This window comes from Carassius gibelio, chromosome A18 (genome assembly GCF_023724105.1).
Source record: "Carassius gibelio isolate Cgi1373 ecotype wild population from Czech Republic chromosome A18, carGib1.2-hapl.c, whole genome shotgun sequence".
NCBI classification, from domain to species: Eukaryota; Metazoa; Chordata; class Actinopteri; order Cypriniformes; family Cyprinidae; genus Carassius; species Carassius gibelio.
This window is the reverse complement of record NC_068388.1, coordinates 18987509-19241566: the sequence shown is the minus strand read 5'-3', so window position 1 is coordinate 19241566 and position 254058 is coordinate 18987509. Positions and strand designations below refer to the sequence as shown.

The 254058-nt window shown below is 37.6% G+C and overlaps 8 protein-coding genes and 2 long non-coding RNA genes across 18 annotated transcripts; 5 read left to right on the top strand and 5 right to left on the bottom strand.

Moving 5' to 3' along the window:
• Window positions 1–15172: 15172 nt before the first annotated feature.
• LOC127934186 (tumor necrosis factor alpha-induced protein 8-like protein 3) lies at window positions 15173–66126 on the top strand. Of its 2 annotated transcripts, XM_052531406.1 has the most exons (3): window positions 15173–15466; window positions 37592–37688; window positions 63308–66126. In XM_052531406.1, the coding sequence occupies exons 2-3, from the start codon at window positions 37676–37678 to the stop codon at window positions 63868–63870; spliced, it is 576 nt and encodes a 191-aa protein (XP_052387366.1). In that variant the 5' UTR covers window positions 15173–15466; window positions 37592–37675; the 3' UTR covers window positions 63871–66126. The 2 variants fall into 2 exon arrangements, with proteins under 2 accessions (XP_052387366.1, XP_052387365.1); XM_052531405.1 differs by lacking the exon at window positions 37592–37688 and having other exon boundaries at window positions 15177–15466.
• On the top strand, window positions 29331–30625 carry LOC127934187 (uncharacterized). Of its 2 annotated transcripts, none has more exons than XR_008147715.1 (3): window positions 29331–29633; window positions 29684–29783; window positions 29934–30625. It is a non-coding gene; the product is annotated as an uncharacterized LOC127934187 (long non-coding RNA). The 2 variants fall into 2 exon arrangements; XR_008147714.1 differs by having other exon boundaries at window positions 29884–30625.
• Window positions 66127–71888: 5762 nt separating the features above from the next.
• LOC127934185 (long-chain specific acyl-CoA dehydrogenase, mitochondrial-like) lies at window positions 71889–104399 on the bottom strand. 3 transcript variants are annotated; one of them, XM_052531404.1, is made up of 11 exons: window positions 104272–104399; window positions 95608–95784; window positions 95376–95513; window positions 92845–93009; window positions 92614–92680; window positions 89213–89377; window positions 88936–89037; window positions 88371–88484; window positions 87741–87868; window positions 80551–80637; window positions 71889–72340 (listed from the first exon to the last, which is right to left on the bottom strand). In XM_052531404.1, exons 2-11 carry the CDS (start codon window positions 95721–95723, stop codon window positions 72247–72249), a joined length of 1176 nt encoding a protein of 391 aa, XP_052387364.1. In that variant the 5' UTR covers window positions 95724–95784; window positions 104272–104399; the 3' UTR covers window positions 71889–72246. The 3 variants fall into 3 exon arrangements, with proteins under 3 accessions (XP_052387364.1, XP_052387361.1, XP_052387362.1); XM_052531401.1 differs by lacking the exon at window positions 104272–104399 and adding an exon at window positions 96221–96602; XM_052531402.1 differs by lacking the exons at window positions 88936–89037; window positions 104272–104399 and adding an exon at window positions 96221–96603.
• A 56-nt stretch (window positions 104400–104455) lies between these two features.
• On the top strand, window positions 104456–117792 carry LOC127934184 (secretogranin-3). Its single transcript, XM_052531400.1, has 12 exons — window positions 104456–104861; window positions 105705–105757; window positions 106046–106076; window positions 106154–106378; window positions 110190–110332; window positions 110522–110668; window positions 110757–111006; window positions 111465–111581; window positions 113246–113329; window positions 113429–113539; window positions 114595–114684; window positions 116950–117792. Exons 1-12 carry the CDS (start codon window positions 104777–104779, stop codon window positions 117066–117068), a joined length of 1455 nt encoding a protein of 484 aa, XP_052387360.1. The 5' UTR covers window positions 104456–104776; the 3' UTR covers window positions 117069–117792.
• Window positions 117793–118446: 654 nt separating this feature from the next.
• On the bottom strand, window positions 118447–124433 carry LOC127933827 (lysM and putative peptidoglycan-binding domain-containing protein 2). Its single transcript, XM_052530843.1, has 3 exons — window positions 123896–124433; window positions 122219–122553; window positions 118447–119036 (listed from the first exon to the last, which is right to left on the bottom strand). Exons 1-3 carry the CDS (start codon window positions 124340–124342, stop codon window positions 118988–118990), a joined length of 831 nt encoding a protein of 276 aa, XP_052386803.1. The 5' UTR covers window positions 124343–124433; the 3' UTR covers window positions 118447–118987.
• A 7146-nt stretch (window positions 124434–131579) lies between these two features.
• On the bottom strand, window positions 131580–161033 carry LOC127934324 (tropomodulin-2). The gene is made up of 10 exons (XM_052531627.1): window positions 160910–161033; window positions 156043–156216; window positions 155078–155234; window positions 146891–147013; window positions 146239–146310; window positions 145942–146072; window positions 142519–142626; window positions 141970–142113; window positions 140391–140535; window positions 131580–135090 (listed from the first exon to the last, which is right to left on the bottom strand). Exons 2-10 carry the CDS (start codon window positions 156166–156168, stop codon window positions 135059–135061), a joined length of 1038 nt encoding a protein of 345 aa, XP_052387587.1. The 5' UTR covers window positions 156169–156216; window positions 160910–161033; the 3' UTR covers window positions 131580–135058.
• A 2693-nt stretch (window positions 161034–163726) lies between these two features.
• LOC127934624 (RNA polymerase-associated protein LEO1-like) lies at window positions 163727–180802 on the top strand. Its single transcript, XM_052532127.1, has 11 exons — window positions 163727–163820; window positions 164624–165259; window positions 165913–166011; window positions 166101–166195; window positions 169923–170071; window positions 170158–170337; window positions 170461–170595; window positions 172969–173104; window positions 177106–177295; window positions 178506–178603; window positions 180542–180802. The coding sequence occupies exons 1-11, from the start codon at window positions 163763–163765 to the stop codon at window positions 180650–180652; spliced, it is 1887 nt and encodes a 628-aa protein (XP_052388087.1). The 5' UTR covers window positions 163727–163762; the 3' UTR covers window positions 180653–180802.
• Window positions 180803–182511: 1709 nt separating this feature from the next.
• LOC127934691 (uncharacterized) lies at window positions 182512–184276 on the bottom strand. The gene is made up of 4 exons (XR_008147876.1): window positions 184103–184276; window positions 183620–183933; window positions 183252–183514; window positions 182512–183049 (listed from the first exon to the last, which is right to left on the bottom strand). It is a non-coding gene; the product is annotated as an uncharacterized LOC127934691 (long non-coding RNA).
• A 19430-nt stretch (window positions 184277–203706) lies between these two features.
• Window positions 203707–214124, bottom strand: LOC127933981 (serine/threonine-protein kinase pim-2-like). Of its 3 annotated transcripts, XM_052531112.1 has the most exons (10): window positions 213814–214124; window positions 206090–206152; window positions 205729–205974; window positions 205368–205532; window positions 205162–205256; window positions 205021–205071; window positions 204486–204861; window positions 204206–204382; window positions 203998–204086; window positions 203707–203868 (listed from the first exon to the last, which is right to left on the bottom strand). In XM_052531112.1, the coding sequence occupies exons 5-10, from the start codon at window positions 205222–205224 to the stop codon at window positions 203857–203859; spliced, it is 768 nt and encodes a 255-aa protein (XP_052387072.1). In that variant the 5' UTR covers window positions 205225–205256; window positions 205368–205532; window positions 205729–205974; window positions 206090–206152; window positions 213814–214124; the 3' UTR covers window positions 203707–203856. The 3 variants fall into 3 exon arrangements, with proteins under 3 accessions (XP_052387072.1, XP_052387073.1, XP_052387074.1); XM_052531114.1 differs by lacking the exons at window positions 203707–203868; window positions 203998–204086; window positions 204206–204382; ... (5 more) ...; window positions 206090–206152; window positions 213814–214124 and adding exons at window positions 210816–211243; window positions 211373–211461; window positions 211581–211757; ... (4 more) ...; window positions 213105–213350; window positions 213468–213503; XM_052531113.1 differs by lacking the exons at window positions 205368–205532; window positions 205729–205974; window positions 206090–206152; window positions 213814–214124 and adding an exon at window positions 212744–212886.
• Window positions 214125–234467: 20343 nt separating this feature from the next.
• LOC127933980 (mitogen-activated protein kinase 6) lies at window positions 234468–253448 on the top strand. 3 transcript variants are annotated; one of them, XM_052531110.1, is made up of 6 exons: window positions 234468–234639; window positions 241916–243078; window positions 249553–249697; window positions 250272–250436; window positions 250560–250761; window positions 250921–253448. In XM_052531110.1, the coding sequence occupies exons 2-6, from the start codon at window positions 242524–242526 to the stop codon at window positions 252035–252037; spliced, it is 2184 nt and encodes a 727-aa protein (XP_052387070.1). In that variant the 5' UTR covers window positions 234468–234639; window positions 241916–242523; the 3' UTR covers window positions 252038–253448. The 3 variants fall into 3 exon arrangements, with proteins under 3 accessions (XP_052387070.1, XP_052387071.1, XP_052387069.1); XM_052531111.1 differs by lacking the exon at window positions 234468–234639 and adding an exon at window positions 239162–239397; XM_052531109.1 differs by lacking the exon at window positions 234468–234639 and adding an exon at window positions 240323–240489.
• The last annotated feature ends 610 nt before the right edge of the window (window positions 253449–254058 follow it).

Below are 254058 nucleotides of genomic sequence, written 5' to 3'. Positions count from 1 at the left end.
AAGGTTACAGTCTTCCCAGCTTCACAAGGAAACGTCCTCGTTTCTCCTATATAGATTATCCATTACAGTGAAAATACAGTGAAAAATACAATGCACAGACAACCAATAAGTGCATAACTCCTTAACAAACAAAATCTTTAAACTTTTCAGGTTTTTTAACCACACGGCCACTACGGGATAATTGAGGTGTGTCTGCTGAAGGCAATATAGCCCTCTCCGGGGCCATAGAGGCCGGAACACTGGGACTTGGCACACTTTCAGGTTCAGTCAACAAAGCAGTTGGATTTGAACGTTCAGTGTTTGCATTGGTAGTAGTCGGTTGTATAGTTTGGTTGGGCACATACGGCGGTGTTGAGGGTCGAAAGGGTAAAGCACTTGACAATGCAGTGAGGGGAACTAAAGAAGGGGCCTCAGCACTACCAAACACAGGAGGATCACAACCTGAACTAGGAGTTGCAGGCAACTCCCAAGGACCCCTGTAAGGTTTTAGGCGATTGTGATGAACCACCCACCTTCTCGACTGTGGATTTCTTGGATCAGTAATTTCATAAGTTACCCCTGGGCAGTTATCTTTGTCCATTCGCCTCAGAATTTTGTATGGCCCTTTCCATTTAGGAGCCAGTTTATTCTGCTTTTGAGCTGTGTCATCCAAAAATACAATGTCACCTGGCTTATGCGGATGGAAAAATGTCTTTTTGTCATACTGCCGTTTCTGGTTTAGTTTAGCTGCAGTGGACCGCACAGCAGCATCTTTGAAAGCATAAGACAAACGCATGGTCACATCATAAGCATAGCCTGCAGGGGTGCCTGGTGTATAGGAAGTGACAGCTGGACTATAGTTCAGAATGATATCTGCAGGTAGCCGTGGTTCTCTGCCATGTGCAAGAAAGAAAGGAGAGAACCCCGTGCTAGAATGAATACTGGAGTTATATGCCAGTTCCACTTGAGGCAGATATTTATCCCATTCACCCCCACTTTCACAAATGTACTTGGCGAGTTGGTCTTTCAAGGTTCGATTCAGTCTTTCGACCATACCATCACACTGGGCGTGGTAGGGTGAGGTGCGGGTTTTCTCAATGCCCAATTGTCTGCACAAATGTTTAATCAAATCTGACTCAAACTGTCTACCTTGGTCTGTATGGATTATCTCAGGGACCCCGTGCTGCTTAATGTAATCCTCAAAAATGCACTGTGCTACAGTTGTTGCACGCTGATCCTGCAGAGGGTACAAATTGACAAAACGGGTAAAATAATCCATCACAACTAAAACATACCTATTCCCAAGAGAAGTAACAGGTAGCTCAGTGATGTCAGCGGCAATTCTTTGAAATGGTCGTTCTGCATGAATTGACTGTAACGGGGCCCTTTCATGAGGAGTGGTGGAAGCACAGGACTGACAGGATACACATTCAGCACAGAATTTCTGAATATCACGGGACATGTAAGGCCAATAGCACATTTTCCTAGCTCTCAACAAAGTACGCTCAGCACTCAAATGACCACTAAACTTCTCCCCATGAAAACACTTAAGAGCTGTTAGAATGAGTACCTCAGGCAAGACTACTTGGTAAACATGAGGGCTATGAGGAGATGATTTCACTCTACGACACAGTATACCCTCTTGGACTGATAATTTGGAAAATTCATGCCAAAGTTTCCTCAGTGTGGCAGGGGAATGTTTCAGTCTGCCTAGTGGGGGCCTTTGATTACCATTCTCTTTCCAGTCCATGACAGTACTAAGACAAAAGTCAGCCTTTTGCTGAGCTTGTAATTCAGTCAAATCAACTGACAGTGTCGGACCCACGTCAGGAAGAACCCCACAACCCAGTGGCACTTCAGATAAAAAGGAGACTTTTTTAGCAGTGGTGTGGCTGGGAATTACACACTGCACTGATTTCGTTTCAGTCACCGGCGAGCTAGGACACCGCGACAAGGAATCAGCATTACTATGATGCTTCCCTTCCCTGTATTGAATGGTAAAGTCATACACATCCATTTCAAGTATCCAGCGTGCTCTTCTACCAGTCGGATCATTATCAACTGCTGCCTTTTTTAGATTTAACAATGGTTTGTGATCTGTAATAATCTTGAATGGCACCCCAGACAAGAAATGTCTAAAATGTCGAACAGACCACACCACAGCCCACAGTTCACGGTCATAAGTTGACCATCTCTTTTCTGATGGAGTGAGAGCATGACTGGCGTAAGCAATTACGCGTTCCTTCCCATCCTGCATCTGAGCAAGCACTGAACCTACACAATCATGAGAAGCATCAGTGTATAGTAGAAAAGGCTGTGTGAATATAGGGTGAGCTACAATGGGAGGACTAGTAAGGGCCTGCTTCAGTGACCTAAAAGCCTCCTCACAATCACTTGACCAATTGAAGACAGCACCTTTCTGGGTCAGTGCATGAAGGGGTGCGGCCACTACAGCGAAACTCCTGACAAATCTCCTATAATAAGAGCATAGACCAACAAACGCTCTCACCTCTGTGACCGTCCTGGGGGTAGGCCATGACCGGACCTTGTTCAGATTCTTTTCATCTGGCAGCAGACCCTGGCTGGATACAACATGACCCAAGTAGGAAACTTCACTGCGTGCAAAATGACATTTGTTAACCTTCAATTTCAGACCTGCTGAACGGAAACGACTAAAAACCTCCTCAAGACTGTTAAGATGTTCACTGAAAGTTTGACTGAACACCAGTACATCATCAAGGTAAACAAGACAAACCTTCCAATGAAGTCCACGAAGCACCAGCTCCATCAATCGTTGAAAAGTTGGAGGGGCATTCGTAAGACCCATTGGCATTACCTTGAAATGATATAAAGCACTACCTGTATTGAAAGCGGTTTTCTCCCTATCCTTGGGGTCTAGCTCAACTTGCCAGTAACCACTGGACAGATCCATTGTGCTAAACCAGCGTGCACCTGCCAAGCTGTCTAAAGCATCTGAGGCACGAGGTAAGGGGTAAGAGTCTTTTACAGTGACTGCATTAAGCTTTCTGAAATCAATGCAGAATCTATAACTGCCATCTTTCTTCTTCACTAAGACAACAGGAGAAGCCCAGGGACTACAACTTTCCTCAATTACATCATTGGAAAGGAGCTGCTGAACTTGCCTGTCTATCTCAGCTCGAACATGTGGCGATGTTCTGTAAGCCCTCTGCCTAATGGGCTGTGCATCCCCAGTACGGATGGTGTGCTTGACCAAATCAGTACGACCATAGTCATACTCATTTGCACTGAAAACATCTGAATATTTGTAAATCAGAGTCTCTAGCTGAGTCCGTTCTGCACTGTCCAATGCAGACTGACTGAAGTCTACATTGGGTTTTGGACAGGGCTCAGTTCGAGTCTGTATCTGAGCTACTTTGGGTTCCAGCATTGTATATTCTTCCCCTGGTTGCATGACTAAGGAATGAAACTCACCTAGCCTTATGCCACAGGAAACATGGCAATCCTCGTTTGTCGGATTCATAGCTCGCACACAAGTCACGCCTGCTTTCACAGAGGTTACTGTACGTGCCACAAAAAGACCTGGTACTGACTGAATTTCAGGATCTAAGAGTCCAACATAATTACATGCGTACTCTTTTTCCCCAATGTTGGACTGAATTTTTACCAAAACGTTCATCTGTGACCTAGCAGGGATCAGAATGGGCTCCAAAGTCACTGCACTACTCCTTAGAGGGACTATTTCCTGCGAACACAAAAGAGGAACAGTCCAGTTCCACAATTTTAAATGATTTTCTCTGAGGTCAATTGCAGCATGATGTTTGCTAAGAAAATCCCACCCAAGGATAATTGGCTGTGTAGCATTTCTAACCACCTGAACATCATGTGAGAACACTTCCTCACCCAGCCTAATAGTAATGGGCAACATACCCAAAGTGTCAAGATAGTCACCAGTTACTGATTTTGCCAAAAGAAAGGATTTCTGAATAGGTTTTTTTGTTAAAGAGGGAATTGACATTCTCAGTGTTTCACTGATTAAAGATATTTCTGAGCCTGTGTCTACAAATGCTTGCATGGCAATGTTCTCAATGATTGCAAAAACATAAGGCGTTGGAATGACGGGATTTACCCGTTCAGTTTGTTTGGGCCCAACCATAGTCTCAGCAGATACACGGCCCATAGTACCTGCTACCAGCCGTTTCCCTGAAGATCAACATCCTCTCCAACAAAACTGACATGATGATCACCAGACGAGGGTAGATGGTCAGTAGAAGATCGTGGGCCATATCTCTCGCCAGAGAACTTGTTGGAGGGCCATTCTGTCATATGATGATCCTGATGATGGGATTCGTGATGTAAGTGATGATCTCGATGATCAGAGGTTGGACTGCCACAACGATCACGGTGAGGTGGGGGCGAGCTGACAGGCTGGTTACGACGAATAGGAGTAAGGCTGGCATGTTGAGCAGCAAAATGTGGAGACATGCTGGTGCGATAATCTCGATGAGGTTGAGGTGGGCTGACGTGACGATCTCGGTAATATGAGGAAGCACTGATGTGACGATCTTGATGATGTGGAGATGGGCTCACATGACGATCTCTGTAATGTGGAGAAGCACTGATGTGACGATCTTGATGATGTGGAGATGGGCTCACATGACGATCTCTGTAATGTGGAGAAGCACTGATGTGACGATCTTGATGATGTGGAGATGGGCTCACATGACGATCTCGGTAAGGAGAAGATGGACTCATGTGATGCTCTCCATAGCCCCGACGTCTGTCACGGTCTCGGTGGCTGAATGAGTAAGGCTCATTTTGACGATGTGGAGAAGACGCTGGTGACAATGGATATCTCCTAGGAGATGAAAGTGGAGAGTAACGTTGCTTGTCTCTTCCACGTTCAGATGAGTAATCTCTCTGACTGGTGAAAGCGTGTTGCCTCTTCATTTGACTCACTTCCATCCTGAGAGCCTTAACATCAGCCGTCAATTGTTTCACTGCAGTCATGATTTCAGAAGAAATGTCTCCAGATGCTGTGGTCTTTGTGGACACCATAGCTGAAAGCGATTCACTGGATAAGGTAGTAGATGAGTTTGGTGACAGGCTGGTCTTTTGACTCAGAGGGGGCAGAGGTGCAAGTCTGAGAACTTCTTGTGCCCGTTCCCACTTGCAAGCAATAGCTAAAGCTTCCTCTAGGCTAGTAGCACCATGTTCATGACATTTTGCTTGAAGGACGGGATCAAGACCAGCTACGAACCGTCTAAATCTTTCCATGGCAATGGCGGACTCACCATAATTTGGAAATGCTTCCAAAACTAGTCTTGTGATCTCAGCTGCAAATACTTCCAAAGGTTCTTTGGGCATACGTGGTCTCGCATTCACAAAAGTTTGAAAATGTAGCAAAAATTGTTTCCTCCCAAAAACATCATTTAATGCAGCAACACACAGTTCATAGTTCTGTTGTATGTCAGGAGACAGGGAGAGCCAGTAAGCTAAAGCATCTCCACTCAACCTTGTAGGCAAAATGGCGGCCAAATCTTGCGTTTGTGCATCCGCACAGGCCTTAACTGCAAGCTCTAAACGGGCTTTCCATAAAGAAAAACTGTCTTTGTCCCTACCGTCTCCATGAAAACACGGTGGTAGATCGACTTTAAAGTGCAGCAATCTTGTAGTGCGATTTGCAGAAGTTGCGTGCTCTCTGCCCTCCGCTGTAGGTGCACTTTCATCACTATCCGTCTCATTAGAGGACGCAGCACGCGCGGGGAGCACGCGAGAATCGGTAGACATTTTCACAGCACAGCTGCCGTTGATCTTGTAATGAAGCGAGTAGTAACGGCATCCACTTTAATTAATCTAACGACTGGCAACTGTGCACTCACCAGTACCCTTCACGGTGCATAAAAAAAAAAAAAAAATGCGCCTTCGTGATCGAATGCTTCAGCCGAGAAACTTCCAGAAACTCTTGAACTTGAACACCGCTGCCACCAGTCTGTAACCCTTTATTTTTGTCTGCACCTACTCCAGTCTCTTCAACGTAGATCCATAAATAAAACACGGGTTACAACGATGATAATTCACGTTTCTTCTTTTAATCAGAAGCATCGGCATAACAGCATGAACAGCCGAACACACAACACTCTCGCTACACTCGCTTGTGTTTTTTTTTTCCCCCAAGCGCGCTCCTGCCTTAAAGGAGCCGGCGCACCAAATATCTTTCTAACAAAACATGTATAAAACTTTGCATAAGACATTTGAAAATACACCAAAATCTTACTAAACAAATTTACCAAAATGTCTTATTCTTCCTTTTTCTTTTTTTATATATATAACCTATGAATTGACAAAATTAAAAATAAAATAATGAAATAAACATAAGGTTACAATCTGAAAACTGATACAACCGGTTCTTGACTCGAGAACGAGAATCGCTCAAAACCCGGGTAGGAAAATTTGACAGGGTAGGATAAAATGTCAGGACACCGGCATGTGCTGCAGTTCAGTATCATCAGCTGCTCTACTCGTGTTCATGTTCTGTTTACTACAAACTCAGTTTGTGAATCTGTCATCATTAACTATAAATACAGTACAGATATTTCATAAATCATCCCTTATTCATATTAAACATGGAGTCTTTAGAGTCTTAATTATTGTCCAACTTCCCTGAAAACCCCTTTGGCATGTAGCCCCTATCTTAACAAAAAACGTATATATATATATATATATATATATATATATATATATATATATATATATATATATATATATATATATATATATATATATATATATATATTTAGTTTTATCACACTTTCCAATGTTTAACAAAATACTTGAAAAATTACAAGCATGCGCAGTATCATCAGTTCATCTGTTCTCAAATCGGACGCCTCCGAAAGAAACGGTTTTCGGTTCAGTGTACTGGTGATCCGAAAACCGATGCAACCGACTACCAGAGACAGCAGCAGCAACCAACAGATGCTGCACAGCTCAGCATTGCAGGATTTGCAAGACCAGAACTGACCAAACAAGAAATGCAACTTTATGATGCAAGTTCTCCAAGACAACAAGAAATTCATAATGTCATCATTAAGGATCTCCTCATTGGCTGCACTTTACCTCTGTCAAATGTGGGGGAGAGGCATTAAATAACTGAAATGTCATCTTTAACTGGAGGACAATATAGTGTGATACAATAATAAAATAGGTTCATTTGTATTTGTATTTTCATGCACAATAAAACCTTTGAAACCTTTTTTGATAGGAAACTAGTTCTGTTGACATAAAATAAAAACTGTTTGTGACTAGATGTAACAGTGGTATTTTTTTTATTACATTTTTATATTGCCATTGGTTTAATGTGTTGAAAGGTTAAAATATTAATATAATGTAAAAATGTACAATACCAATTTATAATCTTTTTTAATTTAATTAATTTCTGGACTCGGGCGGACACGACTCGGACTCGGCCTTTAAGAACTCGGACTTGAGTTCAACTCGGCCCCTTTTGGACTCGGACTCGGACTTGGACTCGATGTTTGTGGACTTGGTCTTGACTCGTACTCGACAAAGGTGGACTCGGACCCAACTCTATTAAACGGGTTTGCAAAATGGTCTGAAATGGTTCGCAATTCAGTTTGATTCATTTGTATAGTACACTTGTGCACTGCAGTTTATCACATGGAAATAGTAACGGGATACTTTGTAGGACAGAAAACAAAAAGAGTACTATCTGATGAGATCGATATCTACCTAAAATCAGTTTTATGAGGCAAAACCTGAACGACCTCAGCCTGAACATTTTGTATCTATAATTGTCCATTGCAGGATCAAAACAAGAGTATAGTATAGTTTTGTTTAGTTGAGTTTTTTGTTGTTGTTGTTGTTGTTGTTGTTGTTGTTTTGTTGAAAAAAGCAAAGATTATTAGTGCTTTTTATACCAGTGTTTCCAATTTCTTGCAACAACTACACATTTTAAATGTCTCCCTTATCTGACCCATTCATTTTAGGTCTTGGTGCAATACAACTGTTTCTTAGTTTTGACTAAGAAATACAGTAATTAACTCCAAAATGAAAAAAAAAAAAAAAAAAAAAAAAAAAAAATATTTCTTTCCTCTGTGGAACTTAAAAGGAGAGTTTCATTTTCATTGAACAAAAAGGAATGTGAATGAGGGATGCCAAACCAAGTATCTTCATTTCAGTTTTGGGTGAACTATTCCTTTAAGTAAAGTTAGCCTACCTTGTTTGTCTTCTGTGGCAAAGACAAACAAGGACTCTTTGCTTTATATGTAATCAAAGCAAAGGGAATAACGTTCCTCTTATTAAAATCATACTGGCACAGAGAGACAGAGAGATAGTAGAAAACCATTAGTTCTTTCATTCGGCATGGATGCTTTCCAGCTCTGAGATCACATCAAAGTTACATTTCACTTCAGATCTGGCTTTGGCGTCAGACAGATCAAATCCTCAGGACACTCTGTGGTTTTAGAAAGGCTCTTACAAACACTGAGCCCTCTGTTACTGTGTGAAACTAACCCAGAGCAACTACATGGTATTATTATTATTATATATATATATACTTTAGAAGCAATTTGTCTTTTAATTAAATCTGTATATGCTGTGTGTTCTGGGATCTAGTGGTGTGATGTGATCTTCTGAATTGAGGAAGTCCACTCTCTTCATAAAAAATAAATAAATAAAATAAGAAATTCTCGTTTCAGTTCTATTTGATATTTCTAGCTTAAAGGCATATGAAACACAATTTGCATATAGTCCTACTTTACATATAATTTATTTAAGCCAAAACACATCAAGTCTCATCAGGTTTATGCTTTTTAAATACATTTTACATGTCTAAAAACTAACTGTTATGTTACAGTAACGAGCGATTTGTGTAGCTTTTTATTTTTTCACTACTTGCTGTTGTTTGACTATTATTAGATCTCCTACTTTTCAGACTGGCAATTAACCAATACAGTTCACAGTTACTATTTTCATTAAAGGAATAGTGCACCCAAAAATGAAAATTACATTCAGGCCATGCAAGATATAGATGAATTTCTTAATTGGAGCAGATTTACAGAAATGTAGAGTTGCATTACCTGCTCACCAGTGGATTCGCTGCAGTGAATGGGTGCCAACAGTACGAGAGCTCAAACAGAGGATAAACACTTTACAATAATCCACAAGTTATGCAAGTTATCCACAAACTGTGTGTTTTGTAATACAGAAGTTTTTAACATTGCTTCAATACAGTCCTCTGTCCACTGAAAAAGTTCTCTCATCTAAATCAGGATAATAATATACAGAGATTAAAGACATTTCATAGGCGAATATGTTGGTGGATTTTGATGTGAGAAGACAACAGAGGAGGTAGTAAGTATTTTGGCCAAAAGTGATGGTTTAAAGTTAAACATTATAATGATGGATTTGTTTCTTACAAACAAGCAGCTTTATGCTTCACCAAATATGAACTGATGGACTGGAGTCGTGGATTATTGTGATGCTTTTATGAGCTGTTTGAACTCTCATTCACCCATTCACTAGAGGAGCCATTGGTGGTGAAAGTTGACTACAGCACATTTCAATTTATGGGTTATCTATTCTTATTAAACCAATCTCAGGGATCATTAAAAACATGTTTGCTATCAGATTGTCATTTAGATTGTCATAAACCAATCTCAGGGATCATTAAAAACATGTTTGCTAACAGATTGTCATTTCACGTTCACTTTAATTCAGACATAATGTGGTGATTTCTAAGTGGGTGAGATGTTAACATTTGTTTGACATAAGAGGACTTTAATTAGTTAAACACAATTTGTTTTGCTGTTCTTTCATTCACATTGACACTACTTTAGAAACGCTAGTCAATTTTTTTATGTACACACTGTTTGATGGCATATTTGGTTAAAATTGTTTTGCTCTTTATTATTTCCTCATATATATATTTTATTAATTAATTATTATTATTTTGAGGTGGCAAAACAACCATGCTGTGATTGCACACAGGAATAAATAAATTGCAGACAGGAATAAAAAAGTGAGCCATAAGCTTCCTAAACCAAACGACCTGTGAAAGCAGTTCTATGTATAACCGGGAAATCTATCACATATAATAACAGTCGCACACCCACATGCACGTTCTTTCGCCATTTACCAGAAAATCAGAGGCTTTTAGAGGCAGTTTGTGGTTTGCCTGAACTCAGGATTGTTCTGGCATTGCAGACTGAGAATTGTGTTTTTCATGTTAGGTTTTCAGGGAATGTATTTGGCAGTAACTTCTTGAGCCGTGCTGTTCCCTCCAGGGTTTAATCTCAGAGTGAATTAGACGGCAATTAACTCCCATTAAACTGTGGTTTCATCTCTTTCTGTCTCACTGGCAGCTGCTTACGTGTGTGTCTCTGCAATAGACTGTACAGTATTTACGTGTACTGGGATAATGGTAATTAATGCATGTTGTTAGCTGTGCCACATAAGGCAGTGACCCCGGCTGGCTGTGTTCGTAATGGAATAATAGTGTAGAGGTTACACTAATTTACCAAAAAGAAAATGTCTTAAAAGACACCATTTTAAAAAATTTATTTTACACCTTTTTTTTAAAAAAAATCCTATTCCTAAGGAAGCCTTTTTCCTCCACTAAATGAAAAAAAGGTAATCGAGACTTTTTTTCTCAGAATTGTGAGATATAAACTTACAATTCTGATATTTTTCTCAGAATTGCGAGATCATATCTTTATAACAAGCAATTGTGTTTTTTCTTGTAATTGCGAGTTTATAGCTCACAATTCTGACTTTTTTCTCAAAATTGGAAGTTTATATCAACCCCTATTCAACACTGCTGTTTTCAAGTCACTTTTTTATTTTATAAAAAAATTTGTATGGTGGGAAAAAAAATGTCTTACAGCGCAATTAAGCCTTTAGAAACTCTATTAAACATAAACTTATGCCATGCATGACAAATATGCAACTTCAGCAGAGCTCTCTAAAAACCTCTAGAAGAAATAGTTGTATTACATTAGAAAGTCTAAGGCTACATGACAATTTTCAAGACATTAAAAGTTCCTAGAGACGCAGCTGGCAAGCTTATTTGATAACACTTTATTTAATGGTCTTTTTTTGAACATTCTGTTGACAATAAATAATGTCGCACCAACATGTCTAAGAAGACTTTCTGCTTAATATCTGCTAACTCTTCATTATGATGGTCTTCCAACAGACATTTGACAGACTATAAGTAACTTTGCAAGTACATGCCAACTTTTTCTAACCCTACCAGTCTTCTAGCACTCTACTAACACTCTAATGAGAGTTAGTGGACATGTAGGTGCAACATTACTTATAGTCAACAGAATGTGTTTAAGGGACCATCAAAATAAAGTGAAACCCCTTAGCCTACCAGAAAACATTTGAGAGTGTTGAAGAAAAAGCACAATACCATAATGAATTTGATCAGAGCAACTAAGAAAAACCTGCAAAGTACAGCCAAAGACTTTCAAGATGACCTGATGAAAGGAGGAAAACCATTTCAATGCAAAGTAAAAGAAGAACATTAGACAAGTGTGTTGGGGCATCTTGCCAAATTCCAGTATTGACAAAGAAGAACATAAACGGCCAACTTGAACATGTAAAAATTCATTTGAGTAGACCGGTGGAGTTCTGAAAGAATCTTTCATGGAGCGAAGTGACACAACTGGAACATTTGGACCCATGGACAAGCATTATGTCTGGTGCAAAAAAGGCAAAGCTTATAAACAGAAGAACAGCATCTCCATGGTCAAACTTGGAGGTGGACCACTGTTGCAGAAAGTGGAAATCATGATTGTATGAAGGACATCATGGATTCTTTGAAGTAGCAGGCCATTTTGGCAAGAATTGTGATGACTTTGGTGCAAAGACGGATGCTGATGATCAATGGACTTGCAGTATAGCCAAGTATCCAAATCTTCTTATGCCTGGTTCAGGGAACAGTCATAGGATGTACTCGAGTGGCCTGTTCAGTCTGATCAGCGTTTATTGGTGGTTTAAAATAATACAGTTTGACTATTGGGGGTCGAATAATTTTGAACAAGAATGTTTAGAGTCAACTAGATTTCGATCATTAGTCATCAATGTTACATTCTCAGAATCACTCAAATATGAAAAAGTTCACCGATGCCTTTGTTGAATTGTTTTAATAAAATTTTACTCTTTGCAACAACATTTCTTGCACACACACACACACATATGTACAGTATGATATATATGACAAAAAATACAGAAATTAGTTAAAACAATATTGCTTATAACAAAACTTAAAGACAATTATAAGTATCCCAAACATATAAGTTTCAGACTTTATTACTCCAGGACTGCAGGTGGCAGAGTTTAAACAGCAAGCAATTACATCAACAATAAAGGTTTTCATGGCAAAAAATAAACATGTTTTACCTTTTTGTGGAAAGTAGAAAAACAACCAGAATAAACTTTCGCAAACACAGACGTCAAATGTCAAGAATACAGCCAGCACATTTGTAGCCTTGAAAACCCAACAGGAACTAAAACATGTTCCACCAAATACAATGAAAGGTAAAGAATGACGAAGAGTCGGCTGTGATTGGACAAAAACTACAGCATCTTTACCTATGAATGTTTTTACCATCAGACTTAAACTGAGCTTTAGCGTGAGTGGTTTGAGGCGATTGACTGCTTCATTGGACTGAGCTGGGACATAAATTTGACTCATAGAGAGAAAGTTCATGACCATCTGTCTATTAAGATGTGACAGCTGACCCCACACACCCTCAGCCTGAGGCACCTCCATGCCATCTGCCACCACACTGACCCTGCTGAGAGCCACGAGCTATCAGAAACTCCTGAAGGACAAACAGATCAACGGACAGACACAATGACAGCTGCTCAGACAGACAGAAGCTTCTAAAGAAAACTCAATTCTGCGAGCCTCACCACAATCAGAGTATATTTTACTTTAATTTGCAGTAATGTAGAACAGTATTGTTGGACCAATATTTCATATAGGCGGAGTTTTCAGCAGACAGATGTGTGAGGTTTATTTGAATCACTTGTATATTTGAGACCAAAAGAGGGTCTACTTGAAGACATATGAATTGCAGAAATTGTAATGCTATGGAGATTGTAGTCCAGCCTTACACATAAAAAGTAAACTTGTGTTTACACATCATAAGCGCCATTCTGAAGTACATTTGCATTGTTTTATTAATGATTTGTCATGCTTTTGAATACATTTCAACTCATTTTAATGTGTTGACTAACATACTAAAACACTTACTACAACCACTACAACACTACCTACTTTTACATTTAAAGTTAACACATAAAACATTAATTAAATTGCAACTTCATTATTAAAAATGTGTAAATGTAACTGTTATTTATATTGTTAATGACATTTTTTGTTTACCATAAATGCTTGTCAGTAGATTCGACAGTACACTTGAACCATATTTCAAATTTAATAGAAGTCATTTTAAAATTAATGATGTACTTAAGTGACTGTAGTCTCATATGACTAAGCACCAGACTCTCTCTTACACACACTCCCCTGTGTACCAACCAACCTGATTAATGGAATTAATCGAAGGGCACTTCACTTTGGGAAGTGTTTATATAGTCTAAACATTACTGCCTCTAAAGTCATTCCCATTCTTCTTGTCATTCTTAATAAAAATAACTCTAAAAGTGAGTTCCAAATAACCATTATTTTTGAGCCCCATACTTTTCTGCGCACCTAAGCTTTCACAGTGGATGATTAAGAGAGGGTGCTCATTTCTAATGGGAATCATTTCTCTCCCTTCATTGTTTGAATTGTTGTCTCTTGATGCAGATTATTTGCTCAAAACTTCAGGGACTAAAACCTGACTTTTTTCACAGATACATATACCTAGAATATGCATGTACCTTGGTGATTGGATTCATTTTCAACAATTCAATGCAGCCTTGACAATGATTCCTTATTGAATCAATGTATTTATATCCATTATTCTTTCTAATGTCACATTAGGGGAATGTCCTAAAAGACAGTCGACTTACCTTCTGTTCTCTTGTTTTTGCACCATCCTCTTGGCCTTTTTAAAAGAGTGCAAATCAGACAAATACTTATTTGATCTTGTGCATAGTTCATTGAAATATTCAGATCTGATTGGCCAATAGCCATTATTTTTATCTTGTACATTATCATATGTAAAAAAGTATAAATATTTGCATTAGATGCTTTATATAAAACAGTACACTATTAATATAAATTGGATGGTTTTACAGGGAGATGCTTTTGGCCAGGTTTGTTGTTGTTGTTGTTGTTGTTGTTGTTTTTTCTCACATCTCCCTTTAAATCGAACACTGGTTGGTGTCAGATTTTAAAATACGGTTTAAAATATGTTATTGAAATATAATTGAAACAAATGATTTTGTTCTATTCAAGTAGATGAGATACTTACATGAATACATCCTCTAAGGTTTTTGCTATACTTGAATATATCTGTAGGCTACTTATCACTTTTGGAGGTACAAAAATCTATCTAAATTCAGGCTTATGTTTTATGAGTAATCAAGCAAAAGCTGTTGGGAAATGACATTCACTGACACTAATTGACTGATGGTACAGCAAGAACGCACACAATTCCAAACCCTTATAGTGACTATACAGAGCCGTATATCAAAGGCAGAAAACAGAGGAAAACAATCAAGACATGGTTCAAAATCTATTTTATATACACAATATGCAACTACTTCAAATGACCATCAAAAGAGAAAGATGCTTTTCCCCCTATAATGGTGTAGTTATATCACCTACCAGCAGGGGCTAACTAAACCAGCTAAACTAGCATTGACCTGTTGATGGCACCTAGTCACTTTGTCTCTCTATTATTTTTTAGCTGGTTGATGTGGCACCGTCACTCTAATACAGCACCAACACCGCTGTCATTTCTGATTCACTTGTCCATCTGAAAAGCATTTGCTAACATTAAATACTGAAGTTGCCCCTTAAAAAGCACCCAGCAATATGACTGAATGAAAAAACCTCTTCAACATACAAAACCTTCTGCACAGGCAAGAAATCAGCTCAGAGGGAGAGGCAGAGTTTTCCTCTTCTTAATGTTTTTGTAGGCATAACAATGTCGAGCTGAGGGGAGAAGGGGGAGGAGGGACACAGAAAGAGAGAGAGAGAGAGAGAGAGAGAGAGAGAGGGAGGGGAAGGAAGCAAATGAGAGGAGAAAGTGGAAGCAAGTGAGTGTCAGTGAAAAAAGGCAGTCTGACTGCACAGAAAAGGCGCTCTGCAAACAGTGTGCACTCATTGAGTCAGTTATATTCTAAACACGGAGAGCTGGTGCATTAAAGCTCAAGAAAACAGTTTCCAGTGCAGGGAGACAGCACAGAGACAGACAGAAACAGAGGAAGTAGTGAAAAGAGAAGAGGAGAAGAGTGGAGAGGTTTTTTCGTGGAAAGATGGACTCAGATTCTGGGGAACAGAGTGAAGGAGAGATCTCTCCAGGTAAGGGATCAGTCCTCTCATTCTCGTTGTTTTTTTGTTGTTGTTGTTGTTTCACAAACTCTATTCACAGCTGTCTGGCGGTGCAGGCGAGCACAGGCACGTGTGGCTACTTTTCTCATTAACACATTTAACATTCATCATCGTACTCATCTTCCTCGCCCGGCGTGACAGCCTGTGACAGGTCGCCCATCCGCCAAGTGCTTGTGGCATCTCTTCAGGGCTTTGTGTCTGAGGTTTTGCTCTCCGAGGAGAAGTTAATCTGTGATATTTGAGCTGGCTGAATGCAAGGGCAGTGGAAAACTGAACAGCCGCACTTTTTTTTTTTTTTTTTGGTTTATTGCTGGCAAGGTTCACAGACTTGAACTGCTTATGATACAAACTGGCATACAAATCTGAAACAACCATGTGGTCACGATAAATAATAAGTGTAATCTCACTGAAGGAGCTGTAAAAAGACTTACAGGCAGATTCTCCTGCTGAGTATCTTCTAGAGGTTCAATAGAGACTGCAGCAACTGTGCTCAGAAAACCAGATCCTTCCAACGCCAAATGATGTTAGCTATGCTATGTGTATATGTTCATGTAATAATGATAACAGCCTTTAAAGATACATAACTGAGAACTTTTAATCTTTACATTTGGCAGAACTATTCCTTTAACTGCAGGACTCCATTGCTGATGAAGCGTAAATGTGGTAGGGCAAGTTGTATGTGTAAGTCATTACATTGGTGGGGCGTCTGACAGACTGTCTCAGTTGTGTGGCCCTCTGAGGGAAAGCTTGAGTTCTTCAGCTACTGTGAGGTTTGGCCGGAGGTCTCCCTCAAAAGATTTCTGGAGTTGTGGACTGGAGAGGGAGATGCTCTTTCATGTTTCTGGTATTCCATTGGCTGATCAAGTCTGCTGTTTGTTTTCTCTCCATCTTGGCTGAATAATCCACCAGTTTGCCTCCAGTTTCAGCCTCAGAAGACATGGCCACAGACCTCCCGAATCCACTGGCAAAAAAATGGCAAATTCTGATGGAAATTGACAGTTACATGCTGATTGGTTGGGCAGCATAACTTGAGGGAACAGGGGCACGCAGGTTTTTTTATATGCCTTCTTGGACTGGAAACCAGCAGCAGTAATTTATCAAATGATGGAGAAGACTGTTATAACCAAACACATATCCAGATGTCTAGTTGCAGTACAGTTAACTGCAATTTTGGCATTTTAAATTGCAGTTTCATCAGTTCTGACGGCTATCTAATCACTGAGCTGTAAAGGTTAAACATGTTTTTATCCATTTGACAGACTGACCATCCATCCAAGGTGTTTTTTTGGTTGTGGCACGAGGTATTGATAGAAAAAGCAGTTTGGAGAATGGATGATTGGTTAAATGTGTTTAGATTTCTATCTGCACTGGAGGATACTCAGTTCAAGCTCTTATATCCCCCATATGGGACTACTAATGCATTGAGTTTATTATACAGGGCAAGACACTGTAGAGATGGAGTTGAGGAGGTGGAAAGATGCAGGAACAACTGACACTGTAATGTAAATGGCTGCTTGAATGCGCTGGTGGTTAATTAGAAGATTAGATGGGCCTACTCCTTGAATAAAAACGTAGTTCAAGGTGCCTGGACTGTAGTGGTGGAAAGATTCTGTACAGTCCCAGTAAAGTATTGCAGATTGCAGTACTCCGCTGCAGACTGGTTTGCCTTAGATTCATAAAGCATGAGGAGCAAGGTTCGCAGTGGAATAGCTGCCAGACCTTTCCGTCCCACCCTACACACATATAGTACATTCTTTCTCACATGCACATGCTTTCCTCATGATCAGTAAGTGCAGAGCTGATTAGAGAAACTACAATGCAAAGCCACATGTGACTCTGCAACATCTACAGCTCAGAGGGTATTTAATAATTCTTAAAGGAGATCTCAGAATTGTAGAGCTGAAAATGTTGTTTGAAAGAACAATGTTGGTCTGCTGCTTTACTTACACAATGCTTTTGTGTAAAGTGTGAAACAGGCATCAAAGAGATCTCGAATATGGTTTTCTTTCCTTTGGCTGGGCTATATACAGAGTATAGCAAAATAATGCATGTGATTTGTACTGCCTTACCTCGTGACTTATAGTGTACTTCAAACAATTAAAGAATATTTTAAAAGCTACTGGCAGATAATGTAATAATGAAATAAAAGGATACTTAAGTGTACTTAAAGAGAGTACATTTTATGTGAGATGTAGTTAAGTCATACTTAAGTGGGTCAGCAGTATAAAGTACAGGTAATAGTATGTAATTTAATTTAAAACTATAATTAATTTTAATTTATGTGAAATTAACACACAATAAGTAGCTGATGACATTACATGTAGTTTGCAGTTATGTATTTTTCAAGTATATTATTTTTGTGATAATTACTCTTTAAAACAAAATTTAGACTGAAAACCCATGTCTGATTTTGGGCTTCAGGTACTCAGAAGAACAGATGCACTCAGGTTATTTGTGTTGAGTCTGCATGTCAATAAACGTCAGTAGGTAATTAAAAACTGCAGACACTGTTTGGAATGTCTTTTTTTCCAAAACCCAGCAGTTTTCTGTGGATACTGCTGAAATGTTTTGCATTGGGTCAGGGTGTGTGTTTAAGTAATCAAAGGTCTTGATCTACTTCCTGGGACATGTGTCCACCCTTAGATTCCCTTTCTGGTGAAATACGAAGGGTTCGCGTGGGTGTGTGTTTGTTGTGTCAGCAGGCTTTATTATTTATCTCTGAACCAATGCAGTCTGGCGCACCGTCAACATCCACTTTCACAAATGAAACCTGTTAATTTGCAATACAGTTGGCTGAATGCCTTTTCCGGTGAATGTACCTCATTTGCCATTCACGCAAACAACTTTACCAAATATTTAAATCATTCGCACTTTAACACTAAAATTCTGAGTAAAACTGTGAATCATCTTTAAACGTGCTATAAAAATAGTTACATAATAAAATACATTTTTTACAGTTGCCTGTCGACTAATTTCTTGCATCTGTTTAGTAACTTTCTATGAAGCCCACATTTATAAAATATTATAAGAGTATCCTTAAGGCATTATAATGAATGCATAGTGTAATATATAAAACCTGAATATGTTGTATCATCTCATGGTGAATCATAACAACAATTTTAATGCATTATAATCAGTGTTGGGGGTAATGCATTACAAGTAACGTGAGTTACATAATCAGATTACTTTTTTTCAAGTAACTAGTAAAGTAACATTTTACTCAAAAAAAGTATATTAAAAAAAGTAACGCCAGTTATAACTAAGAAGTCAACACAAATGTATCTAATCCAATTTTATTATCCAGTGTCTTTTTAGGGCCTTTTGCACCGCAGGAACCTTTTCATAGTACCAGAAATTATTGTGGAACTACCCACTTCTTGGCATTTTCACACCGCCGGAACTGGGTGCGATTCTAGTAACAGACTGCCCTTTACAGACTCTAGGACTTTGGTTTCCAAATGAAATACAGAACTTGCTCTCATCTGAAAAGAGGACTTTGGACCACTGGGCAACAGTCCAGTTCTTCTTCTCTTTAGCGCAGGTAAGATGCCTCTGACACTGTCTGTGGTACAGAAGTGGCTTAACAAGAGGAATATGACAACTGTAGCCAATTTCCTTGACACATCTGTGCGTGGTGGCTCTTGATGCCTTGACCCCAGCCTCCCCATTCCTTGTGAAATTCTCTAAAATTATTGAATCCAGTTTGCTTGACAATCCTCATAAGGCTGCGGTTCTCTCGGTTGGCTGTGCATCTTTTTCTTCCACACTTTTTAGTTCCACTCAGCTTTCTGTCAACATGCTTAGAAACAGAACTCTGTGAACAGCCATCTTATTGGCAATTAATTGTTGTGACTTATACTCCTTGTGAAAGGTGTCAATGATTGTCTTGTGGACAACTGTCAGATCAGCAGTCTTCCCCATGATTGTGTAGCCTAGTGAACCAAACTGAGAGATCATTTTGAAGACTCAGGAAATCTTTGCAGGTGTTTTGAGTTGATTAGCTGATTGGCATGTAATCATATTCTAATTTGTTGAGATAGTGAATTGGTGGGGTTTTGTTAAATGTGAGCCAAAATCATCACAATTAAAAGAACCAAAGACTTCAATTCATGATCATACATGAGTACATGATTCATGCATTCATGCAAATTCATACATGAGTTTCACAATTGAGTTGAATTACTGAAATGAACTTTTTTCCTCGACATTCTAATTTATTGAGAAGCACCTGTACTGTAAACATTGTGTCAACTTATTTCACACGTATGATGAACAGAGATAGATGGATGGGCGCTGAAGTGCAGGCACTTGTAGCAAATGTAGCACTGCCAGTTGTCGTTGGAGATTCTTAGTCCTCCATTCCATTCTTTCAATTGCTTTATGTATACGTCGACATTCCATGTCCATTATTGTAAAACCTTCAAGACAAAACAAAAACACAGCTCTGATCCTCCAATCTCCTTTTGTTAACGTTGTTCTGCTTTGTTTTTTGTTGTTCAATGCCGCGCACAAATGACGTCGCTGTGAACTGACTTACGTCAGTTCCTAGTACACACGGTCGGTGCGAATGCAACCCTTTAAATGGTAATAGGAAATAGTTCGCGAAAATCATCTCAGTACTTTAGTACTGTACATTTAGATCTGGAAGTAAAGCGGTGTGAAAGGCCCTTTTGCTGCTTTTTCTTTTGTACCAGTACCTTTGATGATGCAGTTCAACCATACTAATAAGCAAAAATGACTTTAGATAAACTAACAATTGTGGTAATAATTTATTAGATTAAACTTTTTTTATGCCTTAAGAATACCCTTATAATGTGTTATAAAAATGGGCTTCACAGAAAGTGTAACCCACAAGACTTGTTAGTTGTAATTTATGTACAATATATATGCAGTCTGATATCTAAAAGGTGTACATTAAGCTTGAACTGGAGGCAAAAGGAATATAATTTATTATGGAATTTACATATGGACCAGTGGGATTATTTTGTCAAATTATTACTCACACTAAATTAATGCTTTAAATCAACAGCCCAATTTATATAGTTCACTTTTAGCTGAGTTAAATCCAGTTCAGAGGCATGTGATATCCAGCTGTTCTAAAATAACCATCTCAATCCACGAGACAGTATTTTTGATCTGTTTGTACTGATATCTGAACTATAACACCACACAACCAACCAGCAGTTCATTATTACACAACCAACACACTGAGAGACTGTGAAGCCACGTGTGGACCAGAACGAAGGCAAACCTCTTTGTGTTTGTGCTTCTGTGTCCTGCCAGAGGAAAAATCAGCCCCACCAAAGAGATAAAAGCAAACCAAGAGTGTGTGAGTGAATGTAAGATAGTTTTTTTTTTTTACCTCCCTCAGTATGAAGAATGAGGGTGTAAATGAGAAAAGTAACCATCTAAACACTCTTCTAAGCTTTTCGGCAATTTTGAGAGAAACTGTGCTGAAATAGTGGAATATTTCTGATCCACATTTAACAAGAATCACATCAGTGAAATCAGACAAAAGTATGAGTGTCTATAATCGCTCCCTGAGGCATACCACAGCCATATTTTTTACTGCTCTCTACTATTAAACAGAGGAATGCCACAGCAAAGCACTGTTAAATGAACTGCCTGGGGTCTGTGAGGGCTTTATTAGCCTCTGCATTTACAGTTTTGGCCAGCGTGTTCTGATAATGACAATAATAACGAGATTAGTATTTCCAGAAGGAACAAGCTGTGCTCAAAAGGCAGCAAAAGAACAGTGCTAAAATTCGAGATAAGCTGAGGTGATCTGTGCATGCATGTAGAACTCAGTATGCAAAATTCTCCATAGACAGTGGTTTTGTTTTGAATGCTGAACATGCTACCAGTGTAAGTCAATATGAGATTTGAATAAAAATTTCAATCTTATATTTATTTAAAAACATACTGTTCATTATACTATTTATGTCTTCGTAGTATGCAGCATGTATACCAAAGACAAAATGGATACATAATGAAATACAACATATGCTCAAACATGCAAAAGTTTAACTATTTTGTGGCTGTTTCTATGTTATTTGAAACTTCCAACAGCAGCTGCAGTGCAATTGGCTCTTTTACTTTGGAGGGACACTCATGCAAAAATTAAAATGTTCTTTTTAAGGAAAATAATCTGTGAGTAATGCAAGTGAACAGGACCTCAGAATATGACACTTCAAAAACCACACAAAGTGAACATGACAGAAATATACATGATATCACAGTGGGTGTATCAATGTTTTTCTGAAACAAATGATGAACCATTGTTTCAGAGCCAACTGTCATATGCGGGTTCATGAGTTCTCGCTTGGCGTAAACATCAACACGTGGTAAGGCATGAACTTAAGCACGTTCTGAAGATCATATAAGAAATGACATGGATATTTTCAATGTACATTAATAGTATAAAAAATAGTATGCGGTACATATTGCACAGCTGGCAGTATTCTGTTTCTCTGGGATCATACCCTCTTTTTTTGTGTGTTGGGGGTCTATAATTTTAGGGTGTGTGCCGGTGTAGATCTTTATGTCCTTTGGCTCCTGAGATGTTTTATGCATCTAAAATATTACAATCGAACACTCTGCCTCGATGTGACAGACAGAATTGTTCCAGACAGCTCCATTTTCAAAATTAATGTGCATAACTCATAGAATAAATGACTTTTATAATTATAAAAGCATCCATATGAAAAGATTTGAGAGTGTGAGCCAAAAGTGAGACAGTAAACCCTCACACAAACTCATCAGGGTTATGAGGAAGCTGGCAGGAGTGTTTCAGGCTGAGAGCTTTTCTGGACAGGAAGTCACCCACTGAGACTGTAGAGTGGGGTGGGCCACTTCTATGCCAGTGACAAGAGTTGTCTTTGTACATAGATGTGTGCTTTGTTTGCTTCTGACCCAGCTATAATTTGTATTTGTTTTGTTTTTTTGTTTTTTTTTACATACAAACATTGTATGTAACATATATATATATATATATATATATATACATATATATATGTATTTATATATATATACATATATATATGTATTTATATATATATACATATATATATGTATTTATATATATATACATATATATATGTATTTATATATATATACATATATATATGTATTTATATATATATACATATATATATGTATTTATATATATATACATATATATATGTATTTATATATATATACATATATATATGTATTTATATATATATACATATATATATATATATACATATATATGTATATATATATAAATACGTATTTATATATATATACATATATATATGTATTTATATATATATACATATATATATGTATTTATATATATATACATATATATATGTATTTATATATATATACATATATATATGTATTTATATATATATACATATATATATGTATTTATATATATATACATACATATATTTATATATATATATGTATTTATATATATATACATACATATATATATATATATATATATATATATATATATAATATTACATACATTTCCCTGTACATATATACATATATGTTTGGATTAGGGATTATCTGAAGTTACAAGTTGATTGAAATTTTCTGGGAAATTAATGTTCAAGCCTTACTTACTCTTTGTCTGTGGAACACAAAACAAGATATATTGAAGAATTCAAAGTGCATGAGATTTTGTCATCCTCTCCGTCATTCACCAGAAGAAAGCTGCATAGTTTAAAGGCAGGGCTGTCAGACTCAATTCCTGAAGGGCCGGAGCCCTGCAGAATTTAGATTCAACCCTAATTAAACACCTGATCCAGATAATCAAGTCCTTCGAGCTTATTTGAAAACTACACGGTACAATATGTGTGTTGGAGCAGTGTTGGAACAAAACTCAGACTCCGGCCCTCCTGGAATTGATTTGACACCACTGGTTTAATGTATCGTTCATGTCACTGTCATTCAAGTGCTGAATGAGTAACAAGCCAAAGTTTAATAGTTCATGCTTGGGGTTAGGGGTTTGTTCAGGGATGCAGACAGTAAACAATGGTATTGCTTGTGCGTCCACAAATTTGTGGGCTTTAAGTATGTGGAATGTGCACAAACGAGCATGCGTTTGTTTTTTCGATCATGGTGGGGATGTTCCATTGACCTACAGTATTTTTTTTTCATACTGAATTTGATCATTTAGAGAAGTAATTGTACACTTGCAAGCGGCATGATTTCAGGTAGCATTAATATTCATAGCAAACTGATATTCATAACAAAAAAATATTCTCTGCAAAGGGTGCAGAATGAGATATACAGACATCCTTGTGAAAAGTAGTATAGCATTCTTGATATACTGACAAATTAAAATGTATTATAAATTAAATTAATATTAAATGTAGTTAGCATGAGTGTTTTTTTTTCAACCCACTTAAGTATAACTTAAGCAATCTTTGTATTATTGTATTATATGTCAATGTTACTTTTATTGTCATTTAAATATAGTTGTACTGGTGAATGTACCGACAATCATTTATGGTAAGCTGAAATATACTTTAATGTAATTTCTATTGTAACTTGTATGTTATTTATTTAAATGTATGATGAGGTTGCAATTTCAAACATTTGAAATATATCAACTTTAAATATAATATTAAAGCTGCAGTCCATAACTTTTTTGGTTAAAAATTATCTGAAATCAATATTTCAGCAAGTACATAACCAGCCAGTGTTCAAAACTATCGCGATACTTTAGCCCGATTTACAACGGTTAGCTTATAATAATGTTTTTTACTTGAGTGATTCGGGTAAGTTTTTGCGGGAATTTCGAGCATGGCACTGCATCTTTACGTCACGTCTGCAAACATAAAGAAGTTGTCCCTACAAGGCGATCGCATGCGGATCCTGCGGGTGATGGATCGTTTATAGCCTTTTCTCGCAGCAGCTAGAACAATCAAATATATTCTTTTGATGGCGGATTGTAATCCAGAAAATATTATATTTATGAAACACATTACAATAAGTGTAATTCTTTAAAGCATAACAAAAATACAAATTATATCACAATTTAAAATTTGCATAAATATTTTAATTTGACATTGCTATATGCCCTTTTTGAACTGTACTTAAGTGTGTTAAGAAACATAGTCATGAATGTGTACTCTTAAGTGCAAAAACAGAACTGAAATAAAGCAGAACTAAAGAACTAAATATAAAATTTCCCTTTCAGTTTAATATTTGTTGTTGACTCTACATTGTCAGTGCATCTTAACAGGGAAGTGTGATTTCTGACAGATCAGTTTATAACAAGCTTGCTTTACTTATCTAAGCTTCATTTTCACTATAGATAATTTGGGTCCATCAGCACTGAAGCAGAAGGAAGAAAGTCTTGAATGGGTTGTGATATCGAATTTGGGACACACAAATGTAAAGGTATCAAGCTCCATCTGGCATTTAAAAGATCTACTGGGAGTGACTTAAAAACTGTTAGCTTCCATTTAGAAATCAAATGCCGGGTGCAAACCTCTTGCGGTTTCTGCTGAGTCTGGAAAATGCACGTGTGTGCCAGACGAGAGGGAGAGTAACTCTGCCCTCAAAGGCTTCCTTAAATCCCCATAATCACCCCAGGCTGTTCTGGCTTCTCCTTTGGAGGAGGACACTTATATTTGACATTGGTTGGCCAGTCATCTTTCTTCTCGCGGTTTTCGTCCTTTGTTGTCCTTTTTTAGACTCACCAAAGTCTAAATAATCACAGAGCAGCTGCTCTCAGTGATATCACAAACAGCAGATGCACATTTAAATCTGTCATTATATCTGGAGCGCTGAGAATATTCAGAGCCATTATTAGAACTGATTTCATGCTAAGCATCTGATTAGCTTCTCTTTGTCAGTCATTAGTTGAGCCCCTACCACTGGGCAAATAACATGGTCTTTTGAAACTGGCAATTATATGCAAGATATTAAAACCAGAATTACAATGATGAATGTAATTCGAAAAACTCACTGTGATTTCAGATATGACACTTGACACCCCCGCAGTGGGACATTTCTAGGGTCAGTTGATATTCTGAACTTAGTCCAGACATCTGTGGTGGTGTATGTTGCCATCCTTTGATTAATTATTGGAGTGTAATACACTGTAACACACATTAAGAGTGAGGAGTCATTTTAAGCAGTTGTTTTTTAACTCAATCTGAACTGTAATCGCTCTGATTCCTTCAACAAAAGTCAAGTTTGACTTTTTCATTGACTCCTGGACAATTGCAGAAAATAAAATCTGTGATCAAAAAAAAGTTTATGAATCTTAAACATTTTGATCATCGTGAAAATCTTTACAACCGAACATGATGAACTTTTTATGAATTTCGAAGTGTGTGTGTGATTAACATTTTATGTCAAATATGTAGCATTGTTTCTAGGGCTGGGATAAACGATTATTTTTAAATGATTAATCTAGCGATTATTTTTTCAATGCATCGATTAATCTAACGATTAATTTTTTCAGACCGATTCGATTTCGTTTATCTCCCCATTAATTGACTACTAACAATTTATACATGTTGATTTACATATCTGAATGAAAAAACATGAATTCCTTAACATTGCAATATATGTTTATTGCTCTTAAAATTACAAAATAAAAGACTGACTAAGAATGCATTACTTTGCACTTGTATAGAGATAGCATTCAATAAAACCTTGAAGCCTTGAAAACACATAGCTTACTGAAACAAGCTTACTGAACACATAGGGCCTAGCTTACTGAAAAAAAGTTCTTCTTTCAGATGAAAATAACAAAAACTTGGTGTCTAGCATTCACTGAAAAAAGGTCACCCAAAATAAATTTCACGAGTTCACCCTTACATCTAATCTGAAGGCAAATAGTAGGCATATTTTGGCGTGCTGTCCTGGGGGAGGGGTCCGGGCCCGGAGCATAGCCCGAACCCAAATAACTCCCCCTATCCCAATTTGGGATAAATAGATTAGAAGTGAGGAGTTGGGGTGGAGGAGGGTTGCCGAAAAACTGTCGTGGGACAGGAGGTAGGAAGACTGGATATATATACGCGTGCGTGCTATAAGATGATTAGCTAAACGAGATGCACCTGTACCAAATTGGATGATTATCTGATCGTGCTTCTCCCGAACTTTGTTAATAAAACCACATTTCACGAGTTCACCCTTACATCTAATCTGAAGGCAAATAGTAGGCATATTTTGGCGTGCTGTCCTGGGGGAGGGGTCCGGGCCCGGAGCATAGCCCGAACCCAAATAACTCCCCAAAAGAAGCTTAAAGCCATAGGACAGCAGCCAGAGAGATAAAATTTAGTTGCCCCCCAAAATATGCGTGTTGGGAAGAAAATGCAGAGCGACCTGGAGAGCCCGTGCAGTGTTCGACGAGAGCTGCGGCTCGCAACGTCTTACCAGCGAGCCCTCCATGCCGCTTATGGGAGGAGCACAATGCCAGATATCAAGAAATGAGGGACTCTTGCTGCCTCCGAAGGGAGCTGCGGCTCTGCTGCACTGGAAGGGAGAGTCCCTCTTGCGGCTGAGTACGAGGCGCGGTTTGTTGCATCTGATGGAGGGCTCTCACTGCGACTGAAGGGAGCCAGCGACTGTATCCCATCGGGAGGGAGATCCCTGGCCGCCATAGAGTATGCAACATAACTCGGACGGGGGGTTCACACTGCGACCGAAGGGAGCCGTGGGTCTGCTGCACCAGAAGGGAGAGCCCCGTCAGATGCTAAATAGGCAATGAGATTCGAGCCGCGGTTTGGCACGTCGGATGAAGGGCTCCTAATGCAACCGAAGGGAGCCAGCGGCTGTACCCCATCGGGAGGGAGATCCCTAGCCATCGTGGAGCATGCAACATAACTCAGATGGGGGGTTCACACTGCGACCGAAGGGAGCTGTGGGTCTGCTGCACCGGAAGAGGAGCCCTAGTCCGATGCTGAGAAGGCAAAGAGACGCGACTGTTGGAGGGACTCCCGCTGCATCCGAAGGGAGCTGCGGCTCTGCTGCACCGGAAGGGGGAGTCCCCCATTGCGGGTTTATGGAGGCACGGTTTTTTGCCTCTGAGGGTTCTCCCAGCCTCCGTAGGGGGTTCGCAACTCTGCAGCAGGAGTGCTGCCCCGGAGGGGAGAGCCCTGATTGACGCTAACTAGAATACGACTGTTGGAGGGACTTTTGCTGCGTCCGAAGGGAGCTGCGGCTCTGCTGCACCGGAAAGGCGAGTCCCCCTTGCGATGCGAGGCATGGCTTGATGCGTCTGATGGAGGGCTCTCACTGCGACCGAAGGGAGCCAGCAGCTCTATTCCCCCGGGAGGGAGAACCCTATCCGCCCTTGAGCATGCAACATAACTCAGACGGGGGGTTCACCCTGCGACCGAAGGGAGCCGTGGGTCTGCTGCACCGGAAGGGAGAGCCCCATCAGATGCAGAATAGGCAAGAAGATTCGAGGAACGGTTTGATGCATCGGATGGAGGGCTCCTGCTGCGACCGAAGGGAGCCAGCGGCTGTGTTCCCCCGGGAGGGAGATCCCGGTCCGCCCTTGAGCATGCAACATAACTCAGACGGGGGGTTCACCCTGCGACCGAAGGGAGCCGTGGGTCTGCTGCACCGGTAGGGGAGCCCCGTCCGATACGGAGTAGGCAAGAAAACGCGACTGATGGAGGGACTCTCGCTGCGTCCGAAGGGAGCTGCGGCTCTGCTGCACCGGAAGGGAGAGTCCCCCTTGCGACTGTATGAGCAGCTTAATTTGATGCATCGGATGGAGGGCTGTCACAACGACCGAAGGGGGCCTGTGGCTCTGCTGCACCGGGAGGGATACCCCCATCTGCCGCTGAGCGCGCAGCGCAACTCAATGACAGATGAAAGGCTCACACTGCGACCGAAGGGAGCCACTGCCCAGCTGCACCGGAAGGGAGAGCCCTGTCCGATGCTGAAATAGGCAAGGAGATTGTAACGATGGCTGGAGGGCCCTTACTTTGGCCGAAGAAACGATAACTGAGAGGCTTCTATTATTCAAGTACACAACATGATTTAAGGAGGAATATATAAAATTTTTTTTTTTTTTTTTTTTTTTTTTTAAATGTCTGATGAACAACAACCGAGGGCATCTATCGGATTATGTGAGAGGCCCCTTTTGAGCTGCTTAAGAGATTAGGGCTGAAACGATTCCTCGAGTAACGCGATTACAAAAAATGATGTAGGCAAATTCCTCTGCTTCGAAGCCTCTTTTAATTTATTCTAAATCTCACGTCGGGTTCTTTCGCAATGAATTTTTTTTTTTTTTTTTTTTTTTGAATGAATTAATCAAAATAGGTAATTGCACTTACATCCGATTCACGAATTAATATCTCTAAATATTAAGACGGAACAGTGTTTAAATGTAAATCCTGCATGTTCTGTGTGTCTCTGTTAATGAATGGAGCAGGAGCGCGACTTCCTTTTTCACACACACACTGAAGCGCGCATTACTCTCGCGGTAATTTCTGCGTCTGCTGTCTCACTAAATGAGGACTTGAACACATGAACAACATCTCCAGAACTGCTCTGACAGTCAGTTCATGAGCATTTGACTTTAAGTAAAACTAGCGTCACATCACATACACAGAACTGAAAAGGTACGTCAACCCGACTAAATAAAGGTCCGGGGTCCTGACATTTTATCCTACCCATCAGATTTACTGTGCATGCGCACATCAGTATAATTAAGCAACAACACATTTTGTTACTCGATTAATTTTTTTTTTTTTTTTTTTTTTTTTTTTAAACCAGAGTCGTTGATGAAATGAGGGTCCATCGTGAATTTAGATTGGGCGTTCCGGAGTTAGACAAAAGCAAGCCTGATGAGGTTGAATTGGAGAATGGACATAAAATATATATTTTTATTTATTTATTTATTTATTTATTTATTTTTGAGGCTCTTGCGGCAGCGAGAATTGCGGCAGTAGGGAAGGATGGAAAGGGCTCCTGCGGGAGCAGACACTGCTATGGCAGTGGTGAAATATAGGTAGAGGCTCCTGCGGGAGCAGACACTGCTGCGGCAGTGGTGAAATATAGGTAGAGGCTCCTGCGGGAGCAGACACTGCTGCGGCAGTGGTGAAATATAGGTAGAGGCTCCTGCGGGAGCAGACACTGCTGCGGCAGTGGTGAAATATAGGTAGAGGCTCCTGCGGGAGCAGACACTGCTATGGCAGTGGTGAAATATAGGTAGAGGCTCCTGCGGGAGCAGACACTGCTGCGGCAGTGGTGAAATATAGGTAGAGGCTCCTGCGGGAGCAGACACTGCTATGGCAGTGGTGAAATATAGGTAGAGGCTCCTGCGGGAGCAGACACTGCTATGGCAGTGGTGAAATATAGGTAGAGGCTCCTGCGGGAGCAGACACTGCTGCGGCAGTGGTGAAATATAGGTAGAGGCTCCTGCGGGAGCAGACACTGCTGCGGCAGTGGTGAAATATAGGTAGAGGCTCCTGCGGGAGCAGACACTGCTGCGGCAGTGGTGAAATATAGGTAGAGGCTCCTGCGGGAGCAGACACTGCTGCGGCAGTGGTGAAATATAGGTAGAGGCTCCTGCGGGAGCAGACACTGCTGCGGCAGTGGTGAAATATAGGTAGAGGCTCCTGCGGGAGCAGACACTGCTGCGGCAGTGGTGAAATATAGGTAGAGGCTCCTGCGGAAGCGGAGACTGCTGCGGCAGTGAGGAAAAAACAGAAAAGGCTCCTGCAGGAGCGGACAATACTGCGGCGGTGGGGAGATATAGAGAAGGCTCCTGCGGGAGCGGACAATGCTGCGGCGGTGGGGAGATACAGAGAAAGCTCCTGCGGAAGGATGGCTGAAGTGAGGATTGACCATTACAGATAGATAGGGCATGTTAGGAGAGTTAGCTATGGTAGATTAGGAGTTTTAGTGAAAGGGGATGAGCTGGCGTTAGAGGGGTTGGCTGAAGAGGGTTCGAGATAGATATATAAATAAATAAAATAATCGGCCTGACCAATAATAGGTCTTGGTACCCTCTGCCTTCTGGCAAATCTGGAGCTGGAGGCCACTGAACAGAAAAATGGTTAGTAGCATGAGGGAGCGGAAGAGTTGAGGGCGCGTTTACGAATGGAGGCGGCCTCACGTTTGCTTCAGCTGCTGTAGCTGTGGGTCGTGGGAAGGGGCTGGGGTGTGTGATGTCTTGAAGAACCTGTGTAGCCTGCACTGCTAGCAGAAGTAACAGGATGAAAATACTGAGATGTGCAGGCCCGTGTTGCAAGTAAAAGTAGCTTCATGCTTGCTTTGGCTGCTGTAGTTGTTGGCTGATTTGACAATTGCTCAAACCTTGTCTGAATTAATACAGTCCTGTTGGAAAAGCATCTTTTCCTCTTGTTTTGGCCTTCGGGCCCTTTTAAACAGCCTCCGGAGCAGATAAATTTGGGATGCTGTTTTCCTGTTGTAGTATGGACTGTGAAAATAGAGGCTTTGAAACAATGTAGCATGTTTAGTTTTATAAACCATTGTACCAATAGACATGTCTATAGCAGTAACGTTAATTGCAGTAATTCAAATTCAAGCCGTTTCTAAAGACATTTACTTTGCATGCTTTTCATATAACAGTCCTAAAAAGACGATAGAAAATTTACTCACGCTTGTTGTTCTGCAGCCAAACACGAGGCAGTAGCGTGAAAAATTCTGAATAATCATGCCAGTAAATGGTGAAATATGTCCCTAAATAATTGATCCTGCCGGAATAATTGCATGAAACTTATGTCTGTATCATCTCAGTGAGGTTTAAACATGCACAGTAAAGCAAATGTAATGTCTTTAGACATTTCGGTGTGGATGACAACTCTGCAAAAAGCCTTTGCTTCGTGGTTAAAAAGTGGCATCGTCATCGGACAGAGTTAAGTCATAACGCCGTTTAACAAATTTTTGCGTCTTCATAAGCGCATTCTATATATAACGTCTATTTAAATTGTTCAGATGAGCAAATCACGAGGTTTTCTTGCATGATTAGCATTTTAATTGTTTGGTCAGACGGTTCATATATTGATCTATATATTCACGTTCATAAATCGGGGATTAAACGTGGAATTTATCTTTTGTATGCTAAATATGTAAACAATATGTGCACAGTACCTATAACTGCGCTTTACATTTTGCAAGATTGACATGCTAAATGGCTAACTGACCCGGTTTACTCTCATCTTAACAAAATTGATAAGAGTTCCTTGCGTTTACGAACGACATGTATCTGTTTAATCAACTCGACATGTATACCGGTTTAGTCCTTTCGTTCACGAATGAGAGCTCTCGATCTCTGAGACTCATATGAAACTCGCTCATTGTGGATGACAACTCTGAAAAATTCTTCATGAATGAGTGTAAACGGAGAACGATTCGTTCGCCTAGAAGATTCATTCGAAAAAACGATTCTTTCACGAACGACATGCCACTACAACAACGCACGGTCTTCGCCGCTAGTGGAGGCAGCATCGAACTGCGACACGGCAGAAAAAGCGAGAGAGGTTTACTGCGGGGAGAACTGGAGCACGGCTGCGATCCAGCATTATAATAGAGCCCGGTCCTGGCGAGAAAATCGTGTTGCCGAGTGAGGCGAGCTCAAGGATTTGCACGAGCTTTTGGCCACAACGTGTGGCTTGGCGAGAAGAGCAGCTGACCGATGACGCTTGTTGGTGTTCGGCGGATAGATATCTTCGTCGGAAGGAAGATTGGGCCTGTGATAAGATGACGGACAGCGCGAACCGAATGCTGACAGAGCGAACCGAATGCTGACAGAGCGAACCGAATGCTGACAGACGGTCTATGCCGAAAAACTGTCGTGGGACAGGAGGTAGGAAGACTGGATATATATACGCGTGCGTGCTATAAGATGATTAGCTAAACGAGATGCACCTGTACCAAATTGGATGATTATCTGATCGTGCTTCTCCCGAACTTTGTTAATAAAACCACATTTTTTAGAGCAACTGAAAGAATACAGTAACCAATGTAAACTTGAGGGCTTTAAGCTAATACAGAGAGTGCTTTTCCAAAAAAAAAAAAAAAAAAATTAACAGTGGGAGCTAGCAGCCTGTCATGGAGAAAAAAAAAATCTCTGAATGCTCCACGTGAAACTTTGGCGTTCCACCCTTTTTCTATCGTGTCTAATGATTTTGATTAATATGCACGAGGGAGAGAGAGAGCAAGAAGCGCTCGTGTTGTTTGAAGACTGTTAGTGCGCGTTCAGCCGGGTCTCTCTCGTACGCGCCCTGTCAGGCGCAGCAGTCATTCTATTCTACATCACTCACCGATCAAATAAGGCTTTGACAGCCGCAAAAAAAAAAGATCAATACAGAAAAACCCCTGTATTGGTTATATAACGTTGGACAGAATGATCCGGCCATCGCGTATATTCAGCGCACATAAGATAAACGTTTTGCAAACGTTTTTTAGAGAAATAAAAACAGGTCGACGAATCAATGCGCATATTTTGCGTCTACGTATTTTTTGCGTCAATGTCATCGATGACCTCGATGCGTTGTCCCAGCCCTAATTGTTTCATGTGGACATAAACTTTCTGTTTTCCAACTCGAACAATTTCGAGTATAGTTTGCAAGAGTGCAAGTTTACACAATGACAACTCGTTAGTAGATGAGTTTTCCTGTTCATTATGTTTAATGATTCATGCCCACTACAATCTCTGTAGTCCCATTTAGTAATTTAAGTTAGATTTTAAAGACAGGTAAAAGCTTATAAACATCAAAATGCATTTTGTGGTAGAATAAAACCATAGCTTGAATTTGTGTTAAAGGATTAGTTCACTTTTAGAATAAAAATGTCCTTGACATGGGGGTGAGTAAATTATCAAGACATTTTCATTCTGGAAGTGAACTAATCCTTTAACCAGAGAACTTATTTCAGGAATTTGACTAAAACCCCATTCAAACACACACACACACACTGACTTCAGGAAATTGGAAGCAGAAGTTCAAAAATGTTGACTTATTTCTGTGTTTTAGGACTTATTCCTGCAGCACACTAAAGGGGGTTTGAAAAACATAATACATGGCACGAATCAGTCAACACTATACCAGAGAATCTCATAAAATCATACCACAGGGCAACAGTCTATGTACAATTAAACACCATGGACCAAATTAACAGCCTCAGAGAGCAAAGGACAAAGGAAAAACCATCTCTCTCAAACAAAACACATTTAACGAGCCTGACATCAAAGCTTTTAATAAACCAGTGTTATCACATGACCTACATTTAGTCAGTCAATCAGATGCATCTCTATTACCATGCAATAAATTGATTTAAAAGAAACACTGTGGAGCAAAATCCAACATCTCACAGTGTTGACAGCTGACCTTTATGTTTTATCACACATAAAAAATACAAAGGCTAGTGCAAACCACATACACATTGAGAATAGTCCATATACCTTCTGCATTTTCAGACAAAGGTCAGTATGTGTCGGTCTGGACTGATATCAGATCAGATCACACTGAGATGTGTCCTGATACTGGCTCTGTTCTAAATTCTAATGAGCCGTCTCGCTGGCTACTGCCACTGGCTTTTTTCTTGCGGTCAAAAACAACTCAGAAGGAGTGCATCGGAATGGAACAGACTGTAGGGTTAATGATTTTTTATTTTTCTTTAAACAGCATTCATGTTGTTTTCATCTTGTTTGGATCAGTCCTTGCTTTAAAAGTGTGTTTGTGATGCCTGGACTCTAGGGTTTAGAACACAGCTAATGAGTTCAGGCTGCTAAATTTGAACTGTGTCGTCAGAGAAGAGCGTATTGATTCAGAATCAGTGTTTCCTGTGTATGTGTGGGCTGCAGATGATGAGAAACAATGAAAGCAGTTCATAGGTCGCACATAGAAAAACTTAATGATTTCTCCTGTTTCTGGCTCATTTTAGTGGACACACTGCCAGAGATCAGATGTTTTATACCCAGAGGAATGCTTTATTTCTTAGTCATTGGCATTGTGAAAAAGAAATACAATTTAAAAGTCCCTTTTACAAGAACCTAGAACATATTAATTTCATGACTATAGTTGATATGTAATTTAATCTATATAGCTAAATATATAAATAAAAGATATAAAGCTAAAGCTACTGGCAGATGTAATAACAAGAATTTATGGCATACTACTAAATATACTAAAATATACTAAATAATTGAATGTAATTTAAACTTGGGTGTCATGGATTAAATGTATTTGTAATTATAACATTTTTAATGATGGAGCTGCAATTAAGTACATAAGCAAAAAGCTCGAGACATTAAAATAAGTATACTGGACAACAAAAGATTAAAACAACTACAATTGCAGTAAACTTATAATTTGTAATTTTTTTCCAAAGTACACGTTTTTAAGCTGTCGTGAAAGAGTACTTTATTTAAGTAAACCTTATGTGGCCTTTTATTTAACTTATATTATCTAAAACTGCTGTTTTTTTTTATACACTTTTAAGATCTGAAATGCACTACAAATGGCAATCAATCTGAGACATGGTTGGCTGAAACTAATCTTTTCTGAAGCTCTAAAAGAGGCAGATGTGAGATTTCTCAGGAGAAACTTCTAAGACGATATATAACAATATATTCATGATGATTATGATTGTAGTTTGTATTTTAGTTGGTCATTGAGGTTGTTTCATTGAACTAGTTTCACAATCCTTCCTTGTCTCATGACTAACATGATAGTGTCGAAACTATGAAGACTTCAGCAGGAAAAACGCTGTTGGAAAACATTATTTGTTAAATATAAATAGAATTTTTTATTTTTTTTATGCTTGGGTTAGACATTTTAAATTGTATTTACTGTTTGTTTTGACTGATCTTCTTTGGAAAAAAAATCACTCTTCTAAAAAATATTAGGATGAACTAACTGTTTTAGCTGTATTGTCCATCCCTTCAGGAGATACATGACTGTGTAAAACACTACTGAAACAAAAAGATCTTTGTTGTTTTTCTTGTTTTTCTTTCCTGCCTGATGTTCCCTCTTTTAATTTATGCATTTGTCTGTTGCGATCTCCGTTTTTTTTCTTCAGTATTGTGCAAGAAGCTCTGACCTTTACATCAAATTGAAACCTAAGCAGACTAGATAAGTCTTTCCAATGAATTTCACCTTCCATCATTGCTCACACTTTCCCTCTCCTCTCTTTCTCTTCTTCTTTTTTTGTTATTTTTTAGATTTTACCCATTTTTGTTCCATGCGCGTTTCCTCTCTGTCTTTTTCCAGTATGGAAACAGTGAAGGCTCACAATATTGTGCCAAGCTTTCACTCGCAGTGAACCATCTCTGCTGTGCGTCTTTTGAAAGTTGACAGCTCCTCAGAGGAGTAAACGTCAAGGCAGAGTTGGTGCCGATCCCAGACGAGGAGGCCCACAGCTTTGCTGCCACCACACACTACTAATCACACCACACTTTATTACAGTGCTTGAAAGACCACAATGTGTTGATATTCATCAAGGCGTCTGCTTAAGGTTTGTTCTTATGCCCTAAAAATTGATTATTAAGCTTGTTAAGCCACTTAAACTCTATTCAAACTTCCTATTGTATGTAGTTCATGCAATCTTAAAGGGGTAGTTCACTCAAAAATTGAAATTTGGTGTTAATACTTACCCTCAGGTCATTCAAAATGTAGGTGACTTTTTTTCTTCAGTAAAACAGTATAGAAGATTTTCAGCTGAAACCATGGTCCTTGATCATTCATAAAATGCAAGTCAGTGGCTACTGTTTTTGAGAATAATAAAACGTGTATCATTAGGGACCAATGTTATTTTGTACTTAAAAAGCTGTTACATAGACTAAAAGGGTTCAATTATTTCTTCAAAATATATTATTTTGTGTTCCAAAATAAATATACAAATAAACGAAAAAAAAAGTCATATAGTCATGAGTCATATGTATACATACATATATACTGGATGTAACCCACACAGTCCTTGCAAATGCAATCTGACTTCCAAATTATAACTCTTACATTCTACACAGGATTCCAGCTCCAGAAGTCAGATCATCACTTGCTGTATGTTTTTATCATTTATCGTTCATGTTGTGACGGCTGCGGGTTCAGAGTAGGAGAGATATAAGAGCGGAAGAAGCTGTTTTCATGTTGAATCTTTCCCTCGGGGACCTCACTGGAGAAGCTTTCAGAAATCAGAGTGTTCTCCTCAGAGGAAGACAGAAGAGGGAGAGATAAATAGAGACAAAGAGAGCAAAACGAGTGGGAAGGAGAGAGGTAGCCTATGGCAACATTAGTTTGAGATAGGAAAGTAAAGATGAGTCTTGTCGTCCTCAGAAACAGGAATTCCCTCAGTGCAAATCTGTTTTCGGAAGCACAGAAAGATTACATGTGTTCCTAACACATCTTTATTAGAGCTTATTTAATTATCAGTGTATGAGATTTATAAGGAGATGTTGTGCTGGCACTGAACATACTGTACTGTATACTCCGACTCAGAATTGAAATAAATGTTGGCCTGCTGTCAATCATCCAAACAATAACTTCAAGTGGTTAAAGGAATGAGATGCATGTTTACTCCAGTACACTGAAGTCCAGCAGCTGGGCAGCGTGTGAATAAACATCTCAAACATTCAGCTAGCTGCTTGTAACTCATGACCAGCAAGAAAAGTAAACCTGATTACTTTTTTATATCTGTGTGAGGATACCAGGAAAAGACCTGATGTAACTTACCGTAAAGCACTCCACTGTTTTTATGAGATAATGCATAACAAGAAGTTCAAAACAATTCCACTTGAGAAAGAACGATTCATACTAACACACAAAAAAAAATTTTTAATGAAACTTCTGCTTTTATTTTAAAAAGGGATGCTTAGTATGTTTGATCTAGTAATGTCCTGCCTTCAAAACAATTGTAATAAATGATACAAGAACAAGACCTATTTCATTTTAACAACATTAGCTGCCAGAAAAGAAAAAAATTATAAAATTCAGTGTTTTATAACATTACATGTTTTTTAGTTCCATAAGGTTTATGCATAATTAGGTATGATTTATAAAATGTGAAGAGTCCACTTTATGTGTATTGTATTTTCCTAAGAAAATTAATAGTATAATATATTGTTCTTTACTCCCCAAATGTCAAGAAAGAAAGAAAGAAAGAAAGAAAGAAAGAAAGAGTAACGTGGGAGCCCATGAGACGTGCGGATCCATATGCAAGCTTTTACTGGACAGAGACATGGTCATAACAGGTATGGGTCAAACACTGGTAAACAGGTTTATAGGGGCAAGACACAAGAGTAATCCTAGGGCATGCTTGGGTCTTCAATGAGCTTACAATATCCAGAGGGATAAGCAAGAGGGGTAATCCAGTATCCAAAGCAAAAGGGTCAAATCACGAGTAACAAGGCAAGGCAAGAAAAAGACTAAACTATAAAAACTAGAAACAGAGACAAGACTATGAAAACTAGAAATAAAGACAAGACAATGAAAAATAGAAACAAACATGGAAAGGCTTATGTAGTATCGCAGCTATCGCTAGGAGAAGGATATGTGCAGAACAATACTCGGAAGTGTGAGAGGGAAAGTCCAATGCTTATAAAGCATGTCTGATGATTGTGCTGTGTGTTTGTGTGTGTGTGTGATTGGTCTCAGGAGCATGGTGTAATTGTTATCAAGTGAATGTGATTGGTGCAATGGAGCATGGGAAATGTAGTCCAGGGTGTACTGTGTAGAGTGAAAGTCTGTGTGGTGAATTAACGGCAGTTCAAAGACTGGATCATGACAGAAAGAAAGTTCAGACAGAAACCACTTTGGCAAGTTTACTTGAGTTTGTTGAACAATTTATCTTTGGCGGTATCGTTCCTTATGGGGGTTCTTGCTCCCAAAATAATTGAACATACTGTACAAGAGCTTAAACATTAACCACCAGCCCCCCCAGAACCAGCAGCTTGGAAATACATGACAATTAAGACTCTTAATAATGTCTTTAAAGTAGTGCTGTCAATCGATTAAAAAAAATTAACTAATTAATCGCACAATTTTTTAAAATTAATCGCGATTAATCGCGATTAATCGCAATTAAAAGACTGAAACTTTTTGGATATGTAAATGTAAAATGTAAATAATTAATGTAAACTTAAGACAAAAGAAACTATTTAAATTCAAAATATGATTGTTTATTGGAATTTTTGTTTAACTTGTAACACAGATTTTCTTTTGTAAACAACATACCTGCAATAAACCATCAATATCCTCCAAATTAACTGTTGGCTTGAAAGCCATATTTATTACAGAAATAAAAACACAGACATGTAAGTATCATTTGAATTTCAAAACAATCAATGCCAATAAAAAACAAAAATGATTTCCATGTTGAATTCTAAGTGGACTGCAAAAAAATTCCAAAGTATAGTCATTGCCAGTGCTTTAAGTGGGCTGGTACGCACTGGTACCGCCACTTCCAAATATAGCTCTTGAGCATACCACCACCTCTCCGTGCGCCCAGAACGTGCTTGTAGCGTACCGGTACGCTCATTTGGACATCTGTTTTAATAGAGGTTTTAATCTTTTACCTGCACTGCCGATTTTCAGAGCGCCCTTCACAATGCAAGCTTCCCAATTCATCCCACTCAGAGCAGAAACTACATTACCCATTCACCCTTAAGTTATACAAGTTTTATAGCGCATGTGTCGCTTTTCCCACTGTTAAGTGTCAACAACTCAACGTGGCCGGAGAAGGTGTGTGAAACTCGTTGTGAGTTATACTAAAGCAAAATCTTGAGTATTTATTGTCTGATAAACATGAAAAACTGTCTGCAGAGGTTGAGTCGTCCTGCAGCCCCCGCTGGCTGCTCATTGGCTGCAGCATCTTTTTTCTAAGTTCTAAAAAAAATACCGTAGACGGCAAGGCACAAATTTAGATATTCATTTATCTAATTAATCTATAGCCTAAGACAATATGACAAAGACAATATGATCTTTTTGTCCCCTTTTTGTTTTAAAGCTTGATGAAGAGAGAGAGCGCAAGTTGCTGCAGCTGAGGAGAACAGTGATGCACGCGTACAGGAGTGATTGACAGTTCGCGGCACTGTGTACAAAAAATACTCCGCTACACAATTATTTTGTTATTTTCGTTTAAGCTTATTAACGTTAGCGTTACAGAAAGGTCTGATTTACGCACTGTTACAGTCATTTTTTTTTTTTCAATGACATTTGAGTTCATGATTTTAATGTTGCTGTTTCTTGTGGCAGACTAAATGAAGAGTAATGTTTCTTGTGGCAGACTGAAGAGTAATCCCAGATTTTTATACTGAAACTTTCCGTCTAAAAGTCCTTCCTTGGTCTTAACCATATTTCTTTGCACGTTGAACACACATAGGCCACAACTGGAAATAAAAAAAACTGCAACCGCGTTAATTGCGTTATTTTTTTTTTAACGCGTTAAATATTTCAAATTAATCGAATGCGTTAACGCGCTAATTTTGACAGCACTACTTTAAAGTAAACAGTGATAATCATGTAGATGTGGCAGCTGGACGTCTATCCTGTAGCCTGATTATAAAGATGAGTGTCTCTCAGCAGTGAGGTCCATGCCCGCTAAGACTTGAAAGCCTTAGTGATGTCCCGTGTCTAATAAGAGAGTGGTAGTGATTGGAGCAATGACAGCTGACCGCATCAGCTGGTCGCAGCCTATGCCTCCATGGCCTGACTGAACTAACGCTGCACTCGATAAAAGACAGACAGACAGATAGATAGTCAAATTAAATCTCTAGCAAACACTCTAGTTTTATGGGTTTCTAAATCCCTAAATTCAGACATGTATGAAATATTTAGCTTATATCTTTCCAAAATATGCTTAACTGCATAAATCATAGCAGTATTTTGTAAGGCTCTTCTATATTTTTTTTTTTGTGAAACATTAGTTCCAATAGAAAAAATAAAATAAAGGCCAAAAAAATATTGCTGCAGGAAAATAGAGAAAACAAAGAGCATTTCTTATAACCTTATGGCTACATTGGTGTTTTCAAAATAGCAACATATAAATATTTCCACAAAACTCATCAAATGTTGATTTCCACTGAACTAAAGTTTCTTAAAAGTAACATTACACTTTTTGGAACTGCGTTGAGAACAATAGCAAAGCCTCTTGGTTTAACTGGTAATAATTTGAATTTTTTAAGAAATTCAGTGTATGGCAACAAATATCCAAATTCACTTTGACCCAGAATGCCAAGCAGTGGGTCTTATGGGACATATGTGTGTCCTCTTCATTTCTGACCACAACAATCTACATTCATGTTTATAATATATTAATGTCAAAACAAATCACCACCTGCACACACTCAACATTATCTGTTTATGTAAAATAGCAGATTTGTTTTTGTGTTATAGATGTAATAGTTGGGTTCTGGAGGGGGTTTGAGAGGAGAGCAGGGGTCTGTGTTGTGTCTAGAGTCATGTGTTTTCAACACCTTTTTAATTAATTCTTTAGTGTTTGAAAAAAATCTCAGCTGACAGCTTCACATTCACACACACACCCACCCACACACAGAGGAGGGAAAAAATAGAGCTGAAGAAATAACACTTTAATATATTTATACTGCATCTTATGCAACAGACAGCATGTGAAAAACAGATACAGAGAGAGATTTATTGAGAGACAAAACCACTTACTGGCAATGAGGATTTTGTGAAAAAGAAGTACACTTTAGCATACTTATAAAAAGTATTTATAATTTAAAGGAAACTACTGAAGTTCAAGCTGAATGTGATGTTTTTCGAACACTTTATTGCATTTTATTTGCAATGAAATGAAAATGTATGATAGTTTAAATGTATACTAAATTGAACTATCAACTGCTTTTTTACAGTGACTCATTGCTGCCACACACATTTTCTATCAGAAAATCTCTATTTCATTTTTTTTTTCGTATTTCGATTTGTTGTTAAATCAAACTTCAGTCATTCAAATAAAAGAAATATAAAGCCAAGAGTTGATTATTCAAAAATAACTGATCTGATCGTAGCCTAAACAAGTCATGGGTGCAGTTATTGGTTAGCACTATATTGTAGCTAGATTGGAGATTAATCCTAATAAACATACCACTACAATTAAAACAATTACATTAAAATACATTTAAAACATTTTATTTAAATAATTTCAGCAGTATGCAGATCCTGGTTTATGTCAGACTGTGGCAACAGCAGCACGGACAGTCGATTATCGCTCACATAATGTACCATCTATAATAATAGTTATATATAATAATATGTCATCATTACGAGAAAAACATGTAATTTTAGCGAGAAAAATATGTTGTCTTAACGAGAACACATCTAGTTTTTACGAGAAAATATGTTGTTTTAACGAGAAAACATCTCGTTATTACGAGTAAAGATGTCATTTTTATGAAAAAAAAAACATCTAGTTATTACGACATAATTGAGTGGGGAAAAAAATATGTGTGTGGCAGTAAAGCGTCACCTTACTTTTTGACCCACTTAAGACTTTTTTTCCATAATTACTTCTATTGTTTTAAAATGTTTTTGAATTGTACAATTCTACAAGTATACTTTAATTTCATTAAGTAGATTTATTATATATTATAAACATTTAACACTACAGGTAAAATTATAATCAAATATGTCTTTAAAACATGAAATTTATTATCAAAACATAATGATTTAAAATGTACTTTAAAGTAAAACTAAAACTGACATAATTACAAAGTTTACATTGGTTTTTATAATGCCATGTTGGGTAAAATGCTGCAAAACATGCGAGAGCAGTGGTCAGACATGTTCATCTAGTGCATGTTTACATAGAAAATCAAAAACTCTCTGTATGGAGGACTGGATCCTGTGTAAAATCCAGAACAATACTGTCAAAGAGTGCACAAATGAAACAGATTCTGTTTTTAATTTTTCTTTAGAAAAGTGCTGCTTGAAAGATTTGTTGCAATGGTGCAATGTGAGGGTTTGCAAAAGCATTGCTATGTGGTTGGTAGTGTTTTATTAATGGTTGCTAATATACAGGTTATAGGTGGTTGCTTAGTAGCTAAAGTTGAAGTGCCCCTATGATGCCTTTTTTTTCTCAAAATGTGCATTTAATACCACACTGTAAAAAATTTCTTGTTGTTTTTACAAAAACTTTTTGGCAGCTGTGGTTGCCAGAATAATTTTGTAAAAATACAGAAAACTGTAAACACATTTACGTCAAAAACTGTTAATTTTACAATATAAAGCTGTAATTTACAAACAAGAAAATGTGAATATAAACCAGTAAATTCAACAACACACAAAATTAAATCTGTTTTGTACCTTGAAAAATACTGACAACCACCATAATAATAAAGATGGTACTGTATAAGAGAAAGCCACATGAAGTATCAAAGCTCATCACAAGTAGCTTCACCACAAGCAGAAGTATATATTAACATATAGAAGGTGCACATTTATGGAAACACAAAACACCATCATGGTAACACACGTGATACTTAAATAATGCAAAAAACTTTCATTAAGCAACAGAAGATGTAACATAAAGCTCAAATGTACATAATTGATAACAAGAACTATTTAAAAACATGATTATTTAAACAAAATACTTTCAAACGTGGAGTGTCACGCAGGGAATTCTGGGAATATCAGTTTACAGTTTTAGACTGTAAATTATACATTGATTTGTTCTTTTTTTACTTCTAAAAGCTGTATAATTAACAGAATTTTACTGTAAATTTACATTAAATGCTTTGTTAGATCTTTTACAGTTTTTCCCTGTATATAGTACGGGAACTTACTGTTAACCTATTATCAGTTTTTTTCCGTAGCGTTTTTACAAAATTTTACAGTTAAAATTACACTTATTTTTTACAGTGCACCTAATTTTCTAACGATTCTCAAATGATTTGTTTGAAGCATAGACCATATAAAAACAAGGACATAGTGTCCATTATGTCAGTAGTAGGATTCTGAAGAGCATTGAAGCCCAAAGTGGGCAGAGACAGCCATAGATATCTTGGCAACACGTCACTCCCAGACAACCGAAAAAGGGGCAAAAAGCTGGGACGTGGGTGGAGCTGAGGTGCCTGGTTGCTGTAACCACACCTGCCTAGCTCGACAAGCAGGCAATCCACCTGTCACTCAAATGGCCATGCCCTTAATTATGCAAAACTTTAAGGCTAAATATAATTTAAATGGATGAGGTATACAAAAAATTCACCCCACTCCCATTGCCATAAAGGGCAAAATTAGCTATAGAGCAGAACAACTTTTTGCACTAGACTGTAAACATACATATGTATATATATATATATATATATATATATATATATATTTTTTTTTTTTTTTGTTTTTCTGCTGTAAAGTTGGGCATTTTAATGTAGGGGTCTATGGGATTGACTTCTTTTGGAGCCAGCCTCTAGCTACCAGTCGATGACTTGCAGTTTAAGTCACTTCCATGTTGGTTTCAAGAGAGAGACCGGAAGGCTGCCGCTTGTCTGAAGCTGTTCTAAGATTCAGTCTTTCTAAACCCTTCCTTTCCATGAGCCTACTCTGCTCTTATTGGTCAGATGGCCCAGAAAACTTTCACAGCGTAGGACACAATATCTTCTAGAAATAAACTTTAACGACACAAACAAGCTACAGTATTTGAGGGCGGAGTCAAGTTGTTTGCAGCCGCCAACAGAGAACATAGGCGGACATTATGCAAATGTGTTACCCAATGGCATGTAGCCTCTGACACAGAAGCACTGCATTCAGCAATCTATTTTTTTTTATAGTTAACTACTTTAATGTCCAATTCTCACTATTAACTAGTTGCTTATTAGCATGTATATCACTAGGATTTGGCTGTTTATTAGTACTTATTAGGCACATAATAATGCCATTTTGCATGACCATATTCTAGATCCCTTAACCTGAACCAACACCTAAACTTAACAACTACCTCACTAACTATTAAGGAAATTAGCAGTTTATTGAGAGAAAACGTCTCAGGTTACACATGTAACCATTGTTCCTCGAGGTAACAAGACACCCTTCAGTATGACTGGCTCTGAACCATGTGTGTAATCAGTCCAATGGATGGGCGAGACGAGCGAGTACATCCATTTAATCATAAGACCAATCAAAATAAGTCTGCACAATTTGAGGAAACATTTATGACCTTTATATCTCATTGATACTGATAGTCCCTGCATTTGAGCAATATTAAAAGTAATACTTGATGTAATACAATGCTAAAAACATTAGCCGTGTTTCCACTATCGAGCTAGGACCGGGCGTGCTAGTGCGTGCCAGGGCCAGTCGCGTTTCCACTGTCACTTCCGGGGCTTGATCGTGCCTCGCCGGGGCTTCCTTGGGGCCAACGGCCAGGTTTTTTCGGCCCGACGAAATCCTTGGGCCAAAGCGGGCCAGCTGGGGCTAGAGGAGGGGTTACGAACAAAGGCGGAGTTTCTCCGTGTCTAGAGAGCGTCAGCGCGGATCATTTCAGAAAGAAAACAACTTTAACACCAGCATTAAAGACTTTTTAAAATCAGTTGAGCTCAAAACTCACTCTTAGTCAGCAGCGAGTGTTTGAAATAACTTGATCCGATGTGGATTACAATCACTAAACAAGGCAGAAATATTTATAAGCGATGTAAAAGACTATGCACGATAAACATTAACATTATGGTAAACATGACCGCTTGGAGAAATCAGACGTCAGCATCTTATTCTCTATCACAATTGTGTATTTACTAACTTATCTATCACAAGCCTCGTCTCGAGAGTTTAGCTCATGTTGCCTATTATAAAAATATAATAATGTTTTTTTTTTTTTTTATTAAGTAACATTTTATCTGTCGTCTTGTTTCAAGAGTTTAGCTCCACGTTGCATATCATCAAAATATAATAATGATTTTTGTTTGGGAGCTTTTATAAAAATAGAGAGTCTGCTCTGTGGATCATTTCAGAAAGATAGCCGCTATAACGCCAGCATTAAACGTTTTATTTAAATAAGTTGAGCTCAAAACTCACTTTCAGTCAGCAGCGAGTGTTTGAAATAACTTGATCCAATGTGGATTATAATGACCATACAGGATCAGAAATATTTATAAGCGATGTAAAAGACTATGCACGCTGGGCATTAACATTAGCCTAAACATGGAAAATATGACCGCTTGAAGAAATCAGACGTCAGCTTCTTATTCTCTATCACAATCGTGTATTTACTAACTTATCTATCACAAGCCTCGTCTCGAGAGTTTAGCTCATGTTGCCTATTATAAAAATATAATAATGTTTTTGTTCGGGATCCTTTATAAAAATAAAGATATCATTCATTCTTAATGTGACGTATAGGCCACTGTGACTACAAATAAACAGAAACAGACTGAATAAGCAGGCTATTTTCATAAGCGTTAAAAATAAATAAATAAAATATAAAGTGTATTTATGTGCGATTAATTTTGAGTTTTGATAAATTAAATCATTATGATCAATGCATCACGTATTCTATAGTTAAAACATCCATGCTTTTGAATTTGAATAACAAAGCATGCAAACAAACGGCCGCTTTTATTATGTTCGTTTTGTGATCGCGCATGTTCCAGTGACTTATTTCTTAGTTTTCTGATAACTTCTCTTTGATGGTGAAATAATGAGGTTGCATGACGTTGTTCTGAGAGGCGTGTAAGGGCGTGTTTTAGTGACGAGCAGCGGAGCTTCAAGCTCCACTGTGGAAACCCTCCGCTATTCTGGCCTCGTGCTACTGGCCCGGGGCTGTGAGCCCCGCCCGGCCCGCTTTAAGCCCTGGCTCGCACTGGCCCGACAGTGGAAATGCGGCTATTAATGCCTTATAAGGACTCATATTCCAACCGTGTAAAACTGTGTCTGTTCTAATTCTCTCTGTCTCTTGCTTGTTTACTATGGGCAATAAACAGCAGGCACATTAAGTGATTGGTTGTTATACACTGAACTTTGGTACTGACATTTAGATATGGTTAGGGGTAAATATAATTATATAAATGAGAACTCTCAGGCAGCACGATGCATGACAAGAAATGATGGATTAGATGAATACACATACACATACAAGCACACACAAGCAAGCAGGAGAATGATGGTCTCTGTGTGTGTGCACACGTACATGTGTGTGTATTGTCTTTGTTTGTTGCATTGAGCTGACTAAACCATTCATTGGTTTATCGCTGATCTGTAAAAACATAAACTGTGAAAAAACACTATTGATAATATGTGACAAGTTCTTTCCAAATGCTGCGTCCAATCAGAGCATGAACGGTCCTCCCACTGATCAGAGTGGACCAGAATTAAACTCAGTGACACACCTCTGTCAGATCCCAACGGATCTCTCTGATCACAGACCTGAAATCAAACATTACAACAGTGCAGTCACTGTGTCAGGTGCAGACATTTGAAAATTGCATTTTCGGCGTTTGTTGTGTTATGGTACAAGAAATAAGGAATTTACAGAAATAGTTTCAAAAATGAAAATAATCATTCACATACTCTAATGTCACTGAAATCCTCTGATTTTAATGAATGATTTTGACATGAGCGACTCGAGTTCGAGGCCTCCAGTGGGAGGTTTATTTGTCCCAATAAAGTTGCATTAATTTTATAATATTTTTAAGTGTGATCATTTAAACACACTATGTTAATGCATACTGTTTTATAATGTACTATAGTACTGAAATATAAATATCTACCACCTAACTATTACATAATTATTATGAGTTCTGCTCAGTATGTAAAGTCCATTAGTTAGTTGAGTTCAGTTCAGTTCAGTTCAACTGAGCAATATAGCATTGTTTACTAATATGAATCCTTAATCAACAATCCTTTGTAAAAAGAATTAGTACATTATTTCTGAGGTAACAAACTCACCAGCTGTGCTGAATTAATGGTTTGTCATGTGACAACACTTTAGCATACTACTCTGAAACATTTGTTGCTTATTGAAAACTGTTTCACACACTATTCATTAAAAAAAATAGTAGGCAGTATACACTGTGTACTGGCCAGTAAGCAGTAAGCAAGTATGCAATTTCGAACACAGCTTATCATACTAAAGCATATGTAAAGTACTTGATTATAATTTGAACTGTAGTGTGTTATCTGATATTTCCATTTAACGTTAATATATTTGAAATGTACTAAAGTACAATTTCATCATTACAAATGTTTAATTGTTGCAAATCTTGTGAAAAATCAGAGTGAATAAAGAGTGACACAAAATACGATCCATGTAATTTCTTCTTTGAGATAAATATATATGTTTTGTCGCAGCAACAAGTTATCACATTCACATTTATCAACTGTCATTCTTTTACTGTTCAGGAGATATTCACCTCAAGAAAGTACATGGATACGTTGAGTAAATGATGACAGTCATTTTTAGAGTTGAACCACTGTTTATTCCAATTTTAAGTATCAGCAGCTGTTAAACATCTTGTTAAGTATATTTAAGTCCTTATTTATAAACGAATTGTGTATTTATAACTGAATTGTGGATAGTGTGGGTGAGAATATAAACACTTACAAATGTAAACTGTAATAAAATCACTGGCAGAATATACTTTCCGCACCAATATTAAATTAAACACCGCAAGATGTTGCATCTGATTAACATCCCCTCCCTCTGTGTGTGTACTGTACACACACACTTAACTATCTAACTGGGGACATTTCATAGACTTCTATTGCTTTTATAAATACTGTTACCTCACCCTAAAAATAAATAAAATCCTTATGAATGCACTAAACACACACACTCATCCAAAGCTGGCATGTTGTCCAAAAAGGTTTAATTTAAACCAGCATTCTCTGACATTAGAGTATTTGTGTTTGGTGTCATGGATAAAACAAAAAGCAGGCTCGATTGGTAGGGAAGTTCACTACTGATTAAATCTTGCTCCACGGTCAAGATAAACAAACTTTGATCAATATTTAAATTATTATTATATTTTTTACGTAATTGTTTATCGAATCGTTTACCCTTCTCCACCTATTCCAAAAGTGCTACAGCTGAACAAACCTCAAAGATAAACAACACACAAATTTATCTAGCTGCAGACATACCATCAATATTATAAATATAGCCTATACTAACATACCTCTTCCTCCACCTCTAACACACACACACACACACACACACACACACACACACACGCGCGTTTAAGACATCCCAGAATGAAGATGTCAATTTTAGCAACAAATTTGCCTCCAAAGAATCAGTGCTGTACTGTCAGTGCTATTGTTAACTATAAAGGGTAAAACTATATTTTAATAAATAAAAACAAATTAAACTTGTTTCAGTTAAATGACAAGTCAACATTTTTAAGTTGACATGCTAAATTTAAAAGTATAAAATGAAAAAAAAAATTAAGCTAAAGCTAAAGCTAAAAAGGCTAATGAAAATAAAAACTAAAATGTTATTTAAATGCAATATGAATACTAGTAAAATAACCCTGAAAAGTATAGCTAAGTGAACAAACACTTACTTTGGTATCACATTATAAAAGTAAATACATGTAACGTGTATCAAGAACACCTTAAATAAAGTGTTAACGAAAATGCTGTCATTCTTTACTCATTTTCATGTCATTCCAAACCTGTAAAATATATATATATATATATATATATATATATATATATATATATATATATATATATATATATATATATATGGGGGTACAGAAAGTATTCAGACCCCCTTAAGTTCATTTTTTCCCCTCATTAATATACACAGCAGCCCATATTGGCAGAAAAACACAGAATTGTTGACATTTTTGCACATTTATTAAAAAATAAAAACTTAAATATCACATGGTCCTAAGTATTCAGACCCTTTGCTCAGTATGTAGATGCACCCTTTTGATCTACACCCTTTTCACACCTGGATTTGGGGATCCTCTGCCATTCCTCCTTGCAGATCCTCTCCAGTTCTGTCTGGTTGGATGGTAAACGTTGGTGGACAGCTATTTACAGGTCTCTCGAGAGATGCTGAGTGATCTTTGGGTTCTTCTTTAACTCTCATCAAGGCTCTTCTCCCCCGATAGCTCAGTTTCGCCGGACGGCCAGCTCTAGGAAGGGTTCTGGTCGTCCCAAACGTCTTCCATTTAAGGATTACAGTGGCCACTGTGCTCTTAGTGCAGCTAAATGTTTTTGTAACCTTGGCCAGATCTGTGCCTTGCCACAGTTCTGTCTCTGAGCTCTTCAGGCAGCTCCTTTGACCTCATGATTCTCATTTGTTCTGACATGCTCTGTGAGCTGTAAGGTCTTATATAGACAGGTGTGTGGCTTTCCTAATCAAGTCCAGTCAGTATAATCAAACACAGCTGGACTCAAATGAAGGTGCAGAACCATCTCAAGGATGATCAGAAGAAATGGACAGCACCTGAGTTAAATATATGAATGTCACTCACAGCAAAGGGTCTGAATACTTAGGACCATGTGACATTTCAGTTTTTCTTTTTTAATAAATCTGCAAAAATGTCAACAATTCTGTGTTTTTCTGTTAATATGGGGTGTTAATTTTTTTACTTCAATGATTTTAGCAAATGGCTGAAACACAGAGTGAAAAATTTAAGAGGGTCTGAATACTTTCCGTACCCAATGTATATACCACACTAAAATAAGTTTGTTTTCTAATAATACCAACTAAATTACATTTACAATACGATATTTTATGCTTTATTTTGCATGTTTCCTTCATCAGTCAATAAACTGACTACGCTGACAATGCTGATTAAATTTACATTGATTCTAGAGCAAGCCCTCCAGAGACACAAACACGCTCACCATTCCCACCCCCTAATAAACACACACACCAAAAATAACCCCTAATAATGTCTATTTGTGGTTCACACACACTGTGACAAGCTTGTGTCAATCGCACGCACAAACACACTCACTCCCCCTGCAGCCATTTGTACCACTTCTCGAATCTGGAGCTGCGAGCTTGTCAGGTGAATTTAAGTGTGATGTTGTGACACCACAGTAGTCATTAGCAGTTCTCTTTCTGTGTCCCCATCATAAATGATTGGTATGACAGGAGGATTATGGGTAGTGGAATGCCCCAGGCTCATTGCTTGTCCACTGAGAAACACTGCAGTCTTTATTATCCAGATTATCAGTCTGAACTCATACCAACTGCAGATATGACACAAAAAAAGTATCAAAATGTACCATGGTATAAGGGTTTCGACATGGTACTACAGTAGTGCAGTGTTTTTGGACTGGTATGGGATGATGTTTCCATGGTAAAACTTTTAAAAAGAGTACTTATTATGTAATTAATACAATTTAAAATAACTGAATGTAATGTTTTTGGACAGTTAATTGCATGTTAATAAATGAAAATGTTTTATGGTTTAAAATTTAAATACAATTAGCTGAACTTTAGGTAACCTTTTCGACCCACTTAAGTATTATTAAAACAACTTAATTAAAGTAGTTTAAGGTAAACTTTTAATTTGACATTAATTTGACAAAGTGCAATTAGTGTGTTAAGAAATTTTGGGCCTGTACACATACCTACACTTGCAATCTAAGTGCGCAAGACTGTCCCAAGTCTTGAAAACACAAAGCGCAGTGCCCTTAACGCACACTATAGCCGCTAAATCCGCCGTCTCGAATATTGCTTCTGAGAGAGACTTTCTGCTGTCAAGTCGAGTCACTTTTATTTATGTATCGCTTTATTCCATTAAAATGGTGTCAAAGAAGGTTTACAGTGTTAAACAAAAAAATAGTGTCGATAATCCAAACAAAACTCAATTCTGCTGTAAAGCAGTTCTAAAAAGAGAACAATAGTAAACTGTCAGTTTCTCAACTAAAGTCAGTTCATTGCTGATTCAATGATGTCATTCAGTTCTCTTTCAATAGTGTCTGTGCAATTAAGTCGATAGAATTGCCAAAAATGAAGTGTCTTCAACTAAGCTGTCATGAGACTTTTTGCCGAGATCTTGTGGGTTGTCATGGAAACCTTTCTAGTGTAAGTTACATTTGAATAATAATTAGATATTACTTATAATTTGGTAGTGAAACATGAGGTGTTGCACAGTTTATTAATGCAAAGATGGTAAAAATGGAAAAGATGGCTGCGTATTTTGTACATTTACAACTGCTTTTTATCACTTAATTAGAAGCACCATAGCTTAAATAGTTATTAAATCATGTCATCAGTTATAGGGAGTACTGAGCAGACATTTAGAAGTTTATTTTAAAGTACAAAATATTGAAAATCAAAATAGAACTCTGTAAACACTTGCATTTTTACCACATATAATTGTGTCCTATCAGGTTATGAAAAGATCTACGCACACTTGTGGTCTTCATGCTCAGTTGATGGTCAAGTCCAAAGACTCCAAGTGTGGGTATTTAGACAGGCCCTTTAAGTATCCTAAAATACACTTGAGTGGTCTTTATTTTACTAACAGTATATTATCTGCAACTACTGTAGTTTAAGAATATACATCTACGATTTGAAATACACTACAAGTGCACATTCAAAGCAATTAAGCACACTTCTTTTTCACAAGGGATTCCTTGAAGTACCATGTAAATACCATATGAAATACCATGATATACAGTATATCAAAGTGACATTGTATTACTATCTGATACCATAGTGCTTTATGATAAGCAGAGACCACAAAAAAGTCCATGCAAGTCTGGTAAAGAACTACCAAGCTACCGAATCTACAAAGTCTACAGTCAAAGAGTTGATACTTCAATGAAACAACTGAAATGTTCAGTAAGTTTCCTGACCTTTGAAAGAGCATCCCATGAGAAATAACATCTCCCTCTAGGACCGGGATACCCTTCATGAAAGTATTTGACATGGCACAGAGCGGAAAATCTTGAAGGGAACATAAAAATATTATGTTATTTATTTTTGTCTACGAGTTTGTTTAATCTTTTGGCTCAAGTCCTGTATACTTCAAAAAGTATTACATAAGCCATAAATCTCTTTGTGCAACATAAACATGTCTAGCATACAAAGAAAACTGTGTCCTGTATTTAAATCCAGTCCATCTCATTTTCCTACAGATGCTCATTTGAAGGTCAATATGCAAACACATGAACACACAAAAGATTCATTGGCTGTCACTTTTGCAAACATTTAATAAAAACACATTTTTTGAAATGATAAAACTGGCTATAGTTCAAAACAAACAAAAACAAGACAAAACAGCTATTGGACAGGTATGATATTGAAAAAGAAGTGCACTTTTAAAAAGAGTACATATTATGGAAATAATGTAATCTTAAAGAATATACTTAAGTTCGAACTGAATGTTATGCTTTTGGACACTTACGTAAATACATGTTAATTGCAATTAAGTAAAAAAAAAAAAAAATACACTTCAGAGTGATTTTTGACCCACTTAAGTACATCTTGATATGTCATTTCATAATTATTTATAATCTTGTCCTTTAAATATTGTTAAAGTGTACTGCTGAATGTACTGACCAGCATTTGTATGTTAAAATAATGACCAAAAACTTTACATATCAAAATCATACAGAGTTATTAATTTTACTTCGTGTCAACCAGCATCTGATCTCTGCACACCACAGCAATAGCCTAAACACAATAAACACAGTCTGGGGAAGACAGCAGAAAACAATGTGGTCAGAGGAGAATAATTGGTTAGTTTTTTTTAATTGGTCGGATGTAAACAAATCAGTTTTAAGCAGGTTTTGCTTGGTGAGTGTGTGGAGGCCATGTAGGCTGCTGGAGCATTCCCTGTCCTCATTCTCCTCCTCCAGTTGTGTTCATGTGTTCCAAACAATAGACAGGGATAGCAGGAAACCAATACCCTATTATGACAGAAAAATACACAAGCCACTTGTTAAGAGATTATAACTTTACTGCTATAATATTCAGTGTTGCTGGTATACCATAGTCTCTTTTACTATGACATGGGGAATTCAATTTATATATTTTAGCTTGTCATTATTGAAGTGAAGTAGTCATCAGATATCATGTTCATTACAGCAGCAGTTTTACAGCAAATTATGTTGTGGAGGAAGCTGTTTACTATGGAAGCCTTTTTCCACCAGATAAAAAAGATAATGGCGATTACCTTTATCTCACAACTTTTTATCTCACAATTGCAAGCTTACTTCTTTCATTTCTGAATTTTTCACACAATTGCATGAAATAAGCCCACAATTGTGAATTATGAAGTGAATAAGAAGGGTCTGAATTGCAGAAGAGTATATACAATCTAAATCCCAATTTTCATATGATCAGGGGTGCATTTTCCCAAAGCATTGTTAATCAAATATAATCAAAAGCGGGGGCGAATTATAGTGGGAAAGTTAGAACAATCCCCTAAGAATGTATCTTTACTTTTGATTATATGTTAGTCTATATATTAAAGCATATCAACATTGTTTCTGAATAGTGCGCATTAGGCATGAATGCATAAGAGAATCTCAGAATTGGGCATAAGAGGGAACCCCTGATGAATCAATTTACAATCAATTTAAAGCAAAATGACAAGGAAAACAAAACAAAATTGATTATTATTAAGTTATTACTCCACCACCTACATGTGACATCATTAACAACACATTTATATTGTTGAACTACTGTGGTTCAAACGATGGAGTTTGTGACTTAGTTACTATGGTTTCAGGAAACAGTCATGACAAGTTGGTTAGTTCCTCCAATGTTGCATTGTAATAGTTAAGCAGCAAGCTACACTTACAGCGCACTCCTTCCTGTTCATGCCTCACTGAGGGTGTTTGGGAGCAGTTTCATGCTTACTTTTTCATACAAATCATAATTTGTAATTACAGTAAGCACATTCTCACTTTTCACAAGTCAGCAATATTTCATGGAGCAATTAATTTTGCATTGTCGATGGAAAGCAAATGATGAACAGTTTTGTGTACGTTAAAACATGATCAATAATTCAAGAGCTGTTTTTCATCAGATAATGAAGAAGACCGTCATATCCAATATCTTGATAGTCGACAGCATCCTCTCCAATTTAGCACTAAGAATTGGTCAGTGAAATGGAGAACTGTGACATGCTAACTATCTTCAGTGAACATTTATTTTGGAATTGTTTATGCCTCTACCTGTTTTGCATAATTGCTTCAGTAAATCTATGTTAAACCAACAGACAGTTAATGCACATAATTACTCTCAGTGACTGAACGAAAATTCATTATTAGTGAACTTTTTTTTTCTGTTTTCATCTGCATGACCCTCTAAGGCCCCTGATAACTTTATGGCCCAGAGAACAGAGAGAGCAGGAACGCCTGTTTAGTGGGTCAGTGTCTGGTTGGTCTGGCGTTTGTTGATGCCACAGGTCGTGTCTGTCACTCACTGACTTTACATAATGACAGAGAGAGATGCCAAACAAAGCCTCGATTCACAATAACAACAAACATCAGCACTGACATAGATGCAGAAACAGTCAAATCCCTGTGTACTGCAAAACCAACTGCCAGGGGTTTCAGAGCCTGGCAGTTTAAAAATAGTTTAAGTTTATTAGTTTAAGATCTGGCTTTGGAAAACTCTGTGTTGGTTAATCTGCATTTTCTGGCACCACAAAAAAAAAAAAATACAGTGGAAAATATAGAAAGGCAGAACATGTTTTGTGCTGCCTGTTTGTACAGAACATCAAACACAGTGCCTTCATTATAGTTTAAATTACAAACCAAATATTTAAATGAGCAGGTTCTTTTAATTAATCATTTAAACAACTCACATATGAGTCACAGACAAAATCTGTATAAAATGGCTACTGAATGAACATTTGAGTCAAACCACAGGCCATTACTTACAGTCATATGAGTGAAGTGATGTGTGGCCAAGTACAGTATGACCCAGTGTATCATACCCATTTATTTCAAAAGGAACATCTTTTATATAGCTATATAATATATACAGCTCATATGTCAGATACTCTTAAAAAAAAGACCATTGTTTGTTTTTGATTATCATGTCTATCGGACAGAAATCATTTGTTTTAAAACCATATTAGTTTAAACTTCTGATATAGTGCTTTCTAAGCACACACACCGGAAGCACACAAACAGAAAGTATCCGCCACATGGCATGTGAGTATACTACATTAAATTATCTTCATGTCTTATTGCAATTAAACTGTCAAATACACAAAAGTTTTTTAAAAAACAGATGAGTTACAAAAACTGACACTGGGACTCATCTGTGCTCATCTGTGCAGCTCATGATAGAACAGTTAGCATGCTTTGCGTGAACTTTTGCCATGGAGCTAGAACTGGCACACTGTTGTCACTTGCGAAAACAAGAATGGCGGTGCCGTGAGTGGAAACGTGCAGATTAAGAGGCAATAATATTATAATGAGATCCTTTTGCCATGTCACAAAGGGACCCACTGATTTATTTCAGATGCTTGCAGAGAAAGACTTACCAAAACAAAGTTATAGCACTTAAACCCAGAAAAATCAGATTTTCATTATATAACACCTTAAAGTGATGCCAGCATTAGATGCCAACCAAGATCACTTCACTAGAAACACAAATATGATCACTGCAATATGAATCTTTTGTTAATTTGCTACTTCTTATTCACAAAACAGCAATGCTTTTTATAGTCTGCATTTAAACAAAAGTCCATAGGTTATAATTATAGTTACGTCATCATTCACATGGCACAGCTGACTGGTTTCTTTTCACATCAGCAGCCAATGAGCTTGCTGCTCAACATTCAAATACTTGGCTCGTGTTTGATGTAGCAGTTGCAGAGCAATTCAGAACCCCTCCACCTTCCCCAACTCCACCTGTATAGATCTGCTACAGGGTAATTTTATGTATGTTTTATATGGGGTAATATCTTATATGTTGACCTGTCCTCCAACAAAAAACGACTATATAGGTTGTTTGTGCAAGCATCTCAATTACAAGCTATATTTAACTAATTTTACTAGAGCCCCTTTCACACTGCCATTCCGGCAAATACAGGGGTAAAGTGTTCCTGTAATTGTTCCCTGGTCGCTAGATTTGGCACTTTCACACTGCAAGTGATGACCCGGTATATGTGCGTGCTTTCACACACAACCCGTGAAGATCCCGTAACGACACATGACATCAGAGCGTGACATGTAATGTACGAGTCGACAACGCTTGGCATGTTATACTTTAACTGAAGCAAGCAAACGATCTCTGCGTCAGCGCGGAAAGTGAGGAACTAACTGATCTCTGCTTTATTACAGTTTGCACATATGTTTTCGTCGCGAATGTTGATCTTCCTTCAAAACAGCCGGTAAAAGAGTCGCGCGATAACGCGCGTCATCACTTCGAAACGGAATTAGATCTGGCTTTTGTTCACACAGCGCTCGTTCCGGATCGATTACCGCAATGTTACTATGTCCCCGACCCGGGTTCGATTCGGTAATCAATTCCGGGACGTGGTTGCTTTCACACAGAAGGCGACCAGGCAATGTTACGGGAATATTGCGGGTCCGACGTGCAGTGTGAAAGGGGCTTAGGTGGCTTATTCATTCGAATGACCACACCTAACCCCACCCCTAAACCTACCCCTCTCAGAAATCATGCTAAATTATGATTTATAGAGCAAATACATTTTATGAGCATGTGTGTTATTTAGGATTGAACCAATGATCACATGATTACATATCGCCGTATAACGCAATACTCTACCAACTGAGCTACACAAAATCCGAATTATATCATAAATAAAAGAGTACAAAACATTAATATGAAAACATCCTGTTGCCAATAGGGGCGTAAATGTACTATACACTCGTATTTCAGGGATTTGAACAAACGACCTAAACGGACCATTGATCTATATATTGCTGGATCGCTCATGGCAGTGAAGCCACCGGAAGTGTTATATTTTACTAATCCCTACCGGAGTCACATGCAAACCAATGACCTAAAATCACCCGATTTGAAGCAAATCAGTCAAATGGGATTATTTTTTATGTTATGTGTATGTAAATTAATTTTCACTTCAGATGTTATCTGCACTGTTTATTGTCTTTTTGGGCAAGATAAACGATATATTTACCGTATTTTCCGGACTATATGTCACACTTTTTTTCATAGTTTGGCTGGTCCTGCCACTTATAGTCAGGTGCGACTTATTTATCAAAATGTATTTGACATGAACCGAGAGAAATGAACGAAGAGAAAACATTACCGTCTACAGCTGCCAGATGGCGCTCTATGCTACTCATTGCTCCTGTAGTCTACCACTGAGCAGCATAGAGTAATGTTTTCTCTTGGTTCATGGGTCTAAATAAATGCAACTTATAGTCCAGTGCGACTTATATATGTTTTTTTCCTCATCATGACGTATTTTTGGACTGATGTGACTTATACTCAGGTGTGACTTATAGTCTGAAAAATACGGTAAGCCTTTAGGTGGGTGTGTCTGCTGCGCACTGCTGACACAGATTACTGATCCAACACAAAATATAGCCTATTTCTTTATGTACGTGATTATTCAGGAATTATTAAACATGGACCTATTAATATCAGAAATTGATTTGAATATACAATGAATAATACAATGGCCTCTGTTACTATATTGCTTTATAGTGAACTGTAAAGCTTAACTTACCACCTTGAAATAAAGCTTTATGTCCATACTGTACTGTACTGTACTATATTCTCTGAATAAATTATGATGTGTATATCTTTATTGTCCTGATTGAGCAAAATCTATTTCAGACTCTCCAAGACTGCGCAAATATGTTTACTAGCCTTACCGTTTCCTTGTAGTTGTATGCTAAATTAATAATTAATTTAACCACCGTTTAAATCATTACCTGCTTCAAAATGAATGCTGGTAACTAAATTATTGTTGAAAGTTAGCGCCTACTGTAGGAATAAAAACACAATAACAAAATTCTATAAACAATGAATAATTGTACAAGGCGAATAAAGGTATATGTGTATACAAAGCATAAATCTTTCTTCAGATTTCAGGATGAGCTCTTTGTCATTTGTTATATATATTTGTGGTCGTGTCTGTCTTATGTTTATCATTTTCATAATGTTCGCTACTGTAATGAATGTAGCTTTTTAATAAGTAGTGTAAATTCCCGACATTAAAAAAAATAACCGTTATCATTCCTAGGCTGTTTGCATTTTAGGAATGTACAGTACATAGATAGTTCAGATTTAAAATAGCTGACTTATTAGGTGATGTTTTCTCATTAAATTTGTATGATTTCCTATTAATTCAATGAAAAGTATGGGAATAGGGATTACCAATATGGCAGCGCGGCGGCTTCACTTTCATGACATCATGAGCAATCCAGTTGTCTATTATAGACCATATGGTGTGTTGGTTGGAGGACAGGTTGTACATGTTATATGTGCAGCAGCAGTATTTCCTACTCGAGACCCTGACCCTTTAATCGATGATGCCAAAGTGCCCTTTTGATCCGATCTAGATGCTCGGACTGTTATTTCATACACTTTAATACACTTTTAAAATGTGCAGTTTGTAATAATGTAAAACTAAAACTTTTTCCTTATAGTACATTTAAAATCATTGTTTAAACAATCTTTTGCTCTTATTTTGATGTGTTAATCAACATACTAAAGCACCTCAAATACTTTATCATAATTTTAACTGCAGTGTGTTATTTGATATTACATTTAAATATTGTATTTCAAATGTACTAAATTGTAATGAATGTGTAATAACAAACACATTCAATAGAAATGACATTAAAGTATATTTTACTTTACAATAAATACTTGTCAATACATTCAACAGTACACTTTAACCATATTTCAAAAGCAATTATGAAATTATACATGATGTACTTAATTTTGACTTGAGTAAATAAAAACACACTCAAAATATCAACAAATTGTATTTAATATAACATTTATGAATTTAATACTACCATTTATATGAATATAATATATAATGATATAAAATTAAACTATAATACATTTTCATTTAATTGTAAACTTAAAAGTATATTATTTCAGTAAGAATTTGTATTTATTTATTTATTTAAGTATGCTAGAGAATCAAGCCCATGACCTCATTGTAGCTAGTGTCATGTACTACAAGCTGAGCTACAGCTTACATTACATAAACCAGTTTGTCATTCAGAGTGAACATCATCATTCCTGTCAGAGACACTAGCTAAAGGTCATGCCTCCAAGATCAGATCGAGGTCACTCTATCTCACCTGGCAGCTGGACGTGTGCACATAGAGGTCAACTTCACTCTGGCTCTCTATACATGAAGTAAGAGAGACCGGAGTCCGGGTCGGGCGTTTGTGTGGCATTCAAGTGCCATTCTGTGGCATTCAGTGGCATTCTCAAATGACGTATTTTCCAGACCACCCCACTGACATATAACTGTGATTTGTGTGAGGCAGTAAACGAGAGCAACAGCTCTCTGCAGAGGAGTACAGGAAGAAACTGATTTTCTGGATTTCTTTTTTTTTTTCTGTTAATCACGTCTGTAGTATGTAATTTGAACTATAGGAGGTATCTAAATAAAATTTGCTCTCAGATTGCCCACGCCTCCTACAGATAAATATGACAAAATAATTCCCTCCTCCATCTGCCATCTCACCAGCTCAGCCCAAGATAAACCCACATGTGCATCTCACAAAGCCATGAGATATCATATTGAACATCATGATGGACGTGATGGATGAACTCAAATGTAAAAGTCTATCATCATGGATGATGCAAAAATGCAGCACAAAAGTACAAAAAGAGGAACATGGTAGGACGGAAAACATTTCTGCAGTACACTATCATGAGTTCTCTTAAAAAAACTTCTGTGAGGCATTTGAGTGTGTACTTCCTCAGAAATGTATGTGTTTAAAGTGTTTCCTGTACTGCTCTTCACCCCTGATGGATCTATATTGCAGAAATTTTAGCTTGTAGTCCGAACTGTATACAAATAAAATGAAACCGAATGGAAAAACACAACCTGAACAGTGTAGTCTGATTCACCAACAAATGAATTGTATGAGCTGGTTCTTTTAATAAAATGTTTGAATCAGTCAGAAAAAAAAAAAAACTCACTAAATTAACTACCTGATTCTGTCAGGGTGGTTACTGAGGAAGCAAAATGAAATATTCTTAAAAAAAAATTCCATTTAATAAATCCTCAAATCCATATAGTGAAAGGGGGACAAAACTCTGTAGGAAACATTATTCATATTCATACTAGTTGTCAAGAAATCCAACATAAAGGTGCTTTCACATCTCTAGTTCGGTTCAACTGATCCGAACCAAGGGCAAACAATTGTTCGTGGCCTAATGGTTAGAGGGTTGGACTCCCAATCGAAGGGTTGTGAGTTCTAGTCTCGGGCCGGATGGAATTGTGGGTGGGGGGAGTGCATGAACAGCTCTCTCTCCACCTTCAATACCACGACTGAGGTGTCCTTGAGCAAGGCATCGAACCCCCAACTGCTCCCCGGGCGCCGCAGCATAAATGGCTGCCCACTGCTCCGGGTGTGTGTTCACAGTGTGTGTGTGTGTGTTCACTGCTCTGTGTGTGTGTGTTCACTGCTCTGTGTGTGTGCATTTCGGATGGGTTAAATGCAGAGCACAAATTCTGAGTATGGGTCACCATACTTGGCTGAATGTCACTTCACTTTCACTTTCATTATAGCATTTTTACGTTTTTTTGGTTCCTTTTCACACAACACTGATTGCTTTGGTCCGAACCAGTTGAAACGAACAAAAACGCAGTCACATGCAGCGCTGCCGCTCCCACCACGCGTATCACGCACTGTGCGTAGGGCACCAATTGCTGAGGGGGCACCAAAAATAGCCTAATTATTTTTTTTATTTTAAATGCCGGTATTATTTCATTAGCCTATAGAAATATTAGCCACATTTTAGCCATGTATATGTAACAAAACAGGGGGAACAAGAAAGATATTTAATAATTGCTCTAGTCTAGTCTAGAAAGGACCATCCGGCATGGGGGGGATTATTTCTGGTTGTTTGCGTGGGCGAACGTTTTTTTTTCTTCTCTGTGTCGGGGTGGGGGGCATCATAAAGGAATTATGCTTAGGTAACCAAAATGGCTAGCAGCGGCACTGGTCACATGACAACATCCACATCACTCATTGGCCATGACGTATTTCCTAAACTGCTTTTCGATTGGTCAGAATTTACGTGCGGGAAAATTCCAACATAAGAGTAAAAGCCAGCAAACAACACGGAGACAGCACTATGGAGAGACGACTGCAGAGGCTGGTTTTGTCCCTGGCCATAATCTATTACATTGTTTGTATACACCACAATGCAAACAATACATTTCTACAATGAAGCGCGAATAAGACTTGAAAACAATGTTTCTAATAACCTGCAAACGGCGAGCGGGCATCGCTCGTGACTTCAAGTGGAGGCGTGCATTAATTCTTCTTAACTCTGACATGCTCATGGTCATCAGACCAAATTTCTATGAGGCTCCGCACCTCCTCACTTTAGCTTGGCAGCTCATGGACAAACTTGGGAGTTTATCCATGAGCTGCCAAGCTAAAGTGCAAACTGTCAACAAACACTTCCTCATCCCATAATGCACAGCGCAGCTGACTACAACAGCTGGTTTAGTCCAATAATGATCAGTACTTTTTGCAGTTGGGTTTGTTCGAGGTCGGATCACGTTCTCACCACAAACGAATCACTCCAGAGTTCGTTTGAAAGTGTACCGGGACCACCTCCTCAAGCAGGTCTCGGTACTCTTGTTTGGTCCACCTTTGGTGCGCACCCGAGTGCGATTGCTGCTTTCACACCTGCCCAAACGAACCGCACCAAAGGGGAAACGAACTCTGGCACGATTCAACCCAACTAAATGAGGCAGGAGTGAAAGCACCCTAAGATTTTTGCCCAAATCTTATTATTGAGTTACTGAACGTGCAGTTTCCACCGCTACAACACCAGATCAGAGAGACAGCAAACCTCAGCAGAATGAACACACTGAAAGCTCTTACACACCCAGAGGAACTCTGGGTACTGCCCACGGTGTGTCAAACAGCACAGTCTCTCCAGTGTCACTAACAGCTTGTGCTAATATTATCACTGTCCATTAGACACTGTATAAATCATTAGCAAATCAACAGCTTTGCTGCAATCTGTTTGCACACCATACAGTTATGGTGACACACTTACACTGGCTCAATAAAATCCCTTTTTAAAAATGTAAATGTCATTGTATTACATAAAATCAGTTGCCTTGGTCAATGTGATACTAAACCTTTTCTAATTAACTTTTATAACTGCACAACCTGATAAATTAATTATATTTCCAATAATTATACTTCCAATACCAACTTGCTAAGCCTGAAATTATCAGCTTTTTTTTCTCCGATGTCACTAAGCATTCTTATTTTTCCATCTACTTTTCCATGCTTGTTTTTTTGTAGTAAATCAGCTCAACTTATTAAAGAAAAATCAATACTACTGTACTATGTAAATCAATACTATGTTGCATTCAGATTTAAAATGAAAAGAGTGAAGATGGACTGCAATACAGAACTCAACATTAAAGGAATGTATCAGTCTTTTAAAATGTTAGAACATTTAATTCAACAAGAACTGAATAGAGGTTATCACAAAAATACAGGTTCAGAAAAACGACCACAATTCCTTAAGCAAAATATTTTGAAAGACAGATGGAATGTTTTATATTTGAAGCCTTTCAGCATGTTATCATATTGACAGAGATGTCTGTTGATGCCCTTGACCTGGTTACTCAAAACACTGCAGCCCATTTACAGAAAAATGTTCTATTGAAAATTGAACATTGCTGACATTCAAACTGACTTACGTGAGAGAGAGAGGAAAACAAATATTGGAGTGGCTAACTTTATGTTTTCTTTGTTTGTATAGGTCAAGAGAGCTTCAACTCCAAGAGTTTGGCCCTTCAGGCCCAAAAGAAGATCTTAAGTAAAATGGCCACCATGGCTGTGGCAAACCTTCTCACGGATGATACCAGCAGCGAGATTCTGGATGAACTCTACAAGGCCAGTCGTGAATACACCAAGAGCAAGAAAGAAGCCCACAAGATCATCAAAGATGTCATCAAGATCGCCCTGAAGATTGGCATTCTCTATCGAAACCACCAGTTCAGTCCTGATGAGATGGAGACCGTCGAGCGCTTCAAAAAGAAGATGAACCAGGCGGCCATGACAGTGGTGAGCTTTTACGAGGTGGAGTACACATTCGATCGTGGCATTCTTTCCGAGCTGCTGATGGAATGTAGGGACCTTCTCCATGAGCTGGTGGAGCACCACTTGACCATGCGCTCCCACGCAAGGATCGACCACGTTTTCAACCATTTCGCAGATGTGGATTTCCTGACCCAGCTGTACGGCCAATCTGAAGAGTACAGACTTAACCTGAGGAAGATCTGCGATGGGGTAAACAAACTCTTAGATGAGGGCACACTTTAACATCCAGTTCACACTTTGTTGGATGAGACTCCATCACGCTACTGGGATTTGAACTGCAGATTTTACGCAACTTGTGTTCTTTGTTTTTTGTTTGAAATTTAGGCGGTCATGATAACTTGATGATGTGATTGTTACCCGACCTTTGGGGATCAGAGTATGTGAGCAGAGTGTAGCGGCAACAATTTAAATTTTAAATGCACAATACTAGAAAAAATTATTATTATTATTATTATTTTTTAAACCCTACAATTAGATTATTCCAACTACAATTTAACTCACTTGTCTGTGCAACATCTTTCTACTCAGGCGAAGCTGAAGATTGTAGTTACTTCAGAAACTGTTTTTAAGCTGATAAATCACGGAACAGCATTGACAATAATTTTCTGCACTCCTGAATGTTTATATGTGCTTATGATCTGTACGTTATGTGTGAGCCTGTGTGTTGTGTGTGCATGTTCAACAGTGTAGCAGCACATTAGTTTAGAGCGGAGATTAACTACCTGTACAATAAACAGTTTAAAACGTGAATTCACACAATCAATATTGAGTATCCACATACTACAAACCAACATGCCTGAGATATAACCTCCCACACTCATCCATCGCCTTCATTATAACCTTCACCTTCCTTCTGATTTGAGTGATAAACATACATACAGGGACGTCTATTTGACATCTGCAAGACATTTTTTTAAGAGCGTTGGACCATCTGCAATACATCTATAGGACATTTCCTATCAGATGCCACATTGACGTTTAGAAGATGTCTTTAAGATGTTTATGATTAAGAATGTATGTACAACTGACATTTTAATGATGTCTAACAGATATTTGGGTTGCACTTTATTTTACAGTACGTGTACTAACATGTACTTATAGTTTACTTGCAGTGTATTTATCTAAGAAAGTTCTGGTAATACAAGGTAACTACATGGGCTAGGGTTAGGTTTAGGGGTAGGTTCAGGGTTAGTACCAAGTTATTACATAGTTATTGTAATTATTATAATAAGTACATAGTATGTACATGAGGAACAGGACTGTAAAATAAAGTGCTACCGATATTTGTACACAGCAGATGCTTTCCAGATGACGCAATCTTTAACAGACATCTTTCAAACGTATATGTGTGCTAACTGTGATATCTGTCAAGCTAGCTAATGATCTTTAAAGCACGATGCTCCGACTTTCATAAAATCCACTCCTTCAGAAAAAAAAATCCTGCCGCTCCACTCTTCGCTCCGCTCACATACTCTGGTAGGGACGGTCAACCAAATGCAGATTAAAAATCTATGTAAGTGGAGGACTCAGAATTGGTGTCCTGAAAACCTGTCCTTTGTGTGCAATTGCAGGAAAGTTTGAAATTACGAGCTCTACATGCACTGTATGAAAATGTATCTACCTATCCTTTACAAATAGCCTAGCAATGCAACCCTAGCTTTCTTCTGTGCATCCATAAGAAACAGTTAAGATGTCCATTTGATCTGTTTGAAAGTTAAAGGGACATAGTTCATCCCAAAATTAACATTCTGTCATCATTTACTCAATCTCATGATGTTCCAACCCTGCATAGCTTCATTTTTATTGTGGAACACCAATGAGATGTATAGCATATTCTATCGAGGTGGTCTAAGAAATTTTTAAACATAACAAAATTGGGTGCAAATATGAAAGATGCAAAATTCAATGTCATTTGGTTTTACTGATGGCAAACAAGACAGAATGTGTTCTCACAACACATCTGAATGTGAATCAATGTGAATGTGAACTGCTTCGAATATCATTGTCTTTTTTAAAGCTAGACAGTGTCTGTCCCCATTCACATTTTTTGCACCACCTCTTGGATTCTTCCGAAGAATTAAAGTCATGCCGGTTTAGAAAGAGATAAGGGCAAGTAAATGAAGATGAAAATTATATATTTTTGGATGAACTATCCCTAAAACATTGAGAGCATAAAACAAATATTGTACAAACCTTTACTGAACAGAGCATACACCAAAAATTAATAAATAACTAAAGTGCAGCAGAAAGATTGTAAATAAACTTTGGGGTTTTGGTCTTCTGTCTTGTTGCCTTTGTAATGACTGAGTTTTACAGCAGCTACCATGATCCTGTGCTAAGTTTTTCCAGATCCTGATGTTTCAGAATATGTAAATGTATGTATACGTACATGAAGAAGAAAAATGTGACTATTCCATAAGCCTGTTCGGTAACCCTAGAGTGTAGCACTATTATCTGTCATTAAACGATCCATATGAACTTTCTGTAGTGTCCTTTTGTCATTTCAGCTACTGTGATTGATCTGTGTTTGATTGGTCCACACTATTTAGCCAGTTTGGATCTCCAGCAAGTTAGAATAATATGCTGTGTGTGTTCCATACAAAGCCAGATGTGGGATATTTCAACTTCAATATCTTTCCACTGACCATAAAACATTCTGCTGCAATTTAGAAAGCAAATTTATTGTGATTTTCCAAGTGGGAAATTGGATGGATGAGTTTAATTAACTAGAATAACGTCTCGGTTACGTATGTAACCCTCGTGCCCTGATGGAGGGAACAGAGACGTTATGTCGAACAACATATGGGGTCTCACTTGGGAGGCCAATCATCTCTGAATTTAAGAGAAAACGCAATGAAAATTGGCTAGTGGATTAACATACCTGAGCCACTCCCCGTGCCAACGGGTATAAATAGGGCGACAGGTGCATCCACTCATTAGGTTTTATGCTGAGGAGCCGAGAACGTGTCCCGGCAACAGCGAATGGTTCAAGGCATGGGGACAAAACGTCTCCGTTCCCTCCATCAGGGAACGAAGGTTACGTACGTAACCGAGACGTTCCCTATCTGTCGGTCACTACAAGTTATGTCGAATGACATATGGGGTCCTATGGAAAACGCCACAACCTGAACATCGTCACAACCCTGTGGCGCTGCAATTGTCGACAAGCCCTGGCATACCGAAGGGGCCAAAGGGTGAGTACATCGCTGCTGGAGAAGGCCACGCAGCTGTTCCGCCCACATAAAGTTAATGGAAGGGATTTCAACCTTCAGAGAAAGATTGCTTCAAATCTTCCCTATTTGTTCTTTCAAGTGGCAAGACAATGGGGAAGCGAGCCTTAGGAAAAGGTCGCTACGGAGACCACATCCTACCCATAGGGAGGTGACATGTGGATATACTGATATGGACTTACCCAGGGGGCAGTATTACATATGGAAGGGGTCTCTGAGGCAGGTCCTACCTTGGAGTAGGGATGGAACGGCTGCCAGAAGAGACTGACAGAACGGGTCTGTCAAGGGAAGACACGGGTTTGCCAAGAGGGAAACCTTACCGTGGAAGAATACGCATATGGGATTACCTGTAGGGAACCAAGCCATATGAACACCTAGCCCAGTACAGGGGCTGACCGGAACTACGGGCATGCTAAAGCCATTACTGGGCCTGGCGACAGACTGCTCCACCAAGTCTGACTGCCGAGGGTTCTGGAGGAAGCTCGACCAGGGTACGCCAACCGGGGAACTCTACTGGGAGAAGAAAGGCGCTCACATCCCTGTGTTAGGGGGAATGGCGCAGCAAGCTTGACACCGAGCCAGCCCTTCCAGAGACTGCCAAAGAGGCGCCGTGCGCCAGCGCATAGGAGGAGGCCACACTCCGTGTGGAGTGGGCCCTCACCCCCAGGGGGCACGGCTCACCTTGGGAATGGTAAGCCAAGGCGATGGCATCCACTATCCAGTGGGCCAACCTCTGCTTAGAGACAGCCTTCCCCTTCTGCTGACCTCCAAAGCAGACCAGGAGCTGCTCAGTGCTTCTAAAGCTCTGGGTGTGGTCCACGTATATGCGAAGCGCTCTTACGGGATACAGCGATGCCAAGGCTGGGTCTGCCTCCTCCAGGGGCAGCGCTTGCAGGTTCACCACCTGGCCTCGGAAGGGAGTGGTGGGAACCTTGGCCACATATCCAGGCCGGGGTCTCAGGACAACGTGAGAGTAGTCACTTACCGAAAATGCTTGGAGGTCCCCGACCCTCTTGATGGAAGTGAGCGCGATCAGGAGCACTGTCTTGAGAGACAGGAACTTAAGCTCGACTGAATCCAGCGGCTCAAAGGGACCCCTCTGAAGTCCCGCCAGGACAATAGAAAGGTCCCAGGAGGGAATCAGGGGTGTCCTAGGAGGATGTAATCTTCTGGCACCCCTCAGGAACCTAACGATCAGGTCATGCCTCCCCAGGGACCGGCCGCCTACTGCATCATGATGGGCTGCAATGGCAGCCACATACACCTTCAGGGTGGAGGGTGACAGCCCACGCTCCAAACTTTCTTGCAGGAAAGAAAGCACGACTCTGACCGGGCAACTCCGGGGGTCTTCTCGGTGAGAAGAATACCAATTCGTGAACAGACTCCACTTCAGAGCATCCTCAGGAGGATGCGCCAAGGAGGGGCTGTCACAAGGAGCATGAGTTCCGAAAACCAGGTCCGGCTGGGCCAGTAAGGCGCAACCAACAGAAACATAAACTGAAGATTCTCGACCCGGCCCTCCTCCTCCGGCAGTTCCCCACATCTCGGAGTTGCCCGTGTCAGGGCCGCTTAGTCGACTTCCTTGAGGACTTCGCAGCCAGGAGTGACACGGGGGGCGCCGCTCTCCTGCGCAGGGCTCGACGCGCCGGCCTCGAAGAACTCTCAGCACGGGGCGGAGCTGGTGTGGAGGATGCAGGGGGGCGCCCATGGCAACTAGCAGGTTGAGGCGTTGCCCGCGACGGAATGGTGGCAACCAGAGGAACACGTCAGGGCAAAATGTGTTGGATGGCCTCAGTCTGCTTTTGCACCGCCGAGAACTGCTGGGCAAAGTCCTCGACAGTGTCGCCGAACAGGCCTGCCTGGGAGATGGGAGCATCGAGAAAGCGGGCTTTGTCCATGTCCCTCATCTCAGCCAGGTTCAGCCAGAGATGCCGCTCCTGGACCACCAGCGTGGACATCACCTTCCCGAGGGACCGCGCCGTGACCTTCGTTGCCCGTAAGGCGAAGTCAGTCGCTGTGCGCAGCTCCTGCATCAACCCCAGGTCGGTACCACCCTCGTGCATTGCTTTGAGCGCCTTGGCTTGGTGTACCTGCAGGATAGCCATGGCATGCAGGGCGGAGGCAGCTTGGCCCGCAGCACTGTAAGCCTTGGCAGCGAGCGCGGCCGACAGCTTACAGGCCTTGGAAGGGAGACGCGGATGATTCCTCCAAGTGGCGGCGTTTTGCGGGCACAGGTGCACCGCAACCGCTCTCTCCACCTGGGGAACATCCACGTACCCCCTGGCTGCCCCGCAATCGAGGGTGGTGAGGATGGAAGAGGGAGATGAGCGGCTTCTGGACGTGAAAGGGGCCGTCCACAACTTCGTCACCTCTTCATGCACCTCCGGGAAGAAAGGCACCGGAGCACAACGAGGTTGTGAGCCGCGTCCCGCGCCGAGAAACCAATGTAGTCACCTCCAGCCTGATACTCACGGCTGCCCGGGCAAGCATGGCCGACAACTCCAAGTCAGAATCAATCGGCAGCTGCAAGGGACAGGCGCCGCGGGAGGAGCGAGAGGTCCGTGGGGTGTGGCCCGGCGGAGAAGCTCTCACTGTAACCCTCAGATCTCCCAGAGCGCCAGCCGGCGGTCCTCTGCTCGAGCCAGAGAAACCGGGACGGGTGGCGACAGAGGGGTCTGCTGCACTCCCCTTGAGGAGTGAGAGGAGTGAGAGACACAATCGCAGCGCTGCCATGTTCATACGCCCACATTAGATGCATGAATCATCCACGAGCGCAGCCTCAGACACTGCAGACAACGCTCTTGACCGTCAACCGAAGACAGGAAACGACCGTATCCAGAAGGACACGGACGAAACGGCATCTTGAAAAAGACGCGAATCGTCCGTGATTTGCTCTTTTAGAAACTGTCTCTTTTAGCCGAAGGACCCAGGGGAATCGCCGTTTCACAGGGACACCACTGTACCGCGCCGTCACACCGACCAGGAACAGCTCCTCAAAACAAAGATGAATTGGCTTTGTAGTGACTGCTCTCATCAACTACTCGGCTCCGAAGCAAAAATCTAATGAGTGGATGCACCTGTCGCCCTATTTATACCCGTTGGCATGGGGAGTGGCTCAGGTATGTTAATCCACTAGCCAATTTTCATTGGCGTTTTCTCTTAAATTCAGAGATGATTGGCCTCCCAAGTGAGACCCCATATGTTGTTCGACATAACTCGTAGTGACCGACAGATAGGGAACTTCACAGATATATCTCATGACCTTGGCTGTGTTCATGCTACCTGACAACAGCATTTACTTGTAAGTGTGAGAATCAAAATATCTTTGCATTAGAGGCTTGAACACTATGTATATGTATATGCTACTGTCTATTTGTGACTATCACCTGTAAACAAAATGACAGGAACTAAGATTGTATACTGAATTGTATCATCAACATTAAGAAGTACAACGTATTATGATCAATAACAATCTGCTTCTGCCATAATTCTTGACATAGGCCCTGTTTCCCGCTAATTATTACTTGTGCACTCAACTTGCAAATACGATCATTCTGACATGACGTGAATGCAGCTTTAGATGATCTGACAAATGGGAGTTCAGTTAAATCACTCTATTCAACCACAACTAAAGGCACATTTCATACAACACAAAGAAGTCTTTGAAAATATAAAGAAGATCCTTTTAAATTAGAGAAGAGGGCTCACCATTTACTAACCATGTGTGTCAGTTTTAAAACTTCCTTTTAATTTTTTAAAAAGTTTTAATTCCTCTTTTCTGAACACAAAAAGAAGAGAGCAGACTCTCATATCAATGTATCTGAAAGATCATATTTAAAAAACATTAAGACGGAAATGAAATTCAAGACGAAGAAGCTTTAATGGTATTACCTGCCATTCATCCACTTTTAAAAGTGACTTAAGCACTGACTGGTGAAAATTCCCTGTCATTGCTGTACGAGCCAAGGTCAAGGTTTGGCTTAGTTAACTTGTTCCAGTTAGTCCCTGCTGGTAGATGTTGTAACTACATGATTAAAGTACTGATTGTGGGGAAAAAATCTTATTTTGATAGAATACTTCATGAAATACAGTCATATAGGCCTGGTTAACAGAGAAATTAGCTAAAAGTATCAAGCTACATGACAATTAATACAACAATTTTACTTAAAAGTCACTAGCAATTACCATTGAGTTCTGACTGCAATCCAATGTAGATGTTGGTCAAATTATGATATTTTAGAATCAATTTATGGGGAAGATTCACAAGGCCATGAAGGAAAATTATGTAACTAATTACTGTTTCCAAAAAGTAATAAGCAATATTATTACTTTTGAAAAAAGAGTAACTAGTAACAAGTAATAATCTAAATTGTTTGGATTAACGAACACTGGGTATGGCAATGTATGTTGGTAAAATATTGTTTAATGGTATAATCTAAATTTTTCTAATAAAATACTCTCTTTCACTAACTAGGAACCTAAATGTTATTTTGGTGAGGTTATTGTTTCAGTATTTTAACTATGTTCTATTTTGTTCTCCATCATAAAAATAAAAGAGCACTTTTTGAAACACTCACATCATTAGAAATATCAGCTCAAAAGAGCGATTCATTTGTGAATCATTACTTTGATCTTCTGACCGTTTGTCAAACTTGCTTTTGAAAGACGATTTTCTCTCCTCTGTCTAATCTACAGTTACTCTGAACTTTCATAGAGCGGCTCTATATTTGACAATCTTTGAATAAAAGGAAAACTGCTCTATAATTACACCCATGACAGAAAGAGCGCCGGATGGAGAGAGTCGAACACTGGTTTTAATCTCTTTATAACACCCACCAACTAACGCTCACAGACCACCCACCTCTGCTCCATGACTCACTATGAACATGCCAGCCAGCCACAGACTCAACCGCACATAAACTTACACACACACACTTAGACAGACTCTCTTTGTTTACACAAAACATAACAGTGATTAAAATGTACAAACTGATTTTAGTATCCTAAAGGTGTTATTGGAGAAAAGAGATTTATTTGTACAAACAAAGCTGGTATTCACATATCAAGCAGTCAAAACTCAACAAAAGTATCTGAACTAAAAAAAAAAAAATTGCAATTTAGTGGTGCAAAACTGTTCACCTGGAAAACAAATGTTGCTTAAAATATCCATACATCCAGCAGAAACAGATGAACAGAAACAGAAGAAATGTTCTCTCTGCAGACATTATATAATATAAGCAGACTTTAACATAACATGAACTTGTATGTTAAATAACTCATCTGAAATAAACTCTCAGTGAAACTCCCGCTACAGATGGTTAACTTGACATTTTTTTCTTTTCTTTTTTTTTCTCCATTTTTCCTGCATTTATATTTTACTAACGATTTTGCGTGAGATTAGTTCTTTCATGATCTCATTGGTTCCTCCGAAGATGGGTTGAACTCTGGAGTCTGCAAAAGCCCTGAAAAACAGCACAAAAAGACATCATTCAATCATTAAAATGTTTCTAATGCATTTTATTTATGAGTCAAGACTGAAAGTCTGGCTGGGTGAATCTTAAGAATGTTAAGGTCATATTTCACCTCAAAATGATATCACTGAAGCTTATTTTTAGGATCATTAAGATTTTTCACATAGTGACATTTTTATGGCAAGCACATTTCCCCTCAAATTCTTATAATCATTAAGAAAAATATTCATTCTCATTACTGTAAAACATAAGAGGTACTTGGATTTTGGGGAGAAGATATGCCTCATTGTCATGAACATAAAATACTTTTAATGGTCCAAAAAACAGTTTATATAAATAAATAAATAAATAAATAAATAAATAAAATATATATATATATATATATATATATATATATATATATATATATATATATATATATATATATATATATATATATATATATATATATATATATATATATATATATATATATCTATATATCTATAGATATATATATATATATATATATAAATCTAATTTTGGGATGAGCTAACCTCAAAAGCTGTATTTATATTGCATTAAAACACCAGCAGATTTTTAAAGACTCTCATCATGTATGAATATTCCAGGTTCTGAAAGAGGCATTTTACACCTACACAGGGTACATCTGCTGCCAACAAAATATACAAATATATACCAACTAACAGACTGCCATTATCAAGAGTGACTAATCAAATGGCAATTCAAATGAACCCAGTTTTAGCTCCATTTAAAGAGTGTGAGAGATATTGTGGTGTTGCTGTGAAGAGCTGAGAGAAACTCGCCCTCTTCTGGACAAAAGAATAACAGTCAAGGAAATAGCACAAAGCAACATGTTCTCTCTCCCAAATCGTCACATATTGGCCCTGTCTCACTTCGTGTGCACTTTCGATCTTGAGCACTTCTGCTATGAAGCCGACTTCTACCCGACAGTTGTTTACGTTGCATCCAAAAAAAAAAAAAAACACTGAAAATTTTAGCACTACAAAAAATGTTGTGTTGCATTCCAAGGCTTCTGAAGCCATAAGATATCTTTATACGAAGAACAGAGTAAATCATAAGGTTTTAACCTGTTAACCTGACCCCCCATTATGGGACTCACAGCTGAAAGGGCTCTACCTAACAGTTTCCTACTTCAGTGTGTTACAAACATAATTTTGGTGTCTTTGGAAAGAAAACTCTTTGGGCTTTACTTTTTAACAACCAGATTTGATAATGCTCAAAAATATTAAAAGTTTTAGACACTGAAGTGCCTTGATTTTTTTTTTACCACACATTTTTTTAATGAGATATAAAAATACATGAAATCAGTCCTGGAGCAATCTAGAAAAGTAATGAGTTGAAAGTCACATATCCCATGAGTTTCCATTTCAAATCTGAATAAGATATCATGAAAAATGAGACTCCTGCAAATATTATTATGAGACTATGTCTACACCCCCACCCCCCAAATATAAGAAAATATATTTCCCAATAGTACTGAAGGCTTCTACAAACTATTTAGTCAGTAAACATACCACTGCCTATTTTTTTTTCAATTATACTAGACAGAAACTTAGACATCATATAAGTGATTTATTTGAGCACTAGAAAAATACAATAGTAATTCTTCCCGGTCAGAGAGCACCTGTCCAGGCACGTGCACAGGTAGGGCTCAACCTGTGCAGAGCACATGCCCTTTTTGCCCTTACACTCCGAAGTGCCCTTTTTTTGGTGGCGTTTTTTTTTTTTTTTTTTTTTTTTTTTATCAATGCTATTGGTCACCCTTTACGTCTGTCTGTCTGTTTTACAAATATTTAGCAAATGAAAGTTCTTAAAACGAGCTTGTGTAAATCTTATTCGATCCTCAAGCTGTCAGTAAGCTGATAACTCCGCCCCCTCTATATTCATTAAATCAACTGAAGTTCCACAGCAGCCGCACAGTAGACACCAGCTGAGCTGAACAAAGTTTTGCGAAGGGTAAATAAATATCTTGTTGTTTGAATAAGTACTACTAAACACTATGTCTATAAAGGCTCATATTTTATTTATTTGATGTCTGACTGACTCACTGACTGACAGGGCCGTGCACAGACCTTTTGAGGGGCATGTGCTGAAACTGAAAAAGGGCACCCCCCCCCCCCTTTTTATATCAAGATTATTTAGTAAGCCTGCATAAAAGGAAGAAATGGTCACATCTTCATGACAAATTCAATAACACAAAATAATAGTCTCAAAAGCTTTAGATTTATTCACGATTAATAACGACCATAATAATAATATTAGATAATTAGATAATATAGATAAACAGGGTTTTAAGGGCTTCTTTAAACCTAATACAACAGCAACCTTCTGTGAGCCATGTATCTTGCAAAAATTTGATACTGTGGTGGACCAGGGATGTTGGTCTCTTGAAGGTCTCTTATTCACTACACTTTTCCTAAAATAAGCCAGCAATGAAAAAATAAATAAAAATAGTGAAAAGTACAGTTGCAGTGAAAAGCATTTCTGAAGGATCACGTGACACTGAAGAGTACTGAACTGGAGTAATGATGCTGAAAATTCAGCTTTGATCACAAAAATAAATTACATTTTAAAATATTCAAATAGAAAACAGTTATTTAAAATTGTAAAAATATTACACAATATTACTGATTTTGCTGTATTTTGGATCAAATAAATGAAGCCTTGGAATGAATCATGAATTACATTCTGCATGATAAAATATAAAGATTTCAGTGATCTTCTGTAATTTTTTTTTTTTTTTGTTACTACTAAATTACTGTAGTAAAACAATGTTTTACAACATTTTATACATGTGAGGACGAGCGGAGAGTATACCATAACATGATTAGCCTAAATGTTAATAAATTAAGTGTATCAGCAATCATAAATCAAAAAATAAATTTATTATCAGGTGACGAGGATCACTCGTCGCTTTGTGTAAGTTCCAGTACGAAACAAAGCGGGGGGCGCACCTGTTATGATTTTCCGATGGTAAAAACAAATTATATGTTGTTGTATTACTTATCAATTTATCGTTTTTGACCAGCGAATGTGTGCAAATGTTGTTGTTTTTCTGTCCGTCATTAAAACGGCGACGGCGCCTGACGCTGCGGGGATCACATTACATTTTCTTCTAGGTTACAAATTAGTTTTTGTAGCTATATAGACGGAGCGCTCAGTTTTTCCTGTGGTAAAATGCATTTGGCCAAAATAGCATTTTATTAAAGATGAAATGCAACTGTATGCACAGGCTATTTAAGTGTTGGCTATGACTAGATGGCAAATGCTAGTCTCTCAGGCGACGTCCCACATGTCTCAGTCAGTGAGTCAGTCAGACATCAAATAAATAAAATATGAGCCTTTATAGACATAGTGTTTAGTAGTACTTATTCAAACAACAAGATATTTATTTACCCTTCGCAAAACTTTGTTCAGCTCAGCTGGTGTCTACTGTGCGGCTGCTGTGGAACTTCAGTTGATTTAATGAATATAGAGGGGGCGGAGTTATCAGCTTACTGACAGCTTGAGGATCGAATAAGATTTACACAAGCTCGTTTTAAGAACTTTCATTTGCTAAATATTTGTAAAACAGACAGACAGACGTAAAGGGTGACCAATAGCATTGATAAAAAAAAAAAAAAAAAAAAAAAAAAACCCCACCAAAAAAAGGGCACTTCGGAGTGTAAGGGCAAAAAGGGCATGTGCTCTGCACAGGTTGAGCCCTACCTGTGCACGTGCCTGCTGACTGAGACATGTGGGACGTCGCCTGAGAGACTAGCATTTGCCATCTAGTCATAGCCAACACTTAAATAGCCTGTGCATACAGTTGCATTTCATCTTTAATAAAATGCTATTTTGGCCAAATGCATTTTACCACAGGAAAAACTGAGCGCTCCGTCTATATAGCTACAAAAACTAATTTGTAACCTAGAAGAAAATGTAATGTGATCCCCGCAGCGTCAGGCGCCGTCGCCGTTTTAATGACGGACAGAAAAACAACAACATTTGCACACATTCGCTGGTCAAAAACGATAAATTGATAAGTAATACAACAACATATAATTTGTTTTTACCATCGGAAAATCATAACAGGTGCGCCCCCCGCTTTGTTTCGTACTGGAACTTACACAAAGCGACGAGTGATCCTCGTCACCTGATAATAAATTTATTTTTTGATTTATGATTGCTGATACACTTAATTTATTAACATTTAGGCTAATCATGTTATGGTATACTCTCCGCTCGTCCTCACATGTATAAAATGTTGTAAAACATTGTTTTACTACAGTAATTTAGTAGTAACAAAAAAAAAAAAAATTACAGAAGATCACTGAAATCTTTATATTTTATCATGCAGAATGTAATTCATGATTCATTCCAAGGCTTCATTTATTTGATCCAAAATACAGCAAAATCAGTAATATTGTGTAATATTTTTACAATTTTAAATAACTGTTTTCTATTTGAATATTTTAAAATGTAATTTATTTTTGTGATCAAAGCTGAATTTTCAGCATCATTACTCCAGTTCAGTACTCTTCAGTGTCACGTGATCCTTCAGAAATGCTTTTCACTGCAACTGTACTTTTCACTATTTTTATTTATTTTTTCATTGCTGGCTTATTTTAGGAAAAGTGTAGTGAATAAGAGACCTTCAAGAGACCAACATCCCTGGTCCACCACAGTATCAAATTTTTGCAAGATACATGGCTCACAGAAGGTTGCTGTTGTATTAGGTTTAAAGAAGCCCTTAAAACCCTGTTTATCTATATTATCTAATTATCTAATATTATTATTATGGTCGTTATTAATCGTGAATAAATCTAAAGCTTTTGAGACTATTATTTTGTGTTATTGAATTTGTCATGAAGATGTGACCATTTCTTCCTTTTATGCAGGCTTACTAAATAATCTTGATATAAAAAGGGGGGGGGGGGTGCCCTTTTTCAGTTTCAGCACATGCCCCTCAAAAGTTCTGTGCACGGCCCTGCACCTGTCCATCACCACGAGAAGTTTGTATCAAAACACCAAACGAAAAACTGCGAAACATAAGCGAAATCTGTTAATTCAGAATCCACGATTAGCGAAAACGAATCTTTGAAAAACATTAACAAAGAATGAAGCATATTTGAAAAGATTGTTACTACATCTGTTCATTTTTTTCACTTTCATGGTGTTTTTCTTCTTTTGTAATGGCATATTTTTGATAGTTTCTGAAGAAGTTACATTCAGTTTTATAAAGTTTCGTTCATTTTTATTGAACCAAATGTAATTCCATAAAACAGACTTGGTTATGCTTTAAACTTGGTGCTGCTGTCTTTTCAAATTCACATCAGCTGCTCCGAGCCACTAAAAACACTGTATAACAAGCTTGCACACATGTAAAAGAACACAATGCCACACTTCAGTCAACCAGTTGGTGAGTAACAGTGTTTCATACAGTACACTCGCCAGTGCCAGTATTTACTAGCATTTGCTGCTTGACATACATTTGGGTGTTTGCTGTTTGATGGCCTTGCAAGCTTGTGCAGTGCTGTTGGAAGTTATGGTATCCTTAAATGAAATATATACAATTTAAATGTATTTCTGCATTTAATACATTATATTTGAGCATTCTAAATTTCTCCATTTGTTTTCATTGAAAAATATTTTTTTTTGGGTTAAACAGTGTTGGGTAGTTACTGTAATTTGATTACATTTTTAGTAACTTTAGTAATTTAACGCATTATAATTTTCAAAATGGTAATTAGAGTATAGTTACAAGCCAAGGTCTCTATACGTTTCTGCCGTGTTACATTGCTGACAGAATGATGTGTTTTATAATCTAGAGATTGTAAAAAGGATGTAGCACACGCAATGTCAAGTCAAGTGCCAGTGGATTAGAGATCTTCTCCCGTGAGACCCAACGCAACAGAGTGCAGCTCGTGGGACAAGACTTGATAGGCGACTGCAGAGACTCATGTGTGTGCGGGATTCGGGAGAATAAAACAATAAATGGGACTCCAGTAAAATAGAAATATCTAAACAAAAAATATCTAAAACAAATAAATTGATATTCATCTATTGCACAAAAGCAACATGAACTAATATAAAATATAAACGATTAGCAGGCGCAAGTGTATGCAGAGTTTCTATTTAGGTTCTCACATGTGTTTGCAGCATTGAGCAATGCAGTGCTGAAATTTGCATGCGCATGTTTCCTCTCATTATAACACACGAATTGTAGACATTATGAAATATTAATTATGAATACATTTATTGTGTTATAACAGAGATTTGTGAGATTGCGATAAACTGAGATGTCTATGACTATATCTTCAACCACAGTATGCAATCACTGGCATAGTACAAACACTGCATTATGTTTACAAGTGCAAAGTTAATCCATCAGCTCTGTTAACCCTCTGAGGTCTAAAGGTATTTTGGGGGCATGGAGAAGTTTTTTTCAGTTACTTATAAACATCTAAATGGCTATCATGGCTAAAGTCCAGTATTATCGGAATCAGCACAAACTGGGCTATAATAATATGTGAGCAGCATGTATGTACGATTGTTTTTTTTGAGGAAAAAAAATGTTATGTGTTGTTAGTGAAAACTAAAAATGTTAAATCACTTGAATAAGGCAATAAAACACATACAGAACCAGGGCCGTGCACAGACCTTTAGAGGGGCATGTGCTGAAACTGAAAAAGGGCACCCCCCTCCCTTTTTTTATATCAAGATTATTTAGTAAGCCTGCATAAAAGGAAGAAATAGTCACATCTTCATGACAAATTCATTAACACAAAATAATAGTATCAAAAGCTTTAGATTTATTCACGATTAATAACAACCATAATAATAATATTAGATAATTAGATAATATAGATAAACAGGGTTTTAAGGGCTTCTTTAAACCTAACTACAACAGCTCTTGTGTACTCTCTCATTTTTTAAATTGCATTTATAGAGAAAAAAAAAATCTTGACTCATACATAAACATGTTAACCAAATAACACAAATTAGCTTTTAAAACCAGAAACCAAAGTCTTTTTTTATTGAACTTTATGCACTTTTTTATGAACTTTGCAAAGAAACAAAATTATATATATTCTCTTTTTAAGCTATTCTGTTTGGTTTTATAAGCTCATTTGTATTATTTGGTTAACATGATTATGAATGACATTGAGAAGAGGGGAAGGTGAGCAATGATTCAAGTATTTTTGACAAACTTTTTTAAAATATAATTTAAGTAATTATGTCCAACTCAATTCCAGATTATAAGAAACTATAGCCATACCGTTACTTTAACATATCCAACATGTATCTGCCTACCTGGCAAAAATTTGATACTGTGGTGGACCAGGGATGTTGGTCTCTTATTCACTACACTTTCCCTAAAATAAGCCAGCAATGAAAAAATAAATAAAAATAGTTTGAAAAGTACAGTTGCAGTAAAAAGCATTTCTGAAAGATCACGTGACACTGAAGAGTACTGAACTGGAGTAATGATGCTGAAAATTCAGCTTTGATCACAAAAATAAATTACATTTTAAAATATATTCAAATAGAAAACAGTTATTTAAAATTGTAATAATATTACACAATATAACTGTTTTTGCTGTATTTTGGATCAAATAAATTAAGTCTTGGAATGTATCATGAATTACATTCTGCATGATAAAATATAAAGATTTCACAGTAATCTTCTGTAAAAAAAAAATTTGTTACTACTACATTACTGTAGTAAAACCATGTTTTGGGGCCAAGGGTCACATTGGAAGATAACGAAGGGAGACATGAAAAACAGACATCGCGTTGTTTTCATATGGATTACTTTATAACAGAATATTTGTTTTTCAGCAGCATTTGTTTAGTTAGTAGACATGTCATGCTTTCTATAAATATATCTCTCATGTCTCTTCGTTGAGTGTTCACTGAGTTACAGTTCATTTTAATGAACGTCAACTATCATGAGTGTGCTGCAGACAGCACACTTTATTTGTTTTCCTAATTTTATAAATGCACAAAGTTTTGTTGTTATTATGTCTGTATACAAAAAAAGTAGACTGTTTGCAGATTTGATTAATGTATTGCTCTTATCTGTATGATCAAAACTGAAAGTGGAATTGAAATTATTTTCGGAGTTATCAGGAGAAAATGACTCATAACGTGTATACGCATTAATCGACTCGAAAGGGTTAACTGTTACTCACTTGGCTATCGGATACTCCCACATGTAGCCCCATCCACCATGAAGCTGCAGGCACTGAGTAGCAACTCTATTCTGTAAATCTGTGGCCCTAAGGAGGGGAAAAGTCTGTCACACATAAATCTGGTTTAACATTAATTGTGCAAAAATATGCAAGAAAAATTTTACTTTCTGTGGACTTCATTAGGCATGCAAAGCTTAACACGAAACTAATCCAAACGTATCGTGTCATGTTTTCATAATTCACATTATGTCACAATCCGTCAGCATGAAATGGAAGTTGTGACTGAAATTACTTTTGTACTATAATGCATTTCTAAGTGAAACGACTTATTGAACAAGAATAAATTATCAATTATGGTATCAATTAAACCACTTGCTCAGCAAAATAATGAATTATTTCATTAATGTAGTGTATGAAGTATACATCTCATACAAAAGTCACTTTCAAACAAAGCAGCTGTCTGTATAATCTGTGCTGAGAAAACTTTTGCTCTTAAGTGAAATTCCCAAACACAACGATTCCTAATTAAATACTGGATTTTATGGGATTAGATCTTGAAAGTGTGTTTTGCATGCACACAAACTGAATTTTGTTAAGAAAATGTTTGTCTCACAAAGAAGAAAGTATTTAGAGGACACGAAAATCAGACTTCTTTTAAGCATGCAACGCCATCAGTGCCCTCTAAACAGCAATGGCTCGCTTGCTCAACACAACCCTATGTTACAATATGGCATAATTCCAGCCAATCAGAGACGAGGGATCTAAATTCTGATTGGCTGCCTTGACAACCAATCAAAAGATTCCTCGCATTACCACGACTGCAGAGGAGGAAAAATACAGTGCATGCATAATTATTACGCAAGTTAATATTCTGATCATATTTTTTTTCCAAGCACATTTTACCAATTCCAAATGACACGGATCTTAATAACTACTATTAATCTTGTATTTAATAATTTATAATTGATATATAATTATTCATGAAGGCTGGAAGTGAAAAAGTCTTCTATTCAGGTGTGCATAATTATTAAACAGATTTTCTTTAACAAATAAAATGAGCCAAAAAAAGATATTTAACTCAAGACTGAAAGTCAAAAAATATGAAATGCCCAGTACTAGAAATTGCAAAGTTAATCCATAACCATTGGACAGCAAAATGCTCAGTAGGTCAGCAGAGTCAGTCAAAACCTCGTGAAGAAGAAATTATGCATGTTAAGTGCAAAAGAATTAGGAATTAAGGTGAAGATTTAGGTTTGAAATCACCAGGAACCATTTAGTCTCCAGCTCCAAAATTTTCCAGAGCTGCAACCAACCTAAAGTCTCCAGGAGTAAATGGTGTTAGGTTCTCAGAAAATTAGGTTTAGGGACGCAACGATACCATTTTTTCATAACCGATCCGATCTGATCAGATACCGAAAATTCTGAGAATGTGCCGATACTGATCCAATCTGATACCAGCACAGTTTTTTTTTATTCAATATAGAACTTTTATACTTCTCTGTGTTGACCTGATCATCATTCTTTTGTGTTAATCACAATCTACTACATATACACAACTTCATTTTAATGAAAAATAAAAAATGAAAAAATAAACGATATTATTATTATGAACTAGGTTGGTAGGTAATTCAGCAGCAAAAGATACTCTAGATTCTAGAAAAATCACGGGAGCGTGTACATCTTTAGTTCTGTCTTCACAGCAGTTCAGTCAGTGTACTGTTTAAGTAAATTAATTACTCCGTGATATTAGTTTATTTCAACTCAGAGGGAGTGTTGGCCACGTTAAAAAAGTAAACAAATTGTGGATTAATGCTTACTGGAGACGCGAACCAGTTCAAACGATTCAGTCATAATCAAACTGGCGAACCAGACATCACTTGTACAAGGGAAGAGATATTGATACTAGGAGATGTTCCGATACCCTTTTTCTCTTCCTGATACCGATTCCGATACCTTGGCACAGGGTATCGGCCGATACGGAGTACTGATCTGATACCTGGGTGTGTATCTGTATATACAGCTGTATATACAACTAGCCCTGTGTAAATTGCTAGAATTATTTTATGGTGTGCTTCAGACTTATCCCTTAATAAAACATGAACAAATACATGGTGAACTAATTTATTTATTACACTATTTTTATTATCTGACATGAATTTGACAGTATTACTATTAAGCGAAAAAGAACTTCAAATGCAGCCAAAAATCTAACACCGCAAACTAAAAAAGGTATTTTAGTTTTACCATATAACTGTATAAAAAACTGCAACAAATAAGTCTAGGAATATAAAAAATTATATATTAATCTCTTTACAACAAAACAAGTCATCCCTAGTCACCGTTTTACTGTCTGGTTGGTCCAGTCTGAACTACTGCTAAACAGCGGACATACTGCTAACCACTGATCTATAATATAGAAGCGGCTTGTCTGTTGGCAGTTTAGAACGCGGCGAGCGATCCAGTCATATATAGATCAGTGCTGCTAACACGTTTTCATTTTTTCTTTGCTGCTCTAAACAGGGTGTTGCTTGTGGCAACACAGCACAACTTCCTGTGTTTGCAATGCATTCTGAGCAGCGAAGAAGAACCATGCAGCGGTTAGCCAAAGCTAGCGGTCATAACTAGGTCTTGAAAATGGTATCGAATCGGTATATGGGTTCATGTTCTCGCCGATGCCAGAATTTGTTGTGATATCGGTGATATTTCCGATACTAGTATCAGAATCGGAACAACTCTAATTGATATGTAGACTATTAAATCTGTGTGTAAGTTTAATGAGCCTTTTCTTTAAACAGTTATAAACCTCAGTTACTTTGTGCTCTTACTGTCTCATTGTTTTGACTGTAGTAACCGAATGCGACACACAGTTTGAAGAGAAGAGAAAAGTTCATGTGAACTTGAATTTAATGACTTCAATATTAATCTATACCTCACATTTAACTATGGAACAGCTTCAGAACATTTGAAATACTGTATGTTCTTGAAAACGTTTTGGTGCTTTATAATGTTTCTTCTGTGTGGCTCAACAATAACACTATAGTATAAGCCCAGTATCGGATCTGGATCGGTCTCGTCTGTCTGATACCCGATCCACAGAAAATGCCTGGATCTGAGCAGATACCGATCCCGAGTATCAGATCGATGCATCCCTTCTCAGGTTAAGTATAGAATCCGTAAAAATTGCCCCGACATAATAAGAATCACATACTGAAGTGTAGTAAAATAATTGAAGGATTCTTAGTAGGACTGGATGTTTAAAAAATCCCTAATGTTCAGCACAACAATTGAATGGGATGTCATCTTGTGTGGGGTGAAATTTCTCATGGTGCCATCAGTGTGACACATCTTCAGTTGTGTGCCCGACCTCATTGGGTGTTTCGGCCACTTATCACAAGACACCCTCTGCCGGGGTTTGCCCACCACGGGTTGATCAGACCCGGGTGTGTGTCGCACGGTGGTGGCACCATGCGATCATTTGGCAGCCCATGTTGAGTCCCTACGTTTCAGCCACAGCCAGTGACTGCTCCGTTCCGCTACAGTGGCAAGTTCTTTGATTGCCCTCCGTTGGGACTGCCCTCTGATCCCTACTTCCTTCAAGAGCCTTGTGGTAGAGCTGGCTACAAAACCTCTGCATCCCACCTCCACTGGCCACACCTTCACGTTCCAGCCCCGCCCCTCTGCTTCAGCTGCTAAGTTGGCATATCGCAGCCTCTTCCGCTCAAATGCCCCGTCGATGGCATCCTCCCATGGGACAGTCATTTCAACGATGAAGACACGCCGGCAGGACTTGGACCAAAGGACAAGGTCTGGGCGCAGGTTGGTTGCTGCAATTTCGGGTGGGAAGGTGAGCCTCTGGTTAAGGTCTACCCGCATTTCCCAATCCCGGGCTGCGTTCAGTGGGCCACAGTCTGGGAGTGATGGCTTAGTCCACTGTTTCTCCCCTTCCCGCATGAAGGTTGTTCTCCGCGGGATGGTAGTTTGGGCATTTAGAGGCGCGGCGTTGGTGGTTGCCCTCTTGTTCTCAAGTTCGGCAGCCAAACACCTCAGCATTTGGTTATGGCGCCAGCTGTACCTTCCTTGAGTTAGGCTTGTCTTACAACCCACCATGATGTGTTTGAGGGTTGCTGGGGCTGCACCTGCACACAAGGAACAGGCTGGGTCCTCTCCATACCAGAGATGTAGGTTGGGCAGAACGTCGTATGTGGCCCTGATTATGAAACTTAGTCTATTAGCCTCCATACCCCACATCTCGCTCCATGTGATTTTTCTCCTCTCCACACCATCCCACTTCATCCAACGGCCTTGCTGGGCTTGGGAGACAGCCTTGGCACACCTGGCTGCTTCCTCCTGGTGGCGCACCTCCTCCACCACCATGTGCCGCCGTTCGGTTGGAGTAGCCTTTTGCCATGTGGGTGTTGCTGCTTCCAATCCAAGGCCCCCTCTGCCATGTTGGACCTGCCCCACTATATCCCGGTGTTTGAGGGCAGCCTTTGCCACCGCAACCGCTGCCGATGGCTTCCACTTCCTCCCCATTGCTAGGATAGGAGCAGCACCTCTGACGACTGGATCCCGGGATTCTGTGAGAGTCATTTCCAGCCTTGATTTGGCACATTTGTACTCCTCCACCAGGCTTGAGATTGGCAGGGAGAGGGCTCCATTGCCATACAGGCCAATGCTGGTAAGGCATCTCGGCAGTCCCAGCCACTTCCTCACTTGTGCATTCACTAATCTCTCCAGTCTAATGCCATGGGAGAGCGTGACCTCATATATAGAAATTGGCCACATGAGACGGGGCAGCAGCCCAAACTGAAAGCACCACAGCTTCAGCTTCCCTGGGAGAGCAGTGTTGTTGATCTTCTTAAGGCCACTGATTGTATCCTGCCTGAGTTGCTCTATCTGCTGATATGACATAGGCTGATATAGGCTTTATAGACTGATAAGTTGAGAGTGACTCTTGAAGGACCAGCAACACATCCTTTTGTATCACTGTTTGAAGAATTTATCTTCCAAAATCTGTTAGTACATTTTGGGAGTTCATTTTTAGTCCATCTCGAGATTTTACCTGTAGAAGAAAACCTGCTTAATAATTATGCACACCTGAATTAGGCATTTTACACTTCCAGCCTTCATGAACAATTATGTATCAGTTGTAAGTGATTAAATACAAGATTAATAGCAGTTAATAAGATTGTTGTTTGGAATTGGTCAAATGTGCTTGGAAAAAAAATATACCATATTTTTCGTACTATAAGTCGCACGTAAGTATAAGTGGCATCAGTCCAAAAATACGTCATGACGAGGAAAAAAACATATATAAGTCGAACTGGACTATAAGTCGCATTTGTTTAGAACCAAGAACCAAGAGAAAACATTACCGTCTACAGCCGCCAGAGGGCGATCTATTCTACTCAGTGTAGGCTACAGGAGCACTTTGGAGCAGCACAGAGCGCCCTCTCGTGGCTGTAGAAGGTAATGTTTTTTCTTGGTTCATTTCTCTAGGTTCATGTCAAAATTAATTTTGATAAATAAGTCGCACCTGACTATAAGTCGCAGGACCAGCCAAACTATGAAAAAAAAGTGCGACTTATAGTCCGGAAAAAACGTTAATCAGAATATCAACCTGCATAATAATTATGCATGCACTGTATTTTGATTGGTAATGCAAGGAATGTTGTGATTGGTTTTCAAGGCACCCAATCAGAATTTAACAGCCTTGTCTCTAAATGGCTGGAATTATGGCATACTGTAACGCTGGGTTGTGTTGAGCAAGCCAGCTGTCGGCCTTTAGAGAGCACTGAGGGCGGGCATCAAGGGAGCAAGCTAGTGAAACATTGCATGCACAAAAGATAAGGTCTGCACACATCTGAAAAAGTATTTAAAATGCAAATTAGATTTGAGTGTGCTCAAAATACTTTTTTCTTTGCGAGACGAACATTTTCTCCACATAACTCAGATTGTGTGCATGCAAAATGCACTTTTGTGTGCTCAAAAAATGATCTTTCACACGCATAATTGTGGCAGAGATCTAACCCCATAGGATTTTGCCAACAAAACTTACCAAAGCAACTGACCTATCGGTAAGCCCCTCCCCTCGAACGCAGTTGAGCCAATGGCATTTGAGTATCAGTTGCACGGGGACCGGAGGTCTACATTTCAGTGCATCTCCATATTAAACTGGATAACTGTAAATTAACTTAATCTAAATCTGCGGTAAACTAATACTGGATGTTTTCATCATGACAACAGTAATGAGGCTTCTCTCGCTTGCAAACCCTTGCTTCCAAATTAATCTTCTTATTTTATATATCCCTCCATGGCATATTTAATTCCCACTTGAATGGTGGTCCTTCTGTGTCAAAAATTGATCAACAACATCTTGGGACAAGGTTTCACACTGACAGCTGTCATAGTAAATCACTTTGCAACTAACTTGCTTGTCCGAGTAAGCAACAGCAGCCAAGGGGGGCAGGGCTTACCGATAGGTCAATTGTAAATGTAACTGTACCTTAAGCCAATGCTTGGCAAACTACTCCAATCAGAAACAATTAAATTCCAAGCATGCGCAGTACATAAAATCATTCAAACTGACCAGAGATCATTCTTTCATGGGTTCACCAGATCAACATCTCTAATGACAAACCATCAGAATTATTTTTTTTTACATTTTGAAACCAAGGATCATAACGGTATAGAACATAATAGAGTTTTGTTTGCAATTTCACATTACAGCTAGAATGCACTACATGACATTTGACCAAGATTTTGCTGTCTGGACATGCAGTTGCCGAAAAGCAGTGATTTTTTTAGCTTTAGACTATGATTCCATCCAATCAGAGGATATCAAACATCTAATATTTAAGCCGGTTTTACAGCCCATTTTGATTAATTTGTCATACAGTACGTCTCTACTACGTTTCTATGTGACTTTGTTGTGTTATGAACGACTTGAAAGTCTGGTAGCATGTGTTCCTCAGTCAGGATGCCAAGTTTTTCTTTTGAACTATTTACGAAGTCTACAAGTGTATAATGCCTAGTGTTGTAAATTTGGTTCATATTTTGAAAAGTCTTGTAGTGGACTCCAGCCTTTACTTGGGAAGTTTGATATATGCTCCAGTCCACTGATTTGAAACTAATGTTTTAAAAAGCACCCTTCCCTAGTGTTCATTAGGTTTACTCATCAAGAGACTCACCAGTATTTGGCCATGGACGCTGTGCTTGAGTCCAGGTCTTTCTCATTGTGGAGCTGAAGGCAGCTGTCAATAAAAGCTCGACCTACACATATGTCTGTTTTCAACTCAGCCAGTTTGTGCTGCACCACCTGAAAGACAGATAGATGATCAGTTTTAGTTCTGATGTTAATGAGACTTTATTAGTGCAAACCTGATTTAGCCCTCACTAATTATACTCATCCATATGTATAAATTAACAGTGTAATGGAGCTTATTCAATTTCTCTGAGCATTTGTCTCAAACTGCAGGAAGGATGGAGGGATACAATTACAAAGTGAGTGTGTGGCCATGACCTTACGTGAGGTTAAAAGCACACTAAACAAATGAGGAAACTAATTGTGAGGATCTGGCAGAGAAACTTAATACAACTGAAAGGATTTTTTAAAGGGGTCATACCATGAAGAGTCAAATTTCCTTTTCGTCTTTTATTTTTCATAAAAAAGTAAATAACATTTCCATAGTTTAAAACTTTTTGCTCTGGCTGGTTGTGTGTAGACCTGCAACTCTGCAGATCCCTCTGAAATTTACATATAAATATAGGATCATTTTTTTAATACATTTTTTTATTTAACATGACCCCTTTATATTTACCTGCTGGTCAGCGATGGTCCTGCCGAATGCCTTCCGCTGCATCACATAGTTCCTTGTCTCTTCAAACATAAACTCGCAGCTGGCAAGAGCCATGACTGCTATATAAAGGCGCTCCTGCAGAATGACACAGAAAGAAAGAAACAAGCTGAAATCTCTCCCTATTCCTATTATAGTTGATTAGAATGTAGTTTGAGCCTATTCGTAGAGATTTTCAAATTCCCAGAATCTTAAATCCCCTCATATTTTTATATCTTATACTGACAGTGCAATCCATGTAAAAAAGATCTTCACAGACAGATGCAATATACAGGGGGAATTGATTGGGTCCTATAGCAGGTTGTTAGAAAGACTGAGAGATATACAAATAATAATCATTTACGCTCAGTAAATTCTTCTAGAAAAGCAGCACTGTGCTTATAAACACTACTTTATCACTAATTACACTCTCATAACACGGAGGTAACTTCATGGATACATTCAAACTACCACAAACAAACAATCCATCCAAACAATTATCAAGAATAAAAATAGGAATATTCAATAGAGAACAGGAAAACTCTTATACCTGTGGCAGCTCGTTCATCATATAATAAAATCCTTTATTGACCTGACCCAACAAAGCTTCAGCAGGCAAACGCACATCCTCAAAAAACAGTTCGGCTGTATCCTGCACAGAAACAAGGAACTAAAACATTTCTAAACTAGACCTCTTTATTAATCTATACTAAACTTAAAAGTACATTTCATTCTTACATGTTTCAATAAATTTTAAGTGAACTCTTACACATATTGGCAACTGCATTTAAACCGAGGTTATGTATTTGGAAAGCTTTAAGGGGAACCTGAGCTTTGAGTCCAAGCTTCTCCAGTTTGCGGCCTTTTTGGAAGCCCTTAGTGCCGCTGTCAACCAGGAACAGACTCATTCCATGAGCTGCTGTCTTTGCTTCACGGTTAGTCACAGCAACTACAATCAACATATCACTCATCCAGCCATTACTGATGAACACCTGAAAGAAAGTGACAGAAGTACTGTAGAAGACTGTGGTTTATTCAAACCTGATGGAAAATTCTAAACAATTGAAATAAATAACTAACCAACTAATTGGTAGAAGATTCACTCAAAGCTATTAATTGATTGATTTATTTTTAAACTATGACAGTTTTTTTGTAAACACTGACTAAACATAAACATTATAACAACCTCAAGGAATATTATAAAATAAAAATTGCAGCTTATGACCCCTTTATATTTCAGTATGTTTCTGACACAAAATGGTAGTCTTGGAAAACAGTGTTGAATCGTGTGGACTAATTTATGATATTTATGGGATTTTTTCTTGTAAAGCAGCAGCATTTATTGCCATCTATTTGGGTTATAAAGAAAAGAAAAGCACGGAAATTCTCCTGAATATCAACTACATTACTGAACTTTAATTATGTAAAACAATTTGCTGGCTACTTTAAGGAGAAAAGAATGGATATTAGATCAAGTATCTGCAAGCAAAACAAGCACACTACATTTTTTCCATTATGTTTGGAACATTTTAACTTGGTAGATGCAGATGCTTTTTTAACACTTTTTTAATTTTGTTTCCTGAAGACATCCTTGATATAGTTATCCACTCCCAACAGCTTGCTGTATTCTGTAGAACGTTTTAACACAGCAATTATAGACCAATTTCAAATCTCACTTTTTTTTTTTTTTTTTTTTTTTGAAAAGCCTTTAATCAGCCAAGTACCTTATTAAATTCAAATGCTAAAATAGAGATACTTCAGTCAGGTCTTAGGACACACCACAGCACAGAGGCACCCATTCTAAAATTAGTGATTGATAGCACAACAAATCATGATAGAAACAAACCTTCACTTCTGGTTCAAATTGATTTAATTGCTGCCTTTGGTTTACCACATTCTTTAAATGAACATGTTGGAATTACCGGAACTGTTTTTTTATCACTTTATCTCATATCTTTATGAAAGGGGTTTTGGTTTGTTTTTGTTTTTTTGTATTTATAAATGGCAACTCAGACACAAACTATGATGTACCATGTGTTGTACCTCAAGGATAGCTTTTAAGACCATTACTTTTTAATTTGTATATGCTACTTATTGACTCACTTGCTAACTGTATTTTAGTATTCAGACAGACCATGGAATAATTGAAGAATATTGATAAAATTAGGCCATTTCTTTCACTGAGAAAGTTTTTAAAACTAACTCTTGTGACTACTACTGTAATGCTCTCCTTTCTGGTCTACCAAAGAATACAATAAATCATCAACAATTAACTCAAAATTCTGCTGCATGAGGGCTAACTAAAACCAAAACGAGACCACACATTAGGTCTAAAAAACAAGATGGCCCCTCGGATCCTCTGGTTCCTCTCTTTTAGCTGTTCCACACAGTAGAATTTAAATCTTTTGTGATGTCTCATTCAGCCATTATGCTAAATGCAACTGTAACAACAAATGAAGACAGAGGTGCAGAAGATATTACAATTTTTAAATGTGTGATGAGGCTACAAAGGTGTTTGATTGCTCTTGACTACGCCACTCCAATTATACTTGGGTAGGAGATCCCCAATCACTCAAGGGTTTCCCCGCTCGGCTATCCAATTAAATGAATAAGCTTAAGGCCAAACTGCTATGAGAATTAAAACATCACTTTTATTAAATACATGGATTCTGGTCTCATTTGATTTCCTTCACAAGCTAACCACATTTAGTAATACAGGATGTCAGTACACTAGATTATGTTGGGTAACAATACCTCAAAAAGAAAATATACACAAAAAATAAATAAATACAATAAACCCCAAAAGAAATTACAAACTTTCTGCACCGCACACTACGTGCACAAAAACACACTCAAACTCGTTCCACACCACACTGGTGTATAAATCAAAATGAGTATCTTCCCCTCATAGTTACTCTATTAAGAGCTGTTGAAACTGACTTAGCTTGAAGTTCACAAAATAAACCATAAAGAAAATACAACGGATTAATTCTGGGCCAAAAAAAACAAAAACAAACAAAATCACAAATAAATAGAAAACCGATTACAATACCATAACCCTATAAAGAAACAAAAAAACACAAAGGTAGGGAAAAACAGTGGTCATTTACACTGGATGGATCAAATTCTATAAAGGAAAAACAATAAGGCAAAAACACATTCTTATTAAAACATACAAGTATTATCTCTAGACATAACATTAGGCCCGTACATCTATTACAAAATCAATCAATGTTAAACTATGCTAGCTATTCCAGAATTACATGAATAAATAGATACCTTATTTCAGACACCACAGGAAGTACAACCGTCGTTAATATCCACTGCTCATCTCGTTCAGCAGCCAATATAAGGGCCTTTAAGGAAACTTCTCTAAAAAGTATTTATTTATTTTAATACATACAAAAAGGTATTTCACCGCTCATTTCGGACAATAAAACAACCTGCTTTAAAAAAAAAAAGGGCAAACACTCACGTGCAGTGTACTGCAATGGTAACCCAGTGTCCACCACTCATCCAGTCAAACCTTCTCAGCATTAAGGTATTTAGAACACACGTCTAAACAAACCAACTACATAAACACAATGAATTGATCAAACACCCCATGCCCAATTAAAACAACACTAAAACCCAAAATCACCGGCTCTTGGTCAACACGTCAAACCAATCACAAAACATCACAAGTGAGCATTAAAACACTATTCTTAAGACCATAACCTCTCTTAAATAAACCTACCAGAGCTTGTTCTTCCAGCGACCAACCATGCCAAACAATTCAAACACTGCAGCCATTCCAACCAACAGGAAGTGACATATTTAAAGGGAACTTACACCCTATACTGATACCCTCAGCAGCGCCCACTACTGACCTGGCTACAAATGTAAATTAAAAATTATTTTAATTTGCATTAAAAGATATCAATATCTTCTGAATCTAGCACTTTATTTGTTGTTACACTGGCATTAAGCAATTATATACACTTATTTAGTCTGGCTTTTATATTTATTACCATAATAAATTATTTCAGTTCTATTTAGCTTTATCAACATTTATAACATTTAACTTTTTTATTATAAACTATTTCTGTTATTTTAATTTATTTTATTTTGTGTCAGTCGATTGTTTGTGCTTGCAATGGATTTGTTTGAAAGGTGCTATATGAGTAGTTTGATTCATTGACTGACTTATTGATTGAATTCTCTGCATCACAGAAGCCACTGTTCATACCTTGCTCCCATTAAGAATCCAGTCAGTGCCGTCTTTTTTTGCAAATGTCTTCACTCCTTGAAGGTCACTTCAGAGAGAATATTAAAGATGTGAACCAAGATGGCAAAGGGAACAAATGAATATATCACAATATGACTCTGAAAGCATTAAAATGTGATGCACCCTGGGAGTCAGTTGTATCTTTAAAAGTATCATTTATTCTTTAAATGTCATGCCCGCACTGAAGCCCACCTGCCGGCTCCAGGTTCTGTCATAGCGATGGCCCCGATGCATTTCCCAGCAGTCATCTGTGGAATATAGTGCTCGATCTGAGCCTTAGAGCCATAGTGACTGATATAAGGCATTACAACCTCAGAATGGAGCGAAAACCCAGGACCACTGCAGTTACAGTACATTCTATAACACAAACAGAGCCAGAACACCGGCTACATTATACACACACAAACACACAAAGCCAAGGAAAACACCTAAAAGCATTCAAGATTGTGCTCTATTCAAAACTGAAATGCATTTTAAAATTCCATTTCAATTCTAAATTTGAACTGAGGCAGCAAGCGGAACACAAGATCGGAATTCTAATTTCAAATTAAGGAAGTAGAATTACAACTGATTTGATAAAAAAAAATAAAACATACGCTGTAAGTTTAAAGTATGTAACTGATTTACTACCATATTTTAATATATTTCAAAGTGAAGTGTATTTTTAAAGGCACAATATGTACGTTTTTGCCATCAGAGGTGGCATTTTCAAAACAATAAGGAAGGCAAAGCTAAATGATGTTATGAAGGAGAGTTGAATAATTTGAGATGTTGTTTTAACTATGCAGAGATGCCCGAATCATTTTCACGGATGGAATTATTTTTTTTATTACCTGTATCTTCCAGAGTTATTCAAACAGTGAATAAATTATAAAGAGAAAGTGAGCAAAGAACATTTACATTGACAAGGAACAATAGATGACTGATTTAAGCCTTGCGCAAGTTTAAGCACTTTTTAAAAAACTCATTTATATATAATCAGTATAATCAGTAAAGCTGTCAATACAACGTTTAATGGATGAATCTCCTACTAATGTACATATTACGCACATATGCACTTTGTTATTTTTGAGGGAGTTTGCGAGAGAGCTGAATTTAGTCAGTGAGCGCGCATACTGAACAAGAAACTCCAGTGTTTCAGCGATGATTCATCCGAGCACCTCTTTTTTCAAAAGAATCATGATGCAACATTGAGCAGATCTAAATTTAATGCTGCAGCTGTAATGGATTTAGTTTGACTGTACAGCACCATTTTTGTCCACGTGTGTTGCCATAGTTTCTAAAAGCGGATGTTATTGATAATATGTCAGGATCCTGCCCTGATAGTCCTGTCCATCTTGTCTCTGTTCCATGTTTCTCTTTGTTTGTTTTGTGTCTAAGCACATGGTTCTGTCTTTGTTCGTGTCTGCCACGTGCTCCTCTTGTCCCACCTCCTTGTTACCCCTGGTCACGCCCCCTTGTTTAGCCCTTGTCTGCTTGATTGTTTTCACCTGATCCTCATGTGTACTGCTCTATATATCGGGTTCTCTTTCCTTGTGTCTCTGCTGGTTTGTTTTCGGTGTTTACCTGTTTCTTGGCCCAGAATTTATCTTTTTGATCTCGCTTAAGTAATTTTTTGATCCCTTGTCTAGTTGTTCTATGTTCTCAGTTCCTTTTTGGCCTTCTAGTTCTATCTAGTTATTCTATCAAATTATATTATCATTTGCCTGTGTGTCGTTTTGAGTCTCCTCTTGTTTTTGTGTATTTTCCTGTCTTGCCCACACTCAGATTTCCTGGCCACTGACCCCCACTGCCTGGAAGAAGCTCACCTCTCTCACGTGTCAAGTCTCTGGTCTTGTGAGTCTCTACCTGGCGACTAGACTGGTGACATTTTGAGTTTCACTTGAAGCTACGGGTTTCCTGTCTGCCTGGCCCTTCCTCTGGAGCTGCCTCCTCTGCGCTTGAGCCCGTGGTCATCCCTCCTGAGCATATTGTTGTCTGCCCTGCCCATCTGTTTGAACTGTTTCACTGCAAATTCCCCCAGCTGTTCCAGTCTATGTTTTGTTAATAAAATACCCTTGTCTGCTCATTCTGCATTTGGGTCCCATTTCTTGCAGATCCCTATATCCAATATTAAAATTGGAATTTCTCTAGATTTAAGAATCATTGGGAACTTTTGATATAACGCAAGTACACAACTGCATGAAATCACACTATGTAAGTGGTTTTCGTACATATTGTGCTTTTAAATAATTGTTCAAAAACACATCAAACAGATGACTAGTTATTTCCAGAAACATCTGATGATGTCAGTAATCAGTGATTAAAACATCACCTGTAGAAATCTATATTTAATTAGTATACATTATTAATATTGAAATTAAATTTATTTTTGTATTTATTTGTTTCTATTACTCATTATTCTCTTTTGTTTCATTTAATATATTTTTATTAAAAATTTTCAGAACAGAATATGGAGGACATTTTGTGGTGTTTGCGTTGTTTTGCGGTAGCAGAATTACAATTTGTATTGATGACTTTGGTAATTATTTTGACAGGACTGAACATGAAACATGTCTAATCAGTCCAATCAATTTATTTTACAATGTTGTGTAACTGTGTTAAATTTCACAGAATTTTTAAATGGGATCGTTTAAAATGGAAAGGAAGTTTTAAAATTCAGATTTTTGCCCAATCCACTGTAGGAGCTACTGTGATAGACAGGTGAGGGCAGGGCTACTCACTGCTCCTCCCACACTATAGCAGCAGAAAAAAGGTCCCCTCCGATTCCTCCATGCTCCTCAGGTGTATATATTCCTAGTAATCCATGTTCTCCAGCCTTTTCCCAAACCTCTCTGCTAACCTCTCCAGCCTTCTCCCACCTATAACCATACAGTATGTGCATAGACACATTTTCGTTCAGTATCTATAATGTCATTCAGAATGAGAGCGCAATGAACCACACTGGTGACTTACTGAGCGTGATATGGAACAACTTCCTCTTGAAAGAACCGGCGCACATTTTGACGGAACAGGTCATGCTCCTCTGAGAAGATCCGTCTGGTGCCGATGTCCATCAGAGTCTTGGCCATGGGTGTTTCAGGTCGAAAAGGTGCTGCTGTTTCCCCATGCTGGACCTGCCCAAGCTGCAACCTAGGAATCAAAAATAACCCATTAAAATAGATTTGAGATTATTTTATTCTTGATAATCATAGAAAATTAACCGAAAAAAAAAATAATAGCATTGCTTATTTGGTCGATCTTATTAAGTTGCCTTAACATATGAAATAAAATTTTGCTTTAAAAAACAACATATAAAATATCTCTAGAGGTACTTTTTAAGCCTTTACTATAATGTATTAGTAACAACACCTAGCCTATCAGTCTTCTTATTAATTAACCAATAAAGTGCTATTCATAGGTAAAAATGCATAATTTTTCCTTTATGAATGATTAATACATTAGAGAAATAAATAACTAATTAACTAAAACGGGACCTGCTAAAATGAACCATTTCTATAATGAAACATAACTATGATAAAACATGAAAGGTAATGAAAACAATAAAGTCATAACAAATGAGACTCACCTCGAGATAGTGCCGCTGAACGCCTGTTTACTCTGCAAATAAACATTTTTCGTCGCAGGAGAAAAACTCCTTAGAGCCTTTAGTGCAAACATGCTGATGTGGATGTGATCAACTCAAACGCTGACAGGCAAGTCAAATTTCGCACGTGAACTTTACTCTAATAAAAGAAAAGACTCTTACATCTAAAGACTTAAAGTCAACACATCAAAATAAGAGTTCGTTTTCTCTAACGTCGTCGATGTCAAGTTGAAGTAAACGGAACCGACTGACTGTGATGACGCGTATCAACGGTCAGCATCGTAAATAAAAAAAAGGTTTTTTATTTTGTATTATTAGTTTATGTATGTACATTAATAAGACTATACTTTTTATTATATTACCTTGGAATCAAAAATAAATAAATCATATTTATTTATTTATTTTACATTTTTATTAATGCTTATAGATATATATATATATATATATCATTCCAGACCTCATTCAATATGTTTATCGCTGATTTATTAATTTGTTTAATTATTACGCTGCACAAGATCTCCTATCTCAGGGAACCGAGGTTACGTTATTAACCAAAGCATGGGCGTAGATTACTAATTTGTCCCCACCAATATTTAGCAAGTTCCTTTGAACTGCTATTTGGATCTTTGCACTTTTATTTGAATCGATTCTAAAGGAAAGGACGACGATAGTACAAGAAACGCTGTAATTTGATTGGCGGCGGGGTATCTGACAGGCTACACGCGCGGGCCGGGACTACTTTTGTGCTTGCACTAGCAGCGAGCGGGTGCGCACGTGGACGACGCCGACGGTAAGTTACCAGGGCTGTCTCTCTGCCACATACAAGGCCAGGGTAAAAACATTTCAATATTCCGTTTTTTTTTTTTTTTTTGCCCCTTATTGTACTTCGTAGATGCCACCCAAGAAGAAGAAAGGGGATATAAGAAGCTTTTTCATAAAGCAGAGTCAGAGTGTAAGTAGGCAAAATAACTAGCTAGCCATACAAATAAAATAGCAGTAGTGACTGACCAGGCTTTCAAATGCAGATTCTACTGTGGAAATAGTATTAACTGGTGATAGTATGTGTTACCCAGGATGATAGAATGCTACGTTAGCAAGTAACTGAATGTCAATTAGCCTGTAAGTTACCTTAACTTAGAATCTTGTAGTCAACATAAACGTGAGTGTACTGGAGGGTAAATAGGGTTTATAATAGAAAAAGGTTATTATATTTATTTATTTAGATTTGTTTCCTTGTAACAGAGTATCTTTTGTTAGTGTAAATACTAATGTACATAATAATTTCTGTTAATAAAACGTTTGGTTGTTCAGCATTACACAGTCTCAGGTTTTTATTTTTTATTTTTTGAGAGTGCATTTTTGAAATTATACAGTTATACTAGCTCTTTAGGCACAGTATACAGGATGGTATATCAGGGTCAGGATACAATATAATGAGATGAAGTAGATTCACTTCTGTATTGTGGTAATTCTGTATTGCCAACAGTCTGAAATAAAAAAAGGAAATCACCATTAAATCACTGGGGGGGGGGGGGGTATGGGGGTGTCCCCACCAAAGCTGAGACCAAACCTACGCCCATGAACCAAAGCATTCCCTTTCAAATGGTCTCTACCATTGTGTCACTGCTGCTTTGCAGGGAATGGGCTTTGGTTAGAGAAATCCTATAGTGCCGTGCTATAAGCTATGCAGAACGAAGCCACTCTGCGAGCCCAGCCCTGGAGCATCCATACTGAGGGCTTCTATAAGCAAGAGGCAATAATGAGACCCAAGCCATTCAGGCTGGGCACTACATAATAAGGATGTCCCAGGAATTAATATATATATATATTTTTTTTTGCCTCCGATCTGATCCAAGTCATTGAATATTGAGTATCTGCCAAAAAAATCCAGATCCGATACATGTATATTCTAACAGGAATGTATGTTTGGTGCACACTTCAAGTACATACATTTTATTAAAATTCAATTCAAAATTATTTCTATAGCGCTTTTTACGATACAAATCGTTGCAAAGTAACTTTAAAGAAAATTAAGTATCTACAATATATTTAGTAGTAGCTTATCAGTGGTGACTATCAGTTCATATGGCTCAGGTATGGAAAAATCAAAGACATAATCAAACACACAATAAACACTGTTAACAGCAATTATTATGTTACAATTAAGTTTATAGCAAAAGAAAAAAGAAGCACAATTAATTTGTTTAACTCAAGCTAAAGATTAATAATATTTATTTGATCAGATATAACTTTTGGTGTCTGTCATAGTTTACCCGGAGCAGTATTTTTTAGGACTTCTGCTAATAAGACCGTTTACTTAACAGCAAAAACCAAAGATTTTAGATCTCTCACTCTATAATCCTTTGATTAGACTGACAAGACAGCTGATTTGGTGGTTGCCTAGCAACATAAAAAAACGCAGTGCACTGCTCTTTTTTAAAAGTCACCAAAAATAGGCAGTATGGTGTGTGTCGCATTTTCAGACCTTCAGTCTGCGTTCGGTGTGAAAGTCAGCCGACTGGAGTGGCTCGTAATGGATAATGGATAGAAATGGATAGAAAGTCAGACTTTTAGCCCGAAGGTCGCAGCTTCGAGTCTTAGGTCCGGCAGGAATTGTAAGTGGGGGGAGTGAAAAACCAGTGCTCTCTCATCCTTCAAAACCACGAGTGAGGGGAGACCCTTGAGCAAGGCACTGAACCCCCAACTGCTCACTGGGCACCACAGCAACTGCTCTGGGTGTGTGTTCACTGCTGTGTGTGTGCACTTGGATGGGTTAAATATAGAGCACAAATTCCGAGTATTTGACACCATACTTGGCCACACATCACTTCACTTCAAAGGGAGAACCCCATAGGTCGGCACTATATGATGTGGATTCAATCTCTGAGCCCCCATCAGAAATTTGATGCCCAAGAAATCGAGTGAGAGAAGTTTGCCTTGTGCCCATAGAAGAAAGCGTAGAGCCAATTTGTAAAGGGAGCATGAACTGAGACTGCCTAGTTGATTGATGAAGGCTACTATCGTCACGTTGTCTGAACAGACCAGGACGTTGTACCCCTTTAAGGCCAGTAGGAAGGTTTTTAGGGCTAAAAAAAAAACATCATCTCATGGAAATTAATATGTGAATGCTACTCCAGGACTGACCAGGAGACAAACACTGGTCTGCCCTTGTACAGAGCTCCCCAACCAGAGTTGGAGGCACCTGTCATGGCTACCTACCTTCTGGAGACCAGGGACAGTCAGAGTGGTGGTACAATATTGTGTACTGATAGGCCACGCCCTCTAATGTATATCTCAAGAATCATCTGTGATGGGGGGGGGGGGTTATCTGGATATGAAAGTAAGCATCTTTCAGATTCCCTGACAGAAACAAGTACACAGGCATATTTGTGTGAGGATCTACCTCAAAGTTAACATCTTGAATGGCCATATCATAAGCAAGCGGTTCAAATGTCTGAGATCGAGAATAGGTCTGAGCCCACCATCATTCTTGGTAATGAGGAAGTAGCAGCTGTAAAGCCTGACTAATTGTTTGCTAGAGTAATCATTTTCATGGCTCCTTTTGCAAGCAATGTTTGCACTTCGGTCCAGATAACATGAGTATTGTTGTCCCATACCGAAGTTTGAAAAACACCTCTGAAACAAGGTGGACTGCAATTGAACTGAAGAGAGTAGCCTCATTCTATGGTTTTTAGGATGGAGAGCAAGCACAAGCTTTATTTGATGGAGTTCTGGCCTCTGTGTGAACTGACACTCTCCTCTTCCTCTCTGCATATAGATCAAGACGGCTTCTGAGGCTCAGGATCCAACGTCACTCTGGGGCAGGGACCTTGACGCTTCAGAAATGTGTAGAGTTTCATAGTTTCGACAGCCTTAGAAAAACACACTGCCCAGGCAGGCTGCCTCACTGCTGGGGCTCTTCTTTTTGCAGCGAGCAACAGGCTACTTCCTTCTTCTTTCTTCAGCTTCTTGGAGAGTCAGTGAGGAAATGATCTCTATCGCTTTAGGAGAAAAATTCTGATGAAATGGTGCTCAGACTTATAAAGAGGCCGACTCCTTCCCTTTTGGCAGGTTGAAGCGGCATTGGTTATCCGAAAGTTAACAAATCAGGCCTCAGTAATAGAGTAAACAGGAGTTTCCCCAAAGTGTCAGTGATGAAACGGGAGAGACACTATTTTAAAGAGCCAGTAAGATGAAAATTCTAAGCTTCCTATCACTGTTTATAAGACCTGTACATTAGGTTTAAATCCATCCAAGGTCAAAAAACATTGTCATTTTGTCAAAACATCATTTTAAAATGACCTCAATTCTCAGAGATCCCCAAACGGTTCGCGCGAAGCTGTTCAAAAGATTCAGTTTCCTTAAACCCCACCTTTCGGTAACATACTGTGTTCTGATTGGTCAACTAACATAGGTTTGATTGGTTGTTCCACACACAACTTCACGGTGAACAATGCGTTAGCATCTGTTTGGGGTAAATTATGTCTTATTCCTCTCACCGCGAAGCAAAACAGTAAAATAAAAAACTTGAACAGTCTCGCTGGTTTTTCTTCTGTGTGGGTGTATTCAAGCCGCGCGCTTCAGTTTGAATCTGAATAGTGTGTTCAGCGCGGGGCGTGGTCACATTAGATATAGTGAAGGGAGATGTGAAAAACAGACATCGCATTGTTTTCATATGGATTACTTTATCACAGAATATCTGTTTTCGGCAGCAAACTTGTTTAGTTTTAAAGTACACATGTCAAGCTTTCTATAGATATCTCTCTCATGTCTCTTCGTTGAGTATTCACGGAGTTACACTTCATTTTAATGACGTGTTTGTACATGACGATCAGCGCAGACAGGCTGCAGACAGCACACAGACTGATACGACGCTCGGGAGAAAACAAACACATATCTTCATAATCATACTTCGCGTTGTGATTCGGAGATGCTCGTTGTTCTAAATAAAGTTGGTAATGAACCCTCTTTTATGGCCAAACGCTTTGAAAATCCCGCCTTGTACTCATGGAGATTAGAAAAGCAGTCATCAGTGAAATGTTGTGAACACAACAAAAGGGATTTGTTGTACTGCTCTGGTATTGTGGTAAAAATGAATTTTAGCCATTGGTTCTTCTGATCTTCATTCTTTGGCAGTGAAAATAAAACAAACTTGCCTTTACAATTAAAAACACACTGTCTCCTCGACATGATGCTATCACACCAACCAGAGCGTCTGTGTCGGGGGGGTGGTGCAGGTCAGAGTTTCGTTTCTCCCAAGACGGTAGGTGGAGATTATTATGCAAAGTGTCCCTAGTCACGTACATAGAGATGGGCAAAAGATTTGAAATCTATAACGACTAGTTTCAGCGATTCAGAGTCGACTCCTTACTTTAGAAGCCAATAACTTTTTAAATCGTTTACTTTTTGGTTTAATTACTTTGCACATTGTTTACACTGATGGACAGCTACATCATACACTGTAATACAGGTAATTTTGATTTCCCATCTGTGTGGCTCTTATTAATGTATTGGCACAAAAAAAAAAAAAAAACATTATATTATATGTTATATGTATATGTATTTTTATATGCCTTTTGCAGAATAGTGAATGATGAATTGTGTAGTTTAAGGGATACGCCACCCCAAAATGAAAATGTTGTCATGAATCACTTACCCCCATGTTGTTCCAAACCCATAAAAACTTTGTTTGTCTTCGAGAACACAATTTAAGATATTTCGGATTAAAACCAGGAGGCTTGTGACTGTCCTATTGACTGCCAAGTAAATTCCACTATCAAGGTCCAGAAAAGTATTAAAGATATCATCAGAATAGTTCATCTGCCATGAGTGGTTCAATCTGAATTTTATGAAGTGACAAGAATACATTTTGTACATGAAGAAAACAAAAATAACGACTTTATTCAACGATTTGTCTCCTCTGTGTCTCTCCGCATCACCGTAGCACCATTTTAGCACCAGTTTTCATTCAAATCAAACCTTAAATACACATAGTAAACGTATAATTGTGTTGCGGCAGACACAGAATAACGTACACCATTTCAGTTTTGTGGTCCTGTCTTCTAATCCTAGGACATATCTAATTTGTACAAGCTATGTTTTCCAGAATTTCCTAACACCAAGATAATTGCCAAGACAAATTTCACATTAAGGTCACTTTCTCTTTTCCCATCAGTTTGAAGCTTCCTCAAAAGCACTTCAGGTAATGCAACAAGGAAATCGTAGATGCAAAAATGTATGATGTGTCATAATCCCTGGGTTAGAACATCCACCTCTTTTTAATCTCCCTTCATTCAAATAGAGAAATAAAACATTAGTGACCTCTATTGGACACTAATAATAAACACATTAAAAAATCCCTTATTTTTCTTTGTAACTATTTTTGAAATTGACTAGCAGTTTTATACACAAGATTATATATATAATTTTTGTATATTAGATTATATAAAAAAAATTTGTGTTGGCATATTTGTGAATACCCTTGTGTTTTGTTTTATCAGTGATGCCTCTTTGCATTCTAAACTCACAGTTTTTAATGATCAGAAGCTGCATTACTTTAACAAGAAAAGCCTGGTCTTCCTAATGATGCAGAAACTGATGCATGCATGTCACAGTCTGAGAGACTGATGCAGTGCAGAACATGTGGAGCAGCGCTAATTAAGAATCTGAACAAAGAGCCTGTTGTGTTCAGACTCATATAAGAAGAACCGACTGACCTCTGTCCCACTTTCACACAGACACAGAGCTGTCTGCTCCAAACATACATGGAAAGAAGCATATCAGCATATACACAGAAAAAGCCATAATATTATGAATGTATATGGAACATTGTATACTTAATAAAACCTTACTGCTCCAAAATCTGTGAAAATCTGCTTTGACATGATTGTGGTGGTGGGTGAAATTAATTAGAAACACAAAACCCTGTCATTCCCTCAATGTACCGAGCAAACAGTTTTACTGGTCAATGACAAATTTACCCTAAATGGTGAGATGACATAAAGAAAAGAACTATTGGTTGAAAATAAAGGTTTTTGAGGTCACATGTCACCTGACAGCCTGTATGCACTCACACAGGCAGCTGATGCATGTGACCTGCAGAGGCAATCATGAGCTGTTTAACACACTCCTCCTGCACAGAACACATTCACCACAAGCAACTCACAACCTCTTAAGATAATCTACATAAATCATGTCAAATAATAACAAAGACAGTAATATTAAATAATGATATTAAATAACAGATAATTGGTCTATATTATGTATAACACATTAAATGTATCTTTATGTTTTCACAATAAAGTCACTTAAGCAAGTACATCAACTTATGTAATGAATTAGATTTATGTAAAACATAATAGAGATACAGACTCCATAATAAGTATAGTAAGAAAAATATGATGAGGAATCCAAAAGTTAAGAAGCAAAGAGAAATGAAAAATGAAATTAATCATTAGATTTTTTTTTCTCTTTGTATTATTTCATCTAATTCATATTGCAATGGTATTTCTATTGTATTAACACGGGACCTTGTCACAAGGTTTACAGCTCTAGGTTTTTTTTTATCAAAAGTCATCATCTAATCAAAAGTTTCCATCTAATCAAACTATTTTCTTTTTAATCTGTCTACTAGTGTTTTTATAACATGCTCTCTAGTTTAAGACGTTCTTAAATTAGAATCATTTCAGTCAATTCTGTCCTTGGAACAAAAATTCTAATCACATTTTTCTAACTGCTCATGGGTTAACATCTGAGTATACTGATCTGTAAACAGTTTTGTAGGACAAGGTTGGGGGTTTTTCGTCCAGAAACGTCAAGTGAGGTTAGCATGTCACATTCTTATGGAGGTAAAGTTTTGCATGTATTTTACAAATAATTTATTGAATCTAAAATCTCGAATCTAACTCTATCTATCTATCTATCTATCTATCTATCTATCTATCTATCTATCTATCTATCTATCTATCTATCTATCCCAACCGACGCATGTGTAGCTGCCTCAAAGCATAATGGATTACCAAAACAAGTCAAACCTTTAATTTGCATTTCAGCCTGCAATGACAAAACTCGGTTCTCTCCAGAGTGTTGTCTTGTCTCTCTTATCTGCTCTTTATTGCGCTCATCGGTCGTTTACTGCCCCGCATCATGAATGAATGCGAGATGCGTGTGTGACGCAGGTGCTTCAGACTGACGCACATTGGCGGATGTGACCGTGCCGTCCTCCTCCTCCATCCATCCATGAGCTGCAGGAGTCAGGGCCCGTTATACACAAGGAGCTCCCATCAGCTTATACCCTGTTAAATATAGCCAGCGACCTGGTTTCAGCACTGCAGGGACTCAACAGCTCCCGCAGAACTAAAGCCTTAGCGATTACAGAGGAGAGGCGCTGAGAGCGCGCGGCATCCAGCCAACACCAGCGCGCTCCACGAAACCGACCCAACGGCGCCTTTATCTTCACAGAGGACAACAGAGAGAGAAAAAGATAAAAAATATAAAAAAATCTCGAAAGTCACCGGCAGTTCGGACACCAGCTGAAGAATGGCGTCACAACGCGTAGGGTTTGTGGTTATCCTTGCTGTAATATCGCAGATCAGCTCGTTTCCCACACCTGCCGGACCCGACGGTGAGTTGCTGAATAGCCAAAAAGCCTGTAGTCCAATACATCGGTCCAATATATTCTAAAATATGGATTATTTGATTTAGAATATTAATTGAATGGAACAACAACAACAACACAAAAGCACAACGTGAAAATAGTTTTTTTAAAATAATGCTTCATATAGGCCTCGTAGATTATTATGCTGTTGTTGTGGATGTTTTCATCATTTATTGTATAGGAAGCTCTAGCCCCAGTTTTCAAAGGCCTGTAATCTTTTGTCCTGTAATCAGATTATTTGGAGGCAGCTTCTCTTGGACAGTTTGGACTGCAACTAAATGCATCAAAGATCTGAACAACCATAGACAGAGTGAATAAAATGCATATTAATGTCCATTTTTATTTTAGGGTGAAAATAGTCTTGTGTAACGTACAGTGTCTTGGTTCCTTTAAAATTCTAGTAAAATTATTAATTATAATCATATACCGTAGGTAATGTGCGTTATCCAAAATTGCATTTGTTGTTACAATGTGTTTACATTATAGTTACAATGTAACAACCCACCAATAGTAATCTGAGCCTGATACTGATACTTGTTTATTTTTTTATTTTATTTTTTTAGTCATATTGTTTTTGTCATCCGATGTGAATGTATTAAAGGGATAGTTCACCCAAAAATAAAAATTCTGTAATCATTTACTCAGTCTCATATTGCTCTAAATGGACTTTCTTTCTTCTGTGGAACACAAAAATAAATTCTGTTTTTGGTTGAAGTGTCTCTTGAAGGACAGCAATTACTGATCTGTCATCAGTGATCTTTGCCTTTATTGAATGTGTGTATGTGTATGCGTGTTTCTTTCCCGCTCCAGATAAAAGCATGTATAACCGTGAGCTGACTGAGGAGAAGCCATTAGAACAGCAGGTGTGATTTCAGAAATGTGAACTTATTGTTAATCACTATGTTCTGTTAAAGACAGATTAATATACTTCATACCTCCATTTGTTTACAAGAAATATGTTCCATCAAGGTACTAATTTAAGTACGTTTTGACAGGATATCTTCCCAGTGACCACTTTTGTACCCTTGTTTCTAGACAATGACAACTAGTTATAGACAATGTTTTATGTATTAAGTTCAAATAAATTCAAATTAGAAATCAAGCAAAAGTCAAGACTGTGCTTTTATTTCATTAAATTTTTTCCCCAACAGATTGCAGAAGCTGATAGCATCAGGAGGACAGGTGAGATATGGTCTTATGCAGACATAGCGCTTCGCAGTGATCGATAGCTCACAAGTGTTTGCTGTTCATCCGTGCAGAACCCAAGCCAATGCCACCAGCTGAGGCAGAGTCAGGCTCTGAGGATGATGATATCACTTTCCTTAAGTCTCTGGCTGAGAAGTCCAAAGAGTCAAACAATGAGACTCCCATCTCAGATTCTGTGGATGAACGATACGGTACTGATGAGGCCGACAGTACCAAAAACAGAAGACTGGTTGATGACTATGACTCTACTAAGAATGGGATGGACTACAAATACCAAGGTAAAACCTACAGTTAATATGCTAACAAAGACTTATTCAGAATAGCATACTGTAGTAGTATGTACAATGTGCACCAGTGGCAAAGCTACTTGCCCACCTGAGCCCACCTACCTTTGATACCTTCAAATGAAACCAGACCACCTGCCTTTGATGGATTTATAGATTGGGAACTTGTGAGCCAAGCGTGTTTAAAGCATCATTAGCACAGGTACAGTGTTTGATAGAGGTGTCCTTTGTGGATAGATACTGTTCTCCACAACAAACTCCATATTTGAAGCCGCGCACTTTTCTGTGGTCCTTAGTGTTATAATCAAGAAATACTTGATTCTAAGATTATCTACGAAGCCCAGATGTCTCAGAGTGAGGTGATGCATTATTAATGCATTATTCTAACTAATATTAACAATTTGTTATAATGTTTATTAATCTCTGTTAACATTTGTTAATAAAAATACAACTGAATGTTGACAAATACAACTTTTAATTTTAATAATGTATTAGTAAATGTTGAAATTAATGTTAATCAGTGCTTTAGAAGCATTGTGTGTTGAACCTTTGTGCTGAATTTCTGTAGCCAATTTAATATGTAGTTTTCATATACGTTACACTTTTCCCACCCTGGTTTATTTAGGTGCACCCACCTAAACACCTTCCTCACCCCTGATGTGCGCTGTGTACACTGTTGTTTGCACACAGATTTTCTTTGATTGTCAAAGAGCACACTCAGTGGAAAACAGTATCTCACAATGAAATAGTTCTTACACCTGGTTCATGCAGACTAACCAATTAACCAGTTAATACTCTATTTTGAGCATAGCTTGTGTCTTCTTGTCAAGAAAAAGTAAAACATCCAATTTTTTTAGTTGTGACCTGTCAAAAGCCAAACGACCTTCCACTTTGAATGTACTAATCCATCCATATATGACTCTATGTGATCCTAAATACAGGAACAGATGGCAGACACCATAGGTCAATCAGAAGGATTTCGTAGAGCTAGAGAGAGAGAGAGAGAGAGAGAGAATCAGAGGATTATCCCTCGACAGGCTGCTGTACTGGATGTTTTTTAGCATTAAACCCCAAAGTCAGACTAAACACCCACAATAAAAAAAAAAAACCTATAACCTTATAATAGCACAACAGCAAAATTATTGATTGATTTACTTTATGACCCTTACAATTAACTCTAACATTTGTTGTGGATTCTAAGCAAATGTCCTATTTTATGATTGGATAACCAACAGTATTTGCATGTGAAATTACTATATTAACTAATAATGCATGCTGCATGGGTTAAATGTAGTTTTTTACATATATGTTGTTTTCCTTCAAACAACCTCCTTGCATTGCCACAATTGCACTGTGACTTATTGTGATTTGTGATTCATAAATGACAAAATCATGAAAATCCTAAATTGTGCTGTGCAAATTAAGATCACACTGCATTCTATCATTGGGTTCCTTCCAAATGTTCTGCAGAGTCATAGGTGCTACACAGTTTCTGAACATAGAGGTGTTGCTGATATGTACATGTGGGCAGTCATGTGTTTATTCATCTGTCCAAGGACAAGCAGTTTCTGCAGCTCAATTTAACTGTTGATTAAATAGTTACTTAATTGTGAACTTACAATATGACTGCTTTAGGTCTTTTTTTAGGACAATATCATGTCATAAAGGCACTCAGACTATCGAAGACCTCTCACTCTGTTTCTGTCAGAATAAGCATCAGACATTTGATCAGTGTCACATTTCAGGCAGATGGTGAGTTTACTGGAAGCGATGAAGGCAGTGTAAGTCGATCTCTGTGGTAGATAATGGCAGATAACAGAGAGGGAGGTGTTTTTGTGTGCTTTCACTGGGTTACAGGAATTATAACAGACAGACAATAATTGCTGGCAGATTTCAGCAACAACATTCAGATCTCTGTTTCACACATTCTCCTGCTGCTCCTCTCGCTTTTTAAATTAAATTTCTGATAAAGTAATTTCTGATAAAGTAATTTCAAGTACAACTCACTAGAAAATAAACTTATGGCAAGGAAAAAGAGTGCTGGATGAGGTGGATATTTAGGTTATCTACAGTCCATACAGTTGATCAACTATTCATTTATGGGCTTCTTTAGTTTGGTCAGAAAAATTATCTTTTGAATTTTGCAAATTTTTGGCTCCATTGGAAAGGGATGGGATGGCACTTGATGAGTTTTGTCACATTAGCTATGTACACACACACACACACACACACAAGTTAAAAAAATCATGAACATGATTTGCATATGTTAAAGTGTCAAAAAATAAAAAAGTAACACTTGGTACCTTTGTGGTCAAAAGTGACTGTGGAAAAAAAAAGCTCATAAAAAATTGTTTAAATGTTGCATAGTATCATAGAATCCCCTGAGAATTCTAAATATTAATAAAAAAATAAATAAAAAATAAACAAATATATATATGTATATATATATATATATATATATATATATATATATATATATTTTTTTTTTTTTTTTTTTTTTTTTTTTTTTTTTTTTTTACTGAGCAATATATATCACTGAGCAAAAATATATTACACTTATATTCCTGGCAAAAAAATAATAATAATAATAACAAAAAGTTTGCAAAAACGGTCAGCTGTTTGACATTTCATCTGAGCTATCCCAGACTCACGTGAAAACTCTGGTCTTGCACGTGTGATATTGCGCTGTTTCCTTGTCACATCTCGCGAGTGTTTGGTTGTGAAACGTAGTATGCGTGCCAGACAGAGTTGTCGGCGATTCTTCCTATTGTAAAGTCATGCAGTGTGAAACCTTCTGTCGCCGATCCATCGTGCAGTGTAAACACAGCAGTGACTGAATGTTGGCTAAGATAGCCATGCAGTGTGGAAAGAACAGTGACCCGACTACTTTGAAAATCGTGCAGTCTGAACTCGGCTTAAGTGTACTTAAAGAGAGTAAACTTACATGACTGGTACTTCACATTCCATTCCGTCTCGCGCACAGCTGCATTTTTTTTTTTTTTTTTTACTGAGCAATATATATCACTGAGCAAAAATATATTACACTTATATTCCTGGCAAAAAAAAATAAAATAATAATAATAATAATAACAAAAAGTTACATTTCAAGACCACAAAGGTTCCAAAATATTATTGAAATATTATAAACAATATAGAAATATTATTGAACCAAAATATATTACATTGATTTGACAAGAGGCCCAGAGGTTCAAGTTATATCCATAACAGTGTATATTAAAGCATCATAAAACCTGTTCCCCAGTACAGATAAAAGGCTAGAAATGCCCCTGGTTATTATCCAAAATAAGTAAGGGATATTCAGCTGGTATTAATTGTGAAATAAACCTGACATGGTGATCAGGACCTAGAGGCAAAAGGCTTGTTAAATAAATGGACATGAAATATTAATTTCTTTTGAACTATTTAATTTAAGGGAAAAAAGAGGATACAGTTCAGTTATGTAAGAAACCGGATCATTCTGGTTTATTATATAATTGTACTCAATCCTTTTTTTTTTTTTAAAGCTTAGACTTTAAATGCTCGAGCTCTTTAAAGTCATGTGGATTCTGATGCTGTCTATGTTTTTATCACTCATCATCTGGATAAAATCGTTATGATATTATTTATATGATATTATTATTATTATAGTTGTGGTGTGGACATCCCTATTTTGATACAATTAGAACAATTATTAAAACTTTATACTTAATGTTATCGTCCTTGGTGTGAACTGCCCTTGATAATCTGTTTTGATACATTTGTTTAATTGGAGTGATGTGAGGTATTTGAATGTGTTCCTTTTCAGATGATCCTGAAAGTTTTCGGCAGCTGGATGGGACCCCGCTAACAGCTCATGACATCGTCCAGAAAATCGCCAACAAAATCTACGAAGAGGATGACCGGGGAGTGTTTGACAGAATTGTGTCTAAACTGCTCAAGTTGGGTCTAGTAAGAGATTCAAATTGTGATTCTGATATTGATGAGCCATGCAATACACATCATTCATAATGTATTAACTCCTCAAGGGAAATATATTCCAGTTTAACCATCATAAATAGCACGGAGAATAGATTGTCATACAATAATCCCGTTGTGAAATTGATTGTTCTAGCAGGTGTTCTATTGTTTGTCCGTCAGATCACAGACAGTCAGGCAGAGACGCTGGAGTATGAGGTTGCTGAAGCCCTGCAGGATCTGATCACCAAAAATGCCAAAGATAACATAATTGGAGACCTCAGTATGGATTACCCTGTTAATGCAGAAAAGGATACACAGAACAGTATGGTAAGAGTGTGTGACTGTGTGTTTGTTTGCTTCTACCTATTGCATATTTATCCACAGTTTCCAAAAAAGAATGGATTCTTCTCTTCAGGATGAGGAAGACAGGCCCGGTAGACGATATGATGACGAGGATAAAGGTGATGATGATGAGGATGGTGGTAATGATAATAATGGTGACGAAGAGCAGGAGGAGGAGAGCAGAGATGATATAGTGAGGGCTGAAGACTCATGGGACGCTGTGAACGATGGGAACGACAGGAACGAACTAAATCCAGAAGACGGACTGCAGGACCTTCAATTCTTCCCCAACTTTTACAGACTCCTTAAGAGTCTCGACTCAGGTAGACAACGCACACAATATAACAAACAATACAACACAAAACATAACGCACTTATACAACATAATATAATCGAACATGATATAAAAGCATGATATAAATGCACAACATGCAGAGGATACTGTTCACCACAAACCTCCCTTGTGAAAAATAAGTGAAATTAACTGGGTTAAATGTGCTCTTGTAGTGTACTTAAAATCTAAAAAGTAAAATAATTTACATAATAAACTCTTAACTACATAAAAGGCCATTTAAAGCCGAGTTCAGACTGCACGATTTTAGCCCAGTTTTTGGCTCGCCGACAGGTTTTGAGAAATGGCCGAAATCACAGGCAAATCAGTGCTCGTTCACTTGAATGACAATCACGCAGTGTGAATGAGCAAAGACGCGATCTGAGAGAATCGCCGACGAGTCTGGCCTCATTGTTTAATCTATCACATCCTTCTTGTCTGGCTTTACAGAGCAAGATAAAGAGGAGAGAGAAACACTGATCACCATCATGAAGACCTTGATCGACTTTGTGAAGATGATGGTCAAATATGAAAGCATCACACCTGAAGAAGGAGTGTCTTATCTGGGTAAGACCATTTTTCATTTGAATGTTCAAGGTTTCTGGTGTCAAAAACACACTAGTTTGTAGTGCGAATAGTTGCAATGTTTACTGTACTTATTATTCGAGTTATGCCTATGTGTGTTTACTGCTCTTCTATTCTTCTATTTATTTATCTGTGACATAACGTGACATTCAGCCAAGTATGGTGACCCATACTCAGAATTCGTGCTCTGTATTTAATCCATCCAAAGTGCAGACACACAGAGCAGTGAACACACACACACACACACACACACACACACACCGTGAACACACATTTAAAAGTATTACCAATTTCATTAATATTTGTAATTACACATTTGCACAAGGATTGCAGTATAGTACTTCAAATATAGTACATGAATTTTATATTGAGTAACACTACAGTTAAAATTATAATTAAGTACTTTACATATGCTTTAATATCTTAGACAACACATCAACATAAGTCTACATTAAAGCATAACAAAAGATTACGAAAAACATGATGACTTAAATTGTATTTTAAAGTAAAAAAATTTAATTAGATGTTAACACAAATTAGATTTTTTTAAAAGAGTTATGGAAAATAGAGTCATGAAACTGTACTTTCTTCAAGTACACTTAAGTGGACTTTTATTTAATTAATAATATATTATCTTAAGTTGTTGTTTTTTAAACATGCTTTTAAGATTTGAAGTATAATGTTGAATTTTAATAATTGTTTAATATTATTTTTAGCACAAATAAGATTTGTGAATAAAGCCTAAATGAACTGAAGAGAACTACAGCATAAAGTCCTACACCAGTAAATAAGAGTTCAAAGTAAAATCATTTTTGCATTCCCATGCTACAACAGCAAAAGTGAATGCAAATGTCTGGTTAAACTTGATTGCAGGTGCTTAGTGAATAAACAAGGATTTTGCACAAAAATATTGTTCACAAAATTTTATTTGGATGAATTTTTGTTTATATTTCTTTAACTTTGCAATTATCAAAACCCTTTTAACTTTGTGTCACTAATCATCACTGATCAGTGGTATTTTACAGGGACATGAGCCATGTCTGTCTAATGCCCATATATGTTCAAGACATCTGCTCAAGCAAACAGCTTCCTGCTTCATTCATCCAGCATTCTGTCCTTTGTTGCCTCTCTCTTTCATTCCGTGTAATTAATTCTGTCTGTTTCTCTAACGAGATGGTCACGGGCTTTATGATAGAACACAGATAACAATTTGGAAATCTCTACTGTGTAATAATGGGGTTACTCTGGCAACCTGTGCCACATGATGACAGAGCTGTAAAGATTAAATGGAATGGCAGGGTGTGTTGCCAGGAAACGGCTGGTTATTGATCTGCTGTGGTTTAAACATGAGATGAAGCGCTTATCATTCTGCCCTAATATGTGCTTTCGTCATTGGCAAACAGCTCCAAGACACAAAAGTGTGTACACAACGCATAATGAGTACAGGGTACATCCACATTTATATATGGAAATCTATCAAATACATCACTGAACTAACAATGAACAGCTGTGTCTTTAACTAACAATTAATAAACACTGTAGCAAATTTATACTAATGGGACCTTATTGTATAGTGTTAACTCCAAAAGGCTTCTAATGCTTACATCATCGTCAGTGTGTTTATAAATATTCTGTTTTTCACACAGAAAATCTGGATGCAATGATTGCCCAGCAGACCAAGAACAAGCTGGGCAAGTCTCTGGTTCCTCTCAGCATTACACCCCCTACAGGTAACCCAGACCCACCACAGATTAACACTGCAGATTCTGCTCAGGAAGACTTTGGCATCACTATACTGTTTTTTCCTCATCATTGCTCCCTCGTTCCAGGAAAGGTGTTGGAGGATGATGACAACACCAAAACAGAAGCTGCCAAAATGCAGAAGGAGCATGAGTCTCTGAAAGACTCGACCAAAGACATCCAGAGTGCTGCTGAAATCAGTGAGTAATACAGGGATCCTGAATCTTCTTCATGTTTATGGGTTCTGCTGGTGTAATTGAGCTGTTTAACTGAGTGTAGGTAGATATACTGGTAAGCCTGTATCAAATACAGAAATCATCACTAATGTGTGGTTCCAGTCAGACTGCAGTGTAGTGTAAGAGAGAGTCAGTCCCACAGAGAGCCTGTGCAGCAGCCGTAACACATCACACTCAACAAACAATGGAATAAATCAAATCACCAGGCCCTGCTCAGGGAGACTTTTATTGCTTCTTTGAAAAGCACTGAACATTATTGTTAAAAGCTGTTCTAATCACTGTTGATTATTACCCAAGAAGTATTTAGAACAAACCCATTATACAATAATGCTGCTTTCATGTTTGAATTGCCACAGTTATGAGATGACAATTCGGAACTTATGCACTTACGGAAATTATTTGTTACTATAGCAACACTCATAACAACAGTAATGTACAGCTTGGTATTTAATGGCTGAAAAAACAGAACACTTCCTAATCTAAAAAAAAATAATAATAATAATAATAATTCAACTTTTGCAAAATAGTGAGCATTGCATATGAGGTATATATATATATGTGTGTGTGTGTGTGTGTGTGTGTGTGTGTGCGTGCGTGTGTACTGTATATATGAACTATTATTAGTATTTTTTATTCATTAAGAAGAAGAAGAGAAAGAAAAGAAAATCCAACCATGCATCCATCCATCCATTCTCCAAACTGCTTGTCCTACGGTATATGAGGTTGTGGGGATGATGGAGCATAATAATAATAATAATAATAATAGGAATAATAAATAATAATAAAAAGAAGAAATACAAAGAGATAGATTTAAACAAACAATCTATTTAAAAAATCTATTAAAGTAGAAGACAAAGTAGAAAACAATGAAGAAGATGCTGAAATATATATAGAAATGTGTTTAGACAAAAAAATAGTATAATAATAATAATACTGTCCATTCTACAAACTAATTGTGCTATAGGGTCATAGAGATGCTGGAGCCAAATAATAATAACAATAATAATATTTTCTGACAGGTCATCCTGGGAAGTCTGAGAGTTATCTGGAGGCAATCAGAAAGAACATTGAATGGCTGAAAAAACACAACAAGGAAAGCAACAAAGAAGGTAAATGTTCATCAAAAGTAAAGCAGCAAACCCGTTTCCTTTCAGTCATGACTCTGTTATTTCTGCTGGTGAACTGGAATAGATTATGAGCTCTAATCAGGATGAAGCCAGCAGGATGTGTGCTCTGCCTTTTATTATAGGTGGTTTCAATGAAACTGCATTAGCGCATCAGTTTCTACATGGTGATTAGTGGTCACATTAGTGTTTATATAGGTCAGCATCATATGCATGACCCAATTTAAAGATGCTAAATTATATGTAGATCTACGCATGTTGCCAAAATAAATGAACACCCATTTTACAGAATATTTGCTCCAAATGAATTGACAAAGATGTTGCTAGATTTTGGAAATGACAAATGGCACAAGTATACCATCCTATACTTCTAGTAAACTCCAGCTGTCAAAGGGTTTCATCACAAAAGATAGAAGAAAATATTCTGCATAAGCTTATTTTAGGACAATGTTCAGTACTGTAATTTTTTTACTTTGTATCGAATTTAATGATGTGTTAACATTTTATTTATTTACATTTTTTTAAACGTTAGGCTATTTTAAGATAGGCATGTGTGTGGGGTGGGGGGTGAGGAAGAATGTTTTGCTCACAAAAAAATCTGTGTCAGAGCCTTTTGTTCAGTTCATTGAACTGATAAACTCAAACTATAGAGTGATAAGGAATTATAATGATTCATTTATAGTAGAGGTCAGCTAGGCAAAACATAACTTTAAAGCTCAAAGTTTTGTTTAAGCTCTTATTATAATTCATAAATATTTGCACTGGAAATGTCTATATCATCCATTTTTAACCCTGAACCCAAAAATATCTTACATTAAACAGAACAATTAAATTCAAAATATAGAAGCACTAAGATTTGGTGCTGAAATTACTTCAGCCATTACTCCAGTCTTCAGTGATCCTTCACAAATGATTTTAATATGCTGGTTTGCAGCTCAAGAAATATGATTATTATTATTGACAATGTAGAAAATAGTTGTGCCACTTAATATTTTGGACTTACTGTCCAGTCGTATTCTGTTGTAATGGTCAATGGTCAGGAAGAATCCACTGGTCTATACATTTTGCCACAGCCCAAGCAAAAAAAAACACCAACACACGCTTTGCTGATAGCCAGCATTTTTTATTTCAACCCACAAAATGTACCCAAAACACTTTCACACACACACACACACACACACACACACACTTTGTGAGAAGCAGTCAATATGTATAATCTCTTTGTGAGAAGCAGGAAGATCATACACTAACGGGCATTTATGGGTGATCTTTGACATCCACTTATAACGAGAACATAATTCGTCACCTTGGAATGATAAGGTTGTATCTGCATTCTGAGTAGTTTTGAGATATTGAGCTTCAAAGTTTTCGAGTTCCATTCGACTGTGTAGATAGAACCTTATTGGTTTTTTTTTTATAAAATATCCCATTATGTACACAACATTAAAAAATCTATCACATAATGTAAATACGTTGACACAGAATAAGAATATGTGAATAACTCAATTTTGACAAAAATGTCAGATAGAACCTTGTAATTCCAAGGGGATGAATTTCTAGAAGGAAAAAAGAATCAGGTCATAATGTGGCTTGCCTCCTGCATTTCAGGCATTTGTTTAAATGACTCTAGGTTATAGCCTTCCATTTAGCATGAAACACATTGTTTTAACCTGCATACTGATTTATATAACTCTTAACATTTAGGTGTTTAGACCTGAAGTGTTACCAGATTGAGCCAAAACATGTTATTACACCACACCACATTATTCTGTTAATATTTTTGTAGTTTAAACAAAGAACAATATTTTTTATTTCCAAGACAAGAGTCCTGCAGAGTTGAACTTTTAAACTTGATAAGGCACATATACATTTAAACATACACATATAAAAAAAAGGAAAATTTGTGATGTCTCTCTGTTAAAAATGACATTTGAAAGATCAAACCATTCATTTTTAAGGGGGAAATACTGTAGCACTATTATTTATGTATTTGTTCAAGATATTGTAGTTTTATATAAACTAGTTTATATTATATATAAACTCCTTCATAGATTTATCAAAAAAAAAAAAATGTAATTTTTATTGAATATTTTTAGTTATCTAAAACAACAAATATTTTTTTTTATAATTTCTCTCTGTTAAATTATTTTAAATTATTTTTTAAGCGTGATATAACTGTATATAACTGTAATATTACTTAAATACTTTCATTATTATAATCCTTATTGCTAATCCTCTTGGTTTGTTAAGACTATGACCTCTCTAAGCTGAGGGACTTCATGGACCAGCAGGTGGACGCATACATCGACAAAGGCATCCTTGAGAAGGAGGACGGTGACGTCATCAAGAGAATCTACGGAAGCCTGTAGGAAGCACATGTCCAGCTTCACATGTGACAGTTAGACTATCTACTAAATACTTGGACCGGGCATACTAACACAGATCCTAATGCTTTAGCTCTTCATAAATAAGATTTAGTCTGCAAATCAGACAGTATTTCTTGCGGAATAATTCCCTCCAGAAGGCAATATCTTCTCTCAGTGCAGTCAGCAATAGAACACAATCTAGTTCTAGATAAGCCACAAATCACAAGAGAAGTAAGTGTTCTTACACATTAGGACAGAATAACATCACTGGCTACCTAGAAGAATGAAATTCAGTGGATTTTCTGGTATGACTAGAAAATTTGCACCTGTCTTTTGCAATAGACTTTTACAGCATCATATGCATATATCTGTATGTATCATTCATTCACATATGGTGTATATCATTTTGTCCTCTTTTTTGATGAAGCAGATAAACCTGTATTATTCTTTCTCAACCAACTAACCAAAAAAAAAAAAAAAAAAAAAACACAACAATTGCTTTCCTCCTCTGTTGTTATTTTGTCTCCCAGTCTATAGGGGGCAGTAAATAATCTTTATATCTCTTTTCTCTATCTTCATTTTGGGTTTCTTGGTTTTGTTTCTTCACTATTTCACTCTGTATATTCCACATGCTATAGATTCGCAAAAAAAAATCTAATATTTTTAAATGTAAATATCGTGATTTTTCCAAAAATCTATTAAACATTGCCTTTCTTTAATTACTTAACTTCTGTGGTTGTCATTTTTTAAGGTTTTGATCCTACTATAAATCTATTTAATGTTGAAAGAAAAAAAGAAAGAAAGAAAGAAAGAAAGAGTTATTCTGTATCTTTCAAAACTGATACCATTATGTGAATACACAAATATATTACAGGTATTTTCAGATTAGTAGTTTCATTTATGGCTAATGATCAATCTTCACATTTATGATTTCTCAGGCCACTGCATTAGAAGCTAAGGCAATCAGGGTCTGAGAAATCAATATCAGTCACGATCATTTGCTTCATTTTATATTTATTTTATATTCAACATGCAGTTTGACATATTGTGCCTTGACCCTGCAATCTGATATATACTGTATAAAATAATGCAAATTTTGTGAAAATCATGTCAGTGCTAGAAAACATTAAGTCTTGTCAAAGTATGCAGCTCCACTCACTATCAGAATTATTGTCAGGTGAGTGTTAACAGATATATACATCTATATATCCTCAAGTTTCATTAACTTTTTTTTTTTTTTTGCCAAGAGTTTATTTCTCAAAGGGCTGTTATAACAGATCTCTACCGCCTCGTGTGTTAGTTAAAGCTTCTGTGGTGAGATACATCCTAAAATAACCCAAAAACTTTGTTGCAGATCTTTAATCCACAAGACAAGAAGCTCTCAGTTAACAGAAGCATTTATTCTGCATAATCCAAATCAAACTGCACAGTAAAATATTTTTATTAAACCCAAACACACAAAAACACAACATTCACTCTAAAACAGTATAATTTATCCCTTTCAACCCCACACATAAAGCTTTAATAAACAAACAGAACAAAAAATGAAAAAATTAAAATCAGAAGGCAGCCACACAGAATCTGTGATGTTTTATCTAATAAGTTGTGTCACTGGACAGACTGCAGAAACAGGGTTTCATCTGAGCAGAGGTTAAAATTTTCTGATCTACATGTGGACGGCTATTGCTCTTCCTAAAGAAGACAAACTCAGCTGTAGCTTCTTTACGGTTATGTGAAATGACCGTATGTGAAGGATCAATGATGCTAAAAATCAGAAATAAAACCTCTATAATACTGCTGAAGGCGGCAATGATGGAGCTTCAGCACAAGAGTATGGCATGTGGTCCGGTGTTACAGTTTTGGTAACAGTAGTGTAAAAAGAAAAGGATGAACACGCTGCAGGTGAACAGATGAAGAGTACGTCAGATCTCCTGATATGATGAGGCTGAGTTTGCTGGGTCATCTTCCTCTCTGAAATTAAACACATACGAACAATGTTTTAAAAAAAACTGCTGAATATATAGCAAATGTGTCACTTTCATATGAGGCTTCAAAGAACTGAAAATGTATTTTAAATATTACTGTAAATGTTTTTTGTCAATCACGTAAGATATAAACTTAAACTGTTCCTATATAGTCAATAGCAAACATTCAACTTTAAAATTAAATTTAAAAAAAATAATTGATGGGTTTTCTTCTTTTAGACTCTAGACTTTTTAGACTTTTTTTATCTAATGAAAGATAAGATTTAAAAACGCCGAACGTTAGAAATAAGCTTAATTTTGTTCATATCTGCACTGCAATAAACATTGTGATTTGGGAATAAAATGCAGAAATTGTTTTGCATAATAATTGAAAAGCTCTTTCTGGAATCAAACACTGTAGAAATTCTGAGGCCATTTTGTTGGTAAGTGAATCTGTACAGAATATCAAAATAGTAAATAAATTAAAAAGGTTTCTTCTAAGCATGTGTGTGTGTGTGTGTGTGTGAACAGTTCATCTAGGACTGAAATACTAACGTGGGTTTTCAACTCAAACCTCAAAAGGTCATAGGTCACATTCACACTATTTTTGAGCAATTTGATATAATGATTTTCATTAATTAATACATTTTAGAACAAGAAATATTACTATTGTAATACAAAGAAGTAATAAGCATTTCACTCTGCGTGCACACATTTTTGACATTCAATAGCAGCCTCTCCGATTTCATAATCACACCATTACTCTTTCATTTTAACATTAATCATGCAGCTCTAGTTGTATTTTACATCAATTTCATTCTGTCCACTTTGCAGTCATGGGTTGTGACCCAGAGCTCACTTAAGTGTGCAGTATGTATACTCTGCACCATGTGTAAAAGTTACATTTTTGTATGCATGGAGCACTTGTATGATTTACGACGATTTGCCAAATGGTGCAGAATACAGAAGAGTACAATTCTTAGGAAAACTTCTCAAGGATGCTAGAAGTATATGGTACTGAGATGCAGCTTCTCGTTCCTTTCGGGGAGCCATGGTTACATGCGTAACCTGAGATGTTCCCCTTAAGGAACTTGAGCTGCATCGAAGTGCTTTGGAAGCAAGAATGCCCACGCAACCAGACTTGTGTGAAGGTCTGGGAAAATGGCAGGCTCCGGGATGGAGGTGGTGGCCTCGACTGCAGAAAGAGTTCATCTAGTTAACTTATTTTTGATTTTTTTTTTTTTTCTATGCAATGGAAGTGAATAGGAACTGAAATTGTTTGGTTACCAACATTCAAAACATCATCTTTTATGTTCCACTGAAGAAAGTCAGTCAAATAGGTTTGAAATGACATGAGGGTGAATCAATGGCTGAATTTAAATTTTTGGGTGGACTATCTGTTCAAAGAACCCTTGCAGGGTCAGTTGTCTCCCCCAAACAGGGAAACGTTTACTCTAGCCTTGTTTGACTTCCTGTAATCCCCAAACAGGAAATTTGTTTAAACTGAAACCGGCATGTTCGCCGGTCAATAAATGTTTCCGAAATGAAGATTTTGGATTGACATTTCCTGGGAGTGTATGTGGAGAAACAACAACTGCTGATCACCGCTGGCCATCGATCATTTCCATGACTCAGTCGCAGCATTGATATAACTAAAACATCACTTCTGTTTGCTCTGTGCGTGTAAAGGACGCTGGCGTTTCAGTGCGAGTGTGTAGGTGAAGCATGATTAAGCGCATATGTACTGAGGGTTTGTTAGTTCCTTTCCAGAGCTTCATGATTATTTACGCAGCTCGTATATCATACACAGACTGAGGGAACATTTCCATCAATCACTTCTCAATTATCAAACGAACGAGGAGAGAACACATTACAGGAAATGAATTCCAGTAATGGTTCACCCAATTATCAAAATAATTCTGTCATGATATAAATCATAACAGCAAAGGCAGCAAACACAATTGGTGCCTGTGTGTCTCACGACAGAACGAGAAGCACTCAACACTAACTCAACTACCAGAAATGCATGAGGAACCTCCAGAAGAATTAAACGCTGAAATTAAACTATGATTTGGATACTGCAATTTTATTCTGTCCTTTTCAAAAGCTATTGTTCAAAAGATTTGGAATATAGTTCAAGACTCACATGGACTACTTATATGGTGCTTTTATGTCCTTTTTGACAATGATTTTGGGAAATTCAACCCTGACTGGTTTCACTCTGAGAAAAATGTTAAGTGTATGTTTGTCTAAGAATATATGACAAACAACATTTGTTGTCCTAAAACTAGAGGGAGGACATAAGGGCCTCTCTCTAAACACTGCTGCTTTAGCCACTAGATGTGCGCGCAAACAAATCTGGCCGACTGATTCAGTTGAATCTAAAATTGCAGTATTTCAGATTGATGGATCTGATGGACAGATTTCTTTCTTACCCCAGCAGTGGCTCCAAGATTCTTGCTAAAATGTGAATCCCGATTTTTCCCATGGGAATTGAGATCACGATTCTCTCACACGCTTCTAATTTTTTCAACCAAAATATTTATTGCACTCAAGTAAAACAATAAAATAATGGACTTTCTGTTGTCGTAAAGTTATAAGTAATTTTAATAAATTTTACACCGCTTAAAGTGAACAAATTAAAAGATGTAAGCTTTTGAACATAAAAAAAATCGAATGCTTACAATAAATAAAAATAACAATTACAAAAATCTGCATTATGATCGGCAGATACAGATCCTGATAATTCAAGTTTTATAAGTGATATTCAAGCTCTCTTTTGACTGTCACTGTTAACTTTTACAGATAAAATAATACCACAGATGTTGCCTTCGTTATATTATTTATCGACCAGCAACCTTAGTCATCACCTTAGTAACACTGAAGCTGATATTTCACTTCATAAAGATCTGCAGCACTGATTTAATGCATTGAACTGAATGCAGGCAAATACATGCATGTGAATCACCTTCATTTAGAAATGAGATTGCATTTATGTATAGTTATCTATGTAAGTTGCTTTGCTTAACGTTTTTCTGGAAACCAATGATTAATGATTATAATTATCTTAACCTGCATTTTTTGCAGTTTTCTAAGGTTTGGTACAAAGCTTCTGTTCATCGTTATTAAGGAGGTCAGTAGGATTATTAAAATAAAAGAGAAGATCATGCAGGTCAAAGGTTCATTTACCTCCCACAATCCTCTTTCAGTTTGCGGGCGGCTTGTTTGGACTGTTTGATTTGTAAGTCCAGCCGGTGTAAGTAGTCTTTAGCTGACAGCTCTTCTGCTTGCACGGGTCGGGTGTTGGGCTCCGGGGCGGCTGGTTCTGGCGGGGGTGATGGAGCGTCCATGTCCTGACTCAAGCACGGCGACTCCTGCGGCATGCTTCCCTCGCTGTCAGGCGACTCCAGAGACAGTCCGTTAAAGAGGGAGCGTTTTTCTGACTTAACAGGAATATTGAGTGTGTTTCGCAGGAATATGCAGTCATTGCTGAACAGTTTATTGACTCTTTTAATTTGCTCCATCTGTGCAAAATAAAGGACAAATATGAACATACGAAAACATCAAAAATTTACTTATTTGCAAGAAACATGAATATATCCAGTGTTTGCTTGATCTACATTACCCGTGTCGTGTGTGTCTAATGTAACTAATCAAACTACATGAGCAAATATTTGTTTAGAGATCAAGAACTAGGTTATAATGAAATATGTGATTTCCTTAAATGACTCCAGACAATTCCATTTACAAATCCATTCGATCTCCAAATCTTTCTCAACACACTCAGTAATGGCTGGACGTTTGGTATTATGGATCATTGAGTTAACATTTATCTCGAGTTTCATCATGTGGGCATCATAAGCAATCATATCTTATATTTGTACAAAGTCCCAACATGGACATCATTGGTGTATCAAAGTAAGTTGTCTAGACTGCTCAAAATGTGGATTATCAGTCACAGCATTTTTGGGACACAGCCTATGCAACAGATAATGATAATAATAATAATAATAATAATAATGTTTCTTGACCAACAAATACCATGTTGTCAGTTATAATTATCAAAATTAAAATAAATAAATAAATAATTGAAATATATCAGTCTGTGTGTAATGAATGAAAATAATATACAAGTGTAATTTTTTAGAAAGGAATTTTAAAAATAAATCAACTTTTTTGATGATATTCTAATTATATGCCCAGCACCTGTACATAGTTTAAAAGCATGTTTTAACCCATATATAACAGCTCAGGTTAGCCCTTATCATTTAAAAATGTCATTGAATGCCTCATGACATTCATATGACATTTGATTGTGAAAGCCACGTTCATATAAATCAGGCTATATTTGAGTGTTGAATAAACTTGAATAAACAGAAATTAGCCATTAAAACCAACCGCAGCCAATCAGCAAACGAAAGGCATTCATTTTCATTTTTCTAGAAAAAGAAAAGGCATATCATGCTTCATCGTGTCTAAATGCTTGCTATTGTTTTCCTCGGCAGCTGTGCTACAGAAAGCTGATCGGACACTTATATAAAGAGGCGTTGCTATGGAAAACGATGCCGCGTTGTATTTCTGACGCGCTCGCGCTACCGACAAGTTGACAAATGCACTTTGACGCATCCAGTGTAGACGGCGTGGGGATCTCATAGGATTTTTTTTAAAGAGTTAACTAGGTTTTGAAACATGTCAAACAACGACAAAGGCCCCAAAAATGGCTGTTTATAATGTTGGGAGAAAAAATTTGGCCAAATATGATGCCCAAAAGGCACGTGCAACAATGTTGAGCATGTGGAGAAATGACTAGGCCGTGGATCCTTGTATGTGTGTGTGATTATATTAATGTGTGGCTCATATTCTTACCGTAACACCATATTTGAGCGCTATACCCTGCAGTGTGTCCCCATCCGTTACACGGTGTTCTGTGTATTTCTCTCCTAACGGCGCAGTGACGCTCGCGGTGCTGCCGTACGAGCGCGTCTTTGTGCGGGCCAAACTCTGAAACAGTTCACTGTCCGACTCCGAAGCGCACCGGGATTTGGGGAATAGCGGCTGTCCGTACCGTCCGCCTCCTCCTCCATCGTCCCGCAGCGGAGGCAGCACCGGAGAAAACTCCGCCATCTTCAATCCTTTATTATTAAAGCTGCCGTGACGCGCGCACTTCACCACCAACACACTGATATTACTCACAGGCCATGTTTCCAGGGCGTTTTCCGCGGTAATATTTAAAGGAAGCGGGAAAGGTGAGTGATTTTTCCAGTCGCCATTGTCGTTACCGTGGGCCTGCCTGCGCGAGGAGCCGCGGTTCATTTAGTGAAACCTGACCTGCGCGCGAGTGATGATGACGCTCCCATCTACAGTTGCTGCAAACTAGCGCGTCGCGTTTTTCAATGTTCCAAATGGAATGTGACGTCGCCAGGCAGTCGACCAATCAAAGACTTTAAGCGAGCGTCGCGTCTCTCGCGGTGTAAATTTACAAACGCAAGTCCGACATTGTCTTCAATCTTAGAAACTATGTATTTATTTCTTTTTTAATTTAAAAAGTGTATATTTATAAACATCTATTAAAAAATGGATACATTTAATAGGGATAGTACTTGAAAACATGTTATAATTAATTAATTTACCAGTTTTAAAGCGGTTACGTTCAGAATGTTGCGAGTTATTTGTTTAGAATCGCAGCTGTTCGTTTGTGCAGACCGAAGAAATGTAACACTCTAATGTGACCAAACAAATTTCACAACACTCTGAAATGCTTCCGGATATTGGATGAACTAAACGTATAAAAAATATATATATTTTAGTGATTTAATTGAATGACAGTAGCCTATTGTACATACAGACAGTAGTATTCCCTGAAATGTGATTCAATTAAATTGGCTTCTTTGTATCTAATCTTAAACATGGACAGTGAGGACACATCATATAATCCATTATTTGTATTTTATTTCTATTTTTTAAAACACATGACCTGAATTTGAGAGAAAGTGGAAACAGGTTTCTACAAGTTTACTGGATTGTGGTTGCGCAGGTTCAGCTGTAGGCAAGAAAACAATCAGAAGGGAAACAGATTGAACCGACAGGGAGAAAACAAACCACTACATCATTTCACTTTTGACAGTGCTGTCATACATCTTTTCTGATTCCCATCAGTTTTCTATTGTTTTTGTCTGTAATATAGTTTGTGTGTATTAGGCACTTCTCACAATTGTGGCAATAGGCTTAATCCACTGTCACGTTTTGTGAAATCTTTATGACTCCAGTTCAGGTACAATTTAAAAATGTTAAACCTTCTGGTCAAAGTTTTAAGTCCACCTGTTTAACAAGAAGTGAAATAACACAAGTGACGTCAAGATTTGTATTTGGTAATACATAAGGAAAGTTCCTGTACCTCAACCGTCAGAGCATGCATTAAACAAGCAATTAAAAGTGATACTGATTCCTCAAGAAAACATTTGGGATCAGTATTTTTTTATATATATACTTTAATTCATCAAGGGTGCATTAGATTACAATAAGAGCATTAAAATCCAGAAGTAAATGATTTATGGATTCCATAAATATAAGCAGCACAACTATTTTCAACATTGCTGATAAGAAGAACTGTTTCTTGAGCACTGAATCATACGAACATATAGACATTAGTCAGAGTAGCACCTATTTTAAATTTTTAACAGGAATTAAGAAGAGGCTGTAACATTGAATGATTTTTGAAGGATCAAACAAGCAGCCTTGGTGAGCATAAGTGACTTCTAACCAAATCGAATCAACTACAATCTTTTGAACAGTATAGGTGAAGAGATTCACTTCCATTCAGACACAATATAGTATCAGTGAGGCCAGGTCTAGTCTTCTGTAGGCCAGTCGAGTTCTTCGTTTTGGGCACAAAGGTATTGTTCAGAAGAGCACCCTCATCAAACTGCTGCAAGAAACTTGTATATGTCATTGTATGCCACATTAAGTTTTCTCTGGAATTACTGGAATATATAAACCTGTTAAATTGAAGGGGGTGTTCATATATATTTGTCCTGTTCACCTGTCCCCTAAAGGAAGGCACAGGTACTACATACAAGTACAAATAAACATGCATGGAAAAAGTGTTCAGCAAGGACAAAACATATGCATTCACCCCCCTAATAATACAATTCTGCATGTTTAACACATTGCCTTTGTATCTAGTAATTTTCCCTGTTTGAATAAATGACATAATGTACTCTATATGGCTTTAATGTCAATCCAGATTGCAGTCATTAGGAGCAGCAGGTGCTGTATGTTACCCAACACCCTCAGCAGACAGAAGACCTGCCGTTCTGCCTTACAGGCCTCCTGTAAATCTCATTACTGGATGACTGAATTCATCTGCGTCATGTTTTGTTTATTTAAAGCCTAATGTTTCCATAATGTCATTAGTGGATACCACTTCATACACACATGCACTTATATCCTCTAATAGAATCGAGCTGAAGTGTGGCAGAAGGGTCACAGGGTCATGTATATTTTAACAGGGAAACCCAGGACATCGTATGATATTCATTGAAACGGCTTGCAGTTGTGAAGAAACGGACAGATGCTCTACTAGATCAGGAACATGCCTTATAATAATGGTGGAGGACTTCTTAGGGACAAAAAGAATGCATTGCATGGATCTTTAGAGTGGCAAATTAACATTATTCAAGCTTTCACAATTCCAGATTATATAGCACAGTATTTGTTATTAAAATTAAGGTTTATTTACTTATTTAGGTATATTAGGTGCTCTAAATGTTCCAAATAACTACGTATTGGGGTTCCTCAAGGCTCAGTACTTGGACCACTTCTCTTCTCCATCTATATGACATCATTAGGATCTGTCATTCAGAAGCATGGCTTTTCTTATCACTGCTACGCTGATGACACCCAACTCTACTTCTAATTCCAACCAGATCACCCGACGGTAGCTGCTCGCATTTCAGCCTGTCTGAGTGACATTTCTAGCTGGATGAATGACCATCACCTTCAGCTTAACCTTACGAAGACAGAACTCCTGGTGATTCCAGCTAATCCATTGCTTCATCACAACTTCTCTATTCAGCTGGGCTCATCAACCATTACTCCTTCGAGGACAGCCAGAAACCTAGGAGTTGTGATGGATCATCAGTTAAGCTTCTACAGTTTCTACTGCACCGGTCTCTAAAATAATCAGCAGTGATTTATTTGATGTTTTTGATATTATCACACGTCTATAGCACACTGTACTCTCATTATAAAAAGAAAATGTCTTTGCCCCCTTCGCTGACTTTGTCTCTAGATATGGCTTGGTTCCCTCCTTTCTATCGTTCGAAAGGCAAAAACCATACGTTCAACCAAAATAATTGCACACCTCTTCTCAACAAGCTGCACTGTTTGACAATTTTAATTCAGGTTCACTTGACGAGGACAAACTGTGTGAGAAACAGGTGATGAATACAAATGTCAAGGTCTGAGGGAACATAAGCAGTCGGTGATGGAGGGGTCTGTTTTGGGTTCTGGATGTTCTTACGGCAGGCGTTCAAGGGCCCTGGAGGATTATTCACGGCATCTGTCCTTTCTCATGTGTTATAGCTAACGCAGATGCAACTTACACAAGCTCTATTTCATTTAGCATATAGTTAATGAAGTGTGAAAACATCATCTGTCTGCAATTAAACAAAGGAAAAAGGAGTGTGCTGTGTAGGCAGGGTTTCATGTACAGGTCATCTCAAAATACACCGATGTAGCCCATGGCCTTTAATCATTGGAGAGTATAATGGAAATACCGAAATTAGGGATGAGTCATGTCATTTTGTCTACTTTCATCCTCTCCTTTATTCCATTGATCATCTATCCTATTTTTCTTGTCCCTCACGTTAATTTTTATACAGTCATCTTCCACTTCAAACATCGAAGCTCCTGATCAAACACAGGAACATTTAAGGTAAAAAAAAAAAAAAAAAGCTCTTTGTTTGCAATTATTTGTTCAAATCAGTGATCAAGAGACCCTGTATCAGTCAATACAATGTTTCAGTAAAGCTAAAACACATAATATAGTACCAGATACAACATAAAGCACGTTCATCCAAAGTATTAAACTGTAGTTTTTAGTAATGTCATATGCAGTGATTCATTGTAGTTCATTGCTAGTCCACTAACTCAGAATGTAAGTATGCACTAAGGTGATTTATATTTAATTTTTTCCCATTTTACAAAACAAACCCCATAATACTATCAGGTCTACGCTGACCTCTACTGGTCGCTGTCGTTACTAAATGTAATTCATCGTTCTGTGTGTAGATGGCGCACATGAACAGATAATGACCTTTTGTCTCGCTTCTGAGTGTGTGTTTTGACAACTGCTGCAAACAGTATGTCAGCACAAAAACTGTTATTTCCCTTTGTAAAAAAAAGAAAAATACACAGCCCCACATTGCAGGTTCGTTGTTTGTGCGCAACTGTTAGTGTGGTTTTCATTTTTCCTGGGTTCAAAGAAATTATATCTGTCTATCTATCTATGTATCTATCTATATATCTGTCTCTGTCCGTCCGTCCGTCCATCCATCTGTCTGTCTGAAAACTTCCCTCCGTGCCTCTTCACATGCATGGATTCAGATGTTGCTAACCACAAACACAGTTTACAGGTCATTGTTTAACTTCTGTCACACCTAGTGTTTGTCATCTGCCTTACAAGGACATTTAATACAAAGGACTCGGTGTTTACACATACTACAGATATGAGATCACACACACACGTAACACTCACAGCTAAATGTATGCGTTAATCTGTGTAACTGGTTTCAACTGAAAAATATATATTTGTAAAAATAAATTTTAGTGGGACCTTGTATTCTCTACATTATGTGGGAAACAAAATGTCCTCACAAGGATAGTACCAGTAAATGTTTAACTTGTGGGGACATTTTTGGAACCCATGAGGAAACAAGCTAAAAAATCATACAGAATACCGAATACAGAATACACCGGTGTCACATAGGGATCACCTTCTCCCATGGTTGCCGTTTACTAAGAGGCATCATTTGTGGTCACCAGTTTACCTCAGGGAGAGATTCACCACAGGGAACAGATGTTTTCATGGCCTCCTATACCCACGTGGGGTTGCCTGGAATAACCCATGGCTGTCAGTTTCACACAGTTAGTGCCTCTGGCCAAAAGGAAGCACCTATGACTGCCCTTTCTCTGCAAGGAGCACCCGTGCCCAATCATTCCCCACAAAGAGCATCCATGGGACCTGTGGCTGACCCGTGCCAAGAAAACTCTTCCCCAATCATTCCCTGGATCATGACCCATGTCCACTGATTTTCAAGGAGGATCAACTATATGACCAATCCTTCTCTTTAAGGGGCATGTGTGTCTGACTCTTTTCATAGGGAGCACATCTTCCCAACAGAGAGAGCCCATGGGTGCTCTAAAATATGACCTGTCAGATTGTCTCACATAGAGCTCCTGTGCTTGCTCGTCTCCCAAAAAAGGGCAAATATGCCATTCATTGACAGATAAAATAAGTTACCATTTGTATTAAAATGAGCAAATACAAGAGTCAGGGATTGGATTGTTATTGCATTGATTAATACTGTATGTTTCTGGTGTGTTATATGTTTTGCAACAATTATTTCAACCCTGGCAGTGGTTCAGTGAACATGAGGAATCATTTAGATGTATGAATTGGCCACCACAGAGTCCTGACCTTAACCTCTTGAAAGACTTAGGGATGCAGTCAACTTGACAGAGTGGTTTCGGCTCTTCCATTGTCAATACAAGATCTTGGCCAAAAATGAATGCAACTCTTTATAAAAATAAATGTTGTGACTTTGCATAACATTGTCGAAAAAAAAAAAAAAACACACAATAAAGTATTTTCACCTTAGTATTTTCATTCTTGAATATATACATGGGTATGTTATCTGACATGATTATTATTATTTTCTTTAGAAATAAAAAGTTGTGCACTGCATCACTTAGGGTTAAAAGGATTGTTGTCAAACTTACAACATGCCAGAATCATATCAATCACTGCAATAATGATTTAATGCTTAAATCTATAAAGTATTTGCTATTTTACATCCAGATGACAACAATGATGCAGATATAAACTGCACATAGAAATGTAGGGTGAGAACATAAAATATCAAAGAGTGCAAAATGCACTTGCACATGCACGCACGCACACACACACACACACACACATGCACACACTTTATCTCTGTTCAACTGGGTGACCTTTACCTCAGATCAGATTCTGATCTGCCACAGATCCATGATTTTCTTTCAGGATCCAGTAATGTTTTAGAAGTTCTGATTTAGTTGATAGATACTCACTGGTGCTGTCTGCTGTAGACTGTGGTTTCTCAAGTCTAATCAGAAGATGATGAATACATCTGGTGAAAATATATAAGCTCCCTGACGTCAGCCCCTTTTCCATCCGTTTCTGACACACACACACAATGAACTTCATGACTCATTTCCCATGTACTGTGGCAGCGGTGAGGTCTTTTGGACTGGTGTTGGTTAAGGGTGAGATAAGCTCTGCTGGAGTTCAAGACAGCTGGAATGATGTAGTCTCAATTACATCATGCACCAGTCATTTCCAAAATAACTCCAGAAACTGGATCGGATTCAAATAAAACCTCACCTGCATATTTTTCTGCTTTTGTGTTTGAAAGAGGCTCTTCGATGTGGTTTCCCAGTCTAGAAGTGCCTGAATTGACCTTCATCTTCATTTTACAACTTTTATGAATCTATATTCATCTCTTTAGGCTGTACCAAAGTGTTGAAATACATTCATTGAAACGTTTGTTAGGCTTTTGTAAATATTACAGTACTGGCTAGCATCTATTTTCACTAGTAAAATCAATTTTAGCATTCTTTTTTATTCTTTATTTTTGACATTACAAATTATTAAATTGACAATAGTCATTGTTGAAATTATTACAATCATGGAATATTCAGTTTCTAATCAATAGGCTAGTGAACAAGTACTAGTCTATGGCTGCGGTTTTTATTTTTCTTCTTTATTAAGTGCTTTATTTTGATTGTAGTTATTTTAGTTTATTTAGTTTTACATTTATGATTTGATAGTTTTAGTTTTGATCAACCCCAGTTTGGGAAATCCTGAAATAGTGAATATTTTCACTTCACTCCATTAGTCCCCATTATATCAGCAATTTTGTTCTTACAAATATTGAATAAGAACTAACAAAATTAGTACTATAACATTTTTCGGCGACTTCCAGTGCTATAGTTATGACCATCTTATAATAAATACTATAACTAATTACGGTAGTGGCCATCTACTCCAGGTTCACAAGTCCTTATTGAATGGACAGTATCTCTCAGGTTGTTAGTGACTACATCAGAGATATATTCAATAAAGTATTGAAATTCACTCACACACACACACACACACACACACACATACACAGTTGTATATAAATAACTTGTATTAAACTGGTGAGCTGTGTAATACGTATTTCTTGTTCAGTTGTCAACTCTTTAGCTCTCCCAGCAGGGTTAGAGAAAGAAGACGAACAGCCCAATCTGTAAAAACATACGTGTTATTGAGGACATCTGATACTTTACAGAGTTGTTTGTTATTAACAGTACATAACAAGCTTTCCTCTTCTGGGATCCAGACATGTCGTATCAACATACAAAACTGTGGCAACATAGGAGACATTTACAATACATGATATTTATATGTATATCTATATACGAGTGGAATCTTCTGAAGAGGATTTGAGATGGATATTTCAAACAACTCATGGTAATATTGCAGAGCATAACTTTCTTACAAGCACAAGCTTTTAGCAAAGCATGAACCTTTAACCCATAATCAAACAAAGATGGAATGAAACATGAACCATAACCTGAAAAAAGAAAGGGGAAAAAATGGCTTTCATAAACAATTCAGCATTTTTCACAAAGAAAAAAGAAAGAAAACAATCAACCTAAATTCACTTGATACACAAGGCTCTTACAAAACGGAACAAAACAATGAATCGCAATGTCAAGGCGAGAAAAGTTACACTTCAAAATTGGTCCAAGCTTTTGCATTTAAAGCAGGTATACAACATGTTCCCCTGTGAAATCCAGCTGTATAATCCATACCGGGCATGCTCAAGACTGCTTAGTCCGAGATGCCATACTTTTGTGCAGAAGGTCCATTGGATAGTTTCACCACCTTCCTCAAAAACGTGCCAAAGCATATGTGCTCTACATTACATACCGCTATCAATGAACCTCGTAGGACATACAAGCTCACAGAAAACGGCAAGCGGTATAAAGGTTAACTGGTATAACGAAAGCATGTTATATCGCAAAAAGATACAGCTTTGCTTTACAATGCAAACATGCATGTGATCGCAAACATGCGTGTATGTTCGAGGCTCTGGCTGCACCAGGACTGTTAAATGCTAACAGAATTTTTCTGTTTAGGACAACATTTTTCTCATCCCTCTCGCTCTCGTTCAACTAGTTCCCTAATTTCCTCTTTAGCACAGACCATGTGCTTCAAAAATGTTCTTCTAGATGCAGAGATCCTACATAAACTAAAGGAATAATCCACCACAACTTGAATGTTTTGTCATTTATTAACCCTCATGTTGTTCCAAACCCATATCTGATTAGTTTTTTTTTTTTTTTAATGGGATAACTTTTGAAGAAACTTCATGCAGCTATTTTCCATATAAAACCTGTAGTGACTACATCTTGAGGAATGACTTACATTCTGAGTCTAGGAATGACTAATATTATTGGACTGATAACGGAATCGGCGACAGTGGCTTTAACTGTAAATATCAGCATTGGTCCGATATAAAAAATAATGCAGATATGTCTCGTCTCAGGGTGTGCTAGTGATTAGAAGTCAGCAGTGTGACTCATTCTTGAAGCAAATTTTTGCAGGGGGCAGCAGTGACCGCATCCCCCAGGCCCTAACGCCCTTTCGGTAAGGAGTTTTAATCTGTAGGGGGCACTATAGACATACTTCTAATTGAATTAAAAGTAAAATAGCCTAACCAAAATAACATTTAGATTGTTTCGGATTAAATAAAGCAGTAATTAAGGTCATAAAATGAGTATGTTTTGATTTAAAGGTCAGAAGCTATAGCTTACATGAAAAAAAAATTAAAAAAAATCAAACATGACACTTGTAAATTCATTATATATATACTGATTTATTCATTAACGTGAAATATGTTTTATTTTTTAAACAAATAATAAGCTCTAAAAGATTTTTTAAAGACCATCTATAAATGTTAAATCGTAAAATATTAGGGTTTAACATGGCATCTTTCCGGAAAAAAAAATGCAGCGATTGATATATAGTTTATTTAGGCTATAGTTATCTCCAAAGCTTCAAATGTACTGTCAAAAAAACCTTCATTGTTGTTTAATTCTAACAAATAAGTTATTTTGAAAAATGAAAAATATTTTGCTTATAATTTGACTTTGTGTTCATTCCAAGCAAAAGGAAATATATCGGTATCGGTCAAAATTAGTTGAAAAATATCGGCATATCAGATATTGGCAAAATTCCAATATAGTGCATCCCTAAACTTATCCAACCCATTTTTCGATTGGTTGATGGTGATTTTTTTTTCACGCCTTCAATGAGCGACTTAAATTTCGTTGTAACCCACATACAAAACAAGCATAACTTGATAACACATAAAGCTAAGTGTTTGACAGCTGTGGTTACAATAAATTGTGTGAAAATACTTTTAAAAATTCACATTTTGTGTTATACACACACACACACAAATAAATAAAAAATACCAGCATACAGGTTTGGAAAATTTCAGGGCAAGTAATTAAGCAATTTGTTTTTAGGGTAAATTATTCCTTTAATAAACTCAAAAAATTAAATCCTAACCTGTCTTGTCTGACCTAATATTTAAGAGCATTAAATGTTAGTCTTTGGCATGGTATTAGAAATGTCATTTAAAATTTATCTACAGGAAATAAACTAAATCTATAATTGAGAACTACACTACATAAATGCTCACTTCCTGTGTTGAAAAAAAGAAGAAAATATCCCTTAGTGCATTGCTCAGTGGAAATAAACCTCTACAGTTTTTAAGTCCTAAGTAAAACTGGTCAAACTTTCACCATCATCTACACACCCAAGGTTGGAATTAGTGCTGATCTGGTACGTTTTTCCATTTCCAATGACAACTGATGAAAATGGGGCACCGATCTTAAATTAGCACTGTAATTCCTCAGACACACAGTGTCAGGTGGTGTGTTTCGGAAATAGAGGTGAATTTTACAATACGAATTGTCACAATCAGCAGCAAAACCGACGAGAGAACATGTGATGAGGTGCAGTGTGGAAGCTGAGTTTTTGAGACCACCCAGCTGCCCAAAGACATCCACACACAACCCATGCCGATAGAACTACAGCCGCAGTGAACTAAAGCTAGTGAACTTTTTACAGTGAGGTAAAACCCATGCCAAAAGAACTAAAGCTAACCGTGAGAGTATAGATGACTTTTATTAAGGAGTGTCTGTTACGATCAGCGCAACTTATTAGCTAACCTGTTCAAACCTGTGCTCCAAACCCAGACTCGACAAATCTAGATTTAGCTCACATTAAGCGGGGAACACAGCAGATCCAGTCAAGTTGAGTCTAGATTTGTTCAGAGTGAATGTGGGCAACAGGTTCTGATCCAGCCCATCCATGAAGAGGTCACTATAGCTCTTGAGTGTATGTGTGTAACCGTTGCAACCTGTTTAGTTTCGTTTCAAAGAACTTGTTCAAAGAAAACAGCAGAAAAGATTTTACACATGCAAAAAATGAACAAAAAAATGGATGCAAAAGAATTGCAGCTATAAAAACAACAATAACCAATAATAATAATACAGAAAAAGATTATTGAGTATTAACATTAGGGAGGCAAAGTATCCAGTTGTGTCCCTTCTTCAGGTGAAGTGGCTCCCTCAGAGGGTTTGGCACAAGAGCCCGATGAGCTTGAGAGAGAGAGAGAGAGAGAAGAGAGAGAGAGAGGAGAATATGCTCTACACATCCTTCTCTACTCGCCTCCGCCGCACTGAAAGAGAAAACACAGATGTGTTAGTAATCAGATACACTGACAGCATTCGTGTCTTAAGATACGAGAACCTTAAATGAGATCTGCTCATTTAAGATACTTAATACATTAGTGTGTTAGTCAATACTTCATCCTGATGAAAGCTAAACACAATTATTAAATTCAGCCAAAACTTGTTCTAGCCCCTTTCACACTGCGATTCCAGCAAATAGACGTGTAAAGTGTTCCGGCAATTGTTCCCGGGTCGCTAGATTTTGCACTTTCACACTGCCAGTGATTACCCGGGATATGTGCGTGCTTTCACACAGCCCTTGAAGATCCCATAACGACACGTGATATCAGGGCGTGACGTGTAATGTATGAGTCGAAAACGCTAGGCACTTTATACTTTTACTGAAGTGAGCGAACGATCTCGGCGTCAGCGCGGAAAGTGAGGAACTAACTGATCTCTGCTTCATTACAGTTTGCACATATTTTTTCATCGCGAACGTTGATCTTCCTTCAAAAAAGCCGGTAAGAGAGTTGCGCGATAACACGTGTCATCACTTCGACACCACATTAGATCTGGCTTTTGTTCACACAGCGCTTGTCCCGGGTTGAACCCGGCAATGTTACTAGGTCCCCGACCCGGGTTCAATGCCGGAATCACTCCTGGGACGTGTTTGCTTTCACACAGAAGGTGACCTGGCAATGTTCCGGCAATTTGCCGGGTCCGACGTGCAGTTTGAAAGGGGCTTCTGTGTCACGAACAATCAGGTTACCCTGAACAAAAGGGTCTTCACCCATTGTAGCTGGTTTGCTGTCGGTTTCCTGATTCTTTGACAGAATAAGCAGCAAAGAGGACCAGACTTTATGCCTTAACCCTTTCGAGTCGATTAACGCATATATGCGTTTTGAGTCATTTTCACCTGATAACCCCGAAAATAACTTAAATTACACTCTCAGTTTTAATCGTACAGATAAGAGCAATACATCAATCGAATCTGTAAAGGGTCTAGTTTTTTTTGGATACAGACATAATAACAAAAAACCTTTTGTGCACTTATAAAATAAAGATAACAAACAAGGTGCGCGTCTACAGTCTTTGTCTCCGCTGATCGTCATGTACAAACATTTCATTAAAATGAACTGTAACTCCGTGAATACTCAACGAAGAGACATGAGAGAGATATCTATAGAAAGCCTGGAATGTCTACTTTTAAACTAAACAAGTGCTGCCGAAAACAAATATTCTGAGATAAAGTAATCCATATGAAAACAACGCAATGTCTGTTTTTCATATCTCCGCTCATTATATCTAATGTGACCACGCCCCCGCGCTGAACGCGCTATTCAGATTCAAACTGAAGCGCGCGGCTTGAATAGCCTACACCCACACAGAAGAAAAAGCAGCCAGACTATTCTTCAAGTTTTTATTTTATTTTACTGTTTGCTTCGCGATGAGAGGACTAAGACATAATTCACCCCAAAAAGATGTGATGTGGTTGAGGATTTGAGAAATGGATTTCCTCAGAAAAAAGAATGAAGCACTTTATTCAGCAGAGATCATAAACAGAGTAAGTCTCTTTTTATTTATTTGTACTAGTTTTCACATAAAGTGTAAACATTTTACTAGTTAGACTTTTTCCAAATACTTTTTCCAAACTATAATTCCTGACTAAATGTATAATCAAGTGAAACATTATGAAGTTTCAATAACAATATACAATACTATACCATTCAAAAGCTTGATGTAAATAATATAAATGTGACAAATAGAGATAACTCTAACAAATGTAAAAACAATGCAGTTCTTTCGATTTATTCCCCCTAAAAAAACCTGAAAAATATTATCAGCTCTTTTCAACATTAATAATAATAATAATAATAATAATAATGATGATGATAATAAATGGGGTTTATTTGGTAGAAAATAAGATTGTTAAAAGGATTTCTGAAGGATTGTGTGACTAGAGAAAGGATGCCAAAAAATTTGAAAGTCAGCTTTGATTGTTCCTAATAAACTGTTTAACTGCTCCCCCAAGTGGATATTAAATTATGTTGTGGGATAATTAAATATATTCTTAATAAACTACAAACATAAAATTATATACTTTTATTTTGTTCTCTTTCTTGTAAGTCCTCCCTCACAGTGGCACAGTTGAATGAGAGGCTCATTATGCAGCTCATTATGCAGGCCTTTGTCTTCTCATGTGTAAATCACAATGATATTCATGATAGTTGACGCCTACTCGCATATGACTTTTACCAACAAAAAGTGTTTTAGAAAATTTAAATCAATATATTGTTTTCTGTGAGTGAGTAAACAAGATGATTTTCACATCATTCAGAAAGAAAAATTCTAGGCTACAAGCTCCAGTTCGCAACTTTTCCGGCAACCAATTTTATGTATGTGTTTTATTGCCTTATGCAAGTGATTTAACATTTTTAGTTTTTCACTAACCATGCATAACATTTTTTTTCTCAAAAATACAATCATGTACATGCATGGGTTTCACATATTATTATAGCCCAGTTTGTGCTGATTACAGTGATATTAGACTTTACCCATTTAGATATTTATAAGAAACTGAAAAAAGCACAAATGTCAGGGCATGACAAAACTTCTCAAGGCCCCAAAAATACCCTTAGACTCCAGAGGGTTAAGTCAAAAGATAGCCTACATAAGACTCTGTGCTGAAGCATGTTAGTGTTTTTTTTTTTTCTTGTGTGTGATTTCCAGCAGTGGAATGTGCTTGGTTAATCAGTGTTGACTAGTTCACTTCTATATAAGGCCTTTAATTCACAACAGTGAGGATCTGATAACTTATCACACCCTGTATAACCTGTCCAATGTACAGGTGAGTCAAAAAACAGTTCTAACAAAACTCACACGTCATCTTTCAAAATGTGCTGTTAGCAGTCATGCCAAGGGTTAAATGTCAAACCCATGCTCTCACACATAATACCTAAAGACACTGGAATAGAGCTTGACGCATGACCTCATCTCACACACGTGTAAAGCACACTGTGTGTGTGCTGTAACATAAGACTGGCGAACTGGAGACAGATCCAAACTTCATTGAAGAAACACAGAAAGGAAAAGAAAGTACCATGAATAAAATAACAGTATAAAAGACCTTATTCAACAGTTTTGTAGCAATTTTTTTTCTTGTTTCTGAAGTCCACTTATAATTTTTCCACTTTCATCTGAACCTAATAATAATATTGTGTTTTGCTACCATACCTTTACCAGAGTTCCTACACATACAGATCATATTTAACATAAATGTTTCATAGAGCATTATTTTCAGCTTTTTATTTGGTATATAGTAGTCTTCTGTTAATATTTTAATTTGTTCTTTTTTTTCATAGATTTTCTCGAAGTGACAGAGTCCCTAATATAAAAATAAATAAATAAAAAATACAGACTTTAACATGCATAAAGGAAACTATTTTCGTGCTTTCGAGAAACCATTTAAATGTGTATGGGAAGGTTTTGCATGTTTACGCATTACAATTTCTTGTTTTATATGACCTTAATTTCTTTATCACCGCCATCTTAATATGAATAAAACAAGAGCATGGATGCACATGAATTAACAGAGATCCACCTGCTCAAAAGTTTGCTTTTATTATGGTAGTACCTCTAATATCAAGGCCTGAGGTCCAATTTAACACATTCTCTGTGGTCGTGGACACGAAATAGGCTGATGGCATAACTTTCCGCAAGTTCAAGGGTCTATAAAAAAGACTGGTACCGTAAAAAAAAAAAGTGTTTTAAGATTTGTCTTTCATTGGGTCAGTATGCCATATTTCAAGGCATTAGGTCTCTTTAATGGATAGTCTATGGAGAACAAGAAACCACACTGTGAAATGGGCTGGTGGCACAACAAGTGACTCAGTGTGCATTGTTCTAACTGCTAAATTGAATGGTTTCTTGTGCGTTCATAAAAGTCTGTATATTTTTTTATTTTTGCAAATATCCTTGAGTTATGAAATACGGTGCAAAGAAAATAGTGTAAACAAAATGCATCTAACTAGGGCTGGGCGATTTGGCAAAAAAAATTAAAAAATGTAAACTATACATTTTTTTTCAGAACATTTGAAAATTGTTGACTAGTCAACTTGAAAATGTAACTACAACATGATTCAAGTAACTTTTTCTTTACTAACCCTCTAGTTAAATAACATTTTATTTCATGCGCACCACACATGAAGTTGTCAACATGATGTGAACGTGATGTAAACATGTACATGAACTACAACTACATATTGTACAAACTTGTCTCATACATATTATGTGTTCAGAAATAATACGAGAAAAATCCCAAAAGTCAAGGTAATTCAAATTCAAAATGACTGACAGTATAAAACCAGTCCTGCATAATGAAAAATTGCACCTTGAATTCATTCAGTCATATTTGGCGATCATGAAACCTCGCTTCTTGTGAGATAAATTATTTTCATTAAATTTAGAATTTTCTATTATATATATTAAAAAAAAATAGTTTTCCAGACCTGGAAAATAGTTGAATCAAATTCAATACTTTTCCAAACCCCATAGGAACCCTGCCTTATAAGCTCTGTTATGACTGACAAACAAGATGTGACATGTACCTGTTAAATAATGTCTGTGCTTAGTTACTGAGTACTGAATATGACTTGATATGTAAATTACAGATGTGCATCAGTAATCAACTCACACGTACACACTGTAGCTAAATCATTTCACCTTTTAGTGCTTAATCCGGTTCTGTACACACACACACAGTTCAGTAATTTACGGGAGTCACTTCTGCATTTGCATCAATTCTACTTAGTGTGTACAGAACCAAACTGAACAATTAGTTGTTAATGACGTATTTCAGTGCGTATCGCAGTTGTGTTTTTCTTTTAAGTATCCGTCACCTGCCTAGTTTAACTCTACAAACTGGACTGCTTTATGAGACAAACTCAAATCACAAGTCCAAAGACACAACAAATAACAATTAGACATGGCGACCCTTTATGAATGTGCTCTGCTAATCACATTCATAAAATACCAAACATGTGAGAAGGCAAAAGCGTTTCTATGTTTACCACAGTGTGAAATGATGTTAAATGATGTTGTTACTCCTGAAAATGTACAGTGTGTACGTGACCAGTTTTTCATTCTAGGGCTACTTTACCACGGCTTTATTACCATGGTTACAGCAGATTCTGTGGGTGGAGTTCTAAGGAAGCAGCACAGCTTTACAGAATGGCACATGTCCAAAAATGAATCTGTGCGAGCCTGTTTCTGTTAATCCGACCATATGTACATTAGGTTGTGTTCTCACCTAGGTCGTTGTTTTTTGTGATGGCTGCAGCAGCGCGGGATCTGGGACCCTGTTGGGTGAAGTGGTACCCAAACTTCACGATGCTTGTATTCTGCTCCAGCATCTTAGCAATCTCCATCTCTGTCGACGTACCGAGCTGCTGCCGCTGAGAGCAGAGAGGACACACATCAGAACTGTCTCTTTAACACATGCTTATATAAGCCCACACACACAGACATTTTGAATTCAGTTTGCATGGTGCTTATAAATAGCAGGGTTTTAACACATTTCAACGACTTTAGTATCCAGACCTGTGCTGACATTTACAGATGAATCATAATTAATTATACCTTTGAATTAAGGCCCATTATGCAGTGGCCGACTAATCCATTAATCTTTCTGTATTATTTATTCTAATTGCAGTGTAAATGCATTCATGCTAGCTCTGAAAAGTCTGTAAATATACCTCAATGACACTTCAGATGCAGCTTTTGAAAAAAAAAACAATGTTATGACCATATTGTAGGCTAAAAGTTTGTGTAATAAATTATGTTGAATCAAAATATTTCTTTATTATTGTCATTTTGTAATGTATTTTAACACGACATTGACTATCATTTTGGGGTAATTTCTCAGGCCAAATTGATGTGCATTTAATTTGTGATTAATTAATCAGTACATTATGTTATAATTAGATTAAAATTGTAATCGCTTGAGAGCCCTAGTAATTACATGTTAAGGTGACGCTATATATTCATTCATTTTGCTGGAATTTTAAATTCCCCTGCTCTAAACACTTTGTATAGTGCTCTTATCGCTTCAGATGTTTCAGATGTTTTCGCTTGAAAACATCTGAACGATGAGCCTTGTAGAAAAAACGACGGGTTTCAGAAAGGCGGAGGAGAAACAGAGGAGAAGAAACAGAAATGGACAGTATGTGGAAAATAATGTATTTTTAACCTTAAACCGCACAAACACATTTCATTACACCAAATACACAAATAATTTTCTTTTTAGCAACATCATTTGACCCCTTTAAATGCTTTTAAAAGGAGTTTTGTTCGCTCATCAAGGATGCATTTATTTGTTTGTATTTTCATATATTTTAAAATGTTATTTATTTTGGTGATGACCAAACTGAATTTTCAGCAGCCATTACACCAATCAGTCTTCAGAATATAATCCTTCAGAAATATATAGACATTTGGTGCTTAGGAAATAGTTTTTATTATTATTATAAAAATTTAACTTAGTTGTCCTGCTTAAAATCTTTGTGGAAACCCTTTTTTGTGTGTGTGACCTTTTTAGGATTCTTTGATTAAGGACAGCATTTGTTTGAAATAAGTATTTTGTAAAGGTCACTTTTTTAATTATTTATCAATTTCATGCATTCCAGCTAAAAATATATATAGCTAAAAATATTTAAAAAGTCCAAGTTGACTGGATAAGCCACATTTCATGAAGCTGTAAAAAAAAAAAAATGCACACGTGACAATAATTGCTTAATATTAGCGTCACATTTCTAAATTAATGTGGCAAGTTGATCTGCAACAATCTTGCTGGTTTTAGAAGAACATGTGGTTGAAGTTGTGTGCTGTACCTGGTTGTCAATCTTGATCTCTGTGAGCGCATCATTGTCCCGCAGAGCTTCTACCAGAGCCTGAACTCCTGCGCCAGTGATAAAATTAGACTCCAGATTCAAACTTTTTAGCGTCTTATTCTCTCGTAGCATGTCTGAGAAGGCCTGCAGTGAACACAGAGAAACACACAAAGCTTAAACATAGTGTCAAGAGAGCCGCATCTCTTCCATATATATCTTAGCATTTACGCTTCAAGCTGCCTTTCACTTTTAGTGAAGATGGACAACCTACTTGACACAGACAAATCACCAGTAACCAGTTACAAGTAAAGAGCCTATCATCTACTATTTAGAGTGCAATGCATTTCAAACTACGTACATCTTCAGAGGTTTAACAAATGCTGCTTATCTGAAACCGCCAGCAATGATAGAAAACCAGCAGACATGTTTGGAAGGAACACAGAAAGTTTTTTTTTTTACACAAAAAATTACAAATGCATCCCTTAAGGCAGCATTTGTTCAATCTGAACCCAGAACACATGAACATCTGAAATGAATCATGTCACTCACCACGGCAACAGGGTCATTGCTCCTGGTGGCAGCCAGACTGAACTTCTTCACATGAGTGTTTCTCTCCATGGCTTTTGCAAAGTCCTTTAGAGTCGGGATTGGAATGTTCTGGAAGAAAAGAAAAGGGAAACATTAAAATGAACATAGCATCTCATGTATCAGGACGCTTCTGTATGTCCCTAAACTCATTGTCATGGCCTTCATTCTGAGATTTTATAACATGCTCTCCATTTTTTATGAATTTGGAGTCGAACACTGACATAGGTCATATGTACTTTTACATATATTCATTTAGCAGACGCTTTTATCCAAACGGATTTACAAATGAGGATATTGAAATCAATCAAATCAACAAGAGGGCTGGAACAGAATATTTGATTATTTGAATATTTGTTTGGTAAGTTTACATTCGATTATCAATTTTGAGATTCAAATTATTCTTTTTTTTTTCTCAAACACCTAGCATCCCCCGCGAAATTGTTCTCATTCGCCCTTGAATATGAATCGCCCATGAGTGAATGATTCAGTTCCTCTAGAAGAGAAGACAAAAATGCAGAAGACCTCAGCTGTGTGGGAGCACTTTAAGTTGAGTAAGGACAAGACAAAGGCAGTGTGCCAAATATGCAATTTGAAACTGGCCTAGTTTGAAAAAGAGTTCTATAAGTAGTACGCCTGTAGTATATTGTTAATGTAAAAACTTTTATCCGCCATGTTATTCAGTAATTTTACACATGGTAAAACCGTGAACTTAATTTGCTAGGAAAATACTTGCAAATATGGCAGTCATAAAAAAAAAATCAATATTGTAGCCCAGCCTAATAATAATTGGTCTTTATTAAAACTGTGTGTTTTGTATCACTAGTGCAGTGTCCATTCTCAGAGCATATAAGCCCTGCCCGCATGAGGCGTCCCTCTTCTGGCTCGCGCTTTTCTGTAGATTATTAAAAGTTTATTCATTCTAAATGTGTGGCAAGTCCATATTGCACCAAAATGACACACTACACTCCCTTGAGTTCGCAGCAACACACCCGCCATGTGTGAAGTCGACTGGATGAATGGTTCTCTACATAATAAAAATGAAAACAGACAGACACAGAGATTCCTGCCTGTATTACACTGTGTACACCAGACGCAACAGTTGTCGTGATGCCCCGCGCCGCAAAAGCTAAAGTCGGTCTACACTGACACGCGTCAAACCGTTGAAATTAATTTGAAATTTGTCAGTACGTCATAAATAGAATGCAGCAACGGTTTACTGTCAGCAGCATGCGCCGCATCCATTGTAGACAGCATAATAGGTTTGATTGTAATTTGTCTTGCTGTGCCGCTCGTGTCCAATGTAGACAGTGTTAGAAAGAAGAATGTTCAGCCCCCTTCCTCCAAAGCTTTGAATATTCTGTGTTGATTACTACCGAAGCTTCGAAGATCAAAAAATGGTATTCAGATCAGCCCTACAAGAGATCCCTACAAGAATCTCAGCTTAATGTAATACACATGGCAAGGTTTTTATTTATTTATTTTTTTTTTTATTAAATGTAATTGAAATAGAACAGAGCAAGCTAGTGTTAGAGGCCTTTTCATTGTATAATAAATAAAAAGCAAACAAATAAATAGAACACAAAAAGCTGTTCTTTTGTGTGTGTGTTTTTTTTTAAGAATAGAATCATATGAATTTATATAATGAAATAACATAGATCCCAGCGAAAGCCAAAAACAGATATCCGAAATAATTCACAATTTGAAACCTGGTGGGTTAGGAGGTTTCAAGAAAAATATATTTATTCTAGTTCTAGTTTGTGTGTCTGTTTATGCGTTACGCTCCACGTGTATTTTGTTTTCATTGATATGTGCACGTGGTGTACTGAGCACGTGTCGGTAGTTGTGCTCATTGTCTTCTCTCTGTCTCTAGTTTACTCTCTCTGTTTGCAGGTTGCTGTGATTGGCCGAGTCGGACGTCAGTCATCATTAAGGCGGAGCTTGAGAGTCAACTGGAGGCTGCCCAGCTGGTTAAAGGGGTCGCGTGTTCATTCATGCTTTCTCTTCTCCTGTGTAGTGAATCGAGCTCTTTGTAGCCAAATTTGTTTTCTGTAGTGAACGGAGTTTTTGTGTATGTTTCTGCCCGCGAATTGAGTTGTGTGCTATGTGCTTTGTTTCTTTGTACTAATAATATTTGTTGCGCTCTAACATGGGCAAGATTAGTTTGATGTGTCTAGCTTTTCATTCGCTCGGAGATATCGGTTAAAAACTGACATTCTGCGAAGAGAACGCAGGTTAGTATATCGCGATATACACTGCACCCATAGCAGATGATTGTTTAGACACACCAGGTAAGAAGTGAGTGTCAACCCTTGTATTTCTGTTTTTGTTAGGTAGTTTAGTTCGGGTGCCTGATTCACCAAAGATTTTGGTTTATGTTCTACATTTTTGTTTTGGTTAGATTAGGTTTAGAGTAAGGATTGTTTTGTTATATTTAGTTCTTTCCTTTGGCGCCGCTTTTGTTCTTTTCCCATTTATTGTTTGTTTGTTTATTTGCTTATAATATCACATTGTACAAAGCGTACATTATTGTTCTTTTGACTTGGTCCCGTGGCCTTTTGGCTTGTTGTGAATAAGCCCAGTTTATTTTTCCCTTTGAAAGAGTCTGTCATGTGTTATTCCACCATACCCCCACCTTCAGCAGTACGTTAATATATAAATGTTGCGGTACATGCCCTAGACTTACTATTCATAACATTATGGAATAGTAATTTCATAACAAATATTTCAAAGATTTTTAGAATATTTTAGGCAGCTAGAATGTTTTTTTTTTTTTTATGCCCATTATTCCTAGTTCGATTTCCAAAATTACGTAATACATTCTTTGTCATTTAACATGTATTTTTTAATATTTAAAATAACGATAGTGTCTCCGACCACTAGTGAAAAAGTTTGCATGTTTCACAAAATCACCATAATTTGAGTGTTGTAATATTTGCTGTGTCCACCTTTTACGGAGATGAACAAAACCTGATATTCATGTTCTTCAACATCATTTGAGAATGCTTCATAAAGCATCCTGTGCTTTAGTGGAACCAAGAAAATCAGGCCTTCTGAACAAAGGAGCCACATGATCAATGTAACTAATATAATAAGTGATACAGACATAATTTAAATATAAATATATATAAATTTAGTTTTTTGTTCAAAATGAAAAAATAAAATAAAAATAAACCAAACACTGTGTATTTCAAGTCCTAAATATTTTGTTTAATCCAGATTGTCAAATGCCTCCAAATGCAGTTGTTTAGAATAACTGTACTTGGTAATATTTTGTTGGCAATATAAAATTAATAATCATCATAAATATGAAGATTACTTAAATGCAATTTTTCTTTGACCATTTTTTTTCATAGGGTTTGAGTGTACTAGACTGAATCTCTTTACCTTTATGTTGTTGAGATTGACTTCAGTCAGCGAGGAATCATTGGATTTTATCCGCTGTAGCGTTTCCTCCACGTTTGTAGGGTTTGGTGGCTCATCGAAAACTGGCTTTACTTTTTCTCCTTTAATAACATCTATGTCAGACACAACATTCACAAAGAAATGAGCTTCCATCGTGTCATGAATGCATGAGAGGAAAACTAATTTACAGTATACATTTACATTCTGAGAAATAAGGAATTGAAAACACAACACAAGTTACACAACTATAATATCTGCTGAAAGATGAAATCAACTCACTGTTATAACCATCTGTACAGGTGCCGTCATAACTCTGCGAGCTCATCACTAGTGTGGTCACTCCAAGAATAGCTGGACAACACAATATAGAAATGTTATAATATACACAATGATGTATTTAAAAGCACCCATGATTAGGGTGAAGACATCATAAGGTATAAAGTTAAATAATTCACAGTGCATTTAAAAAAAAATGCTGTTTAAAGCTTATGTGCAGCTTTTCACTATACAATTATGGGGGTTATACATTCACATTCCTGTGTTTTGGCACAGCTGACCAAAAAACACATTCAGCACAAGAAATGAATAAAGTGTATCAGGGTTATAATGAATCATGCAGTGATGGAAACCAGCCAGGGACAATCTCTTAAAGCAGCGTGCTGAAAGAGGCTGTTTAGAGAGAGACAGGACATGTTTGCTGTTTTATTCTAGAGCTGTGATGGATGCAGTGTGGGCGTTCAGACCCCCAGAGTCAAGAAGGGAAAAATTATAGCAGAGAGAGTAATAGAAAACACTAGAACAATAGATAGCACAGAGCTGTTCATTCAGGCTTAGAACTATAAAAACTAATCCTAGTGATTTTAGCATTCTCTCTGTCTCTTGTTGATCTCCTATTACCACTCTGTTTGTGAGTTTCTCTAGCTGTTTTTACCTGCCAAGTCATGCAGTTCGGTGTCAGTAGCGCTAGAAAGTGCCTCTTCCAATTCCGGGTCAAGGGTTGTGGCTTGCTCCTGATGGATCTCCATTGGTTTCTGCTTGGGAATCCATGCCTTTCCTGTAAAGCAAAAAGACAGATGAAAAAAAAAAAAAATCAGTAGCAAACGACATAGCTTGTTGCTTGGCTGAAATGATGGATCTGGATTAAATGACTCTGCATAAATGGTGAGTTAACAAATGGCTATAAATATTATTAAGGAATTTGTTTCTTTAAGGAAACATGTATGATTAGATTAAGGTTTTCATGACTTTAAAAATAACATCGTCTCTCAATTAATACAATTTGAAATAATGCCATTTAAAAGATTTTCAGAAAGTTTTGAACCTGAAAGTGAACATTATTTTAAATAACTTTTTAACATAGAAATTCCTGGTTAAAACTACATTACCTGTGATTTTGTGCAATCAGACAAATTGCAAGTAAACCTTGCCAAAATAACACGTTGGAATAAAAAACAAAAACCTTTAAGTACACAGTCTTGTACCTTTGTTTCGTTTTGGTCAAATTTTTGTGATTACATTTTGAAAGAAACGTCAGTTTAGAGACTCTTTCCGCTGATGTCACAAACGATTAGTTTGTCTTTTCTTAATCCTGCTTCATTAAACATGATTCAGTAACTGTGAAACACTCACACTGTAATGAGTAAAAGAAGAGCAAAAGAGGCAGTGTGTTATGGTAATTTTACCACTCTTTGTTAGGCACAACACAAGTTATTGTTTAGTTTATAACCTGCAACACTCGAGTTCCTAACTGAGGCTGAGGGTCTAAGACCTTTCTCACTGATCCGGACGCAAGAAGAGGCTTTGTGTTTGAGGTCTGGCTGAATTCCAAACACGTTATCAGTGCAAAAAATAAATGTGAACCAGGAAGAAAGAAAGAAAATACACACAAAAAACACTGTTTGCAGAAAACTATTTGCAGAGCATGGAAAGTAGGGCTGGGCGGTATGGAGCAAAAAATATATCTCGATATATTTAGTTATATCTCGATATCTTTACAGGAAAAATAACGACCCAAAAACTACTGCAAAAACAAATATGCCAAATAGTACGTTTAGGGCCCTATGAAACGTTTTATTTTTTCTTCACCATATGTTTTGTTACCTAATTCTGTGTTTTAGCATGTTTAATTATTTAAATGAATAAAAACAACTTAATTAGTTACAAAAAAAATCTTAAAATAGCCTTATGTGAAATGTTTCTTTCCCTTCAGAAATTCTGTGTATTTACATTTTTATAGTTATCAAATGAAGGCATAAAACATTCATTTAATTTATCTTTTAATTATTTAAAATTAAGCAAACTTTATTTCTTGGTAAACAAAGGGGATTCACCATTAAAAATAAAACATGGAAGAAATGTTTGATTTATTCCTTAAAAAATTATGTTCATTTCATTTTAATAGCAGTAGTGGGCTATGTACATTCTGCTGAACAATAGTAACAGATTTCTGGCAAATACTTTTATTTTGACAAACCGTTACAGTTCTATGTATGTGATACTACAGTCTATTATGTGATATGGGCTAGTTTTACTCAAATCAAATGGTCAGATGCTCATGAAGTGACTCTCGGTGCAGTTCTGGAGATGTTCTTCATGTGTTTACGTCCTAATTTAGTGAGACGACAGAAGCTGAAATCACCGCGAGCGTTACGCGCGATTCAGTGTGTTTAATTAATGAAGACGCTCTTCTGCGCCATTCATTTAACACAGACACGCAGAACATGCAGGATTCATATTTAAATAGACTTTTCCGGCTTAATATTTGCAGATATTAGTCCATATCACGATTTGATGTAAGTCCAATGACCTACTTTTGATTAATTCATTCAAAATTTCACAAATTCTGTGACATTCCGCGTTAAACTGTAAATTCCGTTTTTATGCATCGCGGAAATCATAGGGCCCTACAGTAGACATCTGCCTGCTGTTCGCCCAATGCCTTATAACCGAGGTATCTCCATATAATGGAGCCAGTAATCCATTTGTTTTTTGTTTTTTGACTAGTTCTGTCCACGCGAGGGTAGGGGGGACAAAAGCAAGGAGGTGGGGGGATAGCGAGCTGGGCGAGCACAGCACAGAGAAGGCAAACAAGCAAAGTGGTGGAATCAGAATTAAATATAAACAATATCTATATATACGATATGTCAAAATCCATTTCGTGTTTAAAAAATATCTCTATATATTTTTAATATCGAGATATCGCCCACCCCTAATGGAAAGCAGAGAAAACCACTTATGAGAGAATTATAATTTAAATCCACAACACAATTTGGGGGTTGTTCCATTTCCACATTCACAGAAACTGAACAGAAATCTGATTCTGAAGGGCAGATATGACCAGAGCGTTTCTGTGCTGGATCTGAAAGGAGCACTGAGACCTCACACTGAGAAAAGAGAGAACGCTTTATTTAAGCCCTTTATTTAGTGGATGTTTTCTGTTCAAACCACTTTTGTACAGAGAAAAGGCTGCATCACAAAACCAGTCAGAACTAGAAGAGAGGAGCTTGGCCCATTACAGTGTGTCTTTTGGGCTCAGCTGAGCCTCTGAGCTGATCTTGGCTGACCTCCACCTCCCTAACTTCCTGTCCTTTTACGACCCAGTCACAGAGTCCACCCCCCACCAACGAGTCTTTCTGCTCAGGCTGTCATAGCCAGCCGCACTCTAAAGACCCTCAGCAGCTGAGCAGCAAATAGAGGAAATCAGAGAGAAGACACATGGGCATCAACAAATCCATGGAGTCAAGTATTCCATTGCACTCACATTATAACAGTTCAGGCCACTGAGGTGCATCAAACTCTTATTGTGGCATGTGTACCCGCCCTGACTGTATTACTGTAGAAACAAAGTATAAATAAAGAGATATGCAGCACTTGACAGAGATGCATATCTCTCAAAATCTCTCTCTGTCGCTAAGGGCCATTTAGACTTCATCCCAGAGGAATTCCAGCACTTCCTGTTTCCTGATTTGTTCTCAGAAGTAGATAAAAAAATCTAATGTTCTCAAAGCCTAGCCTTGCAAATCCTAAACCAGAAGTTGTGAAAACACTTGAGATTCAGTAGTTATTAAATTTATGAAATGTTATGCACCTACAAAGTAAAAAAAAAAAAACACACTGCAAATCCACTTAATCATTATTTTGTGAGATGAGAGGCTTGAGTTATGATGAGACATTAGAATTCAGTGATCTAAAGAACATTACACAATGCAAATGAACCGCGACTAACAGAACAAGGGTGTGTGAAAGACAACTGTGTGCATGTCTTTGATTTTTACAAATCTGAGCTACAACTAAATGAATATAAATACATATTACTTGTAAGCCACTTTTCCAGGATATCTGCAATTTAAAATCTAATTTTAAAAAGACTTTTAAGGCCTTTTTTAAGACCTGCACAAATAAAATTAATACAATTTGAGTGGGGTAGGGCAATTTGGCTGTATTAAAATACAATATGTGAGCACAGTTGCATTGCTGCCTATGCAGGGTGAGAAAGCTCTCAGATTTAAACAAAAATATCTTAATTTGTAAGACAGAATACAAATTTTGGGGTGAACTAACCATTTAAACTACGGACCCGTGGAAACCCTGTTTTTTTTCCACCAGCAGAAAACAAACCATTCTCTAATAGAGCTGGAAAATAACTTTTTGTAACCGTGACGTTCCGAACCAAGCTCAACCAAGTGGAAATATAACTGTAACCATTCCTTACCATTGTTAGAACTGGAAAAGAGGGTACTGTCAATACCTAAGCACACACTACTGTTCACACTAATGCTAAAACCGAGTGTATTAATCCATTACATGCTAATGTATGCTGAGTGTGAGAAATCCTAATTCCGTTTGAGATAATGAACGAGACGAGAAGCTCACAACCAGGAGAGATACAATAGACGTACTCTAAAGACACTCTTTAGATGTCTTTCTGTAGCTATTAACAATAACAAAGGTTAAACTAAATAGCCATATTAACATGCATCTATGAGGAAACTGCCTAGAAGGATTAATAACACAGAACTGTAACGTGACATACATTGTCATTTATTTGAATAATCCAAATATTGTGCTCACTTAATTTGGTTGTTATTAGTTCGCCATTACACTATTAAGTTTTTCATATTAAATCACACCTCTCTGCTGAATCAAATTTATCTTACAAGCTATTTTTTAAAGCTGTTATTTACCAATAATGTACATATTTTAGACACACATTTTCATTATTTTGACTGATGACATGAAAGTAATATTGAACTCTTAAAACAGGCTTACATTTTGCATGCCATCAATAAGGGATCAATTGATGTGATCTGCCAAGTTAAGAGACCACAGGATGTGATTTTGGGAGAGGGAAACTGATTTTTTTAAACCGGGTCCCAGAGTGGATAAATCGCCCTTGCGTTTTAGTGTGGACAACAAATCTGTATATTTTGTATATAAATACGATGACCTCCATGATGTCATCAGCCCACATCTCTCCCCAGTTATACACAGCTACATCACGTAACAGCAACAAACACTGAACGATTGTCTTTTTGACAGTTTTGGTAACTTTGTGAAAATTTCAGTCCACAAACTACATCCAAATAAAGGCCTGTCCAATGCTTGGCAGGAAAATTTGGTTTGATGCACACACACACAGAGCTAGGCTCTGTATAAAGGGACAGTATAGCCCCTTTCACACTGAGATTACGGAAACTACACTGGTAATGCATCCAGAGCTCATTCTGGGACTCAACCCGGCAATCTTACTAGGTCCCCAATCCGGGATCTATCCTGGAATCAATCCCGGGAAGTGTTTGCTTTCACACAGAAGGCAATCCGGCAGTTTTCCGGCAAATTCCCGGGACCAATGTGCAGTGTGAAGGGGCTTATCATTGTCCCCTCTCCACAAATAAGCTGGTGTGTGGTGGGCACACTATGGCTGGCGTCGCATCATCCAGGTGGATGCTGCACACTGGTGGTGGTTGAGGAGATCAATGTAAAGCGCTATATAAATGTAATGAATTATTTTTATTATTATTATCAGACTCGCCAGAGTTTTCACACTGGAAGTGTATGTACAGCTTCACAGCAGCGAACCGCTATGATCTTTGATCCATAGTCCAGCATAACAATAACATTTTGAAATATTTTTACTATTTAAAATAACTGCTTTCTATTTGAATATATATTTTAAATGTATTTTATTCCTGTGATCAAGCTGAATTTACTCCAGTCAGCATCATTACTCCAGTCTTCAGTGTCACATGATCACTTTAATATGGCAATTAGCTGATTATACATTTTTAAAACAGTTGAGTTTTTTTTTTTTTTTCAGGATTCTTTGATGAATAGAAAGATCCAAAGATCAGCATTTATCTGAAAAAATATATATAATAATAATAAACGTTTTTTGTAACATTATACACTATTCCATTCAATAGCTTGGAGTCACTATTTCTTTTATTTGTATTCTTTAAAGAGATTATAGAAATTAATACTGTTATTTAGCAAGGCTGCTTTAAATTGATCAAAAGTGATGAGAAGTTATTTATAAATGTTACAAAAGATTTCAATTTCAGATAAATACTGTTCTTCTGAACTCCCTATTCATCAAAGAAACCTGGAAAAAATTCTACTCGGCTGTTGATTTCTGAAGGATCATGTAAATGCAGTAATGACGCTAAAAACATCTTTCAAATCACTCATTTTATCTAACTGTTAAGTGAGAATATTATGTTTATTAGGTATGACAGTTTAAATTCAATTTAAATGTGTTTGTTTAGTGCATTTCACTGTAAATAAATATACTTTCAAATCTAATTATTTGTTTGTGTAGGCTAGAGAATCTAGGGAAAAAAATTTAAAGGTGTGTTTCTAACCAAACCGTAGGTGAACACGCTGAGCGTTCATCATATTTTCATCAGCCGAATGCTGAAGATGTCATGTGAGTTTATTGTGTCTATAGCACTGTTTCTGTAACTGAAGAACTGAAAATAAATAAAAGGCGTAAGTTTGCCATGTCAATCATAAGTGAACACGAGTGCAATACCTACAGAATACATTACTCAAAGAAGCGGTCAATAAGTTTTATACAAATTTCTTATGTATATACTCCACTGTAACGTAAGATCCTGAGCAAGATTAATTGTTCATTAAGAGTTTGATCAAATGTTTTAAGTTATAATTTGCTTATCTATGTAGATCATTTCAGTGGCAGCGACATGATGGTTATGGGGACCCACCGAGGGAAAAAGAAATCAAACTGAATAATTAAAAACAACTAGGTTTAAATGGGCAAATCTTTTATACATATTTTTGAATTTTCATTTTTTTCCCGACAAACTCCAATTCGTGTTAAAAGACACTAGACATGCTTGTTCTGTGCATTTTTAGCACTTTTTTGTGAGAAAATATATTTTGTCTATCGAAAGTGTGCTTTCACTTTAATTGAGTGTCAGCAGCGCAGCAAAAATAGACTCGGTGCCAAACGCCCCGCTACACTGCTGCTCATGCGCCGCTCCTGCTAGTGTGAATGCACTCATTGATTAACATGCATGCCAAAAAAAATATGCGCTGCTCTCGCTTGCAGTGTGAAACAGACGTCACCCACACACACAGCAGGAGGATGTGAAAGGCTCACACCAAACCTGAGCAGTGCGTGACAATTATGAGAAAACTCTGAAAGCTTCCGAAAACCAGAGATGGTTCTCACTGCAGAACACAAGATCCAGGTTGCGAGGTGGGATCCAGATCCAACTCCTCCCACCTTACATACCCCTTAAACTACCTATCTCCACCCTCTGATCACTGAACCTACCAGTAGCATTTGACTATCTATCCCATGAGGCCATAGAAGACGAGTGGCAGTGAAGCAGTACGTCACATGACAATAACAACATGACGTATGCCGTACGTCCAGATTACCTTCATTCCATGTTGAACAAAGTTTGCAAAGTAGGTACTTATTCAAAACAAGAACCCTCAGAGAACATGCAACTTTGGATGCAGGCAATGTGTCTGCTGATAAAGGTACATCCCCCCCCCCCCCCCCCCCAAAAAAAAGTAGTGTCATTTATTTACTCAGCAAACCTGCATGACTTGTTCTTTTCCATATAAATGAAAAAGTACAGTGACGTATACGTTCAAGCTGCAAAAAGACGTAAAGGACCATAAATGTGTCTTAACAAGAGCCTCCAGGAAGGTTAGCAAAAATAAGTGTAAAGCTGTTCTACAACAGGAATGGATGTATAAACCACTTTTGTGAGGAAACAACTTATCACTTAATGAATCGACATGTCGGCTAATCTTGTTTGCCATTAAACATTCATTTAGGATTTATCTCTTTTTGAAGTTAACAATGAGCTAAATGTATTCTATAAGAGAAATCACTGACGACTATGGCATGTCTCATTCATTTCTACGGTATCCACAAACAGTGATTGACTGGCATACAACTTCAATGTCGGCAATTCAATGATGTCAAGGCTATTATGTGATTGCTTATCAAGGCACGAGTGATCCAAGCTGACCTTTGATCTTTCTCCAGTGGTAGAGCTACAGAGGTTGGCATCTCCACAAAATAAGAAGATCATGACCATTTAAAATGAAGTCTGCTTCATTTTAAGGCAGCTCCTAGGCAATCCTTTCTTTATTTGTTAAAATAACATCTATCTACTGTACTATAACTTAAACTTCCTGTGTGTTCCTGTAAGGAAATTAAGTCATAAGGGTCTGAAATAACATGGGGATGAGTAAGTGACATGTTTTCCATATTTGTGTGAACAATAGTATTGCGTTTACCGTACTTGAGCCTACTGATTGACCTTCGGTTAAATAGATTTTTCTAAACTGTCCTGTACTATTAAAATTCCTACTGATTTACTCTAAGACACTCAACTTAAAGGACCTTTATGCCTTCTCCCATTCCATCCCATCAGAATGAGATTTGTTTAGTGGTTACTGTTCATGTTTACTGCTGTATCAAATGTCAGAGAGTATATATATATATATATATATATATATATATATATATATATATATATATATATATATATATATATATATATATATATATATATATATATATATATATATATATATATATATATATATATATATAAAAATATCATCCTTGTACCTTTCTTCTCTCCGGAGAAGGGGACGTAATCTTCTCTGTCTTTATAGTCCATAGCCTCCTTCTCCAGATACTGCAGCAGTTTTTCGCGGTTAAAAGGACCTGTGGCTGCTTTTGCGGTCTGGTCCTTCTGCCTGAGGCCGGCTGGCAGCAAAGCATTCTGGAAAATGGATTCAAAACAGATGTGGTAGCAATTATACTATGGAAATTTTAGAAATCATATATTTCAAGCTAAGTTACACCCATTACATTGCTTAATTTTTAAATAAATAATAACTATTATTTGCATGTGCTTGGTAATGATGTGAACCTGATGACTAAATGTTAAAATTGTGTGGTTTTCTACATTTTTGCTTAATAAGAAAAGCAGATGTTTTTGCTAAAGAGGAAGCATTGTGTTTGGGAGCAAACTTGAGCTATGTTTACTCATAAACAAACCAACACAGAGTTGTTTATGAGAGGTAATAACAGAACCTCCTCAAGGCAGATTTGGAAATGGCCATTTTCAACAGTTCAGCGAAACAAGCGATTTTCCTTTCCCAACACTCAAAATGACATATGACCACACCCATCATCACAATGACAACATCGTGAATGACATCATCCCTTGGCTATCAGTGAATTACCGGAACGACATGGTGATTGTTTGCTTCTGGTCTTTTTCGCAATACAGGCAACTTATTATCAATTACATATTATTAATTTTCAATCTTTCGGACTGATTTTCCACACTTTTATTTTGCATGTGCTTAAAGGTATAGCTGACCCAAAAATAACAATTCTTAGCCTGTCCACACAAAGTCAATAGCCAAAATATTTTCTTTTTTGTTCCACAGAAGAAAGTAAGTCATACAGACTTTTCAATTTTTGGGTAAACAAACTCTATATTATCTGATCCCTTCCTTCTAACGGTGTGATCAAGTGTGATCTGGTAAATCTCCATCATGTGAGTAAACTCAGTTTCTCACCTCGGGGTCGATCTCTTCTAGAGCACTCTCCAGTTGCTTGAGCTCCTCCTCTGAAAGCTTGTCCAGAATCTCATCCTCATCGATCTCCTTATACTTCTCTAGATCTTTCTTAAATGGAAGAGCCATGGTTCACACACCGTCCGTCAGAGAGAGACTGCAGTCCAGTTTAAGTGCCTGTACATAGAAAAATTCATTCAGTGGCTTATGGTAAGGTGGTATGGTGGCTTAGGTAAATGCGAAAGGGTAATTTTGGTCAAAAATATATACACTCATGTGACGCGTATACAAAACTTGTCAGTAGCAAACTTCAGTACCTGTGTTACCTGCTACCGAAATCTGCAGGACTGTGGTGTTGCAGTAAAGTGGAGTACAATATTTTTGTTTTCGTAAAAATGTTTTGTGCTCAAAGACTAGTGTGACCATAGCATGGGGCTAAACTTGGACGTGATCATGCATACAGTCCTGTTCTGTTAAGACCAATGAGTTAACAAAAAAAATAAAATAATAAGGATAGGGCTAAATGAAAATGCAAATGTACTCTATATTTTCCAATAGCAAGTACAAACACTTACAGAATAACATTACATACATAATTAACTTGACAAACACAAGCTGATTTTTCCACTAATCAATAAGAGAGAGTCCTCTGTTTGATATCGGACAGATGTTCCCCTTCATGATCTTTAACCTTAGACTGGAACTTGATTTTGCAACCTCTCATTCCCATCTGGAAACACCCTGACCTTTGAACTTCACTCCCCTGCAGAACTGCACCAACCCCAAATTCCACAGCTACTTCATCAAGCTGCAGTGTTTCAGTAAATATATCAATCATAATCATCACTGTTATACTCCTGAGTGCAACACTTCACCCTCTCACCGTCGCTGCAGTAAGTGTACTGTATATCGCTTCTAAGGATGTGCAAAACTACATATTTTCCTAAATCCACTAGTTAGTGTGTTGTCTGAAGGACTAGCAAGCCTGTGTTTACTGTAATAACACTGGTTAGGGTCAGGTCCATCACACATAGATTAGACACATTCACATACTCAAAAACAGCTAGACAGAACACAAGAAGTCTTGATTTTTGGGTTGCGAATTGTGACTTTTATGTTGGGGTTTTATACAGGGAAGCCTAAATCAAGCCCTTCCAGCTCAAGTCAGCCAACTCGCCCATAAAACAAACCCAAAAATAATAAATGACATCAGGAAAAGCTGATGTCATTTATTTGCCAATTCATGAACAAACCACAACCAGGCAACCAAAAATAGTGCATATTAAAGACAAATTAAAGTTGCCAAAGAATGTAATGACAATCCCTGGGAAATACCACAACACAAGATCGTAGATTATTCATTGCAGCACTTGCAATTAGCGTTTCTTTGTTTCAATTATTGCTCACTTACTTGAGCCATTCTGACTGACTAATAACAGTAAACACAGCAGTCAATGTTTAGAGTTTATAGTTAATGTGAAGGTAAAGAAAAGCACTAAATTGGACTGTTGCATGAGAATAAAATACTGTATTATTGTTGGAGGGAGTTGTTCCAAGGCCCATGAGAGAACTCCAGCTGCACGCCAATCACTCGGCAAAATAGCAGTGTATTTCATGGAGAGTTTTAAATGCAGTGCTCTGAACATCGAGCCAAACTTAATAACAAATCACAGCGATGGCTAAGAAAATTAGACTTTCACTAAGACTAAGAAAAATCCATGGTAAATCCAGTAAAATGCCATTGTGCTTCTCAGCAGGATTGGTGTCAGCTTAACTCTCATTCTTAAGGTGAGGTTTATAAGACCATCATTGGGTAAAGAACCATAATGTTCCCATTAACTTCCAATTTAACAAGCCAAAGCTGTATTTAGAAAGTTATGAACTAGCAGCAGATTTAATGGATTCCATACTCAGTCTCACAATGTTTGTAACTGTAGAAGACAAAGGAACAGTTGAACCAGTAGAAGACGGGGTTAAAGTGGCTTACGAGTGAAATGGTGCTAAAACTGGAACAAATTCAGTAGCTCTTCTGATTCTGGGCTGACCCTTAGATCAAACTTGCAACCAGCCAAGATCCTTAACCACAAGCCTCTTTCCTTTTCCAGAACACGTCCCAATACAAAACAACTCAAAATTATGAGTTGCATGTTTCAAAGGATCCCAAAAATGACTCCCTTTTAAGAGATTTCCCACTTTAAATGGATGGAGCGTATTGTTCTATACAGGGAAGCTATAAAAACTAAGTAGTCCTTGCAAATGTACTCATATATAATGTTGGGGACATTATATATATCTAGCCCTAGATACTGCAGCAAAGTTTAGTAATCAATACCTGCTGGTGTCTTGTTTTCTTTCCCCTTGTGGACTATGATAAAACCATATATTTTTAGAGGTGCTGGGGAGGGATCTTCGGACAATCTAAAAAAACCAACCACTACAAGGTAGCATCAAGGCTTTTGAACTAGTTATGCTCTCTAGAATATGTAAAATAGTTATGTTAGTTATTCTTTGTAACTGTCTGTCAGACAAACCTTATCAACACCTCTTAATCTGACAGACAGACAAAATACAGTGGAAGCCAGTACTTTTTTCAAATCGTCATATCGTCAGCCCATGAGATCGACGATACACAATATTATCGTATATGGGTGGAGCAAGAGAGAGACTCTTTGTTTTTGTCATAGCATAACTATTTGGTGTTTTATACCATGCAGGTGCGCGAGAGAGAGCCTATGTAATCACCAATAATCTAAAAATATATACCTTCAAACATACTGATAAACTAACATTAAATATAAAAATACTCTATTTAAAACAGCTAGTTCATATATAGTCGGACACAACTGTCATATCGACACACACCACCACAGAAACAAGAATGAGATGCATTCTAAAATAACTGTGGCATTAAACTCAGTTAGTGAGGGCTCGTTTAAAATATTGCACGTATATAGGCCGTTCAGATTACTTGTTAAAGTGCAATGAAATGCCTTATATCTGCAGACGATGTACGTCTGTTTGTGGATGGAGACTTTGTAACGGCCCAAACTATGTATTTTGCATGCATCACATTATAGTGCAGTGTCCATGAAAATAATAACAAGGCGGAAGAGCGAACTTATCATCCATAGTGGTTCTCATGTAGTCCTTCTACGTCATCACCACATATTGAGCATTATAAGTTAAGTGATCAGTCTTTAAGAGAAGACTACCGTTCTAAATTTGTTTTCAAACTGGAAAACTTTAGAAAAATGAATATTAAACACATTTTTATATATTCCTATAATGGCATAGCTGTTTTATTTTTTTTTAACTCAGGTTTTCAGTGTCACTTTATATGATGGTCTTTTCTTATTATTACAAATGCTACATTTGTGTAATATTATGTATTAACTGTCACCTTTGAATATTTTATGCATCCCTGCTGATTTAAATTATCCATTCAGCAAATAATTATTATGACTTACTGTTATCATTATTGGTAACTCAAATAAATTAAAAATATGAAATGAGAGGAGATCTGCTTCATTAATCTAGAAAATAAAAAAAGAGCTAAAATTAGCTGGTGTGACAACAATGAGAATCTTTTCTTCAGTTCTTTCTCATTCACCACTTCCTCTGAGAGACAGAGACCGTAGCTTATGGAACCCAGATGGAGGGTGGGTTTCAAATGTTTATTGAGTTAGAGGTACATCAAGCAACCATTACTAGAGACAAGTGCTCTTTAAAGTGACATTTCAGGAAGGGAAAAACTCATTGCACACAAATCTCCAACCTTCAGGTGGTGTTTTTAGACAAACAGATCTTTCACACTGTTGCGGTGCTACATATCATGTCAGATCTCATCTATTTTAAAATTTGACCTCAGTTGTGCATTGTGAGAAGAGCTCCAGAAATAAAACTGAATTGAGCAGAATTTATGTACCAGTCTGTGATAGATAGATAGATAGATAGATAGATAGATAGATAGATAGATAGATAGATAGATAGATAGATAGATAGATAGATAGATAGATAGTACTCTATACTGCGTTATACTATATTGTGCATTAAATCCCAAGAGTCAGTTATGTAAAGCCACGCAGAGTCACGCCCCGAGTGGAGACCACACCCGTTATAAACGAGAACTTACACTCACAGCTACGGACGATGTGCGCGAGACAGCATAATAATCATAACAGTTATGATTATTACAACTGACTTTAAAAATACAACTGACCTGGGGTTTCTATTCGCATCAGCACCAGCGCGCATGCTCTAATAAAGGGTAACTTCGCGTCTGCAATGCTTCTAAATTGATCTCCATGAAGAATTTACATTCAACTAAATACATGTATAAATGTAAAAAAAGCTAAATATAACAAAATCATCACAATCATAACGATATGGCAAATAATACAAAACTTCATTTGCACACAGCGCATTTTTGTTAACGATCCAAGTCGTAATGTATTAACACACATTGTGAGATTTAGTCCAACTATATTACTGTAATTCAGCTATGACTGAATCAAACGTCTGTGTAGTTTTGACAGTAACGCTGCTTGAATGATTTAACGTTACTATAATGAACGTCCATATCACATCAGAATGAGTAAAGCAGGTGTTAATTAGATTTAATCATGTTTCTGATTTAATGTATACATGAGTATATATAATAGACTCAGTGTGCTATAATTCTGAGATAATTTGATATTTTTTGATAATTGTAATATCGTAAACTGTTGGCCCATCTGCTCACGCTCACACGGATATCAGCGCTCGAGCGCTTAGCCAGCTAACTTAACCCTGAACTACACAAACCTGTACATTTATGACCTCTTTCTTAATATTAACCTCACACTGACAGAGGACGAAATATATTTCTTACCTGAGTGAAATTCCCGCAAGCGCTTTATCCTTTATTGACCTATTCCTGGTCGGAAAGCAAAAAAAAACCCACACCCGTCTTCACTGTCTCAGTCCAAGGGCGGTAACACAGGAAACCAGACACTAGAAATGCTCCGATGATTGACATCCAAAACAGCCAATCACAATAGAAGGACACGCCCTAATTCCCGCCTACTGGAAACACACAACCAATCAGAGAATGTGAAGTTTTAGGTACAAAGAAACATGGGATATGAAGTCCACAGGCGGAGTCTTTGTTTTTCGCGCTATTGTGTCATTTTTTACATTTAATTATTTATTGTTAATTGAGTATCTGATTGTCTTATATTAATCGGTTTATTTGAATTATTCTATTTTCTTAATTGTTTTGGTCAATTAGTAAATTATAAGGGAACAATTAGAAAGCATATTGTTAATAAATGAGAATTTCTCAGGTGTGCTCACTCTAGGCTATTCGTTTTGAGTATTTTAGTGAAAGCTAATTTCCCTTGAAACATCCTAATAATTCCTTAAGGATCAGAAAGCAACAGGATACTTGTGGAGACCTGCAGTGAAACTGGTCAGATCAGTGCACACACGGCTGAATGACGTGTTACCAACATCACATTCACCAGAAATAAAATACCCAGAGGGAGGGATGAGATGTGTCAAAGCATTTTTAAAGAGAAACCCTCTACACTGTATAATAAACTCAGCAAAGATCTTTGCTTCATTTAAAGAACTGCATTCATAAAAGAATATCAGTGGCATGTACTTTGAGTGTTTGAAGACATTATGTCAGAGAGATAAGTAATACTCAGCAAAGTCCCTTTAAGGTATTATTTAGTCTTTGTACTCACTCACTAACTAACTAAACAAATAAATAAATAAATGACTCTATATCCAGCCCTTACCATTCACTCTCATTAGAAAACTAAGTTTCAATAACCAATGTATCTGTCTTCCGCACAGTTATAGCCCTCCTCATATCTTTGCACCTCTACTGTTGTCTATACACTGTTAACTTTTTTCTTGTACTTTAACAGTCCAGTACTGGCAGCACGGTTGCCAGCGATGTTACTGTATTTTGATTTACAGTAATTATACTGTAATTCAATTTACAGTACTCAAGGCCAGTACTGTAATAGTACAAAACATTATTTTATTGTATTTTTACAGCATTTTCTCATTTTAGTCTGCTTCTGCTTTAATTAATAATACAGTGTTGTACTGTAATATCTATATTGATTCATTACTGCTAAATATTATTATAATTTTCAAAATAATTACTAATAATGTTAATATAGTAGTAGTAGCATTAGTACTGAATGTATATTGGGAATAGAAAAGAATCACCCCCTTTACGATAATCATATTTTGTTGTTTAGCAGTCTGAAATGAAGATGGACACAGTTTTCGTTTTATCCAAGCTTATTTACTCAATCAAGTGAAAGATATAACACCAACATGTCAAAAAATCAATAAATGAATAAATAGAAAACCAGAAACACTGAATTGGAAAAAGGATCACCCCCCTCCTAAAAGTGGCTTGTAAACTCAATAATTTGTAGCTAATCACCTTCTCAGTGGCACACAAAGCCATCTGACTTTCAACTGTGATCAGATGTGATCATTTTGAATACCTCAGCATAAAAATAGCTTTCCTGGAACATTTTAGTTCTTGGTAGTACAATGAAGCAAACAATTAACTATGGGTGCAAGGCATTGTCAAAAGATATCTGGGATAAAGTTGTGGACAGGCACAAGTGGACACAAATAAAATATATATATATAAATAAAAAAAATTATAATTCAAAGGTGCTATCAATGCCTAAGCACAGTGAAGTCTATTATGAAGAAGTGGAAGTTATTTGGTACAGCACAGACCCTCCTTGGATCAGAAGTCACTTTAAACTGGATGAAAGAGATGGGAGGAAACTGGTCATAGAGGAAACCAAGAGGTCCATACAGCAACTCTGCTGTATGGATCTGTGGGATATTGTGAAGAGAAAGTTGAGAGACGCAAGACCCAACACTCTGGATGAGCTTAAGGCCACTATCGAAGCATCCTGGGCCTCCATGACACTTCAGCAGTGCCACAGGCTGATTGCCTCCATGCCACACCGCATTGAAGCAGTCATTTCTCCAAAAGGATTCCCGACCAAGTATTGAGTGCATAACTGAACATAATTATTTGAAGGTTTACTTTTTTTGTATTAAAACACTTTTCTTTTATTGGTCGGATGAAATATGCTAATTTTTTGAGATATGAATTTCGGGTTTTCATGAGCTGTATGCCAAAATCATGAGTATTAAAACAATAAAAGACTTGAAATATTTCAGTTGGTGTGCAATGAATCTAAAATATATGAAAGTTTAATTTTTATCATTACATTATGGAAAATAATGAACTTTTATCACAATATGCAAATTATTTTAGAAGGACCTGGAAAATAATGAATTTTTATCACAATATGCTAATTTTTTTAGAAGGACCTGTATATATATATATATATATATATATATATATATATATATATATATATATATATATATATATATATATATATATATATATATATATATATATATATATATATATATATATATGTGTGTGTGTGTGTATATAGGTAAAAATTATGTTGAATTAATGAAAATCTCGAGGTGAGATGTTAACATGCAGGAGAACTCTTCTGCTTTGGTATCACAAACGAGCCTTCATGCAAGAGGCTTTGCAGGGCCTTTACTTTATCATTAATATCACCAGAAGGACTTTTATTTTATAAAGTCTTACAGACGCTCTCAGTTTGTCAACCTTCACCCGGATGTTGATGATTATTTACAGGCGGGGAGAATGGCTGACATGGAAGAGCTGTTTGGTAGTGATGGCGATAGCGACAATGAGCAACGAGGTGCTTTAGATTTGCATTTTTGCATTTTTGCATTAATGAATGAAAATGTGTTTCGTGTATGTGTTAATGGTATGTTTCTATGAGCTGAGTTCTCTTTTAGCGATATGTGCAGTTGTGAGAAGATCCGTCTTTCAGCACTACACTCATTTCCCCCCCGTCACATTTTATTAATATGATCAGATTATGCTAATATATTATTAATCACAATTACAAATATTTGATCTCTTTTATTCAAAATTGTAGATACATTTATATAATTTATTTATAATACATGTTGTAGTTGTAAATTTTATTAGGGCACGAAGACATTTTTTTATTTAATACATTATTTTTAAATCCATACGTTTGAATAAGATTTTTTTTTTTTTAACATCAGTAATGTCAGTTATACAACTGTGCAAGTTTTAACACCTGTTCACTGCTTATACTATTTTCAATGTTTTAAACCTATGCAAATCAATCAGTCATATCTCTAATGTTAAACAAATGCAGGAAAAAAATAGTCATATAATTTATTATGTTTGTAAGGAAAATACATACATCAAAAATAAATAGGGTATGATATGATATAGGTTTTATAGGGTTAATTCAAGTTAATACACTATAACTAATTGTGTAATGTATATGATTAATTCCTCATCATGCAGCTCTACTTTATTTGCCATTTGAAATGTTTCCGGACTGTTTTATGGTCTGTGTTTCATGTGTAATGAAGTTAAACTCAAGAATACTTTCAGTTTGGATAAAAGCATAGGATAAAATAAGTTAGTAGATGAATGCATGTGTTGATGTGTTTATTCCAGATTCCGGCTCTGGTTCTGCCTCTGATTCGGAGCATGAGAGACCCCGATCTGCCAGCAACGCCTCTGGCAGCGAGAGTGACCGAGATCATGACGAAGATGAGGATGAAGATGGGGGAAAGCCAAGCAATAAAGAGCTGTTTGGAGATGACAGTGAAGACGAGCACGGAAGCCAGCACAGCGGCAGCCAATCAGAACGATCCGGCAACCAATCAGAACGATCCGGCAACCAATCAGAACGATCCGGCAACCAATCAGATGCGAGTATGCACTCAGACAACGAACACAGTGGTTCAGAGGTGCATCATGAGGAGGACGATGACGACAATGAGAGGGGCCACAGATCAGATGTGGAGAGTCCAGTCTCAGGAGCAGGAAGCCACAGGTCTGACAGAGGAAGTGGAAGTCCAGGGTCAGACGTGGGCAGCCCACGCTCAGAAGCAGGAAGTGGGCATTCAGATCCCGGCACTCCTCATCCCAGCACACCTCATTCAGATGGAGACGGGTCAGGGAAAGAAGTCCATTCCGGAGATGAGAAGTGGGGTGGAAAAAGCGACCAATCAGAGGACGAGGACAAACAGCAGAACTCCGATGAGGAGCGGGATCATTCTGACAATGAAGGGGGGAGACAAAAATCAGGTGAGGTGGATTGGAATGGTCTAATTTGCTGTTATTGAAATCCGTCTGGGTTCGGTGTGTGTCTTTAACACACCCCTTGTCCAAATACCCACCCTTGTGGACTTGACCACTTGGCTTAGTGTATCCCATCATGCATTTTTACAACAATATACGTGTGTCCCAACTACAGGACCAAATACAGGAAATATGTCATAAGTAGTCAGTGCAAAGATTTTAAGTACGGATATTTGGACAAAGGGCTTCTATGCAAGTTTCAGTGCATACACACTAATTTGCCCATGAAATCTGGGTGTGAACATTTTTAGGAACAAATCACTGTTCATCAGTAAGTTTAATGATAAAATTGGTTGTTAATTTATGAAAAATTGCATGCTTTGGGTGGCCCAATAAAATTTTTTACTCTTTAGTCTTTAGAATTTCTTAGAAGAAATTCATGCGTGTAATTATGCGTGGACATTTTTCAGTGAGAAGTTCTCTTGTGCAAAGAAATACGATGAATCTCCACAAACATTAGTGAATGAAACCCAGTGTGTTTGTGGCAGAAATAAAGAACTACCTTCTCGGGTGACATCTGAAAAGTTGATGTCAGATAAAAACAGATCTCTAACTTGTTTATTCGAACAAATCCTTGTGTCTGTGGTCATTTATTTCAGAGTCAATGAAGGGCAGTGACAGCGAGGAGGAATTCACTCGCAAGAAAAAGAAAAGGCTAGCTTCAGACTCCGACTCCGATTCTGACCCTGAAACATCGGGTGAGTGACAGACGCTTGCAATGATGAAACACACTGTCAAACACACATCAGCTCTGTTAAACTCGGTTTGTGTGTGTGTGTGTGTGTAGGTAAGAAGCCTGCAGCAAATGATCTGTTTGGGGAAGCAGATGATATTTCATCAGACAGCGATGCAGAGAAGCCTCCTACACCTGGCCAACCAATGGTGAGACATTTGCACACACAACCTCAGAATTTAAATGTTCTCAATGCTGAGCCGAGCCATGTTTTTTTTCTTTTCTTTTGAAATATGATTAAACTCAGGTTTTCATTATTGCACCATGGGTGTTGAGACACGAAGACTTTATTTTAACATAATCCAGGTTTTTTTTTTTTTGGCACTGTTATGCTTGGTATTATTACTACCAATCTGGACGTGCCAGCAAAAGAGACTGCTACTAAAGAGTCCCCAAACAATTACTTAAGACAATAAGAGTGAAGTAATACATTGCAAACAAAAGGTCAATACAATAGAACAAATATAGAAATGAAATAATGCTTTGTTTTTCTGAAAGGTCTTTTCAGGCAAACAGTAGCCTATGTATACAACAAAAATTAAAGGGGGGGTGAAATGCTATTTCATGCATACTGAGTTTTTTATACTGTTAAAGAGTTGGATTCCCATGCTAAACATGGACAAAGTTTCAAAAATTAAAGTTGTACGTTTGAAGGCGTATTTCTGTTCCAAAAATACTCCTTCCGGTTTGTCACAAGTTTCGGAAAGTTTTTTTCGAGTATGGCTCTGTGTGACGTTAGATGGAGCGGAATTTCCTTATATGGGTCCTGAGGGCACGTCTGCCGGAAGAGCGCACGCTCCCGTAGAGCACAACACTGAGAGCACAACAGATTTCACTGATCAGAGCGAGAGCGTCGCGAAATGTCACAAAAGGAGTGTGTTTTTGGTTGCCAGGGCAAGACAACCCTGCACAGATTACCAAAAGAGAAACAGCATTAAGGGACCAGTGGATGGAGTTTATTTTTACAGAGGATCAACGGAGTTGTGCAAGTGTTTGTGTTTGTTCCCTGCATTTCGAAGATGCTTGTTTTACAAACAATGCCCAGTTTGACGACGTATTTGCACATCGTTTATTTCTTAAGGATAATGCAGTCGCAACGAAAAAGGGTCACGATCGTGTGTTGGAACCGCAGGCGGTGAGTAAAACTGCTTCAAATATCTCTGTGTTGTTAACTTAGCTATCGGCGCGTAAGCACATCAAGTAAACAACATGCGATGTTGTCTTAACTGCACTTTCCACATGTACAGCTAAAAAAAAAAAAAAAAAAGACGACAAAGTGGAACTTAATCATTTTCCAAATCCGCTAAGCAAATATATATACAGTTTCAGTACATACCACATAGAGACGCTGTTGTTGCTGCTGCTCTTGTTAAATTTCAGCTTCTGGATCTGATTCTGGATCATAAATATACGGTTAATCTGACTGTTAGCCATGGTTTGTTTTGGTTGGTTTTGTCCTCACGTAATGTCACAGCTTCCAAACGCTATCAAAGCAAAAGCCAACTGGCGCTAGTGATTCTTTAGCTCCGCCCACACGTCACGCCTCCAGGCGCTCGTGTTTTTCCGGGAAAAATCGGTACAGACTATCTTTCTCTTATGAATATAATAAAACTAAAGACTTTTTGGAGTTATGAAGGATGCAGTACTACTCTATAGGTACTCAAGATTAACAGGATATTGAGTGAAAACGAGCATTTCACCCCCCTTTAAAGAAGTAATAAAGAACACTGCACTTAGTCTTCACTGTATAAATTAAATAAAGATTCACCTTATTAAAGCTACAAAAGTTATTCAGTCTTTGTTTAATTAACTTTAAAGCCACAAACAGCAGCAGGAGCATATTAGACTGCTGTTATTTAACTTAATGCATGTATCCAATATGCTGAAACACATCCAATTTAATGTTAACCGTTTATGTTCAGGAATATTTGCCAGGACGGGCATATTTTGTGTATATTTGGCTGTTTAGGCACGTGACTGTGTACTTGCTTGTTTGTGTTCCACTCTATTTAGGAGTGTGCACAGAGAGCTGCCTGGGGAACGTGTCTCTTTCGTGATTTAATGCTTGTTTTAGTAGCTGTTTATTATCAAATGTCCTGCAGTTGACTGCATTTTACCAAGACACTCACAGATTTATCTGATTTGAAGATTAAGTTTGGGCTTTCAGGGAGGAATGAAAGTATGCCACTTTGAAGGACAGGAAGGTGTGCGACACTGAATGTGGCACAATAATTGCTTTACCTCTTATTTTCATAATTGTTGAAGGTCAAATTCAGAACCGAAAATAACATTTGATTAATCAAACAGCCCTAATATCCATCTTCTAATATTAGGTTTTTCGAGTCTTTTGTGCTTAACATTTTGTGATAATTGTTTCAAATAATATTCTCTGTTGTTTTGCATTTTTAAACATAATTTACAATAAAGCATTAAAAAAATATATATTTCCAGCTCAAATATTTATATGTTTATGTATATGCCATAACTGTGATACAGGATTACTTCTACCATTAAAAGATTTTTGTCATATTGCTCACTCTTGATATTAAGATGCTCTCCAAGATCGGTTGGCTTATAAAAGGGCGTTATAAAATTGAATGTATTATATTCTACACTACTTCTTCATGGATGCAAACTTTTAGCTGTTTTTAGTCCAAAATAATATTCGAAATGATCTTACCGGTCTGTGAGAAGTCATAGGTAATGATATGAGAATCAAATAAACAAAACAAAGCTTTGTGCTTGAAGCGCAGCTTCACATTTTTCATTGTCTGGAGGAGCTTGGTTTATAGTAAATGCTGCTCCACACAAACTTTATCTCTTCATTAGTTTGTGTCACTTACAATTGCCTTTGAAAATGCAACTAAGCATTATATAATAATAATAAAATTATTATTGTTTTTTTTATTGTGGATTATTACTTTAGTAAACTATATTTATATATATTTAGGGCGATTTTCATGCGCATCTCATCAGTAAAGACGCTCCTGTAATTAGAAGTATATCCCCAGCACGTGCGTTCAGATTATGGTTTCCAGGTTTTCACAACAAATACTGACGAGTTGCTTCTCGAAACTAGTCCAAAATCGCGTTTCCAGGAGGTTCCCCGATAAAAAAAATTGCTTTCCGGGGTTAAAATGTACGTTTTATGGCATGGTTGCCTTGGTAAAATTCACATTTTAGGGTCTAAATATCACGTTATTGGTATTTTCGCTTCGACCCGCGGACATGAAAAACAACCACAGACTTGGCAACATTGGTTGGTATTTAATACACAGAGCCGTAATTCACTGACAATCTACACAAAATCGATTTTAAAATCGCAGTCGATTCTTTGTCGATTTTGAAAGCGATTTTGTGTTAGTTGTCGGTAGTCTACGGCTTTGTGCAGTTACTGCCGCTCCACCTGAACCAGTGTTGCCAAGTCTGCGGTAGTTTTTCATGTCCGCGGTTCGAAGCAACCCCAATACCAATAACGTGATATTTAGCCCCTAAAATTAGAATTTTTTACAAGACAACCATGCCAAAAAAAACCCGTATATTTTAACCCTGGGAAGCAATTTTTTTTAATCTGGGAACATCCTGGAATTGCGACTAGTTTTGAGAAGCAACAGGGCAGGATTTGTTGTGTAAACCTGGCAACCCTGGTGGAGATAATACTTCTAATTACAGGAGCGTCTTTACTGATGAGATGTGCATGAAAATCACATTCGATTTTTTGCACAGCCCTAATTTATATATATATATATATATAATATATATATGAGGTTGCTTGCCCCCCTGTTTCTGTCTCCCAAAACTGACCTAATTTTGATTTCTAAGAATTAGAATGACAATTTTAACCCTTTCTAACACCTGACTGATCTGAACAAACAGGATGCTGAGGACGGTCTGGAGGGAGATCAGCCCGAAGAGGAGCCGGTTCCAGAGACGAGGATTGAGGTGGAGATTCCTAAAGTCAGCACAGATCTGGGCAGTGAGCTCTACTTCGTCAAATTACCCAACTTTCTCAGTGTGGAGCCCAGGTGTGTGAATGTGTCCTGGAGAACTGAAGGAGTTGTTTAATGCTCCATCTAAACTGTCTGTCTCCTTGCCTGCTGTCTCTTCACAGGCCGTTTGACCCTCAGTACTACGAGGATGAGTTTGAGGATGAGGAGATGTTGGATGAGGAAGGACGGACCCGTTTAAAGCTGAAGGTGGAAAACACCATCAGGTGGCGCACTCGGCGCGATGAGGAAGGCAGTGAAATCAAGGAGAGCAACGCTCGAATCGTTAAATGGTCAGATGGCAGGTGAGGATATACAGGCAGATTTAAGTGTTGAATAATCGCTCCGAATAATTTCAGGTGCTGTGTAATGTTCTTGTGGGATAATTATGCAAAGATCTGGAAATCAGCATTGCTCTCGTTCTGCAGCATGTCTCTGCACCTGGGGAATGAAGTGTTTGACGTGTATAAAGCTCCACTGCAGGGTGACCACAACCACCTGTTCATCCGCCAGGGCACAGGACTGCAGGGGCAGGCTGTGTTCAAGACCAAACTCACCTTCAGGTGTGTCTCTCACACACACACACACACACACACACACACACACACACACACACATTTCATTTAGTTATATAAACTGTGACATTGCATAGACTTCTATGGTTTTTATGTGCAGCTATTTATACATACCTAACCCTAACACAAGAGAGTCTGCATTTAAATATATATATATATATATATATATATATATATATATATATATATATATATATATATATTCTGTTAAAGCATTGAATAGTAGTGATATTCCAGTGGTTGAACGCAAGGTGGCACTATGGGGCAAATTTTACTAAGCAATTGCCTGCAAAAATAATGCAAGGCATCTTGATTCTGAATTATTATATATATTGCTCAACTACTGATTTCTGCTAATCAATTTCTTATTTAAAAAATACTCTCGTTACTTTACTACTCGTGATTCATTCTACTGTGAATGAAAAGACATTAAATAGTTCTTATCAATAAACGCTTATTAATTCATAGCCAAATGCAGGAATTATGTAAATTATCAAAACTTTATATTTACGACATTACATATTTAAATGTTCATGTAACAGCCAGTATCTGTATCTGTAACAACCACAAAATTATTTGTATCTCCATTCGGATAAAACCAGGTGGAACGTCGTACAATTACTTGATAAAACCGTTATGAGTAACCCCCCCCCCCAGTTATTATCACTGAACAAGTATGCCGTATTTAACTAAAATAATTGTTAATTTCTAAAAAAATATCTATCGTGCAAGCAGAGAGATCATTTGAACACAAATGAATTAATTCAATGTGCACATTTTCATTACGCAGAAATCTTTAAGCAAATCTTTTTTTTTTTTTTTTTTTTTTTTACTTCACTAAACAAATGTGCATGTGCCATGCAAACGAGCAAAATATAAAGATGCAAACATTTAAGCCAAGTAGGAAATGTATCCGTATCTGAGTTGATTATTAGCCTACACTTGAGAGAGAGTACTGGTTTGGTTTTTGAGAAACTGATGGATGATTAATTGACGATCAATTAATTGTCGATAAGAGATTGATTGATTGAAGATTGATTAAAGCTATCGATGGTCGATTAAACAATTTCATTTTGGGGTGTGTGTGGCTCATGCGCAAAACACGTGGAAGCTACTGTGAGGATCTTTTTGTGAAAATTATTCACTAATGTAGAAATTATGGTTTAATGTGATCCCAATTTAAAAGTATATAAAAATAGATACAATAAAGAGTACTGCAACATGGAAAGCAATGGAAATTTAGTAATGAAGTCGTGGTTAATTATAACTCTCATAAAGGATTGTTTTATATTGGGCACTGCACTTTGACAGGGCTGTGGGACACGAGCAGGACAGAACGAACCCATCTCTTCTCATAAAGGGAACATATTAATAAGTCATGGGGGCGAATTCTTAATTCGTGGCCATGAAATCTTTCATTTCACCCGCATGTCATGTCGGTCTCTGTAAAAATAAACTTGACGTGCCTTGACTAATGGGAACAAACTTTGCTGATATCGAATGTGACAAGGGATAAAAGACTGAAACTCTTGATATTTCTATAAACTTAATTAAGTTAATGCTATGTGTTGTTTTGGCAAGTAAAATATGGTCTATGTTTTTTGTTGTTGTTGTTTTTTTACACAAAAGTAAGAGATTCAAAGCCATGAATTAAAAGTGAATGGCAAGAAAGTAAACCTGTGAAATTAGACGGTAAGACGTGAGGATTTGGGAAAAGAAACCACAAATATATTCCATTTCACTGACCACACGACACACCCCCCACGAGAATGAAATGCCAAACCTGACAAAACTTGAAATAAATAAATGTATAAATGCATATACAAAAATGTAATTATGGAAAAATAAATAAAGGAATATACAAAGTAAAAAACATAAATAAAAATAACAGAAATAAATAATTATTTATACTTTTATTTCGTTTATGTATATATTGGTACTTTTATTTATTTGCACATTTAGGTATTTATTTTATATTTATCTATTTCCACATTTATTCCACTGCATCCAGATCCTCAATTTACATTTTGGTTTAGCTCTGGATTATTTTGTTAAATCAGCAGTTGATGTTGAACAGCCTCTAATCCACCTGCAGGGGTCTCTCAGGATTGTTAAATAACATTGACATGAATGCTTTGACATGCTTTGAGTTTTTAGCAAGATTTTAGGCTTAAATTTGTGTATGTATAAGGGAAAGTGCATTTCCAATATTGAAAAAATTTTCTAATATTTTTGAAGTGTGACAGATTTTTTGAAGTATACCTGTTCCATACAGTTTCTCTGTTAATGTGCATTTGCAATAATTCTAAAATGTTGTTCAGGGTGGTTTTATATTATTATTATATGTGTGTGCCTTTGCAGACCTCACTCCACAGACAGCGCCACACACAGGAAGATGACCCTCTCTCTCGCTGACCGCTGCTCAAAGACACAGAAGATCCGAATTCTGCCCATGGCCGGCAGAGACCCAGAATCCCAGAGAAATGAGATGATAAAGGTAAAACTAGTGCACTATTTCACTCAGCAAAGAGATCTGAGTTCAGCCCCAGACTGAAGGAAAGTTCAGCAGGATTCAGATCAATGCAGAAATGCATTGTGTTTTCAGAGGGAGGTTATATCAGAACTTAAATCCTCTTATTCCTGAAAACCTGGAAACTAGGTCATAAAGCTGTCCTGCTAGGGAGTTTAACCAAAATCTTTTGGAACTTAAAGGACAACATTACACATAATGACTAAGCTTTTGCAATTTCATTTTACAATATCTCATCATAAAAATCTGATAAGCTATTGAAGTGGTTCCCAAACTGTTGTGCGCAGACTGTCAGCCAGGGATGTGCGAGAGAATGATTTTGATGATCTGTTTGGAAACATACAGGTCCATCCATCTCATTAAAAAAGGATAGTAAGCAATATTAGTTTTTTATTTACCGTATTTTTCGGACTATAAGTCGCACCTGAGTATAAGTCGCATCAGTCCAAAAATACGTCATGATGAGGAAAAAAACATATATAAGTCGCACTGGACTATAAGTCGCATTTATTCAAGTAGGGCATTATGCCGTGTTCACACCAAACGTCGATAGAGCGTCAAATTCGCGTCTAAGGCGTCTAGTTTGCCGCTTGAACATTTTGAATGCATTCGCGCGTCTATAGCGAAATAGACAGCAAAAAAAAGCAAAGCAAAAGCATAAAGCAAAAGTTTGAAGCGAAATTGGCGCGCGTCTGAGGCGAAATCCGCTTCTTGTGGGAGGGGCAAGTGCTAGCGGTTGTCAGTTTGCAAGATGGCTGATGTTGATCGAGCAATTGGGTCTTTTCCACTTTTTCCTGCACACGTGCTCTGAATAAACGCATTATCCTGCTAGCGAAAAGTAGCTGTAGGCTATATTAGGGGGAAAATAGTTGTAAAAAAACAGTGGGAAGGCCGCGGGTCGATAAACGTGTACGTGACTCAAAAGTTAAATGTCTATTACAACATACTCTTCCAAGTGAGGTCCTTTTTATTCCTGAAATATGAACTTGTGTCTGATACTTGTGTCATAAAGCTCCGGTTGACTGCTCACTGACAACATCAGTCGTTCCTCCATGTTGAATAAGTGACTCCTGAGCAGGCTCCTGATTGGTTAACGTGGCGCGAATTGCGCCAAAGTTAAAATTTTTCAACTCAGGCGGCAGCCGCGATTCCGCGTCAAACACATAAATGCACAAAAGCACAATTCGCACGTAACATGCCTATCATGCCAGACGCTCAATTCGCGTCATTCGCGCGAACTAGACGCGTGAATAAGGCAAATTCCCGTCTTCCGCGCCACGCCAAATGCCTCATTCGCGCCGCGAGACCTCCAGACGCCAGGACCAGCCAAACTATGAAAAAAAGAGTGACTTATAGTCATATACAGTCAGGGCTTGACATGCTGGATTTCAGAAGTCAGACACTCTCACTTTGGTGGGTTAAATTTGAAATACAGTAACATCTTGACATTAATGCTCGTCTTGGACAAGTGGATTTTTTTGAAGGGGCAGATGAAAGAGAATTTTGCTTGACTGACCGGACAACTCATCTGATTAAAACATCTAATTAGGGAAGCACCGAAGTTTCAGTGAGAAAGATTCTGATTTTATTACTATGGTGTAAACGGCAATTGATTTATAGATAATGATATGATTATAATGAGTATAGATATTGACAGTAAAAAGAAATCAAAACAAAAAAAGAACACAGCTGCTCAGAGAAGAAACATACAAAATATAGTTTTTATATTTATAACACATTGCTCCGTTATGCAAGCAACGTGACATGACCAAGAGAGTGCAGGCATCGATTCTATAAAAGAGTTCAAACGAGTAGTTAATATTAAGTGACTTACATTTTAGTGCAATATTGTCAATGTTGACTTTTTTTGCTTGATTTGGCTAAGGGATATGGTTCCAAACAAAGATCACAGTAGAACAGTATCACATCTCTGAGCCGTACACAGCGGTGTTTCCTTACTGAAGGATTCAGTGTTTTTTTAATTAATTATATGAGCCAATAAGTCAGTGGAACATTCGTAAAGACAGTCACTTGCTTCATTCTTGAATGAATCAGCTGTCTGAATCGTTTGAACGATTCACTCGTTAAGACACTCATTGAATCACTTGCTGCAACCTATTGGTGGTTAACTTTCATATTTAAAAGTAGCTTATCTTTGCATTTTTTCAAATTTTTTATATTTGCTTATAAAAAAAAACTGGTTTAAAACACCAAGCTCATAACATTATTTATGCTGTAATTTTGCAGTGCAAAATGGACTCATGCTACAGTTTAGCTTGATTAAACTGTGTAAAAACCAAAAAAACTTTAGCTGCTTCCGTTTCTTCTGCAGTGGAAAGTTCGGTTTTGTTCATAGTGTTTCATTAGATTGGTAACAGCCCTATAGTGTCTTATTATATTAAAGGGATAGTTCACCCAAAAATGAAAATTTTATGTTTATCTGCTTACCCCCAGGGAATCCAAGATGACTTTGGTGAATTTGTTTCTTCAGTAGAACACAAACTGGTATTTTTAACTCCGTTAAAACGTTGTAGTCTGTCAGTCATATAATGGAAGTGAATGGGAATCACGGCTTTGAGAGCCAAAAAAACATACACAAACAAAACCAAATTAAACCTTGCGACTCATGATGATACGTTGATGTGAAAATACACAAAATATAACATTATTTATATATTTTTTTTACCTTTTGATTTTCATCACAATGTCTGAACTGTCCTGAGCATGTTCTTCAGCCTGGGTGTGACGCGTATTCTTCTTCTTGCTTTATGGAGGATCGCATGCTTATAAGTGCATTACCGCCACCTATCTCTCAAATGAAACATTGACACTACTAACTGAGATTGTAGAGAGTGTCAATGTCACGTTTCCTTGGCTTACACACACACACAAACTCACACACACTCACACACACTGGCAGCAGTGGGTTATACGTGTATGATTTGATTTTGTCCAACACCTAAAGTGGAGTACTGTAAATGTTTTTATCGATTTCCTTTCTCTCATTTATCTCCCTCTGACCAGAAGTCTAATGTCCAAAGAGCCAGCTTTCATATCAGATGGACAACAATAAGTCAGCCCTAAAGATCCAGACACCATTAGACAGCCTCGCTGGAGTTAATGTGGTGACAGTGTTCTGGATAATTTCTCTCGTAAATGAAGAGCTATAAAAGTATTTCACAAGTTTTATTGAAAGTGGTTTACACAGATAATAATCACACATAAATAGGGTTTATGTCGTCTGAAACCGGTTTTATGACTTAGCTGGGCCTGAATTTACACGGTGTATATACACTACTAAACAAATGTTGGTGTCAGTTTATAATTATTGTATTCAACAAGAACACATTTAACAGAGCAAAAGGTACAGTGTAAATAGGGATGCGCGATAAATATTGTCCGATAATTAATGCGCATCTCGTCAGTAAAGCCGATTCTCTAATCAGCGGTAAATTCCATCAGGTGTATAATTTCACATAGACCAGCTGTTACTACACAGAGCCGTTGTTAACTGAAAAGCTGCGCAAATCCACTTTCATTATTAGCGTTGATTTTCGCAGCTGGTCAGTCAATATTTATCGTGCACCCCTAAGTGTAAACTGATTTTGTTACACACAGTTTCTATTTTGAATAAATGTTCATTTTAACTTTATATTTCAATGTATTACAGTTTTTTTGCAAAATATATTAAGCCGCACAACTGTCTTGAGTGACAAATCAGCATATAATGTTTTCTGAAAGGATCATTTGACATTAAAGAATGGAGTAATGATGCTGAAAATTCTGCTTTATCCTTCCCAGGAAAACATTTTGCTTTAAAATAAATAAATTTAAATCCTTTTTCATCAGTCAGATAAAATGCATTTTTTTTTTTCTCCACATTGCCTGATAAACTAGGATGTGGATGTGTTCATTCGGTGTAATCCTGCAGTGACATCAGATGTTTTTTTGTGTGTGTGTTTGTGCAGAAAGAAGAGGAGCGGTTACGTGCATCTATCCGTCGTGAATCTCAGCAGAGGCGCATGAGAGAGAAACAGCATCAGCGAGGTCTGAATGCCGGGTACCTGGAGCCAGATCGCTATGATGAGGATGAGGAGGGTGAAGAATCCATCAGCCTGGCCGCCATCAAGAGCAAATATAAGGGAGGAGGTCTGAGGGGTAGGTGACATAAAAAGCACATGTACTCCTGTGGTGTTATGAATACATTGCCCCAAAGTATTAAGATTCCATGTGTAGAAGATCAATGCAAAGACCACTGTACAAATCCCACTTAGCATACCTTTTTCAAATTTGAAATAAAATTGTATGTACATGAAATAAACCCAGCTGACCATATTTCTTTTTATTATGGTTAAGTTCTGTGTATCATCTTTAATGACACACTTGAAGTGTACCACATTCAAGCAGCGCTAAAAGATAACCTTGTTCAACTCGCTCTTAATATAAACCGTTCATTTCAGTTTTAATGTTTCACTTGTTCTTTCAACATCCCTTCTGATGTCCGTTCAGGTGCTAGAGCATTCCATCATGTCAATTAAATGGCGGCAAAATGATGGTTTTTGTTTGAATTTTGATTACAATTTTGACTTTGTTTCACATCAAAAGTTACATAGCACAAAGCGTATTGCGATTATTGGACTGTAGGCATAATACAAATGTTTAGTGAAGTTTTATTGAATTGTCATAGACGATTAAAATAGAGAAATGGATATTGTCAACCCAGCCTAAACCGTGTCTAAACAGCTAACAAAATAGAAACTGACACAGTCAAAATATAAAAATTTTAAGTTGCAGATATTTGTGCATCACTAATAGTTTCCGTACGTATCCATGCAGACACATGGTACCCCTAAACGTTTTTTTCTTCTTTTTTTTTTTGAGGAACACCCGTTACACAAACATGAAATCAAATCCAGTTGCATCTGCACCGATAGCTGTAGTGTGAAAATGGAAGTAGGTCAGTTGAAATGGCCTCTGTGGAGGGGAGCTTTGTCTGTCGTCTATATTGTATTCCCTCGCTCCCCGTGGGTCAGTGTTTCTGCACAACAGATTCTTTGAGTTAGTTTGAGACCTGCTGCGATCAGCTAGAACATTGTGCACTGCAACAACAAGCTTGTGTTCCCAAAACAGCGTGTCTCACGCGCACGCTTTCTCACTGACAGTAACAGTACAGCCGTTAGCCGATTACCTGTCGGCTCCTTAATACTGCATTATGTCGGAGTCCGACTGAGATTTGGATTAGTTTGTTCAGTTTGATTTGTTTGTGCCAATAGGAGGTATTTACTGAAAGAACATCTCTCTGGAATGCTTGAAAAGCAGTCTTGAATTCTGAGCTGTGCTTAATTGCTTTTGTTTGTTTGTGGGTCAGAGGAGCGAGCCAGGATCTATTCTTCAGACAGCGATGAAGGTTCTGATGAAGACAAGGCCCAGCGGTTGATGAAGGCCAAGAGACTGGACAGTGATGAGGTGAAAATTTCAGCCCAAATGGACAGTTTATTGACAGATAAAAAGCTTCAGAAATGGAATGGTTATAACGTCACAATCATGAGCACAACAGTGACTGCCCAGTTTTTCAGCAGTTTAGGTTACAGATGTATATTTCCCATTCATTTTTATCAGTTAAAGCAATCTGAGCCTTGAACCAAACTAAACTGCTTTAAATTGCATGTTGTTCCAAACCCATAAGACTTCAGTTCATCTTCAAAACACAAATTAAGATATATTTTGTATTCTTTCATCATTTTTGTCCATCCATTAAAGTCCACACAACCAAAAATTTTAAAAGGTCATTATAACAGTAAACTACCATTCTTCTATGATGTATGAATTTCAGTGGTATTTGAATTTCTGTTTGATCAGTATATACAGTGGGGATCGAAAGTTTGGGCACCTTTGCAGAATCTGTGAAAATGCGAGTAATTTTCAAAAAATAAGAGAGATCATACTAAATGCATGTTATATTTTATTTAGTACTGTCCTGAGTAAGATATTGTACATAAAAGATATTAACATTTAGTCCACAAGACAAAAAAAAATGCTGAAATTATTAAAATAACCCCACTCAAAAGTTTGGGAACCCTTGGTTCTTAGTACTGTGTGTTGATCTTGTTTCCTTCTGAAGCATCAGTGAATGTTTGAATCTTTTTAAATAGTTGTGTTTGAGTCCCTCAAATGTCCTCAGTCTGAAAAGATGTATCTCAAAATCATAAAGTCACTGTTTGAAAGGGTTCAAATATGCAAAGATGCTGGAAAACTGAATAATCTACAGGACCTTAAAGATTTTTCTGAAGAACGCTGCTCAGTTTAACTGTTCAGAACAAACAAGGGACTCAGGCACAATCATCACAAAACAGAAAGACAGTCGAGGATCATCAGGTAACAGAATACAGTACTAAGAACCAAGGGTTCCCAAACTTTTGAGTGGGGTTATTTTAATAATTTCAGCTATTTTTTTTGTCTTGCAAACTAAATGTTAATATCTTTTATGTACAATATCTTACTCAGGACAGTACTAAATAAAAAATAACATGCATTTAGTATGATCTCTCTTATTTTTTGAAAATTACTCATATTTTCACAGATTCTGCAAGGGGTGCCCAAACTTTTGAGCCCCAACTGTATATGTGATTAAAAGCCTAAACTAAAATTCATCATGTTTCTCCAGAAGAATTTATGGCCTTTTTTTTATGAGTTTGAGTCTGTATAAACTTTGAAGCTTGATAGGTTTGGTTTCACTTGGATAGCCAAACGATGAACAAAAGTCTTGTGGGTTTTGACTGATATGAGGGTGGATAAACCAGTTTTGGTTGAACTAAAGTATACTTTGAAGATTAATCACATTTCTGTTTTAATATTTTTATTTTAGTAACAGCAACTTTGTTCGGATTGATACATTTTGCTTAAGGATTGTACATAGTAAAGTATTTTCTAAAATGTATTTGTTCTTCTTAAATGTTAATAGACTAGCTAATTATAACAGAGGTAATTTACATATAGAATTCTTAAAGATACAGTAGCAAAAACAGTTTAATTCTAATGCTCTGAGAGGCGAGAAAGGTCAAGAAAAGATAAATGCTGAATGATTTTGGTATAAAGGCACACAGAGACCGAAATATTAGGTTTTTTTTTTCGTATTCACCATCCTTTATTATCAAAATGCATGCTACAAATGTGGAAAAAAATCTAACCTGATCCGAATTATTATTTTCTTTGACGTATGAAAGTTTCTGAGGCTGTGTGTAAACGTGATTGACACAATGGGAGTTCGTATTTATTTTTTAACGTACAAAAACTCCGGATGAAAATTTTGGACTCAATGTGCAAAGACCTTAAGACAACTTAACATAAATGGACTTTAGAGGGTTAAAATTAAGTTTGGAAATTAATATTTAACCTTTCTTTCAGGAGGGAGAGAACTCCGGAAAGCGGAAGGCAGAGGAAGATGAGGAATCCGCTGCCAAGAAACCCAAAAAATATGTCATCAGTGATGAAGAAGAAGAGGAGGAAGATGAGTGAATTTTTTTTTTAATAATTTTGTGATTGGTTAATCACAATAAACTAGGTGGTTAATCCAGAAAAACAAGTCCGCAGTTATTTGTTTGTATATTTTATAAAGACTGAAGATGTTCATCATTACAACGCACCAATAAACAGCAATAACCTTGATGTGGCCTGGTTTATTAACTGAAAGATTGTTCATTAATAATAAATTCACTTATAGGTCTATATAATGTGTGCATGTGTATGTATATGTGTATAAATTACATTTAAAATCTAAGAACGTTCTGGAAATACAAGATAACTACCTAGGGTAGGGTTAGGTTTCGGGGTAGGTTCAGGGTTAGTACCTAGTTATTACATAGTTATTGTGATTATTATAATAAGTACATAGTATGTACACAAGGAACAGGACTGTAAAATAAAGTGCTAACCGTACTTTTTATTTACGTCATTTGTAAAATGATCAATCTAATTATAACCTGTAATTTATGAAGGTGGTGGGTGAGAGGACATCCATCACAGGTGCAGTTTTATTATTGAAATGGAGAGTGTCTGTTTGTGTTGGTGTGAATTTTCTCAGCTGTGCCTGCTGAATCTTCCGGCGAGAGAGATTGAAAGGTGGTTTATGTACAGATTTCGCCCCGTGGCCTCAGAATGACGCACGCATACACACACTTGTACTTCCTGGAAGGTAATACAGGCTTACTCTGCGTTAGTTCTCTTTTATTACTGCAGAGTTTCAGATCTGTCAGGTCACCTCTACAGTGCAGCTGCATTTAACCAGCTTGCTGTGTTTGGCTTTCTTTTGGTGGTGTTTGACAGTATCAGCATTATTATTTCTCATATTTAGCATAACTGAACGTACGGTATCAGAATTCAGACACACACACCTTAACAATGTGCTTACAGAATGTAAAATCTGTCAAGAACGTTAGGGTTGCGTTTTGTTTTGTTTGGTTTTAGTTTTGTGGGGTCTTGAAAATGGACTTTAAAATAGACTTAATTTTCCTTATGTAAAAATATTTTAATACATGAAACCCTTTAAGGGCTCATATGATGCAATTTAACGTTTTCAGTGTTACAAGCTCTTGGTGCATTAAGAAGATCTGTAAAGTTGCAAAGACTAAAGTCTCAAATCCAAAGAGATATTCTTTATAAAAGTGAAGAGTCATCCACTCCTACCTATAACGGCTTGTTCTAACACGCCCCCAACATGTCCACGTCATAATGTGCCCCAGTAACCTACAAAGCGTCTGTTTCTATAAAGTTTGACAATTCCAACTTTGCAGGACAGTCTGGCGCTTCTGACTCACAGCCTGTAAGTACGTTTTTTTGTTTTAAATAATTTGCCAGTGATGATTCAAACATGAGTTTTGAGCAGTGTAGAATAATGGTTTTTGTTTGACGTTTCTCAAATCACAAATGCTGACATGGTTTTATGTTTACGCAGCACGATATGATACGCAACGTGTAAAAAGACAGTACAAGTCATTATAATCAGTAAATATATTCCCACAGGATGCAAAAAATGCCTAGTTTATGATGGGTTTTATTGTTGTTGTCCCGCCAGGAGCCCACATCACTGTATGATAAGGGCATAGATATATACGTAAGGGGCGTAACATTTCCATCGCATACTCAAGGTATTCAGCCAGTCACAATGAACTAGATAGCTGACCAATCAGCGTATGTCTTGCTTTTCAGAACGATGAGCTTTATAAAAATCGACAATTTTCAGAAAGGTGGGGCATAGAGGAGCAGCAGTAATGTACAGTATGTGGAAAATAATGTGTTTTTTGAACCTTGAACCACAGAAACACATTGCATTACACCAAATACACAAAATAATGTTCTTTTTAGCAACATCATATGACCCCTTTAGCCTGATGGAGGATGCGCTCAGTCATTCAGGCAGTGTCTCGTTCTCTGTTATGTTTATCAAGGTTGTCAGCTGTGAATCCAGAAGAGAGAAATCCCCAGACAACTTACTGCAACCTGGCATTCAGATCTGCCTCCATTTTGTTAGCAACACCCCAACTTCAAACGATCCAATCAGTTCCCAATGGATGAAATCAAGCCCTGCCCTCTCATTTCAGATGCCATTTCACTCTGATAGACGTCACAGTAAAGAAAAACAGATAATTGCTACTTACGTTTCATGGTGACTTTAATCATGAATAAATTATAAAGTGTCTTACAAGATAACAAATGATTCAGATCGTCCAGTGTTTAATGAATCATGATTAAATATTTCAAGCGTGGAAAGCCCTTTTGTTAAATGTATTTCAAAGGTTTTAGAATTGGATTCTAAGCCTTAAATATTTTATTATAACAATACATGTGTAGTACTTTTGTGGCTCCTCTGTGTCTTTTGTTTCATTATTAGGTTTCTTGAAAATCACGGTTTCAATTCTGCAAAGACAAAAAGGAGGAGAAAGGCAAGATTATCACAAGAGCAATGAGGAAATGACCCATAGTCATGAAATAAACAAATATAGAGACAAATATAATGTATAACTTCACAAAGATAAAGGAAATCCATTTACATAGAACAGATTAAATACTAACACTTGCCTGTTATGTCTGCAGACAAAAAAATTGAAAAAAATTGTACCTGGTTCTCAGTTACAGTGAGATGAACAGGATTCAGTGCCTCTCAAGTACCAGCCAGAATCAGTCAGTCTCAGTCCAGTCATCATCACTGATCTGGACTGATGATTTCTGGGATGTTTCAGTCCTCCCCACTGTGAACCAGCTCCCATCTTTAATTCTGCACCACTGTTTGAGCATATTCTGATATCCAGAGACACTGAACACTTTTATCACCACCTTCACATCCAGATACACATTTGCTGCTTCTCAGGGACGCATCAGGAGCTGAACACACACACACCGGTCATCTGAGATTATAAAATAGATGAGGAAAAATGGAGAGAGTTTAAAATGAAGAGAACGGAACATTAGAACGATATTAAAACTTACCAGATTGAATCTTGATATACGACTCATAAATAGCATTTATCTGTGGTTGTTCTCCAGTCTCCACAACACAATAATAATGTCCATTGTGTTTGTTCTGCAGGTTTCTCATAGTCACAGTAAAGAGACTCTGATCAGGATGATCAAATACTGTTTCTGCTCTGTTGTGTTTGTGTATGTACTAGATTTATCAATCTCTGAGAACCAGTATTTCTTCTGCTTTGTGTATTTCTTGTCATAATGACATGGGAGGTTGACAGATCTTCCAGTCTGAATAGTTAATACATGGTTTGATCAATTGTGGTAGCTTTCAACACCTAAACAAACGATGCACAAAATGTTATGTCCAAGAATAAGTCACTTCACATAAAACATAAAATCTTCACATAAAGCAACTGAAAGCATTAGCTTAAAATCCGCTATTTGCTAAATTCTAAACAGGAACTATTAGAAATGAGCACATCAATAGAAGTACTGTTCTCTTACCTAAACAGAGGCAAAACCAGACTGAAATGTAGAATGTGTTTGCCTTCACATGTGTTGGCCATTGTGTTTCTCTTCCTGTATTTTGAGTTGTTCTGTTCTTGATTATTTTGACTTCCCTCTTCCGATAATACTGTTCAACCAAATAAAAGTGGAGCAGGACTTTTCAAGTTTATATATAGCATTTAGAAACTGTTATAGACACTTTAGGTACCACCACTCCACCACCACTTCAAAAAACTTTTGATATATACAGTATAAATATACAAACCCCATTCCAAAAAAGTTGGGACACTGTACAAATTGTGAGTAAAAAAGGAATGGAATAATTCACAAATCTCATAAACTTATATTTTATTTACAATAGAATGTAGATAACATATCAAATGTTGAAAGTGAGACATTTTGAAATGTCATGCCAAATATAGGCTCTTTTTGGATTTCATGAGAGCTACACATTCCAAAAAAGTTGGGACAGGTAGCAACTAGAGGCCGGAAAAGTAAAATGTACATATAAGGAACAGCTGGAGGACCAATTTGCAACTTATTAGGTCAACTGGCAACATGATTGGGTATAAAAAGAGCCTTTCGGAGTGACAGTGTCTCTCAGAAGTCAAGATGGGCAGAGGATCACCAATTCCACCAATGCTGCGACAAAAAATAGTGGAGCAATATCAGAAAGGAGTTTCTCAGAGAAAAATTGCAAAGAGTTTGAAGTTATCATCATCTACAGTGCATAACATAATCCAAAGATTCAGAGAATCTAGAACAATCTCTGTGAATAACGGTCAAGGCTAGAAAACCATACTGAATGCTCGTGATCTTTGGGCCCTTAGACTGCACTGTATCACAAACAGTAATGCTACTGTAATGGAAATCACAACATGAGCTCAGGAATACTTCCAGAAAACCTTGTCGGTGATCACAATCCAGAGTGCTATTTATAATGGACTGGCAAAGTGGTAAACTGTTCTGTGGTCAGACGAATCAATATTTGAAGCTATTTTTGGAAAACTGGAACGCCATGTCATCCGGACTAAAGAGCACAAGGACAACCCAAGTTGTTATCAGCGCTCAGTTCAGAAGCCTGCATCTCTGATGGTATGGGGTTGCATGAGTGCGTGTGGCATGGACAGCTTACACATCTGGAGAAGGCACGATCAATGCTGAAAGTTATATCCAAGTTCTAGAACAACATATGCTCCCATCCAGATGTCGTCTCTTTCTGGGAAATGGCCTGCCTGCAGTCCAGATCTTTCACCCATAGAAAACATTTGGTGCATCATAAAGAGGAAGATGCGACAAAGAAGACCTAAGACAGTTGAGCAACTAGAAGCTTGTATTAGACAAGAATGGGACCATATTCCTATTCCTAAACTTGATCAACTTTCCCCCTCAGTCCCCAGATGTTTGCAGACTGTTATAAGAAGAAGAGGGGATGCCACACAGTGGTAAACATGGCCTTGTCCCAACTTTTTTGAGATATGTTGATATGCCATGAAATTTAAACTCAACTTATTTTCCTCTTAAAATGGTACATTTTCTCAGTTTAAACATTTTGATATGTCCTCTATGTTGAATTCTGAATAAAATATTGAAATTTGGAACTTCCACATTGCATTCTGTTTTTATTCACAATCTGTACAGTGTTGCAACTTTTGGAATCGGGTTAGTGTATGGATAATTATTCTGGCTAAAGAAATAAAACCTAAAAACATAAAACCTCTATGCACATCTTTGTTTCCCACAAGCAAAAGCAATATAAAACATCGCTCTTACCTTTGTTTTCTCTGAGGCAGTAGAGACTTCCGTATTTCTTCCAACCAGAAAGTGTGGAGCTTCATAATACAGGATCAGCAACAAACGAAAATAACTTTACTCCTAATAAATTACTCACGTTTGTAGCAACCTCTATTAGAACACATATGAATAACTGCTGATTTATTCCTTCATTAAAGCAAATTAATCTATCTCCAGTTTTAATCTTAAACCGTTACAACATCTTAAAGGCATAGGCTAAGCAAATAACTATTTCTAAACTGCATAGCATCATTTCTTTTATGATAGGATAAAACATATCACAGTACAGCATTTAGAAAGAAAGTCCATGCTACAACGTAGTTCTTCTGCTCACCAAGCCTGCATTTATTTGATCCAAAATACAGCAAAAGCAGTAATATTGTGAAATATTTTTACTATTTAAATTAGCTGTTTTCTATTTGTATTCTGTCTCTATCCAATAAATTAAAGACCCTTCATTTCTTTGTAAGTGGGCAAACTTACAAAATCAGCAGGGGATCAAATAAATATTTCCCCCAGTGTACTGAATAGGTACACAATAATTACAAAAAGTTACCCTGTAAATTCTGTTTACTTGTGCAATACGTTGTGGGTATCTAAAGGATTGCCCACATTTTCTTAAGGACATTGATTGTTATTTATTCTTAATGGTATATGTTTCCTCTCGGTCTCCAACAGAAGGTTCCCAAGGTGATTTAGAAGTGGTGCTTGTGTAAATGACTTGCTATTCATTCCACAACACGTTCCTCTGTTCATCAGCACACAGAGGAATCCCCTTTTCATTTTCAGTTTGCCTCAGGGTTGTACTGGCTCTAGTTATGAAATCAAATAAACACACACAGTCGCACACTGCGGCTGTCACACACACTCATGTCCTTCTTCATCTGTAAATATGCAAACAAACATTCCTCACAGATGCTGACGTAAAACGTTTTGTGTTGCACAGGTGTGTCTCATGGACGTACAATCCATACAATCACACACAATACAGCCTCATATGCGTCATATGCGTCACACACACACAAAAAAAGATCATTGTATGAATGTTGAACATGCAGTAGTAGTCTATTTATGTTTGGTTCTACTCCAAAATGTGGCTGATAATGGTGTGAAATGACTGTATGTACATGATGTGGAAAGGTGTGGATAGTCTGTGTGATTTATTACCTCCCTGGATGACAGTAGCAGTGAGTCTCTCTCTCTCTCTCTGCAGTAGTGTTATGTAATGTTGTAGCAGTGCTGGTAGGACATGGACACAGATGGGGAGGGGGGTTCAGACCTCTGCAGCATTTACTCTCCGTCTCTACCCCCCATCTCTTGGCCCACTATAGCTTTAACTGGACAGTGCTGCAGTTGCTGGCTGTTTTCAGAATGGAATAGTTTACTGCATACTGTGTTGCACTGTTTACTGCCTATTAAATTGTAATAAATAAATAACTACTGTTTGAGAAAGAATGAATTATGTGAGGGATAATGTCAGATGGTTAGGTAATGAGAAATAAACTCTGACAGGAAGCAGATATTTTATCGGCAAATTTGTTTTCATTTATGACTTAATGGACATGAATGAGTAATTTGAGTTCACATAATTTTAATATGTGTGGAGAAAGATACGGCAGAGTGATACATGAAACATCTTGTGCAGCTCTGCAGGACAAACAGTTCTAAAAAGATTTGACCACAGAAATGACACCACTGACCAATCAGAATCAAGTATTCCAGAGGATGATTATTTTGGATTTCAGTATTTAACTGAAGATTAGTTTCTCAAAGGCCTCAATAAACTTCACTCATAAAGATGAAACAGAAACAACAATCTGTATGCGATGACACCCTTTCCAAATATTTAAAACATCTAATGTAAACAGAGCATTACGGAAAAATGTTCACATTGAAAATATATTTTTGAAAATATATAAACTGAAAATGTATTTGGTTAAAAAATTTTAAATGCCAAAATGTACTAGAAAGGGCATGAGAATACATTTCTAATATTAAAATACATTTAGGAAATACAAAATATATTTATTATATATCTTTTTTTTTTCATACACTTTGCTGATTTTGTGAAGTTGCACTAGAACAACCATATAATCTATAATGGAAATATATTTTTTGACCATTAAATATATATATATATATATATATATATATATATATATATATATATATATATATATATATATATATATATATATATATATAATCTGTATAAATGACATTGTGCTTTAAACATTAAAACATTTTTATTTAAACAAGCATGTTTGCTATGTTTTAAACAGCATGTTTGTTAAACAATATCTAGTAAATTATTTATTATTTCACTTTGCAGGATGTGTTGAACGCACGGTAAAACATTAGGAACATTTCTGATGACAGGTCCAACCAAAAAGAAGACTGGCCCAGAAGAACAGGGACATCTGGTCACAACTAACCATTAATGTTCTCATTTATATAAACATCTGATGCAAGACCGAAAAAAATAAAATAAAATAAAATGAAATGAATAATTTGAAGTGACCATCTTTGCTTAACGGGTCCTCAATTAACCAACCATCTGAACTGAATACCTTGTGAATAATCACTGAAGAGCTGCAGGAAAACGAGTTGCTGATGGCATACAAGAACACACACAATTGCAAACCCTGCACTTGTGTCTATCCTGAGCTGTGGCGTCAAAGACAACATGCAAGGAAAATATAAATATCACATGTAAGAGTCCAAAAACAAACTAAGGCTTGACTCGTGTGGTCCAATCAGACAACATACTGTAGGCCAAACTGCTCTATAAGTTAATGCTGGTTCTGATGGAATACACAATGCATCAAAATTAGTTGCATATGGGGCTGCAGACCAGTAAGGGTGCCCTTACTGACCCCTCTTCACCCACCTGAATGTGCCAACAGTGTGCACATGAGCATCAGAACTGAACCATAAAATGAAAGATGGTAGCCTGGTCTGATGAATCATGTTTTTGCTTTGGGCAATTTTCTCCCATCCATGTGGATGTTACTTTGACATGTACCACCCATCTAAGCATTGTTTTGCAATTATTTCAGGGTTATTATTTTTAACTAAAAGCACAAAAATATTTTAATCACTTAACAACTAAAAACGTTTTAATTTTTAATAACGAGACGCTACGTCCTCTAACGCTGCCACCGTTACTGAAGCACGTGTGGAAAAAATGCTGATATTGCTTCACATGGCCTGTGACATTATTATTTGTATTAATCAAATGTCTGTCTGTACCTGTGTCAAATTTTTACTTTAAATCAAATGAACCCACAATCGACTTGGAATGGAACTGGGAGCATTTAAGGATCTTTAATCAACTCTTTAAAATGCTTAAGGTGGGCTTACTTATACAGTGTGACTTGATGAATTATTGCTGCCCCACAGTCACTAGTAAATGTACACAAACATCACTTAATTAAAATAATATTTACCTGCTGCTTTCTGTGGGTGGTAATAAAAGTTATTTGAGGCAGGCAAATTGTCTTGACTACAATCTATATTAAGTCTATAATTTGAATCCTATAAAAAAGGATGACTTATTATGCCCAATGTAGTGCTAAAAGTTTATGACTTGGTAAAGTTGTGCTTGTGGTGTGGGAGGTTTTTGGTTAAAATACAGACTAAAGTGTCTCAATTGTGTAATGATATCAGCCCTGAATGTATTCTCAGGCCTATAATTTGGCCCACAGACTAATTAGTGCTTGAACTTAATGAACTCCGACTGAACTGTTTGTATATTGATTTTGTTTCCCAGCTGATGCTCTAAGCCTCAGATAATTTTGATTGATTTATTGGACAAACAAATTTCAGGAGATATAAGGCCATTACATTGCTTTTGTGTATACAATTGAATGTATTTATGTACAGTTATGTATTTTTATTTTTTTATTTTAATGAATATAATTGGACCTGGTCCCTTGCATCACGGTGGCCATTAGAGCTACCCATACCAGTAATTTGCAGTAGTTCTCTGCTGCCAGGCTTTCTTGGAGTCATATGAGCTAGTTATAGATGCACAAGTGTTCCTCATCCGTCTTGTTTTCCCTGTGTTTGCCCTCAAGCCTCTGTGGAAAGTATAATCATGCAAAACCTGGAAACATATCAGTGTCATGGGTTTTTCTGCTGCATTCTGTTCATATTCCTACTTCATATCTCCTTCTGACCATAAAACGTTCCATTAACTGACATGATGAAACATGATCACCATTCTGCTTTTAGCTTTGCAGCAATCAAACTACAGCAATATATTATTCAAATAAATGAAATCATTATGTTTACCGTAATAACATTTTGTCGAGCTTTAATAAGCTATAATTAGAAATATATTTAAATACATGACAAACAAGTTTCAACAAATGCAATTAAAGTATATTTTAGCTTACAATACCCTCTACCCATATTAGACAAATATAATGAAATTACGTATAAAGATGCACTTATAAGTTCTACATAAGTCAGTAAAAAAGTTACTACTCTTTAAGTAACTACTAATTAGTACTTATTAATACAAATTATAAATTAAAACTATAATACATTTTCATGTAATTGTAAATAGGCAATAAAATGAGATATTACATTCAGTTCAATCGAAGTATATATATATATATATATATATATATATATATGTGTGTGTGTGTGTGTGTGTGTGCGCGCGCGCAAGGGAATCTATTGCCTGTTGATGTATTTTGGACACAAAATGTTATATCAGGATCTTCAATTACTGTTGATAAGTGTTTATTCCAGACAAGTGCAAGATAAGAGACTGTGATGCTTTTGTTTGATTGCACTTTCTCCGCTCTTAAAACTCTATGCAACCTCTAACCTTATTAAAATAACTATTATCTTATCAATTTCATCCCCTCTTTATGCCTTTCGGGTCTGGCTGTAAAAGGTCTACCAATCCCAGCAATAAAGCCATTATCATAAAGTCCCACACCATTTGGCTTAAGCTTGCTGCCTCTAAAGTCGCTGGTTGATAGCAAGGTAATTTGGCAGAGTTCAGAGGCTTACTATCCAAGGACAGCATCATCTAATGTGCGTCAGAGCCTGCACAGAGCCAAATACTTTATAAGACTGACTTATCAGACGATAGCTTTACCTGGTGGTCACATGTGTGCTGCGTCCCAGTTCACCTTCTTAAACTTTGCCCTAAAAGTATGTATTCTTTTTGTGAAGAAATAGTACATACTTTTGAGTATGTAGCGGAATATGGAAGCTTTGGGATATACTACTACATCATAGCTGCGTCTTTAAAGGACACTGTGTTACTCTGTTACTCTGTTAGTGTACTAACTGTCCAATTAGGTCAGATTAATTTCTCTGCCATTGATATTTTTTACTAGCCATGGTAAAACATGGTTTAATGAAATATTCCCATGACAACATTAACAAAAACCTGAACATGTTGTAAAGCGCAAAAGTTTAATTATTATTTTTTTCTTCTGTGATTTAATGTAAATAATAAAACACAAGCGTGTCACTACATACATTGTAAATAAAAGCTATGCACCCTCGATGCGCACCTTTGCGAAGTCCACACTGTGGCAAGCTCTGCAGCAGACTATTTCCAGACAGTTAAAGTGGCATTACGCCAAGAAAGTGTGGACTCGGAGAAAGACCACAAGGGTTTAGGTACAGTATTTGGGACTAGGCCGTGGACAAAAATGCTGTTGTACAGATAAATTAAATCCAACAGCTGTTGCAAATAAAATGAAAATGAAACAAAAAGTCTTAAATGCACCTTTAAATTTAGATCTGCTCAATATTGCAGCACAATTATTTGTCTGTGCTTTAACCAAGTGTGCTGCACAAGCACTGAAAAGCGATGCCAAGTCATTTTGATCACCTCTAGGTGGTGGAATGCAGAACACAGAACACACATTAGTCTGTTGCACTTATGCATGCAATGGCTGATCAGAGTTGTTCAGATGAGTCATCGCTGAAACACCAGAGTTTTCATCAGAGTGCACTTAATTCTGCTCTCTCGTGAATTCTCTCATCATAAATAAAGTGTAGATGTAAGAAGGAGCAGGGATGTAGCCAGGGTTTAAACAAATTACAGAGTTTCCTAATCCAAGAATTAAGCATTAGTGTTAGTTCTAGCAGGTCATGTGAGTCAAGCTTGCATTCTCAGCTGATCATATTTACCTATAGGAATACGACATCTATCGCAGCATTCCTATATAAGCTCTATTCAGTAGTATTCAGCAGCTTTTTAGCTCGCTCAGGAGCAAATGACCCTCCTCCATCCCCAGCTCCTCCTTTCGCCACAGTCAGGATTTGGCTTTCTGATATTCCTTGCAAATAAGACTCCTTTATCTTGAATAAAGTGTTTCACTTAAATATAATTAAGTACATTAATGATATCTGCCATGTTCTGTTCTGTTTACTCTAGGGGCAGGGAGTTTTTGCCCAGATCAGAACCATACCACCAAATCAAAGTCCATGCTAAGTATCTATAATTTTGACGATGCGTTATGTGAATGCCTTATATGAAAATGGCTTAATTTTTTTAATGCATCACATCAATTAAAAATAGCAAAATTAGTAAAGGTTTATTACTCTGCATTCCTGATTATTTGTCAGTCCTTTAACATTTCTATTGTAAAGCAGCTGTCAGATATGAAATGTTTGTCTACTTACATTCCGCACTTTATAGCCACTAACTGAAGCATGGCACTGAAATTCACGCTGTGCAGCTTCTGTGAACATAAAGCCCGCAAAATTTGATTTGATTGGTCATCTCAAATATTTTTGTCACAGTGACAGAAGGCTGAGGCAGCTCAGATGAGGAGGCTTAAGTTTAATCTTGTTGCTGTGCAATAGTTAATAGCCTACTATGGGCAATTATTTCAATTATTTCAGAGTACATCTCGGAAAAATACAGAGGTCCGGACCTCAGTGACTTCATTGCTGGCTACGAGCATGATTAGGAGATTCATTGATCAAACATTGTACAGACAGCATTACTGATTGTAAGGGTAGGTTTTTTTTTAAAGTGCTTAAACTCGCTCTAGATTTAAATCAGTTAAACATTTACATTCATTGACATGTAAATGTTCTTTGCTAATTTTCTCTGTATAATCTTTTCGCTGTTTGAATAACTTTGGATGGTTCAGGTAATAAAATTAATTAATTACATCTTTGAACATGATTCTGACATCTCTGCATGGTGAAAACGACATCTCCCGTTGTTTCATTCTCCTTCATAGCGTCATCAAGTTTCGCCTTTGTTATCGTTTTGAAAATGCAACCTCTTGTGGTGAAAACTTAAATATTGTATCTTTAACATAAATTAGCACAACCAAAGCACACAGACTGACAAGAGAAGTTATATTTAAGTTATATTTAAAAAAGGTCCTGGCTCTTCGAAGCTTTATGACAGTGGAAGTACAAAACAAGGATTTCAATATAAGTCAAGAGGAGACTGGTTTTTCTTTGATGTAAACAAAACATACTCGGTCACGAACATAACCTCGGTTCCCTGAGATATGGAACGAGTATGAGGAAAAGCTCCTTTTTTCCATGATACTGAAGCCTCTATTCAATAACGCAGTGCAACTTCACTGCCATTGGTTTAACCTGTAAACTTTTTAAAACCAAAATGGGCAGGGCGAATGGCTATATAAGCAGGCAAATCACCAAAGGAAATCAGGTCATACGACTGAAGCACCGACACTGAAGCAGCAGCCTCATGGCATGGCATATAACGCAGTACTTGTTCCGTATCTCAGAGAACCGAGGTTACGTTCGTAACTGAGTACATTACCTTTTGATACTTTACTCATACTGCATATGGGGAACGAATTCAACTGCGCTGTACCATGGTAGGGAAAGAAAAGACTTATCTTGAGCCCTATTCGGGCGGGACTAGTTTTCTAAACTACGTTTGAGTTTCGATTCTTACCACCTGATATCTAAGATTTTCATGTACCAATTCGGACGGGACGGACGGACGGGTGTTTTTTACAGAGGTGGGAGGGTCTGTTTTGTGCATCTGGGCGTCACAGAGATCACGCGCTCTGTATGAGTGCATTTAATTCATTCAGAATGATTGCCATTAGTATATTTTTACACAATAAATACTAAATGGCTAGTATAGCAAAACCATGTTAATGTGTGGTTCCTTTAGTTTAACTTGTTTTCTTTTGTGTGTGTGTGTGTGTAGTAGGCTAAACCTAATGTATGTTTAATTTTCATAAAGGTACATAATCATTATGTAACTGAGTGCATAAATGAACGTGAGTAATCTTACCTGATGCTGATATAAGACGGTATTAACAGTTTACGTGATCTTGCTCTTGATTTTATTTAAAAAAATATATTATTTATTTGCCGTTAAGCAAATATATCAAACATCTGCGCTGTAAGAATATCTACGGTAATTCACGTTGGCCAAAACACATGAGGAAATGCGTTGTGAAATAAAATATCACCGGCAATCACAGACATTCGCATTCGGACGGGATTAGTTTTCTCAGAGGATCACTGAGTTTGCTGAAAAACAGTAGGTAATTTGCTCTGGAATTATCACAGAGGTTGTGTGAGAAAAACACAGACGTGGCAGATTCGGACGGGATTAAAATCACCAAGTACGTCTGTGAAACGCAGATTTCTCTAACGACCCCCTGTAAAACTAGTCCCGTCCGAATAGGGCTTTGGACACCTTTTGGTCCAGGGGACAAGTGAGAGGGCTGGAGCTGTTGAACCCTTTACGCTACACTGCTAAGAGGGAGCTAGCTCCCTGGAGGTGGCATGATGACAGAGGCTGCCTCACAAATGTCCTTGATAGAGACACCACTAGACCAGGCACAAGAAGAGGCCATCCCTCTAGTGGAGTGGGCTCTTATTCCTATGGGGCACTCAAGGCCCATAGAGGAGTAACACAGAGCGATAGCGTCGACTATCCCACAAGGTTCCAGGGCTGCCAGACAGGCCTAGTTGACCCTTATGTGAAAAGGTGGGGCCCGAAGTTTCAGCTAGTATTGCAGAGGCTGGATTCGTAGGAGGCAGAGCTGTAAAACTGGGGAGGCGGAAGCCATCAGCCCTAGCATCCTCTGAAAGAACTTCATAGGGAAACAGGCTTTGTTTCTGGCGGAAGACACGAGCTGCTGAATTACCAGAGGACTAAGTCAAAGACTGCTCCCAGGAACGTGATATGTTGGCTGAGGAGCAGTGAACTCTTGGTAAAATTGATCCTGAGTCCTAGGCACTCTAAGTGGCTCAGGAGCATGGATCTGTGATGGTCTAGCTTGGTTCATGACTGGGCTAGAATGAGCCAGTCATCTAGAACATGGATTCCCATCTGTCTCAGAGGGGAAAACGCCTCATTCATGCACTTTGACTGGTAAGCCACACCCTCGAACGCAAATCTCAAGAATCGTCTGTGATGGGGGACTATCTGGATGTGAAAGTAAGCATCTTTCACGTCCAGTGAGAAGAACCAGTCCTCTGGGCAAATCTGCATGAGGATCTGTTTCAATGTCAACATCCTAGAGTTGTGACGTTCGCGAACGAACCGATTCTTTTGAACGGCTCATAAACATGAACGATGGGAGCCGAGTCGCGACTGGAGAGGAGCCGTTCTTTCTATCGTTCTTTTTTCCTATGCGTGTTCATACAAATGAGCTCCGCCAGGAGACAGAACAGTTATAGGGGGAGGGGCGCACCCAGCGCAGGCCAACCCTTTATAGCGTGATGATATTAGTTATTAGTTGTGCATGCATTTACATTGCATTTTGTGTTCATTTAAAACTTATTTTAAAATCATTAAAAATGTTCTTTTGTGATACTGTACTTGTATAGAAATGTTTCACTAAAAGCTGTTTTCCACAGACATTCATTGCAGCCCACTTTGTTATTGTTCATTGACTTGAAGGGGCTGATGTCCTATTTGCCAAGTTTACAGTAGTAATAGTATGTAGTATGTAGACATTTCCATTTTATTTATTCTAATTTTATCTACTTAAAAAAAAAATTAGTTTTCTATCAAAATGTTCTTGTGTGATAACAATGTTCTTGTGTGGAAGTGTTTGTAGTAAAAGCTGTTTTGCACAGAAATTCATTGCAGCCGGCTTTGTTTTTTATGTTTATTTGTGAGTAGGTATTGTATGAATAACATAAGTCAACGTAGTTTTACACACACACACACACACACACTTTGTACTAAAGGTAAATCAAAATAATGATGTCACTGTCTAAGCAGAGGGATTTGTGCAACCCTATGGAATATAGTCGACACATGAGAAATGAGGTAATAATCAATATTTCAGAATAATTCAAACTCAGATATTGGTGTGTGATATCTGAGCTTTAATTATTTGACTACAAATCTCACCTCATAATACCTCCCAGTGATTATTTCCAGGATAAACTGAGATGCTCCCAAGCTGGCTTCTTAAAACTGACTAAATATTTAAAAAGAGCCAAAAGAGCCATTCTTTTGAACGGCTCTTTGAAAGGAACGGATCGCGAAGATCCGGATCCCCTCAAAGAGCCATAAATCCCATCACTACAACATCCTGAACTTGCATCTTAAGAGGGAGAGGTTCAGAAGCCTGAGGTCTAAGATGGGTCTGAGACCACCATCTTTCTTGGAGACAAAGGTATTATGTCTGTAGAACCCCGATCCACTTTCTGAGGGAGGAACTATTTATATGGCTCCCTTCCTTAGCAGGAGCACTGGAGGTAATCGGCGATCTCAGCTGGCCCACTGTGGTTCCTCTTGGACGGCGAGAGCTCATTCCAGGCAAAGGCGTTCAGTAAGGATCCAGCGAAGTTAAGTCGTCGCTGAAAGAGTAAGATCTGGTTTCCTCTGGCGATTTGCCTGTTTATATAGCCATTCGCCCCACCGATTTTGGTGGGCTTTGGCGCGCTGCATCGCATCACAGGCTCGCGCAGCTGCGCAGCGCTGTCACTGGTTTAAACAAGTTTACAGATTAAACCAATGGCAGTGCAGTTGCACTGCATTATTGAAAATAGGCTTCAGTATTGAGGAAAAAAGGAGCTTTTCCACACGCAGTATGACTGAAGTATCGAAATGGAACCTGGTTTTCGCACATACAACAACTAACATAAAAAGCTAGAGATTGCAGTTTATAAAGTTTTAAATATGGATTTTTTTTTTAAATGTATGAATATCTTACACAAATGCATCTCTTCGCTTCAGAGAGACCTTCATAAACCCCCATGGGAACTGTGTGGAGTTCTTTTTATGATGGATGGATGCACCTTTTTTGGGCTTCAAAATCTCGACCAAAATCTTGCTATTATAAATCTTGGAAGAACCAGGACATTTTTTAATATAACACCAATTGTATTAATCCAAAAGTAGAAAGTAATATGTAAATTGCTTGATTGTGACTAAATCATGGGGTAATTTTAATTTTCAAGTAGCAAAAATACACAAAACTTACATTTTCTTTAAAATATATTCAAGATAAGACTTGCTTTAATAGATCTTATTTATGTTTTTTGCTCTTTTAAGTGAAAAAAAGTTTCAGAATATGCTGACAAACATTTGCAGGGTAGTTCATAACCTGATCTGAGGAATCTAAGACTTCATTAATTTGAATCAAACAGGAAAAGACAAATATCAGCACTCTTTCCCTTTATTTCTTGCTCTTTCTCTCTCAAAGGAATGTACGACTGGGAGATTAGGTAACAGGAGAAACATAGAGAGATGTCAAAATGTCATCTCAAATAAGAACATAACAATGTTACAGATGTCTGTGATAAGCCATAATGTATTTTACACCCATATCTCAATCAATCTGCATCATAATCATGCATAATAATTTAAATGAAACAGGGTCATTTATGACGCATTTAGTAGCTGTGTGTGTCCTTGTAGAGGCTGCAGTTCCTGATTATTTCAGATGTGGTAGAAGCTCTCTTTTGTACAGAGAGCACGAGTCAGGCATATTTCTACTAATGCAAACCAAGGACTCTTGACAACTGTAAATGACTAATGCGCAAAGCCCTAGCCTTTTCTGTTTCCCTTTCATTTGACTTAATTTATGTTTTTATAATTTTAGTTGCTCTTTTATTGTTTTCTGTGTCTGTTTGTGTTAATACCTGGTTCCTTGGAATATATGTCCCAACCAGCTTTCAAATAAAACCCACTCCCTTGAGACAGCATACCTCAGATAATTCAGTCTTAATAAAATATAAGAAATATATGAGATATTTTGAAATTTTCTGACTGCTGACTTTGGAACCTTAATCAATTTGAACACAGTTTAAGATGTTGATATTCATAGGATTGTGTACAACAAATCTTGAAGATGAGTCATTTGGACATTTGTAAGACAATGAGTAACACAGTTAAAGTGTTTTCTCAGAGTAAACAAAAGTTATGCATTATGCATTAGTTACCGATTCAGAGTTATAAAATACAGGACCAAGATTCACAAACACCTGAAAATGTAATCAATTCTTCCACTCCAGAAAAATTGCTTTAGTTGGTACTCACTTAAAATTTTTAGAGAGTTGGTTAGAGAAGCAGCTATAATCAATGTGTGAACAAATCATTCATTCTTTTAATTCAAATCTTTTCTGAGAGATCTGGCATACATTTGGTCTGATTGATTCTTCACAGAAGTATTCATCCAGTTTTCAAGTTCATTAAACTGTTATTTGACTGGAAAAACAACATAACCACCATTTTTCTTCTGAACTCTATGTAACTTAGTTAACCCAGTAACTTTCTACAGTATTGCATCAGACAGTGCACTATAGATCCCCTGAAGAACAGTTGCACTCATTCTCTACAATAGGAGAGGAAGAATTGTATATACTTATTAAATCATCTAAACCAACAACATGCATGTCATAGATCCTCTTCTGACTATTATTAATTCATCATTGTCATTAGGATATGCCCCTAAAACCTTCAATATACTTGTTATTAAGCCTCTCATTAAAAAACCTCAACTAGAGCCTCAAAAATACCGGTATATTCCTTTCTTAGAAAAAAAAAACTAGAAAACTATTTCTTTTTTTATTAATGGAAGTGCATTAGCATGGTTCAAATCTATCTGACCGCCATCAATTCGTTGCAGTGAATGAAGAGGTATCATATCGATCACAATTGCAATATGGTGTACCTCAAGGCTCAGTACTAAGGCTGTTACTTTTCACTCTTTAAATGTTACCCTTAGGAGATATCATCAGGAAGCATGGTGTTAGCTTTCACTGTTATGCTGATGACACTCAGCTCTATATTTCTTTGCGGCATGGAGAAACATACCAATTTGAAAAAATAATGGAATGCATAGTTAAGAACCTGGATGAAGAGTAAGTTCTTACTGCTTAATTCTGAAAAAAAAACTCTGCATGTAATAACCTAGAATGCTGTCTATTCATGACCTCAAGGTTAGATTATTGTAATGCCTTATTAAGTGGTTTTTCTGCATGCTTAATTAATAAACAAACTCCAGCTAGTCCAAAATGCAGCACCTAGAGCTCTGTTTTTAGGCCAGGACTAAAGAAGATCAATCTCCTTAGCTAGGCATACACCTAACATTTATACAAACATTTTCTCAGTTATTTTCTCTGTTTCAAATTTTGTACACTCATCCTAAGGTTCATCAGATCTTGATTCAATTGAATCTGGTTCCTTTTAAAAATTGAATCCCTCTCCCTCATACTAGAAATGTTGATTGAACATTAAGGATAGGAAGAGTAGGCACATTCAACCTGCCAAAAGGATATGAAGGGGGAGATATGACCAAATGACAGGAATGTCCAAACTAATCAAGGCCACACAACCATGCTGATCAATCGGTTACTTGGTTGAAAGTGCATCAATGTCAAGTTTGCTAAGTGAACAGTGGTCGATAAACCTATTGAAAGGTTTCAGAATGAGAGATCCACTGAACCTTGGACAGTTCAGTAAAGCAAAGATGATTCATCCCACTAGTGCTATTTATTTCTGTCTCTAGAGGGCCATGACTCTAATTAAACAAATTCACAACAGCTAACCAAGGTCTTTAGGATTAATTCAGTATTACATGCAGTTGTGTTTAAAATAAGTTATAACTTTACTTTGCAGGCTGTGGCCCTTCAGCAACATTTCTGGAGATTGTATAACAATATGATCATCCCAAATGAAATACTTAAGTGTCAGACCACTTCATTTTTGTCCTAGATCCTAAATTATGGTTTGTATGGACAATCTGCTAATAGTGAAACATCTGGGCACTAATGTGACTTGAGATGGATGGATTCAAAAAGGTGCTGTGCAAGATGGTGTTTGAGGATGACATTGGACCTTGTGATGTGGTCGAACTTTTGGGATCAGAGAGGTACTGTACATCAGGCACAAACTGGATACATTTCTTTCAAGCTGTTGCACAGAACACAGCTTTGGGCTGTGCAGAGCATCATTAAAAAAAAGCATGGGACTATCTAATGAAACACATGCTTCAAGCAGTAATTCGATTAGCCATTGTAAATCTTGAGTTAATTACAGCTGGGAATAACTGAGGAGTTTCACGGACTTGATGCTTCTGTTGCCATTGCCCAAAAGGCAGCATTTTCTGATTTTGTGGCATTTTTTAAAATTATGAGTAAATGAGCTCAATGAGCAAATTAGTCGTTGTCGAGTGATCACATTCCTGTATAAAATGGGCATTTTCATTAGACCCTATTAATCATATTCCCCCAAAAAAAGAAAAAAGAAAAATCATTAAATATCTTGAAAGGTATGAATACTTTAGAAGTGGTTTCCATGCCCCCAAAATATCAGCCAACCATTCTGCAGAATAACACTTCAGAGACCTGGTGGTTTCAAGAACTACTAATTTATTGTTTAGTAGTGAGGACAACTTAAGACAAAATGGATGAACTCTAACTCAGGTTTTCCATATGGTCTGGTCTGCTAAACTGAACACTCTGCTAAAACTGTTACCCAAACTGTTACCCAAATTAACCCTTTATCCTCAATGCTCTTTAACTCTTGCCATTTGAGTTTCACACCATCTGCCATTTAGCCACCCCCTCATTATCTCTCTCTCTCTCTGTCTCTCTCTCTCTCTGTCCTTATGGAGCATTCTTCCAAGCAAACACAAGAGCAGCTATAAATAGAAGCAGGCTTTTAAAGGCCTCAATGTCTCTCTGCTTTCCTTTCTCAATGCGATGTTGCTTTATAGATAGCAGGTGGAATAAATAGCTATCTTTCATCCCCCACTATTGAGTTTTCCACCACAAATGGATCACAATGCTCCTAAATGGTACAATATCTGTCTGTGACCTGATAACTTATGCATTAACATGCCTGTTTCAGATTGTGGCACAGCCAGTATAGAATATCTTATGATTGATTAAGTGATAATACTTTTTGTATGTGTATTTTGCATTGTATCAATTAGGCTAATATTCCATTCGGAACATCCATAACACCTACTTGAACTTAGTAGATTTTTCAACACCAACCTTACGGCCTTTCGCACTGCCGGAGCCTTTTCATAGTACTAACAGTGGACCCACTTTTGAACGTTTTCGCACTGCTGGAACTAGGTGCGATTTTAGGACTGGACTGCATTTTCAAGAACCAAATTAGCTCCTACTCTGGAGAAGGGTCTAAACAACACAAATGGTACTACTTGTGATGTAAATATACACTGATTGGCCAGACGTGTTTGAAAACGCCCTCACCCATAATGATTTAAAATGACGTGTAAACACACTGTAAACAGTGACTCAATTTATTTCACACGTATGATGAACGATAGCTGGACAAACGTTGAAGTGCAGGCACTTGTAGCAAATGTAGCACTGCCAGTTGTCGTTGGAGATTCTTAGTACTCCTTTCTGTTCTTTCAATCGCTTTATGTATACATCGACATTCTATGTCCATTATTGTGAAACCAGTGATACACAACAAAAACACAGCTCTGATCACAGCGTCCTCCATCCTCCTGTTGTTAACGTTGTTCTTCTTTGTTTTCTTTATTGAATGCCATGCAAAATCATCCCAGTACTTTAGTACTGTACATTTAGTTCTGGAACTAAAGTGGTGCGAAAGGCCCTATTGTGTAATTTTGAAGATAAGTTTTAGTGGGTTGCTGTCAAAAGCTAAGTAAGAATAATTTTTATATTGTTAGCAATATTTCAAGGTGAACACTTATTAGACTGAAGCATCTTACATTTCCTTGATTACTCATGTTAATGCAAATACAAGTATCAAATATGATACTAGACTTTTGAAGAATGCTTATTTGTACATTTCTCAGTCATTACTGTATTGTATTGCGTATGTTTTGTCCCCATAATTAAAATACAAATATAGAGCTGCCTCTGAAACAACTTTCCTGTACGTCTGACATCACTAAGTCATTTTATTATCCAGCCTCTCCCCTTTTTACTAGCCAATCAATTCCTAATGAACATTCAACCTTACTTTTTTTTTTATTATTATTGCAATGCTGTTTCACTTAAAATACTGTATGTAACGTTACTGAAGTAGAATGGGTTGTGAATGCAATTTCATGTTGGCTTTAAAAAACCACTACAAACATCATGCAACAACATCCTGCATGCAACTGAAGTGTGCATGGGTTTCATGTAAAAGATTAGAGTGTTTCTCAAGTGGGTGAGAAAAATCTTGCATTGCTGCCCATGGCTGTATCCGAGACAGAAACAGACAGAGGCAGACAGATAAACATAGAGTGTGGGAATAATGTCTCAGGGTACAGCGGCGGCCCCTGTGTATAGAACACCTGATCACACACACACACACTTCATCCCAGCAGACTTCACACAGAAAATTCAACAGAAACACACAACAAAACAGGCCTTACAAATAACATATGTATAAAAACACACGGGACACACACAAACCCAATAGACCAATTTGCCTGACCTTGAGAGTAAGTAAAGTGGCGTCCTATACTCGGGGTTAAAGCGAGAGAAAAGGTAAGGTCTGTTTGTTTGTTCTTATGAATTAACAGGAGATGGTTGTTAAGCTCTAATCGGATGGGACTAGTTTTAACTGACGAGGACAGATACATTTGTTTTTTACAGACATACTGTTCTGAACCGGTGTTTACTCACACAAAATTGCTTAACATTTACTTTCGAGAAAAATTACAAAATGTGTTTGTGAATCCTACTCAAAAGCAACTATATAGATGATCGGTAAAAGAAAATTTGCATTTGGAATAGGAATAAAATGATCACAAAAATAAATAAATAAATAGATTTAAAAAAAAATATATATATATATAGATGCTGCAGCCAATGAGCAGCCGGTGGGGGCTGGTTGCAGGGAGACTCAACCTCCGAGTCCGCAGACAGTTTTTAATGTTAATCAGACAATAACTACACAAGATTTTGCTTTAGTATAATTTTCGGGACAGTTAGGGCCACATTCGGGATTCGGGACAACAGTTTAGATTTCGGGACTGTCCCGTTTTTTTTTCAGGACGTCTGGTCACCCTACCTGAGGTAATGGGGGGTCCTGTTAATTTCAAAGGGGGTGTTTAATGAAAACCAACAAAAAATACAGTGGACAAAATTTAGTTCACCCAAAAATGTCAACGTCCTCAACCCGTTCCCACGGCTCTTGGCCCCGCCCCACTTGTGACATTAAGCATCATTACATTTTAACTCATTAAATTTAAGCATTCACAAACGATATAAGTATATAATTTTATTATATTTTTCTCACACATTTTCTTACAAAATTCCTTAGAAATGTTCTTATCAACTTCCTTATAATAAATAAACAAATCCAAATAAACAATTAATAATTTTTTACAGATCCCCAAACAAGCAATACAGTCAGACTGCTTTAATTCAAGGTAAGGGCCTGCAATACGCTAAGGCCAGAGTGGACTGATGGAAGGCCACTCGTGTCAGTCCACCAGACGCAAAGCTGACTGAAGACAGAAAACAACAGGGTGGCCATGACAGGAGTTGTTTTCTGAGGTTATGTTTTACTCTGTGACCTGAAACAAAAGATAAATCGGCATTATTTGTCTAAATACTTCACTTTTGAAGAAAAATTATCTTAAGTTCATGGCGACTGAGGATCAAACTAAACCAACAAAAAGCTTAACTAGTCTTAGTCTTAGTACCTTAAACCAGTCGTGGAGATGCATCTCGTCCAGACTGAGTCTCTTCTCTGGATCAGGCTGCAGACAATCACAAATCATCTGGCGGCATTCTGTGAAGAGACAAAAAAGAGAGATGTTTGATTATAAACGTATACTTTACACCTGCTCTCTTTGAAGCTATTGGTCCTTTTTGTATGACCTGGAGTTTATTGTTCGATGAAGATCTCACCTTTTGACAAGCCAGGTCTGGTCCAGAGGTTCACACTGATCTTGTGATGGTCGTAGGATGTAGGGCATTCCCCGCACACCATTTCAAACAAGATGAACCCTAGTGTCCACACTGTGGTTGGCTTTGCTTGGTACCTGCCCTTCAAGTTGAACTCAGGTGGACAGTACTCTTTCGTGCCTGCAGGAAAGATGTCTGATGTTTAATCAATTATCACAGCATGTTGAGTTCATATAAGATGTGTATCTGTGAGATAATTAATAAAGCACTTCATAACACATACCACTAAAGGATTCGAAGGTAGATTTCTTCATGACTGTCCCGCACCCGAAGTCAATTAATTTGACCTCCATGGTGTCCTGGTTCACCAAGATGTTCTCCAGTTTTATATCACGATGGAAGACACCACGATCACAGCAAGTTTGAGCGGCATCAATGATCTGCCGCATAATATTTCTTGCAATCCCCTCGTCAAGCTTTTCTTCCTCATCCACGAAAGTAAACAAATCCACGCAAGGCACTGGTCGCTCCATGACTATCACGTAGTGATCTGTGTCATCCTCCCAGTCGAGCAGCTTAATGATCTGGGAAACGCTGGGGCCATTGTTGGCCATGAGCATCAGGCCAATCTCCATTGGCAGACGATTGGGATGACCAGGCTGATAGAAAGAAAACATGATGCTTAGATGAAGGTGGTTCCCAAATTATTCACAAATAATGCCTAGTAAAGCTCAATTGTAGACTGTGGTTAAAATTAATATAGGGTGTGATCAACTGAAAACGGTGAATAAGAGACAATGAGAGTGCAGTCTACTCACCACACTGATATATGACATGTCTGGCGTCTTCTCTGAACATTTCACAGCCACCTAATCAACAAAACAAAGAACTAATAATTAGCACGAGGAGATAGTTGAGATCACTCTAGTCATAAATCCTAAACAGATCAAATTGTGTACCTTAAGTCCATCCTCGCAGCGAGTCCCTTCATAAACACTGCCACATCCTCCTTCACCAAGCATGCGGCCGATTTCATATTGCTTGTGAATGTGGCCTGTTATCACACAAACAATTGTGATGAGTATGAAATGCAATTTTATATTATACTGTCTATATAATGGTTTCTAACATCATTTTCTAATTCTAACAGATTTCTTCTTCTTACCCTTGTCCAGGATGTCCTGCACGAGCTGTTGCTCAGTAGTGAGGAGGACTTCCTCTGTCCCTGCCTCCGTTCTCCCTCCATCGTTCTCAACAGGAGTAACAGGCGTCTCTTCAGACCTGGTGGGGGAGTCTTTGGGTTGTACGCAGTGTTCGTGTACACTCTGGTCTATTAACAGATTTAGCACAAGTTTTGAATTAACATCCTAAAAAAATGTACTGTCACTCGAAAATGTTTGGTGTGATAATGTTAGCAGTGTGTTCCTTTTCCTTAATGAAAAGGAAGAATAAGAGAAGTTCCTGTAATTAAAGAATCAGTCATTTATCAATATTTGCATCATCATGACATGTTTTTGTGAGTGTACCATCGATATCTCTCCAGTGCGTTCCCGCCTCTGTCCAGTGTGTCTCTTCCACTTCGGCCAGATCATATGTTCCAGCTCCAATGCAAGGAAAGTGAAGAGCAGGCCACTTCCAGAAGCTCTTCTTCTTCTTCTTCTTCTCCTCGCTCACTTCCTTCTCTCTTCCTCCATCAATCTCAGACAGATGAGGATGACGGCTCTCTGATGTGATGGGGCCGTCTTTGGGATGTACACAGAGTTCACTCTGGTCTATTAACAGACAAACAACTGAGGTAAATATGAAATTCAATTTTAAATGTAAATTTAACTCTGTACAAGTATATATAATAATATTTCCTAATTCTCATATATTTATGAATCTTACTCTTGTCCAGGACGCTGTGTTTCTGCTGTTCCTCAGCAGCAAGGAGGTCTTCAGGAGCTGGATCTAAATATGAAATAAAAAAATTAAAAGGGTAAAATATAACATACTCAAATTAATGTGGTTCTTGATTTAGGAGTAGGTCTCAATTGAATGTATATCCTAAAATGTTAACTCTTAAAAAAAGAAAAGAATAATGTTACTTTAAAATGTTTGGTGTGGTAATTACAGCAGTGTTTTTGGGAGACTGATTGTTGTTATAATTATGTTATAATAATGAAAAGGAGGAATAACAGAAATTCCTGTAATTGAATATTTTGTGCTTTATCAATATTTGATGTGAGTGTACCATCTCTATCTCTCCAGTGCGTTCCCGCCTCTATCCAGTATTTCTCTTCCACTTCGGCCAGATCATATGTTCCAGCTCCAATGCAAGGAAAGTGAAGAGCAGGCCACTTCCAGAAGCTCTTCTTCTTCTTCTTCTTCTCCTCGCTCCCTTCCTTCTCTCTTCCTCCATCAATCTCAGCAACACTAACAGACAGATGAGGATGACGGCTCTCTGATGTGATGGGGCCATCTTTGGGATGTACACAGAGTTCACTCTGGTCTATTAACAGACAAACAATTGAGGTAATTATGAAATACAATTGTTCATGTAAATTTGATTCTGTACAAAAGTATTTATAATAACATTTTCTAATTCTCATATATTTATTAATTTTACTCTTGTCCAGGACGCTGTGTTTCTGCTGTTTCTCAGATGCAAGGAGGTCTTCAGGAGCTGGATCTATAATATCAATTAAATAAATAAATAAAAGAGTGAAATATTACATACTCAAATTATTCTGTTCTTGATTTAGGAGTAGGTCTGAATTGAATTTATATCCTACAATTTAAACTCTTAAAAAAATAAAGCAATAATAATATGTTTCCTGTTACAGCAGTGTTTTGGGATAGTGATCATTTTTATAATTATATTATTTTATAATAATGATAAGAGGGAATAACAGAAATTCCTGTGACTGAATATTTAGTGATTGATGAGTTTTTGATGTGAGTGTACCATCGCTATCTCTCCACTGAATTTCCGCCTCTTTCCCGTATTTCTCCTCGGCTTTGGCCAGGTCATATGTTCCCCTTCGGCTGGAAGGAAAGTGAAGAACGGCCCACTTCCAGAAGCTCTTCATCGATCTCCCTCCATCGCTCTCAAGAGAACCAACCGGCGCCGGTTGATGGTTCTCCGTCATGATGGGGGAGTCTCTGGGGTGTACACAGGGTTCTTGTACACACTCCGAAACAGTCGCTTCTTTTAGTTTTGAAAGCAGTCCCATGATAACACCTTTTGTCAGTCGCTAACAGTCTACCAAATATGTTACTTCCAAGAATTCAAAGCACAAAATGAGCAAGTTATTTTTGCGCCTTTATATACCTTCATGGGCGAATTGTGACGTCATAAATTCCCGCGCAGAATGGAATACAAAAAAGAAAAAAAATATATACGTCATCTGGTCCTTTCAAACGATAACATTCATATCCAATGATGTTCAATGCTAACGTCAATTTATTGTATTGTGTACATCGCGGGTTGTAAATATAGCAGTTTTATCAATTTTATGACACCTTAAACTTAAAGCCATAAAGAAACAGAAGAAAACAGAAGGCCTCTTGTATTCTCGTAAACAGTGGTAACCCGGGTTTAAATTGGGCCGGGGCCGTCCAGGGTTTGATCCTTGCACAGAGACCCCGAGGGTCGACATTGACGCTTCATTAACGCCAGACAAGCAACGTTAAGTTAAGCATGCTGAGGTAAAAAATCTAAATGAAGTTTTTATATTTAAACTAAAGTTAGTTATGCAACATCAAACAACGTTTTCACCATTACGACCGTTCAATAGAACAATAAACAGTTCAATAAGCAATTATAATAATATTAGGTCACTTACATTTTAGGCGGAACCACAGTGTACCTCACGGAAAACAGCCGATTCATTCCAGAATAATTCCATGTTCTGAACGAATCGGTTGAGTCAATGATTCAGTAGCTCATACATAAACATCTGATGAATCAGCTGTTTGAACGAATCACTTAAATGAACAACTCAGTGACTCACTCATTAAACGCTCACTGCTGGCACCTACTGGCGGTTTAATTTAGTTAAAAAGTATCATTTCCAACATAACTTCTTGTTTGTACATTCCCAAAAAATATTTTAAACAATTTCACAACATTATTCAGTGCACTTGTATTTTTTTCAGTGTACCTTATTTAATTTGATAACGTAGAGATTACAATAATCATATTAGTATAATTGAATTTATTGATTAAATGTAAGAATTTTAAATGAAAGATGACATATTAATGAGGTTGAGGGGAAATGCCCTCCATAAAGGAATAAAATGCCCTTGGATTAAATATAAAAAAACATGCAGATTTATATGTCACTGCTCATAGAAATCTGATAAGAATATTGCTTCAGAATAAATCATATTTCATGATACGAATTGAGGCTAAAGCAAAAGGTACCAGGTATTGAGTACAGTAAATTAACATACCTTCCAGAAGGCCATTGGTGGGGTTTTGTTAAATATGAGCCAAAATCATCACAATTAAAATAACCAAAGACTTATCTACTTTAGTCTGTGTGCATTGAATTTATTTAATACAGAAATTTCACATTTTGAGTTGAATAACTGAAATAAACGAACTTTTCCACAACATTTTAATTTATTGAGATGCACCTGTGTGCAGGGCAATCAAATGGAGCTTCCAAACGACAAAAAAGGGCAAGTAATATTTTATATATATATTTGATACAATCACACCAGAATGATTAGATCGTTCAGTGCACAGCATTAGCAGCTAAATTCAAACCTGCGTTCGCTGGCTGGCTCTGAGCCAGAGACAGACAGACGCGTTCAAACAACGCTTCATGATAACCAATCAGAAACGATTCTGTTACGCTTATGAATGCAGTGGCCAATCAGAGACATACAGAAGAGTCATCAATAAAACGTGGTGTTTTGTCATAGACAGTAAAAGAAATGGACACAGCGACCCCATTGGAACTCAATTGAGACAATTGAAGCCCGTTTTTAGCTATTTTTAGCACTTCCGTTTCTGAGCAGACTCAAAAGAAGTTTGATGACGTCAGCAATCTGTCTGACAGATGTAAATCTTCTAGTAGCTGTGCGTGCAAACTGCAATCGTTAATCTTGCAGAGACGGCGAGCTTGAGCGGGGAGTTCTTTGGTGAGTGAGCAGGAGTAAGTATTCTGATTAATTAGTTTGTATAGTATTTTAAAATGTAACGCCAGTACGCGTACGCCATTTTAAGTTAATTGCCTGCGAGCTTCTCCTCCTGTCTGTACGGTAATGCGACAGAGAGTCGAGTGGTTATGACGCAATCATTTGCCTATTTTTACAAAAACTGTTTCTATGGGGCCATAATGTAACATAGAAGGTAATGGAGCCCTTTATACATTGTCGTGTATCTTTAGAAATAAATAATGGACAAATGGAGTCTTTAAACTCCTCAGATGTCAAGTTATTCGCTGTCAAAGTGACGCCAAAATAAATGGGAGGTCAATGGGAATGCTAACGCAAGTGAAGTTCAGCTACAAGATGGTGGCACCCCCTAAGACCCCCCCTGGTGATGCTGGTGAAATTTGCACGATAACATTATTAAGCAAAAATACATAGAACATTGAATTTTTTTCCCTCCAGTACTGAAAGCAGAACCGATAGCGTCAGATCTTACTGACGGCCCGGTACTTTAACTGTATTCTTATCGGTACTTTGTGTTATGTTACTTTGTGCTAGGCAGTCGAAAACTCTGTCTGCACTTAATGTACTTTTGAAAAAAAGGGGGGTTTCTGCTGTCTTGGATGACGGGATGGGGGGCTTATGAGATTAGACTTCGTAGCCTATAATAAAAGGTAATGAATTTCAAACCTTAACTTAACACATTTTTATTCAAAGATCAAGAGTCTGTCATTAGTATTTAGTCTGCCACAAAAAAAACAACATTACAATCATGAACTCAAATGTCATTGTAAAGAACAACAACAAAAAAAACACAATAACAGTGCGTAAATCAGACCTTTCTGTAGCGCTAACGCCAATAAGCTTAAACGAAAATAACTAAATAATTGTGTAGCGGAGTATTTTTTTGTACAGTGCCGTGAACTGTCAATCTCTCCTGTACGCGTGCATCACTGTCCCCCTCGCAGCTACAGCAACTTGCGCTCTCTTCATCAAGCTTTAAAACAAAAAGGGGAAAAAGGTCGTATTGTCTTTGTGCATATAGATTAATTAGATAAATTAATATCTACATTTGTGCCTAGCCACCTGCGGTATTTTTTTTTAGAACTTAGAAAAAAGATGCTGCAGCCAATGAGCAGCCGGTGGGGGCTGGTTGCAGGGAGACTCAACCTCCGAGTCCGCAGACAGTTTTTAATGTTAATCAGACAATAACTTCACAAGATTTTGCTTTAGTATAATTTTCGGGACAGTTAGGGCCACATTCGGGATTCGGGACAACAGTTTAGATTTCGGGACTGTACTGTTTTTTTTTTTCAGGACGTCTGGTCACCCTACCTGAGGTAATGGGGGGTCCTGTTAATTTCAAAGGGGGTGTTTAATGAAAACCAACAAAAAATACAGTGGACAAAATTTAGTTCACCCAAAAATGTCAACGTCCTCAATCCGTTCCCACGGCTCTTGGCCCCGCCCCACTTGTGACATTAAGCATCATTACATTTTAACTCATTAAATTTAAGCATTCACAAACGATATAAGTATATAATTTTATTATATTTTCCTCACACATTTTCTTACAAAATTCCAAACAATTTTTTTTACAAAATAAATTCTTTTCACATTTTCTTATAAAATTCCTTAGAAATGTTCTTATCAACTTCCTTATAATAAATAAACAAATCCAAATAAACAATTAATTATTATTTGCAGATCCCCAAGCAAGCAATACAGTCAGACTGCTTTAATTCAAGACAAGGGCCTGCAATACGCTAAGGCCAGAGTGGACTGATGGAAAGGCCACTCGTGTCAGTCCACCAGACGCAAAGCTGACTGAAGACAGAAAACAACAGGGTGGCCATGACAGGAGTTGTTTTCTGAGGTTATGTTTTACTCTGTGACCTGAAACAAAAGATAAAACAGCATTATTTGTCTAAATACTTCCCTTTTGAAGAAAAATTATCTTAAGTTCATGGCGACTGTTGATCAAACTAAACCAACAAAAAGCTTAACTAGTCTTAGTCTTAGTACCTTAAACCAGTCGTGGAGATGCATCTCGTCCAGACTGAGTCTCTTCTCTGGATCAGGCTGCAGACAATCACAAATCATCTGGCGGCATTCTGTGAAGAGACAAAAAAGACAGATGTTTGATTATAAACGTATACTTTACACCTGCTCTCTTTGAAGCTATTGGTCCTTTTTGTATGACCTGGAGTTTATTGTTCGATGAAGATCTCACCTTTTGACAAGCCAGGTCTGGTCCAGAGGTTCACACTGATCTTGTGATGGTCGTAGGATGTAGGGCATTCCCCGCACACCATTTCAAACAAGATGAACCCTAGTGTCCACACTGTGGTTGGCTTTGCTTGGTACCTGCCCTTCAAGTTGAACTCAGGTGGACAGTACTCTTTCGTGCCTGCAGGAAAGATGTCTGATGTTTAATCAATTATCACAGCATGTTGAGTTCATATAAGATGTGTATCTGTGAGATAATTAATAAAGCACTTCATAACACATACCACTAAAGGATTCGAAGGTAGATTTCTTCATGACTGTCCCGCACCCGAAGTCAATTAATTTGACCTCCATGGTGTCCTGGTTCACCAAGATGTTCTCCAGTTTTATATCACGGTGGAAGACGCCACGATCACAGCAAGTTTGAGCGGCATCAATGATCTGCCGCATAATGTTTCTTGCAATCCCCTCGTCAAGCTTTTCTTCCTCATCCACGAAAGTAAACAAATCCACGCAAGGCACTGGTCGCTCCATGACTATCACGTAGTGATCTGTGTCATCCTCCCAGTCGAGCAGCTTAATGATCTGGGAAACGCTGGGGCCATTGTTGGCCATGAGCATCAGGCCAATCTCCATTGGCAGACGATTGGGATGACCAGGCTGACAGAAAGAAAACATGATGCTTAAATGGAGGTGGTTTCCCAAATTATTCACAAATAATGCCTAGTAAAGCTCAATTGTAGACTGTGGTTAAAATTAATATAGGGTGTGATCAACTGAAAACGGTGAATAAGAGACAATGAGAGTGCAGTCTACTCACCACACTGATATATGACATGTCTGGCGTCTTCTCTGAACATTTCACAGCCACCTAATCAACAAAACAAAGAACTAATAATTAGCACGAGGAGATAGTTGAGATCACTCTAGTCATAAATCCTAAACAGATCAAATTGTGTACCTTAAGTCCATCCTCGCAGCGAGTCCCTTCATAAACACTGCCACATCCTCCTTCACCAAGCATGCGGCCGATTTCATATTGCTTGTGAATGTGGCCTGTTATCACACAAACAATTGTGATGAGTATGAAATGCAATTTTATATTATACTGTCTATATAATGGTCTCTAACATCATTTTCTAATTCTAACAGATTTCTTCTTCTTACCCTTGTCCAGGATGTCCTGCACGAGCTGTTGCTCAGTAGTGAGGAGGACTTCCTCTGTCCCTGCCTCCGTTCTCCCTCCATCGTTCTCAACAGGAGTAACAGGCGTCTCTTCAGACCTGGTGGGGGAGTCTTTGGGTTGTACGCAGTGTTCGTGTACACTCTGGTCTAATAACAGATTTAGCACAAGTTTTGAATTAACATCCTAAAAAAATTTACTGTCACTCGAAAATGTTTGGTGTGATAATGTTAGCAGTGTGTTCCTTTTCCTTAATGAAAAGGAAGAATAAGAGAAGTTCCTGTAATTAAAGAATCAGTCATTTATCAATATTTGCATCATCATGACATGTTTTTGTGAGTGTACCATCGATATCTCTCCAGTGCGTTCCCGCCTCTGTCCAGTGTGTCTCTTCCACTTCGGCCAGATCATATGTTCCAGCTCCAATGCAAGGAAAGTGAAGAGCAGGCCACTTCCAGAAGCTCTTCTTCTTCTTCTTCTTCTCCTCGCTCACTTCCTTCTCTCTTCCTCCATCAATCTCAGACAGATGAGGATGACGGCTCTCTGATGTGATGGGGCCGTCTTTGGGATGTACACAGAGTTCACTCTGGTCTATTAACAGACAAACAACTGAGGTAAATATGAAATGCAATTTTACACGTAAATTTGATTCTGTACAAAAGTATTTATATTAATATTTCCTAATTCTCATATATTTATGAATCTTACTCTTGTCCAGGACGCTGTGTTTCTGCTGTTCCTCAGCAGCAAGGAGGTCTTCAGGAGTTGGATCTAAATATGAAATAAAAAAATTAAAAGGGTAAAATATAACATACTCAAATTAATGTGGTTCTTGATTTAGGAGTAGGTCTCAATTGAATGTATATCCTAAAATGTTAACTCTTAAAAAAAGAAAAGAATAATGTTACTTTAAAATGTTTGGTGTGGTAATTACAGCAGTGTTTTTGGGAGACTGATCGTTGTTATAATTATTTTATAATAATGAAAAGGAGGAATAACAGAAATTCCTGTAATTTAATATTTTGTGCTTTATCAATATTTGATGTGAGTGTACCATCGATATCTCTCCAGTGCGTTCCCGCCTCTATCCAGTGTTTCTCTTCCACTTCGGCCAGATCATATGTTCCAGCTCCAATGCAAGGAAAGTGAAGAGCAGGCCACTTCCAGAAGCTCTTCTTCTTCTCCTCACTCCCTTCCTTCTCTCTTCCTCCATCAATCTCAGACACATGAGGATGACGGCTCTCTGATGTGATGGGGCCGTCTTTGGGATGTACACAGAGTTCACTCTGGTCTATTAACAGACAAAAAATTGAGGTAATAATGAAATACAATTTTTCATGTAAATTTGATTCTGTACAAAAGTATTTATAATAACATTTTCTAATTCTCATATATTTATTAATTTTACTCTTGTCCAGGATGCTGTGTTTCTGCTGTTTCTCAGATGCAAGGAGGTCTTCAGGAGCTGGATCTATAATTTCAATTAAATAAATAAAAAAAAGAGTGAAATATTACATACTCAAATTATTCTGTTCTTGATTTAGGAGTAGGTCTGTATTGAATTTATATCCTACAATTTAAACTCTTAAAAAAATAAAGCAATAATAATATGTTTCCTGTTACTCTAAATTTTTTGGTTTGATAATTACAGCAGTGTTTAGGGATACTGATCATTTTTATAATTATATTATTTTATAATAACGATAAGGGGGAATAACAGAAATTTCTGTGACTGAATATTTAGTGATTGATGAGTTTTGATGTGAGTGTACCATCGTTATCTCTCCACTGAATTTCCGCCTCTTTCCCGTATTTCTCCTCGGCTTTGGCCAGGTCATATGTTCCACTTCGGCTGGAAGGAAAGTGAAGAACGGCCCACTTCCAGAAGCTCTTCATCGATCTCCCTCCATCGCTCTCAAGAGAACCAACCGGCGCCGGTTGATGGTTCTCCGTCATGATGGGGGAGTCTCTGGGGTGTACACAGGGTTCTCGATCACACTCCGAACCAGTCGCTTCTTTTAGTTTTGAAAGCAGTCCCATGATAACACCGTTTGTCAGTCGCTAACAGTCGCTACCAAATATGTTACTTCCAAGACTTCAAAGCACAAAATGAGCAAGTGATTTTTGCGCCTTTATATACCTTCATGGGCGAATTGTGACGTCATAAATTCCCGCGCGGAATGGAATACAAAAAAGAAAAAAAAATATATACGTCATCTGGTCCTTTCAAATGATAACATTCATATCCAATAATGTTCAATGCTAACGACAATTTATTGTATCGTGTACATCGCGGGTTGTAAATATAGCAGTTTTATCAATTTTATGACACCTTAAACTTAAAGCCATAAAGAAACAGAAGAAAACAGAAGGCCTCTTGTATTCTGGTAAACAGTGGTAACCCGGGTTTAAATTGGGCCGGGGCCGTCCAGGGTTTGATCCTCGCACAGAGACCCCGAGGGTCGACATTGACGCTTCATTAACGCCAGACAAGCAACGTTAAGTTAAGCATGCTGAGGTAAAAAAATGTAAATGAAGTTTTTATATTTAAAATAAAGTTAGTTATGCAACATCAAACAACGTTTTCACCATTACGACCGTTCAATAGAACAATAAACAGTTCAATAAGCAATTATAATTATATTAGGTCGCTTACATTTTAGGCGGAACCACAGCGCACCTCACGGAAAACAGCCGATTCATTCCAGAATAATTCCATGTTCTGAACGAATCGGTTGAGTCAATGATTCAGTAGCTCATACATAAACATCTGATGAATCAGCTGTTTGAACGAATCACTTAAATGAACAACTCAGTGACTCACTCATTAAACGCTCACTGCTGGCACCTACTGGCGGTTTAATTTAGTTAAAAAGTATCATTTCCAACATAACTTCTTGTTTGTATATTCCCAAAAAATATTTTAAACAATTTCATTACATTATTCAGTGCACTTGTATTTTTTTCAGTGAACCTTATTTAATTTGATAACGTAGAGATTACAATAATCATATTAGTATAATTGAATTTATTGATTAATGTAAGAATTTTAAATGAAAGATGACATATTAATGAGGTTGAGGGGAAATGCCCTCCATAAAGGAATAAAATGCCCTTGGATTAAATATAAAAAACATGCAGATTCATATGTCAGTGCTCATAGAAATCTGATAAGAATATTGCTTCAGAATAAATCATATTTCATGATACGAATTGAGGCTAAAGCAAAAGGTACCAGGTATTGAGTACAGTAAATTAACATACCTTCCAGAAGGCCATTGGTGGGGTTTTGTTAAATATGAGCCAAAATCATCACAATTAAAATAACCAAAGACTTATCTACTTCAGTCTGTGTGCATTGAATTTATTTAATACAGAAATTTCACATTTTGAGTTGAATAACTGAAATAAACGAACTTTTCCACAACATTTTAATTTATTGAGATGCACCTGTGTGCAGGGCAATCAAATGGAGCTTCCAAACGACAAAAAAGGGCAAGTAATATTTTATATATATATATATTTTATACAATCACACCAGAGTGATTAGATCGTTCAGTGCACAGCATTAGCAGCTAAATTCAAACCTGCGTTCGCTGGCTGGCTCTGAGCCAGAGACAGACGCGTTCCTACAGCGATTCATGATAACCAATCAGAAACGATTCTGTTACACTTATGAATGCAGTGGCCAATCAGAGACGTGCGGAAGAGTCATCAATGAAACGCGGTGTTTTGTTCACTTGCTCGCTGACTGAATTATTAAGCTAATTCTCTCATCAGAAACAACAGAAAGTGCAGATGTGCGTACGAATGTAAATAAGATATTTGTTTCATAATGTAAAGTGCTTCAGTGATTTTAATGGGGGTTTTGCCTGAACTCTGGCTAGACTGAATGAAAATGTTCTTTGATAATGTAAATGTTCTTTACTCTCTGCAAAATGAAAGTGTTAAAGGGACACTAAGTAGGAATTACTCCCATCTAGTGGTGAAATTGTATTTTGCATTCAAACTAATTTTGCTCTCCAGCGCCTCGCTTTTTCAAATGCGCGATGCATCTACGGTAGGCGATATGTACCAAAAAGCTTAGACGGGATGTCTTCTAATAGCACTTCGTCGAGTTTTCCTTCAGGTGAACAGGTGTGTTATTTCAAACAAACAGCAACATGACCATAAACAAACTAATGTTACAGTATGAATTACTGACTGTGGAAAACATGAAATATTGTAATTAGTAGTTATGTCTTCTTTATTCGTTATATTTTCTGAATAATGTGCATTGTTAGATATAAAAAAAATATTGTAATATAGATTGTAACACTGACTTACCTGTCGAGAAGAAAACTGGCCACTTCAGCGTCTCTTTTGAAATCTTTATCCAGCATTAGCTCTTTCCACCTAGAAAAAGCTTCCCGGACATTAACTCTTGTTTTCTGTAATCTACGGTCACGTTTCCTTTTACGTTCTATTTTTGACTGTTTTGGCGACGATGTTTTCTTCTCCTGTGGCGCGGCATATGTATGGTCCATAATAAGAATGCAATCCAGACTTTTAAACTTGCCGGTGCAGTTTCAAGCGCCTCTCACTGCTCTGCACCTGCGTTTCTGGCTCTGACCGAAAACGCGTTGTGGAAACGCGTTGGCTTAGTACTAGGGATGCACCGAAATGAAAATTCTTGGCCGAAACCGAAAACCGAAAAAGAGAAATCCAAGGCCGAAAACCGAAACCGAAACACCGAAAGAAATTATGTGAATTATTAGTACCATTGCATTTATTGCTATGACCGTGTACTAACTTTACTAAAATTAAGACATTGCAATTGCATAAATTAATATTAAAGTTTCAAAGATAATTACAATTACATAACTTATTTAAAAAAAAAAAAAACATAAAAATACATAATTACAAATGATGCAAATATTTATTAAGCACATTGCAACAATCATTGCAACAAGCACAGTATAAAATAAAATTCAAACTAAAAATGTATCCCACTCATGTGTATATTTAATAATAATGTACAGGCCTACTGGCCTGCAGAAAGGTTTTAAAATGAACAGTTCTCTCATAAAAACAAAGTGCATTTAGGTGAAGTGCATTTGAAATTTTTCTCTGTAGGACTAGAAAGTGCATTACTTCTCCAGTTGGCAAGACTGTTATCACTTCTGGGGATGGGGACTTCAGACAGATAACCATCTAGCTGTTGAGCAGTTGAGCTTGTCATCTGCCTGACATTTGAGAAATATTTGAGAGAGTGTATTTAAATAGGGCCAGGGCATAAATAAACATTTTTATCAAATTAAAGCAGAAATCTAGCATAAATATGGCTACAATCTGATATTATGTATGTATGTTTGTGTGTGTGTGTGTGAGTGTGTGTGTATATATAGTAGCCTAAGAACAAAATAGCCAACGTATTATTATTATTTGAGGCACTTTCTTGCAGAATTTCACTGAACATATCAGACACCGATGGTGCATGCCACAACAGAGACCAGTCTTTTTTTCTGCGCTCTGATCTGTCTCCTGCGCTTGGCACTTCTCCGTCTCCACGCGGGTTCTCCGCATCCAGCGCGGCCTGGATCATTTCTCGTGCGCGCTGCCTTACTTCCGCATCCAAGTAATGGTCTTTATAACGCGGATCAAGCACATTCGCGATGAAGTGCAGAGGATCCGAAAAGATCTCAATGAGACGTGTGCTAACAGACTCTATAAGACTGTACTTTTCTTTGTTTTTACTTCGTGGTCCGTCTTAATCTCTTTAGGAGACGCTTTACTGCTGCGAATAAAGGAATACGAAGAGAGAGAATGTTCTCACTGGTGTTAAGTGAATGTCGCGTGGAGCTCGTGGTCTGGGCTATGCAGGTGCACGTGCAGGTCGCGGTTTCTGTTTGCGTCATCACAACATTTCGGCCGTGTTGTTTCGGTGATAAAAGTCTATCGGCCGAAAACCAAAAAGGCCATTTTCGGCCGAAAATTTTCGGTGGCCGAAATTTCGGTGCATCCCTACTTAGTACTTTTTGTCCCTCTCTGCTATTATAGTTTTGCAAGATGGCGGAACTACATGGAAGCCTCCGTCGACCTCCCCGTCCCATGTATATAAAGATAATAAATTCTTCATTTACGAGGATTAGTTTAAACATTGGCATAGGTATTTGTACACCATTGAGGACATATTTATGAATAAAAATATTGATTTTAGATAATAAAATACCTAAAAAGTTACTTATTGTCCCTTTAAATTAAGTAACTTACAATATAGTTATTAAAATTTACATTAAATGCAAATTCAGTCTTATTAAAAATATTTTATGGCATGACACCCAGTAGAGGTCTTCACAGTGCACCCGAGACCCGTCGACCCCGGACCCGACCCGGGACCCGTACGTCTGTTTAACATTGTGTGTAATACCCGTGCGATCGCCGATCAGAGTCATCGGACTCGGAGAACATCCGCCCGTTATCAAAGACTGCTTGTGTTTCTTGTAACTTGCAACTTGTAAAATTAGGAAAAGAAAAGAGTGAGCCAAAAAAAGTGATCTCTCTCTCTCTCTCTCCTCTCGCTCGCAGACTCAAGAGTTAATACAAGTGCACACACGGTAATGCTTGCAGACTTGACACACTCATGTTTAATATATTTCAAATCAGCAACACAATCTGAGGTGAACTGTCACATGAATGTTTTCTATTACGCTCAAATTGCGCTAAGGCATTTTAGGTTGATAAAGCTAGCACGCATGTGCAGTCATGTTTCTATGGCAAGCACTGAGGGACACTTCGACCGCCAAACCGCGTTTTACATTTTCTCCCATTTTTATAATATTATAAATGAACCGTTTAATCTTAAAGTTTTAGTGGTTCAGATTCAGACTCGATGCTGAGCAGAGAGCACAGACAGAGATCAGATGATAGTAAATAAATAATGTCAGCGGCCATGGCATTGCACAAGCGATCGTTATTATAGTTCAAAAGGCAAACAGTCTAAGTTATTAAGTGAATTAACTCGAGTCAGAATGTACACGTGCACAGTAGCATTTGTCATCCGTCACCGTGACATCAAGTGGACTTTTGAAGCTGAAATAATGAGTGGATTCAGCTTGGACTTGGAATAACGAGAGGAATAACATGAATAACTTTCTTGACGGAGGATTGTAATGCATCACAGGCAGTCAGGTACAAGGAAGAGAGACCACTGCTCTTTAAATTAGGTAAGACAAAAAGCTGTATTCTTCGCAACAGGTTTATTGACTTGTAATAGCAATTTAAGGTGGAATATGTCAACGTCGGGTCCAGGCGGGTCTGTGTCTTCCCGGCGGGTTCGGGTCCAGATTTCAAGTAATATACGGGTCCGGGTCGGGTCCGGGCAGGCATTTCTCGGATCTACACGGGTCCGGGTCCAGCTTTTGAAATAATAGATGGGTCTGGGTAGGTTCGGTGTAGTACATTACGGGTCTCTGTCGGGTTCGGGCAAGAATTTTTGGACCCGTGAAGACCTCTAACACCCAGTTCTGGAGATGTTGTTCATGTGTTCTCCTCTTATTTAGTGAGACAGCAGACACTGAAATTACCGCGAGCGTCACATGCTCTTCAGTTTGTGTAAATAAAGGAAGTCGCGCTTCTGCTCCATTCATTTACGGAGACGCGCAGAACATGCAGGATTCATATTTAAATAGACTGTTCCGGCTTAATATTTACAAATATTAGTCCATCACGTGAGATCACGTGGTTGGCTGGCTGCTGTCAGCGACTACTGAGAGGGGCCGCCTTGAGGGGGATCCCGTCATTACACGTTACTGTATTGACGATCAAAGAGTGTCGTTGCATTTTATTCTTAACCAGTCATTGTCTTGGGGCCCCAGGCCAGCTCGGGGCCCCAAGCAATTGCTCAGAATCCATCACCAAAAGAATCAGTTCGGTTCAGACGCGCTGTGTGTCAGTCTGCTTCACGCTGAATCACGCATGCGCAGTATCATCAGCTCCTCGGTTCTCGAATCAGGCGCGTCTGACAGGAATGGTTCTCAGTTCAGTGTATTAATAAGTGTCGAATAAATTATAAATTATTATTATTGTTCTGCATAATTTGAAGATAATTTTTTTAATCTTTATCCCGGATATATATAGAGGGGAAGAGGGGAGGGGGTCAAATGGGGGATCAAGGAATTTTTTTGGCAGGTTCTTGAGACCCCCTAAGACCTAACCCCTCCCCCTTGTTTGTCATTTTGAGAATAAACTTTAAATGCTTAAAAAGCTACCTGCAAACTCCAAGTGATATCCTTTGATTTTCTGCCTCTTTTTGTCCTCTACTATCATACATCCAAAATCTACAGGAGTGATCCCATGAGACTTTAAAATAGGTCAAATAACCAAACAACCTCCTTTAATGAAAAAAAAAAAAAAAAAAACCTCCCATACGATTGATGAGACAACTGTACACAAATCCGACACGAACTCTATGGGCGCCGCCATCTTGCCAGCCGTCATTACTGCATGCCTGCGAAGTCTGATGGTGTGACACTTGCCGGTGCCCTCTAATGACATTTCAATTTCAATCCTGCTCGTTTCTGAAAATGTCATGAATGGGGTAGATGGTGTCAGGCAACGGCCAACACTTACTGATAAAGGTAATTTATTGACAACATAATGTAAAAATATGTAATGTAATTATGTAGTGTATTAATTGATGACAAAAATAAAACCGAACGCTGTAATTTACAGCTGTGTTGTTAATATGTTCACAAACTTCACAAGTTTCAAATAACTATTAGGCTATCCTTTAAAATATTCTTGTTTGCCAAGAACCCGACCGACCCAATTAATTATTTTTTTCCCTTTTAGTCCGACCGATTGTGATTGCGTTAAGACCCATAGATTTTTCAAACAACTAATACAAATGCAATAAAATGTGAGACACACGCAATTGACGCTTTTCACACGCTCTTACGCCACACATCCTTTTTCTCACGCACAGAAAAATCACGAAGCAAAGAGGACACGGAGACCGACAGATTAGACAGACCAGGTTACTTATGATAGAAGAAGAAAAAAAACTCAGTAAGCTCTCAGATTCTGTCAATTTTATTACGAAATTCAAACAATAAATACTGCACATTGGGCAGTCAATGTGCAACAAAGGTTCGTGAATTTCACAAATGGTTTTATTTCAGGCCTGTAGTTTTGTGCTGTTGTTAAAACAGCCAACCACACAACACGCTCTTAACGGCATCACTGGACAGCTAAAAAACTAAATAAAAATAACTTTTCGTACAGCTTGAGCTAACATCAGCTACAGCCGCCTACGGGACCAACACACTAATTCTGCTACTTCCCCAAAGGCACGCAGTAATGGCGGCGCTGCTTTACTTCCATGTTTCGCCGGATTTGTTTATAGTCTCAGGTAAAATGCACTCGGGAGTCACCGGGCGTTCGGAAGGATCAAAAAGACGTGACAGAATTGGGTTTGACGTTTTTGCTGCACTTTTGTGTCCAGAGCTTAGCAATATTCTTGTCAACAAATGTCAGCCTTTCTTACAGGTGACAATATGTGTGTATTGCAAAATCAGAAGGTTATTATGCCAATAATAAAATTTTAGATGGCATGCTGTACAACAATATAAAACCATCAGTCAAACAATAGCCCAACACCCTTTAAAGATTCCTAGAATTGTGCTCCAGATGACGCCATCACACCCAGTTGTCTAAAATTGTGTGATGATTAACAAAAGTTATGCAGTTATGAGTGTTGTTGGTGAAAGAAACCTCTGATAAAGGTCACCTAACAACCCAGACCTTGTGTGTTTCTTGTGTGTGATTACAATCTGTTTGAATTGAGAAATTTTATTCCAGGTTATTACATAAACACTTATAAGAGAACAACGTCTGTATCTGACATACACTGTTACATCACATGCAAAACAATCGACCTCAGATCATCTGGAGTGACACAACCAGCTTATACTTGCATTTTCATGTTAAACGCATAGGAAAACAATTTAATTTGTCTTCAATTCCATTCATACATTGTTTTACATAAAAATTGTTGGGTGTAGTAAGAATTTTTTTTTTTTACTTTTATTAAGTATAGATGAATATGTTAGATAGACAGATAAATTTAGTTTTACTATTACAGCAATAAATTACATTTGAAAATATATTAAAATAGAAAACAGTTATTTTACATTTTAACAATATTTCACTATATTGAGAAAAAAATTATGAGAGTATGAAAATACATTTTTATGGTCTGTAAGATATATTTATGATAATTTCAACCCACTATTGAAAGGTTAGTATCTTGGTTACATGGGTTCAGGTTTCTGTAGATCAGTTGATGGACGTGACCAGAGCAGGATGAAGTCTAATTCATGAACAGCTAAGAAATAGATTGCCTTCCATGACCTGTTTACCCATTATTGATCAGTTCATTTATGACAGTAATGGCACAGGCCCCATAGCCGAGAGCAAGAGAGAGATGCAGTTTATGTCAGCAGCGGATGTTATTGTGTAATCTAGCATAGTAGTCAGGATTATTGTAACTTTGAGCTAGTCATGAATATATAAAGCAAATGATCGAGGGGCACAAGAAAAATCTCAGACCTGGCACTGCGGCTTTCTCGCTTCTCAAGAAGGCCAGCGTCAATCACATAATCTCAGGTCTTTAATTGTGCTCTAGCCTCTGCTCAAAGGTGCACAAACCACTGTAGCATATTGTAATCTATTAACTATGCACATCATAACATTTTAGGCAAGTAGGCAACCTCATCACGTTTAATATAAAAATAGTTTAAATATAACGGTGCATTTCCACGGTTATTCAAACAACGAACAAATTATGCCATCAAAAAACATTCGTCATCAGAAACAACAAAGTGCAGATGTACATGCAATGTAAGAGATTAATTCATCATATACTGCAGACAACATTATTGACTATAGCTTATAGCCCTGTAACATCAAGCCCCACCCCCAGAAACCCCCAGTTAAAAATTTGTTCCCATGGCTATGTATGCACATCCAAAAATGTCTTAGCCAGGTGCAAGGTAAAAAAGGTACATCAAATAATTGACAAATGTTCTGCACACTGTTTTTCTCCCTTTATTAAAAAAAAAAAAGTAAAAAAATAAAAACTTTATTTTTTTCAGATAACAAAGACCTTCTTTCTTTGTGTGAACATTTGGGCGGCATAATGTAAACATTTCCACATAGTGATGTAAACGTGGGGGCGTGTTTGAATGAGTCATTTTATGGGGGCGTGGCAGAGTCTTTACTTTGATAAATAATATCTCTTTGAATTTGAGACTCTAGTCTTTGCAACTTTACAGATCTTCTTCATGCACCAAGAGCTTGTAACACTCCAAAGAGAAAGTAAAAATGGAAATTGCATCTTATGACCCCTTTAATCCCACACCATATCTAACCTTAACAACTACCTTACTATCTATTAAAAAGTGGCAAAAGTTGTAGTAAATACTTAATAAAATGTTAGTCCATACTTCTGCTCTGTGAAAGCATCATTCAAACACTTGATAACAAAATTATTTTGTTTGGCCTAGATATGTCAATGCTTCTAGGAAAACATCTTAACAGATGCAATGTTTCTAGAATGTTTCTATAATTACAGTCAAAGAGCAAAAGCTCAGATCACTACATGAAGTAAAATGAAACAACAGAAAACAAAAAGCAAATTACCTACTAAACCTGTTTGTTATGTGTAAAAGATCTTCCAGTAGGACCTTCAGGAGAACATAAAAGTGTCATAAAGTCACCAAGAAGAAGAAGAAATAAAGGAAAAATGATAGAGAGAGAAAGAATGAACTCCAATAATTATTTTAGGTTTCTGCACCACAAAAGGCTGAAATTGAGAAAATAGCCAAGCACAGCAGGTACATGTGACTGACACACACATATTCAGACACATGCTGTGAAATCTCAGCTCACTTCATTTCCAAAACTGGTCAAAGTTCATTCGTTCCTATGAATGAAGCTTTCTTTCTTTTACAATTTCCTGGCTAAGTGCTTTTTTTTAACTATTTATTACAGCTGACGTAAATGGCAAATAGGTACTCTCAGCTAGTAGGTGAGATTATGCAACATATGCCAAACTGAATTTCAAAAGCTGATGGGAAACACCAAGAAAACACTAGATCAAGTCACTACTAAAACAAGGCCTTTTGCATTATCATTACAAGTAGTCAGTCGAGACAGCCATTTACACCTGATATTAACATGCATGTTTGCACTTATGGTCTTTTCTCAATATTAAATTTAGACAAAGCTGTGAATTTTAAAGTCTTGTTTTTATATAACATTGTGTTATGCAAACTTGATGCAATAGTTGTTGCTGCAATTTCATGTACATTGAGATACAATTGTTATTGTGTCAGCGTGGGTGAGACCAGGGGTTGAGGTGAGTAGATTTGACTCGTGGCAAAGTTGGGGTTAAGTCATGTTGTATAATCTAGTCAAGACAAAAAGTGAAGATTTGATTTATCCCTTGTGTTATGTTGCCCGTTTAGATTTTCTAGTTGTTGGAAATACTGGTTAACCTATGTTTTTTTTTCTTGATATTTAGTGACTTTTTCTCATTTATCATCATGAACATGCATGCAAAGTTTCAACATGCTGGTGTTTTTTGACATATACAAACAAAATTACTATTACGTTCGTGATGTTCGCGGGTCAATTTGACCCACATATTTTAACACTCTAAGGAAACTGTACTGAACCAAAATAATAACATTTCTTGGTTATATTTTGTTATTTTATTATTTTACTACTTTATGAAGCAAAAAAATTTGGCATTTGGCAAATTTTGACATTAGCTGAGACAAGCAACAGAAAGATAGAGAGAGCGAATAAAAAAACAAAAGGGGAAAACATCTACGGAACAAAAGAAGGCTTAAGGTAGGAATCCCTTGTAAATGTAGGACCCGTGTAAATGTCAGTGGAGAGAACTGGAGAGAACTCAAGGAGCGGACGGCCTATGATCAGACATTGAGGCTTTTTGTTTCTTCTCAATATGTGAGATCAGATGCGTGGCGCACTGCAACTGTCTACACTGGACGCAACAAAGTGGCCGTTGAAAATCAGACACTTTCACACTTTTCACATCACAGACACTTTGAGCATGTAAGATATGCTGCTGCTGCATGAACATGTCAGTGTTCTGCTCTGACAGCCCTGTTGTCTGTGTTCCATGTTTCTATGCTTGTTTGTGTTTCAGCACATGGCTATGTCTGTTTGTGTTGGCCATGTGCTCCCTGGCCTTGCCTCCTTGTTTTCTTTAACCACGCCCCTAAAAAAAGAAAAGAAATCATAAATTAAATCTATTATCTGTTTGTTTGTTTTTTAACTCTGCCTCGGTCCTTAGACTGTTTTTTCATGGTCAAAGTTCATTTTTGAGCACAATATATAAATTATGAAAAAAAATTATATTAATAATAATAATAATAATAAATTTTGGTTTTTATACAAGCTTCGAAGCTTCAGTGTTGATCGTACCATCTTTTTTTTTTTTACTCTCCTGTCAGTTTTTGGTTAGAGTTCTGAGTTTTTCTGTTGTCTTCTTATTTTAGATAAGCCTTTTATATTTATAATTTATTTGTTTATTAATTTTTTTGTTTCTTTATTTACTTCTGTGCCTTGCTCCCGTCATATCTCTCTTTGTGTTTGTTTTTGTTCTGTTTTTTTGTTCTAGCATCCCCACCTGTCCTGTTGGAGACAAGCTGTTTGTTGGTCCGGTTCTAGCTAATTTTCTTGTTAGTCCAACTCTCGTCAAGTCCTCATGTCTGGTCCTTCCTTCGTAAAGTCTTCCCCTAGTCCTGTCCTCACCTCACCTCTCTGCCTGGTCCTTGCAGACCCTGACTCAACCACAGAATAGTTGTACATATATCTCGGAGCACATCTAGACAGGTGGAGCTGGGGAGGTGAACGTTTTTATGCTCTGATAGCACACTGCAGGACAGACTTACAATGAACCCTGTAACAGGCTATTGAAATTGAGCAAAAATCTCACTGGTTTGCAGAATCAATGGAGACCAGTCAGATTGTACTGTGTAGTAAATTGTATGATTGCTGGAAGATTTAAGGTAATGGACCTATCAGTTTCATGACTGAACTAGATTAATCTAGTCTAATCTAGTGCTGAACTTCATTAATCAATGAAAACCATATCCAGTAGTTCTTAAATACTTCTAACTTTTAGAAGAAGAAAAAAAAACACAAAGTATATTTTGATTGGAGCAGTTTGGAGTAGAAAGCATGGAAATGAATGAGTTTTGTAAAGCTCACTGATGGATTTGGAACAGGATATAGTATTTGAAATTTAATCTTACACATATGTATAGACTACATGAAACAAAACTATCCCTAACCTATCCCTCACTGACCTAAATGTTTAGAGACATCCCATAAGTTTTAAGTATTAAATAGCTGCCAAAGTCACTAGATTTAACCTGCTCATCACAATCACAGCAACTCTGAACATATTTGCATTAATTTAAGCATTGGTCTGTCAGCTTTGTTTTATATTAAACCACAAAAGACCATTACAAAAGCATGACAAAAAAGAACACATTGTTCTAGGCCCATTTCTACATGCCACTTATTGGTTTATTCTATCACTGCCTTGCTTGTTTCCATCTGCATTGGGTAATGTGGCGTAAAGAATCCAAATCCATACAACTTATTGACACTCCATGGCTCTAAATACCAGGCTATGACCCAGTCACATATTGTTCAGGGCAGTAAAACATTCCTTTAATGGATGGCAGACCGACGTGATGGCAGTGTTAAAAGCACACCCCACTAGGCTCATTGCAATCTGTGCTGTTCTGGAAACACCTAAGGCAATGTTACGCATTAGCTAAATTAAAAGTTTTGTTCATGTATAACTACTGGACATGTTAAGAACAGATTAGTTTGAACTAAAATAAGTTTACCAATTAGGTTTTCGCAGAGGACATTTTTCTTATTCAAATTTTCTTTCTCATAACTCAAGGGTTATGGGGTATTGTTGATAAGTAAGTGTAAATTAAATTTGTGAATATTTTTGGATTTTTTTTTTTTGTGGATTTCTTTGGATTTTTGCAACTCTGGGCATAGTTAGAGACATCAAGATTTATTTTCAAACTTTAAAGGAGACATTTGAAAAGCCAAAGCAATTTGCTCTCCATTTTACCTCCTTGCCATCTAGAAGGAATGGTTAGATACTAAAAATCTGAAATTTCTGAGAGAGACAGAGAGAGAGAGAGAGAAAGAGAAATTACATAGAAATCTTAGTTATATAAATAATCTTAGTTAGAAATAATTGATCAATATTCATTCAAGCCCTCAGCAAGCAAACCACTCTAGCTAATGAATATCATTTAAGCTTGTTTCCCTACAGTGTGTATCTGATTGTATTGGCAGTAAAATGTATCTTGGATGTATGTATCTGTATCTGATGTATGTATCTGAAGGACATATCATGGAAGCTGTTTAAAAGAGCAGTGCTGTTCTGCCAGTGATAAAGAGAGAGAATTATGTAACCGGCCCTTGGGCAGGCGCTTTGGTGCGGTTTCCACAGCAATGCTGCAAGCATCACCCGCATTTATATGTAGACACACTTATGAAAAGGTTTCAAGCTCAAGTAGAGAGGCATGCTCTTGAAGCTCATACTTCTGAACAAAACAACACACAAAAACTTCCATTTATATCTAACAGACTTTAAGACAAAATGCATATATAAGGTTAATCATGTGATCTTTTTCACACCATTAAAACATTCGGGTGTACTGGTGTACAAACTGATTTCTAGCACTCTGCAGTCAGGTAAAGCCATTTTATGAGGAGGTAATGATTATCTAGATGTGTGTGCTGACAGAAGGCAATAGAGTCGCATGTTTAGAGGTCTTTCTCTCTTCTCAGAGCATCAGGTGTCCTTTATCTACGCATGAAGAAGTTTTATAAGTCCTGAGGAAGCAACTGTCATTCCACTTTGATGAACTTATAGCCTTGAAAATATCTAAAATCATTCAAATTCATAAATGATGTCTGATTTAATTGCAATTGATGGTGTCAAACATTTAACACTTTTATAATAATGAATTACTTTTGTTAGGGATGTACCAATTAGTCTCTTAATTTATGTTTATGTAAAATTATGTTTTCTTTAAAATGGCAAGAATGAGGGATAACGATAAACATTTCATATTGGTTGATATAGCGTTATTGCTAGATTTGGCAGAAAAGACGTATTTTTAGAGACAACAAAAATAACAACTTTATTCCGTAATTATCATTGTTTCTACATGTATTTAGCTTTGATTTGAAGGAACAGAGCGCATCCTTGTGGCGCGGAGGACACAGAAGAGCATACGCAGCACGGTGATATGGAGTAACACAGAGGAGACATTTTTGTTTTCCTCGCTTACAAAAAGTGTTCCCATCTCTTCATATAACCCAGATTGCACATCTGATGGCAGGTGGACTTTTCTGATGATGACTTTTCATACCTTTTATGGGCCATGACACTGTTATTTACTTGGCAGTCTTTGAGAAGCCTCCAGATTTTCATCCAAGATATCTTAAATTTTGTTCCGAAGATGAACTGAGCTTTTACAGGTTTAAAACGACATGGAGGTAAGTGATTAATGACAACATGTTCATTTTGGGATGGAGTAACCCTTTAAAAGCCCATTGCCTGACAGTGATTCAACATGCTTAATCGCCCAAACAGCCGCCAACGGGGTTCGACTAGTGCAAAACACACCTGAAAAACTTGGCTGACAGATGCTCAATGATGGCCAAACTTGGGCCACAATCACAATCCTTAGTATCAATTTTGCAGTCCAAAACATGTCCAACTAAACCCTAGAATAAAATGCTAGCTAGACCAAATTTATTTTTTAAAACACTAAAAGAGAAATATATAAAAAGTATAAAAAATCAACAGCTCAAGACAAAAACCAGAATGTTATCTGTCCCTAAACAGAGAATATGAATTGGCAGAATGCAGAAGCACCGATCATAAACTAAAAAAAAAGTCTTGATCATACAAACTCTTAATTGTGTTAATGTAACTAATGTATTGGTGATGTACAGTATTTTACCATGCCATAAAAGTTACTCGAATCTTTAAAATAGCTTAGGACTTAAAATTAAAATCATGTAATTTTATTTATTATATTTCCCTTATCGGTCATTTTGAAAAGAGTGAGGTTCAATTAAAATGATTACAGCAATGAAGCAGATTTGGTTCATAAGTGTATGTGCTGTAGAGGCTAAGCTAGCTTATGGTGTGTCAGCATCACATGGCAGTGCTGTCTGGAAGGGTGAACACACACAACAAACAACCAAATCAGGCGTCCAAAGGGAACAGTAGGAGATAAAGCCTCACTGGGCATGACTGCCAAGCGTTCTATCTCTCAGTCTCTGAAAGGGGATTGTCCAAAGGCTAAAGGAGTCGGACTGGCTACCTTTATTGGCCCCCTTGCTTAATTCCTGTTTATAAATTGCATGGTTAGTGCAAATCCGGTTACATCAGAGAAAACCCAGATTCTGCTGTATCCCAAACTGCACTCGACTGCAATCAAGCGCACGCAAGGACATGTTGTGACAGTGATGTCTGTCCCCAGGCAAGACAGACAGTAGAACAGTGTTACATCACATAACCCAGTATGCAGACAACAACCCTTTCATGCAATTCACTGTCCCCAGTTCTTGACCAAACTGAAAGAGACATCTACCTCTGATCCCCATTCCTGTCCTTCCATCTCACCATTGATATTGTAGGCCCAGACACCTGTTTATTATTCTGTTTAAAAGCACTGTTGGTGTGAAGCCCAACACTAGCCTGCTACATACATCATGCAAATCTGAGCATATTGATAAATGAAGTGAACTTTGTGTGTGTGTAACCTTTGCTCTAGTCGATGGAAAGAAAAACACTAAAGCTGGTAATCCTAAACTCATCCTTTAAAAAGTATGCCAAAACGCTTACATCCGAAGAAGTTCTCTATTATTCTTGAGGACCTATCAATCATTCAAAGTCTGTCTTCATCCAAACCTGTGATGTGTCATCCATTATCAGCAGCGGCATGCTTTGAAAGATAGACTCAAACACTTTAAGCGCTTGAAACATTGACTCTAATCCCAATGACCTTGAGGCTATCAGCATATTCAAATATGGGATGTGATTATGACCTTTTGTTTTTCCGAGAAGGCGAGGAACACATAAACTTCTTCCACATCTTTGCAGTTAAAGGTGCCATATGCAAAAATTGAGGTAAAAATATCCATAACATGACCTACACGCATCAAAAGAATGAGAAGAAATAAGGGCCATGATGTCATAAAAAAAATGTCAAGTTATAGTGCTGCAGAGATATCAACCTTAATTAGCATTAGCATTACTAGCCCCGGCCCGACAGGTGTCGTAATACCAGTTTCGGCCATGGGAGGCGGTATGCGGGCAACATAACCACCAGCCAACCTGCAATACACGAATAACTCGCACGGCTTGTGGGCGTGCCTGAACCTGATGTCAATCGTGTGGAAAGTACAGCACAGTACTTCATTTCAGTTCAGGGAAGAGAGAGGAAGGATGGCTCAAGCCCTTGGCAAGAGACCACCACCCGCTACAGGGAAACAACCGTGCTCGGAATCACAAATCAAATCCGATAAGAAAAGGAGCCGAACCAGAGTAAACATCGGCACTGCTTTAAATTGCTGGAGACAACTGATGGACCATAAAGAAATGAGGTTCGACTCCGTACTTGCAACATTTCTTTTGGATTGATAAGTTAGATGCTGTTAGTATTTCACTAGAAGTTTGTTTTATATGTTTGTGTATTAGTTTTCGGGAAGCTATAACATAGAAATGTATCGAAGGCTGTTCGATAAACGTGCTAATGTTAGCGATGTCTAACCGTAGCTGCGTTTGATAATTAGCTAGCTATAACTTAACGTTACCCATTTTATTATATCATAACTAACCTGCTCTGTCTAGTCTGTTGGTCTCTGTGTCCTCTTTGCTTCGTGGTTTTTCTGTGCGTGAAAAAATTGATGTGTGGCGTGAAAGCGTGTGAAAAGAGTCAATTGCGTGTGTCTCACGGTGAATGCTTGAGAGTTGGCACATTATTTCCCAAGCAGAATAAAGGACAGGTTGATTATTGCTGTTTGGCGTTTGCATTAATCTATGATGTGTCCCTGTTTGCGTACAGAGACATAAAAAATAAATTAAAAGTGATACGTGGACCAAGGTGTCTGAGATTGTTAATTTTAAGTAAAGGATCCTAATATTTCGTCCACAACAATATTTAATGGGGTCAACTTATAACTCCTTGCGGTTAGTCTGCACGAGATCAACAAGCTTGTTTGCTTTGCGGCCGCTTTAAATACAAAATAAGCATTCAATCTACGTTAGAGCGTCTGAGCGCTCACAAATCTTTCTGCAGCGTCGTGAGCAGAGCGGCAAGAGCGATTTTTGACGCTCTAGACGCCGGCGGTGTGAACGCACATTTAGGCTTCGGCTATGGCTGTAGTGTTGTTGTGAAAGTAGGGGCGGAGCATAGAGACTATGCCGTTTCTCGTTTGTTACTCTAGAGTAGACCAATTCACTTTATTGAGACATACTGCCCCCATCTGGTATGGAATGTGGAGTATGACTTGATTTTTTTTGCCAAACATTACAGATGGTACCTTTAAAGATTCATGCACTGCTGAAACTTTTGAGCTCTCTGATCCCTAATTATCTTAAACAAGGTTTTGAATCACTGACAGCAGTCTGAATTGTGATGAGGGGCTGGTGCAGGCCGGTACAGACCAAACTGATGCAGCCTCTGCAAATGAATGATTTACCGATGTCATCAGGGTCCTGAAAGGCCAACCTATTTCTGATGTCAGTGCATAGCACAGCCATATGAAGTGCTTACTCACCCTCATTTTGTTCAAACCCAGTTTCTTTCTAAACAAAAGGGGAAACGTTGAACTTGTCATTATGTTTTTGTAGGCCTATATGTAAATATATAATGTTGGAATTCTGCTAATTCCACTTGCATTAGCAAATGGAATTGCATATATAATGATTTTTTTTTTCAAACAGGTTTCTTGTTAAGTATATTTATTTAAAAAATACTCATTGTCAACTGGCTATATAACTTAAGTGTTGCTAATTTTTTTGATATTAGCTTGTAGCATAGTTAGCTACACAGCTCAAAACAGTAGCTTTAGCTTTAGCTGAATCACTGCACTTTAAATTATGCCTAGCTTGCAGCAGCTTCCCCAATACCAAAATGTGGGTCATAGCTAAACTTAGGAGCCAAGGGTACGTGTTTTTATTCGTCATCTGGACATGTAAACAGGTTGACAGTGTCTGGATCTTCAGTGCCCCTTGAAACAGAATACAGAAATCCAGATGGTAATAAGACTAATAATCACAGTTACAGACTCACTGCCAACTATTTAGAGGCATTCATTTTTATAACGTCACACACTTGATGCATGCATCTGTTGGTGGAAATGTTGACCTCATGGACACCCAAAACATGTGCATGCAGAGCTCACAGCACGACAGGAATGGAGAGAAAAACAGACAGATGATTAGCGAGGGGTAGAGAGAGGAAAAGAGATGGATTTCTGCAACATGACACAATGACACATGACCCCCCCCCCCCCCCCCATTGTAACTTTATCACATCCAAGTATTTCTCTCCTGTAAACATCCAAAGTGTAGCTGACGTTCAGTGTACCCTCTGTGGACGTGCTCAACAAAAAAAAACAGCACAATTCTCACGGTTAGAACCTCACAAAAACATATTGTGGAGGGACAATTGTACATTGATGTTTATATGATCCTGAATGATTATTACATGGACTACCATTGAATATGGTTGTCCAATAAAATGCTAAAGTTACTACCACAAAGTTTCTTCGAACTCTTTTTGACCAATGGATTTCCTTTGGCAGATTTCCCTTTGTATGTCAGGTACCAGTCTTTGGAATTAATGTAGCATGAAATTGCTAAAAATACTAAATAATGAAAAACAATTAAATTTTAACAGCCTAATAATTTGTGTATGTATTTATATATTTAATCGACTTCAAAGGAAAAAAACTTCAGGAACTGATTGAATCATGGAAATTGGTCTTCTTGAGACAGGTTTTTGGAATGAAATAAAAATAAGAGGATTTAGTAACCAAAGCCAAAATCCTCATTGGAATAATGAACTGAACACAATAAGGTCACGTGCACTGTGTCAGACCAATTTATTATGGGAACTAATCATAAGCCATGTGATATGAAAAGCTATGTCTATTAAATTAATCGTTTATCTGAACCTTGCTACTTCAGAAGAGTACAGTGAGCTGAAGTAATGTTTTGCATATGGTCGTGTTGTACTAAAGCAGAAATGTAATTTTCCCTTTTATTTGTTTCACCTCTAACTCAAACTGCAGTCAGCCTGCTGCCGTCTATGAAAAAGGAAATTATAATGATCTTAGTTTGTGTATGTGCACCGAATGCACAAGTAGTTTGAATGACAGAAGGAAAAATGGGTAAAAAGTGTGAGAAATAAGGAGAGATTGAAGGAGCAGGAGAGAGAGAGTGACCTGTAATAGGACTAGAGTTAGTGCTGACAAACAGACCCATACACAGAAGAAACTCCGCCTCTTCTCTCCCAGCCTATAACAGCCCACTATGAAGCCTGAGTCCAGAAACAGATGAGTGTTCTTCCACACCACTACCGCTCTGGACACCCTCTGGCTGTCTGTGTCGACCTGGTTTTAACCTCTCCGTACTGGATACAGTCTTTTTGGATACTTTCTCTCACTGCTTTAAAACTTTTGCATGGATTACAGACTATAGAAAAAATGCATTCCCAGCTGTTGTTGGATGAATTCAGCCATGGTAAGTTACCTGTTTCGCTTGTTTGAACCTTGCTACTTAATCTGTAACACTTAGAAGGTGACTCTTATAAGACCACTGACTAAGTTTCAGAGGCCTTTCTCCTGGTGTCCTTCTCTCTTTGAGGACATGTAATATAGACACTGAATGTTTGGGCTGATTTATGATGAAAGGTTTGGAAGGATCCCAGAAACACTGTGCACGTAGACATCTTCAGGATTTAGGGGTGACAGGAAGGTCCTGGCATGGCTCACTTACGCACAACGAAACTTCACAACTGTCAGAACCAGGAGTGCATCAGTGACCTCTAAACTAGCACAGTTACAATTTACAGCACAGCTTCATCTGAACATCATCAAGCGAATAGCTGTGGCCGTGTGTACATTGTAAGAGGGCACTGATTCCTCAAGAAAACTCGTCTCTAGACAGCATGTGCTCACATGCAGTTAACAAAGTGTGGTACACAGGCGTCCAGCAAGGAGAATCATGAGAGGGTGCAGGACACTCACTGGACCATAATAATGATCTCACTGGATTTTGTAAACTATAGATCATGGAACATTCCTCAACGGCTTTATTGGTTCGATCAGTAGTTTCTCAGTGGTGTCTGTGACAACTAAGGTAAATCTCTCTGAAGGATAGAGGTGTCAATTATCAGAATGTTATGTAATTAACTGTGATGGTTGATGTAGTGGTTGCCCACTGGTTAATGATATGGGCTTGTGACCTAGGAACTATAGAATGACTGGACATTGTGCCCTTAATCTGCAACCCCTGATTTCCCCCAAGGGAACTCATGTACTGGAAGTTGTTTTGCATAAAAAAGCAAGCATGTTAAATGGTGTGTAAATGTTTAAAACTGGTGTCAAACTCAATTCCAGGAGGGCCGGAGCCCTGCAGAGTTTTGTTCCAACTCTGCTCCAACACACACATACTATGTAGTTTTCAAGTAAGCCTGAAGGACTTGATTAGTTGCATCAGGTGTGTTTAGATTCAATTAGGGTTTAATATAAACTCTGCAGGGCTCTGGCCTTCCAGGAAATGAGTTTGACACCCCTTGTTTTAAACATTACACATTTATTTTGGTGTTGTGTTCATATTGTGGATAGATAATTTTGGCTGCATAATTTGTCTAAATCATCACAAAATGTAAACTCTATAATTGCATAACTCTCTATATAAAGTTGGATATTTGTTATATTTAACCTAACCTGCATACATGCAATGCATTCTTGCATACTAAATGGCAAAGACCAACTGCCTGACCTTTTATTCCCTTGCAAAATGTAACTACAGTATTGTTCAAAATAATAGCAGTACAATGTGACTAACCAGAATAATCAAGGTTTTTCGTATATTTTTTTATTGCTACGTGGCAAACAAGTTACCAGTAGGTTCAGTAGATTCTCAGAAAACAAATGAGACCCAGCATTCATGATATGCACGCTCTTAAGGCTGTGCAATTGGGCAATTAGTTGAATTAGTTGAAAGGGATGTGTTCAAAAAAATAGCAGTGTGGCATTCAATCACTGAGGTCATCAATTTTGTGAAGAAACAGGTGTGAATCAGGTGGCCCCTATTTAAGGATGAAGCCAACACTTGTTGAACATGCATTTGAAAGCTGAGGAAAATGGGTCGTTCAAGACATTGTTCAGAAGAACAGCGTACTTTGATTAACAAGTTGATTAGAGAGGGGAAAACCTATAAAGAGGTGCAAAAAATGATAGGCTGTTCAGCTAAAATGATCTCCAATGCCTTAAAATGGAGAGCAAAACCAGAGAGACGTGGAAGAAAATGGAAGACAACCATCAAAATGGATAGAAGAATAACCAGAATGGCAAAGGCTCAGCCAATGATCACCTCCAGGATGATCAAAGACAGTCTGGAGTTACCTGTAAGTACTGTGACAGTTAGAAGACGTCTGTGTGAAGCTAATCTATTTTCAAGAATCCCCCGCAAAGTCCCTCTGTTAAAAAAAAGGCATGTGCAGAAGAGGTTACAATTTGCCAAAGAACACATCAACTGGCCTAAAGAGAAATGGAGGAACATTTTGTGGACTGATGAGAGTAAAATTGTTCTTTTTGGGTCCAAGGGCCACAGGCAGTTTGTGAGACGACCCCCAAAGTCTGAATTCAAGCCACAGTACACAGTGAAGACAGTGAAGCATGGAGGTGCAAGCATCATGATATGGGCATGTTTCTCCTACTATGGTGTTGGGCCTATTTATCGCATACCAGGGATCATGGATCAGTTTGCATATGTTAAAATACTTGAAGAGGTCATGTTGCCCTATGCTGAAGAGGACATGCCCTTGAAATGGTTGTTTCAACAAGACAATGACCCAAAACACACTAGTAAACGGGCAAAGTCTTGGTTCCAAACCAACAAAATTAATGTTATGGAGTGGCCAGCCCAATCTCCAGACCTTAATCCAATTGAGAACTTGTGGGGTGATATCAAAAATGCTGTTTCTGAAGCAAAACCAAGAAATGTGAATGAATTGTGGAATGTTGTTAAAGAATCATGGAGTGGAATAACAGCTGAGAGGTGCCACAAGTTGGTTGACTCCATGCCACACAGATGTCAAGCAGTTTTAAAAAACTGTGGTCATACAACTAAATATTAGTTTAGTGATTCACAAGATTGCTAAATCCCAGAAAAAAAAAATGTTTGTACAAAATAGTTTTGAGTTTGTACAGTCAAAGGTAGACACTGCTATTTTTTTGAACACACCCCTTTCAACTAATTGCCCAATTGCACAGCCTTAAGAGCGTGCATATCATGAATGCTGGGTCTTGTTTGTTTTCTGACAATCTACTGAACCTACTGGTAACTTGTTTGCCACGTAGCAATAAAAAATATACTAAAAACCTTGATTATTCTGGTTAGTCACATTGTACTGCTATTATTTTGAACAATACTGTATATTATCACCCAGCTATTATAAAACATATCTCAACTGCTTGATTGCTTGTATCATTGTAAAGTATGGCCAAGCTCGAATCTGCTAAGATATTAAGATATTATAAACCTCAACATTATGATCTTATGAAACAATGTGTATTATGAAATGCTCTATACTGACTTGACTTGAGATAATTGGGTTATAAAAATCACATTTAGACCATTAACTGGTCAAAAAATGTATAATTTTATAGTAGACACTTGCATTGTCTATAAAAGGTCTCAGCTCTATGATGTTACGGTGCTAAATGGTAAAAGTCTATTACAAGGATATGTTCACATTGTGTCTGGTTGATCCAAAAGTGAAAGGGAAAACACCACATGTGATTTCTATGAAATGTCGTAATATTATAAATGTTAGGTTGTGAAAGTGGGTTATGAGCATTTGATTGTTAAAGTGATAGAGAGGGAATGACACACCTCAGCTGTTACCCAGCACCTTCTGTTCTCTGTCCACATGCTGCAGGTAGACACAAAGTCCACATTATCACACCACTAGCTTGTGTTTATATTTATTTTTATTTAAATGTATCCCTCTACAATCACATAGGTTTCATGGGTCATGCTTGGGTTGTGTGGGTTGACCTATAAGAAAGTTAAAAGTGAACCAGGACTGTGTGAAACTCTTCCATCATAAAATTTTAATAAGCAGTAATACTATACGTCTCCATGTTACACAACATTACCACCGAGATGGGTAACTTCTTAATATTTCCACATATGTTTAGTTTGCATCTTATATTAGACTTAAGCTCAAATTGGGCACAACCTTAGAGGCACATGATACAAGTATTATAATGTGGAACATCATATCATAAAATCAGACAGCAATGGGAGTAGACTGTGTGGCACAGACACATCAACAGTCCGATTCCCATAGGACCAAACATAGATGCCAGATGCTATTATTATTATTATTTAAAAATAAACATCTCTTGGACCATATAGCACTGTGGAATATTTTACCCACTGAAAATTGAAGTCTTGCAGAATTTCATGGCATTGACATAGCATTGACACTATTTTTCGTAAATATTTTTGAATGTGACATTTTCGACATTTTCCGTTTTTTTTTGTTATATTTTAATTAGTTTAATTAGTTACACACACACACACACACACACACACACACACACACACACACACACACACACACACACACATATATATATATATATATATATATATATATAGCTATATAAGTGTTTCCTTGGCAACTACCTGAAATAAAATAACAAATGAAAGTTTTATTTCGCTTAACATTTATTTTGTATACACAAAATAAATAAAATAATACTACATTTTACATAATTAATACAGTATTGACAGTAATGTATCAAATGTTTTCTGATGGTAGTTAGTAGTATATATAAAAGGTGTGATATGATGAATAGGGCTCACACATGGCAGTGCTACTAAAGCGCAGTCGTAGTGCGGCAGAGACGCGAGCGCGTGGGGATTCACATGCGCGCCTCTGCTGATGCTGCTGAAGCTTGTGCTGTGCCGCGTGCATCCATCCATCCATCCATTCAGTACTGGCGCAGCACATACAGTCCTGATTATTATGCAGTTTAGTTTAGCTACGTTTAGTGTTTAAACCGTGTTCGTTGCCGTGCCAGTCCGAGGACTTGTGAACACCATGGTTTCTAGACAGTTCGTCTGCGGCGAGGTTAAAGCCTCATCATGCGTCCTGCGGTCAGACCTTTGCTCATAGCTATGAAGACACTCGGATATTAACCATAACGTGCTTTCTGGAAATAAAGGAAACGGAATAAGGAGGGAGCAACTAACTGACAAGTGAGTAGAGCTGGATCAGAACATGCAGTCTTGTGTCTACATCAGATAAGAACATTAGAGGATGTTGTTGTTAAGCTATTCTTAAAATGGTCAAGGGTATAACCTATTTTAGGCGATGCATCTGTGAAAATGATACGTGAAAACGGATAAACTGCACATATATAGCCTACATTGGATAAACAGATAAATAAATAATAAATTAACAAAGGACGTAAGTAAAACATGAAAGTTGAAGATATATCCCAATATAACTAACTACATCACCACAGACCCTGTTTTAGCCTATCAGCTTTAATGGCAATAAATCTTGAATGATGGGAACATTGAGATCTGAAGCAGTCTGCCCCTACCGGCAGATCAACGAGCTATACCGAGCTGGACAGAAACAGAACAGAATGATCCTGCTTTAGAAGTGGCGAACGAGAAAAGTCAGCATCTGGAGTTAAACTGCCCTGAAACAACCGCCAAAGCAAACAGGTTTAGAAGTCAGATATGACACCCTGCAGCATTAACTCCTAATTTAACTGGAATATCACACACAAAATGTTACTTGTGATTTACTGTAGGCTGCAGGTTATTGTTTATTAAACAGCGAAATATACTGCGCAATATAAATCAAGCTTATTATTATAAAATATATAATACTTAAAATACTTAAAAATATTTAGTTTTAAACTACCGGAAATTGCAATATTTTTAAAACAAAATTTTTTGTATTTTATGTGCTGTTAAATGTAACCCTTTTATTTATCTAGGCTGGTTATTTATTGATTCCACAATTTGCGCAAAATGCGCTTTAGTGTAATTTCGATTAACGTTACCCTGCCCCTGCATGGATTTCGTGGTTATTGTAGTGCGTGGTTCCCATAGCAATAAAAGAAGCGGGAGGGGCTGTACCCGTGCGTTCAATCAATGCGCATGCGCAGTAGAGCTTCACAGCGCAGCGCTAAATGCGCCTGCGTAGCTGTACTTACTCACGGTGCTTCAACCCAAGAGCTTCACTCGGCGTTTGTGAGGGCAGTGCGCTGGTAGCGCGTACAAACCTGACCAATATCGGTTAGGAATAAAATATACATGACACCTGTGAGAAGGGTAAGTACACGTTTTATGTCTTTGCTTTATATATGAGCGCGTCTGGGGCGTAAATGTGACTATTTTTGTAGGTTAAAGGGTTCATTTTATAAGGAGAGAGTGTGACGCGATGATCATCCGTGATACAATAACCTTCTTTGTTCAGGTAACGCGTTGAAGCTCCTTAAAACATCAAGATATAACACATAAATCATTTAGAGGACACTCTTTACTCATATGTAAGACATAAGTGTGGTATATTAAAGTTATATTTCCTCATAAACTGTGTTATTTTTCTGATTTTAAGGTGACTCGACCTTCGTGTGAATCGTGCCGTTATTTATTCGTTTTTTATTTTAACGCCAGTTTTATAGTGTTTTTATATTTGGGTTGCTACTGTTTTTACTGGGTCATTGATTCTGTTTTACTGTTTTTGAATGGCAGCAGTGTTTAGACTCCGAGCCGGTTCAGTTTTAGCTTTAGCATGTAGCCTGACAGCAAAATGGAGGACCGAAAGTGACCAATAAAACCATAAAAACACTTCCCGATTAACTATAAATTTTATAGGACCGCAATAAAAATAATCAGTGTATGTATAACGCAATACTTTGTTTACCTCGTTGTTGTATTTTGTTTTTCAATTTCTCACACTACTCCCTTCAATATTAACTTATCAATTTTCTAGTTATTTATGAAAAATCTAAATATTTATATTTTTTGAGTGTTAAATGTAGCAGTTAACATTGTCACTCTTGTGTTTTAATGGAGTTTAAGAGGTAGATCCATAACTGAAAAATCAAACGGGTTTGTTTTATTAGTTAACTCCCTTGATCATTGTTTAAATATGATTTATAGGTGTTGCTATAATAATGTCAGTACAGAATTGGATCACTGTTTGTTGGCTCCCTCCTTCAGTTAACAAAATGGTTGGCAGCCGGTCGGCCATAATTTGTCTCACACACACTACTGCAACGTGGCTGCATCACCCCCAACCTTTGTGTCTTCACACACCGGCTGGGAGCCGTGTAAATCCATTACACATGTGTTACGATCATTGTGGTGTCTTTTACAGTCAGAGGAGAGGAAACAGGAAGCCATGACATAAGATAGTTTAGAGGCGTCATAGATGGGGGTACATGAACACACACAGGAAACATTGCCCAAGAGGGCTCTCACAACCGTGTAAGCATTTTTCCGGAGCGATTTCATTCAGAAATATAAGATATGAATAAGCCGTGCTTCATATTCTTTTGTGTACTTGTGGTCTTGCCTTTTTAAATGAGTATGTTCAGGCTAGATTATGGTACGGTCTCGTTTGAGCGTGCTCCGTACGAGGAAGCATATTTATAAACTGCTGTTAGCGAATGGCATTACAGTCAGATTCGTGTTTTGGTCTTCCGGCATATGTTTCACTGCTAATCGGTTGTTTTTCTGCTCTGTTTTGCAGGGTATCCAACTGTAAAATGGAGGATAGTTTTGATTGTGACTGCGGTGAGCTGGAGCCACCTGATCATTGAGAAGGAATTGTCTCACTGAGATCATCAACCCATTCAGTTTCCCCACATCAGGTGTTTTAAACAGGAACAGACAAAAAAGTACATTTATCACCATTACTTGGACCGTTAGTAATGCTGCTGCTCAGAGTCAGTCATACACTGAAAATGTCTACACTGTGATGATGGTTTAATTGGTAGTGACTTCAATAATTTCAGTTATGTTCAGAGATATTTGATTGGCTTCCAAATTCATTCCGTTAAGCCCCTAAATAAAAAGAAAACGCTCCCACAAACTACATACAAAAAGCTGCTAAAAAGTACTGTAGATGACGATAACACATCTTGGCAACATATCCGAATGAGTTCCAAGCATCTCTCAGAAATACGCTGTAACAGTCAATCAGGGAAAACGCTTAAGTCTTTGTGTTTTTTGTTTTTTTTGTTAACTTAGGATTGTCTTTCTCAAATTAGCTCTAGTAGTTGCAACTTAAGATCGATTTCATATCAAAAATCCTTCCTGCTATAATATCTGCGCAGAGCTGCTCTTGTAGACCGCAAAATGGCAGAGAAATTTGAAAGCCTTATGAACATTCACGGCTTCGACCTTGGCCCTCGGTACATGGACCTTAAGCCTCTGGGCTATGGGGGCAACGGACTGGTCTTTTCCGCTGTCGACACCGATTGTGACAAGAGGGTCGCTGTGAAAAAGATCGTCTTAACCGACCCCCAGAGCGTTAAACACGCATTGCGCGAAATCAAGATCATCCGCAGACTCGATCACGACAACATCGTAAAGGTGTTTGAAACGCTGGGGCCCAGTGGCCGGAGGCTCATGGAGGATGTGAGCTCTCTGACGGAGGTCAACTCCGTGTACATCGTACAGGAGTACATGGAAACCGACCTCTGTAAAGTACTGGAACAAGGCTTGTTGTCCGAGGATCACGCACGACTGTTCATGTACCAACTGCTGCGAGGACTCAAATACATCCACTCTGCAAACGTGCTTCACCGCGACCTGAAGCCAGCCAACCTCTTCGTCAACACCGAGGACTTGGTACTGAAAATCGGGGACTTTGGACTGGCCCGTATAATGGACCCCCACTATTCCCATAAGGTATTTATTTTTTCTCATATTTATCTCTTTCAGTGTTTGAATTCGGTTTCATCTCATTGACAACCATCCAGATGGCGTCTTGTTTGGCTGAGCTATGAATGAGCTTTCATTCCATTCACTGATGGATGTATCACAGGATGTAAAGTAGTGCCATAGTCCTTGAAATGACACGTCTGACTTCCTGTAACCCTTTCCTGTATGTTAACATTCAGTACAGTTTCTGAATATCCGGTTGTATGTGTTATGAAAGGAAGTTGGTAGGGACATTCCAGAAATAGTATGAAAGAACGACACAGCTGTTCCTTAATCAATCAAGAGTTGAATACCCAGTGTTTCTTCATGTCCTGAATGGGGAGTTTCATAATTCTGCTTTTGACTTTGTTGTTAATGTTGGTGTGTTGTTGTTGTTTAAAGTCTTTCTTTAGTTCCTTTGCTTGAACTTTCCAGTTTTGTGTTTGGCTTTGCAAACTGGTTGTGGAGAGGTGATTTCACTGGCTGATGTTGAGGGTTGTGGCTGGATCCAAGCATACACGTGTCTCATTTGTAATCGTTTCGTTTCTATGGGCTCACATGATTCATATGCCAACCAGATCTTCTCTCATTTAGATGCCTCCTTCAGAGCTTTTTTATAGAGAGTGCTGTTCCTGCTTCAGGTCTATGAATAGCTGCTGTCTCTCCCCTGTGCATACTTTTATGGTCTGGGTTTTTTTCTTCAAGGAACAAGAAAATTGATTGAGTCTGTTCCCGTAATTAGGGAGTCAAATGCTTTACTGACATGTGACAAGTTGCTTAAGTTTGAGAAATTAGACTCGGTGACCATGTTTACATGGGGTATAAATGGAAAAAGTGGGAAATTATTCCGAATAAGAATTGCATCACGTGTCATAAATCTGTTATGAAAACAAGTTATGACAGTCACTTTTTAATGTTCATTTTATCAATGAATTTGAGTAGAAACATAATTATCATTTAAAAATGTTTTTATAGATGGTTACAACTTTTAATTTGAGTGTTGCTTATTAAATATGATTAATGCATTATAAGAAAACGGTTTTATTTTTATTTCTTTGGTTTTCAGCTAAATGAAAACATGTTTCCCACTGTTTTTATTTTTTTATGGACGCATGCTCACTCTTGCCACTTGAGTTTGTTTTTAGTGGACTTGCTCAGTGATGTATCCAGTTTATTAATTTTCGTTCACAAAAGCACAGGGAATTTCAGAATGTAGGTCATGAAACTCTTATGATGATATTACCCATCTGTGAATAATTTGTTCCTTGTGTTGTAAACTTGTATGGAATCTGTCTCCTTTTCACTCCAGAAATGCAATCTTTAATAGCTTAACTTCTGTCTGTTTCTCATAGTGCTGCTCATAAATAATTTTTAGACACGCATAGATATAAGGGAACTGTGGATATTCCGATTAATGTGTTGAAATGACATTGAATTCTGATCAAAAGGGACACATGTAACACATGGCGCGCACGGCCAGAGTTCAACCAAATGTACATGTTAAGAAAGTTCATGTTTATGCATGATTGACAGTCTGATGGTGAGAAGTAAGCAGGACTTGGCTGATCCATTCCTGTCCTTTTACTTTTTTTCTCCCCTCTCTCTCTCCCTCTTTGCTGCAGAATACTGACAGACTGCTGTGTGCTCACTTTTGCTGACCTGTTTAAGCAGTTTTGTGCATTGATAGATGGAGAATGGGAATGTGTGTGTGATGCCTCTGTGAAACGACCCTTTTCTGCAGTCAGCACTTCTGTAGTGGTTTATGGAGGATTGTGGGAAGCAATCCTCAGCCATTTCACTGTCTTTAGTTTTATATTCATTCACTTTTTTTCTATTGATGCCAGTGTATCTGTTTTCCTCTTGCATTCCCTAGAATGTGTATTTGTACAAGTTTTTAAAAATAGTTGAAAAAAAAGATGGCACACTACCTGGTTTGCTTAAGTCAATCTATTCTTGCTTGTATTGTGACCAACTGTCATTGGCGTCAGATGTGGCAGGATGCTATAGCATAGGGGAACCTTTTCAATGAATTAAGTGCAAGTGAAGGCAATCCAGTAAAAATCGGTCTTAAAAATGGTCTGCATCCACTGGGACAGGGCTACTGTCCATGCAAGTGGGGTATGTTTTGAAGGGCTAAATATGATCTAGCTTCAAGCTATAATTCAGACAGGCTGTTTAAGCACTAAACATATGCCAAGGTTCTGTGGCTGAAAAATCGTTGTTTGGAACGCTAGTCAGGCCTGGAGAAATGTAATTAGGGATTGTTTGAATAAGGTTTCTCAGAACTGGGGAATTAATGGTTCTCCCCTGACTGGAAGCTCTAACCTTCAAGTAGAAGGTACCGACCTTCTAATGCTGTGTTCACACCAAACGCAAATAGAGCGTCTGTCGCTAATGATTTCAATGTTAAGTCAATGCAAAGGTGCGTTTACTCGCGTCTGGAGGTCTCGCGGCGCGATTGGGGCGTTAAGTGCGGCACGGAAGACACGAATTCGCTTCGCGTGAAACGTGCATTAAGAGCAAATGGTGCTTTTTGTGCATTTTAGCGTTTGGCCTCAATTCGCGCTGCGTTAACCAATCAGGAGCCTGCTAGGAGTCACTCATTCAACAGTATGTTCCTTATTTACATGTTGGACATGTTTTAAAAGGTACGGTAACAAGAATGGCCAGTCCAATTCAAAGTGCAAAACAGCTGAAAATATTATGAGAAGGATCTTTGTATTGGGCATCATCTTGTTTTTAGGGGGTCTTTTTATCTTGAGCTGCTTTGCTCTAGAAATCCGAACCAGTCTGAGGAATGTTTGGAATTCACATGCAGAGTGGGTCAACCCCCCTGGTTCTTCCCTTCCCCCTCTCCTCTCCTCTCTTCTCTTTGTCTGTGTCTGGCTGAGCTCTCTGGATTCTTGTCTTCCTCCAAATCCTCCTTTTGATGTTTATATGTGTCATTGGGTTCAAACTTGTTCTTTCTCGTCTTTGCAGCCGTTTGAGGTTTTAAAGTTTTTGGCAAGTTACCAGAGGCTGTTTTCTTCCCCCCACATTGAGCTGTAAAGGGGCTCCTCTGTGCTCATATGCGTATGTTAAATGTGGTGTGAGAAGAGACTGTGTTTCTAGCACAGGGGACTTTTAGAGGCATAAATTGGGCCTGGAGTGTTTCTCACTCCTCTCAGCGGTCTTTCTCACATTGACTCATTTTACAGAGAAGCTCTAAAACCAGTCTGAACTGACTCCTTCACCAGACTTGACCCACTTTTGTGGCCTCTGATGACCTTAGAACCGATATTAAAGATTTCCTCTTAAATATACACCATGTTTTCTCATATTAAATATCAAAGTAAGGAGATGCTAATTGCTTTTGTGAAAACCTTTGCTACTTTTTCCCCTCAAGTCGTGTGACATATCATGTCCATATTTCAAATAGTGCAGGATGAGTTATGTCCTGTGATTATGAGCAGTAATAATGCTTGCCTTAGCAAGCGCTGATTAATATGAGCTGTGATAGAGTCTGTGAGTTCTGTCTGACATTTAAACTTCCTCTCACGGTCTGCATGAGTCATCTGCCACATCACGCCACCAGTGATGGTGGATTTATTCCACATTCAGATGAGTTGCCTAAAATGTGTCATGACAGGTTGGATTTGACTCCCCTTTGAGAATCATTTACACAGACATTTATATTTTGTTTACCCTTTAAGACTCGGAGACATGCTGTGTTGTCATGTCAACATCCCAGCTGAAGATGAGAAAATTGTCGCTCCATTTGCTAAGTGCATTCCTAACGACTACATAATAGCACACACGTGCCCTGCTCACTGCAAAGTCTCCACTCCAAGGGGCTAAGGATGATCACTTCCACTTGGAATTTGCCCGAGAACCGTTCTGCACCGATACTAGTACCAGCACACCCATACTCTGCTCTCATCAATTTCTGAATTAAGCACATGATTGATGAATTTCTGATTGATCTGTAGGGAATAGCAATAATAATGGCAGACAAAACCATCACACGTGAACACATGAGGAACCTCTCCAGAACTGCTCTGACAGTCACTTCATGAGCATCTGACCGTTTTATTTGAGTAAAACTAGCATCACATCACATACACAGAACTGTAAAGGTATGTCAACCCGTCAAAATAAAAGGCCTGTTAAAAACTTTTGTTCAGCAGAATGTACATAGTACATGACCATAATCAAACATTATTTGTTTTAAGGTTTAATCACACAACATTTCTTCCATGTTTTATTTTTAATAGTAAATCCCCTTTGTTTACCGAAAAGTTAAGTTAAATTTCAATAATTAAAAGATAAATTAAATTAATGTTTTATGTGTTTAATGTTTAATGTGCATCTCAGAAAATGCTTTATTTAAAACCCCAACTGAATGGCACTTAAATGCACTTAATTCATCTGTCAATTTTATTGTCATTGTTCACAGTACAAGTACAGACAGAAACAATGGGTAATAATTAAATGTTTACTTTTGATGTATGGATTGCATTCTATGAATTTAAAAAATAAAATTTTTTTTTTTTTCTTAAAAGGTAAACTAAGTTATTATTTAAGTACCAGGAGTCTTATTTTCTCTTGCATAATTATATTGTACTTTAATTAAGCAAAAACACATTTTATCAGACTACTCGATTAATCGATGGAATTTTTGTTGGAATACTCGATTACTAAAATATTAGATAGCTCAGCCCTATTATAAAGACATCAGTATTATTGGTGTCCGTGATCCTGGCCTTTAGTCATAATAAAAATATGCCATTTAAAAAAATCTGATTTAAATTTTTTTATGTGAAATTCTTGCAATATAAAACCGGACTTTTTCTGAGACTTTGCAAACCATGTCCACAGCTCCTCACCTGTAAGAACACAGTGCCATGCTTCACTTTGAAATGTGCAGTGGATTTATTTAAATCACCTCCTTTTGTGATTTGATAATCACTTTAAGCCATAAGAGGTTTTATGTTTGATTGGATCAATTCTTTGATGCATCAAATCCTGCAGCATGTTCAAAGTTGTGCTATTACTTGCGTTGACAGAAGGACCCTGATGCTATATTTACAGACCAGTATTTATGGTCTTTTGACCCAGGCCAATTACAAGGGACTTCATGAAAGATGATTTTGTTTAGACAATGTAAAAATCGAAAGACTTAAGTTTGTCGTTACAGGCGTTTGGTTTATGGTCTTCTTTTCTGATTGGGCTTAGGTCTGGTGTCTTTAGCATGCTCAGACTTAAGTTTAATCCTTTAGCAAGATCTTCTTTTTTCACAGACTTTGAGTTAATGTGATCTGATGTTGGTAATCTGCTCTTATTGCATTATGTAACCCTGCACAAGACCTTTTACGCAGAATCTTATGACTATGACGATTGTTTAGTAATCCTTTAAGTTGGTGGTGTTCTAAGCATCTGTGCTGTTTTGAGAGGGAATGAAAGGACACTGAGGTCAGGTTGTGATGGCGTGAAACTATTTCTTAGTCCATCAAGCTCTGATAGTATTTGTTGGTCTAGAAAAGTTTTTTTTTTTCTCTTCTTCAATGGTCAGTTGAACATTTGGTCTGCTGTAATCTGGTTTTAACAGCTTGACACATACCCCTAAAATAACATAACCATGGTGTCAAAAATAGCCCTCACACTGAACTGTGGGGAAAATTCCGGCCTCAAGAATTACAAACCCCCAAAGAATCTGCGGACTTTGTTTTTGGGCCGCTGGATGGGTACACTGAGTTTGTATGAACGGTGACCCATGCTTGCAGGTTGTTGTCACTAGCCTCGTTTCCACTGTCAGGGCAAAGGTGAGCGTTAGAGGTGCACCGAAACTTTTTTCAAAAAGTATATGCCGTACTGCCTATCAGTATTCAGCGTGCAGGTTTTAGCACTGCTGATCACTTCTTTCCAGGTCACATGATGACCTGCTAGCATCAATGTTGAAAACAATTTTGAAGGCAAAACTCCGTTCAGACTCCAGTGAGTGTCTGAAATAACTCATGATTGCGACTAGGGCTGAAATGATTAGTCGACATTATCGACAACGTCGATTTACCTCATATGACCTAATGTAAGATTTGACCAGTGTGGCGCTGTGAATGCATAGAAGGCAACATCCTAACCACCATTGTAAATTATGCTTATGAAAATGCCAGAGACCGCGTGAAGAACTTGGATAAATCCTAGGCTATATGATTGTAATTAAAAAGTATATATTTTTTATATATAAATTCATATACTCGGTGTAACTCCTAACTCTGGTTTTCTGTGTGTGAGCTCCCTCTGTTGCTCTGGCTGAAAGGTTAACAGTATGTGAGAGAGGAAAGACCTCACTCAAACCTCCTCGGGTTACATGCATAGTGGAAAATAAATGTAAATGTTTGCCTTTGAAGCAGTGTTATTTCCAAGGATCCTTATGTGACACTGTGACATTGGTTGTAAGAAATGTTCTCTCTCTCTCTCCCATAGGGTCATCTGTCTGAGGGACTGGTCACTAAATGGTATCGTTCTCCTCGTCTTCTCCTTTCCCCAAATAACTACACCAAAGCCATTGACATGTGGGCTGCTGGGTGCATCTTTGCTGAAATGCTGACTGGAAAAACACTCTTTGCAGGTACTAAAAATGGTTTGTTTAAATCCCAGATCTTGTATTATATCATTTTGTCTTCTTTTTATTCTGACATTTTACTTGTTCATTTCTTTGTGACGCTATCTTATCTAGCTGAAGGTTATTTCCTGTGGTCATAGTATCTTATAATAAACTAGGACAATGTGTTTTTTTTTTTAAAGAAAGAAGCTCTTTCTGTGAACTCAAACCTTCAGGAATTAGAGCAGAACCCTTGCTTTTTATGCATTTTATAAGATGCAAGTTTAGGCACAACAGGTTTTACAAGGTTGCCACTTCCATGGAAAATCTGAATTTTTGAGTTCAGTCTCTATAAATTATTATTCCTTTTTTTACAAGTGCTTATCCAGTAATCCTATACAAGTGGGAGAGTCATGGAAATTCATTATTCAAATGGTGTTGGGACCCTGAGACTTCATATTAACCTTCAGTCTTTCCAAACTCAAACATGCAAACTAACTAGACCGGTTTCTTTAAGTATGCAAATTTCTCTTGTGCCAAATATTGACTGCAGCTGCCTTGACACAGTTTGTCTGAATCAAACATTTGTATGTGTGCGCAGGAGCTCACGAGCTGGAGCAGATGCAGCTGATTCTGGAATCCATTCCAGTAGTCCATGAAGAAGACCGACTGGAGCTCCAAAGTGTAATACCTGTCTTTATCAAGAGCGACATGTCAGAACCACACACGCCGCTCGCCAAGCTACTGCCTGGTGTCAGCCCTGAGGGTTAGTGTCACAAGCATTTTTACAGGATGCATGCAATCCATAAAAACCATAAACCAAAGTTGGTAAAGAAAATACAAATAGCAGACTAAATCTCATGTATTCTTGTTCATTTGTTCACTGTAGCCTTGGATTTCCTGGAGAAGATCATGACATTTAACCCCATGGACCGGCTCACTGCGGAAGAGGCTCTTGCTCACCCATACATGAGCGATTACTCCTTCCCTCTAGATGAACCAGTGTCCTTGCACCCCTTCCACATCGAGGATGAGGTGGATGACATCTTGCTCATGGATGAGAGTCACAGTCACATCTACAACTGGGACAGGTGAGCTTCACCTCGAAAAATACCAATATTGGCTCATCATTATATGAGGTCATGAGTTTTAGAGCATAGAGGTGTAAGGAAAGCCCCTTTTAGGAAAAGAAGTTCTCCTGGCTTCCGTCTTGCCAATGGCTTAATAATTTATTTTCCTTCACCCTGTAGGTACCATGAAAGTCAGTTCTCTGATCAAGACTGGCACCTGCACAGCACCCATGAACTGGAAGACGTGCAGCGGGATCCTCGAGCTATGTCAGATTTCACGGACGAGGAGGAGGTCCAGATCGATCCGCGGAAATACATGGATGGGGAGTGTGAGAAGTTCCTAGAAGATCCATCATTCGACCTCACCCTAGAGCACTCGTGGCAACACGAAGATCACCATGAGAACAAATACTGTGACCAGGACTGCAGTTACACTTGCAACTACAAAGCTGTGTCCCCATCCTACCTGGACAATCTGATCTGGAGGGACAGTGAGGTGAACCACTACTATGAGCCCAAACTCATCATTGATCTCTCCAACTGGAAAGAGCAGCAAAGCAAAGAGAAGAACGACAAAAAAGGCAAGACCAAGTGTGAGAAGAATGGGCTGGTCAAGGCCCAGATCGCCCTGCAGGAGGCGTCTCAGATCCACTGCGTGGCCGAGAAGGATCGCGACCAGGAAAAACACCAGAACCACAGCCAGGGCTTCGACTTTGACTCATTTATCGCCAGCACCATCAAAATGAGCCTTCAGCCAGAATCCGGCGAGGTTGACCTCCTGAATGAGTTGAACACCTCCGTTTCCCAGCTGGACACCCATTTTCTTTGCGGCTCCATGTCCAAGTCCATCAGTCAGGAAAAGGAAGAGAAGTGTCTAGTGAACCTGGCGCAGCTCGGCGTCCGAGCACCCTGTCCTTGGGAGAGTTTCACGGACAGTGATGTTACCGAGAGCAGCCTAATCGACGAGGCTTTCTGGGACGTCCGCAAAGACGAGCAGCTCCAGGAGAACAACAGCTGCCAGAGCAGCTACTTAGACCGCCTCTTCAACAAGCGTGAGGAGGTCGAGTCAGAGATCCCCGAACCTGTCGAGGAGTCCACTCCGGAGGATGACTTCATATCCTGCGCTGGTGAGATTGTCATTAACATGCAGCTGGAGTCTCTGGCCATCCCGGGGTTCCAGGGAGCGGGTGACATTCCTCTGAAGTCCATCCAGGCCACGTTAACGCCCTCTGCTGTTAAACTCTCCCCACAAATCGCCCATAAAACCTACAGCAGCATTTTTAAGCATTTAAATTAGAAAGAAACAAATCCCCCGTTCAAGCAGAGTTCAGCTTATTTTTTATAGAGTTATGTATTTCTGTACTTGAATCTTTTTTTATCTTTTTACATAGGGTTACTTTTAAGGAAACTTATGTCTTTTTTTTTTTCTTTCTGTGGATTAAATGTAAATGAATTCATTTTGTATATTCATCTAAAGTGCTGGACTGTGTTCCTACACTTGAAATTTTTTTCCCCCTTTGATTATCAGTTTCAACTCTTGATATTCTATAACGTCATGACATTTGCACAGAGTGTACTGTAGATTCAGAAACATATTAGGGAAAGACAGAGGAACAACTGTTAAGTACAAAAGCAAAGGAATAGAGAGACAGTTTGGCGGAATAATGCACTAACATATGGGAGACGCCGCCACTGACATCATCATGTGACCTTCTGACTGACAGCCAATAGGACTGACACAAGCAGTGCGTCTTGGCCTTTCCTTTCCTCTTCCTGTTGTTTTTAATTAAGGCTAATGTATTTATTTGACTCTTTCCACCTCATTTCCATTTAAAACTGTAAACTTCCTCAAACGTGATGCCAGCCCAACAAGCATTAACTGTTGGTTTGCGATGCGTTAACTGTAGGTTCGTAAAGGCGTTATCTACCTCAAGGTAACAGCAGAAGGCTCTGTCTCCCAACTGTAGTGCTTTAAAGAAACACTTGCCCTTTCAACGATGTAGTGCACAGCGGTTTCTATTTTGCATTTTGCATTTGCCATAGTGAAGTGTTAAGATCATTATTTATTTTTAGCAGATGTGAGATATTTATTTTAAGAAACGTAACTTTTCAATGTGAGGCATTGGACTTCCATTCTGGTCTGTTTTGGCGTTCCGTGTTTAGCTGTGGATGATCGCTTATCCGTTTGAGTTGTATAGAAATTCATGATGTTTTCCCAAATTCAACTATTTGTTTTCAAAAAGATTCACCATAAGGATTTTTTTTTTTATCTTATTCCATTTTTTTTAATTAACCTTATAGGTGCTTTGTATGAGTGGAATGCTGCTTTATGCTATTTTATGCGCCTAAAAGTCTTATTTTTTTCTGTCCTATATATATATATGTGTGTGTGTGTGTGTGTACACACACACACACACATATGGTAAAAAAAATTGTGCATGGAAGAAAACCATCGGATGGTACATTTAAAATGAAGTTAATGGTGAAGTATATTGTAAGTCATTAATTTTATTTTAATTGTTTTTATGAAAGTTAATTTTTTTCCAAGCGAGCATGATTGAATTAGTTTCAGATATAGCATGTAGAACACTTAATTTTTTTTATTTTTATTTTTTTTGTTGGTGTTAATTTTGCCTTTAAATGCTGGTTTCATTCTGTTATCATTGGTTCCTCTGTAAATAACATCAATAAAATGGCCAGCAAGTGAATCACTGTGACCTGTCTTTTTTTATTTATTTATTTTTTATGAGAAAATCCACATGGGCAAAATCATGTAAATATCTTGAAGTTCAGAAAATGGGATTTCCCTCTTAGTTCACACCTGTAGAGCAAACCATTGACCTTTAAAGATCAATCTCTCAAACTTTTATCATATGCAGAAGGACATGGAGGAAACCATTCTAGGTCAGAAGTATTGTTCAAATGCAAACTATTGTGGTCTGGGGTTGCATTACAGAAACTTCCTCTCTTAGGTCTTCGTTTGAAGTCTGATCATTTGTTTCGAGTGGACAAGGACTATTTAAACTATATGAGTGAAGACAAATTTGAAGGTGATTTAAAGAACTTGAATATCTTCCTCCAACCAAACCGATTTCTTCTAATTAGATGAGATTGCAAACATATTTCCACATATATTTTACAGACAATATCACAGGATAACATTTACTGTTCCATGAATAAAGAGGCCTGATGCAAATGATATTATCGACTCATTTGTCTGATTTCAGAGTTGCTCTTAAAAGTGTGTGTTGACCATCAGAGCTGGGTAGATCACTTGTATTAATTGTAATCAGTTAATGATTATGCATTACATGACAA

Bases quoted from the DNA above. Each gene is read 5' to 3' on its own strand.
- LOC127934324 (XM_052531627.1), bottom strand. From the start codon at position 156,168: ATGGCTCTTCCATTTAAGAAAGATCTAGAGAAGTATAAGGAGATCGAT. The intron at 146,311-146,890 runs GTAAAAACAGCT...TGTGTTGTCCAG, and splicing joins CGAACTGCATGACTTGGCAG to CTATTCTTGGAGTGACCACA. The intron at 140,536-141,969 runs GTACAGCACACA...CTCTGCTCTCAG, and splicing joins AGATCAAGATTGACAACCAG to CGGCAGCAGCTCGGTACGTC.
- LOC127934186 (XM_052531405.1), top strand. From the start codon at position 15,421: ATGGACTCAGATTCTGGGGAACAGAGTGAAGGAGAGATCTCTCCAG. The intron at 15,467-63,307 runs GTAAGGGATCAG...TTGTTTGTATAG, and splicing joins TGAAGGAGAGATCTCTCCAG to GTCAAGAGAGCTTCAACTCC.
- LOC127934184 (XM_052531400.1), top strand. From the start codon at position 104,777: ATGGCGTCACAACGCGTAGGGTTTGTGGTTATCCTTGCTGTAATATCG. The intron at 110,669-110,756 runs GTAAGAGTGTGT...TCTTCTCTTCAG, and splicing joins AGGATACACAGAACAGTATG to GATGAGGAAGACAGGCCCGG. The intron at 111,007-111,464 runs GTAGACAACGCA...CTGGCTTTACAG, and splicing joins CCTTAAGAGTCTCGACTCAG to AGCAAGATAAAGAGGAGAGA.
- LOC127933827 (XM_052530843.1), bottom strand. From the start codon at position 124,342: ATGAACCGCGGCTCCTCGCGCAGGCAGGCCCACGGTAACGACAATGGC. The intron at 122,554-123,895 runs GTAAGAATATGA...TATTTTGCACAG, and splicing joins CGCTCAAATATGGTGTTACG to ATGGAGCAAATTAAAAGAGT. The intron at 119,037-122,218 runs GTAAATGAACCT...GTTTAATTTCAG, and splicing joins CTGAAAGAGGATTGTGGGAG to AGAGGAAGATGACCCAGCAA.
- LOC127934624 (XM_052532127.1), top strand. From the start codon at position 163,763: ATGGCTGACATGGAAGAGCTGTTTGGTAGTGATGGCGATAGCGACAAT. The intron at 166,012-166,100 runs GTGAGTGACAGA...GTGTGTGTGTAG, and splicing joins TTCTGACCCTGAAACATCGG to GTAAGAAGCCTGCAGCAAAT. The intron at 170,072-170,157 runs GTGTGTGAATGT...GTCTCTTCACAG, and splicing joins TTTCTCAGTGTGGAGCCCAG to GCCGTTTGACCCTCAGTACT.
- LOC127933980 (XM_052531110.1), top strand. From the start codon at position 242,524: ATGGCAGAGAAATTTGAAAGCCTTATGAACATTCACGGCTTCGACCTT. The intron at 250,437-250,559 runs GTTAGTGTCACA...TGTTCACTGTAG, and splicing joins GCCTGGTGTCAGCCCTGAGG to CCTTGGATTTCCTGGAGAAG. The intron at 250,762-250,920 runs GTGAGCTTCACC...TTCACCCTGTAG, and splicing joins CACATCTACAACTGGGACAG to GTACCATGAAAGTCAGTTCT.
- LOC127933981 (XM_052531112.1), bottom strand. From the start codon at position 205,224: ATGCTTGGTGAAGGAGGATGTGGCAGTGTTTATGAAGGGACTCGCTGC. The intron at 205,072-205,161 runs GTACACAATTTG...TTTGTTGATTAG, and splicing joins GCTGCGAGGATGGACTTAAG to GTGGCTGTGAAATGTTCAGA. The intron at 204,087-204,205 runs GTGAGATCTTCA...GTCTCTTCACAG, and splicing joins CAGACCTGGCTTGTCAAAAG to AATGCCGCCAGATGATTTGT.
- LOC127934185 (XM_052531401.1), bottom strand. From the start codon at position 96,312: ATGTTTGCACTAAAGGCTCTAAGGAGTTTTTCTCCTGCGACGAAAAAT. The intron at 87,869-88,370 runs GTAAATATAAAG...TCTGTCTTTCAG, and splicing joins GGACCATCGCTGACCAGCAG to GTGGTGCAGCACAAACTGGC. The intron at 72,341-80,550 runs GTGAGTAACAGT...GCTGTTTTTCAG, and splicing joins TGGGAGTATCCGATAGCCAA to GGCTTTTGCAGACTCCAGAG.